Here is a 282,779-nt window from a genome sequence, read left to right on the forward strand (position 1 = left end):
CGGGGCCCACGGCGCCGCGGAGGCCACGCCCCTTCTGACGTCATCCCCGCTCGCCCGCCCCCCGCTCCCCCGCCGCCGGCTGGCTCCCCGCGGGTCCCGGAGGTTGCACTGCACAACAAGATGGCGGCGGCGGCGGCGGCGGTGACCGGAGCTGGCGGGGCGGCCGGGGCCGGAGGAGCCGGGGGCGCGGGGGGGCCCGCGGGACGCCTGCTGCCGCCTCCGCCCCCCGTGCCGGGACCCCCGGCGGCTCCGGCTCCCGGGGCAGCCCCGGGGGCCCCCGCTGCGGGCGTCCCGCCGCGCCCCCCGGCCCCGGCCCCGGCCCCGGCCCCGGCTGCAGCCCCGGGCTCGGCCTCCCGCGGGCCCCTGCCCGCCCGCATCGGCTACTACGAGATCGACCGCACCATCGGCAAGGGCAACTTCGCCGTGGTCAAGCGCGCCACGCACCTGGTCACCAAGGCCAAGGTAGGGCAGGGCAGGGCAGCCCAGTGGGCATGCACCCCAGAGCTTGGAGCAGATCCCAAGCTTGGAGGGGACCCCCCCAAAAAAAACACACTGAAGGAATGGGGGACAACCAATGCACCTTGGGGTGCAAGCCCGAGAGGTTGGGACTCTCCAGCTCGGATAGATGCAGCCCCAGAGGGAGCCCTGAAGGGTTTCCTCAATGGCCGGGCCTGGACATCCGTGGAATTCGGGGTGCACAAGGGGGGGGCTGCGGTGTTTTGTCACCTCCAAAGAAGCCTCAAGGGTTTCCCCCTCCCCACACTTTGCAACCGCTCTTCTCTTCCTTACTTAGTCAGTCATTCAGCATGCAAGGAGAACCTTTCAGATCGTTTTTTGGGAGCAGCCTCAGGACCCCTGGCTTAAAGATTGGGGCCTCCCGGGAATGGGCTGGGGGTGAAGAGGATAGGGTTCTTGTTGCTTTTCTACAGGAAAAGGGGGTTCGAAGGGAAGTCTGAGACCCAAAGGGGTGCCTGGGAGTTGGGGGTTCCTGGGTGATTGCTTGCTTGTTGGAGGGTTTTGCAACTAAGAGGGAGGGGGGGACGACTTGTCAGCAACCAGGAGGGGTTTGTTCTTGAACAAGGGTAAGACGGTGACCCCCAAGAGGAGGGGACACCTCCTCCTGGGCCTTTTTTTTGGGTTCTCCCCAGGGATCCCTGGAGCTAGCTGGTCGTATTTGAACATGGCCAAGGTCAATTTGGAAGTCGCCCGTTTACGGACACAGTTGGATCCATGCATTCCCCTTTTTCTTTTCTTTCTTTTTAAATGTTGGGGGGTGGCACTTTCCCCCCCCCCCACACCCCCCGAAGCCTTTTTGGTTTGGGAGTGTTGGCATTTAAGACAACCAGGAGCCCAGGGTTTGATGTGCTGCATTGGCCCCACAAAGGCCGTTTGTGCTCCAGATATCTGTCTTTGCTCAAAATCACTCGAGCCCACGACTTTGAATGTAGTCATTCATTCTTTTTCAAACTGCAGATTGTGTTTCCCTCAAGCTGAGGCTTCGAACAAGGATTGTTCCAGCCAAACCGCGCTGCCTGCCTCCTTCCTCCCCTGCCTCCTGTCCCCCCAACCCCTGCAGCTCCGCATCTGCCCATGGCATCTCCCGCTGCAGCCCAGCAGCTGGGCTTGTGGCACTGACGCCTCACCCCCAAAAGTCCCCTTTTCCTCGCTGATGTGGACACCACCAGGGGCCTTTTCCCCCTGGGAGGCTGGAAAATTGATAGGCCGGTTTCACTTCCCCTGGGAAGCCCCCCTTCAGCCTCTCTGTGGGTTTTTATCGGAGGTTCTGGAGTGTGAGCTGAGCTGCTGGCAGGCGATGTCAAGCCAGCTTCCTAAACAAACGGTCCCTCACACCCTGCGGGGCTTCAGGATCAGACTGAAGGGTTGGAGTGTCTCTCTGCTGCCTGCTGTAAAGCCTGCGCTTGTTTACCGCTCTCTCAGCCCAAGTTCTGTTTACAAACAACTGGAGTTGTCTAGGTTTTTGCCCCTCGGGTGGCATTTCCTTTCTCTCCCAACTCCCCTTCTGTTTCTCCTGTGCTTTCTTATTTTGCTCAGACCCTCTGATGTTTGAGCTCTTTGAACTTCTCAGGTTGTCTGGCTTTCTGGTCTCTCTGATTGAAAGAATTTTGCATCTTGGCTCTGCCAAAATATTGATAAATCTGTGACAGGCAGGGCTGAATAAAATTTTCTCAATTGCAAGGCAATTTACAATTGCGAATGTAATTGCAAACAGTTGATTCTTGGCTTCCTATATGAAAAAGACGTTTCTTTCTCCGGTAGTCAGCAAAGCCAGTGCCTAATTATGGCTGGGCTGCTCTCTTTTGATTTTCGTGTGTGTGTGTGTGTGTGTGTGTGTGTGTGTGTGTGTGTGTGTGTGTGTGTGTGTGTGTGTGTGTGTGTTTCTCTGAGGCCTTGGTATCCTTATTTTCGTGTGTGTGTGTGTGTGTGTGTGTGTGTGTGTGTGTGTGTGTGTTTCTCTGAGGCCTTGGTATCCTTTCCACGGCAGCGTTTTAAACACTGGCTTGTGAGCGGGTGTCACTGTTTATGTTGGTTTTTATCTTTGATCATTGTGGTTGTGCAGTTATGCAATTCTGATGTATGATGTATGGAAATATTCAGACATTAGAATGGGACTGAAATGGCTTGGACAATGAGTTGCATGTGTGCGGGACCACACCAGCATTCCTTCTCATTTCTGCAGTAGGATGCAGTTTTCTAGTACCAGCGAGGAACATGCTACCTTTTGCTGCTGTGATGCCTCTGACGCCAGAGGGAAGCTTAGTTCCCAAGGAGCTGTCATGTGCCCCGGTGGACAATGAGCATATTTTGGCCTGCTCCAGACTTATCTTAGTCCATGCTGACAGCTAGGATGTGCCTCACAGCTTTTGCTGTTACAGCCTGCTGTGGCCTCTTAGAGCTGTGGTTTGGTTATATAATGGTGAGGAAGGTACCAGGTGCTGGAAGTTGCAGAAGCTGCTGTTTTGGTTACCAAGGTGGATAGATTTTTTTTTTCCTCCCAGTGCACTATTTGTACTCAGGTTACTTGGGTCCAAAGAGCAATTTCACCTCTCTTCATTTCTTTCTTTCTTTCCAGCTTCTCTCTTTTCACTTCTTTTAAAGGTATGTGATTACCTTTTTTTTGTTTTTTTGTTTTTGGGTCACACCTGACTCCTAGCTCTACACTCAGAAATCGCTCCTGGCAGGCTTAGGGGGAACATATGGGATGCCAGGATTCAAACCACCATCCTTCTGCATGCAAGGCAAACACCCTACCTCCATGCTATCTCTCTGGCCCCTACTTTTTTTTTTTTTTAAATGAATCTTTCTCTTTTCTTTCTTTCTTTTTTTTTTTTTTTTGGTTTTTGGGTCACACCCGGCATCGCTCAGGGGTTACTTCTGGCTCTATGCTCAGAAATTGCTCCTGGCAGGCTCGGGGGACCATATGGGACTCCGGGATTTGAACCGATGACCTTCTGCATGAAAGGCAAACGCCTTACCCTCCATTCTATCTCTTCGGCCCCAATCTTTCTCTTTTCTATAGGCTTGGCTTTTTATAAAACTTCAACTAGGGCCTGAGAGATAGCACAGCGGTAGGGCATTTGCCTTGCAAGCAGCTGAATGGTGGTTAAAATCCCAGCATACCATATGGTCCTCCATGCCTGCCAGGATGCCAGGAGTAATTTCTGAGCGCAGAGCCAGGAGTAACTCTGAGCACTGTTGGGTGTGACCCCCTACCCCCCAAAAAATATCCCCCAGAAAAACAAAAAAGAAATCCAAACAAACAAAAAAAAAAAGAAAAAAATACTTCAACAACTAGATTGGAAAATTAGGGTGGTATTTTGTTGGCTGCAAGGAGGTTAGGGAATAGGTGTTTTCTGAACATTGGAGAAATACTTTGGATCACCAAAAGTCTTATTTTGGGGTCACATTTGGCTGTGCTCAGGCCTTATTCCTGGTTCTGCGTTCAGGAATTACTCCCTCCTGCTAGTGCTATATGGGATGCTGGGGATCAAACCTGGGTCAGCTTGCAATCAAAGCAAGTGCCTTCCCCACTGTCCTGCTAGTGCTATATGGGATGCTGGGGATCAAACCTGGGTCAGCTTGCAATCAAAGCAAGTGCCTTCCCCACTGTCCTATGGCTCCAGTCTCTCTTCACATTGTTGCACATATTTCCCCCTTCCAAGGACAGAATCAAAGGCAAACATGGTTTCCTGACTACCTGCCTGTAACCCTCCCAATATGTTATGGTGAAATTGGTCCTTTCCCAGTCTGTTAACTCAAACCTTCTAGCGTAGGACCCAGAGATGAGTGAAACAGCAGAGAGAAGGAGATGCTTTCTGGTTGGTCGCTGGTGACTTTGGCAGTGTGTCTGTGAGTGCCAAGCAGTGCTCAAGAATGCCTATTCGTCTGGGGCAGCTTCGGTCAACAGCTCATCCTGACACTCTGTGGCCTCCCTCTTGTGATCTCCTTCTTTTTTTTTTTTTTTTTTTTTTGGTTTTTGGGCCACACCCGTTTGACACTCAGGGGTTACTCCTGGCTATGTGCTCAGAAATCGCCCCTGGCTTGGGGGGACCATATGGAATGCCGGGGGATCGAACCGAGGTCCTTCCTTGACTAGCGCTTGCAAGGCAGACACCTTACCTCCAGCGCCACCTACCCGGCCCCTTGTGATCTCCTTCTGAGAAGCCATCCTCTGTCTGAAATGTTCTGGCTCCATTCTTTTCACAGGAAATTACAAAGCGCTTAAAAAAAAGATTTTTTTTCCCTGCTCTCTATGCTTAATACTATACCTTCATTGGGAACAAAGCATAGTTCTATTGTGTGTATGTGTGTGTGTGTGTGTGTGTGTGTGTGTGTGTGTGTGTGTGTGTGTATTTAAAGACCACACCACTATAAAAACCATCGGCCAAATGTTTTTTAAAGTGTTTCAGCAAATGTATGTCACTTGCCTGTTGCTGGCTTTTGTGGTGTGGGCCTGACCTTTGGAGGAGGCTGCCCAAGTTTGGATCCTTGGCTGCATCATCACAGGGTGCTCTTGGGTAAGAGGTTTGACCTCTAGTGCTCGGCTTTCTACATCCAAAGGAAGCGCTGACAGCAGGTCTTGCCTCACCATTTGGGTGTTTGGAAGATTAAATGAGATGATAGATGCAAAGCCTTTTGATGAGGGCCTGGGTGGCTTTAGTGATCGTGGAGCAACTGTTACCATTCGCCTCATCATTGGAAGTAACAAAGATGAGGAAGACATAATCTTTTTTTAAAATTTCTTCTAAAGAATGCAAGGGTTTTTTTTTTTAATTTTTTTTTATTTTTGGTTTTTCGGGCCACACCTGTTTGATGCTCAGGGGGTTATTCTTGGCTAATGGCTCAGAAATTGCCCCTGGCTTGGGGGGACCCTATGGGGGGGGATCGAATCGTGGTCCTTCCTTGGCTAGCGCTTGCAAGGCAGACACCTTACCTCTAGCGCCACCTCGCCAGCCCCAAGAATGCAAGGTTTTATTTATTTATTTATTTATTTATTTTTTGGGTCACACTCGGCAGCACTCAGGGGTTACTCCTGGCTCTACACTCAGGAATCGCTCCTGGCAGGCTTGAGGGACCACATGGCATGCTGGAAATCAAACCTGGGTCTGTCCCGGGTTGGCTGTCTGCAAGGCAAATGCTCTACCACAACACCGGAAGACATAATCTCCATCCCTTTCTTTGGGGCATTTCATCCAGTTGGAATCATTTTTATCTTGAGTCTGCTACATCATCAGATGTCATCTAGATCTGGCTTTCAGGATTAAAAACAATAGTTTGTTATTATTTCAGTTACTGCAATAAAATAGTTTTTTTTTTTTTTTTTTTTTTTTTTTTTTTGTGGTGCCAGGGATCAAACCCAGGGCTTCACATATACAAGGCAAGTGTTCTGCCACTGAGTCACATTTCTGGTCTGAAATATTAGAGTTAAACTTCATGGACTATTGACAAATCTCATGAAATTGGCATTTTATTTATTTTTTTTTTTGGTTTTTGGTTTTTGGGCCACACCCAGTGATGCTCAGGGGTTACTCCTGGCTATGCGCTCAGAAGTCGCTCCTGGCTTGGGGGACCATATGGGACACCGGGGGATCGAACCGCGGTCCGTCCAAGGCTAGCGCTGGCAAGGCAGGCACCTTACCTCTAGCGCCACCGCCCGGCCCCGGCATTTTATTTTTTTAATTTTTTTGATTGTTGTTTTGGCCAGTCTAAGGGATTACTCTTGGCAGACTGAGGGGACCATATGGAATGCTAGCGATTGAACTCGGGTCAGCTATGTCAAAGAAAATGCCCTCTCTGCTGTACTATCACTCCAGACCCAGAAATTGACATTTTTTTTTTTTTTTTGTGGTTTTTGGGTCACACCCGGCAGTGCTCAGGGGTTATTCCTGGCTCCAGGCTCAGAAATTGCTCCTGGCAGGCACGGGGGACCATATGGGGCTCCGGGATTTGAACCGATGACCTCCTGCATGAAAGGCAAACGCCTTACCTCCATGCTATCTCTCCGGCCCAGAAATTGACATTTTATTTTAAAAAATTATTTAGGGAAGGGCTTACCTTGCATGTGGCTGACCCTGGTTCAAACTCAGGCACCCCAAACCTGAGTCCCCTTCAGAAGTGGTTTCTGAGTGTAGAACCTGAATAAGCTTAAGCACAGTCTCCCAAAATTATTTATTTGGATTTTGGGGCCATACCCTATGGTGTTCAGGGACCATTCCTTCTGCCGGGAATCTAATCTGGGTTTCCTAGTAAGCAAACAGGTGTTCTAGCACATTTAGTTATCTCTCTGGCTCCAAATCTGCATTTTATTGATTTATTTTTGGGTTATACTTGAAATATTCGGGGCTTACTCCTGCTTGTGTACTTAGGGGTCTCTCTTGGCAGTGCTAAAGGTCTTATTTGGTGCTGGGGATAGAACTGAGGCCTAGTTTTGTACAAGGCAAGCATTTTAACCTCTTTAGTATTTCTCTAACCCAAGACCAGCATTTGATATCATTTATTTATTTAGTTTTGGTTTTTAGGCCACACCTGGCAGTGTTCAAGGGTTATCCTGCACTCAGGATTCACTGTTGGCAGAGTTCAGAGGATCTCGTAGGGTTCTGAGGGAAGAGTTCGGATAGGTTGCCTGCAAGGTAAATGCCCTCCCCACTATGCTATCTCATGGGCATCCTAAGACTGGCATTTTTTTGGGGGGTCACAGCTGGCAGCACTCAGGGGTTACTCCTGGCTCTACACTCAGAAATCACTCCTCGCAGGCTCGGGGGGACTATATGGGATGCCGGGATTCGAACCACCATCCTTCTGCATGCAAGACAAACACCCTACCTGCATGCTATCTCTCCGGCCCCAAGACTGGCATTTTAAAAACTAGCATTTCATTACACAGTTATGAGCTGTGCCAAATGAAAACTAACATTGGTTTTTGCTTTGAGCTACCTCAGATGTCCGTGTATTTTATGAAGCTTTGTGCTGTGGGACATAGGAAGAGCGTGTCTGAGTGTAGTCTTTTCGCCAGGCATTCACGTAAATTTGCTGGAGAGTTCCTACAGCCTTATTAGGGATTTTTCTGCACTTGGCCACAGAATGTGTTACTCAGATAGCCAAGTTTGGGATTCTTTGTTTGCTTTTGGGCCACACCCAGTAGTGCTCAGGGGCTTTTCCAGTGGGGGACCCAACCCAGACTTCCTGCATGTAGATCCTGCACTTCAGCCCTGGGCAATCTCCCTGCCCCCAAAGCTTATTGGGGGGGTACTTTAGGAGGGGTTATGGAAAGGTTTGGGCCTCTGGGTTCATTCCTTGTGGTGCCAGGGAAATTATATTCAGCACCAGGAATCAGTCAGCCTTGTGCAGGGCAAATACCTCACCTTCACCTCTAGAGTGTTTGTCTTTCCTGGCCCAAGGTCAGGATTCTTGGTACAGAGAAGAGTTTATTCCATGTCCTCATCCAGAGATCGACCAACCAGGGCACATCTGTGTGGAATTTAGGGCAAATTTTATTTTTTTGCCACACTTTGTGGTGCTCAGTGGTTACTCCTGGCTCTGCATTCAGAAATTACTCCTAGTAGGCTTGGGGGAACCATATGGGATGCCTGGGATCGAACCTGGGTTGGCCACATGCAAGGCCCTATGTGCTATTGTTTTGGCCCCCCAATTTTTTTCTTCTTTTTGGTCACACTCTGCGACACTCAAGGGTTTCTCCTGGCTCTGCACTCAGAAATTGCCCATGGCAGGCTTGGGGGACCATATAGGATGCTGGGATTTGAATCACCGTCTGTCCTGAATAGCTGCGTTTCAAGGCAAACACCCTACCGCTATTCTAATCTCTCCGGTCCCACCAAAAATATTTCTATGAGAACGACTCAAAGTGGGCTAATAGTATCATCTTAATGTATAAGGAAGACTTGATTTGCTGTTGTTTTTGGTTTCTGCTTTATGGGGGGTAAATTTGGGCCATGCTCAGGGCGACTCTGGACTTGGTAGTCGCACTGGAGGACCTGGGATTGAGCTCACGCATCCTGCTTGCAAAAATGTGCTGAGAGAGAGAGAGAGAGAGAGAGAGAGAGAGAGAGAGAGGAGAGGAGAGGAGAGGAGAGGAGAGGAGAGGAGAGGAGAGGAGAGGAGAGGAGAGGAGAGGAGAGGAGAGGAGAGGAGAGGAGAGGAGAGGAGAGGAGAGGAGAGGAGAGGAGAGGAGAGGAGAGGAGAGGAGAGGAGAGGAGAGGAGAGGAGAGGAGAGGAGAGGAGAGGAGAGGAGAGGAGAGGAGAGGGGAGAGAGATAGATCAGGAGAGAGAGAGGAGAGAGAGGAGAGGGGAGAGAGATAGATCAGGAGAGAGAGAGAGGAGAGGAGAGAGAGAGAAGAGAGAGAGAGGAGAGAGAGGAGAGGGGAGAGATAGATCAGGAGAGAGAGAGAGGAGAGAGAGGAGAGGGGAGAGAGAGATCAGGAGAGAGAGAGGAGAGAGAGAGAGATAGATAGATAGATCAGGTCCTGGGATTGAGCTCACGCATCCTGCATGCAAAAATGTGCTGAGAGAGAGAGAGGAGAGAGAGAAGAGAGGAGAGGAGAGAGATAGATCTGGTCTGGATCTGGCTTTCATGAGCCATCTGTGTGTGTGTGTGAGTGTGTGTGTGTGTGTGTGTGTGTGTGTCTCTCACGAGCCTTGTGTGGTGTGTGTGTGTGTGTGTGTGTGTGTGTGTGTGTTTGTAGATGCTGACTGTGTGATGCCGACTCTGGTCTAGACTGGTCTTTCCAGAGTCACAATGGCCAGGATTCCACTTTCAACATCAAAGCTGTTTATTTTATTTTAACTCTGTCTTTGGAGCCAGCTCCCTAGAAAGTCATAGATCTGGCTCCGGCCAGAGGTGCCCAGACTAGTTACTTCTGTGCCAGAAGTGCTGTTTTCATTTTCCAAACATCAAGCTAAAGTTTCCCAGTTCAGGGCATCAAAGAGAACACCATGGGTGCTGGGGAAGGAAGAAGTCAGACTGTGCTCCCCAGGGCCAGTGTAGCCCTCAAAAACACCTCAGATGGGCATTTCTTTCTCATTCTGTCAACACATATTAATCCAGCACAAATTTTATGTCACATTCTGTTCTGAGCCCTCATGGGCACCCATGAATGAGAGAGAGAGAGAGAGACCGAAAGCACTTGGCCTCTTGGATTTTATTATTACTTTTAAAAAACAGGTTGTTGTTTTATTTATTTATTTGTTTGTTTGTTTTTGGAGCCACACCTGGCAGTGCTCAGCGCTTCTGCTTCTGGTTGCTTCTGGTGATGTTGCGGGGAATCATCCAGAGGTGGATAGAGCCCTGAATGCTAGCAAAGCCTGAGCCTGGAGATTTTGTTCTAATAAATAACTCCCTGTGGTGAGGATGATTCTGAAGAAACCTGATGGGTTGTGGAGTATGTGGGAAGGTGTGGGAAGCTGCTCCAAGAAGGTGAGAGCTGAGCCAGCCTCTTACTTGAGGCAAAGCAGGCCAGCCTGGAGCTTTTCTGGGAGATGCACTGGTACAATGGGAGAGGCCAGCACAAAGGTCTGAAAAATGGGCTTGGTTTATCCAAAGATTACCCTCAAGGTCATGAGGCCTAGGGCCACGGGAGTAGGGGGAAGGTGGAAAGGAGGAGGTCACAGGGCAAACCACACAAGGCATTCCATAGGATTGGGGCTCAGCGGGCCTTAACTCCCTAGAAAGGTAGAGCCACGTGCTGACTTCTGATCTGTGGGGCTGGAGACATAGTCCAGGGGATAAGGCTTTATCCCAGGTTTGGGCCCCTGTGATCATGTGATCACAAAGCAACCTCAGCGTGGTGGAGGGGTGGAAATGGCACAAACCACTGTCGCCTAAACAAAACAGGGCCAGAGTGATAGCACAGCTGGTAGGGAGTTTAGTTTGCCTTGCACTTGGTTGACCTGGGTTTGATCTCTGGCATCCCTTATGGTCCCCTGAGCCTGCCAGGAGTGATTTCTTAGCACAGAGCCAGAAATCGTCATCCCTAGCACCTCTGGGTTGGCCCCAAAATCAAACCAAAACAAAACATGCAATTTATTTTATGATTGAAGTTCAAAATATCTTCTGTTTTTGTTTTTGGGTCACACCTGGTGGCGCTCAGGCCCAAAAGTTCTATGCTTCGAACCCCCCCCCCCCAAAACAAACAAACAAACAGATGTTCAAAGTATCTTTTTAGATGGCATTTCTTCAGATCCTCTGCATAACCTTTATTTACTTTTGGGCTACACACACCCAGCAGTACTCAGTGATTACTTCTGGTAGACAGTTGAATTCTTAGAAATCCCTCAGTACAATCAATGATGAATCCAGTAGACAGCATACAAGGTCAGAGCCTTAATCCCGGTATTATTTTTTTGGCTTCAGTGTGTACTTTTTTTTCTTTCTGACCTCAACCAGGAGTGCTCAGGGCTGTCTTCTGGTCTGTACTTAGGGGTTACTCTTGGTGGGCACAGAGGACTTATATGGTACTGGAGATCAAATCTAAGTAGACTGTGCAAGACAAGGACCATCCCTTGCTGTACTATGACTCCTGACCTCTCAGCGTATACTTTTAAGTAGTGGCATGCTTTTGTAAATACATGAAAAACATCATCAGCCAATAAGTACTTGTTGATTGGGCATAAAAACATCTTTGCTCCCTGCTTTTCCAGAGTTTAGAAGGATGGACTGCACAGAATGTCGAAATACTTTAAGGGTCTATTCAAGAAGTTTAAACCAGAGGCTGGAGAGTAGCATGGAGGTAAGGCATTTGCCTTTCATGCAGAAGGTCATTGGTTTGAATCCTAGCATCCCATATGGTCTCCCGAGCCTGCTAGGAGTGATTTCTGAGCGTGGAGCCAGGAGTAACCCCTGAGCGCTTATGACCCAAAAACCAAAAACCAAAAACAAAAAAAAAAAAAAGAAGTTGTTTAAACCAGTTACCCCCAAGGCTCCTCCCTCACTTTTCGAATCCAAGCACCTGCATTTGTTAACTGCCTGGGCCCTTCCAGTCCTCACATGTAAGGCCCTCGCCTGCTTGCTCTTATGCTAGAGAAACAAAGTGTCTCGGCTAAGAAAGGTCGGGCATTTCTCCTCACTAGTAATGAGCTGTCCCAAAGAGGGGAAACTTCCAGGGCAGGGTTGGTAATAAATGTACCCAAATTAGGTCTCTTTGCCATTGAGTCACTCTTGTCCCCCTGCCTCCTTCCAGGAGAGCTTCTGGGTCCACTGCTGGGTCCATCTCCTTCTCACCCTGGTGCATCCTAGATGTGACAGAGGTGTCCAGAAAACCCCTTTTCTGTGACTAAGGACCTTAAAAGGGAAAGAAAGTAGCATAACTGAAACTGGATGTCTGATTTTCATAATTTTGGAGTTGGGGGTCTTGGCCAGACCTGGCCATGCTCAGGGCTTCTCCTTGGCTTTGAGCTCAGGAGGACCATATGGGATGGCGGGGATCAAACCTGCATTGGCAGTGATCAAGGCAAGTACCCTCCCTGATACACTTATCTCTCTGGCCCCAAGCACATATTTCTCTTAGGAGAGCTGAGATCCACTGTGGCGTGAGAGTTTCTGGTCCCTGACATCAGGTTTTTTATTTCATCTCTGCTGAGCTGGTTTGAGAAATAGGAATCTGAGTATCTGGGCAGCACCTCTGGAAACAGTGGAGGATGGAGGAAGCTTGTTGCATTGATGATGATGATGAGGAGGAGGACTGTGAATTCTGGTTGTGCCCAGTGGAATACTGGTCGCCTGTGCCTTCAACTAATCAGGGGCTTCGATGATCATGTTCTGAGAAATGGTTACATTTCCACTTTGCTTTCACTCAGTATATGTTGGTTTGCCTTCAGCTTTTTAACTCCTGCCTTCAGAGAAGTTTATTTTTATTTTATTTTATTTTTGGATTTTGGAGTCATACCCAATAGTACTCGGGGGTTACTCCTAGCTCTGCACTCAGAAATCACTCCTGGCAGGCTCGGGGACCTTAGGAGATGCCCTACCCATTCTGCTATTCCAGCCCCTCCAGAGGAGTTTGTTGGGAAAATTTACGTTAGCTAATCATATCTCTGAGATCGAAGTTTTGGGAGAAGAGATTTGCAAACATTTATTACATCCATCCCTACAATTATAAGCTGTGTGTGTGTGTGTGTGTGTGTGTGTGTGTGTGTGTTCATTGGTGCTGGACCCATTTCTGAAGATTTGTGGCTTGATCAGAGGTTCTGTATGAGGGTCAGAGGATGGTAGGGTTTTCCAGGGGGCTCAGGAGTAACGACAGCATTGGATGTGAGAAATGGGGAGGTGGGGTGGGAGTTTTTTGGGGCCCCCAAAAACACATCAGTAATGCTCAGGGGTTACTCTTGGCTCTGCACTCAGGAATGGTCCCTGGCAGTGGTCCGGGGATCATATGGGATGCCAGGGATCAAACCTGGGGTTGACCGCTTGTAAGCTAAGTGTCATTTCTCATTGTCCTATGGCTCAGGCCCCACTCGTTTTCTCCCTGGCTAGAATTTTATTTTTGGCCTATGGCTATATAAGTCTAGTATCACTTAGCCAACCCCGCAGTTTAAATTCACATTTTATACTTGAAAGGGAAAGGTTCCTTCACATCTGGGCTCTCTGCTTCCTTCCTGGAAAGGGTCCCCCCTAGGCTGGCTGGTGGCTCCACCACCCAGCGCCTCTCTGCCGCTCCCTTTGGAGCCTCTTTCTTTGTAGGCCCTGCCAGCTGTCGGCACGGGACTTCCCGAAAGACCTGCAAGCTATTTGTTGAGTTACCTTTTGTTCTGATTTGGAGAAATGAACCTCCTCTCCCCCCCCAAAAAAAAAACCCACCAAAAAAAAAAAAACCCTCCAAAGGCCCCCAAACTAAAACAACTTTCAAAGAATTTTTTTCAGCTGTCTACTTTGACTGTTCCTTGCCTTTTCTGTATTTATTATGTCTGGTACACACAGAAAGTAGCAGCTGCTGATGTCCAGAGATAACACAGCAGGGTTGAAGGCATCGCGTAGCATGGGACAGATTTGGATTCGATCCCCGGCATCCCATTTCTTCCCCGAGCACTGCCAGAAATGATCCCTAAGCACAGAGCCAGGAGTAACCCTTGAGTCTCACTGTATATGTGGGACCAGAAAGGTTGCTCGGAGCTGATGCAGTGCTTTGTATGTGGGTTTCTGCACTGTAGCTTCCCCAAGCACTGCCAGAAGTAAACCCTGGTCATCACTGAGCTCCTAAATATTACTGGGTGTGGCCTAAAATAAGTAACCATGCATTATTTTACTTTTTCTGAGAGTTTTGTTTTTGTTTTGGTATTTGGGCCGCACCTGGCTGTGCTCAGGCTTCCTCCTGCCTCTGTACTCAGGGATCGCTCCTGGAGGGGTTAAGGGGTTGGATCGATGTCGTGTTGGGGATTGAACTAAGAGTCCTACATTGAACCTGGGTTTGTGGCACTGTCTCCACCCGCTGTACTATCTCTAGCCCCTGCACTAATCTTTTAGAAAGTGTTGTGAAGACTCTAAATTTAAATAAGAGGATTGAATCTAGTATATAATGACCCATTCCTGTCCTCTTGCTTATACAATTGACCCTCTCATGGCCAGGTCCCTGGACTGTACACAGCTGGGCTCAGGACTGTTCCCTACCTGGTGCCTGGGTAGAATCTGAGCTCACCAAGGCCTATGCTTCAGTCCCTAGAGCAGTGATGGCTAATTGAGCCTGAGCGCCCTAACTGCCGCACAATGCCCGGTCCTCCCAATGGCCAGTATGGCCCTGTTGCCAGGTGAGCTGCAAAGCAGACACTGGCACACTCGCCTCCCGCTGCGCCGCATATCTTAATTGCGGACCCCTTCCCTCGTGCCAGCTGCAAGGCCTTCTCTAGCCACAGGTTCACCATTGAGGCCCTAGAGTCATCTCCCTGCCTCTAGGGCCAGTTCTTCACTGAAATCCCTTCCTGCTTCTCTTCCTCCCTAGTTTATTTTGAAGCAGGTCCCAGAATCTGATCCTTTCATCCATAGATATTTGGGCATATAGTGCTAAATGAATGAGAATTCTTTTTTTTTTTTTTTTTTTTTTTGGTTTTTGGGTCACACCTGGCAGTGCTCAGGGGTTATTCCTGGCTCCAGGCTCAGAAATTGCTCCTGGCAGGCACAGGGGACCATATGGGGCGCCAGGATTCGAACCGATGACCTCCTGCATGAAAGGCAAACGCCTTACCTCCATGCTATCTCTCCGGCCCCAAATGAGAATTCTTTCCATTTGGTGGCATGTGGAGGGGATTCCCCATCCCCTCCCCGCCAATGCACAGGTGCCACCCCTGGCTCTGTGCTTGGGACCAGATAAAGTGCTAGGGACAGTGGTCTGTGGGCAAGAGTTTAACTCCTGTCCTCTCTCTGCCTCATGATGAGAATTCTTTAAAAGTACACTGTCCTTCCTAAAAAAAAAAAAAAAAAGGCAAACCATTGATTTCTTGATGCTGTTGTTAATTATCAAATTAGTGTTGACAGTAATTTGGCTCGGGGGAGTATATGGGATGCCAGGATTCGAACCACTGCCTGTCGTGGATTGGCTGTGTGCAAGGCAAAATGCCCTACCGCCATGCTATCTCTCTGGCCCCAAAATTGTTTGTTTATTTATTTTGTTTACTTATTTTTTTTTTTGGGTCACACTGGGTAGTGCTCAGGGGTTATTCCTGGCTCTATGCTCAGAAATTGCTCCTGGCAGGCTTGGGGGAATATATGGGATGCCAGGATTCGAACCACCATCCTTCTGTATGCAAGGCAAACGCCTTACCTCCATGCTATCTCTCCAGCCCCCCCAAATTATTTATTTATTTTTAAAATTTGGTCAGATTTTTTTTTTTTTTTTTTGTGGTTTTTGGGTCACACCCGGCAGCGCTCAGGGGTTATTCCTGGCTCCAGGCTCAGAAATTGCTCCTGGCAGGCACGGGAGGACCATATATGGGACGCCGGGATTCGAACCGATGACCTCCTGCATGAGAGGCAAACGCCTTACCTCCATGCTATCTCTCCGGCCCCAAATTTGGTCAGATTTGATGATGCTTAGTGGTTACTCCTGTTCCTGCACACAGGAATCACTCTTCGTGGTACTTGGGGAGCCCTGTGGAATACTGGGAAACAAAACTGAGTCAGCTGGGTACAAGGCAAATGACTTACTTGCTGTACTATCACTGAAACCCTAATAATTGCTTTTTGATTTGTTTTATGATTTCCCTTTCGATGCTTTTATTTTAGTTATTTTTTGTTTTGTTATGCGGCACTCAGAAGTTACTCCTTGCTGTGCGCTCAGAAATTGCTCCTGGCAGGCTCAGGGGACCATATGGGATGCTAGGGATCAAACCTAGGTCTATCCCTGGGTCAGCCGTGTGCAAGGCAAATGTCCTACTGCTGTGTTGTCACTTTGCTCCCTCCCCTTCAGTCCTTTTAAAAATACATTTTTATTTATTTCTGGGTTTTTTTTTTTTTTTTTGGTGACACTCATTAGTGTTCAGGGAATCATTCTGTGTTTGGGATCAAACCTGGAACTTGCCTGTGTGAAAGTGTACAATCTGGCTGTCCCCCTTAAGCCTTATTTTTGTCTCATCCGTATCTAATTTGACTCTGCTAAATCTTTTTAAGCATGCTACTTAGTTTTCATTGAAGCATGCCTTTCTTCTTTTCCCAATTTCTCATTAGTGTATCTTACTAGATAAGAGCAACTGGTACAAATAGAGTTGGGGAAAAATAATTCGTGATAATATTGCATTTTAGTGGGTGAGCGGAAGTTTCTAGAAGAGAAGAGCTCATTAAATGGGGGTGATTTTGCATGTTGGGGCCATCTGATGCTTGTTTTTTTTTTTGGTTTTTGGGCCACACCTGGCGGTGCTCAGGGGTTACTCCTGGCTGTCTGCTCAGAAATACCTCCTGGCAGGCACTGAGGCACGGGGGGACCATATGGGACACCAGGATTGGAACCAACCACCTTAAGTCCTGGATTGGCTTCTTGCAAGGCAAATACCACTGTGCTATCTCTCCGGGCCCCATCTGATGCTTGTAAGACAGAAGGGAAATCCTTATTTTTTGACAGGTTGATTGAGTGGAAAGGAGTTAAAAGACTTATACTTTTTTTTTTTTTTTTGGGTCATACCTGGTGGCACTCAGGGGTTACTCCTGACTCTGCACTCATAAATCACTCCTGGCAGGCTCAGGGAACCATATGGAATGCCGGGAATTGAATAGGGGTCCGTGTGGGGTTGTTCATGTGCAAGGCAAACACCCTACCACTGTGCTATCATTCCGACTCCAAGACTTATACATTTAATGTGCTAAGGCAAAGTCATTAGAACTTTGAGGAGAGGGGCTGGAGAATAGCACAGCGGGTAGGGTGTTTGTCTTGCTCGTGGCTGACTCCGGTTTGATCCTTGGCATCCTACATGGTCCCCTGGGCCTGTCAGGAGGGCTTTCTGAATGCAGAGCAAGGAGTAACCCCTAAGTGTCGCCCAAAAACCAAATAAAAACAAAAGAAATTTGAGGAGATATTTTATAGCAAGTTTAACATTTGTACCCAAGGGCAGTATTTTCGTCCACCTAATGATCAGACTTGCATGTATCAAACTGAATTTGATGATGATGGCCCATTGATGTTAAAAGTTGGGTGAGGGACCAGCCAACAACTTTCTCATTAAAAAGGTTTCTATCTGTTTATTGCCAGGGTAGCATTCCATGGAACAAATTCACATTTTCATGTAGTAAGTTGTTTTCTATTCCTGGGAAATAAAGTCTAGATTCATCTGCTCTAGAAGCAGAATTATTTTTATTTATTTATTTTTTTTATTTTTGGGCCACACCCGGTGGTGCTCAGGGGTTACTCCTGGCTGTCTGTTCAGAAATAGCTCCTGGCAGGCATGGGGGACCATATGGGACACCGGGATTCGAACCAACCACCTTAGGTCCTGGACTGGCTGCTTGCAAGGCAAACGCCGCTGTGCCATCTCTCCGGGCCTGCAGAATTATTTTTATTGTGGAAGGCAGGAGCAGAGCTATGTTTCTTAGGAAGTCCTGCGTTTGTCTTTCGTCTTTTCATTTGTTCATTCCTTTCCTCCTTCCTTTTCTTCCCTCTCTCCCCTCCCTTCAACCCTCCCTCCCACCTTCCCTCCCTTCTTTCCTTCCTCCCACCTTTTCATCCCTTTTTTCCCCCTTCCTCCTGCTGTCTTTCCTTCTGGTAGAATGTTCTAACATGGGGCCAGGAAGGTGGCGCTAGAGGTAAGGTGTCTGCCTTGCAAGCGCTAGCCAAGGAAGGACCGCGGTTCGATCCCCCAGCATTCCATATGGTCCCCCCAAGCCAGGGGTGATTTCTGAGCGCATAGCCAGGAGTAACCCCTGAGTGTCAAACAGGTGTGGCCCAAAAACCAAAAAAAAAAAAAAAAAAAAAAAAGAATGTTCTAACATTGCACGAGCAGGATTCTGACAACAGACAGTTTTCCAGCCCTTCATTCCTTTCCGAACCCTCAACATGCAGTTTTTGGCTCACTTCAATTCTGCCTCAGCACTGGTCCTGTCATTGGTTGGCAGCGTCAGAGGCAGTGGGTCACACATCCTCCAGTAAGTGCAGCTGCTGACGTGGGTGGGAGCTCTGGGAGGCACTGAGTTTGGGGCTGGTCCTTTCGGTCCCCTGAAGGATGTCCTCAGAGTAGAATAACTTGCTTGGTGTGGATTGCCTCCTGTCCCCCAGCCTCTCTGACCCTGCAGACTGGCCTGGGGTTTCAGTCCTGGCCTCTTCTGAGCTGGGGTTTCTTCTTTCTGTCAGGTTGGCAGTTGCTTCCAGTGCTCTGGGCTCATTAGGCTCTTGGTGAAAGGAGCACTGTTACACTGAGTAGATTGGTGGAGTTGTTTTTTTTTTTTTTTTTAGGTTGTAAATTCATCTGGGAGTTTCACGAAAGCTTGAAAACCACATTCCATGGGTGTTAGTTAAATTCCACATTTTTCTCTTAGGCTAGAGTCAGAATTTTCTGTTTTTCCAGCTTTTTGGGAGAACGCTGGAGGCCATCTGCAGGGATACACTGAGCACTGGTGAGAGCATCCATGTGGTTGAGTTTTGTTTTGTCTGCTCCAGGGACTTTCAGTGTTGGGATCCTGTACATGATTTCAAACAGCATTTTTGAGCTTCATGTACTGAAAAATCAAGAGGGAGGGCAGGAGAGGGGAAGGAAGGATGTCTAGGTGTCTGTGTGTCTGTGACCCCAGCAGGACTGCTGAGCTCCCTCTGTCCTACAGCTAATCTAGCATTTAGTCTCTACACAAGTTGTGTAGACATTGCCATGGTTGATCTTAGAACATTATCATTTCCCTTCAAAGAAATGGCATGTCAGCTACCAGAAAGGCAGTACAGTGGGGAGGGCATTGATTTGCCTTACACACAGCCGGTCTGCTTCGATCCCTGGCATCCCATATGGTCCCCTGAGTACCACCAGGAGGGATTCCTGAATGTAAGCCAGGTGTACTCCTGAGCACCTCTGGCTGTAGGGTCCACCCCTTCAATGCCATATCATTAGTAATCTGTTTCTTCCCCCTCCTTGCCTCCAGCCCTTACTGATTGATCATTCAACAGCTCTACAGATGTTTCTCTTCTTTATTTCATACGAATGGGATCCTACGTGATCAGATATGGCCTTTTTATCTGCTGCTTTTACGTCACATGTCTTCAAGATTCATCAAAGTTGCAGGTTGTCAAAATTTTATTTCTTTTCTTTTTTGGGGGTGGGGGAATCACACCGCTGCGCTCAGGGTTACTCCTGGCTCTATGCTCAGAAGTCGCTCCTAGCAGGCTCAGGGGACCATATAGGATGCCAGGATTTGAACCACCGACCTTCCTTCCTTCCTTCCTTCCTTCCTTCCTTCCTTCCTTCCTTCCTTCCTTCCTTCCTTCCTTCCTTCCTTACCTTCCTTCCTTCCTTCCTTCCTTCCTTCCTTCCTTCCTTCCTTCCTTCCTTCCTTCCTCCTTCCCTTCCTTCCTTCCTTCCTTCCTTCCTTCCTTCCTTCCTTCCTTCCTTCCTTCCTTCCTTCCTTCCTTCCTTCCTCCTTCCCTTCCTTCCTTCCTTCCTTCCTTCCTTCCTTCCTTCCTTCCTTCCTTCCCTCCTTCCTCCTTCCCTCCTTCCTTCCTTCCTTCCTTCCTTCCTTCCTTCCTTCCTCCCTCCCTCCCTCCCTCCCGTCCTTCCTTCCTCCCTTCCTTCCTTCCTTCCTTCCTTCCTTCCTTCCTTCCTTCCTTCCTTCCTTCCTTCCTTCCTTCCTTCCTTCCTTCCTCCCTTCTTCCTCCTCCCTCCCCTCCTCCCTCCCTCCCTCCTCCCTCCCTCCCTCCCTCCCTCCCTCCCTCCCCCCTCCCCCCTCCCTCCATCCCTCCCCCTCCCTCCCTCCCTCCCTCCCTCCCTCCCTCCCTCCCTCCTTCCTTCCTTCCTTCCTTCCTTCCTTCCTTCCTTCCTTCCTTCCTCCTTCCCTTCCTCCCTTCCTTCCTTCCTTCCTTCCTTCCTTCCTTCCTTCCTTCCTTCCTTCCTTCCTTCCTTCCTTCCTTCCTTCCTTCCTTCCTTCCTTCCTCCCTCCCTCCCTCCCTCTTCCCTCCCTCCCTCCCTCCCTCCCTCCCTCCTCCCTTCCTCCCTCCCCCTTCCTCCCTTCCTTCCTTCCTTCCTTCCCTCCCTCCCTCCCTCCCTCCCTCCCTCCCTCCCTCCCTTCCTTCCTTCCTTCCTTCCCTACCCTCCCTCCTTCCTCCTTTCCTCCTGCCCTTCCTCCCTTCATCCCTCCCGCCCTCCCTCCTTCCCCACCCCCCCATACTCAGTGGTGCTCAGTGTCTGCACTCAGAAACACTCTGGCAGGCCGGAGGATCATATGGGATGCCAAGGATTGAACTTGGGTTGGATGCATACAAGGCAAAAAGCTCTATCTGTTGTGCTATCGCTCCAAACCCTCTGTTTCTTTTCACAGTCAAATAATTTTTCAGGGCACAGTTACATGACATTTTGCTTAGTGGTAGACATTTGCTTGACAATTTGGAACAAATAGTGCTACTCTAAGTGTTAATGTACACCTTTCTTTGTGGATTTGTGTTTTCATTTCTCTGAAGTCTTGATCTAGGAGTTGAACTCTCGGATCATAACAGTCACTCCTTGTATAACTTGTGGAGAAACTGTTGAACTCTTCAGAAGTGGCCTGGTCGAAGGAGGCTGGAGAGAGAGTGTTCAGGAGATTGGACCTCAGTGCCTTGCATATAGGAGGCCTAGGTTCGATCCCCTGTGCCACATGGTCCTCCAGGTACTGCCAGGAGTAGGAAAGAATAGCCCCTGAGCATGAAGCTAAGTGTGACCAGAGTGGCTGCAGCTTTATCCTCCCAGCAGTAGTGTAAGGGATTCTGCCTCTCCATATCCTCCAGGGCCAGGTTGGTAGCTCGAGTGTCTCAAGGTTCTGAGTCTGATCCTTGGAACCTCCTCGTTTCCAGAGCACAGTCTGGGCGACTTTTCAAAATCAAGAAAACAGAGCTTCAAACCTTGTTTTTTTTTTTTTGTTTTTCTTTTTTCTTTCTTTTCTTTTTTTTTCTTTCTTTCTTTTTTTTTTTTTTTGTGTAGGGTTTTTGGTTAACACCCGGCAGTACTCAGGGGTTATTCCTGGCTCCAGGCTCAGAAATTGCTCCTGGCAGGCACGGGGGACCATATGGGACGCAGGGATTCGAACCGATGACCTCCTGCATGAAAGGCAAACGTCTTACCTCCATGCTATCTCTCCGGCCCCTTTTCTTTCTTTTTAAGATATTTGGCTTATTGCATGTGAAGTGTTTCCCTCTGGGGTTTTTTGTTTTTTTTGTTTTTGGGCCACACCCGTTTGACGCTCAGGGGTTACTCCTGGCTATGCTCTCAGAAATCACCCCTGGCTTGGGGGAACCATATGGGATGCCTGGGGATCGAACCGAGGTCCGTCCTATGCTAGCGCTTGCAAGGCAGACACCTTACCTCTAGCACCACCTTCCCGCCCCCCCCCCCTTTCTTTTTTTTGGTTTTTGGTTTTTGGGCCACTCCGGGCAGTGCTCAGGGGTTACTCCTGGCAGGCAGGGTCGAACCAACCACCTTTGGTCCAGGATTGGCTGCTTGTAAGGCAAATGCGGCTGTGCTATCTGTGCTATCTCTCCGGGCCCTCCCTCTGGGGTTTTGACTGGCTTCCCTCAATGACTTATCGTGTTGAACATCTTTTTTTTTTTTTTTTTTTTGGTTTTTGGGCCACACCCTGTGACGCTCAGGGGTTACTCCTGGCTATGTGCTCAGAAGTTGCTCCTGGCTTCTTGGGGGACCATATGGGACGCCGGAGGATCGAACCGCGGTCCGTCCTAGGCTAGCGCAGGCAAGGCAGGCACCTTACCTCCAGCGCCACCGCCCGGCCCCAATGTTGAACATCTTTTCTTGTGCAAATTGGCTATTTGTCGATTCTCTTTGGATGGGAATAGTATAAGGGTCACACCAGGCAGTACTCAGGACTTACTCCTGGCTGTGCACTTAGGAATGACTCCTGGCAGAGGTCCAGGAACCATATGGTGTGCTGGGGATTGAACCTGGGTCAGCCACGTGAACTACCTTAATTCTTCTGCTACCTCTCTGGCCCTCCTGCTTTTCTTTTTCTTTTTTTTTTCTTGGTCTTTGGATCACACCCGGCAGTGCTCAGGGATTACTCCTGGCTCTACGTTCAGAAATCACTCCTAGCAGGCTCAGGGAACCATATGGGATTCCGGGATTCGAACCATCGATCTTCTGTATGCAAGGCAAACGTGCTATCTCTTCAGCCCACCTTGTGTCCTTTTATGTCAGAATATATAAAACATGAGGATGAGGATGTTCTTTTGGGACCGAGCTCTTCATTTTTCTGTTTAGTTCTGGGGTTACACCTGGCAGTGCTCAGGGCTCACTCCTGGATGTGCACTCAGGGACACTCCTGGCAGGGCCCAAGGGATTGTATGTGGTGCCTGGGAGTGAACCATGCTGAGTGCAAGGCAAGTACCTTACTGTACTGTTTCTCCATCTCCAAGTGCTTAACATTTTGTGAGTGTTTCCAAATGCCCTGAAGAAAGGCCAAGCTGAATCCTCTTACTCATGTTCTTATGGCGGTGCCTTTTCTGTTTTCTTTCCTTTTGGCAACCAACCCTCATTTTATTGTCTATTTTGGTTTTTAGGTGACATCTGTGGTGCTTGGAAGTCACTCTTGGTGGTGTTTGGAGGACCATTTTGAGCCAGGGCTTGCACCCACATGTAAAGCTTGCACTCTAGCCTTTTGAGCTCTCATCCTGACCCTGGCTTTTTAGGGAGTCATTCTGATGGGCAGAAGCCTGGCATTTTAACTCTAGTTGTTTATAATAAGTCCCGATTCATTTCCCTCTTTTCAGATGTTGGAAATTGCCATGTTCCTGTCCAAAGTCAGATGCCTTATCTCTTCAGGTCTTGGTTTAGGTCTGCCTTTTGCCTCGGTTGACAGTGAAAGTCCTATAAGTGTGGTGTGTGAACCTGGGTTTGAGCCAAGAGGAGGGGAAACAGCGGGACCTGGGGCTAGAATCATCCAACAGTGTTGTATTTAGTCTAGTTAATCGTCTGTTAAAGTAGAAATGATTTAGGGGTGTCAATTATTGAAGAGCTTTTAATCTTAGGATGTCATTAGGCTGGATATCCTAAGTGTCTTTAAAAAAAACTTCATTTTTATAATCTTGCCTTTGAAGACAAGCTCTGGATCTTTTAATTAAAAAAAAAGTTATTGAGGGGGCTGGAGAGATAGCATGGAGGTAGAGCATTTGCCTTGCATGCAGAAGGATGGTGGTTCAAATTTCAGCATCCCATATGGTCCCCAAGCCTGCCAGGAGCTATTTCTGAACTAGAGCCAGGAGGAACCCCTGAGCGCTGCTGAGTGTGACCCAAAAACCAAAACCAAAACAAACAAACAAAAAAACTTACTGGGGGGCTGAAGCAATAGCACAGCTGTAGGGTTTTTTGCCATGCAGAAGGCCAACCTGGGATGGATCCAGGTTCGATTCCTGGCGTCTCATATGCCTGCCAGGGGTAATTTCTGAATGTAGAGTCAGGAGTAACCTCTGCATGATGCTGGGTATAGCCCAAAAAACAAACAAAAAAAATTTTTTTTGGCCACATCTGGCAATGCCCAGGGGTTGCTCCTGGCTCTGTGCTCCTGAATCACTCCTGGTGCTCAGAGGATCATATGGGATGCCAGAGATGGAACCCGGATGGGCTGCATTCAAAGAAACAAATGCTTCCCCCCACTATTGCTCCAAAAGCTTTGACTCTTTTGAATGCAGAATACTTGGAGTGTAGGTGGCAGAAAAGGTGTTGGGAAATTGTGTTGGCATTGCTGATGTCAGTGCAGACAGTGGAAGAGATGACTTAAAAGTGGCAGACAGAATTAGTGGGGTGACCTTAATTTCTCACCTTCAACCAGTCCTTTCCTTCCTGTGGGATGCAGTGTCAGGTAGGTTCATTGGGTGGGACTTAGGTGATGCTGCAATAGCACTGCTACAGAAGTCCATTTTTTTGGTTCTTGTTTTTGGGCTACATCAGACAGTTGCTCAGGGTAACTCCTGGCTCTGAGCTCAGGAATCACTCCTGGTTGTATTCAGCAGACCATATGGGAATCTGGGGATCCAACCCAGGTTAGCAGCATGCAAGACAAATACCCTACCCACGGTACTATTGCTCCAGTCCCTGCAGAATTACTTTCTTGGACCATAGTACAGTTGGGAGCGTGCTTGCCTTGCACGTGATCGATTAGGGGTTGATCCTTGTCATCCCTCTTTTTTTTTTGTATTTTTGGGCCACACCCATTTGATGCTCAGGGGTTACTCCTGGCTAAGCGCTCAGAAATTGCCCCTGGCTTGGGGGGACCATATGGGACGCTGGGGGATTGAACCTTGGTCCTTCCTTGGCTAGCAGACATCTTATCTCTAGTGCCACCTCTCTGGCCCCATAAATTATCCTTTTTTTTTTTTTTTGGTTTTTGGGCCACACCCAGCATTGCTCAGGGGTTACTCTTGGCTATCTGCTCAGAAATAGCTCCTGGCAGGCACAGGGAACCATATGGGACGCTGGGATTCGAACCAACCACCTTAGGTCCTGGATCGGCTGCTTGCAAGGCAAACGCCGCTGTGCTATCTCTCCGGCCCGATCCTTGTCATCCCATATGGCCCTATGAGGAGATACTTCTGAGTGTAGAGCCAGGAGTAACCCCTGAGCATTATCCTGTATGATCCAAATGCCCCGCAGGCTCCCCCAAAATAATGACTTTTGTTTTCTCTAGTATTGCCTCCTTCTCCCTGAATAACTTTAGCAATCTTCGAAGTCTGAAATGCAACTCTCTCCCAGGATTTGCCCTCATGCCTGTTTCATGCAGGAACTAACTGTGGGTTCTTGTGACTCTGAGCACCTGTCTAGGGAAAACAGAGCTAATGGAACTGGGTGGGCATAGGCATTGCAGGAAAATCCTGGCTTGCTTTTCCACTGGAAACATTGTTCTAGAGGGCTTAGATGAATAACTTCTATGAATAACTCCAAAGAATTCTTCATTCTAAATAGCTATTGATTTACGAGTGTTTTCAAAGGTTACCTTTCAGAGGTTTTCTTTAAAAGAAATAAAAGCAATGGATTCTTTCTTTTTGTTTTGTTTTTGGGCCACACCCAACGGTACTCAGGGGTTACTCCTGGCTCTGCCAGGAAATTGCTCTTGGCAAGCTTGGGGAACCCTATGGGATGCTGGGAATCGAACCCCCGGGGTCTGTCCTGGGTCGGCCTCATGCAAGACAAATGCTCTACTACTGTGCTATCGCTATGGCCCCAGCAATGGATTCCTTAAGCTCCTTTTGACTTTTTCCCAAGGAGCCTCATCATGAATTTTAGAAGTATTAAAGTCCTGAAATACAGAATTGGTTGCTTGGGTCCCTTAGTTTCTACCCTGGAATTAAGTGCCACTGAAAATAACCCAGGAATAAAAGGTTTTTGTGTTGCAGGAGCAGTGAGTTGACTTAGATGATCTTTCTTTTTTTCAAGTTTTCTGTTGGCGGAACATCGACTTACTTTTTTTAGCTGTGTTCTTTATTTTTTTCAATGCTAGTCTTAAAGGAGAGATTTTAGGCAGTTTAACTCTCCCACTACACCAATAAGCAGCCTATTAGCAGATGTTATCTTGTGTTGATTTGTTACTCCTGAGATACACTGTGTTTTCAAAACACCTGTCTGTATTTGAACTTGGCTAGGTGGTTGGATGTTTGTGTTTTTAGATTTGTTCAAAGAGATGCTCAGAGAAGCAATAGCACAGCAGGTAAGGTGCTTTGCACACAGCTAACCTGTGTTCTATCCCTGACACCCCAGATGATTCCCTGGAGCCCTCCTAAGAGTGATTACTGAGCATAGGAGTCAGCTCTGAGCACCACCAGGTGTAGTCCCAAAACAAAATAAAAACAAACAAAAAAGCAAATAGCAATTGGAAAAAGGGAAAAGGAAGAGTCAGCAAATGCCTATATGCTTTCATTGAAGCAATTTCCCAATTAGAAAGCTTTTGTAAGCTTGACCTTTTTTTGCACTGAAATAACCCAGCACTTCATTATGTATTCCACTGAGGTCTCAGGCTCTCTGTGCAGAGAGGGAGAGTTAGGGTGAATGTGAAAGGAATGTGCTTCTAGTCAACAAAGTGTGACTCCTAGGCCAGGTCCTAAAATAATCTGCCTGGTAGAGAGGGCAGGAATGGAAGGAGAGGAAGAAGTGCTTGGTCCAGCTGGGTCACTGCAGCTGGCAGAAGGCAGGCTTGAAGGCTGGGGGGTGGGGAGTGGTGGTCATGCTTGTGTGAGGCCCTGGGTCTGGTCCCTGATTATGCCTCTAGCCTAAGAAAAAGTTGTCATGTTATAGGCCATAGCCTTGATTTGGGAGAATGTTGCTTCTACTTAACCCACTAAAGGGTGATTTTGCAGGATGTGGTAGGACTAATTTTTCTGCCGGAGTGCAGGAAATGAACTTAATTCTCCCTTAACTAAATAAGGGGGTGGCCTGTGTATGTTCATTTGGTCACTGATCCTCAGATTAGTGATTTTCTGGGTCTTGTGAATCTTGAGTGATGAAAAGGAGGAAGAGTCAGCACTAAGCAGCCCCAAAGACAGAATACTTGATGGTTTCAGGACCTTTCCAAGTGCTAAGAGTTGATAAATAACATTGAGAGCTATGACGTAAGGTGCTTGCACTTACTTGTGGCCAACCTGAGTTTCTGCCTCAGTGTCCTACATGGATCACTGAACAGTGCCAGTAATGATTTTTGGGTGCAGATCTGGGAGTCTCTTCTTGAACATTGCCGAACATTTGACATCCCCTCAAAACAAGCAAACAAACAAACACATATTTCATGTGGCACAAAGACTGGGCTGGGAATTAGCACATCAGGAAGCTTGACTGGAAAGAATATGTTCAACCCAGGGTACGTGATGGAGTGAGGTTGTGGAAAGGGATCACCCTGTTTGGTTGACATCTGGTAACTAGGATGCTGAATCTGGCCCAAGACACACACAAGTTGTCTGATGACAGAATGTTGTCTTCACCCATGGTTTATATGATATCATTTGATTATAGTTAGAGAGAGAAAACTCTCCTACCTGATGTGGGGAGAAGAGTTTTGAAGTTTCAAGAGCTGCAGAAGAACGAAATATAGGGAATTCCTGAGCACAGGTAAATGCACAGCCATTGGCCTTCCCGTGGGCAGTAGCATTATCAGGGTTTCATAGACTCTGAGATCCTTATGTGTTTATAAGGAAATGTGCATATGTCTCACTCTTCCCCCTCCTTTAAAACAAATTGTAGTATGAATTCCATGTAATCATAGAAGGAACTTTTTAAGATATAAACATGTTGTAATTGGGTGAGAGTGATTGTACAGCTCTGGCCTTGCCTTGCATGGGCTATCCTGGAGTTTGATGTTCAGTACCCTATATGGTCCCTTGAGGCCACCAAAGTGATCCCTGAGCACAGAGCCAGGACTAAGTCCTGAGCACCGTTGGGTGTGGTCCCCAAACAAAATAAGAACCAACCCAAACATGGCCCTTAGTACTTTTTAAAAAATTAATTATTTTATTATTACATTTTTTTTGGGTCACACCCAGTGGTGCTCAGGGGTTACTCCTGGCTCTGTGCTCAGAAATCGCACCAGGAGGCATGGGGGACCATATGGGATGCCGAGATTTGAACCACCATCTGTCTTGGATTGGCCGCTTGCAAGGCAAACGCCTTACCGCTGTGCTATCTCTCCGGCCCCTTTTTTAAAAATTAAAATAAATAATTTTTTAATATATGGCTGGTTATTTGAATTTTCCCCCATTCTTTTTATAATAAACATGGGAGGACTTGAAAATATTTTCGGACTTTTAAAAATGCATAAATAAATGTGAGATCATGCTAGAAGCTTGTGGTGATTAGTAACATCTTTGCTCTATGGAGCACATGGCCAGAGCTCTCTTTGCTAGGTTTCCTGCAGCTCTGAAGTGGCCTTTCACAGGGAGTTTGCATGGCGGGACATCGAGGTGAAAGAACCAAGGTTTTCTAACTCTTGCTTGGGTCGTTTTCCACAGAAAAGAGACATCCTGTTTTGGGGGTGTGGGTAAAGTGTTGGGAGGAGAGGAAGTGTAAGGAGCCCTGAGCCTTGAGGCAGGGGAAGAGCCAAAGACAGGCTGCCTGTCTTGGGGGAAGGCAGAGGACAGGCAGGGATGGGTGCAGCTGCAGCCTCTCCCTCTGGCCTTAACACTGAGCAGCAAGAGAGCTTTCTTTAGATAGCAGAGGAGTGGAGAAGCCAGTTCCCAGCTGGACGAGGGAGTGGGGCTGTGCATGTCTTCACCACATTGTATGGAAGACCAGGACTGGACCTGGTTTTCAACCTTACATCATAATGACAGTTACCAAGGGCCTGTGCTCTGCTGAACCCGCCGCCCTCTTAAAACACTGTAGGTTTGTGGTGGTGAGTGCTAGTTTCCCGTCAGGAAGCTGAGGCACAGTGAGGTAACTTGTCCATAGGCACACATCTTTTAAGTGGTAGAGCTGAGATTTGTAAGTAGGTCAAGATGACACCACAGTTGTGTGTGTGTTTTTTTTTTTGTAATATTTTTTCCCCCCCAGGACACCAGGTGTTAGACACCAAAATCTAATGATGAGATTCTAAATAATCAGAATTCGCTGTCATTGTAACTGTCAGCACATTCCCAAACTAATTTACGTTGTTCAGGTCGTTTTGGGACCATAAAAAGAGGACTGGAGAGAGAGTTCAGTGGGCTGAGTACATGATTTTTGTGTGGGAGGCCCCGGGCCTCCTATATTCCTATATTGACTGGTTCCCCTGAGAAGAGTGGTGTGAATGTCCCCTCAGCACATCCAGCTGTGGTGGAAAAAAAAAAAACCAAAAAAGAGTAGAAGGGGGACCGGAGAGATAGCATGGGGGCAGGGTGTTTGCCTTGTATGCAGAAGGTCGGTGGTTTATCTGGCATCCCATATGGTACCCTGAGCCTGCCTGGGGGTGATTTCTGAGGAGTAGCCCCTGAGTGTTGCTGGGTGTGACCCAAAAAAACAAAAAAAACAAAAGGTTGGTCTGGTGGCAGTGGTTTATCAGAGCTTATTAACATTAGTATCACAAAAGTTGGTATATAACCCCCCCACTGCTCAATTTGACTGTCTTAAACAAACAAACAAATGAGTAAAAGGAACAGTAAGGAAAGTGGATGCTAATTAATGGTCATACTGATCCTGGAGCTGCTTTTACACTAGCTGGATGACATGTGCATGATGTGAGTTATGCACTTGGCCATCATCTGGGGCTTCAGGATAAGTTCTAACTGTCCCTTCCTTAGTCCCCAAAATCCTTTTCTACAGAGATTTTGCTTTTCAGTGACTGCTCTACAGCTGGGAGTGACCATGATCACTAACTTTGGCATTGGGGTGTATCTGGGAATTTTTTTTTTTATTTTGGGCCACACCCACTGACGCTCAGGGAGTTATTCCTGGCTATATGCTCAGAAATCACTCCTGGCTTGGGGGACCATATGGGATGCGGGGGGATCAAACCACGGTTCATCCTAGGGTAGCGCAGGCAAGGTAGACAGACGCCTTACCACTTGCGCCATCACTCCGGCCCCTGGGAATCTTTGTTAAGATTAACAAATGGGGCCAGAGAGATAGCATGGAGATAAGGCGTTTGCCTTTCATGCAGAAGGTCATCGGTTGGGCGTTCCATATGGTCTCCCGTGCCTGCCAGGAGCAATTTCTGAGCATGGAGCCAGGAGTAACCCCTGAGCACTGCCGGGTGTGACCCAAAAACCACACACACACACACACACACACACACACACACACACACACACACACACACACACACACACACACAATTAACAAATGATGTTAAGACACCATCATAAACATGAACCTTCCCATTATGAAGTTTGAGGTGGTCAGAGTTTATATACATATATATTTACATAAAATTATCCCCCCTTTTGCAGTACTAAAACTTCAACCCAGGGAAGTGTTTTCCTTCCTTATCGTATTTGTCATAAAAAAATTTAAACCAAGCTAGATTTTATGCCCTTACTCCTTTCTCATCATCCTTCAGAATCTGGTGAATACTTTTTGGGCACTGCTTTTGTTGTCCTGGTAATGAACACTGTATAGTCATGTTAATATGGGAACTTGCCATTTTGGTACGATAATTGCTCGGAAGGTGTGAGTCAGCCTTGGTCGATGGGCTAGGTTCCTCTCACTGTCTCTCACCTGCTGGTGCTGAGTGGAAGACATTTGATCACGCAGAGACTCACCTTAGTGAGAACCCAGTCACACTTCCTGATAGTTTCCCGTTCAGGGAAATGTCTGTTCATTTGTGTGGGCTACTGGCATTTGTTCTCTGGAGAAATGCTAGCACATATTGCAACTAAGGATGGGTTACACTTAGAGGGTTTTTTTTTTTTTTTCCTACACCCTGCGGTGCTCAGGTCTTATTCCTGGCTCTGTGCTCAGGAATTACTCCTGGTGGTATTTGGGGGACCATTTCAGATGCCAGGGGGTTGAAACAGGGCTGGATGCATGTAAGGCAAATATCCTAGCCTCTATACTTTCTGTCTCTAGCCCCAACCCTTTTCTTTAAAAGGAAGAGGGCTGGAGAGATAGCCTAAGTGGTAGAGCACATGCTTAGGGCACCACATTGAGCCCTGACAACACCCTGACCCCTTTAGCACCCGCTGACTGAATCTGGCAGTAGGGTCAGGAGGGACCTCGCCCTTTTCTTCATGCTTGTCCCCTTCTGGGTGTGGAAATCGCTTTCGTGGAGTACCTGTCCATCCTCCGCACACCTTCCAGCTGTTTATCTGCACATCCTTTGTCTCTGGATCCCAGGAATGCTCTTGCTTAGCATTTGGGGTGAGGGCAGAGGGAGTGCTGGCCCAGAGAGGGGAGAGTTTCTATCCTCAGGACTCCCCGGGTCCCAGTGGGCCTCCTGGGGCCTGCCTCCAAGACTTACTAGCTCTTATGGTCTCTGCAGCCCTCAAATACTCAGCCCTTGCTCACTGTCCTTTTTCAGGAACCAGACTCAGACCTTGAACTCTTCCTTCACCTGTGCAGTGGGCAACTGCTCCAGGAGCTCTTACAGGAGCTAATTGTTCTCTCATTTCCCCTGCTCCTGAGTCAATCAATGCCTTGAAGGCAGAGACAGTCCTGCGAGCTTTGTTCTAAGCCCTGTCCACTCTACTCAAGTGTCCAAGCTGGTGAACCCAGTGTAGAGAGGAAGAGGATGCTTAAAAAACAAACAAATGGGGCCAGAGAGATAGCATGGAGGTAAGGCGTTTGCCTTTCATGCAGAAGGTTAGTGGTTCGAATTTCGGCATCCCACATGGTCCCCTGTGCCTGCCAGGAGTGATTTCTGAGCGTGGAGCCAGGAGTGGGCCCTGAGCGCTGCTAGGTGTGACCCCCCCCAAAAAAAACCAAACAAATCAACAATCGAATCCTCCCACTTGTGTTGCCTACTGTTTGCCGTTTGCTTCTGTTAATCTCTGCTGACAGTGCATTTATATTATTTCCTAGGGAAGCTTTGTATTGAGGCTGATTATTGTGACTCTTATCTGGTTCCCCTCTTGAGTAATGAGGGATGCATTTCAGATGGGGCAAGAGGATGAACCTACTGATGATCTCTTAGCACCGTGCCTGTGGCCTTTTTGGGCTTCTGAAGTAAATGCCCTAAAACGGGTGCTGCTGATTGTGCAATCATTGAAAACTTGAAACGAGCCCCTCATCAAGATGAACAGAAGTGGAATATAATCATTCAGTTTGGAGCATTTATAACTGATCTTATATGCTTGATAATAGTACTCCCAACTTCCTGAGTAGGAAATTAATTGTGAAGGAAGGAAACTCTCTATCAGTAAGTTCAAGGCTGTCCTGAGTGAAAAGCACCTAGGTTATGGCCTACTTGACTATTGGTTTTGTAAAAGAAGGAAATTTTTTTTTAATGTATTTTCTCATTTTACTTTATTTTTGTTTTGTTTTGTTTTGGTGGGGAGACCACACTTGGAGGTGCTTGAGATCTGTTCCCAGTTTGTGCTTGGACATTGCCCTGGCACTGCCTGGCCCAGTTTACCTTTGGAGCCAGGACCTGCTCATCCTTTGCTTTGCACTTGGTCTGTATCTCTTCAAACGCACGAAGATTTTTTTTTTTTTTTAATTAAGAAGAAAAGAGAAGTACTGGGAAAAGGAAATGGTTTTGTGCTTGCACGTAATCATTAAAAAGGTAACATATAAGACTGAAGGAGTGAAAGATCATGAAGAAGAGAGAAGAAAATTGTGTGTGTGTGTGTGTATGTGTGTGTGTGTGTGCATCTGTGTGTTGGGGGATTCTTAGATTTTGACTTAAATCAGTAAAAGCAAAGACATAGAAGATTTGAATATGAGCTAGATATTTGAGCATAGATAATCATTAAATACTTAGCTGAGATAATAATCTTGTCATATTTGTAAGAAAAGTACTTACCCTTTTGAAACACATCTTTTTAGGAAAATATAGGTACTTAGGGGTGAGAGATGGTGTTTGCAGAGAGACAGGAGAGAGCAGGAATGATGCTGTAAGCAACCATGTATGTGGGATGGGGAATGGGGAGTGTCATAATACTGCTTCTTATGTGCATTCAGATATCTTTATTTTATTTTATTTTTTGGGGTCTTGGGCCACATGCAGAGGCGCTCAGGGGTTAATCCTGGCCCACTCAGAAATCGTTCCTGGCAGGCTTGGGGGACCATATGGGATGCTGGGAATCAAACCCAAATTCGTTCTGGGTTGGCTGTGTGTAAGGCAAATGCCCTGCCACAAGTGCTATCACTCTAGCCTCCTTGATCTCCTTTTAAACAAGGTGGGACAGTTGTATTATTGACAGTTTCTGGGATGGCAGATCCAGAAAGAAAGAACACAGTATTCAGGAGGAATGATAACTTGGCATTAGTGGGAAATATTTTAGATAGAGTGGATGAAATCGGTTCAAAGGAATAGTTATATTTGGAGGGCCACACCTGGCAACGCTCAGGGGTTACTCCTGATTCTGTGTTCAGGAATCATTCCTGATGGGCTCAGGGAACCATATGGGGTGCTGGGGATTAAACCCAGGTCTGCTGTGTATAAGGCAAATGCCCTACCTGCTGTACTATATTGCTCCATCCTCATTGGAAGCCTTTTTGATTAACAAAATTTCTTTTTTCGTTTTTGGGCCACACCCAGCGACGCTTAGTGGTTACTCCTGGCTCTGTACTCAGATATCCCTCCTGGCAGGCTTGGGGTACCCTGTGGGATTCCGGGGACCAAACCTGGATCTCTTGGATGCAAGGCAAATACGCTATCCGCTGTGCTATTTCTCAGGCCCCTGATTAACTTAGTTATCTTTCATTTTGGGGGTCACACCTTGCAGTGCTTAAGGTCTTTACCAGTGTCCCTCACTACATGCTGGGACAAACCATTGATGGTGCTGGAGACTCAAGCAGGGTTGGTGGGATGTACAACAAATGCCTTTGCCCCTCAGCCTTTCTGCCTCTCTCTCTTTTATTTTTTATTTTGTTTTTGGGCCACACCGGGTGGTGGTCAGGGATTACTCTTGGCTTTGTGCTCAAAAATAGCCCCTGGCAGGTACAGGGGACCATACGGGATGTCAGAGATAGAACCTGGGTTTACCCCGGGTTGGCAGCGTGCAAGGCAAATGACCTACTGTTATGCTATCACTCTGGCACCCCCTCTCTTTTTCTTTTTGGTTGTGGGGACAAACCTGTATGTGAGTACTCAGGGCTTTCCCCTGGCTCTGCACTCTAGGATCTCTCATGGCAGGATTAGGGGAATTATATGGGGTGCTGGGAGTCAAACCAAGGTTGGCTGCCTGAAAGACAAACAATTCTCTGGCTGTCTTGTCTCCAGCCTCCACTCTTTTTTTTTTTTTTTTTTTTTTTTTGTGGTTTTTGGGTCACACCCGGCAGTGCTCAGGGGTTACTCCTGGCTCCATGCTCAGAAATTGCTCCTGGCAGGCACGGGGGACCATATGGGACGCTGGGATTCGAACCGATGACCTCTTGCATGAAAGGCAAACGCCTTACCTCCATGCTATCTCTCCAGCCCCAACCTCCACTCTTTTTGATTTGATTTTACTTTGGATTTTAATTACCTGGCAGTGCTCAAGGCTTACTCCTCTCTCTGTGCTTAGGATCACCCCTGGTGGTGTTTAGTAGACTCCCATTGGTACTGGGAATTGAACCCCAGTTGACCATATGAAAGGTAAGCCTCTACATGACTGAAACCTAATCACAATCATATATGTAATCAAGATGTTTAAATAAAGAAAAAAAAGTTTAAAAAAAAAAAAGAGGGGCTGGAGAGATAGCATGGAGGTAAGGCGTTTGCCTTTCATGCAAGAGGTCATCGGTTCGAATCCCAGCGTCCCATATGGTCCCCCGTGCCTGCCAGGAGCAATTTCTGAGCATGGAGCCAGGAGTAACCCTGAGCACTGCCGGGTGTGACCCAAAAACCACAAAAAAAAAAAAAAAAAAAAAAAAAAAGAAAGGTAAGCCTCTTATCTCTGTCCTATCTCTCTGGCCCCTCCACTTCTCTTTTGAAAAGTGTTTTCTGGGCTTTTGGGCCACACCAGGCTGTGTTCAAGAGCTACTTTTGACTGTGCTCAGGGGTCACTCCTGGTGGTACCGTGGGTTGACCAAGTGCAAGGAAAATGCCTTAACCCCTCTCCTATCTCTTTGGTTCTTTTATTTATTTTTTTTCATTAAAGAAATTGCATTGTTTGAGATTTATCAGAACAGGGCAAGAAGTCAAGCCACATTCCATTTTACATCGGCTAGGAATCACTAGAGACACATCATTTTCTATGGGATTGATTCCTGAATTTTCTCTAGCACAAGATTTTTTTAGCCATTAGGAGTCAGATTTAGGTTCCAGAGCAATATAGCACAGTGGTTAGGGTGTTTGCCTTGCACGCGGTCGACTCAGGATGGACCTGGGTTCTATTCCCAGTACCCTGTATGGTCTCTGACCCTGTCAGGAGCGATTTCTGAACACAGAGCCAGAAGTAAATCCCTGAGTGCCACTGGGTATGGCCTAAAAAACCAATAAAAAGTCAAGTCAGGGGGCCGGAGAGATAGCATGGAGGTAAGGTGTTTGCCTTTCATGCAGGAGGTCATCGCTTTGAATCCAGGAGTCCCATATGGTCCCCCGTGCCTGCCAGGAGCAATTTCTGAGCCTGGAGCCAGGTATAACCCCTGAGCACTGCTGGGTGTGACCCAAAAACCACACACACACACACACACACACACACACACACACACACACACACACGAGCCAGGTAAAACCCCTGAGCACTGCTGGGTGTGACCCAAAAACCACACACACACACACACACACACACACACACACACACACACACACACACACACACACACCTGGAGCCAGGAATAACCCCTGAGCACTGCTGGGTGTGACCCAAAAACCACACACACACACACACACACACACACACACACACACACACACACACACACACACACTCAAATCCACACACACACACACACACACACACACACACACACACACACACACACACACACACACACACACACACACACACAGTCAAGTCAGGGGCCCAGAGGTAAGTTTAGTAGTAGAGCATCTGCCTCGAAGGCTGGGGCTTTATGTTTTAGGTGCTGCTATTTACATGAAATGTGTAGGACTCTAGGGTGATTACAGAAGCAGAAAAAAAAAGGAGGGATAGGAAGGGAGCAAGTAAAATATGCAAGGCAAGTGCAGGAGCTGGAAAGATGACTCAGGGAGCTGGAGTGCATATTTGTTTACAAATATTTGTTTACATATTTGTTCAGCTCCCTTGCACCACATGGTTCTCTGAGCACCAAGTCAGGAGTTGTCCCTTAGCACTTTCAGACATGTCTTCCACATACCACAGAAAACATACAAATAACTCCCTTCCCCTAAAGCCTTAGTGTAAGCTTTGCCTGTGGGAGACCTGGGTTCAGTCCCCAGCACTTAATGGTCCTCTGAGCATGGGACCTAGAGTAGCCCTTGAGTACTGGGCATGGCCCCCAAACCCAAACATTGAGACACAGACAGGCCAGTGCAGGTCAGGTGCTGAATATGGGGGTGGGATGTGGCTCAGCCCAGGAGCATTCACTGCTTTCCTGGGCAAGGGCCTAGGTTCTCTTCTTGGCAGGCAGAGGAAGAAAGACATACACAGAACAGAAGAAAACTTCCTTATAACTAGGAGGAAGAAAACATTTTGATTGGAAGTTCGCTAGGGAAAGGTGGGAAGTATTTGTATCATTGTTCAGGGCTGTGATTTGACTTTTCTCACAAAGCAATTAAGGTGTATTTGATGTTCCCTTATTTGACGGTCCCTTCATGAGGGCTGGGGCCATAGCTTAGGTGGTGTGCATGTGTGAGGTCCTGCCTGGGTTTGCTCCGCCACCCTACAAAAGCAAATAATCACAAAAGCCCATCAGATAGTAGTATTTTTAGTCCTAGGCAACATTTTGAAATCTTCAATGGAACACAATTCATAAACTATTTCTAAGTGTTAGTTGACCTTTTAGTGGAAAGAATTTGAGTTGAAATTCAGTTTTAAGGTGGCTTTTTCTTTCTTTTTTCTTTTTCTTTTTCTTTTTCTTTTTTTCCCCTGGTCACACCTGGCAGTGCTCAGGGGTTACTTCTGGCTCTGCACTCAGAGACACTGGCAGACACAGGGGACCATATGGGATGCTGGAATTTGAACCACCCTTCCTCCTGATCCTGCTGTGTGCAATGCAAATGCCCTACTGCTGTGCTATCTCTCCCACCCAAAGATGGCTTTTTCAAAAGGGGCTGCTGTGGGCTTGAGTTATGCTAATAAAGCCTAGAAAGAAAACATTGCTAGGCCTGATAGCATATTTTCCAGGAAAGATCCGAGCTATGGTTCTCTTTGGAGAGAGAACTACACACTCTTTCAAAGCCACACATGGTGCTGCCCTGCCTGGGATTGAACCCAGGCCGGCTGTGTGCAAGGCAAGTGCCCTTCCCACTGTATTGTCGTTTTGGCCCTACACATCTTCGAGGTCTGGTGATGGTTCGAAGGGCTGTGCCCTTCGCCTGGTAGGTGGAGATCTCAAAGCTGGTCCTGGCCATTGCATACCGAACCCCATTGGGAAGTCTTGGAGGCCTCCAGCACAGCTTGGTTGGATCCCCATTGTACATTGCCGAGATGTGGGATTATGCTGGTTTTGGTGTTTCTCCAACAGTAGTGAAGTATTCATAAAGTAGATGAACCTCTCATTCTACATTCTTTTTAAAAATCCTGGCAGTTACTGAGAAATTGCACTTGTGAGAATTTTAAATGTAAGCACCGGAGAGATTCCAACAGGAGGATTTTGACCTTGGTTCTGAGGCTGCTCACTCCATGAATTGTTAATGCTCTGAGATGCCCAGGGCCTTTTTGACTTTGCTATTGGGCTTATGATTACCTTTGTCCAAAAGAGCTGCTTTCTCTCTGCCTCTGGTATGAGGATGCTCAGCTCCTGAAGTAGTTAGTGATGGACAGGCTTCCTCTTTCCTCCACATCCCCCTTAACCTCCTCTCCCCTGCTTAATGTCCCTCTCCCCTTCTCCTTCCCTTCCCCCTATCCTCCTCTCTCCACTCCTTTCCCCTCTCCTCCCTTCCCCTGTCCTGCTTTTCTTTCCTCCCTTCTCCTCTCTTGCTCTTCCCTCCCCATCCCTCCTCATCTCTCTCTTTCCCCTCCCCTTTCCCTCCCTTTCCCTCCCTTTCCCTTCCCTCTCCTTCTCCTCCTTTCCCTCTCTCCTCTCCCCTCCTCTCTCTTCCTTCTCCCTTTTTTTTTTTTTTTGGTTTTTGGGCCACACCCATTTGATGCTCAGGGGTTACTCCTGGCTATGCGCTCAGAAGTCGCTCCTGGCTTGGGGGACCATATGGGACGCCGGGGGATTGAACCGCGGTCCATCCTATGCTAGCGCAGGCAAGGCAGGCACCTTACCTCTAGCGCCACCGCCCGGCCCTTCCTTCTCCTTTTTTTCCTCCTCACCTCCCTTACTCTTTTCTTCTTGGGCCACATCTGACTTGCTGGGTGGAGCACTGTTTCTGGCAAGTTGAGGGGCTGTGTGGTGCTGGGGCTCCCTCATGCACAGTAGCACACTTCGGCCCTAGTAGAGTTCTCTTCCTGCCTGCCTGACCTTTTTCAAGAGCTGCAGTGTCTTTTGTGTGGAGGACTTGGAGGAGAGGGGGAACTGACTGCTCAGAGCATATTATGGTTCAAGAGATCTCTCCTTTATGGAGACTGTACTGAGCCTTTTGCAGAGAACTTAACCCTGTGTTGTGTTCCTTCTAATACTTTCTTTTTATTCACCGGCTTCTCAGTTCATCAGGTGGTGTCTTGTTTCACATTTTGAAAAAGAGAAACTAGGTCCTTAGCTGCGTTTCAGTTGCAAAGATCCTTCAAAGATTCCTTTTCAGTTGCAAAGACAGGTATTTAAAATGTGCTTTCTATTGTAACCCTTATTTTTCCTCTTAGCTTTTTTTTGTTTGTTTGTTTTAGGTTTTGGTTTTTGGGTCACACCCAGCAGCGCTCAGGGCTTATTCCTGGCTCTGTGCTCAGAAATCACTCCTGGTAGTCACCGGGGACCATATGGGATACTGGGATTTGAACCACCACTGGTCCTGGGTCGCCTGCTTGCAAGGCAAACGCCCTACCACTGTGCTGTCACTCTGGCCCCCTCTTAGCCTTTTGATAGATTATTATTTATTTTCTCATTCTTGGATAGATTTTTGGGACATGAAATTAGAATAGTGATCTGCATTAAAAAAAAAAAAGAACAGAAACATTCATCCTTATTCATTATGGCAGTGCTTACAATACCCAAGATAATAAAACAATTTAAGCGGCCCGATGAATGATGGGAATAAGAACAGTGTGGTCTGTAGTTGCATGTTCCCAGATGTCCGATTAGCCATCCACAGACTGCACAAAGGCAGTGCTCTCACAGTCAGCCCTACCATCTAAGTTTGCAACGCGACACCCTGGCATTTGGACAGTGATGAGATGGCCTAAAGACCCATTTCTCTGAACATCTGCTTGATGCTGGGTCATCCATGACACATCCACCACGGGGCACAGCTCAGCTGTAAATGGGGAGGAAACCTTGCAATTTGCTGTGGCAGGGAGTGACTTGGAAGGTGTTCTGGTAAGTGGGATAAGTCAGTGAAAGACAAGTACGACTTCATTGCCCTGAAAGAAAAGCCCATCGTGGGTACAAACTAGACCTTTGGTGGTGATCATAAGGTAGCGTGGCTCGATGTTGCGTTATAATACTGTGTGCTTGAAACTTATGTAACACAATAAGCCATTTTTTTTTTTAAAGAAAGAGTTGGTTATGAATCACGAAGTTATAAAAAGAAAGCCACCGCCGAACTGTTCTCGACAGTGGCTGTTCCATTCACCCCCCTCCCCGCAGTAGAGAGAGTTCCTGTCCGCGTTCCCAGCAGCATTTGGTGGTGCCATTGTTTTGGGTTTGTGCCATTCTAGTAGGTGTATTGTGGTGCCTTGCTGTTTTAGTTTGAAATTCCCTAATGACATAGAATGTTGAGCCTCTTCTCTTTTCTTCTTTTTTCTTTTTGGCCACACCTGCTGTGCTCAGGGCTCTACATTCAGGAATTACTCCTGGCAGTAGTGCTCAGGGACATTATGGGATGCCAGGGATCCAACCCAGCTAGGTCTGCCACATGCAAGGCAAATGCATTACCCGTTACTCGCTCTCTTGCGCTCTCTCTCTTTCTCTTTCTCCCTCCCCCTCTCCCCCCTCCCAATCTGGTTAATTTTTGATTCCATTGTCTAGACCAAAGTCCTGCAGTTAGCAGGCTACAGCAGGGCATGTTTTTTCCCCTTTGGTGGGGGAGGGTTGGGTTGTACTTTGTTGGATTACTCCAAGGTGTTCAGGAACTACTCAGGCTTGTGGCTCTCAGGCAGGGTTGGTGGGGCTCAGGGATCCTGCCTGCAGTGCTAGGCTCTGAACCCAGGTCTGTACCCCCCTGAACCTCTCCCAGGCCTCATGGGGCAGCTTTCTTTCCTGAACCAGTCTCAGCCCTCATTCAACTTCAGGGGTCAAGGTACAGCCTTCTTCCTTCTCTGTTTTCCCGGCCCTGAGGGAGAGGACCAGGCTCATTCCAAAGAGCACTGGCTCAGAGGGTGGGATTCATGTTCCATTTGCAGTAGCCTGGGCTGGAGCCCAACGCCTGAGCATGTCTGGGGACAGTGTCAGCCCCTTACCCCAAAAGAATCCCTTTACCTGTTTCTCTTCTATTTCCTCCCCCCCCCCCCGCCCCCCGGTTTTTGGGCTTGTTTTTGGGTGAGGCCCAGGGGTTACTCCTGGCACAGAAATCGCTCCTGGCTTGGGAGGCCATACGAGACACCGGGGGATCGAACCGTGGTCCATCCTGGGTCAGCTGTGTGCAAGGCAAATACCCTACCACTTGTGTCACCGCTTGCCACCACTCTGGCCCCTCCCTTCCATTTCCTAACATTAATAGACACTACTGTCAGTAAGATAACTGAGTATCAGTTTTCATAAAGGCAAATGCCCCCATTTTCTTAAAACTATCTCATTTTATAGATTTTAATGACTATCTTTTTCTGTACATATATGAACTATATGCTTATATATGCTATAAGCATATATCCTATATACTTAGAGTGCAAAAAGTGTTTATCATAGCTGTACTTTTACAGTTTTATTTCTTGTGTTACAACCCAATTCATGGTAGGTACTAGAGTTTTGCAAAAGTCCCTTTTTGATGGAAGTCAGGCAGAGGGAACAGGGGTTTCTGTATTATTTCTTTTTGGACAAATCTGTGTTGCTCAGGAGTTAAACTTGGCTCTCAGAAATTGCTCCTGGCAGGCTTGGGGGATCCTATGGGATGCCAGGGATCAAACCCGGTTCCATTCTGGGTCAGCTGTGAGCAAGGCAAACACCTCATCACTCTGGCTCCAGTACTGTCTTGTACAATTGCAAGGAACTTACAGTGATCTCATTCAAAGTTGAAGTACAAATTAGCTTGGAGGCTGGAGAGCAGGTACAACAGGTAGCTAGCTATTTGCCTTGCACTCAGCTGACCTGGGTTTGATCTCTGGTATTCCATCTGGTCCTTGAGCTCTACCAGGAGTGATTCCTGATCACAGAGCAAAGGAGTAAGTCTGGAGCAGGGCCAGTGTGGCCCAAAAATTTAAAACAAAAAGAAAAAGAAAAGGAGGTTTTTCCATATCAGTCCATTGGTCTCTTTTGGAAGGGCCCATAAGGTTCTGCTGTGAGGCCCTGAGCATTCCTTATTGTCCTCTGACACTCTGTGGCCTGCACACGTGTCTGTTTGAGGTTTGTGAGGAGCACAAACCCTGCCCCTGCCAGCTTCCCAGTGGAGTTGCCCACACACCCTGCCCTGACTCTGGGACATTTTTCTCTTTCTTTGTCTTTCTTCATTTAGGAATCTCTTGCTTGCTTCAGCTCTCTCCTGTCTCCCCTCCCCGCATCCTGTCCCGGGGGGGGGGGGGGCAGGTCTTCTCTCCATCCTCTGAACTGCAGATGCGTTTCTCCATAGAAGCTTTACTGTGGTAGCTAATCCAAGCAGCAGCCCTTTGAGGTAGCACCCGTCATTGCCTCCATTTTACAGTTTGCAAACCGAGAAACAGCAAAGTCATGACCTGACCAAGGTCACCCAGACCTTCACTGACCTGCTGGATATTTGTCTGCTTCCCAGGTCTGTGGTTTTTTTTGTTTGTTTATTTGTTTTTGGGCCACACCCAGCGGCACTTGGGTTGCTCCTGGCTCTGCTCAGAAATCGCTCCTGTCAGGCACGGGGGACTATATGGAATAACGGGATTTGAACCACTTGATGGTCCTGGGTTGGCTGTCTGCAAGGCAAGTGCTCTAGCGCTGTGCTGTCTCTCTGGCCCCAGGTCTGTTTTAACCAAGCATCAGCACACTGATGCCAACTGCTCCCTTCTGGCCTGTGTATATAGCTTTTTGTAAAATCAACCTATTTAAATATATTTTTACATTAAAAATATTTTTTGTTTTATATTGGAGTGGTCAGATCTGGTGATGAACAGGGGTTGTTCCTGGTTCTGTGCTCAGGAATGACTCCTGGCAGTGCTCTGGGGAGCATATTGGATGCTGGGGATTGAATTTGAGTCAGCCATGTGCAAGGCAAGCTATCCCTCTGGTCCTTTTTTCCTGCTTTTTAAAACTATTCACCTCTCCTTTATTCAGGCTTTGGCTCTTCCAGTCTACCATGAGGTGCCCTCCCACTCTTTTTCTTTTTTGGTGGTCAGGATGTGGACTTCCAAGCGGAGGACCCTGGAACGACTCCTTGCAGTGTTCTTGTCCTGTGCTGTGGTGGCTCTGGGACCATCATGGACAGCCCTGGGGGTGATTGCATGTGGGCATGTGCGCCAGCCTTCTGCGCTCTCTTCCTGGCTCCCCACTCTCTGCTTCTTTCCTCCAGATCACAAGGATTCCGTTCAGATTTCAGAGAGCTGCTGTTTCTCCCTGGTCCTATACTTGCTCCTGCAGCAAGTACCTATCCGTGAATGCTGTGCTGTTGCATCCGTGGAAATCGGAACAGGTTCCATTTACCGCAGAGGTTTGCTTAGTGCTAGTAGTAGAATAGTCATGTTGCCACAACCGTCTCCAGGCTTTCTTGAAGTTCCTGCAAAGAGATTTGGTTGCCAACTTAGAGACCCACATTAGGAGCCTCCCTGGATACCTTGACTCAGCCTCTTTAACGATGTATCTTCTGGCTTCCCTGCTTTGTGTCACTGGTCTCCAATCACTTGCTTTTCATTGACCCTCTGCTCTTTTATTTTTCTTTTTTGAGGGAGGATGATAATAAAAGTTGCCTTCTGAATATTAAATGTGATGATTCTTGTGGAAGTGGGAAGTGTGCTCGGTAAACGTTGATAACTTCAGAAACATTGCCTGTTCCCACTCTTATTGTTGTTGGACTTCAGTCCGCCTCTTCTCCCCTTGGGCACAGAACAAGACTTCTCAGAAATAGCCTTGCCTTCTACCTTTCCTTCCTTCCTTCCCCTGCACAAGCAGTCAGTCCTGTTGCTCCGACCTCAGAAACATCTGCTTGCATCCATCTAGCTCCTTATCATGCCTTGACAGTTATTGTGTAACTTCCTAATTGGTCTTCTGGCCTCTGGGCTACCTTCCAGATTTATCTTTATTGAAGACAGATCTCCTCAGATCACTCAACGGGAAAGGCCTCAGAGGGGATCCTTTTACCTGAAATGTGAAATCAGCAAGGCCAGTAGCTCCTCTCGGCCGCCCCGTTTATTCCCTGAGAGCCTAAGTCCTCAGCCTACTGCTTGCCTGTGCTATGGGCCCACTGTATGCCCATACCTTGGGCTCCATGCCACTGTCTCGCTCTGCAGATGGCACCTCTGCCCCAGGTGCCTTTGCGTCTGGGGAATGACTGGGTGCCCTTTGGTGGCCTTCATATCTGTTAGCTGCCCACTGCTGTTGACTTCTTTTGTTTTGTTTTTGGGCCACACCTGCTGTATTTAGTCAGGGCTTATTCCTGGCTCTGCCCTCAGGGATCACGCCTGGCAGGACTTGGGGACCATCTGGAGTGCTGGGGAGTCAGCTTCAGCTGCTTGCAGGGCAAGTGTCTCCCCTGTACTGTTTCTCCAGCCTATGCCCACAGCTCATTACCTGCCCTTGCAGGTAGCACCTTTGACAAACAGTGGGGGGTCAGGAGTCCCCAAGTCAGGAGTAGGCCTGCCTGAGGTGATCACCTATCTAGAGACTGGGCTTGTCCTCCCACAGCCGAAACTGCCAGTCTTGGTGGATTAGCAGATTAATATTCAGAGTGTTTTGAGCAGAGCCTGCTTACACGTATTCTCTGTCCTCACAGCCTTGCCAACACAGGGGGTGTTGGCACTGACTACATTGTGTTACAGCGACTCCTGTATGTTTCTCCAGCATACCAGCTGCTTTGAAGGTAGGCTGGACTGGCTGAGTCTTCTTTGTACCATCAGATCTGGTACACAGCTGGGCCTCAGTAGATACACAGTAGTTGGCGGAGCCTGCAACAAAGTCCCTGCAGCTCCCGTAGTTCACCCATCAGCTGCTTCCTCTGAGGATGGTGCGAGGGAGACATGGAGTTTGTTCAGGACCTTCGCGGCATCTCTTCATCTGTCCTCTGACTCCAGTGAAGCTTCCTACCTGAGCAGGCTGGATGCAGCTCAGAGCCTGCAGGAAGTTCTCCTAGAGAAGGTGTGAGCCGCTCTGGGGCTTTGCTTAAAGGGACAGCCATACAGTCTTAGGCTTGAAAGTGTACTTACTCTCAAGCATTATTTTGTTTTATTATTGGACAAGGTAGAGCGGTGCCATCATTTCAAGGCTATTTGTCTGATAGCCGGAAGATGGAAATGTTCAAATACTTTTACTTCAAAGAGGACTTACTTTTTTTTTTTTTTTGGTTTTTGGGTCACACCCGGCAGTGCTCAGGGATTATTCCTGGCTCCAGGCTCAGAAATTGCTCCTGGCAGGCACGGGGGACCATATGGGGCGCCGGGATTTGAACCAATGACCTCCTGCATGAAAGGCAAACGCCTTACCTCCATGCTATCTCTCCGGCCCCAGGACTTACTTTTTTTTAAATGTGACATGTTAAATGAATGTTAAAATGGTTATTAGCTCTGAGATCTTTATAGATGACTCCAGTGTATTAAATCCTGAGGCCTCATGTGGCTGAATTGATCCTTTGCCAGCCCTCGACATCCCATGCATGGCCTAACTCTGCTGCATGTGATCTTTCCAGGCCCCGACCTTTAACTCGAGCCTGGTCCGTGGTTTATTGTTTGTCTTTCAAAGGTACTGGGCTGGGGGCTCGAGTGATAATACAGCAGGTAGAATGCTTGCTTTGCATGTGGCCAATTGGGGTTTAATTTCTAGCATCCCATATGGTCTCCTAAGATCTACCAGGAGTGATCCCTGAGCACAGCTGGGTTGTGGCCCCAAACCAAAACCAAGTAAAAAAGTTGTGGTATGGGTATGAAGAAGTAGTACAGAGGTTAAGGTACTTGCCTTGTATGTGGCAACCCCAGTTTGATTCCCTGCACCACATATAATTTCTTGAGCCCCACCAGGCATGATCCTTATTGACCATGGAGCCAGGAATAAGCCCTAAGCATTGCATTGTATGGCCCACATGTCTCTCCCTCCTCCTCCCCAAAAGGTTCTGGACTGGAATGATGGTGGGCTGTATACCTTTCAGTGAGACATGCAGGTTTAGTCCCTGACACCATAGGGTCCTCCAAGTACAGCCATCAATGATGGCTGAGCCAGGAATAGGTGCCCATCCTCAGTTGCAGCACAAGTGTATGACCTGAAAACTCAACCAAACAAATTCCTGCTTTGATTTTTCTCATACATTATTCAGAAGTTCACCGAAAGTATCCCACTGACTTCAGGGCAAGCTCCAGGCTCCTTGTTTTGCTGCCTAGGATGGAGACCTTCTTCTATCCTCAAATGAACTTGGATTGCTCCAGGCTGGATGGGATTCTTTGAATAGGAACGAACTTTTCATACATATATATTTCCCCATTTTATTCACTTAGAATATTTCTGTTCTTTCTCCATTTTCCTTTTGAAGTTCTGCCTCAGATCTATGTTTTAAATAAAGCCTTTTTATTTTGAAATAATTATAGACGTACGGGAAATTGCAGAATAGCAGAGTCCTGTACTTTTCCCACTTCCTTTGGTGATATTTTAAAGAATTGTAGTAAGGCATAAGATTCACTTTGGGGGCCGGAGAGATAGCATGGAGGTAAGGCGTTTGCCTTTCATGCAGGAGGTCATCGGTTCGAATCCCGGCATCCCATATGGTACCCCGTGCCTGCCAGGAGCAATTTCTGAGCCTGGAGCCAGGAATAACCCCTGAGCACTGCCGGGTGTGACCCAAAAACAAAAAAACAAAAAAACAAAAAAAAAAAGATTCACTCAAAACTTCAATTTGGAGGCTATTCTTAGTGGTAAGAAAAGCTAGCTTCCTCCTTCCTTCCTTCCTTCCTTCCTTCCTTCCTTCCTTCCTTCCTTCCTTCCTTCCTTCCTTCCTTCCTTCCTTCCTTCCTTCCTTCCTTCCTTCCTTCCTTCCTTCCTTCCTTCCTTCCTCCCTTCCTCCCTCCCTTCCTTCCTCCCTCCCTCCCTCCCTCCCTCCCTCCCTCCCTCCCTCCCTCCCTTCCTTCCTTCCTTCCTTCCTTCCTTCCTTCCTTCCTTCCTTCCTTCCTTCCTTCCTTCCTTCCTTCCTTCCTTCCTTCCTTCCTTCCTTCCTTCTTCCTTCCTCCCTTCCTCCCTCCCTCCCTTCCTCCCTCCCTCCCTCCCTCCCTCCCTCCCTCCCTCCTTCCCTCCCTCCCTCTCTTCCTCCTTTCCTTATTTCCTTTCTCCCTTCCTTGTTCCTTTCCCCTTTATCTCCCCTCCCCTTTCTTTTTATTTTCTTTTCCCCACATCAGTTTTGTAGAAGTGACTAAAAATCAGCTGAACTCCTATCTAGGAAACAAATTCAGTGGGTGATCTCAATGGGAGATCAGGCTGGGGTACGTAGGATTATTTGGTTCTTCAAAAGGGAAAGGATATGGTACATCTGATTTTTTTAATTTGTTTGTTTGTTTTTGGGCTACACCTGGTGGTGCTCAGGGATCACTTTTAATGGTCTTGGGGAATCATATAGGGTATCTGGGGATCAAACCCAGATTAGCCACATGCAAGGCAAACACCTTCCTTCTGTACTATTGCTTAGGCTCCTGGTACAACTGATTCTAATCTGCCTTGTGAACTGGTCTTGAAATAATTTCAAAAGAAGTGTTTGTAAAGATTGAAGTGTATAGCCTCTATAATAAGTAAACGAGGCACAATACTTAGATGTGTTGGGCTGGTCTCCAAATGTCTAACCATGCCATTTATATCTCTTGTTCATGCTTGTATTCTTCCTAACAAATATGTTTGTATAAAATAAGCTAGTTGTTAAAACACACACTAGACTTTTTGTTTTGTTTTGTTTTTGGCCCACAATGGCAGTGCTCAGGGATTACTCCTGGTGACACTCAGAAATTACTCCTGGAAGGCTTGGAGACCATATGGGATGCCGGGGATCAAACCCGGGTCAGCTATGTGCAAACCCTACCCATTGTGCTATCACTCTGTCCCCCCTTCTTTATTGGTTTTTTTTTTTTTTTTTTGTTTTTGGGCCACACCCGGCGGTGCTCAGGGGATACTCCTGGCTGTCTGCTCAGAAATAGCTCCTGGCAGGCACGGGGGACCATATGGGACACCGGGATTTGAACCAACCACCTTTGGTCCTGGATTGGCTGCCTGCAAGGCAAACACCGCTGTGCTATCTCTCCGGGCCCCTCTTTATTGTTTTTTAAAGATTTATTTTCCTCATGTTCACTTTCAGAAGAAAGACAGAAGGCTTGTTAAAGACAGATCCTAGAAAAGAGGATTTATTTTACATAGGGAACCCTTTAGACATTGCTGATGAGAATATATGAAATGGGAGAGCCACTTGGGAGAGGTTTGTCCATCTCTCAAAAAAGTTAAACACAAGGCTACCAGGTGATTTAGCAGATCCAAGCCCAGGTATCTACCCAAGAAATCAAAACCATAGTCACAAACAACATCCCTACAAATGCACAAGGCAGTATTAGTCACTGGAGCCCTGAAGTGCTGTGTGCCAAGATCTGTGCATCAACTGATAGTGGGGAACAGCAGTAGACAGGGATGAAGAGACAGCAGGATGGTGAGATGAACTCGAAGTTGAAGCAGGTGAGGAAGCAGGGCACAAGGCTGTGTTACCTACCCCGATAGCTAGCATCTTGTGCAGCAGCCAGAGTGGGCTGGTCTGTGGGCAGAGAAGGTGAGAGGCCTTGGGCACAACCAAGTTTGAGACAGACAGATGAACACAGTGATCAGGAATCAGGCTCACAGGGATGGTCACGACCTGTACCTTAGGAGGCTGGAGATTGTAGAGTGAATTAGAGCTGGGCCTGTCTTTGCCATTGTTTCCCTGACCACACTGTGAGCTTGTCTGGCGTCACCCCTTTGCCTGGTGTGGTAACACAGGTACATAGAGCTTTACTTTTTGTTTTGGGCCACACCAGTGGTACTCAGGGATGACTTCTGGTTTTGGGATCAGGGCTACCACCCGGCTGGCTTAGGAGACCATCTTGGTGCCAAGAATCAAACCCTGGTCAGCTATGTGCAAGGCAAACACCTACCTGCTGTATTGTCATTCTGGCCCCTTCATTAGAAAGAAAGTTTTAATATACCTAATAGCAATACAGTTAAGTACATTAAAATTGTGTGTTTTTTTTTTTTTTTTTTTGTGGGGGGGGGGGTCACACCTGGCAGCACTCGGGGGTTAGTTACTCCTGGCTCTGCACTCAGAAATTGCGTCTTTTTTTTTTCTTTTTTCTTGTTTTTTTTTGGGTCACACCTGGCAGCTCTCAGGGGTGACTCCTGGCTCTATGCTCAGAAATCGCTCCTGGCAGGCTCAGGTGACCATTTGGGATGCGGGGATTCGAACCACTGTCCTTCTGCATGCAAGGCAAAGCCCTACCTCCATGCTATCTCTCCGGCCTCAGAAATCGCTTCTGGCAGACACAAGGGACCATATGGGATGCCAGGATTCGAGCCACTGTTTGTCCTGGATCTGCTGCATGCAAGATAAACGCCCTACTGCTGTGCTATCTCTCCGGCCCCCTAAAATTATATTTTAAAAGCAGATTAATCTGGGTTTTTATTCAGTGTAAAAAAAAAAAGTTTTCACTGGCTATTTTCACGTCTGCATGAATATCTTGACTTCCAGGGCAGCCACCCTGCAGCATACTCTGTCACACTGAATTGCATTGCTTGTGTATTTTATGGCCAGGGATGTGCACAGTGGTGGAGCTTATATAGCCCATGTATGAGTCCTTCAGTTTTAGCTTGCAAAATAGATTAATTAATTCAAAAGAATAAACTGTACTATCTGAATAAGACTTGAATCTTATGTGTATGAGAGGGAGAGGATCAGGGAGATGTGTCCATTGGCAGTTAACACACAGGACTCACTATCCTCTGTCAGTGTTTTATGTTCACCATTTCACCATTTCATTTTTCACAACAAACTTATTGACTAAATAGATTGAAATAAGGGGCTTGATGGGGCTGGAGCTAGAGCACAGTGGATAGGGTGCTTGCTTGTCTTGCATGTAGCCAACTTGGATTCCATCCCAGTACCTCATGTTACGTGGAGCCCACCAGCAGTGATCCCTAAGTATAGAGCCAGGAGTAAGTCGTAAAAACTGGTAGGTGTGGCCCTAATCACCCTCCCCCAAAGTTGGGGCCTGTGAGAGATAGGACAGGGGTTAAGATGTTTGCCTTGCATAGGTCAATTTCCAGTTCAATGCCTAGCACTGCGTATGACCCCCAACTACCACATTGGATGGCTTGAGTGTAGAATACTGAATGAGGCTTTAAAACCTAAATAAACAAAACCAGTACAGCACAGATAGATATTTGTACCCACTCTTTTTTTTTTTTCCGGCCACACCTGGTGATGCTCAGGGGTTACTCCTGGCTATGCACTCAGAAATTGCTCCTGGCTTGGGGGGACCATGTGAAACACCAGAGGATCCAACCACGGTCAGTCCTAAGCTAGCACGCGCAACTCTTACCGCTTGTGCCACCGCTCCGGCCCCTCTTTTATTTTTATTTATTCATTTATTTTTTTTTTTTTTTATCTATCTTCAGTCAGCAAAGATAGAGTTTCAACAAATGAATCCTGTTGGGTGCCGGTCCCGGATGTATGTAAAAGGACGGGCCCTTGAGAATTGCCCATCTGTGGCTGAGTTTGCTGGACTGATACCTGGAGGCTGCTCCTGTTCGAGTCACTTCTGACCATGCTGAGTGGCTCCAGGAGCATATGTTGTATTGGGGATTGAATTGGGCTGACCTCATACATGGCAAGTGCCTTGACCCCTCTACAAGTGGTCTTTCTGGCATGTTTTTAAGAGAGTCCGTGTCCCAATTCATTGGTACCTCTTCCGGATATTGGTCCCTCTAAAGACAGTGGTGGCATAATCCTATTTTGTGCCTGGTTTCCCTTTGGTGCCTGCTTTGGTGGGTCACAGAGAAAGCCCTTCCTTTCGCTCATCTAGTATCTCACCAATATAGGTCTCTGGATCAGATCCTCCAGTCTTCAGGGATGATCAGAGAATCATTGACACTATCTTCCCCTTTTATTTTAATTAATTTTGTTTTTTGGCATTTTGGGTCAATATGCTCAGAAATCACTCCTGGCAGGCTCGGGGGACCATATGGGATGCCGGGATTTGAACCACCGTCCTTCTGCGTCTAAGGCAAATGCCTTACCTCTGTGCTATCTCTCCAGCCCCACTCCTTAAAGGTTTTTTTTTTTTTTGGTTTTTGGGCCACTCCCGGCGGTGCTCAGGGGTTACTCCTGGCTCTCTGCTCAGAAATAGCTCCTGACAGGCACGGGGAACCATATGGGCCACCGGGATTCGAACCAACCACCTTTGGTCCTGGATCGGCTGCTTGCAAGGCAAGCGCCGCTGTGCTATCTCTCCGGGCCCAAAGTTTTTTTAATTGAATCACAGTGAGATGCAGTTACAAAATTGTTCATGATTTTCAATCATACAATGTTCCAACATCCTTCCCTAGTACACATTTCTTGACATCAATGTCCCCACTTTCCCTCCTGCTGCATCTCCTCTCCCTCCAGTTTGCTCTATGACAGATATTTTTTCTTTTCTCTCCTTCGTCCTTTCAACACCTAGTTTTTGTCCAGAGTGATCATTCCCAACTCTCATTGTCATAGTGGTTCCTTCTTTGCACTCCTTGCTGTTTGTGACAAGCTTCCTACTATGGACCCAACCTCCTGGCCCTTGTCTCTATTGTCTTTGGGTATTATTACCATGCCTTTTTTTTTTGGCTGGGTTGTTTTTATTTTACATCTAATGGTGCTCAGAAATTACTCCTGGCAGGCTCAGGGGACCGTATAGAATGCCAGGGATTGAATCCAGGTCAGCTGTGTGCAAGGCAAATGCTCCACCTGCTGTGCTATCACTCCAATCCCTGTCCCGACCACCTCTGTTTTTTTTTTTTAAATCTACAAATGAGTTCTATATCTGTTCTTTTCTCTCTGACTCAAATCATTCAGCATGATACTCACTCTGCCCATCCATGTATAAGCAGATTTCATCTCTTCACTTTTTCTTTCTTTTTTTTTCCCGCCCCACCCCATCTCTTCACTTTTTCTAACAGCTGCATAACATTCCATATGTAGATATACCACATTTCTTTATCCATTCATATGTTCTCAGAACATTCATATGTTCTTCCAAATTCTGACTATTTGAATAGTGTGGCAATGAACATAGAATGCAGATGCCTTTCCCAACCAACTGTTTTTGGGCCTCTGGGGGGGTATATTCTTAGGTTGCTGGGTTGTATGGAATCTCAATTTATAGTGTTTTGAGGAAAGTTCATAATGTTTTCCAAAAGGGCTGGATGAGTCAGCATTCCCACCAGCAATGAATGAGAGTCCCTTTCCTCCCTGTATCCATGCCAGCACTGGTTATTCTTGTTCTTTTTGATGTGTGCCAGATGATATCTCATTGTTATTTAGATTTGCATCTCCCTGATGGTTAGTGATGTTTAACAATTTTTCCTGTGCCTGTTGGCTATTTATATTTTTTCTTTGAGGATGTTTCTGCTCATTCTCTCTGTTTTATTTATTTATTTATTTTTGGTTTTTGGTTTTTGGGCAACAACTGGTGGCACTTGGGTTACTCCTAACTCTGCTCAGAAGTTATTCCTGGTGGTGGTGGGGGGTCCACCATATGGAACCTGGGTCAGCATGTGCAAGGCAAATGCCCTATCCTCTGTGCTATTGCTCCAGCCATTTTTTTTTAAAAATATGGAAGGCTTCACGAATTTGCGTATCATCCTTGCGCAGGGGCTATGCTAATCTTCTGTGTATCATTCCAATTTTAGTATATGTGCTGCCGAAGCGAGCACCACTTTTTTTTTTTGAGGGGAGGTTCACACCCATCGGTACTCGGGGTTACTCCTGGCTCTGTGCTCAGAAATTAAAGTTTTATCAAGAGGAAATCTCTTATGTTTATTCTAATAAACTTGAACTATTTTTTACCTATTCTGCACTATTAATTACAATTATCAGGAGCTCAATTTAAAAAATAGTACTTGAGGGGCCGGGCGGTGGCGCTGGAGGTAAGGTGCCTGCCTTACCTGCGCTAGCCTTGGAAGGACCGCGGTTCGATCCCCCGGCATCCCATATGGTCCCCCAAGCCAGGAGCGACTTCTGAGCGCATAGCCAGGAGTAACCCCTGAGCGTCACCGGGTGTGGCCCAAAAAACAAAAACAAAAAAAACAAAAAAAAAATAGTACTTGAAAGAAACCCTTTTTTATTTCTTTTTTTTTTTTTGGGGGGGGGGTCATACCCGGCAGCGCTCAGACACTTCTGAGTGCTCTATGCTCAGAAATTGCCCCGGCAGGCTCGGGGGACCATATGGGATGCCGGGATTCGAACCACCATCCTTCTGTATGCAAGGCAAATGCCTTACCTCCATGCTATTTCTCTGGCCCCGAAACCCTTTTTCTTAGGCCCTACCTGGCAGTGCTAAGGGCTTAATCCTAGCTTGCACTCAGGGATCACTCATGGGAAGTTCTGGGAAACTTATGGGGTGCTGATGATGAAACCTAGGTTGTCCGTATGCAAGGCAAGTGTCTTATGCACTTTACTATCTGTCTGGCCCCACGAACTACTTGAAATTTAAAAATATAATGAGTGGAACTGGAGTGATAGCACAGTATATAGGGTGTTTGCTCTGCACGTGGCCAACCCGGGTTCTGTATATTCCCCCCTACCTCCAACACTGCCAGGAGTATTGGCTGAGCACTTCAGGGTGTGGCCCCAAAATAGAAACAAGTAAAACAAACAAGCAAAAAAACTTGTTCTCCTTTTTCACAAAAGGGAAATATGGTAAAAGAAATTGTGTTAGGTGAACAAAGAATAGAAGTATACTTTTAAGGAGTTAAAGACATCATAGAACATTTCATATAGAAGGTAAAAATTCACTTTGATAGTTTTATCATAGTTTGACAGTTCTTTTTTTTTTTTTAATCAAGAAGTATCAGCTTTATTCATACCCTATTCACCACATGTGTGGCCTATATCATAACCAATTAAGCATTCAGCCATTCTTAGCTTGCCCTGCATCTTAACTTCTTTCAGCCATCTTCCCTCTGACCTCCATGCTGGCAAAGACCCAAAAGGACCAGTTTGACAGTTCTAAAGGGGACTGTAAGGGTTGGGACAGTGGTGCTTGTCATATTGCATCGCATGTGCCTTGCACACACTTCCCAAGACCCTGGGTTTGGTTCTCAGCACTGCATGCACCTGTCCCTTCATGCCACAGGGTGTGGCTTTGGAGACTTCTGAGTACTGTGGGTGATGGGCCCAATATTTTTAGATTTTACTGGGTGCATTTAACTTAATGAGATAATTATTTTATTAATGATTCAATGCCAGCTGTAAATCAGCAAATAGTGATCTATAAAGGGGAGCATAGTTTTTGCAGTGGTTTATGCTTTTGATGAAAAATCTAGACACTGCATTAATAATATTCAAGGAAGTACTCCCCCCAAACACACACGCGCACACACGTCTAAAATTGAGATGCATTTCTGGGTTCTGTTTACTGCTAGTTGAATGGGCCATTGTGCTATGGTATTGCATCAGCTTGTTAGGCTGACCCTTGGCTGATGATTTGCTCCTGTGTCCTTGTTTGCACACGGGCTATTGTGCAGAACAGAGAGGTCTGTATATTCTAAGGGACAGATGGGCAGGACGGGTGCCCACTGCCCCTACAACTGATGAATTGGGGGAGTGGCAGTACTTCTCCTGTCTTCTCCTTTCTGTAGCCATCAAGAACTTGAGACCGGGCATCAGGACCATGGTTCTAGGCCTGGCCCTACTCCAGCTGGTGCCCTTGGCCGAATCTCAACTTACTGGATGGTAGAGATGGCTCAGGAGACTGAGTGCAGGCCTGGCCACTCCAGAGACCTGGGGTCAGTCCTAGAACCATGAAACAAAACAAAAAGGATGATGAAAAAGAAGTAAATGCCAAAATAATAGAGCCAGTTACTTGCTGCATGTTTACATTGTGGAGGAGAGTAGCTTAGTACTTGTTATTTATCTCAAGTGTGATTAAGACAATCTGTCCTACGTCCTGTTAGAATTATGGGTCTCACTACTGCCATTTTGTATTGGGAAAGAAAAGAATAAAGAGAAAGTAGGAGAGGGGGTCCTTCTACTTGAGAATCTGTTCAAATTCTTTTTTTTTTTTTTTTTTTTTGGTTTTTTGGGCCACACCCGTTTGACGCTCAGGGGATACTCCTGGCTAAGCGCTCAGAAATTGCCCCTGGCTTGGGGGAACCATATGGGACACCGGGGGATCGAACCGCGGTCCGTTCCTTGGCTAGCGCTTACAAGGCAGACACCTTATCTCTAGCACCACCTTCCCGGCCCCAAAATTCCACTGCGTATATGTAACACAGTTTCTTTCTTTCTTTTTTTTTTTTTTTTTTTTTGGTTTTTGGGCCACACCCGGTAACACTCAGGGGTTACTCCTGGCTATGCGCTCAGAAGTTGCTCCTGGCTTGGCTTGGGGGACCATATGGGATGCCGGGGGATCGAACTGTGGTCCGTCCAAGGCTAGCGCAGGCAAGACAGGCACTTTACCTCTTGCGCCACCGCCCAGCCCCCGAGAATCTGTTCAAATTCTACCCAAAAGCAGTTAACAGAGATTCCCAGTTTCAGCTTCACATCATGCTTTTACTAGAAGTCACAGTTCTGTGATGTCCTTACAGGATTTTAAGTTGGCTTATGGATCATACACAACTCTAGACTTAGCTTTGGAGAAGTCAGGAGACCAAAACCCATGGAGCAAAACCCACTGTTCCCTCATGTCCCAGCTGGGTCTCTCAGCGAGTGTCTGGGGGAACTACTACTAGGATGTTTCTCCTGGGACTGTAGGAAGCTTCTGGTGTGAAGCTGATTCCTCTATGACACCAGAAGAAACCCACACTGAGGTGAGTTTGGAGGCCGGGAGCCGGGCTGCTGCCTGTGACTCACATTCTCCGTAATCCATCCCTTGGCTGGGCTGCAGAGATCTCTCCTGTGGGGAGCGGGTGCCCAATTAGACATTGACAGACCTGCTCCGAGCAACTTTTGACCAGGCTGCTTATTTGCAATGGCAGAAGTGGGGAGGAACACTGCAGTGTGCAGAATTACCTTGTGGTGGTCTCGCAGACAGACAGGTTTCCACAGTCCTCATCTCTGAGATTTGCCCCTGAACATACCCTATCTGCAACCAAGAAAGCGAACTGGACACATACTTATTTTATTGACGTAATCATTGTTTCTGGGAGAGCCACACCCCATGGTGCTCAGGGCTTACTTGTCCTTTTGTGCTTAGGGAATCATTCCTGGTGGTGCTCTGGGGTCCTACATGGGTTGGCTGTGTGCAAAGGCAAACCCCCATCCAGCTGTCCTATGGCTCCGACCTCTGGACACATTCTTTGTGTGGCTCTTTTTTGTCTGTGTTTTGCCCTCTCTGCTTATGAGCCTCACCATTGGGTAATCTGATGTGTTTTGGTAGCTACTTAGATGAGACTCTGAAGTTTAAAAAATTATTTTGGTAGCACCAAGTATGGTGAAAAGAAGTCTATTTTTCAGGTGCTTAGGCTCAGAGCTTAGCGATACTCAAAAGGGAGGCTCTGTTTCCTGGCGACTTGACTATCATCAGATCTGGAAGGCAGCAGTTTACTCTGTCTTTGGTAGTGTGTTTTGGCTTGCTGGATGAGTCATAATTGCTGCAATGTTGCTGGGACTCAAGATCTTGTCTAAATGGGACTTGGAGAGATGCTCACCGCTGTGATGTGTGTAGGACCCAAATGATCCACACCGTAGGCTGTATCCTGAGATGGCCCAGAGAGGAGTTTGGGAAATACTGAACTCCTTCCAAATAAATAATTTTCTTTTTGGAGCCACACCTGATGGTGCTCAGGGCTTACTTGTGGCTCTGTGCTTAGGGATCACTCCTGACTGGTTTTGGGGGGGACTGTATGAGGTGCCAGGGATAGAACTCAGGTCTGTCATGCACAAGCTAAGTGCCCTACCCACTGTGCTATCTCTTTAGTTCCTTTAAAATTGCTAATAAGTTTGTCACCTCCTAAAGAAAGTCTAGACAGGGAAAAGGTAAGAACTAAAAAGGATGGTTATTAAAATGAAAAATTTTTTTTGATGAAAAGATCTATGGAAAAGAAGTTTTAAAAACAGTGTTTTTCAGCGATAAGGGCATTTGCCTTGTATGCAGCTGACCCAGGACCATACTGGGTTTGGTCCCCGGCATCCCATATGGTTATTGGAGCCTTCCAGGAGCAATTTCTGAGTGCAGAGCCAGGAGTAACTCCTGAGTACTGCCAGGTGTGGCCCCAAAATAAAAACAAACAAAACAAAAAAAACCCCACCAAAAATGTTTTGACCTAGAGATAGTACAGGGGGCAGATCGCTTGTCTTGCTGTATCTGACCTGAGTTCTATCCTTGGCACCTTATAAGGTCCCCTGAACACAGCCTGGTGTGACTCAAAAACTAAAATTAAAACAACAACAAAACAGTTTGAACATTTTTTTCTTGACAAAAAGATCATCCTGGACACTAACTCAGGGGTACAAGGCCACTGGACTCTGTTAATAATTGTTAATAATTGCTACCACAGGTCTGGGAGATGGACAATGGGGTTGCAGGCTTCAGACTTGGGTTTCATTCCTGGAAAAATGGTCCCGCAAGCACTTCTAGGAATGACCCCTAAGCTCAAAGCTGGGAGTAGCCCCTGAGCATGGACAAGCATTACCTCCCCCCAAATTAATACTACTAATTTACTCTAGTCATTGGGTATGAGAGTTCCATTGCACTAGAACTGCACCCGGTAAGTAGCCTTCAAGCCAGTGATCTACTCTAGACACTGAGGATTCAGAGATGTATAAGGTACAATTGAGCTGAGGGAGCTTAAGAAGCCAGTACACATGTTTTACATGCTGGATCCCAGTGTGATCCCCTCTATCATATGATCCCTCCAGCATAAAGCCAGGAGTAGTCCCAGGGCACAGTTGGATGTGACCCGGAATGAAAAAACAAAAGTGGAAAAAAAAAGGCATGACAAACAAAGCATTTGACATGGCTCTCAGGAAGTCCTTCCTATCTAATGCTTTTCTACAACTGTTTCCCAACCTTCCTCAACAGCCACCTGCTTGATTTCCAGCTTTGCTTCCTGCCTTTATCCCCTTTGTCCCACAGACTGGCCCTCGAATTTCATGCTGTAGTCCCCCATTCATGTAATTTTCTTTTTTTTCTTTTTTGGTTTTTGGGCCACACCCGGTGATGCTCAGGGGTTCCTCCTGGCTATGTGCTCAGAAGTCGCTCCTGGCTTGGGGGACCATATGGGACGCACTAAGGTCCGTCCTAGGCTAACACTGGCAAGGCAGACACCTTAGCTCTAGCGCCACAGTGCCGGGCCCCATCATGTAATTTTCATATCCCCGTGGGATACCCTGAGGTCTCATGAGGGACCGGATGGCCCCTGGCTGAGAAATGCTGATGGAAACTGGAACTAAAGGTCAGCAGTGGGAGAATCTGAACTTGGTTTGAGTGAAGTTGACACCAGCTCTGAGGCTGGGAAGCACTCTGGATAGAGATGGCCCAAAGGAGGTGCTCTGAAGGTGGGGGGCTCTTAGGAAGGTGTCCCCAGCCCCCCCAAATTGGTTTTGGGAGCATGTTACTCTTCAGCTCTGAGCTGGTTATCAGATAGATCGATGCTTCTTTTTAACTTCCCTTTGTACATCTGAAGGGCTGAGCACTGAGCTTCCACTTGTTTTTATGTGGCAATAGATGTTTACCTGGCCAATATGCAGTCTGAGCTGATTAAGAGCAAAAAGTAGAAGGAGCTGATTTGTGTTCTGGAGTTTGCTAATTCTCCCTCCTTTCTGTTTTCCAATAGGGCACTGAACTTGAGCTTTCCTCACTGACGAGGGTTATCTCCTGGTGTCTAGGGGCTAGGGCATGCATGTTTCTGCTGAGTTTAAATGGCTTTGCTTCTTTCAGTTTTCACAGGTAAGGGAAACTACTCTATAGCTAATATGTAATTTGAATGTAGGCGATGTTTTGGGGATGAGGGGCCTCTTGTTATATATCTTAGGTCTAAAGGGAAAGCAGATGGATGTCTAAGGAGATATATAAACAATTTTATGATAGTAGTTTAGATTTTATTGGTTCAACAAATATTATTGTTACACAATGCATAATCTCCTACTATAGAAGCTAATGAGATACAAAACTACATAATTGCACCAACAATTATTTTCCTTATAGAATTTGGTGGCTACCAAGTAAACAATTCTCTTATGTATCTTAATTGCCTCGTTATGCTCCACCCTTGAGTACATCTTACATTTGCCTTCATGTTGTTGCACTCCACAGTTTTGGTTTTGCGATAAAGACGCTGATGATTTTCAAAGCGGTTAGCTGACTGGCTTTCTTCCCTTTGCTAGGATGCTTCTGGTTGATGTGAAAGCCAGCCCAAGATAGCACACTCGGACACTTACAGCAGGGTCCGAGAAAGGACCGAATCACGTGAGCACATGCTGGGTTTGATCCTGAGCCCCACATGATCCCCTGACACTGCTGGAGGGACCCCTAAGCACAAGCCTCAAGTAACCCCCAGCGATGTCTCTGTGGCCCTCCCAAAACAAAAGAATAAGAAATAAGGGAAACTATCAGATAGTTAGTGTGGAAGAGAACCTATAAAAGAGGAAATATTTCTTTTTTTTTGTTTGTTTGTTTTTTTTGGGCCTCACCTGGCAGTGCTCAGGGGGGTTACTCCTGGCTGTCTGCTCAGAAATAGCTCCTGGCAGGCACGGGGGACCATATGGGACACCGGGATTCGAACCAACCACCTTTGGTCCTGGATCAGCTGCTTGCAAGCTGCTGTGCTATCTCTCCGGGCCCAGAAGAGGAAATATTTCAATGCTTGCTCTCTGTTCGTGGTGCTCTTATTCCTCTTCATGTGTGCTGGCTGTTTAAGGCTATTTAACCGTGGTTCTGGCTTTTGGCAAAGGCCAGCATTGTATTTCAAGTGCATCTGACTGCAAAAGCCAACGCCGGAAAAGTGTGTGACAAAATGTGGCTTCAACCTACCTGGTGTTTTGAGTTTTCTTTCTCACTGGTCTGAGTCTTTCCTGGTTTTTCATTTGAAGCGCTAGAGGTAAGGTGCCTGCCTTGCCTGCGCTAGCCTAGGATGGACCGCGGTTCGATCCCCCGGCGTCCCATATGGTCCCCCAAGCCAGGAGCAACTTCTGAGCGCATAGCCAGGAGTAACCCCTGAGCGTCAATGGGTGTGGCCCAAAGACCAAAAAAAAAAAGAGAAAATCTTGTAAGGGACAGAGATGGGGACTTTAGAAGCTGGGTTCATAGTGGATTTCTCTGTGGGGAGATTGGGACCAGCTATTGAACACCAGGGATTCAGCGAGGAAACATACTTTGCTGGATGGAGAGCAGGTAGTAGGGGCCAAACATGGGGGTAGGCACTGGGTGTGGGGATGTAGGGAAAGCTGGTCGGTTGCAGCCTATATTCCTCCACTCCATCATCCTGACGGTCTCTTATTAGTCGCGGAACAATTGCTATATAGTTTTCTACTCACGGCAGTCCACAGACTCAAGATTTGAGTTGAATAGGGAGTGGGGAGAAATAAAAAGGACTGAGATACAGAAGACAAAGGGAGCCAGAATAAAAGAAAATCACTTAGAGACAGAGACTAGAGAGAGGAGAATGGTAAATGGAAAAAATGGTTTGAAAAGGCAGGGGAAAAAGAAAAAAGAGTAAGGCTTAAAAAAAAAAAAAAAAAAGACCAGGCTCTCCCAGTCTCTATTTCTGCTCAGAAGATATTTTTCTGAGATTCTAATGGGCTTGGCGGAGAAAATTAGAAGTGGATTCAAGTTGTATTGTTGTCAAATATACTCTGAACATTTTTGTTTTCAGCAGAGTCAGTGTGGTGTGAGCAGTCCTCCTTAGTCGGTTTATTTGCTACTTAGGGGAAACAGAACCAGGAGATTGTCAGTGTTCTGTGATCTTGGAAAAGGTTTTCTGAGAAATAATTATAAAGCTATAATGGCTTTTTCTTCTCATGTGGGATCCGAGCCCACTTTTAAAAAGATATTTTTGTATCAACGTTGTTCAAAATGAAACCCATAAAACACAAATGTCCTCAGTGTTGAAACATATGTTCTAGAAGGAAAAGGAGCACTGAGTAAGTCTGGGAAGTGACAGGGTTCCAGACAAAATAAGGGCTGGAGAGATAGTGTGGGGATGAGGAGCCAGCCTTGCACATACTTGGCCCCTTTGAGCCCTGAGGCCCTGGTCGACTGAGCCCCATCAGGAGTGACCCCTGAGCACAGGGCCAGGAGTGAAAAAAAAAAGTTAAATTTTTTTTTTGCAAAATAGTAAACAATATAAATTTCTTAATTAAATGTGACCTGGGAGTTCTTACAATTCTGGGTGCCTTGTGAAATAAAGTGATAAAGAAATATGGAGCCGGAGAGATAGCATGGAGGTAAGGCGTTTGCCTTTCATGCAGAAGGACAGTGGTTCGAATCCGGCATCCCATATGGTCCCCTGTGCCTGCCAGTGGAGATATCTGAGCATAGAGCCAGGAGTAACCCCTGAGCGCTGCCGGGTGTGACCCAAAAACCAAAAACCAAAAAAATAAATAATAGGGGTGTGTGTGTGTGTGTGTGTGTGTGTGTGTGTGTGTGTGTGTGTGTGTGTGTGTGTGTGTGTGTGTGAGAGCATGTAGGTTTTCTTAGACCTCATCAACCATCATAGCATGGTTTTTTTTTTTTTTTTTTTTGGTTTTTGGGCCACACCCGGTAACGCTCAGGGGTTACTCCTGGCTATGCGCTCAGAAGTTGCTCCTGGCTTGGGGGACCATATGGGACACCGGGGGATCGAACCGCGGTCAGTCCAAGGCTACCGCAGGCAAGGCAGGCGCACCTTACCTTTAGCGCCACCGCCCGGCCCCCATAGCATGGTTTTTTTTTTTTTTTTTTTGGTTTTTGGGCCACACCCGTTTGACGCTCAGGGGTTACTCCTGGCTATGTGCTCAGAAATCGCCCCTGGCTTGGGTGGACCATATGGGACGCCGGGGGATCGAACCGAGGTCCTTCCTTGGCTAGCGCTTGCAAGGCAGACACCTTACCTCCAGCGCCACCTACCCGGCCCCCATAGCATGGTTTTTGAGAAAAGCTGGATTCTGAATCTACATTACTTGGCTTTGCTTTTTCCTTTTCCCCTGGTATCCCAGATTAGGACAATTCTCTGTCCTCTCATTTTTTTCTCCCATTTTTATTTATTTATTTTTTTGCCGGATCACATCCAGCGGTTACATTATGTGACTAACAAGCATATCAACTGGCCCAACACAAAGTGTGTGGAGAAACTTCATACTTGTGTACTCCTGGCACTCAGGGATCACACTTGGTGAGACTCAGGGAACCACACAGGGTGCCAGGATTAAACCTGGGTCAGCCTCATGCAAGACAAGAGCTCCTTATCTGCTAGACTAGCTCTCCCACCCCTCATTGTAACTTTTGCTGAGCAGGTGGGAACATATCAGTGCTAGCTTGCATTTTGCTGCTGCCAGCCCATGACAGACCTCAGGGAGCTCTGATTCATGGCAGTTCTGTGATTTATGCCATGCACTTGGAATGCTCCTATATTTTCTCATCAAGGTGTAGCTCAAATGCCAGCCCTTCGTTGAGACTTCCTATTGCCATCAGCTGGAAGTGAGCTCGTCATCTTCATCTTCTGTGTTATTCTAACAGCACCTGAAGCGCCAGGTACAGTTGCTTGGTCCTACGCTCTTTCGGCATGTGGTTTGGTCTGAAAATCCCTTCAGAAGAAAGGACCAAGGGACAAACACCCCACCTTAAGTATAGGCTGCATTTCTGTTCACCCTCATGCCTACAGCAGGCAGTAGAGACTTTATATGGTAGGCCAGGCTGTTGCAAGATTACAAGATTATTTTCTTTTTTTGTTTTTGTTTTTTGTTTTTTGTTTTTGGGCCACACCCGGCGTTGCTCAGGGGTCACTCCTGGCTGTCTGCTCAGAAATAGCTCCTGGCAGGCACGGGGGACCATGTGGGACACCAGGATTCGAACCAACCACCTTTGGTCCTGGATCGGCTGCTTGCAAGGCAAACGCCGCTGTGCTATCTCTCCGGGCCCAAGATTATTTTCTTATTTGGGGTATGTATCTGTGTGTATGGTTGGGGCCTCACTTGGAGGTGCTTAGGGACTATTCTTGGCTCTGTGCTTGGGGGCCATTCTGGTGGTTCTTGGGGACCATGTGTGGTGCCTCAGCCGAACTGAACTGGCTTTAGCTGCTTGCTGGGCAATTGTCCTATATCTGGTATCATCTTTCTAATCCAAGATTGCGTTTTTCTGCAATTTTGTGGACATCCCATGTGAGGATGAAGTGACAGAAGCAGGAGAGGTAGAACAATAGATTTGGCATCTTCTATTAAATGATGAAGCTGCCAGGGTTTGCATCTCATCAGCCTCATGCTGATTTTATATGGGATCTCCTTGGATTCCCATAGTCCTGGATGGCTCAGACAGGGTCAGGGCCCTTAGGAGTGAATGAATGAAGAACGATTGAGTGTTACTTTGGAGAAGGGGTCTGTCAGCTCAAGGCTTAGGGCTTTCAGCATTTCTTTGTCATTTCTCTGGGAGGCTCAAAGGTCCAGGGTGAGTCAGAACAAGTGTGAATGCTGGGCAGTGTGGGTGTGGGGAGCGTAGGGAGACGTAGGCCGAGGTGTGGGACCCCTTGTTGGAGGAGTATGGGGAGCCCAGCTTCGGAGCCAGAACTGGACAGGAATTTTGACTTCTAACATGCCATTGTTTGTAGCTTGGACAAGTTTCTAACTGTTCTGAAACCTGATTTTTTTTTTTTTTTTTTTTGTTGCTACTTTTGTAATATCCTGGTGCAGCAGAGTTAGATAATCACAGAAGCCCTAACATGGGCCTCTTAGGTGTGTAGTAAATGATACTCATAGTACAAAAGGGGTTATTGAGTGTAAAATTCATGGCTCATGTTTTTTTTAATCAAAAATGCCCTTTGAACATGAATCTTCAAGTTTTAGTCGAAATATTAAATTTGTTGCTTCATCTCCAATGAGGGGAAGATGGTCATCTCAAAGACAGTTTGTTTTTCTCTCTATTTTCCCAGCTATTCTCAGTGTTTTCCTCTTTGTTGGTAAATTGGTGACATTGGCTAAGGAGCTTTGAAGTAATGGGCTCCACCATTTGACTTTTCCAGTTTGTCCACGCAAGTTGTGTAGGGCCAGTTGATGTGCTTGTTGCTTGTGTGTAGGAGTTAGTCAGGTCATATGTTGTGTTAAGACTTGAACCACTGTCACAACAACATGCAAAGCAAGTGCCTTAATCTTTGTGCTAACTTTAAAAAGGTAACTAAAAATATACTATTTTTATTTTTTATTTTATTTTAGGCTTTTGGGTCACACCCAATAAGCCATGGGTTTCCCTGGTTCTGTGCTCAGAAATCACTCCTGGCAGGCTCGGGGGACTATATATGGGATGATGGGATGCCGGGATTTAAACCACTGTCCATCCTGGATTGGCTGCAATTCAAGGCAAATGCCCTACTGCTCTGCTATCTCTCTAGCTCCATAGATGTACTATTTATTTATTTATTTATTTATTTATTTATTTATTTATTTATTTATTTATTTATTTATTTTTGGGTCACACCCAGCAGCGCTCACTGGTTACTTCTGGCTCTACGCTCAGAAATCACTCCTGACAGGCTTGGAGGACCATATGGGATGCCAGGACTCGAACCACTGTTCTTCTGCATGCAAGGCAAATGTCCTACCTCCATGCTATTTCTCCAGCTCCTAGATGTGCTATTATTTTTGGTTTTTGGGTCACACCCGGCAGTGCTCAGGAGTCACTTCTGGCTCCACACTCAGAAATTGCTCCTGGCAGGCACGGGGGACCATATGGGATGCCGGGATTTGAACCACTGTCCTTCTGCATGAAAGGCAAACGCCTTACCTCCATGCTATCTCTCTGGCCCCATAGATGTACTATTTTTAAAGTTTTTGTTTTGGACTACATCTGGCGGTGCTTAGGACTTACTCCTGGCTCCACACTTAGGGATCCCACAAGCCTTGGGGATAGAATCAAACCTGGGTCAGCCGTATGCAAGACAAATACCCTAACCACTGTACTATCATTCTGACACCCAACAACTGTATTTTAAAAATATAAATATTTTAAAGTTATTGCAAGTAATCGAGAATAGAAAAGTTTCTGTTTATGATGGGTTTAGAGTGTCTAGTGTCCGTTCACAGGTCAGGAGAAGTAGATTGTCCAGCAAGGTAGAGGAATGGCTTATGGCTACAAAACAAAAAAATCTTGTAGTAATTAAAGCTGGACTTGGGATTGCTGATGTGACTACAGTTACTGACGTTGGTAGCCTTGGACATTTTCTTTGAGTGGTTCTTTGTTTGGTTGAGCAGGCTCAGATGAGGCTGAGGAAACAGAAAGGTTGGGCTCAAAGGGGAGAAAGTTGTCTTGAGGCCAGGACTGGTCAATAATCTCATAAGGCATCCCTAGAGGCGATGTTTCTGCTTTTATAAATATTGTCTGATATGTAAATTCACATATCTGCTGTAAATTATTCTGTTTATTTCTGCAAGAAATATGCTGCACAAAGAGAAATTACAAAACCTTTTCTGAGTATCTGTTTCACTCTCACGGTGCCTTGGTGTCTCTCTCTCTCTCCCTCTCTCCTCTCCCTCTCTCCCTCTCTCTCTCTCTCCCTCCTTCCCTCCCTCCCTCCCCTTTCCTCTCTCCTCTCTCTCCCCTTTCCTCTCTCCTTTCTCCTCTCTTTGAGCCAGTGTTTGGAGGCCCCTGTGGAGGCAGGAAGCAGGGACAGCTTCTGGATAGGCAGGATTTGGTTTCCGGACTGAGAAGAGAAGCCACAGGCTCCAGCTGTTTGTTGTTTGATATTTTCAGCTCCTGTGTTGTATGTCCTCCCCACTCCTCCCCTCTCTCTGTCACTCTCTTTCCAGTTTCTGCCCTGAAAGATGGTCCCTTCATCTTGGGCAATTACTGTGTTCTGGAGGGAGGCGGGTTTAAAGCCTTCAGTTATTTGGTTGAAGCAGACTGCCACTGGCTTTATTACTGGGTGCACCAAGGCCGTCTTGCCTTTCTTTTCCCATACTTATTCATGTAAGTTGCTTAATGCTTGTGAAGGTGTTGAGCACTTTGTCTGGTGCTCCTCAGCATTCTCCTCCCAGAGGTGGTCTCTGGGACTGCCCTCACCCATGCCAGCACTCAGGCTACTTCCCCCTGCTTATTCTGGTCCAGGTATCCTTAACTTTGAACTCAGGTAGCCTAATTGTCACGGTGCCACGCCCTTGATGAAAGGGCTTGAGGTCACAATCTGTTGCTCACTTCTCTCCCATATACAGTTGACAGGGACTCTGGCTTTACTATTCATCTTGGGATGTTTTCTTGCCCCTCCAAAGGCCAAGAGATGCTCTTACAGAAACTTGCAAGAATTTGTCTTGTCAATAACAAAAGTGCCTTTCCCAAATGTAACAGATGCCCAGGACTTTGTCTATTCCTGGAATAAAATAATAATACTTTGAATAATGCCTGTTTTTTTTTTTTTTGGGTTTTGGGGCCAAATCTGGCAGTACTCAAGGGCTACTTTTGGCTCTGATCATAGGAATCACTCCTGGTGGGCCTGCAGGACCATATGGGGTGTAGGGAATTGAATCCAGGCTGGCTATATGCAAGGCTAATGCCCTACGTGCTTTTCTGTTGCTTGGGTCCTGAATAATGCTTTTGTTTAGAGATAAAATGACAGTATCTTTTAATTAGGCTCATTTTCACTAACATATCTTAAGGGTGGGAAGAAATAAGGTATTGAACTGCGGAGGCAGTTCATTGAAAATGAAGATTGTTGGGGCTGGTGAGGTGGTGCTAGAGGTAAGGTGTCTGCCTTGCAAGCGCTAGCCAAGGAAGGACTGGGGTTCGATTCCCCGACATCCCATATGGTTCCCCCAAGCCAGGGGCAATTTCTGAGAGCTTAGCCAGGAGTAACCCCTGAGCATCAAACGAGTGTGGCCCAAAAAAAAAAAAAAAAAAAAAAAAAAAGAAAATGAAGATTATTATTGTCTGACTAGCTAATATTCTATTAAACATTCTAATTTTGTCCTGCCCACTCCCCCAGAATCAATAGGTACTGTCCCGAGGATCTCACCCCCACCCCCACTCAGCACTGCCAATTGTCTTGATGCTGTAGATTTTTTGGTGGTGGTGGTGAGTAGAAATCTAGTTTATAAATTTATCCAGTTTTATTTGTTTGTTTTGTTTGGGGCCACACCTGGTGATGCTCAGGGATCACACATGCTATGGCTTGGGACCATATAGGATGCTGGTGATTGAACCACCTCAGCAGTGTGCAAGGCAAGCACCCTACCCACTGCACTGTGTTTCTGGCCCCTCCATTTAAAACTTTTTTTAAAAAGATCATTTTTGTTTGATGAGGTCTAGGGATTTGTGTATTGTTTTGATTTCAGAGTATCAATAAAATCCTAGGCACTTAGAACAGTCTTTGTAAATGGTAACTTTTTAAGAGCCTTGTCAAAGGATAAGAACAATAAAGGTCACTGCCATTTTTTAAGTACATAAGCCACTTAAGTGCTTAAGTGACTCTTGATATCTATCTATTACTAGTTTATCCAAGCACCTGGTTCTGTAGGTAGTTACTTTTGTTTCTGGTGTACATTCAGTGGAAGTGGATGGTGGCAGTGCCTCGGATTTCAGTGAATCTGAGGTTTGAGTTTTAAAAATGTAGTAGCAGGAAATGCCAATTGCCACACAGAATTGCTAATAGTCCTTATCCATTCTTGTGCTGGAGCTCATGTCAACCTGTATTGTGTGTCAGAAAATTTTATATGTGTCTTTAACACAGAATTCTTATTGCTTCCCTTTGTCTTTTATTCATAGAACCTTTAAACAGCAGTGAAACGTATTTACTTCAGAGTTGTTTAAATGTCATCATGGGCTTTCTTTGCAGTTGGTAGCATTACAACCTTGATGGCAAACTTCTTTAAAATATTAATAGACTACACCAGCTGCTGCAGCCCTGTTCCATTGCGAGGCTACTGAGGGAGTTTCTTGCTAACCCATGAATTAAGAAAGTTAAGTTTTGAGGGGGAGTTTGCTTGAACTACATACTATAATTTTTTTTTGAATAACGAGCAAATTTTCCAACAGAAAGAGATCAGGAACTCATAAGGAGAGTGTGTCGTTTTGCTCTGTGCTTTCTGAACGGCAGGGACCCTTGCCTCAGTGTGACTTCATCTCAGTGACCTCTCTCTCTCTCTACCATGCAGCCTGGGTTTGTCTGTGGAGCCTGCTTGGTTAATTTTAGCAGCTGGAGGTACTACTAGCTTTTGCATTCACAGTTTCCTGTCACTTTTCTCACCTCCAGCACAGTTCTCATTTTGATCGACTGACTTGTGTGAGGGTATGTAAAGTGCCCTCAGTACTATTTCTCTCCTCCTTCTGTCACGTGTCTTAACTTAACTGGACCAGTACAAATACAGCTTTTCACAGGTGCTGAGATGTCTAGCGTTTGTGGCTTTATCTAGTCACTGTGTCAAGATTTTGTGCAATTTCAGCCTTTCAGTCATTGAGCTGGTGTGGCTGCTTCACTTGGGTCTCTGGCCTCGAATCATGGTGCTGGTTCTGTCAGAGCAGTAGGTCCTTATCTAAGAAACACACCTGGTGGGAGATGTTGAAGATGGAAAAAAGTTATCTTCCAAACTGCGTTAGAGCTGCTGGGTTCTGAGTCAAGACTGGGGACTTTTTTTGCCACACCCGGTGGTGCTCAGGGGTTACTCCTGGCTCTGTGCTCAGAAAATCGTTTCTGGCAGGCTCGGGGGACCATTTGGGATGCCGGGAATTGAACCCAGATCTGTCCTGGGTCGGCCACTTGCAAGGCAAATGCCCTACCACTTTGCTATCTCTCTGGCCCAAGACTGAGGACTTTTATCGTTACCTTTACTGTTTTTTCTTTGAATATTTTATCTCTGCCATGTCCATACATGCCCTCCTCCTCACTGCTTCTCCCTGTGACCTGAGGCATCCTTTCGTGCTTACTATTCTATTGCTCTTCCAAAGTAATATTATGACTTGACAGGGGTCATAAGTCTATTTTGTTCAGATTCAGCAATCATATAGAAATGGAAATTATTTTATTTCTTGCCATAAAAGTTACGTCCAGTGGGGCCCGGAGAGATAGCACAGTGGTGTTTGCCTTGCAAGCAGCCGATCCAGGACCAAAGGTGGTTGGTTCAAATCCCGGTGTCCCATATGGTCCCCTGTGCCTGCCAGGAGCTATTTCTGAGCAGACAGCCAGGAGTAACCCCTGAGCACCGCCGGGTGTGACCCAAAAACCAAAAACCAAAAAAAAAAAAAAAAAAAAAAAAAAAAGTTACGTCCAGTGACAGTGAGCTAGTCTCTAATTTATGTACGAGAATTTTTTTCATTTCCTATACTGTTCTCAGTATGCTCAGTATGTTTGATAATGGCTGAAAGTTGGTGGGTGCTGTTTTCCGACACTGCTTCTCAACCTCCTGTGAGCCTGACAGATCTTACCCTGTTTGTTACCAGATTGTTTTGAATTTCAGAGCTGCAGACAGTTCCATCTTGGCAGTGATAAGTTTACCTGCCTGTGGGCGTTCATTAAATCAGTGAAGGAGTCTCAGATCCTCTGATCATGTCCGAGGGTGTTACCAGTTTGCTGACTTTGTTCCGGTCCTGCTGAAAGCTGAACCAGAGAATCACAGCCTTCCTTCAACCACCACCCCTTCCATCTTGCTTCCTTCCTGTGGCCCCACAGTCCATAGTTCTGTGCCATGGCCCCTAATATACAAGATTTTCATCTCAAGATGTCCTGGGGTTTGTTGGGGACCCTAGCTAAGAAATGCTACTCCCCAGCTTTTGTCTGGAGGGAGCAGAGCATATGTGTAGCATGTCTGTAGATGTGTATGTGTATATGTGCATGTTCTGGAGGAAGAGAAGGAGAACATACCAGCACACAGTTCTGCGCTTTCTGATCACAGACATGACACAGAAGTGTCATTCTCAGCAAAGAAGTCTGGTTGTGAACACTCTGCAGAGCCCTTGGGATGTGATCTCCAAGGGGTCCATGTCAGGAGTATTCAGAGTTGTCCAGGTGGAAAATCGTACCTAAATGTCTAACCAAACATAAGAGAACATGTGTGCCCCAAATTACCAAATGCTCCTGGCACCAACAGCAAACTCAGAGAAAGGAAAGGGGTGCTATGTTCAAGGGGTGCCAGGCTCAACTGTTCTTCTTGGCTTGACACACAGGGTGGAAGTCAGAGGGTATCTGTTGCTGCAGGTAAGATGGTCACAAAATATATGTGGAAATACAACGAGGCCAGAAGGCTGCATTTAAGAAAAGGTGTAAGGAATCCTCCCAGCTGATTTCAGAAACTTCTGCATAACTTCCTGTGCAGCTACAGTACTGGGGAGCAACACGGCAGCGAGAGGTTTGACATCAAGATCCAGGGACTGAAAGAGGGGCCCAAGAGAGATACACTCCATTATTTACTCCCAGTGGACTTACTAAAACTGCAGTTTGTTCACAAAGTTGTCAGATGCTAGGCAAAATCTAGTTTCTGATTGTTTTATGTCCTGTGCCCGTTACTTGTCTCTCAGCTGATCTTCGAGTAGGTCAGGAGCAGTTCACTCGAGGAAATGAGGCTTCTGTATTGCTAGTGATGGAGCAATTGGTCATCCATAGCAAAAATATGAACCTTGACCTAAGGTTCACGCATTAGGCAGAAATGAACCTTGCACTTAAAAACAAGACATTCAGTTATCTAGAAACCTTTTTAGGAGAGAAAACAGGAGAAGTTTTGGTATTGAGAAATTAGACAAAGAGAGCTTAGTATCAGCCCTAAAGGGAATAATTAATAAATTAGAATATGCAAACTAAAAGCTTTTGCCTTAACTGAATATCATGTGAAAAAGCATTAGGAGACAAGCCAAAGACTGAAAGGAAATATTTTTACATAATATAGCCTTATTCTTTTTTTTTTTTTTTTTTTGGTTTTTGGGTCACACCCTGTGACGCTCAGGGGTTACTCCTGGCTATGCGCTCAGAAGTTGCTCCTGGCTTCTTGGGGGACCATATGGGACGCCGGGGGATCGAACCGCGGTCCGTCCTAGGCTAGCGCAGGCAAGGCAGGCACCTTACCTCCAGCGCCACCGCCCGGCCCCTTTGTTTTTTTTGTTTTTTGTTTTTGTTTTTTGTTTTTGGGCCACACCCAGTAACGCTCAGGGGTTACTCCTGGCTATGAAACTCTGGCTATGCGCTCAGAAGTTGCTCCTGGCTTGGGGGACCATATGGGACACCGGGGGATCGAACCTCGGTCCGTCCAAGGCTAGCGCAGGCAAGGCAGGCACCTTACCTTTAGCGCCACTGCCCGGCCCCAGCCTTATTCTTTTTATTAAGAACAGTCTTTAGAATACATTAGAACCTCCAAAAGTCAGTGGAAAAAGGGCCATATTGTACCATCAGAAAATCGTCAGTGCTGGAAAGAGAATGTCACTGAAGAGGCTCTCCAGAGGGCCCTGAATATGAAGCTGTGGTGAATTTTGTTAGTCACTCAAGAATTCACACTAAAGCCACAATGAAATATCTCAACATAAAAACAGGGAAAATAAAAGCCAGAGAGAGAGTAGAGAAGCCAGAGAGAGTAGAGTAGGTTGGGCATTTGCCTTGCATTTGGTTAACCCAGGTTCCCTAGCATCCCATATGGTCCTCCAAGCCATCCAGGAGTTATCCCTGACACCGAGCCAGGAGTAACCCCTGACCATCACCTGGTGTGGCCCCAAACCAGACATACAAAAGGAAAACAATAATGCCTGAAGATGATTATAATTGGAAAAATGGAAATGAAAGGTACAATTTATCTCACCTACGTATGACTTCCATTACCCTTTTTTTGTATTTTTATATCTTTCTTTTTTCATTTTGCATAACTAATGGAGTATACAAGGCTGTGTCCTCTTCCACAGAAATTAGCCAGAGAGTTTTCATAGTGCTTAAAATGATCTGGGCTAGAGAGAGAGCTCAGCGACAGAGGGCATGCTCTGCCTGGACTCAACCCCAGGCTCTCTGTGGTCCCCTTAGCACACATTTGGGAATAGCCCTTGAGCAGAGCTATAGATCTCTCCATACTTCCTACCCTCCCTCCCCAAATTACCCACAAAGGTCATTTTTAAGTGGTTTATAATAATCATTTTATGTCCTTACTAAATTTTTTAAAGCTGTTCTTTTCAGACATTTAAAGGACTTCCATTGGCTGCTATTCTGAACAGTTCTGAGTTGACCATTCTTGTGTCTGGGCCCTGTTTGGGATTTCTGACAGCGTCATTGGGTGTGGACATCCCAGAGATGGCAAACCACACATTGCTCAAACCAAAATCCAGCCCACAAATACTGTGGAGTTGATATTCCCTAGCAGCATCCTCTGCCTTTGAATTCTGGTAACTCCTGCGCTTTGTAAAATTTCTCTTTCCCGTAGTTTCCCCACATTCTGTGGTGCCATTCCTCCTTCTGCTCAGGGCCGTCCCCCTTTTTGCTTTCCTTCTAGCCCTTCAGCACTTGGGTTTCCTACCGTTCTGTTTTCTGTCTCTTTTCTGTTTTCTTCTTGGCGTAACAAGAACCAGGCCTGCGTCCCTAGCTTTTTGGTTGCGACTTTGACTCTATTTAGACTCCTAAATCCAGTGTCTTCCCTGAGTGTATGGCCTGTCCCAAATTGCACATTTGGCAGTATTCACTTATGTCACATGATTGCCAGACACTTAAGTTTTCGTTCTTTGAAAACAACTTTTCTGTCTTCACTTAGTAGCCAGAAGTTGGAACTTTAGCCTGGATTACTCCTTGAACTGTGTCAACCTCTGCTGATCACTAAGTTTTCAGATTCTGCTACTGAAATAGCACCCTGAATCTGTTGCCTCCCCTTCATTTTCTTTGCACAGCTCTGTTTTCTGTTTGCTTGCAGTCGGATCTTCACTGAGGTGCCTATTTCTGGCCTGAGCCCCCTCTTTTCCATCCTCCTCACTAAATAAAACACACCTGATCTTTTTAAAGCAGACTTTGTCATTCACTTTAGCTCTCTTCACGCCTGTACCGCTGAGCTCCTTCCTTCCGCTGGTCTCAGTGGGCCTGTTCCTGTCACCTGGGCCCTGTCCAGATCTCTGGACCCCTTGACATTTTGGAGCCCGGCCTTCCTGAGCTAGCTAGCCCGCCCTTAATTAAGTACATTTTTCTGACTTCAAGGCTGTTGCCGATTTTCCCCCCTTCCAGACATGCTTCCACTCTCTGGTCTACTGGCAGGCTTCTATCCTCCCACCCCCAGGATTCAGGTACTATTCTCACTTCCTTCGAGGAGTCTTGCCCTCCAGAAGAAGACCAAGATATTTCCTCACCCATGTTCATGAAGGACCTCCCACCCTCTTGTGTTCACCACTTCTCTCCTTGGCACATTTTTGTTTGTATCTCACAGAGGGGCCCAACTTACAAGCAGTGTAATACGTTTGCTCCTGCTTAAATTATTTTGTTTGTTTTTGGGTCACACCTGGTGGTACTCAAGTCTTACCCCAGCTCTGTGCTCAGGAATCACTCCTAGTGGACTTGAGGGACCATATGGCAGGGTCATATGCCACATGGGATCGAACCTGGGTTGACCTTGTGCAAGGCAAGTGCCCTACCCGCTGTACTCTCTCTCTGGCCTCTCTAGAGCTACTCTTTTTTTTTTTTTTTTTTTGGTTTTTGGGTCACACCTGGCTCGATGCTCAGAAATCGCTCCTGGCAGGCTCGGTGGACCATATGGGGTCCCGAGATTCGAAATGCCGATTTTCTACTTGCAAGGCAAATGCCTTACCTACATGCTATCTCTCCGGCCCCCAGAACTACTCTTAATAGTGCTTCGAACATGCAGTGAAGTGTTAATACATGTGCTTGTGTGTGGGAACGGGGGAGGGCTCCCAGGTGTGCTCAGGGGTCCCAGTGCAATGTACCCAGTGATTCTTGGCTACCTGGACCAGGAGGCGTAATGCCAGGGCCCCAGGATTCTGTGCAACTTGAGCCCTGTGGAGTTGGGGGTTCCCAAGGTCACCTTGATGGGCTGCTTGTGACGCTCTCGGTACTGGGGGATCCAACTGGCATCCATGTAACTCCTGTACTATCTCTGCCCCCTACAGCAGTAGCATTAAGAATGATGTGAATTTTATTGACTGGTTTTATGAATAGCAAAAAGCACCACCCCCACTGCAACAAGACGAGACTTTGAGGAACCAGGGAGGCATCCCCAAAGGAAGCAGAGCCACGCTTTGCTGTGCTCTGAGCTGACTGCAGTGCTGGCCTGTTGGGCCCTCACCTGCTCAGCCCTGGGAATGCTCAGCATGAGTCACTTCCAGAGAACAGCCCCCTGAAAGGCTGTTCCTTCAGCCCCACGTCTCCGACGAGACATGCAAACTCAAGTTTGCAGTTGTCACTTTAACAACAGCAAAGAAGCCGGTAAATCAAAGGAGTCTTAGAAGCTTGGGAAGCAATGCTTTAAAAAGCTGCATCAGTATGAAAGGAATGCAGGGGTCACTAGTCTTGTACTAGTCATATAAAAAATGAGAATGCTATTAGTGACAAGGGTTCTGCTATCAAAGATTCAAGGGAGTACAAAAGGATGCTCATTCTCTCACAGTGCTAGAAATGAAGAGCAGAGGAGTTCTGGGCCGGTTTCTGATGTGGTTTGACTTTCCTTGAGCTAGCGACAAACTTGTGAACTGCTCTGCCCGCCCTGTTTTCTATGCAGAGATGTATATATAGCTAGAACAGTGATGAGTAATATGTTTTTAAGAAATGCTACTTACTAACCTTTAAGTCTGCATGGGGAGATTGAGTGTTTAAAGCTGTAGTTTTCTCTCAGCTTCTGGATGACTGTATGTTCCTACCAAATGAATCACTTGATGAATATGCATGAACTTATAAACACAGCTTTTTGAAAGAAAATTCTTGTATTCTGAAATATCACAATGGTAGTATTTCCAAGCTTCTTGTGAGAAGAAGCTCTCTGTTAATCTTAAACATCCTGGGAATAATACATATACACAAGTTTTTGAATTTGTACTGCATTAAAGTGACTCTGAGTTTCACTTTCCCGATTCATTTTCACCATGAAGATTCTTTCCTTGACTCTTTCACCTTTGGGCAAATGAGGTGGCCGTGACTCATCAGACTTAGGAGTGGGGGAGCTCAGAGGCTGGATGCTTGGAGATGCAGGATTCTCACTTCAGGGCCCACATTCAGCCTTCCTGCTGGGCCCACAAGTCTTTATTGCTTATATTTTGTAGGATAAGTTCTGTTATCAAATCTTCTTGGGGGCCAGAGCGATAGTACAGCAGGGAGGGCACTTGCTTTGCATGTGGCTGGCCCAGGTTCAGTCCCATGTGGTCCCCTGCCAGGAGTAAGCCCTGAGAATAGCCAGGTGTGGCCCAAAGTCCAACCTCCATCCCTTCCAAATAAGTCAAAAGAGAGACAATAGGATCTGATTGGAAAGCAACAGTGGGACCAAAGCCAGTTCTGAGCTGAGCCAGTAAAAGACTGTGAGCAAATCTAAACTTGTTGGGGGTAGGGGCACACCTGGTATTCTCAGAGGCTCTGTGCTCAGGGTTCATTCTGGCGGTACTAAGCAGATCATATGGGATGCTGGGGCTCAAACCCAGGTCAGCTACTTCAAGGCAAGCACCCTCCCCACTGTACTATCTCTATGACCCTGTACATCTAAACTCTTTGAGCTTTCGTTTCTTTATCAGAAAGTGGGGACAATCCTACCTCTACCCTGGGTTCTTTCTCTCTTGGGTGCTTGAAATTTGGGGGTCACATCCTGCCATGCTTGGGGGACTCTAGAAGTTCTTAGATGTTAAACTTGGATGGATCACACCAAAGCCAGTACCTACCTCCTATACTGTTTGTTCAACCCTCTCAGGAGACTTTCTATTCCAGTGCCCTGCAAACACCATGTGGTTATCTGCAACATGCCAGTACATTTTCTCCTGCCTTTCTCTGCCTCATCTCCCAGCAGAAGGGGCCTGCTCTGTGCTCTGCTGCCCTGATTGCTTCGCACACAGGCCTCACCCAAGAATCCCTCCTTTCAGCGATTTCTGAGCGCTTAGCCAGGAGTAACCCCTGAGCGTCAAAAGGGTGTGGCCCAAACCCCCCTCTCCCCCCAAAAAAAGAGTCCCTCTTTTTTTTGTTTTTGTTTTTGGGCCACACCCGGTGGTGCTCAGGGGTGACTCCTGGCTGTCTGCTCAGAAACAGCTCCTGGCAGGCACGGGGGACCATATGGGACACCGGGATTCGAAGCAACCACCTTTGGTCCTGGATCGGCTGCTTGCAAGGCAAACACCGCTGTGCTATCTCTCCGGGCCCAGAGCCCCTCCTTTCTACTGAATGGAGGCTCCAAAAGCTCCTGGCTCTGGGTTTCCTTCAGAGTCCATGTGTTTAGAGGTCAGAATGAACTATAGCATAGTGAGTTTGGTCCCCAGCATCTCAGATAGTCCCCTGAGTGCACAGTCAGGAGTAATGCTTGGGCATTGCTGGGTATGACCCAAAACCTAAACCAAAACAAACACACAGGGAAAAAAAAAGAATGGGAAGATAACTTTAAAATGCATGCTTTGGGGCCCGGAGAGATAGCACATCGGCGTTTGCCTTGCAAGCAGCTGATCCAGGACCAAAGGTGGTTGGTTCGAATCCCAGTGTCCCATATGGTCCCCCGTGCCTGCCAGGAGCTATTTCTGAGCAGACAGCCAGGAGTCACCCCTGAGCACCGCCGGGTGTGGCCCAAAAACAAAAACAAAAACAAAAAACAAAACAAAATGCATGCTTTGCATAGGGGAGCCCAGGTTTGTTCTCTAGAATCACATGGTTACTCCACACCCCCCAAAAAACATTCATATGTCAGAGAAGCAGAGAAGTTAGAATTAGAAATAAAGGTCAAAAGAACAAAGGCATCTTTACTTCAGTGGCATTTCTGTGCTACTGTGGTGTATTTGAAGTGATTTCCCTGGGATGTCCTAACTTAGGCACTTGGCTTTTATAAACCAGAACTAAAGGTTGGAGAGAGAGTATGGGGTTTAAGGCCCCCAGCTTGCCTGAATCTGACTCCTGTCTGATACTGCAGGTGAAGGGATCCCTGAGCAGAACCTGAAGCACCTTTGGGTGTGACTCAAATAACAACACATCAAAAAAATCCCACCCCCCAAGTCAGCACTGACTTTTGTTGCTGTTGTTCTTTGTGGTCAAGTGTATCAAGGAATGCAATGAGATTGATTATTCTCTCACTGGAAAGACAACCTTCCAGCAATCTGCCGACTTCTCTGGTACTTCCTGTCTGTTAGACAACAGATTCATGTATTCATATGCCCGAAAAGTTTAATGTGCCATGTGCAAAGTGATCAGCCAGCCACTTGTTTGGTAGCATCAGTGATAGACAGTAATAGAAAAGTAAACTTAGAGAGGAAGCATTTGGGACCAGCAAGGCTGTGTGTGGTTAGAAGGTGCCCTGTGTCCCTGTGTCACTATTTTCTTAGCTGTCGATGATGGCTAGTACTAGACAGACAGCGGCAGGCACAGCAGCCTTGAGCCATGGTACAGACTTGACACCTCAAAGCTTGACTTCCTTACTGTGGAAAACCGAGAGTGCCTTTTGAGAATGGCTGGGTGAACTGAGGCCTCAGCAGTCTCCTTTCGGATTGCTAAACCAAGGAAAAGTAGAGGGGCCCCTGACCCCAGGAGCAAATTCTCACTGTACATCTGCCCAGCATCCAGCCCCTGTTTTGTCCAACCTTCTTTACTCCACCAGTAAAGGTCTTGGTGAGGCCCACCACTGGGGGCCTTGAGGTAATGTTTGCTCAGTTCTGTGTAAAGAACAGGCTTCTCTCCACATGTGTTACCTGAGGAGGCTGACCTTTGAGAAGCACCACTTCTTCCAGCCTGACTTCCAGCTCCATTTTCCCTTTGTGCATAATGCTGGGGGCTCAGTCTGCTTTTCTCTGCAATGTGTGTGGCCCCTGGAGAAATGATCATATGGCCACGGTGTCCTCTTTTTGGGGGGTGGGGCAGGGCAAGGAATTATCTGGCTATGCTCAGGGCTTGCTCCTGGCTCTGTGTTCAGGTATCATTCGGGCAGAACAGTACAGGAATTGACAGTTGGTGTTGACAATGATTTTTTTGGGGTGGGGGGAGAATCACACCTGGTGGCGCTCAGGGGTTACTTCTGGCTCTGTACTCAGAAATCGCTCCTGGCAGACAGGGGGACCATATGGGATGCCAGGATTAGTACCACTGTCCGTCCTGGATTGGTGCCAGGCAAAACGCCTTACTGCTGTGCTATCTCCTCTGGCCCCTCGACAATGATTTCTGAAGATGACCTTTATCTAATACTGAGCACGTTGCCAGTGCTCTATGTCCCTTGTAATTTCTGACCGGGGAGGAAGGAACAGCACACACCCTCTGCCAAGCTTTTGGTTCCATTAGTTCTGTTGTTTCAGGCTAATAGAGATTATGTGTCTTACACTGCTAATACACATCTCTGGGGAGCAAGTCCATAGCGAAAGGATAACAAATAAATGAGTATGAAAAGAATGGAAAATGTGATACGGAATTCCTGCAGGTTTCTTCATTCAGTTCTGCTGTGTACATTGGGGGAGATGGGAATTTACATCATGTTTTTTTTTTTATTATAGATGGGCCCTGGGAAGGCCAGAATCACTCCCTGAAACTATCCTGGACATGCAAGTTTCTGTTTAATTGGCTTGATGTGTAGCAATGGAAGCTCTATACTGCCTTGATACCAAGGAGCAACTTTTTCTATTCTTTAAAAAGGACCATGGGGGGCTGGAGCAGTGATGCCGAGTGGTAGGGTGGTTTGCATTGTATGCGCTAACCTAGGGCAGACCTTGGTTTGATCCCCTGGCGTCCCATATGGTCCTCCAAAGTATAGGTCCAACTTAAAGTATAAATCAGGAGCATTTATCTCTGTCATTATAGCAGTTTCTCTTCTTCAAAAAGGAAGTTGACAGTCAATTTGCTAACTAATCCCTCTTTTTATTAACTTTATCCTTCCTGCTTAATTACCTGTTGGCCACTTGAAAAATGTTCCTTTTGGAAAGCATCTATATTGTTCCTGGAAGGCCTCAGGGGACCATATGGGATGCCGGGACTCAAACCACCCATCCTTCAGCATGCAAAGGCAGACACCCTACCCTCCATGTTATCTCTCTGGCCCATATATATATAAAATATTAATCAAAAAAGGAACATGGTGATTCCTGAAACAATCTCCTTTGAACCCCAGTGACTGAGTATCGAGCCTTTATTTGGGAAATGTTTCCAATCTGTCCTCGAGTAGAAATCTTGTGTCAGCAGCACCATTCTTGGCTTCCCTAAAGTGACTTACTGCGCAGTGGTGAGCACAGTGGAAATGAATGACCACTGGGTACTCAAGCAGCTGAAATCTGTATTTTGTGACCTGTTAAGAAACAGTTGACTTGGGCCCGGAGAGATAGCACAGCGGCGTTTGCCTTGCAAGCAGCCGATCCAGGACCAAAGGTGGTTGGTTCGAATCCCGGTGTCCCATATGGTCCCCCGTGCCTGCCAGGGGCTATTTCTGAGCAGACAGCCAGGAGTAACCCCTGAGCACTGCCGGGTGTGACCCAAAAAAAAAAAAAAAAAAAAAAAAAAAGAAACAGTTGACTTATAGGTCAAATGATGGTTCGATCAGGCTTTCAGTGACTCGATTAGATCTCAGCCCCCTCCGTGCCCGCCCAGGAAATCACTGAGTCTGCCCATTGTGCTGGGCACATGGTGAGCATCATCACCAGACCAGTCCTTTCCAAACTGGCCTGTTAGTAACACGAACGGGCATTTTCAGGAACCCTTCACTCCATGAATACCTTAAGTGAATGAATTCATTTTGTCCCCCAAAGAGCAGAGAGCTGAGCCTTCATATCTTTTTGTTTATTAAAGAAATGATTTTCATTTTATTTTATTTCAGTGTGTGGTTCTGAGGATCAATCTCAGGACCTCTACTCTCACGAAGTGCTTTTACAAGTAGTTTTTCCAAACCCCACAATATGCTATTTAGGTAGCCGGCGTTTTTCTCAGTTTGACTGATGAGGACAAACAGATTGTAAGTGATTGAGCAATTTGCTCGAAGGCCAAGGAGTTCATACTGCAATCCCCAGTGCTGCATCTAAGACCTGTGTGGTTTTTGTCAATGAAAAGATGTTGGTCTCTATATTATTTGTCACCTCTGAGGGGCCATAAGAGGGTTTTTGAAAAGGACAAAATTCCTGACTAGACTGGGATGTTCAGGGGAGGAGGGCTACTGGAATGAGCTCAGAGAATTCTGTGTAAAGATGAGGCAAGAGCCCAGGGAGATTGTTCAGAGGATTTGCATGCAGGAGCCCCAGGTTCAATCCCCAGCACCTCATGGTCCCCAGTATGGTCAGGAGTCACCACCAAGCACTAAGCTGGGAGTTAATCCTGAGACCCCCCAAAAGAAATAGGAGATATGTGGGGAAATTCCAGACAGGCAATGAAAGAAAGATAAGAAAGTACAAGTAAGTTTTAGGATAGCAAACAGGGTTTAGCATGTTTACGCACATGCTGGGCTTTCTTTCCGGCCCGTAAGAAATTTTTCTAAGTGTTAAAAAAAACAAAACTGAATGGGGGCTAGAGCCACAGTAAGTGGGTGCTGAGGATTGGGCTCACGCCACCTCATGCTGAGCATGTGCACAGCCCTATGAGCTCCCTGCCCAGCCTGCAGCGCACTTTGAACTCGAGAGCTCAACTCTGTGTGCCCTAGTCTCTTAAAAATCGCAATCAATAGCCTTGTCTCCCAACTTTGATTGATCTAATTTTGAATTATTTATTTCTGGATAGCTTCCTATAGTCTTGATAAAATTGCAGACTTGTAACGTGCTTCAGGAATGCAATCGTCCCAACATCAAGGCTCTCTGCAGTGGGAAGGGTGATCCCCGGCTTCCCAGGTGGTCTCTACCCCACCCTTTCATCCCCCTGAGAATGATTCCCGAGTAGCAGAGCCAGGAGCAAGCTCTGATCCAAAGACACAACAGCAAAGATACTTGTTAGTAATTAACTCTAAAAGGAAGACCAGAGTTCATGACCTGAACTGGAGCAAGGGTCAGAGATTTATTGATTTGTTAAATTTTCATTCATTAACCAGCTTTTGCTTGCTGCCTCTCCCTCCACCTGCCTTTTATTGTCCCCCTCATGTATGTGGAGCTTCACAACACCCCGTCGTGTCTTCGTATCAGCATCAGGTCTGCAGCTTTTAGCTCTTTGGGTCTTTCCAGGGCTCAGGAGAGGACATGTCTGCTCAGATCTGCATTACTTTATGATTGTTCATCTTCCCCATGGCACATTGAGGGTGTGACATATTTTCTTTTTTTCTTTTTCTTTTTGGTTTTTGGGTCACACCCGGTGGTGCTCAGCGGTTACTCCTGGCTGTCTGCTCAGAAATAGCTCCTGGCAGGCACGGGGGACCATATGGAACACCAGGATTCGAACTAACCACCTTTGGTCCTGAATCAGCTGCTTGCAAGGCAAACGCCACTGTGCTCTCTCTCCAGGCCCGAGGGTGTGACATATTTTCAAAAACAAACAAAAGTTGTCTACATATGTGTTCAGTGGCTTCTAAATACCATCCCTTGCTTGTTGTACTCAGCCATTCTGTGTGAAGATATTGGCTGTTCTTATTGCCACCCGAATGTGGTCAGAAGTTCCAGGCTTTTGACCTGGCTGGAGACAAACCCAAGTGACTGCATTTGAAGATCAATGTGCATTAATCTCTGGTGAGTCTGTCTGCTCTGGACTCAGAGAGCCAGCTGCTACTTCCGAGGAACATTAGGGCTCTTCCCTCGCAAGTTGTTCTTGCCGTCCAGGTGACTGAAGGTGTATTCCCAACCTATGCAGCACCTTCCCTCCCCTTGCCCCAATCTGTGGGAACAGCTTTATAACTAATTAAGTGGGTTCTACAGAACCTGAGGTGGTGTTGGGTGTGTGTGCTTATCTGAGAATACCAGTCTCTTCTATTATTGAGCCAATGGAGAAGTAGAAACCTCACCTGACCTCACACATTTTATAGGACTGGGGGAGAAGTGTTAGATTCCTCAATCTGGGTGGGGGTGGTCATACCTGTTGATGAATGGGGTCTTACTTCTGGTTCTATGCTCAGGAATCACTCCTGGCAGTGCTTGGGATACCATATGAGGTGCTGGAGATTGAACCCCATTGGCTGCAGGGCATGTGCCCTGCCTGTTGTATTATTACTCAGGACCCTATATCCACATTTCTAACAAGCTGTAAAAGGTTAGTAGAAGCAAACCTCACTTAGTTCATGGGACTACCCAGGGAGATATTCTGAAAAGCATGTCAGGATCACCCCTGTGTTCCTTTCCATTAAATAGTACTAGCAGCTGGAAAACAGATCGTTTTGCTTTAGTTTGATGATATGGCACCAATTTTATGGATAAGAAAGTGACAAAAATCTCAAACTCTCATTGTTATCTTAAATTAACTTTGGGCTGCCTTTTCTGAGTTAAGGATATTTCCCTAATTTTTTCCAAATACATTTCTTTTTTCATTGTCTTGAGAAGTGCACCCCTAATTTCCTTATTCGGAGGGGGGGGGGCAGTGGGAAGGCAGGGCTCCCAACTGAGGGCTGGGGACCCAACCAGAGTTGTCCATGTTCAAGGCAAGTGCCTCTGTAAACCCCTGTTGAAGCCTTGGAATTCCTAAATAATGTCATTTGTGACAGCTTTCCATCATTCATGGTATTTACTGTTGGCAAGTGGAGCAGAGGCAAGTGAGAGAGACCTGGGTGAATAGACCGTATCTTCATGTTTTAGTTTTTTTTTTTTTGGTTTTTGGGCCACACCCGGCGGTGCTCAGGGGTTACTCCTGGCTGTCTGCTCAGAAATAGCTCCTGGCAGGCACGGGGGACCATATGGGACACCGGGATTCGAACCAACCACCTTTGGTCCTGGATCGGCTGCTTGCCAGGCAAACACCGCTGTGCTATCTCTCCGGGCCCCCATGTTTTAGTTTTGATTCTGTAAGATGCATCCTCTTCGGGGCTTCACTTTTGGAGACCAAGGTTGGGGCCAGTAGTTCGACTCATTGTGCTGGTGGTGCTGGCTCCTGCTCTTACTCAGTTGGACCAGCGAAGTCCTGCGAATGTCAGATAGCTCAGAAGTAGGCTTGACTGAGGTGTGCAGGACTATAACACACTGTAGAATCTTGTATTGGCCTCTCAGGACCAACATAGGCACCAAGTAGAATGCTTCTGGGAGATGAAGTTGTGTATATAAAGAAGCAGAATTGCATTTCACTTGCTTTCTTACTTATGTGTAGACTGAGTCCGACCAGGCTCAAGTTTTAGATCACGGTACTCAAACTATGGTCTGTTGAGGACATTTATCCTGCCTACTGGGTGTTTTTGCTGCTGCTGCCGGTCCTGCTTAGCAGCCGAGTCATTCCAGGCCCCGCAGTTTCATGTGTGTGGGATGTGGCCACACTCTCCGTCTCCCTTCCTTCTCTTTGTCTCTCGACTCTCTCAGTGTCAGGCAGGGGTCCTCCAATTACAGCCAGTGGGCCACTATTGTTCATAGGTTTTCTTTTTTAATTTGGGGGGGGGGCACACCTGGTGGTTGCTCAGGAGTTATTCCTGGCTCCATGCTCAGAAATTGCTCCTGGCAGGCTCTGGGGACCATATGGAATGCCAGAAATCGAACCTAGGTCTGCCCTGGGTTGGCTTCATGCAAGGCAAGCGCCTTGACACTGTGCTATCTTTCTGGCCCTCATAGTTGTTTTCCTTTTTTTTTCTTTTTCTTTTTTTTTGGGGGGGGCCACACCCGGCGGTGCTCAGGGGTTACTCCTGGCTATCTGCTCAGAAATAGCTCCTGGCAGGCACAGGGGACCATATGGGATGCCAGGACTCGAACCAACCACCTTAGATTCCGGGTCGGCTGCTTGCAAGGCAAACACCACTGTACTATCTCTGGCCCTTCTTTTTCTTTTTTTAAACTATAATCTGCCACTTCACTGATCTGAGGGACAGTGAACTGTCCTGTTTTAAAAAATTTGAGGACCCCTGTTCTAGATCCACTACTTGCCAGCTGTGTGACTTTAAGCAGGTCATGTATTTAATTAATTAATTAATTAATTTTTGGTTTTTGGGCCATACCTGGGGGTTCTCAGGGATTATTCTTGGCTCTGAGCTCAGAAATTGCTCCTCGCAGGCTCGGGGAACCAAATGGGATGCTGGAGATTGAACCCAGGTCTGTCCTGGATCGGCTGCATGCAAGGTAAACGCCCTACCGCTGTTCTATCACTCCAGCCCCTAAGCAGGTTATTTAACTGTGGTGTGCTGACTTCTTGGTTCCTAAAAGTCCACTAATACTCATACCTACTTGTAGGTTGTTCTGAGGATTGCAGGAGATTATGCTGCGTGGTGAAGTGTTTCCTAGTGCTTGGGCATAAAGGATGTATTTAAGTTTAGCTACATGTTCGCTGTTTCTAGTCCTCAGCTTTCCTTTGTTTTCTTGGAGGAGTGTCTCCTCAGTGCTATGAGGGCCCAGGGACCACTCATTAACACTCACTGGTCTAAGTGGTTCAACATCAGCTCCCCACGATCACAGGATCACTCCAGTAAGAGCTGGGATCAAACTCAGATTGGTGTGTGCATAGCCCTGAGCTATCTCCCTTGTCCTTATGTTTGCATTTGTGTTCTAGATATTACACAGGAGAATGAGAAGAGATGCAGAGAATGCAGGAGAAGAGATGGGGACAGGAGATACAATGGCTAGAGCACTAGTCTTGGGGTGCCTGGGTTTTCCCCCTACCACTCCAAGGCTTTCTATGCATTGTTGAATATGGCCCCTTTCACCATAGTACCCCAATTGTACCCAGTTCCTATTTCTGAACCAGTGGTCCAGTTGGCCAGTGCTATGGGAGTAGTCCCCAGGCCCACTGAGCTTGGGAGCTCCTGATCCCCAAACAAACAAAACATGGACTTAGAAGCAGCGAGCTCAGGAGTGTAGGAGGCAAATCTCGTCATCAGAAGAGTGTGGGGTCCTGCCACTGGTCTCGCCGCTAACCGGCACCTGGAGAGAATCTCCTTCCCACTGTCAGCGGCTGCATTGGGTGTTTCTGAATGATCTCTTCTACCCACAGCTGTGACAGTCTTATTTGACTTTTAGTAGTGCTTAGCACTTATCCCCTGCTCACACCAGAATGTGTGATGCCTGGGATTGAACTGGGGTCAGCCACACGCAAGGCAAGCGCATTAACAGAATTGTATCTCAGCTCTTAGATACAGTCCTTGCATTTCCTTCACTGCCATTTCTGGCTAGGAAATATCTCGTTCCTTCTGCTACTGGTTTCTGTGTGTGCCCTGGTGAAGGCTGCAACACCAGGAGTATTTCTTGCTGCATAGTAGTTTGGGGCAAGTCTTTGCCTCTAAAAGGTCTCTGTTCCTCATCTCTTTGTTTTGCTTCTGAGTTCCCAGTTTGGATTATGTTTTGTGTCTTGGGTTTCTACCCTCCTTGATAGTGCCCCAGCCTGAAGCCAAGAAAAGGCACAGTCGCAACACTGAAACAAGGACGGCTTTCATAGGCTGCACTGCTCTGCCAGTGTTATGCTAATCCCCGGGATGTCTCAAGGAACTCAGTTTTTATTATTTATTTATTTTTGGGAGGGGGCTGCACTCAGTGGTGCTCGAGGGTTGCCTCTGGATCTGTACTCAGGAATCACTTCCTGCATTGCTCAAGGGACCATATGGGATGTTGGGGATCAAACCTGGGTCAGCTCACATAGCAAGGCAAGCGCCCAACCTGCTGTACTATGGCTCTGGCCTAGGAGCTCAGTTGATATGAACGCTAAGTCTCTGGGGCTGAGTCCAAACTGGAGCTGCCCTGTTGACAGTGTTAGTCCTGGGCAGCACCATCTATTAGGAGTCTAACTGGGGGGCCTGAGAAAGACAATTGGAGTTTCTCCCCAGTGGCAGAAAAACCACTATCCTAGGGAAGAAGTTCATTGGGCAGCAGAATGGCCTTTTCTCTACCTTCTCTCTCTCTGTCTCTGTCTCTTCTGTGTCTCTCTCTGTCTCTCTCTCTCACTCCCCGCCTCCCCTCTTTACTGAGAAGTGGGTGTTGTTGGTTATTGCACTGGCAGCTCCTACAAAGGCAGCATTGAGCGGACAGGCCATGTCTACTTAGGACAGAACACTGACTGCTTTTTATGCCGCCAGCCCCTGCCGCTCACCAGTGCTGGCTGCCTGCAAGGAATGTGAGCAAGTTGGATCGAAGAACAGGAAAAACACCACTTCCACCTTCTTTCACAGTAGAGTTCACTTCGGGATACAGACTTTTTGGGTGACAGGAGCTGCTCCTCGCTGCCTGTTATTTTGGAGACTTGCATAACGCTAACCTGGGAGCGAACGTCGAATGACAAGCTTTCCTCCTCCGTGTTCCCCACAGAATTGCGTGTGACAAGCGCTTTATTATAGCGAGAATTTTGCTTTACACTGTTTTAGGTTCAAGTGGATCTATTGTAAAGCCAATATTGTGAAACGTTCTCTCCCCTCCACCTTCCTTCTTTCGGAGTGCAGCATTCCCCCCCCTCAGGAGTGGACGAAGATGCGAGTGTATTGTGAGGGAGAAGTGACTGCTCAGACGGACTTCAGTGAAAGTACATGTGTGCTAACGGGTGTGAATAGATTCTGCTTCTGTTCAGGGCAATAGACTAAATTGATGTCAGATTTTTTTCTTGGAAGGCTCATCTGTTGTCTCAATATTTGCAACTTAAGGCAGACAGCTCAAATCTCAAAAGCTTTCTAGCTGTTAGCTACTATCAGGTCAACATCTCAACTTTAGAAAGTGGGGGTGGAAATTTCAGGTGGACACAGGCCTGGGCCAGGGAGTGAAGAGGCTTCTCTTAGAGCCCAGTGACAGGGCAGGGAGGTGTCAGCAGAGGCCTGCGGGGAGGAAATTTGTAGCTCCCTCTCAGGTGCTGATGTGGTCTGCAGCTACCAGGTGGGCCTCTAGTACTGTCTGACAAGGGGCTAAGGGGCTGTGGCCAAGCACATTCCTGCATGTGGGAGGCCCTCTGTTCAATCCCCACATTGTGTACTTCCCCAGCATTGTTGGTGCCCTTCCTTCCTACAGGCAGGTTTGCCTGCGCTAAAGGGGTGCTGTGTGTGTGTGTGTGTGTGTGTGTGTGTGTGTGTGTGTGTGTGTGTGTGTGATCGAGTGAGAGATAATCAGGTGTGTTTAGGTCATTTGTGTTGCAGTGTGGAGGGTGGATGCTAGGGAGACTTTTATGCATTTGGAAGTACTTTCATTATTAAGAGAATGTTCTAATAATCCAGGCAAGAAATAACAACCCAATTTCAGGACTAGGGGTACATTTTATTAGAAATTCATTAATCTGAGAAATGTTTATTAAGTTCTTGTTATGTGGCAGGTGCAGAGTTACACGGCAAGCTTACATTCCAGATTCCATAGGATTAGAGTCTTGCCCTTTCGGAAGCTAATGGTTGTTGGGAAGGAAGCACATCTGTCTGGCTAATGTCAGGTCGAAGGAACACCCAGGTCCTTGGGTTCTTGGCACTTGAGATTTTAGCCACAGAATGTTGCCTCGAACGATGGTGGAGATAGAACCAGGTAGGAATTATTCCTTGTACTGGCTGTTGCCTGAGAGTTAATTATAGCATGGATTTAGATAATAGTAGATTGACGTCAGCCTCGAAGGAGAGGAAGGTCTTTCTGCTCCCCTGTCACCCACCTGAAAAAAGGGATCTTTGGGGGAGTGGGACAATGAATCCTACATCGGAGCTCCTGTACAGAAGGAATATTTGCCCAAAAGGTTACTTGTTTTGCCCCTGTCCTTGGCTGAGAGATCAAAGGCGTGCTGGTTCTGAATAGGTTTGTCTGTGCTTCTCCTGGAGGAGGAAGGCGACCGTCATTTCTTTTCATCCAGATGCGTTTGTGAGGCTGCTGCTAAGCAACCTGTTGTCATTTCTTCAATTTCCTGTAATTGTGTCAGTGACTAACAGCTCCTCAGGCTAGTTAGTTTGCTTCCCTCCAGCTCTGCCGGCAGCTGGCAGTGCTGGAAGAGTCTGGACCGAATGCTCTCATTAAAAACCAGGCAGTGGTGCCTAAATAAAGATAGTATTAGGGGCCCGGAGAGATAGCACAGCGGCGTTTGCCTTGCAAGCAGCCGATCCAGGACCTAAGGTGGTTGGTTCAAATCCCGGTGTCCCATAGGGTCCCCCGTGCCTGCCAGGAGCTATTTCTGAGCAGACAGCCAGGAGTCACCCCTGAGCACCGCCGGGTGTGGCCCAAAAACCAAAAAAAAAAAAAAAAAGATATTATTAGGAAAAAGAAAAAGAAATTTAGACTTGAAATTAAACAAAACAAAACAAAACAAAAAACCAGGCAAGGTGCCCTTGTGCCGGCCTTGATATTGTGGGAATCAGTTGGACAAGTTTGAGGGAATCTTGGGCCTGAAAGCGCCTCTGCCTTTCAGGGTGTGGGCAAGGTAACGAGAGATGAATCAGTATTAATTTAATGGGCTCTGATTTGCCTTTTGTAAGACAGCGCTTTAACGCAATGCTTTGTCATGAATGTTTTAGTAATCTGACAGCATTAAAGAGAGTTGCTCAGCCCCATTTTATTATTTCTTGGCTCCGTGACAGAAGTATGCATTAAAGTGCACTTAAGATTTTTAAAGGGATGTCTAAGAAAGTAGTTAAAAAGCAAATATCCCAAGTGGGCCCATCTGACTTACAAACTCAAAGGAGATGTCGCTGGTTGCAGATGGCTTAGTTATTATCCCAAGTCTTATCGGCTCTCCCTGAGAGCAGAGCTCCAGGAACGCACAAGTTAGCCTGCCCAGCAGGAGGGGTGAGAATGTGCTTCCCAAGATAGGAATAGCAGACTAGTGCCATTTTGTGTTCCAAACCCCCTTTCTTATATAAGCCCGCTCAGATTCTGAAGGTGGACAAGGAGATTTTGTGCAAAAAATGATCTGAAAATTTCAGCGGCAATGAAAAATACTTATCTAAACACAGCTAATATTAGATCTCTTTACGTATAAGCACCCACAAAGGAATGTCAGTTACAATGACACCCCTTTTTACTTGTCAAAATGGCAAAGAATTTATTTTAAAAAGAAATAAAGAAAAGCTCCATGTTGATGTGAGGGAGGTTGAGGAAGTAGGTAGATATAACTCGAGTGGTAAGTTTCAAGAACTTGTTAAGTATGTACTTCGATTTAGACATTTAGGTTTTAGGCGTTTGTCTTAGTCTGTAACTATTGGTTAAAAATAAGAATGTAGGGGCCAGGGGCCGGAGAGATAGCATGGAGGTAAGGTGTTTGCCTTGCATGCAGAGGGACAGTGGTTCGAATCCCAGCATCCTATATGGTCCCCTGAGTCTGCCAGGAGCAATTTCTGAGAATAGAGCCAGGAGTCACCCCTGAGTGCTGCCAGGTGTGACCCAACCTCCCCCCCTCAAGAAGGAAGGAAGGAAGGAAGGAAAGAAGGAAGGAAAGAAGAAAAATAATGTAGGGGCCAGAGATAGCACGCAGTAGGGCGCTTGCCTTGCACGCAGCCTATACCATGGTTCGAATCTCAGCATCTCATATGGTCCCTCGAGCCTGCTGGGACCAATTTCTTTTTTCTTTTTTTGGCTTTTAGGGCCACACCCAGTGACGCTCAGGAGTTACTCCTAGCTGTGTTCTCAGAAATTGCTCCTGGCTTGGGGAACCAGATGGGACACTGTGGGATCAAATGCGCCCTACTGCTTGCGCTACTGCTCTGGCCCTGGGAAGCGATTTCTGAGTTCAGAGCCATGAGTAACCTTGTGTGCTGCTGGGTGTGATCCAAAAATAAAAAACAACAAAAAAATGTAGTCACAAGAGTATTTGCTGCAACTTTATAATAGTTTTAAAAAGAAGAAATAACTAATCCTGTGTGATGAGTTTTACATCATGAGAAACTTTCAACATATTATGGAGAATCAGTGATATCAAAATATAAACAGGAGGATTTTAGGTGGGAAAATATCCCATATGGTATTAATGCATAGTATAAGTTACATTTTTGTATTTAAAGAAACGCGAGAGAAAAAAAAGCAAATATGTTTAAAGAATTTAGGATAGGATTTTGATAGTTTATTCAGGTAGATTGGAAAGAAGTCGGAGTGAGTGATGGAGATAAGCTTGAAAGCTGGGCTTCTGATGAATTGTCAGAAGAAATCATGCTGGGAACCCAGCAAGTAGGCTAATTGCACATGACATGATTATGAAGATGATTGATCATTAATTTTTCTCATTTTGTATCCTTAGCCACGATCAGGTTACAGAATTTTGGAAAAATAATAAATTAAAACCATGTGTAGAAAGATGGCTTCTATTAATAAAGCCAGATTGTTAGATCATGGGAAACTGAAGCATTTAATAGAATTGCTTCTTTAGATCAAGCTTCTCTCCTGTGCCTTTTTAGAGCTTAACAAATGCTTTCATAAAGATTCGACTAATCTTCCTCCTGTGTCTCAGATGATTATACTGATCTGATAAGATTTAGAAATATGTTGAGTTTCAAACTGATGAAAGCAGGTGTTCATTTGAATTGGAGAGCCAGCTACGAGGGCTGCGGTACTATTGCTGATCTAGCCTGAGCTCAGGAATCATAGGTCTGGGGCGAAGGTATGCCTCACCCCACTGTGCCCAGGACTTAACTCCTGGTTGTGCTCAGGGGATCATTTGTGGTGCCAACGATCAAAACAGGGTTGGCCTTATATAAAGAAAACTCCTGCACCCCTATACTATCTCTTTAGCCTCAGTAAACAGTTTAAATCATGGTAGGGGAATTACAGTCTTATAGTTATAATTGAAGTACAAGCACCTAGGATTAAAGTACTAAAAAAATGTGCCCTGTTCCCATGACTTGGTAGCAAGAAGTTATTGACTGAGGGGAAACCTCACCATTAAAGACAGAACCTTTTAAGAGTGAGAGCGCTAGCACTGTGTGTCTGCTGTGCATTTGGGAGACCTGGTTGGATTCCTGGCACCTTATCTCTTCTCACAACTTCCCACCAAAAAAAAAAAAAAAAAGCCACAAAACCCAGCCACTTTGGGGCTAGTTTGGGATTTGGCATCATCTTTATTTTGTCTACTTTTACTGCCTTTATGAACCAAAAAGTTTGTATTAACTACACATACAGTGATTTGTGATTCTGGAGCTGTTTCAGAAACTTCTCAGAGTAAAGGACCAAGTCCCAGGAGACCTGCTGCCTGAGCTTTCTGAGGGGAACGACAGCTGGCATGTGCTAAGGGAAAGGCACGAGCCGAACCTCTATCCTGGCAGGTTCTTTATCTGTGACATCAGGGTGGAGTGTGGCGAAATCTAAAATGTTAAAAGATTCGTTTCTGATGATATTTGAAACTCATCCAAGAGAGGAGGAAGAAGAAGAGGTAACAGATATGTTTTTAAATAAAACCTATCAGTTTTGTTATATATAGTTCTCTTGGGTCCTTGAAGTGCTTATCCTTGGATGAGGACAATGACTAGGTTTTGGAGCCACATCTGGCAGCACTCAGGGCTTACTCTGGGCCCCACACTCTGGAAACCAGAAGCCATGCTGGGGAACTGGACTATCTCTCTGGCCCTATTCTAGGTTATTCTCTGTAGAATTCTTCTGTGTCTTCCTGGCACTTCTAAAAGTGGCCGGTGGGAAGCAGCTCTGGACCCTGGAGGTCAGGGAAGTCTGGAAAATAACTGAATGTTATATCCACACAGCATATATTACTGGGCTGCTGGGGTGTTGGTTGGGCTGCTCTGGCATGGGTGTCCAGGGGACAGGGAATAGGGGTGGGATAAGGACAGAGAAAACTCCAGGGGAATAGATGAGGACACAGTCATTCTATTTGGGAGTCATTTGGACAAGTTTCTTCTTTACAAATATATATACATATTCTCTTTGGCAGCAGTATTAGTCTTTGCCTTTGATGGGGGAGCCAACATTCTTATCAGCAGCACTTTTGGGAAGGTGGTTCAGGCCTTCTCTGATGATCCTGCTGGGACCTGCTGGTCATAGTTGCTTCCCCAAAGTCAAAGAATTTATTTGGTCTGTTTCCTTTCTGGTTTATGCTCCAACTCTGGTGAGATGATTTCCTTTGTAGTATCCAGATCTCTTTAGCTTGATTCTTCTCATTTTCTCTTTACCTTTTTCAATTTAATCCACTATGCATTTATGTAAATTAATGTAGACATTTTTTGAATCAGCACAAAGTATAAATAAACTATGGATTCCTCCACCCCCTTTTGATTTTTGGGCTACACCCAGCAATTCCCACAAGTTACTCCTGGTTCTGAGCTGGGAATCACTCCTGGTGGTGCTTGGGGCTGGAGAACCATATGGGATGCCAGAGATCAAATACAGTTTGGCTCCATGCAGGGCAAGTTCCTTATCTGCTGCACCATCTTTCTGGCCCTTAAATTTGCTTTTTAAATAGCATGTATTTTTTACTATTATTAAGACTTTAAACCACTATAGAATGAATCTGTGGTTTAAGTCACAGTTCCTTAAAAAAAAAAAAAAAGAGTCTGGGCTGCAGTGATAGCATAGCGGTAGGGTGTTTGCCTGCATGTCGCTGGCCCTGGATGGACCTTGGTTCTATTCCTTTGGCATCCCATTTGGTCTCCTGAGCCAGGAGCAATTTCTGAATGCAAACCCAGGAATAACCCTTGAGCATCACTGGGTGTGGCTCAAAAACCAAAAACCAAATCAAAACAAAACAAAAAAAAAAGCAGTCTATGAATTAAAAAACTTTTGTCGGGCCCGGAGAGATTGCACAGTGGCGTTTGCCTTCCAAGCAGCTGATCCAGGACCAAAGGTGGTTGGTTTGAATCCCGGTGTCCCATATGGTCCCCCGTGCCTCAGTGCCTGCCAGGAGCTATTTCTGAGCAGACAGCCAGGAGTAACCCCTGAGCACTGCCAGGTGTGGCCCAAAAACCAAAAAAAAAAAAAAAAAACAAAAAAAAACTTTTGTCCCAGGCGCTACACATGGTGATGCTCAGGGTTACTTCTGGCTCTGCACTTGGGAATCAGTCTTGGTGGGCTTGGGAGATCTTGTTGGATGCCTAGGATTGAACCAAGCTCAGCCACATGCAAGGAAAATTGTGCCTTCTCTCCCCCCCCCCCCCCCAAGCAGGTTAGAAAACAGCACACATATTTTGGTGCAGTCTCTTTTTTATTCGTTTGTTTTGGGAATATACCTGGCAGTGCTCAGGGGTTATTTCTGGCTCTGCACTCAAGAATTATTCCTAGTGGGGCTTAGGGACCATATAGGATGCCTGGGGTTGAACCAGAATTGGCCACATGCACCCTACACATTGTACTATTACTCTGGCCCTTCATGGTAACTTCTGAAACTACAGCTAATGGGGAGAAGCTCAGCTTCAACACCACACTCTGAAATGTTGGTCCCATAGAAGACAAACAGGCTTCTCTGTGAGATTCTTTCCTCCCTGTCCTGTTCCTAGCAGTGTCTGAGCAAAGATTTGGCTGGTTAGTTTGTTTGCTGGGGGCTTTGGAGGATGGTTGACCTGCTTTTGGCTGAATGGGCCCAGACTGATTCCTGCCACCCCCTACAGTCTCCTGAGCCCACCAGGAGTGATACCTATGTGCAGAGCCATGAGTAAGACACAGCTCCTGGTGTGGAAATCACTCTCCCCCCAAAAAGGGCTTGTCTATTTCAAACTTTATATAAAACTAATTGCCAAAAACAAAAAACAAAAAACAAAAACAAAAAAAACTAATTGCCTACAAATAATACTTTGTAATGTATTTATTTGTTTTTCTTCTCCTAAGTAGCAGTAGACTAGATTTGGAAGCTGAAAGAAGCTTCTGGTTTGCAAGTCTCTTTACCTAAGTCATATAATCAACAGTCATGGTTTCTATATTTATATTTATGTCAACGTACCATTTATGCCTGTTTATGTGCTAAGCCAACAGAGTACTCTTCAAAAATAACATAGGCACATACAAATTTGGGGCTTCAGGGACGGGGCATAAAGGGCCAGGGCACGTGGTCTAGCGGGAGGCCCGGATTCCATTCCTGCCCCTTACTGTGCCCCCCCACCCCAGCCTGAAGACTGGAGCACTCCAGACCATTATCGGGTGTGGCACCCCCAAGACCCCACGCCCAAACCACTGAGTGTTGGATCTCTGCCATGTGCCAGGCTCCCTGGTGGCAGTTCTGATCACCATGTGCTGGGTGTCGGTGCCTGCCCAGTTTGTGGCCAGCCGTGACACTGGTCTCGTCCCTGTGTGTGTTGTGTTGTCGTCCCCCCCCCCCCCAACCGCCTGTTTCAGGACAGGGCCTTGGGCCCCTCATACCTGCATGGCATAGATTTCCAATCAGCGCTCTTGCCTCTTTTGGCTGCTTGGTTTCTTCGGCAGCTGGGCCCAGGCACCCTGCTAACATTGAGTCAACTCCCCTTGCTCCACTGCTGATAAGGGACCCCCCCCCCCCTTTTTTACCGGAGGGTCATTCTTTGCTGCTCTGGGTACCCTGGAAGGATTTGTCGGCTCTCTCAGCTCTCTCTCAACTCTCTGGGCTCTCTTGACTCTGTGTGGCTGATACTAGATCTGGGCAGAAAGAGAAAAATAAATCCTATCTCTAGTCATCTGTGTTTCTAGGGTTTCATGATTTCAGTCCAGAAAAGGCTGTATCTTCTGTTGCTACTCTTGTTAGGTTTTAAAGTAATGATGCGCTTCCAATTTACAATTAAATCTTCTTTTTTTTGTTTTTGTTTTTGGTTTTGGTTTTAGGCTCACACCTAGCAGCGCTCAGGGGTTCCTTCTAGCTCTACGCTCAGAAATCACTCCTGGCAGGCTTGGGGAACTATGGGATGCCGGTATTCGAACCACTGTCATTCTGCATGCAAGGCAAATGCCCTACCTCTATGCTATCTCTCCGGCCCCAACCCCGAGGATTCTAATGGGCCTGGTATTAGATTTGTATATTACATTTTGGGTAGAGGAATCACTTGAATAATATTAATTCAAAGTTTCTTCTTGAAATGGGGGAAGCTTGTGCCTGTAGGTTTCCTTACCCACTTTAACCATTTGGCTGCCTGGAGAATATGATTTAGGCAATTTCTCACCTCTGGACCCTAGACTTAGTATAAACTTGCTGCACTGGTGTTAGGGTGAGCCTGTTGTTGGGCCCCAGCAGACTGGGGGGTGCGTGTGCCAGGCTTCACCTCTGATGGCCACACCCCGAGCACAGACCACCTGGCTGCCTTCTCAATCAGTGGCCCCTTGCTGCAAGCAGTTTTCTTCTAGAGGAGAGATGCCTCACTGCGCGGTTGTGCATTTGAGAGGGTTGCGTCAGAGAGCCACAATGTCTGTAGATGTGAAAGTTCCATCTAAGATGGCCTGGTCACTTCTGTCTTAGCTTATTGGGCTCACACATGGACCCTTTTGCAAGTTCATAGTTGCTCTTAGGAGGTAATCTTGGTGATTCTCTTTAGTTTTAGTGGATAATTGTCCTACTTTCTCCTCTCTGAGACCTGAATTTAGAAGCCCACAGCAGTAGGAATCAGTTTTACTCGGTCTTTGAAATTTATTCTCCTTTCTTTATCTCTCAGATACTCATGGAAAAGTAACTTGGTTTGCCCTTTAATTGATAGTTTTCATGTTCCTCCACTCCTGGTAGTGGATAGTGGTGCTTGGGGCTTACTTCCTGGCCCAAGCTCAGGGATCATTCCCAGCATGGCTCAGAAGACCCTCTCCAGAACAGGGGATCTAACTCAGGTCAGCTGCATGCAAGGCCCTGCCTGCTTTCCAGCACCTAGCTCATAGTTTATAAAAACTGCTTTATGAAAATTGCTTTTCCGGTTCTGGAGGCTGGGGTGTTTTGGGGGTAGGAGTGCTCTTGACCATGTTCATCTTTGTGCACTCAGAATACAGTTTGACTAGGTGTTAAAAGCTGCGACTTCCCTCTGGTTTGTAAGAGGGAGGTTGTAGAGTTCCGAGTGGCAACTTTGTAAAGCCCTTAAATAGGTCTATGGTGAGCTGTAAAAGTTAGTGTTAAATTCGTTTCTGGCTTGCCCGCTTGTTTATAAAGTTCACCGGCATTTAAAAACCCTCCCTGATTGAAAAAGCAAGTCTGCGTGGAAATCCAGAGGTGAGGGGCATGGAAGGAACTTGCTGTGGATGAGTGTGGGAGGCAGGGAAACCTTGACTTGGCTGGAGGCTGGAACCTGAGTTTAGTTTAAACCACGTGGGTGAGGGGCCTCCCCTTCTAGGCTCATCCCTGTCTTCTTTCTCCATCCAGACACTCTTGACTTGATTCTGATCACATTTGGAAGTAGGTTTAGGATGTGGATGTTTCAGAGGCTGGGAGGGGCCTTTAGGGCTGTCCGAATTAGAACTTTCCTTAGGGACATGACAGCTTTTTTTTTTTTTTTTTTTAAGTAGGACTTTCTGAACATCTACTCATTTTCATAAAGTTCTCATGCTGGACAGTGAGAGAGTATAGCAGGTAAGGAAGGCAGTTTGTGTTGCCCATGGCCAACCCAGATTCCATACTTGGCATCTTACATGGTCCCCCAAGCACAGCCAGGAGTGATTCCTGAGTGCAAAGCCAGGAGATCTAGGGCAGACCCTAGATCCTTGTTGGGTGTCTGCCAAATAAAACAAACAAAAACTTACGTGCTGCTCTGTGATCCAGTGCCATGTCCCCCCCACACCAGCATCTTAGTCTTCACTCTTGTTGTGAATGTTTCTTTGAGGATTTATTCTCAGCAGCATGTCTTATAAATGAATGTGAATTGAAGCAGTGCTTCATTTTTGTGTGCTGGAGTAGCCTGATTTATGTTGTCTTTGGGTTTCACTGATCTGCTTATCATCTGCGTCGAATGGGTTTTCTTGGAACCAGCTGTTTCCCAGGATCTTCTTCATGTCCTTCACTGCTGTGGGACTCTGCCCCGAGATGACACACTTGTGAAGTGAACGGGAATCGATGAACGTTGTTGACCCCAGATGGGCCTGGTCTGTGTTCTCATGTCTCACACTGTTCTCCATGCAGTGATCCTGCACAGAGATTTCTTTCCCTTGTGGTTGTGATGGGCAGAGGGTGCACACATATGCGTGAACACGCCCGCTGATGACTGCACACTTGTATGTGGTGTTGCTGGAAACGATCTGAAAATGCCCCACTGCTGGAGCCTCGTTCAGCACATGTGGGATGCTGTTGGGGATCAAACTCACTGCCTCACACTCGCCACTAAGTGGTTTCGAGCACCCTCCCTATGTTGTGATTCTCTGACATCTTGAGGTTGCCTTGGACAACTGACCTGATGCTGACTGGTTCAATCCTTAGCATCTCTCAGGACATGGTCCCCTGAGCCCACAAGGAGGGCTCCCTGAGCACAGAGCCAGAAGTAAGCCCTGAACATCAATGGGTGTGTGCCCCCAAAATCAAAAATTAAAAAAAAAATCTCAACACTACATTTTTTTATTCAGTGCTTTGCTGTTACTGTATTTTTATGTAGCTTTTGCTGTGATAGTTTTACAGCAGTTTTTCCCTCCTAAAAATAGATGGTTTTTAAGCCAAAGTTTTTATAAATATTTGCATCTCGAGTCAAAGTTTTCCTACCACGTGGATTTTATTTTGTAAGTTTAATCCAAGCAGGTTTTGTGACGCAAGTTTCTGCCATGGGAATTTGCTTCCACACATCAGTTCCAGGCCTCTTTGGCAGATGTCTGAAGAGCCACTGGGAGGGATGACCCTCAAAGGCCTGTTTTCTCCTTATTTATGCTGTGTGGAGGGAAAAGGAGGTTCTGTAATCACCGAGGCTATTCTTCGTTCAAATGCCTAAAGATGGCCCATCTATAAGCTGTCTTTCATAAAGATCTGGATTATAAAGGGGTATATTAATAAATTCTTACCTGGTTGCTTACCACAATTATTTTGTTTGTTTGTTTTTTTGGGGGGGGCACACCCGGCGTGCTCAGGGGTTACTCCTGGCTGTCTGCTCAGAAATAGCTCCTGGCAGGCACGGGGGACCATATGGAACACCGGATTCGAACCAACCACCTTAGGTCCTGAATCGGCTGCTTGCAAGGCAAACGCCGCTGTGCTATCTCTCCGGGCCCTTGTTTTTGTTTTTGGATCACACCTGGTAGCGCTCAGGGGTTACTCCTGGCAGGCTCGGGGGACCATAGGAGATGCCGGGATTCAAACCACTGACCTTCTGCATGTAAGGCAAATGCCATACCTCCATGCTATCTCTCCGGCCCCTTACCACAAGTTTAATATGTGAAATTTAACCCAATTTGAATAGGGCTCTAGAAAATTCATTTGCGGCAGAGCTGGTAGAGGTATTTTGGGGCTGTTCTCTGATCATATTAGTGTGGACAAGAGTGTTTTTCAGGGGCTGAAGCAATAGCACAGCGGTGTAGGGCATTTGCCTTGCACGTGGCCAACACTGGATAGAGCCTGGTTCGATTCCTGGCATCCCAAATGGTCCCCAGAGCCTGCTAGGAGCTATTTTAAGCACAGAGCTAGGAGTAACCCTTGAGTGCTGTCAGGTGTGACCCCAACCCCCCCCCCAATTGTTCTTCACATGATGATAAGTGCACAAAATATAAAACTTATCATCTAACTCTCTCCCCTCCCCCCTAGTTTATTGGGGCCACACCTGGTTTTGTTCAGACTATTCCTGGCTCGCTGGTTGGGGTGGGAGTGGGGGCATATAGTGCCAAGGATTGCACTGAGCTCCTGCCAGTAAAGTATGTGCCCTTCCTTTGAGCATCTCTGTGGCCTGGCTTTGAGCCTTCCTGAGCAGCACACTCAGATCTCTGGACTCAGTCCACTCACTGCTGAGCTATTGAGATCTCAGAGTCTTCTTACTAAACTAAAACTCTATCTGTTAAAACAGAATTTTCTACCCCACCTCCTCAGCCTCAGAAATTGCTCTTCTGGGTCAGAGAGGTAGCATAGCTGTAGGGCATTTGCCTTGCATACAGCCCACCCTGGATGGACTCCTGTTCGATTTCCAGCATCCTATATGTGGTCCCCTGAGCCTGCCAGAAGCGATTTCTGAGCTCAGAGGTAGGAGTAACCTCTGAACACCTCCGGATGTGACCCAAATAACAACAACAACAACAACAACAAAAGAAACTGCCCTTATCCTTTCTCTATGGTTTTGCGCTAAGCCAGTGAAGCCAGTAGCCAACCTCCACCATCATGGGGTGGGGGGTGTTGGGTGCTGCGGATGTGGAAATCAGGGCATCTGTGGGTTTCTGGAGGTTGGGGTTTGTGCCGGGGGGAAGAGGCGGAGGCTGCGGCTGTCACCAATTAGCTGGTGACTAACACTTGACACTTGCTGCCTTCCTGAGGATGCAAGGAAAAAATCTGCTCCTTTTGTGGGATTTAAGAGAGAAAATACGTTTGGGTACATGTCTAGAGACACTGGGGGACTTGGAGACATTCTCCTGGTCATTCCTCTCTCTAGTGCCCGGCTCAGCCATCTGTTGAAGTGAGCCTAAAGTGGTTAGAAAATGCAACTGAAGTGGCAGACACTCGGAATGATCAGGAATCAGGTCAGGCTGAAGTAGAGTAACAACAGTCTCGGGAGAACAAGAACAGCCAGTACCTTTGAGGTAGCCCTATTCTGCCAGCCATTGTTTCGAGGCGGTTTGTTTTAACCTTGAGCACAACCTGAGGATAGTCCTTGTTAATACAGATGGAGTGCTAAGTGCAAGGATTGGGGTCCCAATTCCCTCTCAGACTCAGCACAGACTTCTTTCCACACCGCCGGCAACATTGGAGGTGTCTGTGACACGGAAAGGCAGGAGTGTGGAGCGGAAACAGCCGTTCTCCCGAGGGAGGGGGAAGGGGCACTGCAGATGGGCACTTGGGCTCTGCAGGCCCCGTGTTTGCTTCTCCTCGCTCCCATGGTTGCTCCCTCGCTGAATTCTTCCAGCAGCGCTGTAGCCACAAACCACTGGACAGTAGTGACTTGTTACAGCCTTTGTTCATCAGAAGGAACTCTCCCAGAAAGACATTTTTGATGTTCTGCTATGAAGTAAGATGGTCACTGAATGAAAAGAGGCTTTTGTTGGCTGTGCTGGGGAGTCTGGGAGCTGGTCCTCCCTGGTCCCCCACACAGAGACCCAGGCTGGAAGAGCAGTTCAGGGTAGAGCCATCTGTGGTTTGTACCCAAAGCTATTCATTTCTTCAGTCATGAGAGGAGTCTACAGATTGCATTACAGCTCTGGTATTTTGTTGGCATGGAAAATATGATCTCAGGAGACTCGCAGGCCAAGCTTGGGATGTGTGTGCCACGTGTCTTTTTTTCCTGATTTTTTTTTTCATTTTGGTATCTGACACATCCTTGAGACTGCTGATGTCCTGTAAGTTTAGACCAGGGCACAAAGCAGCCATTCTGCTAGCCCCAAGTTGCAGCCAGATCAAGCCTTGAGCTGGGCCTGGGGCTTTCACATGGCAAATGCTAAGGCCTGCCAGGATCTGTGAGGATCTGGAGGGAAGCCGACAAAGTAGCCCTCTGAGTACGGTGCCCTTGGGCATTTGCTTCCCTGTGGGCTTGCTCTGCCTGACCTGGTGGTGTTCATAGCCTGGGCAGGAGAGGCCCTGAAGCACCCGAAGAAGAGCAGTGTGTGTCTGTCCACTCAGCACCTGCTCCTGGGCAAGAGACATCTCTTGGGGAGGGGGATGGGTGGAACTCATCCCTGGGAAGATGGTCATTGTGCTCAGCTGCTCAGGCCTGGCCTAGAAAGGCCCTTTCTTCGCTGGTTGCTTACAGCTCGCTCTGTCCCCCATTCCACTTTGAACAAAAGTGGCAGGAAGCCTGGACCAGACCATCACTCCCATCTCCCTTCCCTGGACCACCTTCTTAGAAGACCATGGCCTCATCTTCATTGTTGTTTTACCTTAAGTCATTGGCCCTAGAAATAGTTTGTTGTCTGTCCTTTGCTTTCCCATTATTCTTTTTTTGCTTTTGTTTTTGGGCCATACCTGGTGGTGCTTGGGGGGCTATTCCTAGGGGACTTGCGGGTTATACCTGGTGGTACTGGGGATCAAACCTGGGCCTCCAGCCTGAAGAGTGGGTGCTCCAGTTAGCCATTTCTCAGGCCACTTTTCCATTCATTGTAGCAAAGTTTCTTTTATAACCTTCAGTTGTGGGGAGTTTTGACCCATGTTTAAAATATTTACTGGGACATAGACCATGGGACGGAAGTCATTGTGTCCATCCATTTTTTTTTATAGATTTGCTTTCGAGTAAGTATGTTAAGGACATTTTTCTTTTTTTCCTTTTGGTTTTTGGGTCACACCCAGCAGCACTTAGGCATTACTCCTGGCTCTACACTCAGAAATTGCTCCTGGCAGGCTCGGGGGACCAAATGGGATGCCGGCCTTCTGCATGCAAGGCAAACACCTTACCTCCATGCTATCTCTGACCCCCTAAGGACAGTTTTCAAAGCATTTCACCCTGGATGTTGGCCACTTGAAAATGAATGAATATTCACTCTTAGATATTCCAGTGGAGTGATTTAAGATCTTAGGTGTTAGTTCCCTTCAGCATAGGAAACAAAAGCATCAATGTGGCAATAAAATCTGTGTGATGGAGAATGTGATAACTCCTGGACTCTGGGATTGAACCAGAGTCAATGCTAAAAGGCCATCAGCACATAAAAATTCCTGGTGTGTGTGTGTGTGTGTGTTTGTGATGGAACCAGAGTCAATGCTAAAAGGCCATGTGCGTGTGTGTGTGTGTGTGTGTGTGTGTGTGTGTGTGTGTGTTGGAACCAGAGTCAATGGTAAAAGGCCATCAGCACATGTGTGTGTAGAGCCACACCTGACTGTGCTCAGGAGTCATTGAACTCCTGCCGGGTTCAGGGGACCCTCTAGGCTGCTGGCAATCACACCTACGCTGGCCATGCATGAGGCAAGTACCCTTTTCTCTTTGCACTAATCAGTCTAGCCCTCATTGCTTTGATGGTCTCCTTGGACTAAGCCTGCCTCATAGTTTTTCTTTTAAGACTTTCCTGTAGTTTATTTTTCTTCATGTATCATTGTCTTATGGGGGCTCTCCGGGTCCCATTTTTTGGCTTTCCCCTTTGCTCCTCTCCCCCTCCCATGGTGTCCTGATGAGTCCCCTCTAATTATAGCATCTTCCATTTCTCCTTGATTCTTCTTGGGGGTCTCTCTCCCTGCCTTACTCTTTCCCTCTCCTGGTAAACAGCTTACAGCTCACAGAGCCTTTTAAATAACCTTTAAATTAAACCACCAATCCTATACCAAAAACTCCACCTTAACTGGATAGCTGGGCTCACCCTGAAGTGGATAGCTGAGGGTGAGCTCATTGGCATTGCCCCTCCATCCTCTTTTACTCTGCCCTGCCCAGTCCATTTATCTGAGGGGGGCATACCCAGTGGTGGTTAGGGCTTAGACTTGGGCTGCTCTAGGGACCATAAGTGGTATCAAGTTGGCTATGTGCAAGGCAAACACCTTACTGGCTGTACTATTGCTCCCCTCTCACCTTTTTGAAAGGCATGTTACCTGTTGGTACTGAGGGGCTCACTCCTAGCTGTGTTCTGGATCACTTCTGGCAGTGCTTGGAGGACCATGTCCCATGCCCGGAAACTAACTTGGGTCAGCTGCATGAAGATAAATGTCTGACCTCTGTGTTATCTCTTTGGCTCCCAGTTTTTAAATTGTTGTTTTTGCTTATTTAACTACAAACCCACAGGCTGGGTGATGGTCTAATGTTCTGTAAAGCATACAAAATGCTGTTGGCACCACGTAAGTGCTAAAATGACAGTCATAGCACTGATATGAGCAGCTCGAGCATATTGCAGCCCTGAGGGGTAAGTGCTGACCCGGAGCCCCTTAAAGGAACTGAAAAGCCACTTTTTGGTCCCAGCACATGGCATAGTAAACAGCCTTATCTTTCCAGATGAGAAAGACCATTGCTTCAGAATGTGAGTGAAACCCTGGTAGGGCCCATGTAAATCATGAAACCCCCACTCCCATTAGGGTCCCCTAATTATAGTCACCTTCATACTCTTGGGTCTTCATCTCTCACTCTTACTTCTCTGCACCTTCTTTAGTAGGCAGAAGGGGGGTGTAGGTCCTGCGTGACCCCAATAGTTTATTCACAAATTCCAGCGATGCTTCCTAGCCTTATAGTATCATTACCCCTAGAAAATGATCTTTTTTCCTGGGGCAAAGGAGTTCTTGGAGGCTGGCAAGAGGCAGCCATGACTGCAGCTCTGCTCCAAGCATGTCCCTGAGTGCCTGCACCCTGGGAAATGGAAAGACTCTAAACGGGAAGGTTTTCTTCATCAGTACCAGGGGTGTAGGTGCTGAGTGCTGCTTCATCCATGTGAGGCCCTGCAAGCAAAGAAAGACAAAACAATAATTGCTAATGCAGATATTGGTTCTGTAAAGTTACACAGTACTGTGTGAGAGTAGACATGCTTGTGATCAGGGACCATCAATGCTTGATATCTGGCTTTACTTGGTTGGGGGGGAGGGTTGGTGCTAGGAACCATTCACCCTGAAGTTCCAGCCCAGCCCTGGGGAGATGAAGCAGCTGGTGAGATCAGAGATGAATAATCCTGGTCTTTCTCCTCAGAGAATCCCTAATCTCCCACCCCTGCCACTTATTTCTTTTGTTTTTGTTTGTTTCTGTCTTGGGGCCACACCTGGCAATGCTCTGGGCTTACTCCTGACTGCACTCCAGGAATACTCCAAGCAGTGCTTGGAGAAACCTTATGGGATGCTAGGCACAGACCTCCAGTTAGCTACATGGGAGGCAAACGCCCTCCTCAGTATAATTCCCACACCACTCTTTTTTCTTTTTGGGAAGTCTTTCCCATTGTCAACTCCTCCTCAGGTGAAGGGAAGACCCTTCTCTATTCTCTGCTCTTTCAGTAGACCTTGTCTAGAGTCACTGATGTGACTCAACACAGGCATTCACCCAGGGCTTCATTCAGGAGGTCAGGAACTTCACCTGCAGGCCACATCCTGGGTCACTGTGCTGCTATTTTCTGTTTGCATCTCTTTCCTCAACTTAGATGTGAGCTTCTGCAAGTTCAGTCTGTGCATTTGTCTCCTCCCTCTGTCCTTTGGGCAGCCAATTCCTTGTCTCTAACCCACCTTGCCACACTGCTTTTATGGCTGCCTCTGTGCTTTGGGTTGTCCACTATGTCATTCAGATGTCTGGTTCTTGGGCATAGCATCAGTAGTGTTGTTGAGATTTCCTCTCCCAAATATATTTTCTTTCTCTCTCCAATATTTAGAACCATAAATTCAAAGGGACTAGAATTTACCTAATTCAGGCTCTTCATCTTATAATATTGAATTGCTTAGATAATTGTTAATGTAAAAGAGCTGTTTTTTGGGGGGCAGAAATAGATTTGGAGACCCAACTGACAGTACAGCGTGTAGGACATTTACCTTGCACGTGGCTGACCTGGGATGGAACGGGGTTCTATCCCCTGGCATCCCATATGGTCCCAGAGCCTGTCAGGAGCGATTTCTGAGTGCAGAGCCAGGAGTAACCCCTGAGCACTGCCGGATGTGGCCCCAAAACAACAAAAGATGGTCAAGTTTAACATGAGGAGATTTGTGGGTTTTGGTTATGGGTTCATGTTCAGTGGTGTTCAGGGCCTACTCCTGACTCTGTACTCAGACCTTATTCCTGGTGGTGTTAGGGAGAACATACTTGGTGCTAGGTGTGGAACTGGAGTAGGTGGCATGCAGGACACACACTTCACCCCTGTGTAATTTTTCTGACAGCAGTTTAGGAAAATAAATGTGGACCTGGGTATTGTAAGATCAGTAAACAAACTGGAAGGCTGGGTAACATTCTGATGAAGAATCTGACTCTTTGAAGTCACGCTAACTGGGCTTCTATCTTGGACTTGTTGCTTCCTATTCATAAACATCTTAATCCTGGGGAAATAACTTCATGTGTCTCCATGTGTCTCACTTTCCACAGTGGTGAGCCAAGGATGATGGTAATATGTCATTATTGTGAGGCTTAAGTGAGTCAGTATTTGCAGAGTACCAGAGATTATTCCTGGCATGGAGTCAGCATGTGGTACATGGCAGATATGCTGCTGTCCCCTTTGTTGCCACAGGGTCTGATCTCCATTGCTATCAACACCTTCAGTATTGCCCATCACTCTTGTCATCACCTCCATTACCATCACCATACCTTCACCTCCACCTCCACGCCCACCTTCCACTCCCACTCTCTTCACTCACTTTCTTTGTTACTAAGTTCTCCAACGAGCTGTTTGAGACGATGGGTGCATCTAACTTTTGTGCTCTAGACATACTTACTCATTATCCTACATTATTATCCTACATACTACATTATGCAGTAGAAGCCTTGCTGTCATGATGAGAGCCTTCGTCCCCTTTCCTACACCAAAGCCCGGGTCACTCACACTCTCACCACATCCATGGAGTAATGAAGTAGTTGCCGTGCTATTTTCCTGCAGGAACAATTTAAGAATAGAAGCCCCATTAGCTTTTGTTCCTTGGAGACCAACTTACTGGGAATCCATTTTCTGTCTTTTCAAAAAGACTAAATTCATTTTGCTCGTTGATATTCAGTAAACAAAGTCCTGGCAGCTGACATTCTGTGGCATGTAATGTTTTGAAGTGATTTTATTCTCCTTAGTAAATTGCTTTTAATAACGCATCCAAGGGCGGGGGAAGATGGCTCAGCAAGCTGAAAATCTGGGCTTGACCCCCTCAGCCAGAGTGATACTGGAGCACAGAAGCCAGGAGTAACTGCCGAGTTTAATATGTGTGGTCCAAACAGACCAATATAAATGGTGATAAAGAAAAAACAAACAAACAAACAAAAAAAAATCCACGCCAGAGTCATTGTTCTTTCTTTGTTGTCAGGTTGCTATCAAGATCATAGATAAGACCCAATTGGATGAAGAAAACTTGAAGAAGATTTTCCGGGAAGTTCAAATCATGAAGATGCTCTGCCACCCACACATCATCAGGCTTTACCAGGTAAGTTGTTCACGGCCTGGGTGGCTGGGCTGAGGTTCTGGAGGCATAAGTGGGTGTCAGGCACCCAGCATTGTGTGTTCCTGAGCTGCTGCATTCATTCATCCAGCTCATCACCCTGGTCAGTCCCTCCTCATCTCCCTTCACTAGCTGAGACACTCTGCCTGGTTCAGGTGGGCTTTCATTGTTGGTTTTGGCCACAGTGGTGCTATTCTTAGTGAGACCTACATAAAAAGGTTATTCAAAAAGAGGGTGAGACCTTAGCAATTTTATTGAAGGCAGAATCCAAAAACAGAACGGGAAACTTAAAAGGAGCAGAGAATTGAGAGATGAGTAGAATGTTTAGAAATCCTTGACTAGGTCAGTGAGCGAGCACATGCTTTCCATACGTGAGGCCTTGAGCTCCAACCATGTCACTGCACAGCCTCCTGAGCACTGTTGGATATGAAGCACCCCACCTTGTGCCAGAAATGAAAAATAGAATTTAAATCCTGTGATTATGTTATGAATTAGGATGACAAGTTTTTTTTTTGTTTTTTTTTTTTTTTTTTGGGTTTTTGGGCCACACCCTGTGCCGCTCAGGGGTTACTCCTGGCTATGCGCTCAGAAGTTGCTCCTGGCTTCTTGGGGGACCATATGGGACACCGGGGGATCGAACCGCGGTCCGTCCTAGGCTAGCGCAGGCAAGGCAGGCACCTTACCTTCAGCGCCACCGCCCGGCTCCCCCCACCTTTTTTTTTTTTGCCACACCCAGTAGCCCTCAGGGATTACTCCTGGCTCTGCGCCTAGAAATTACTCCTGGCAGGCTTGGGGATGCTGGGGATCGAATCTGGGCTGGCTGCATGCACAGCAAATGCCCTACTTGCGGTGTAATTGCTCTGGCCCCTCAGGGATCACTTTTGGTGGTGCTCAGGGAACCACATGGAATGCTGGGATTGAATCCGAGTGGCCCCTGTGCAAGGCAAATGCCCTACCCACCGTGCTATCATTCCAGTCCCCAACTTAGTTTTCTTAACTTCCAAAAAACATGCATATTTCATGCCATCATAAAAATGTGATTCAGTACCCCTGCTGCAAGAGCTGTAAATCTAATGACTGTAGCGAATGAGGAGGGGAAGAGCTTGCCTTACCAGGCTGGTAGGAGAGATATTTTGGGAGAGGTGAGGCTTTAGGCTGCCTCTCAAATTACAGTGTGGTGCTGGCAGCGACACGCCTGGCCTGTGCACAGAGCCAGCCCTGCTCACTGCTTTCTACCAGAGTGGCCGCCCCTGGCTCTGTAGGAAGCGGCCACCCACTCAGTTCATTGGCTTCTGGGAGGGAGTCTGCAGTAAGCAGTTCCTGGCCTAGCCATGGGCCATGGATAAGGAAATCCACCCTGGAGAGAGGTCGTCCAAGGCTCAGTGGGCAGGCTTTCAGAGCCTGCTCTGTGGCAGAGAAGGCACATGGCTCATGTGCCACGAGCTCATGGCTACAGTTTGTGCTTTCTCTGGCATCAGCTGCTCAGGTGCTGAATTGGATTTGCTCCCAGAGCAGACCTGTTGGAATTCACAAGTGGGAATGATTTCAAGCCCCAGGATTAAACCTGTGCAACATCCTGATGTGGCCTGGTGGGAGCCTTGTGCACACAGGCTCAGGCCCAGCTATGTGGGCCTAACCCAAGTGATGAAACCTCCTTTTGGATCTCCCCAGTTTTGCTTTTTTTGGGGGGGACATACCTGGTGGCACTCGGGGATTACTCCTGCTCTGCCAGGACCGGAGAGATAGCATGGAGGTAAGGCGTTTGCCTTTCATGCAGAAGGTTGGTGATTCGAATCCTGGCATCCCATATGGTCCCCTGAGCCTTCCAGGAGTGATTTCTGAGCGTAGAGCCAGAAGTAACGCTGGAATGCTGCCGGGTGTGACTCCCCCGCCCTCCCCCCCCCCCAAAAAAAAAGAATCACTCCTGGCAGGCTTGGGGGACTATATGGGATACCAGGGATTGAATCCGGGTCAGCTGCGTATAAGGCAGATGCCCTTCTTGCTGTGCTATTGCTCCAGCCCCGTGGGTCTCTCTCTTTTTTTTGTTTTTGTTTTTGTTTTTTTGGGTCACACCCGGCAGCGCTCAGGGGTTACTTCTGGCTCCACGCTCAGAAATTGCTCCTGGCAGGCATGGGGGACAATGTGGGATGCCGGGATTTGAACCAATGACCTTCTGCATGAAAGGCAAACGCCTTACCTCCATGCTATCTCTCCGGCCCTGGGTCTCCCTTTCTTTTAGTGAGCTGTCACCTGTCACCTGACAGCTGTCACCTGTCACTGCCTGGTGGACTGATGTGGCTGACTTGCTCAGAGGTTTCACTTGGTATGAGTCTGAGACAATTCCTGTGAGCTCCCTATTCCTGCCCTTGCTTTCATGAGCTGCACTGAAAGGGACCAAAGCCCAAGCTTTGGTTCTGCCTCGGGCATCAGTGTTATGAATGGGTGGTTGGGGGCTGCTGTGGCGAGAGGCTGCAGCTGGTCTGCTTAGAATATCTAGGTAGTTTTTAGGCTGTTCCAAAAGATTTGGTTTCCTAAGGTTTTTTTTATTTTGGTTTTTGGGGCCACACCCATTTGATGCGCAGGGGTTACTCCTGGCTAAGCGCCCAGAAATTGCCCCTGGCTTGGGGGGACCATATAGGATGCCTGGGGATCGAACCGCAGTCCTTCCTTGGCTAGCGCTTGCAAGGAAGACACCTTACCTCTTGCGCCACCTCACCGGCCCCTGGTTTCCTAAGGTTTATTGAGGGAGCCAAGCATAGCAAATTCTATAGGAAGTATCTTCACCCCTGAAAAGTCTAATGAAGGAACATTTACAGTCAACAAAAGGCATGGGGGAGGGAGGGATACTAAGACTATATAGAACAGGATTTTTTTTCCTTATAAAAGAAAATATGTGCATAAGGCAGGAGAAATAGCACTGTAGGTGATATGCTATCCTATGTACAGCCAACCCCATTTTAATCCCTGGCACCAAATACAGTCTCCTGAACACAGCTGCCAACCATGTCTCCATGTCCCGATCTACAAATATATATAAAGCACTTTTGGTGACATGAATCAGTATGTATTTGAGACTGCTTAGAAGCTATTTATGTGACATATAGTTGGGGGGGGGGGAACTACACTTATAAATTGAAAAATCATATTAATGTGTGTTCTGTATTGGAGTATTACAGAGGAAATCTGTTTTTGTGTAAAAAAAGGAAGTTTGGACTAGAACACTTGCCTTGTACACTTTGCCTTTGTAACCAGCACTTTTCTTGCTGGTGACCAACCTAGGTTTGATACCTGGCATCCCATATGTGGCCCTGAGCCCACCAAGAGTGATTCCTGATGAAGAGTCAGGACCACACTCTGAGTACTGCTGTATGAGTACTCAGTATGAGCCACAACTCCCACCCCTACCCTATGCCTTCCCTAAAAACAAAACAACACGGCATCGAAAATAAATTTGTTATATTGTTATTTTTGTCATTGACATATAAAAGACAAAGACCTCGCAAACAGAATTAACAGTGAAGTGTTCTGACAGAACAGTGGCCTGTGAGACTCAGTGCCAGGACTGCCCGTGCAATTTGATGGCCGCCAACCATTTGTGGCTACTGAGGCTTAAAATGGGATGGACTGAATAAAGAGCTAAATCATATTTATGAACTTTTTTGAATTTGGTTTCGGGTTACACTGAGCAGCTCAGGGGCTGCTTCTTTCTTGGAGTAATGGGGTCACTTGCCACATTCGGGGAGACTATGTGTACTGGGGATGGAACCTGACTCTCCTGCATGCAAGCTTGTGCCCAGCCCATTGAACTCTCTCCAACCCAAGCAACTACATTTATTTAACTTTGACTAATTTAAAAATTGATACTTTTTGTATATGTGTGTACTTAAATATATGGCATAAAAGGGCAGAGAAATAAGAAATAGTATAGTGGCTAAGGTGCTTGCCTTCATCCGGCTAACCTGGGTCAGTTCCGGACCCCCCCTTCTCAGCCCCTCACCTTGAGCACTGAGCATTGCCTCATGTGGATGTGGCCCAAAATCCACCCTCCAACAAAAATTCCTTGAAATGATAATATTTTGGACACGTATGATAAGCATCATTAGAATTCATTTTCTCTTTTTACTTTAATGGGGTCATTAGAAATGTGAAAATTATCATTAGAAGTTGAATATTTTAGAGTGTAAGTGGGGGATGTTGGCGTTGCCCAGTTGTGCTCTGGCCCCAGCACTGATCCTCTTGTCTAGAGATGGCCCAGCTCCCACTGAGCCCCACCAGGGAGGCTCAGAAACCCAAGAAATGAACCAGAGTCAGGCTGGAGGGATGCTCTGAGGGCAGAGTGACTGTGGGGCTTCATTCTCATAGATAACTGGTCCCCTGACCTGGGAGCAATCCCTGAGCATTGCCACTTGTGGCTTGAAAACAGACAAACCAGAGAAAGCCGTGTCCTGTGGTTTCTGCTGGTGTTAAGTGATCCCAAGGTTGGGGGATTCAGGGGATCAACACCTTGAATTCATGTTTGCTCTTGGCAGTGTCTTTGCTCCCAGCTCTACAGAGCATAAGTCAGTTCTCAAGGAACAGCAGAAAGTCTTTCTGTTGAGGCAGAATGTTGTGGGGGGTGGGCTGAAAGGAAACTGGGGATTCTGGCATACATGTGAGGGAGTAGGTAGTGGAACACTGTTGATGATCGAAACTTGACCACGCACAACTTTGTAATTGTGTCTCATGGGGATTCACTTAAAAATATATGCAAAAAAATTTCTGAAATAGTAAACATTTTCAATTATTAGGAATTTGAAGGAAGTTCTTTTTCTCCCCTTTGTTAATAAGACTTATATCTGTCCCCCCTTTGTTTATTTCAAGCAGTAATGGTTGTTCAGACTTTAAATGAAGAAGAGAAGCCATTAGTTTTTGATGCTTTGCCCTCAACCTGTCATTTGTGTCACTGTCTGTCACTTTCCTGCCTTTGCCCCAGGTTATGGAGACCGATAGGATGATTTATCTGGTGACCGAATACGCTAGTGGCGGGGAGATATTTGGTAAGTACCTTGTTCCCCAGCAGAGTGTGGGGGTGGCTTGTACTGTGCTGTCCTTTCCCATCAACAACACCCCCAATTGTGTCTGTATTGCTTCTTGGTGCCTGTCACTATCCTTGTCACCATCTTTGTTTAGCTGTTCTGTGTCCAACAGAACACTGGGGTGTGGGGAGTGGAGGTGGGAGCATGAGGCCAGGATGCTTCCCTTTGGTTACATTTATTGGAGTCAACAAGGGGGCCAGCTGCTGAGTCTGTGACCTCTATGGTGTGAATGAGCTGTGTGGAGTCAATATCCACACTCTGACGTATGCTTTCACCCTTTTTCTATTGTCACACATGACATTGCATGGCCACAGAGCCTGTCATTGTGGGGGTACTTGCTGGCGTCACTCGATGTGTCCCTGAGTCAGAAATGTCACAAGCAAACCAAGAGATTGTTCCCTGGAAATCTGGCTTTTTGAGAGGCTAGAAACTGGCTCCTGGTTTTCTGTTTTTGGAACTAGTGATCAATGAATGTTCTAGAATCTAGATCTACATGTCATTATGTGTTCCCTCCCATATATATATATACACACACACACACCCCCTTTTTTTTTTTTGCTGTTTTCTCCTTTGTCTTTTTTTTCCCTTTATTTTCATTGTGATATGAATGATAAGGACTTTGGCTTTATTTGGCATTAATAATTATTAATAATTATTTGGCATTAATAATGGCATTAATTTGAAAGATATTGACAAGGATGAGATAATTTCTAAGGTGGAATCTTCTTCATGACTAGTTGTGACACTGTATTTTGGGGAGCCTCTGAATGAATGTGCATTAAACTTTTTCCAGAAACCTTCCTGTTTTATGCCTGTGTGTTTTCAGGATAAGTGTAGAACTCTTGGAAAGATGTTCCTTTTCCCTTCCCTTCCCTTCCCTTCCCTTCCCTTCCCTTCCCTTCCCTTCCCTTCCCTTCCCTTCCCTTCCCTTCCCTTCCCTTCCCTTCCCTTCCCTTCCCTTCCCTTCCCTTCCCTTCCCTTCCCTTCCCTTCCCTTCCCTTCCCTTCCCTTCCCTTCCCTTCCCTTCCCTCCCCTCCCCTCCCCTCCCCTCCCCTCCCCTCCCCTCCCCTCCCCTCCCCTCCCCTCCCCTCCCCTCCCCTCCCCTCCCCTCCCCTTCCCTCCCCTCCCCTCCCCTCCCCTCCCCTCCCCTCCCCTCCCCTTCCCTTCCCTCCCCTTCCCCTTCCCTTCCCCTTCCCCTTTCCCTCCCCTCCCCTCCCTCCCCTCCCCTCCCCTCCCTTCCCCCCTCCCCCTCCTCCTTCCCCTCTCCTCCCCCTCCCCCTCCCTTTCCTTCCCTTCCCTTCCCTCCCTCCCCTCCCCTCTTCCCCCTCCCCCTCCCCCTCCCCTTTCCCTTTTCCTTTTCCTTTCTTTTCGTCTTTTTTTTTTGTTGTTTTTTTTGGGGTCACACCTGGCAGCACTCAGGTTACTCCTGGCTTTACTCTCAGAACTCGCTCCTAGTAAGCTCTGGGGACCATATGGGATGCCGGGATTCGAACCACCGACCTTCTGCATGCAAGGCAATGCCCTACCTCCATGCTATCTCTCCAGCCCCAAGATACTGTTTCTTAATATTTAAAAAATGACTGCATATTTATTCACAGTGAAAACCCTCGGGGAGAGAAATCCTATGGTTCCCAGTGGATTGATTACAGGACAGACACACTCTCATTCAGCCCTGCCTGTCAGGGAAAATGGATTTTCAGAGTATTGATAATACCTCCTGGTCATAGATTTTAAGTGGTAATAATAATGTAACCCAAGGCACAAGGAAACATACCAGTCCCAAGTTAGATCCAGATAGGGCAAATTCAATGTGTCCCCTAAATCAGCTTCCTCCAGGCACGGAAATTATGGTCTCTAGTTTTTAAGTGTTTGTAAATTGGAAAGGCTTAATCTAGAACATCCGCTTTGGAAGTGGTTAGACCTGGTTTTGATTCAGATCTTTGCCACCGGAATTTTTGTTTTACTTGGAGCAAGTTACAAAATTCTTCTGGGTCTCAGTTTCCTGGTCTGTAAAAGTCAGATCAGGAATAACTTGCCTTGGAGTTAGAAAGACCAAATGAGGTTTTCATTAAATGATCCCAGGATGTCACTCCTTCCGCTCCATGTGAAGAACCATTGGGAGAGGCTGGGGAGATGGCTCACATGCCCAGCATGTGTGAGGCCCCATCTGATCCCCAACACGGCATAGCTCAGCATCTCTGCACGTATCCTTGGAGGCCTCTGGCTTTGCTGGACCCACGGGGCACCTCACTCACCAAGGGCCTGAGCCTCAAGACATCAACCGAGTGTCGTTGGAGACTGGCCCTGGGTCCCCTGGGGAACATCTTGGGAAATGACTACCTGTTGAGGGGAAGGGAAGATGATGATGGACCAGGAGACTGTGAGCGGTTTTCTGTTCCTGGAGCTGGGAAGAATTCTATGAATTTGGGTGTGTTTTCGCATGTGGGAACCAGCTCCTGCTTGGCCCCTGACACTGTCCACACTGACTGCCTGCACTAAGCAGAGAGTCGCTTCTGAACACTATGCATTGCCTCCAAACCAAAAATGAATTTTATAAAATAGGAAATAAAGAAGAATCCTCAAGCTGCCCTATTGGACAGTTTTTCACTGGCCTATTGGAAAATTCGGAAAGAAATAAGCTGCTGAGGTTTGTGACCACTTGCCACCACACCATTGCCTTCCCGGGTGCCACTGGGTGGCAGGAACACCGGGCTGCACCCCACCCCTGTGCCTGTGTCTGCTTGCACTGCCTTAGTCCTTCCCAGGTGCCCAGCTTCTCTCCTACATATCCCCCCCCCCCCCCCACACACACACACAGCACAGTGCTGTCAGGGCCAACCCATGGCACTTGAAGTCTGTAGGGCCCTGTTTATCTATGATGCAGGATACGGGGGTGGGGTGGGGGTGGGGGGTGTTCCACCCTGGCAGAGGGGCTTCTACACTGCTCCCCTTCCCTGCCTGAACTTCCCTCCTAGATTGCTGGGGTAAGGAGGCCCCCCTCCCCCTTTAGAAGGACTTAGCCTCTGTCCCCACTCCTGCCTGGTGAAAGGCCTTGGGGAGGAGGTCCAGACACAGCTAAACTGTGAACCAGACAATCTTTAGGGGAGAAGCCAGCAGTCAGATCTCCCAAGGTCTTCCTGGAGTCAAAACAAAAGTCAGACCCTTGTCCTGGAAACTCTTCCTTCAGAAAGTGATGGGATTGTTTATAGAACAATGCAGGCCCAGGGCAGTGCTGGAAACTGGAGAGGGACTGGAGAATGGAAAGCCAGGTGTGGTCCAGAAAGACAGGAAGTGGACACTGCCCAAACCCCTGGGTCCTGAGATCAGAGGGTCATTGGATCCGTCCAGGTGGTACCTCCAGAGGAGGTGCCAAAACTGTATCAGCAACAAATTAACTGCAATGGCCCAGCCATTCAATGATCAGTCCCATGTGCGCCCGTACCCAGAGGCAAAGAAATAGATGATTGAAAGTGCCTCGTTTCCAACAACAGAAAACTATGAGTCATGCAAAGAAATAGGAAAATATGACCCATGTGCTGCTGAGAACAATCAGGCCCCAGAAACTGCCTTTCAGAGATGCCAGAGGTTTGATTTACAGAAAGAGACAGTAAAGTGGGCCTCATGGTCATGATCAGAGAAAGAAACTCACAATTAATGTAGTACAGGAGGAACCAACAATGCTATATTGAGTAGAGAGATTTTTCAATAAAGAGCTAGATGTGATTTGGAAAAATGAGTCAAACCAAAATTATGGAATTGAAAAGCAGAATAACAGACATATTTTCTTAATTACAATTTACTTAATTCCCTGTTACTATTTTGGGGGGGGGCATACCATGCCCAGCAGCACTCGGGTTGTTACTCCTGGCTCTGCGCTCAGGGATCATTCCTGGTAGTTCTCAGGAACTATATGGGATGCTGGGGATCAAACCCAGGTGGGCCACATGCAAGGCAAATGCACTGTGCTATCTTTCCAACCCCCTCTTTATTTTGGTTTTGGGGTCCCACACCTGTCTGTGCTCAGGGCTAATTCCTGGCTCTATGCTCCAGTATCACTTCTGGTGGGGCTCAGGGGCCTATATGGGGTGCTGAGGATCAAAACTGGGTTAACTGCATGCAAGACAAGTATCCTACCTGCTATACTGTCTCTCTAGCTCCTAATAACAAATATTTATCAGTTTATTTTTTTTGTTTGTTGGGTTTTTTTTTTTTGTTTTTTGTTTTTTTTTTTTTGGTTTTTGGGCCACACCCGGTAACGCTCAGGGGTTACTCCTGGCTATGCGCTCAGAAGTTGCTCCTGGCTTGGGGGACCATATGAGACGCTGGGGGATCGAACCGCGGTCCGTCCAAGTGTTTGTTGGGTTTTTATTTTTATTTTTATATATATATTTTTTGGTTTTTGGGCCACACACAGTGGTGCTTCGGGATTACTCCTGGCTTTAGGGGAGTTTTAATTGTAGATTTGAATTAGAACAAAGAAAGAAAACGAATGGAGATTAAAAAAAGAAAGAAAAACATGGATTTTAGGTAGATTGAAGGTGGCCATGAAAACTTAGAAACAGAGAAAAACTGAAATAAGAACAGAGAGCAGTGCTCAGGGAAGTATAAGATTTAAGTGAGAAGGGAGAGAAGAAAGGACAAGGAGACAATTTTCTGATCTGCATCATTATTGTAAAGCAACAGTGAATATGTCTAGGAAGCTTAGCAAAATCTCATCAAGGCTAGCACTTATGGGTCTGTCATGGGAAGAAGAACGAAAGTAAGGACAAAGAGAAGGAGAAAAAGACCTAGCTAGAGATAGTCAGTGAACTGAAGAGCAACTTTGCACACGGGAGGAGCAGGTTCTATTCCCTGTGCCTCATGATCCTCATATGCGAGGCTCTGGGTTATATCCCCTGCACCAAACAGTTCCCAGGCACTGTTAGTACAATCCTGGAGCTCAAGGTACTACTATAGTGCCTTCTGCCCCTCCTCCTCCTCCTCAAATAAGGTATTTTCATGGGAAGAAAGTATGTTGTCGTGTTAGAAAGTTCTATTAAATGTGTCTTAGTAAGAGCCCAAACATGCATTTACATACACCATAGTTGATTTGCTAAAAGACAGAACTGTGCTTTAATTTTGGGGCCACATCTGGTTGTGCCTAGGGCTTACAACTGGCTCTGGTATTCCTGGTGCTATGTGGGGTTCCGGGGTTTGAACTTGGGTTGGTCTCATGCAAGGCAAGCATCCTCTGCACTATTGTATCTCTCTAGCCCCAAAGACTGAATTTTGAAAGTAGCAGAACAACTCATGACAGACAATGGAATAACAATGATTTATAGCTGAGTTCTTATCAGAACAAAATGTAGACCAAAAGTCAATGAAGCAACATATTTAAGATGTTGAAGTAACTCGTGTGTATTATTAATTCTATGTCTAGATGAAATGAAGGTCTAAATAAAATAGAAGAGAATTTCTTTGTTGTTGTTTTTTTTTTTTTGGGGGGCCACACCCGTTTGACACTCAGGGGTTACTCCTGGCTATGCGTTCAGAAATCGCCCTGGCTTGGGGGGACCATATGGGACGCTGGGGAATCGAACCGCAGTCTGTCCTACGCTAGCACTTGCAAAGCAGACACCTTACCTCTAGCGCCACTTTCCCAGCCCCAGAAGAGAATTTCTTATGAGCACATCTATTCTAATATATTCCAGAAACACTCACCATGTTTGCCGGTGTATAAGACAACTGGGTGTATAAGACGACCCCCTAATTTTGCAGTTAAAACATAGGTTTAGGCCTATATTCGCTGCATCAGACAGAACGTTCCTGTGCTGCATGTGTTCCTGTGCTCATGTACCACAGTGAGCCAATCACAACAAGCAAAGGTCCAAAGGTTATACTGTAATAGACTTCCTCTCTGACGCTGGCCAATCTGAGCAGACTTTTTACAGTGTAGATTCGGGTACAGAACATTGTCTAATTTGCATGCATCAGAAGCCTGCTTGGATTGGCTGAGTTAGAGAGGCGGTCTGAGCAGCCTGGCAGTGATTGGTGCAGGATCGAGTTGGAAAATTTGTTTTGTGGCAATATTCAGACAATTTTCATTTAGTGGCATATTGAAACATTTTTCGGGATATACTCGGCATATAAGATGACCCCCGATTTTCGGTTGACTATTTTTTTTTTTGTTTGTTTCAAAAGTTGTCTTATACGCCGGAAAATACAGTAGGCTAAAAGGAAATGCAACTGAATAGTAACATATTTGCAAAAATAAATGAGAAAAATCAGAACAGATTAAAAAATAGAAATACATGTAGGTATCATCCCCTTTCATTTCCAGTCATACAAATGCTAAAAAATGTAAAACAAAGATATGATTCATAATAAGTGATTATCATATTTAATTCTCATTTTCTTTCTTTTTTATTTATTTTATTTTATTTTTTTGTTTTTGGGTCACACCCAGCAGCGCCCAGGGGTTATTCCTGCTCCTGGCAGGCTTGGGGGACCATATGGGATGCTGGGATTCGAACCACCGTCCTTCTGCATGTAAGGCAAACGCCTTACCTCCATGTTATCTCTCAGGCCCTAATTCTCGTTTTCTATCAGATATTAATTTGAGAAATACTTAACACAGGATGGGGAGAAGTTGAGTTATATCGAACTAATTAAATGTATTTTACCAGAGTTAGGTTAGTATTAAATTGAAGCAAACTGATACATTAAAATGCATATTATAATCTCTAGAACAGCTTCAGAAAAAAAAATCATTGATAGGGCTGGGAAGGTGGCGCTAGAGGTAAGGTGTCTGCCTTGCAAGCGCTAGCCAAGGAAGGACCGCGGTTCGATTCCCCGGTGTCCCATATGGTCCCGCCAAGCCAGGGACGATTTCTGAGCGCATAGCCAGGAGTAACCCCTGAGCGTCAAACGGGTGTGGCCCAAAAACCAAAAAAAAAAAAAAAATCATTGATAGTCCAGGAGGAAAGTCTTACATGCAGCTGACCGTGATTTGATCCTAGCACCACATATGGCCTTACAAGCACTGCCAGAATTGACCCAGGGACACAGAGCTAGTCATAGATACTAAGAAATGTGGGGTGTGACCCCCAAACAGCAACAATATCATTAGCCACCTTGATGTTCTGGGCCCTGAGTTTGGTTCTTGACTCCAAGCACCCCCTACTGGCTTTCTGGGTGCCCCTGCATGACACTAGTGATCCTCAGCACCTGTGGGCTGGAGCGCAGCAAGGCCAAGTATTGCCAGAAGCTGCTCCTAGGTCCCTGAGCATACTTGGGAGACCACTCCCTCACCCTGACAAGCACTGGGAAGGTTGGAGAGGGGTGCACAGTTCATTGGTTAGGTGAATGTTGTCTTTTTGTTATGCATTTGCTTTGATCTGCATTTATGCAGAAATATCTAGTAGGACCAGAGGAAAGGTGGATCTAGGTAGAGTGGGAGGTGTAAGGGAACATTCCTTAAGATAAAGCTTTTCCAAGATACAGTGGATAGAGTGTTTTTTGTGCATACAAGGAGAGATTCTTTTTTTTTTTGGGGTTTTGGTTTTTGGTTTTTGGGCCACATCCAGCAGTGCTCAGGAGTTACTCCTGGCTATCTGCTCAGAAATAGCTCCTGGCAGGCACGGGGGACCATATGGGACGCCGGGATTCGAACCAACCACCTTGGGTCCTGGGTCCGCTGCTTGCAAGGCAAACGCCCCTTTGCTATCCTCCAGCCCCAAGGAGAGATTCTTATGTGTTTGTAACAACATGATTTATAATAACTAAACACTTGTGTTTTATGTGCTTTTCTTTTTGTTTTTGTTTTTTTTTGGGTCACACCCGGCAGCGCTCAGGGGTTCCTCCTGGCTCTATGCTCAGAAATCGCTCCTGGCAGGCTCAGGGGACCATATGAGGTGCCAGTATTCGAACCACCGTCCTTTGTATGCAAGGCAAACGCCTTACCTCCATGCTATCTCTCCAGCCCCTTTGCTTACTCCTGGCTCTACCACCCCTGGCAGGCACGGGGGACCATATGGGATGCTGGGATTCGAACCACAATCCTTCTGCATGAAAGGCAAATGCCTTACCTCCATGCTATCTCTCCGGCCCCTCAACCAAATAGTTTTAAAATAATAATTAAATCACCGTGGAATACACAGTAATAACGTTGTTTATGATTGAGTTTCATTAATGTGCACAGCACAATGTTTCACATGTCTCAGAATGTACAACACTCTTCACCAGTGCACATTTCTTGCCACCAATATCCCCAGTTTCCCTTCTGGCCTCCCCTCTGTCTTTCCCCAAATAGTTTTTATTGAAACTTATTTAGAGGGCTGGAGAGGTGTCACAGCAGTAGGGCATTTGCCTTGCATGCAGCTGACCTAGGACGGACCGTTGTTGTTGGATCCCCCGGCATCCTATATGGTCCCTCAAGCCAGGAGTGATTTCTGAGTGCACAGCCAGGAGTAAACCCTGAGCATCAATGGGTGTGTCCCAACTCCCCATCCCCCCCCCCAAAAAAAAACCTTATTTAGAAAGATGTGAAGGGAGAGGTAGGGAGAAATGTGTGTTCGAAAATATTACCAGCTTCTCCAGAGCAGGAGCAAGCAAAGAGACAGACAAGCCAGCAAGATAATGTTAATTTAAACAAAAACCTGGGCTTGAAGAGCAAGCCTGTCATAGCTAAAACCTTTTGAAAAACCCAATGTCTGTCAAGTCTTGGAGAAAAAGGAGTCTTGTGTGAGACAGAAAGGAAGAGGGAGGGATAGAGTTGAAGGTGGTTAAGTTTGTTAAAGTGTTTGAGCAATAGATAATGAGGTTTGAAGGACTACAGTTGAGAGTCTGGCTCCCAGCCTTGATCTCTAGAGAAGTAGGGACAGTAGATACATGGTTAAGATTTTGGAGTAGGGGTGCCGGAGAGATAGCATGGAGTTAAGGTGTTTGCCTTTCATGCAGAAGGACGGTGGTTCGAATCCCAGCATCCCATCTGGTCCCCTGTGCCTGCCAGGGGTGATTTCTGAGCATAGTGTCAGGAGTAACCCCTGAGAGCTACTGGGTGTGACCCAAAGGCCAAAAAAAAAAAAAGAATTTGGAGTAGGGGCCGGAGAGATAATATAGAGGTAAGACTTGCTTTGCATGCAGAAGGATGATGGTTCGAATCCTGGTATCCTATATGATCCCTCATGCCTGCCAGGGGAGATTTCTGAGCCTAGAGCTAGGAATAACCCCTGAGCACTGCCGGGTGTGACCCAAAAACAAAAAACAAAAAACAAACAAACAAAAAAAAAGATTTTGGAGTAGCAGCTAAAAGAAAGACAAGAGGTGCCAGGCTGGGGACAGCACTGACAGGCTAGCTCTGGTGAAGATCCGAACTTTATTAGGACTTTTTGTGGCTGGGTTTTTTTTTTTTTGAATGTTTTTCTTTTTGGGTGGGGGGCATACCTACTGGTACTCAGGACTTCTCCTGGCTCTGCGCCCAGGGAACACTCAGGCTTGGGGGACCATATGGGTTGCCAGGGATTGAACCCAGGTCAGGCATGTGCAAGGCAGATACCCTCCCTATTGAACTATTGCTCTGGCCCATGTGACTATTTTTATAGGGTGTTAGTTAGCAGCACTTGGCGGCTTAGAAGTGAGAAACTGGGGTGAGGGTTTGAGCTGGGGTTTTGCAACTTGCTTGAAGTGATGAATCATGGAGCTTGGAAGTAGTTGCTCTAGACATAAAGGTTATAAGCTAGGGCTCTCTCTCTCCTCTCTCTCTCTCCCTCTCTCTCCTTCTCTCTCCCTCTCTCCCTCTCTTTCCTTCTCTCTTTCCCTCTCTTCCCCCTCCCTCCCTCTCCCTCTCTCTCCCTCTCTCCTCTCCCTCTCTCTCCCTCTCCTTCCCTCTCTCTTCCTCTCTCTTCCTCTCTCTCCCTCTCTCTTCCTCTCTCTTTCCTCTCCCTCTCTCCCTCTCACTCCCCCTCTCTCCTCTCTCCCTCTCTTCCTCTCTCTTCCTCTCTCTCCCTCTCTCTTCCTCTCTCTTTCCTCTCCCTCTCTCCCTCTCCCTCCCCCTCTCTCCTCTCTCCCTCTCTTCCTCTCTCTTCCCCTCTCTCTCTTCCTCTCTCTCCCTCTCTCTCTTCCTCTCTCTCTCCCTCTCTCTCCTCTCCCCTCTGTCCCTCTCTCCCTCTCTCTTCCTTTCTCTCTCCCTCTCTCCCTCTCTCTCCCTCTCTTCCTCTCCCTCTCTTCCTTCTCTCTCCCTCTCTCTTCTCTCTCCCTCTCCCTCTCTCTCCCTCTCTCTCCCCTCTCTCCCTCTCTCCTTCTCTCTCCTTCTCTCTCTCCCTCTCTCCCCGTCTCTCTGTCCCTCTCCCTCTCTCTTCCTTTCTCTCTCCCTCTCACCCTCTCTCTTTCCCTCTCTCTCCCTCTCTCTTCCTCTCTCTCCCTCTCTCCCTCTCTTCCTTCTCTCCTTCTCCCTCTCTCCCTCTCCCTCTCTCTCTCCCTCTCCCTCTCTCTCTCCCTCTCTCCCTCTCTCTCCTCTCTCTCCCTGTCCCTCTTTCTCTCCCTCTCTCTCCTCTCTCTCCCTGTCCCTCTTTCTCTCCCTCTCTCTCCTCTCTCTCCCTGTCCCTCTCTCTCTCCCTCACTCTCCCTCTCTCTCCCTCTCTCCCTCTCTCCTCTCCCTCTCTTCCTCTCTTTCTTTTTCTCTCTTCCTCTCCTTCACTCTCCCTCTCTCTCCTCCTCTCTCCCTCTCTCTTCTTCTCTCTCCCTCTCTCTTCCTCTCTCCCTTCCTCTCCCTCTCTCTTCCTCTCTCCCTCTCTTCCTTCTCTCTCTCCCTCTCGAGACCTCTCTCTTCCTTTCTCTCTCCCTCTCCCTCTCTCTCCCTCTCTCTTCCTTTCTCTCTCCCTCTCTCCCTCTCTCTCCCCCTCTCTCCCCCTCTCTCCCCCTCTCTCCTCTCTCTCCCTGTCCCTCTTTCTCTCCCTCTCTCCTCTCTCTCCCTGTCCCTCTTTCTCTCCCTCTCTCTTCTCTCTCTCCCTGTCCCTCTTTCTCTCCCTCTCTCTCCTCTCCCTCTCTGTCTCTCTCCCTCTCTTTCCTTCTCTCTCTCCCTCTCCCTCTCTTTCCTTCTCTCTTCCTCTCTCTCCCTCACTCTCTCTCCCTCTCTCTCCTTTTCTCTCTCCCTCTCTCTCCCTCTCTTTCTCTTCTCTCTTCCTCTTCCTCTTCTCTCTCCCTCACTCTCCCTCTCTCTCCCTCTCTCTCCTTCTCTCTCTCTTTCTCTCTCCCTCTCTTCTCTCTTCCCCTCCTTCTCTCTCCCTCTCTTCCTTCTCTCCCTCTCTCTCTTCCTTTCTCTCTTTCCCTCTCTTTCTCCCTCTCCCCCCTCTCTCCCTCTCCTCTCTCCCTCTCTCTCTCTCCCTCTCTCTCCCTCTCTCTCCCTCTCTCTCTCCTTCTCTCTCCCTCCCCCCTCCCCTCTCTCCTCTCTCTCCTCTCTCCTCTCTGATTGCTGACAAAAGTATGGCGGCTTTGCCCTTTGTGGCACTGACATCCTCTCTGATTTGGCCCTTCCAGCCTGGCTCTGTATTGTCCAAGGGACAGCATGCTAAGGGCTCAAAGCAATATTTATGCTTGTTGGATTCAGATGAGGGCCAGAGCCTCACTCTTAAACTGGGATGCCCAGCCACATCACTGGATGGAAGCTTGTGCAGCAATATCGGTGGAATTTCTGAATGCACAACCACCACAGATGAATTCAGACCAAATGTCTGATGGAACTGGGGTGTCTGTTGCCTTTTGGAGCCAGAATGGGGCTGCAAGTGGAAAAGTTTTTATTTTTTAATATTTTTGATCAAGGTGGATTACATATCTTTCATAGTAATATTTTAGGTACATATTAACATTGAAACGGGGGGATGCCCACCACCGAAGTTGACCTCCCCCCCATCCCCAGTATTCATTCGATACCCCCCTCCCTTACCCCCCAGGCTCCCAAGTGGAAAAGTTTTAAGCAGCCCTGGTTAGAGAAGGTCTAAAGTCCTGGTTAGAGAAGGTTAGGGGACACATTGCACAATGACTGAGCAGAGTTTTTTTGCAATTTACCTTTATCCTTCACTTTTTTTTGGATGGTGTGTTTGGTTTCACATGACTTCAAGGTCTGGGGCATCCCTGACTTTGTTCTGGGGGCCACTCCTGGCATTGCCCTGCCACAGAGTACATACTCCATCCCATTGTGAATCTTCTTGGCCTAAACTGTATTTTTTTTTTTTTAAACACAGCCAGTGGTGCTCAGTAGAGCTTATTCTTGGCTCTGTGCTTAGGTCTCTTTCCTGGCAGGGTTCAGGGTACCATATTGGGGGCCTAGGATCAAACCCCATGAGCCATTAGTCAGTTATGAGCTAGGCAAGCACCCTCTCCACTGTAATATGGTTCTAGTCCTTAAAGTGTTTTTTTGTTTGTTTTGTTTTTGGACCACACCCGGTGACGCTCAGGGTTACTCCTTGCTATGCGCCCAGAAATCACTCCTGGTTTGGGGGACCATATGGGACACTAGGGGGAGCAAACTGCGGTTCGCCCTAGGTCAGCTCGTGCAAGGCAAACACCCTACTGCTTGCACCACTGCTCCGGCCCCTTGAAGTGTATTTTTTGTCTGTTTGTGGTTGTGTTTTTTTGGGGAGGTCACACCTACCAGTGCTCAGGGGTTACTCCTGGCTCTGCGCTTAGAAATAACTCTTGGTGGAGCTCAGGGGACCATATGGGATGTTGGCAATAGAACCCAGGTTGACCATATCCAAGGCAAATGCCGTACCTGCTGTGCTATCACTTTGGGCCCTCCCTCATGTTTTTTTTTTTTTTTAGTTACTTTGTGTTAAGTTGCCATGTCTCCCCCCAAAAAGTGGTTTTTTTTTTTGTTTGTTTGTTTATTTCTTAATGAAAAAGCAGCACTGGAGCTTTGGCCTTGCATGTGTGAGGTCCCACATTTGAACTTTTGATCCCTAGCATGAAAAAGCTATTAATAATAAAATTAAGTATAACATAGATGCTTTAAGTTTTCCCAGGCAGACAATAGACCTACCTGTACTAGTGGCTGCAAGCCTTAGATAGTGCAGCACTGAAGGTCAGAAATGGGTTGAAACAAGAAGTTGAGAGAGGTCGCTCTATTCAGGACAGAGGCGAGAGAGTGTGTCTGAGAGTGTGCAGAGCTGCGCAGGCTAGGTTCTGCCTTGTAGAGACAGTCCTGGCCTGTGAGACCCAAGTGAGCAAATGGCATGGTGAGGCGCCAGCAGGACTTCACTGACAAAAACAGGAGGTGCCTTGGACATGCTTGGCCCTATTGGTGAACGCCTGGGGTATGTGGATTCTATCTAAAGAAAGGCTCAAGGAACCAGAGATTAAATTGTCAGAACGGATTACCCTCTGGATGTTGACAGGGTCTCAGCCACTGACAGGATTTTGGCAGAGTAGAAGGACCTCACAGAGGGTTTCAGTTTCAGATAAGTGGGGTTGACCAGATGTCCCAGCATATACCCTGATAGTGTGAAGCCAGTGACTTAGCAGAACTTCCAGGACTTCCGAGGTGGAGTGACGTCCCTGCCTTTGCTTCAGAAGCCAAGAAAGGAATTGTTAGTCTCAGAGGAATTTGTTGGAAGAGGAATTTTACTGGAGTTCGTTCCTTTTTTCTTTTTTGCCTTTCTTTGAACTATCTCTATTATATAACACTATATAGTAAGTATAGTAGTTAATTTGTCATAGATCCCTCTCGCTCTCTCCTTCCTTTCTCTGTATTTTTGGTCTGTCTTACAAGGGATTAGATATACCCCCAAACCCCCATTATTGCTGTTGTTGCAGTGACCAGGAGCTGCATACTTAGTTGCTTTGCTGAGGCTCCAGGGATCACAAATGGCAGAGCTGAGTTTTAACTCGGGGTCCTTACATGGAAGACAGGAGCTCTACTCGGAACCCTGAATGGGCCTTGGACTAGATCATTCCGACAAGTCTTCTTACCTGCTACTTTTTCTTCTCATGATCTTTGGCCAAATCCTCTTCATTTTGTCAAATTTTCATTTTCCTGATACCTTCATTTTTAGAATTCTTCACCGGTCAGTTCTTAGAGCTCTTTTTCAGGGGGTGATAAGGTTGGTTTTGTGGCCACATCTGGCAGCGCTCAGGGTTTATTCCCAGGCTGTATGCTCAGTGGTCACACTCCTGCCATATGGGTGCTGGGGATGGAACCAGGGTCAGCTGTATGCAAGGCAAGTACCTGAACCCCTGTACTCGCTCTCTGGCTCCATAGACCTCATTCAGTGGGAAACAAGATCAGCATTTTCCACAGGGGCTCTGGGTGGCTGTGTCCCTTCCAGTGGGATGGATATACAGGGTGCTCATGTCCTGCCTCACTTGTCTTTCTGGCCCATCACTCCATTTTTCTTCTTCCTTGCTTTGGTCTTATCACTGGCTGGCATTTATTTAGTTACTTTTCCTTCAGTTGTCTCACCTCCTAAAATATAAGTATCAGGAGAGTAAGGCCTTGGTCATTTGGGAGCCTTGCTCAATCTCTAGGACTTAAAATAGCGCCTGCAGTGAACACATGCCTCTTGCCTCTTGATGAATGAGTTTGATAGGAGGTGTCACCTGACTTGCTTATGAAACTCGTGCTCACCTAGTCTGTGTTGTTTAATGCAGTATCAGGCATATAGTAGAGCCCACTACAGCCATATCATGGATGGGATTTCTATTTCCCATGACATTTTCATGAGGTGGTAATTGAACCTGGGTCCACCACATGCACAGTAAGTACCTTATCTGCTATACTTGACCTGGCATTTTTATTCAATAGATTTGTTTGTTTTTATTGGGGGCCACACCCAACTATGATCAGGGCTTTATCCCGGCTCTGTACTCTGGGATCTCTCCGTTGCCTCATTTAATAGATTTTGATCTGGAGGTAAACATCTTATTATTTTCTAGATAATTGTGCAGAGAAAATGACACACATTAAAGATTATGAATTCTCAGTGATGTAATAGAGTTCAGTAAATAGTTATTGAATGCGCATTCATTACTCAATTGATTTATTGGGATGATTATTGCACATTCTTCAGCACTAGATTATTAAGGGGGTAATAGTGATAATGTTGGACTGTTTAATTACAAATTAAACAGTAAGCCCTAAGCTCATAATTTAAAACTTCCACAGTTTGAGTTCTTTAAATACACACCCCGGGCCGGAGAGATAATGTGGAGGTAGGGCGTATTCCTTGTATGCAGAAGGACGGTGATGCGAATCCCTGCATCCCGTATGGTCCCCCGAGCCTGCCAGGAGCTATTTCTGAGCGTTGACCCAACCCTCCCCCAAACACACACACACACACACACATACACACACACACACACACACACACACACACACGCTTCCTATTGGAAACCATGAAGTTGTAAATCTAGTCTTTATCAAGGAAAAGTATGTTGATCCAACCCTCCCCCAAACGCGCGCGCGCACACACACACACACACACACACACACACACACACACACACACACACACACACACACACACACACACACACACACACACACACACACACACACACACACACCCCTAAGCTTCCTATTGGAAACCATGAAGTTGTAAATCTAGTCTTTATCAAGGAAAAATACCAGGCAGAACTCATGGGCCTTTACAACAAGTGATTAACTTAACAATGGTTGGTGAAGTGTTTATATTTTATTATGGGCCTTCTCAAAAATAACATTTTCTTTCTGGGGACCAGAGAGATAACATAGCGGTAGGGCATTTACCTTGCATGAGGCCGACCCAGAACAGAACTGGGTTCTATTCCCGGCATCCCATATGGTCCCCTGAGCCTGCCAGGGGCGATTCCTGAACACAGAGCCAGGAGTAAACCCCTGAGTGCTGCTGGGTGTGGCCCCCAAACCAAACAAACAAAAAACAAAACAAAAAACACCCCCCAAGACCCCAAAGAAATTTCCATTTGTTATCTTTATTTAAGCATCTTGATTACAAACATGATTATAATTGGGTTTCAATCATAGAAAGAACAACCCCCTTCACCAGTGCAGCATTCCTATCACCAATATTCCCAATCTCCCACACCCTTGCCTGTATTCGAGACAGGCATTCTATTTCTCTCACTCATTGACATTGTCACCATAGTTGTCAGTGTAGTTATTTCCCTAACTGCACTCACCATTCTTCGTGGTGAGCTTCGTATCATGAGGTAGTCCTTTCAGCCCTCATCTCTATTGTCTCTGGGCATTATTACAATAATGTTTTTTATTTTTCTTAAAACCCATAGATGAATGAGTCTGTGATACTGTATCTGTATCTATCTCTCTCCCTCTGACTTATTTCACTCTGCATAATAGATTCCATGTACATCCAGGTATAGGAAAATTTTATGACTTCATCTCTCCTGACGGCTGCATAATATTCTATTCCATTGTGTATATGTGCCACGGTTTCTTTAGCCATTTATCTGTTGAAGGGCATCTTGGTTGTTTCCAGAGTTTGGCTAATGTAAATAGTGCTGCAATGAACATAGGTGTGAGGAGGGGATTTTTGAATTGTATTTTTGTGTTCCTAAGGTATATCCCTAGGAGTGGTATAGCTGGATCCTATGGGAGCTCAATTTCTAGTTTTTTGAGTAATATCTATATTGTTTTCCATAAGGGCTGGTCTAGATGGCATTCCACCAGCAGTGAATGAGAGTTCCTTTCTCTCTACATACCCACCATCACCAAAGGTTCTTATTTTATTTTATATTTTTGGTGCTGAAACCGGGATGACTGTTCTTATTTTTGTGATGTGTGCCAGTTTCTATGGTGTGAGATGGTACCTCATAATTGTTTTAATTTGCATCTCCCTGATGATTAGTGATATGGAACATTTTTTCATGTACTTTCTTTTTTTTTTTTTTTTTTTTTTTTTTTTGGTTTTTGGTTTTTGGGCCACACCTGGCGGTGCTCAGGGGTTACTCCTGGCTGTCTGCTCAGAAATAACTCCTGGCAGGCACGGGGGACCATATGGGACACCGGGATTCGAACCAACCACCTTTGGTCCTGGATTGGCTGCTTGCAAGGCAAACGCCGCTGTGCTATCTCTCCGGGCCCTCATGTACTTTCTGGCCATTTGTGTTTCTTCTTTGACAAAGTGTCTGTTCATTTCTTCTCCCCATTTTTGATGGGGCTAGATTTTTTTTTAAATTAAGTTCTGTCAGTAATTTGTATATCTTAGATATTAGCCCCTTGTCTGATGGGTATTGGGTGAATAATTTCTCCCATTCTGTGGGTGACTTTTGTATTCTAGGCATTATTTCCTTAGAGGTGCAGAAGCTTCTTGCTTAATATAGTCCCATCTGTTTATATCTGCTTTGACTTGTTTGGAGAGTGCTATTTCCTCCTTGAAGATGCCTTTAGTCTCAATGCTATGGAGTGTTTTATCTATGTATTATTCTACATACCTTATGGTTTCGGGCCTGATATCTTTCAAACCTTTCAAGAGGAACTACTACCAATCCTTTTCAGGCTCTTTCATGAAATTGAAAAATCAGGAACACTCCCAAATAGTTTTTATGAAGCTAACATCACCTTGATACCAAAACCAGACAGAGATGCTGCAAAAAATGAAAACTACAGACCAATATCCCCAATGAACACAGATACAAAGATCCTCAACAAAATTCTAGCAAATAGGATTCAACGTCTCATTAAGACGAAGTAGGTTTCTTTCCAGGAATGCAAGGATGGCTTAACATATGTAAGTCAGTCAACATAATACACCATATCAACAAAAAGAAAAATAAAAACCATATGATCATATCAGTAGATGCAGAGAAAGCATTCGATAAGGTCCAACACCCATTCTCTCTCTCTCTCTCTCTCTCTCTCTCTCTCTCTCTCTCTCTCTCTCTCTCTCTCTCTCTCTCTCTCTCTCTCTCTTTCTTTTGGTTTTGGGTCACTCCCAGCAGTGTTCGGGGTTACTCCTGGCTCTACGCTCAGAAGTCGCTCCTGCCAGGCTCGGGGGACCATATGGGATGCTGGGATTCGAACTGCCTTCCTTCCACATGTAAGCAAATGCCTTACCTCCATGCTATCTCTCTAGCTCCCGACATACATTCTTGATAAAAACTTTTGGAACAATAAACACCTGTGAATAGCTAGAACAACCCTTGGGAAAAGGAATATGGAAGGTATCACTTTCCCCAACTTTAAATTGTATTACAAAGGTATAGTCATTAAAACAGCATGGTACTGGAATAAAGACAGACCCTCAGATCAGTATAATAGACTTGAGTATTCAGAAAACGTGCCCCAGATATACAATCAATTAATTTATGATAAAGGGGCAAGAAATGCAAAATGGAGCAAGGAAAGCCTCTTCAACAAGTGATGTTGGCACAACTGGTCAGCTATTTGCAAAAAAGCGAACCCAGACATCCATCTAACACCATGCACAAAGGTCAAATCCAAATGGGCACAAACCATTTCCTAATGGTGACATTATGTGTGGGACACAGAACTTCCCACAGCCTCCCTCCCTCCCTCCCTCCCTCCCTCCCTCCCTCCCTCCCTCCCTCCCTCCCTCCCTCCCTCCCTCCCTCCCTCCCTCCCAGCTACACTAAGGGTTATTCATAACTCTGAGTTCAGAAATTACTCCTGGCAAGTCTGGGGACCATTTGGGATGCTGAGATTGAACCACATTGGCCATGTGCAAGGCAAACGTCCCTCCCTTGCTACAGCCCCAAAGTAGGGATTTTTTTTTTTTTTTGTGAATGAAATGCTGTGAGCACTTTAAATTTGAGAAGGCAGAGGATGGACAGGCTGAGTCAGTAACTGCATGGTCTCAGTATTTTGTGTGTGAGGACAGACTGGCATGATGAGCAGCCAGTGTAGTTTGTCTGCATTTCTGTATCTCCAGCCTCCTAGTCATTTGGACAACACCGTTATGTTTGTTTATTCAAACACATTATATTCTTTTAATCATTTTTTCTTTCTCTTATTCCCACCAATTCTATGTATCTTTACAACTAAAATACTAAAGTACAGTTTTGTCATTAAATTATTCTCTCCCTTTGGCTATCAAAACTAGTGTTGTTGGTGCTGGAGCTAAAGCACAGTGGACAGGGTGTTTGCCTTGCACGCAGCTGGGTTAGATCTCCAGTATCCCATATGGTCCCCTGAGCCTGCCAGGAGTAATTTGTGAGCATGGATCTATAATTAACCCCTGAGCACTGCCAGATGTGGCCCCAAAACTAGTGTTATTATTTGTTTGGGTGCTACACTCTGCTCTAGGGTTATTCCCAGCGCAGTGTTTGGAGAGTCACTGCTGGCAGTGCCTGAGGGTAGAGGTGGAAGCAGTAGAGCAACTAGGTGTTGCTCCTGTGCACTGAGGCGGAGTAGCCCTTGAGCACAAACTCCCTCCAGGACAGGTATTGTGCCTGTCAGTTTCTGGGCTTTGGGATGACTCTGGGGGAAGAAAGTTTGGGATTATTCTGTAATATTTTTGCATCTTCCTGTGAGTCTGCAATTATTTCAAAATACAAAGTCTTCAGAGTCTTCTTACTCTGGCTGTTATTTTGAGAGTCAGTAAAGGGAGGTTTGGGGCCCCCTAGGATAGGATCAGGGAGACAGGAGTTACAAGTGGGAAGGTGAGTAGTGTGTCCAGGAGGGAGCTAGGTTGGAGGGCCATAGTAGAGCAGAATCTCTAGGGGTGAAGAATCATCTACTTCTGGGTACAAGAAACATTTGCCAGCGGACTGATGTGGGCCAGGACAGAGGGGAAGGGCAGCAGCAAGGTTCTTGTGATTGGGTGGTGAGAGATGAGGACAAGAGAATGGAGCCTGGTGCATGAGAGCTGGGTTCTTGCAGGGGACACACACGACCAACTGATGATGTTTCAGTGCAGTCAGGGGCCGCTGGGCCTGGGGGTCGGCCAGGGTGATGTGCAAGTGCCTGCCTGCCCTGGTAACCTGCTCCTTGACTTTGCCTTGACGGTGTTGGAGTGAAACATTTGTTTGATAAACAGGAAGTTGTTTCCATGGGTGTAGAGAAGAAATGACAGGTCTGTGGGGCCCTCCGGAGCTGGCAGCTGTGTGAAGGCAGGACGCCTCTAGCTGCCACCCTTTCTTTGGGCAACTAGTGTAGCCTCATGAGCTGGGCCCTGGCTGGCTTGGCTTATTTCATCATCAGCAAAGATGACAGGTTTTGCTGCCTCACTTGCTGGGAGGGCAGCTTCCTGCTCACTGATGTTTTGCCCGTTAGAAGGCAGATGCTGAGTCAACTGGACAGACAGTTGACAGTGGGAAGGAGACTTCAAGAAATGCATCAGCGGGCCTGGAGATATAGCACAGCGGCGTTTGCCTTGCGAGCAGCCGATCCAGGACCAAAGGTGGTTGGTTCGAATCCCGGTGTCCCATATGGTCCCCTGTGCCTGCCAGGAGCTATTTCTGAGCAGACAGCCAGGAGTAACCCCTGAGCACCGCCGGGTGTGGCCCAAAAACAAAAACAAAACAAAACAAAAAAGAAATGCATCAGCGGGGATGCATTTGCCTTGCACGTAGCTGATTTAGGTTCAATCCCTGGCATCCCAACTGGTGCCCTGAGCCTGCCAGGAGTGATTCTGGAGTGCAGAGCCAGGAGAAATCCCTGAGCTTTGCCAGGTGTGCATCCCCTCCTCCCCCTAAAACAAACAAACAAACAAAATACACAAGGAACACTGACTCTCTCCTACCTCCTGTTAGTGGCCTTGTGGTGAGATGAACTGGGGCAGCTGAGTCCCCTTCTGTGTTTCACCTAAATGTGCTACAAGATGTTTCTTTTTGGGGCCGGAGAGATAGCATGGAGGTAAAGCATTTGATTTGCATGCAGAAGGTCGGTTGTTCGAATCCTGGCATCCCATATGGTCTCCTGAGTGTGGCTGGGTGTGACCCAAAACAAAACAAAACAAAACAAAAATGATGTTTCTGCTTGGAGGCAAGAAGGAAACTGGGACACTAGCAGAGGGTAGTGGGCACAGGTAGAAGGATTGGTGTTGCATGTCTGAAACTGCATGTAACTCCGTTACAACCATCTTTGTTAATTCATGGCAATTTAATAAAACAAAAAAAAAATTTTTTTTTTTTGTTTTTGGGTCACACCGACAGCGCTCAGGGGTTACTCCTGACTCTATGCTCAGAAATCGCTCCTGGCAGGCTCGGGGGACCATATGGGATGCTGGGATTTGAACCACTGCCCTTCTGCATGCAAGGCAAGTGCCCTACCTCCATGCTATCTCTTCGGCCCCCAATTTTTTATTTTTAGAAAGATGCTTCTTCTTGAGTCAGATTGGGACAAAATTTCAAGCAGTGTGTTTGGGGCCACTGTCATACATTGGTTAGCGTTCTGGTTTCTTTTGCAGCTTTAGGATTTATGAACCTCAACTCATCTTGCCTACCTACCTCCATCTCACCCCACTTATTCCTCATGAGATGCATCATCAGTCCCTAGTTGGGAACTTACTGTTTTGTGAGGAAGATAAAGAAGATTCCAGAAATGCAGACCAAATGATGATGGCGATTGCAGAGTGAGAAAGAGAAGTGGAAAGCCTTGCTAGTGACCATTAAGAGTTGGAACAGGAGAGCCTCCTCCCTTTATCTGAGAATCACCACAATTTTTAGAGTGGGGTGTGAAATGGTTAGAATGGAATTTTAATTCAGAAAAAAACCAAGACCCTGTTAAGTCCCCTGCCCCCCACCACACAGATAAGGGTGTAGAAGGTCTCAAGGCCCCGGGTTTATGCAGCAGGCAGCTAGTGGAAGCATGTCTGGATTCAAAGCACATTAAGGGGCTGTGGCTGTGCCAGGTAGGCTGCCAGAGGACTAGGGTGTGTGTTTCACCCAGTCTTAGGAAACCCTAGCTTGCGGAGGGGATGGGTTTGTGTTTAGTTTGGAGGACCATATGGGTTGCTGGGGATGGAGCCCAGGTGGGCTGTGTGCAAGGCAAGTGCGTTTCTGTTGGACTGTGACTTGGCCCCTTACTGAGGGGATGGCTGGAAGCAGTAGAACCGTCTGGAACGTTCGTGGAGCCACTTGTATCTGACAGACTTAGAATATGTCTTACTTTGAATATCGAGTGTTTCGGTGCCATAGTTTTACTTTTTCTTCTTCAGTCCTCTGGTATTTATTCAAATGCTGCGACTTGGTTTTAAGTTCACCATCGCTGGCTGTGGGTTTTACTTGGCAAGCCTCAGGCACCCCACTGCAGCCCAGCGCGGGCTCACTATGAAGCACTCTCACAGGAAAGGCAAGTGTGGATATCTGAACTGGCACAGAAGAAAGCAAAAGCACTTCTCTTGAGTGACTGGAGCCTTCTTTCTCTTTCTTTAGGCCTTCCAGTAGAGTGTCTTATTGCTTTCTTTGTCTCCAGAATTATCTGTAACTTTTTAATTAATCCCCTTGAACTTACAAAGTTTCTCTGACCTGATGGTTCAGCACGAGGAAGAGCACAGTCCCTCAAGGTAAGGAACCAGGAGCAGCAGAGATGCTACAAGGACTGAGAGCCTAATGTGACAGCAGACACTCAAATAGTGACCTCATGTCAGATCTGTGATCTTGGTTGTGCACAGGGGTGATCCTGGTAGTACTTGGGGGGCACCAGGACTGACTCCACACCTCATCATTGTGCCCACTGACCTTTCTCCAGCCCCTGCATCTTATATTCTATCCCTCTCTTCCCCTGTTTGCTCCTTTCCTTCCCTCTTCTCTTTCTTTTTTTTTTTTTTTTTTTTGGTTTTTGGGCCACACCCGGTGATGCTCAGGGGTTACTCCTGGCTATGCGCTAAGAAGTCGCTCCTGGCTTGGGGAACCATATGGGACGTCGGGGGATCGAACCTCGGTCCGTCCGAGGCTAGCACAGGCAAGGCAGGCACCTTACCTCTAGCGCCACCGCCCGGCCCCACATTATTGGTTTGTGGGCCACACCTAGCTATGTTCAGGACTTATTCCTGACTGAGAGATTGACTCCTGGCATGCTCAGGGGACCATAATGCAGTGCTGAAGATTGAACCCTGATCAGCCACATGCAAAGCAAGCACCTTCCCCACTGTTCTATGGCTTTAGCCCAGTGTGGGTCCAGAAGATTGACCTTGGAAAACTACTATCCAACCCCTTTAGTTATGACCTGGGTGCCTGCTTGCAAGTGTATTAAGATTTAAGAACATTGGTTCAGACTCTTTGATTCAGGGTGCTTGTCACAGTCTTTTTAGTCAGAAGCACATAACAGTAATAATTTTGTATATAATTTTGTATATAATAATCACTTGTGTGTGTGTGTGTGTGTTTGTGTGTGTGGTTTTTGGGCAACACCCGACGGCGTTTGGGCTACTCTCTGTGCTCAGAAATCGCTTGTGGCAGGCACAGAGGACCATATGGGATGCCACGATTCGAACTAACGTAGGTCCTGGGTCGGATGGCCTACCACTGTGCCCATAATAATCACTTCTAAGCACAGCAAGATTCTAAAGGACTTTGTGGTCTATGAATAACTAGATAACTTCGATTTTTTTTCCTGTAGTATGTTGAGTGAATCTTAAAACAACAGTCTTCTAAAATGTCTTTGGAAGTTAGTTTTGTCAGCTAGAGAAGTCCGAATCAAAGGGTCATTTTATTCCCAAGTATTGTACCCTTTCTTTGGCCATCGCATGTCACAGAGTTTATTTCTATTTATCAGGCCAAGAGGTGGGAATATGAGTGGTCTGAATGATTGGACAAGGACAGCCAAGCACGTCATTCTAGAGATAAGGCAGAGGCTACTGTATTCCACCCTCTCCTGGCCTCCTCAGCACTTCTGAGAGCTTCCTAATCATTTTAGAAAACAAAATACTTAGACAATATAGAGAACTTTTTTTCTAATAAAAGAAATTCACTAATTCTGAAAATCACAAAATTCATCATTCTCTTGTATTTAAGGAGTTCTTTGATGTGTGCTGGTAATTAGTATTTACTGCCAGACAAATGTCTCTTGGGCATTTTAATTAATGGTTGGCTTGGCCAAATAAGCTTCTGATGGTAAACCTTCATAAGGGTTTCTTTTTATGTTTCTCAAGAATAGCTGTCTCTTCAAAGCTCTTTAATTAGGCAAGGTTTAGCCGCTAAAACATGTTATTAGAATAATTAGGCCTCGGGTTAAGAGAGAGAGGGGTCAAAGGAGCAGGTCCTGTTAGAGGTCAGTTTCTTCAGACTGGACCTCATGTTTTCCCCTGCTGGACGCCCGGTTCTTGGGGAGCTGGTAGAAAAGCCTGCCCCTTCCTTCTGGTGACCAATCTCAGCAGAAGCCTACACATTGCCCCCTCTGAACTCAGGTTTCACCATCCCCTGTCTCCCTGAGTGCACTTGCTTATCTTCTGTCCATTTATTTGTGTGCAATACCATGGCTCAGTTTGGCTTTACTGTCCTAATGCACACAATATAAAATACAGATTTTAGTTAACTTATGGCACATAAGCAGGCAGTGTGTTTTCAGGTGCATCACCACATGGACAGATGGTGGGGAGGTGCCAGGACCACACTCTGGTCTGGCTCATGTGGTTCATGCTGGTCCTGTATGACTGCCGGCTTGTTTTTGAGACTTCTAAGCTGAAGACATGTTTCCCATTTCCCTACAGGATTGTTCATCTTAGTCTTAATGATTTTTTTGGAAGGCAATGCTTCGAAAGGTTTTGTTTTGTTTTGTTTGGGGCGGGGGAACACATTGATAATGCTAGTACTTATAATCATTTTAGACCTACTTATAGGACACTGCTCTTAAAATCCTCCCTTGATCTCTGGGGATCACTTCAGGGGGCTCAGAACACCTTGCGCGTCTTGGGGGATCAAACCTGGCTCAGCCTCATACAAGGCAAGTGCCATGCTTATAGTACTCTCTTCACCCTACCTCCATCCAATTTTATGTTCTTTGTGAGAAGATTTTTTAAAATTATTATTGGGAAATGCGCTCTGTAGATGGATTGCTGTTTAGCACCCCTTCCTTCTTCCCCTTCTTCTTGTCCTCAGCTCTCACTCTTGACAGTCAAACACAGGGGTAACTATTTCATGATTTCTGTGTGATGGAAACCTGGTTGGTCATGTGGGTGATGGAGCTGGGTCTCAAAGCTACTGAGTACTGTTACTAAACAGCAGCGCTTTCACTCCTACAGTCTTAACTTTTCACTTTCCCAGTGTGCAGTGCTTCTGGTGGCAATTGTGTTCTGGTTCCAGCTAGATCAGTGGGTTCTGATTAGACCACGGGAAATTTTAAGAGGAGCTGACAGAGTCTCTACATAGCTAACAGCTGCATCATCGATTGTCACAGTATGTGTATGTTGTGGTTAGGTGTAAAACTGTATGGAAGAATTGTAAGTGATTTGTTCAACTAAAATCTGTCCTTATTTTTTCTAAAGTTCTTTAAAGAACTTGTGGTATTTGGTACGAGTTGATCCATTTTTAAATGTACATGACTTATCTTTTTATTGAATTTATCACATGAGTTCTTTCATTGCCCTTTCCTTTTTTATTAGGGGAGGGCATACTGAGTAGTGATTGGGGTCTATACTTAGCTCTCTATTCAGGGGAATTTGGGATGTCGGGTATTAAACTAGGCCTCCTGCATAGGAAATATATAGAGATAGATGGTAGGAGGGAAGATCTGACCTTGCACACAGCCAGCAGCTCTCATTAAAATCCCTTGCATTACATGTAGTTCCTCAAGCATAGCCAGTGGTCACTTCTGTGCACTGAGCCAGGAACAGTCCATAATCACAGCGGGTGTGGGTCTTCACTGCTCCCAAATCAAAATATTTAGCATATGGTGCTAGAGAGATAGCACAGCGGTAGGGCATTTGCCTTGCATGCAGAAGGAAGGTGGTTTGAACCCTGGTATCCCATATGGTCCCTCGAGTCTCCCGGGGGTGATTTCTGAGCGTAGAGCTAGGAGTAGCTCCTGAGCACTGCCAGGTGTGACACAAAAACAAAAACAAAAAAACCCCAAGATATTTTAGCATATACAGTCAATTCCTCTGTAAAGATGCAGTCATCTCATTGTACTTTCCAGAGATCCATCACAAAATAAGTCCCCCCCTTTTTTTTGGTGTGTGGATATAAACAGTAAAACTTGGAGAAGCAAAAGATCAAATTAATCCCTCCCCCCAGCAGTGACTGATTGCTGTTTTGAATGATCATTGTGACTCTACTTTTGAATCACCCTTTGGCACAGGAAATATTGGTGATAAATAATGATAAGTAACTTCGTGTGTGTGTGTGTGTGTGTGTGTGTGTTGTGTTGTATGTAACCTTTGTAGTAGGGAGAGGAGGAGGAAGGAGTTGAGGGTAGGATCTGTAAGTGATAAAATGGCCCACAGAACTGGTTTTAAGACAAATGTGTGCAGTTTGATGATTGAATTTTCGCTGCTCTAACTCAGGACTACATTGCATTGCTACCTTTTTATTTATTTCACTTAATGCGATCACCTGGTGGGGTCCCCCTGGAAGCCCCCATGTGGAATGCTGCCCATGTCTGCCATGAAACTGACTGTGATGCTTTGTCTTAGACCACTTGGTGGCTCACGGCAGGATGGCGGAGAAGGAGGCCCGGCGGAAGTTCAAGCAGATCGTCACAGCCGTCTACTTCTGTCACTGTCAGAACATCGTTCATCGTGATCTCAAGGCTGAAAATTTGCTTCTGGATGCCAATCTCAATATCAAAATAGCAGGTGAGGCGAAAAGGGAGCTTTTTCCTTAAGTCTGGAGAGCAAAGGAAAGAAAGATGGGAAAAATAAAAAGGGAGGGAAAGGGATAGAGGGAGAGAGAGAAAGTACATACTAGCACATCTGTGTTTTTCAATATATGTACATCATTTTTCATGGAGTGTGAGATGTAAAAGGAAAGGGTAGTGCTTAAAATTCTATTCTTTTGATGACTGGTTTCTTTTTGGGGGCAGGGCACACCCAACAGTGCTCAGGGGTTACTCCTGGCTCTCAGCACTGAGAATTGCACCAAGAGTAATTCTCATCAAGAAATTACACTTGGTGGTGCTCAGGGGACCATGCAGGATGCTGAGGATCCCACCCAGGTTGGCTATATGCAAGGCAAGTGCCCTCCTGGCTGTATTTTTGCTCTGGCCCTGATGGGTTCCCTTTTTTTTTTTTTTTTCCTTTTTCCTTCTAAAACCCTTTACTTAGTTTTTAAATTATTTCTTTTCACATTTACAAAATTGTTCATGATTGAGTCTCAGTCATACAATATCCATTACCTTTCACCAGTGCACATTTCCCACCATCAATGTCCCAGCCCCCCCCCCCCCCCGCCCCCATCCCACCTGCCTGCCTCTGGGATATTTTTCTTCTCTCTCTCCCCTTTACCCTCGCTCCCTCCACTGTGCTTTGCTAATGTTGCTGAAAGAGTATCATTCCTATCACTTTATTTCCTCTCTGCACTTCACTGTTCTTGTCCAGAGATCATTTCTGATTATCATCGTCATAGTGCTCCCTTCTTTGCCCTAGCTGCTTTCCCCCTGCTCTTTGTGACAAGCTTGGTCACAGGCTACCTCCTGGCCCTCATCTCTATTGTCTCTGGATATGAATACTATTTTTTTTTATATATCCCAGAAGTGACTGCAATCATCAAGCATGAGACAGAGGAAACGGGGGCGGAAGGGAGCCACTGAAACTTTGCGCCCTCAGCTGTTCTTGACAAGGCTGACTTATGTCCTACTGACAGTGCCTGCTATGGGACTCTGTTGTTCCTTTCTGTGACCCTTTAGGAGAATCCTCCTGTGCCAGCTTCAGGCAGGCCGGCTCCTGCCTCTCTCCCCTGGTGCGAAAAACTCTTGCACTGCCTTTGCCTATGCGCTTTCACCTGCGTGCATGCTCGGCTCTTGCCCGCCACCTATTGATGAAAGAAAGCGACTGCACTCGAAATGGGCACTCGGGAGACAGACCCGCTCTCTTTCCTAACTGTGGCCCCCACTGGTCTCTCTGTGTGTGGGGGGGGGAGGGGGGGACAGGGGTAGAAGGTGGAGTAGGGAGAAGGGAGACTTATTTAGACACTGAATATAGCTAGAGCATCATTTGCTACAAGAAGCCAAGCAGACATAGATGGTCTTACTTATCTGTGGTAGGTAGAATAACTGGATAGGAAATTTAATATAGTAAGGGGGTGCATAGATCACCCTTGACCCCAGAGCTTAGGGAGGAGGACGAAGAAGAAAATAAACCAAGGTGGGAGGGAAGAAGATGAACAAGGGAAGCAATGGAGGGACAGGGTCAGGGTTTTGATTATACTGGTGATGTGAGAGTGTGTGTAGGTGTAAACCCAAAGTATAGATTCAGCAACACTGAAAGCATGAGAACTAAGCTGCAACCACCAAACTCTGTAATGTGCATGCCAGGTGGCAGGCAGCGGGGGTGGGTAGGAAGTTGGGGGTGATGGTGACAGAGTATGGGAGCCTTGGTGAAGGGACCTGACACTGATGGTGGGATTGGTGTTGAAATATTGTATGCCTAGGGGCCGGAGCGATAGGGCGCTTGCCTTGCTCGCAGCCGACCCAGGGCAGACCTGGGTTCGATTCCTGACGTTCCATATGGTCCCCCAAGCCAGGAGCGGTTTCTGAGCGCAGAGCCAGGAGTAACCCTTGAGCTTCACTGGGTGTGGCCCAAACAACAACAACAAAAGCAGGAAATATTGTATGCCTAAGATCCAAACACCAATAACTTTGTAACCCATGGTTCTTTAATTAGCAACAATAATAAATAATTTAATAATGTGTAATATATAACAACAATAATAAATAATAACAATAATTTAAAAAAAGCCAGGTAAAAGAATTTCCGAGTTTCCCCACTACCTTTATTGGAAAGGAGCTGAGATCCAGATCATCTTTCCGGGTCAAGATACCACCCAAATGTTCTCTTTTGTGCAGCTAAAAGGTTCTCAGACGTATTTGACCTACTGTCCTCTTTTCAGCAATAAAGTACACTCAGCCCCTGGCCACCTCACAAATCACATATCTTAAGCAAACAGATAGAAAGCACACCTCTCCAGCAGCATGAACCAGAGGCTCCTCTGCTGCCTGATTAGTCCTGGGCTGGCTTTTGTCTCACCCCATATCAGCTCACTTTCAGCTCCCCACTGGGGCTCTTCACCCAGCACTTTCCACCTCCTCGAGGTCCCTGGGGCTTGTCCAGAACCTTCAGGCAGGTGTGAGCTCTTGGAGTGACACACACACTTCATTCACGGGGGGCAGGCAGGAGATGCTTTCCTGTCTCCCAGAATATCATGTGCTGTGCCCTCACATCTCCCTTTTGTTCCCTGAACTGCTCCACAAGCCAGCATTCCCCACACCATAGTATGTGGAAACGCTAGGTCTCTCTCTGTCTTCTCTTAAGAGCCCTTATTGTAGCTTCAAATGGTGGTAATCACACTAGTCTCTCCTTTCTCTCAGTCCCTGAAGCATAGCCAAGTGTTGTATTAATTTTGTATTGTTGCCCTAATGAGTGACCACAAATGTAGAGACTTGAAATCACCCAAATGGTGTGTCTGGAGGGAGCTCAGGGATTCACAGTGATTCTCAGACTGGAGCCAGGTTTTGCACAGGGCCTGTCCTTCGAAAGGCTCTGGAAAACCCATTGCTTTGTCTTCTTCAGCTTCTGGAGTGCCCGTCACCCACCATTTCTTTACCTCACGACACGCCAGGTCACCTCTCCCTTCCAGGTCTCTTCCTCCTAATTGGCTCCTCCACCTCCTCATTTGCTTATTGATTTGACTCAGTGCTCAGGGCTGACTCCTGGCCATGTACTCAGGGACCACTCCTGGCAGGGCTCAGAGGATTATCTGTGGTGCTGCGGATCAAACCTGGTGTGCTGTGTGCAAGGCGAGCGCCCTCCCCGCAGTCCTTTTGCTCTGGCATCTCCTCCTCCTCTTTCATAAGGACTCTTGGGATGGCATTTGGTCCTTCTGGTAACTCAGGAATGTTTTCCCATCTCAGGATCCTTCTCAGCTCTGTGAAGATCCCTTCTGCCACATAGGTGACATTTATTTATAAGCTTGGGGCGGGTCATGGCTTTCCCTGACCATAAATACCAGTGGAAGGTTCTTGGGATTATTGACTAGTGTAGAGAGTTAAAAGCAGTCCTTTTAAAAGCAGTCCTTTTTTTTTTTTTTTTTTTTTTTGAGTCACACCTGGCAGCATTCAGGGGTTTCTTTTGGCTCTACGCTAAGAAATTCACTCCTGGCAGGCTGGGGGACCATATGGGATGCCGGGAATCGAACCCAGGTCCATCCTGGGTGGCCGCATGCAAGGCAAATGCCCTATTGCTGTGCTATCTCTCTAGCCCTCTTTTATTTATTTAATGTCACTAACCAAAAGTTAAAAAAATTTTTTTATGCTTCCCTGATTTTAAATTTAGAATCAGTTTTTATTTAGTTAAGGGAAATTTATAAGGATTTTTACTTTTGTGCTTTGTGATATCAGCCACTTCTAAGAACAGGGGTCTGTGATGACCGAAATTAATGACAATACTGAAGCACATTTGGCTATGAAGATGTGAAAATGTATTTCGTTGTTAATGGTTGAAACAAATCCTCACATACTCAATGAGTCTCTACCTGTTGGTGTGTAATTACAGATTTGAAGAGAGGCTGGCAACTAGCCTCCTATTGACTTTTTCTTCTTGTTAACACACGGGCACTGGCCAGATTTTTAAGTTCGCTAACCTGGAATCTGCAGTTCTTTTGTGTAGTTACAAAGCAGAGGAGAAACAAGGTCCTTTGGTGTGGGGCCTTGTTATAAGAGCTAACTGTGTCTCTGCTCCTGAATCCTTTTCTACTGCTACTGTTTCTCAGCTCCTCTGTCACTGACTGAACTTCTTTCCTTGGACACGAATGAGGTTTCCCACCTTCATCTGTCATGTCTTCTTCCTTGTAAGAAGGAGTGGGAAAATGCAACGAGTTGAAGTTGATGCAAGCCTGGCTGTTTGGGGGAAGTAGGTTGGATCACGTTTAATGGTAACATCCCAATCCCTGGGCTTTTCGGTGGCCTTAAGAAGGAACTTCGATAGTTGAATGAATACATGAGGGGAAAGAGGTCTTCGATTTTATTTAAAACGTTTTTAGACTGAGGGTTCTCATGCCTAAACTCTTCATATAGGTGTTACTGTCCTGTAATAGAAGATGAGTGTATTATTTAGGTAGGAGATATGAGATAGAAGAAGAGTCTCATGAAAGAAAAGTGTCACTTCCCAAACTGGGATGCAGATGACTAGGAGTGAAGTGCCTAAAATTAGTGAAAAGCTAGATTAGGATATTTCAGGGACACATATTTTCATGATACCAACATCAACCTAAGTGATCTGGATGAAGAACAGTGCATCGAGGGGCCAGAATAATAGGATAGTGGGGAGGGTGCTTGCCAGGGCTATCTGCCTGTCCGTCAGTCAAGCTCCTTAGCAACTTTACTATCTCTCTGGACAGCTGTTTCACCTTTTTTTTTTCCTTTATGAGGAAGGTTGGGAAAGAGAGAATTATCTAAAATAGAGTAGAAGGAATTGACTTACGACTTCACTTAAAAATAGCTGAGTCCAGTGATCTCAAGTGTTGAAAAGCTCCGGGGGGAATATACCTAAGTCACTCATGGGAGATTACACTCTAATGCTGGTGCATCGATTTAGGTTTTTTGTTTGTTCTTTTGGTAGGGTCCAACGTCCAGCACTGCTGGGTGGGGGGAGGGCACTCATGGTGCCAGGGATTAAACTCAGATCCTTCCACATGCCAGCCATGTGCCCTTGCCATGTAGAGTGTTTGTCTATTATCCTGTTCTGGAGACAGTTTTCCTGTAGTTGAGTCAGGGTCAGAGAGGGCAGGAAGGTTAAGTGAGGGCTGCAGGGGGCTCTCTGAGGGACATATTGGTAGGGACAAGCTGGGGGAGAAGCAGGAGAGCATGGTATCTGGAGACCGGGGGGGTGGGGGTGGGGGTGGCTTCACTCAGGTGAGGGGGTATAGGCACCTCCAATCCTGCTAGATTCTACTTTTTTTTCATCTCCCACTCTCTTCCTCCCAAGATAAGCTGTTTTTTTTTTCCCTCCCCCCCCCTTGAAAGAATTTTCTCTTGTGTATAAATGTTGGGCTGTGAATCAGTAGTTTTTGGCTTTACTTCTCCATTAGCTCCTGGTTGGGAAGTTCAGCCAGGGGTTGGAGCAATCGCCAAATGCTGGGGTCATCCCAAGACCTGTTTTTAGGAGCGAAACTGGGACTCCTGGGAACTTGGAAACTCACCCTTCACCCCGATGTAATTTTGAGAGCCTTGGGCTCCCCTCTTGTTTTTGTCCAGGTCTAAAGAAAGCTCTTGGGTCTTGCTGTTTACAGAGCAGGAATGGCTGGGGGGAAGGCAGACAAGTCCCTTATCTGTGTCATGTTCCCTCTTAACAGCCCATAAAATGGTGTAAATCCTATTTACATTGTGTTCTTTCATAGGTGTTGATCTTTGGCTCTCTGAGTCATTTCCAGTCTTTATCTTGAATCTTGGCTAAGTGGCAAAATTCTCCACCACAATGGTGATGGCCACTTTGGGTCTTTGTTTTTAGATACTTCCAGCTTTGGAAATGCAGGCTTTTAGGCCAGTGTCTTCTGGTGAGCTTATTTATAAGTGTTTTCCCATTTCACTTTTCCTTCTGCCCATTTTCTTGGTGTTTTTTTTTTTTTTTTGTTTTTGTTTTTGTTTTTGGGCCACACCCTATGACGCTCAGGGGTTACTCCTGGCTATGTGCTCAGAAATCGCCCCTGGCTTGGGGGGACCGTATGGGACGCCAGGGGATCGAACCGCGGTCCTTCCTTGGCTAGCGCTTGCAAGGCAGACACCTTACCTCCAGCGCCACCTACCCGGCCCCTGCCCATTTTCTTAGATGTTTATATTACGCAGCCAAGAAATGAGGCCCAGGCTCCTCTGAGAGGGGTTTGCTTCACATTTTTGGTTTGGCCACTCTGGCAGTACTTGGCTTTGCACACAGGGACACTCCTGGTGGGGTTCAGAGGACCAGAAGGGGTGCCAGGAATCAAGTCAGCTAAGTATGCAAGGCAAATACCTTAAACCCTGCACTTTCTCCTGCCTAATCTCTTTGTCACTCCTCTCCATTGCTCCTCTCCAATGCAGCCAGGGGAGAGGTGAGGGTGTGATTCTACAGTGGAGCGGAACAAATAGGTTTCTGTGATAACTATCTTATGGTGGTTCCTCCCTCTGTCTCCTAATTCAGTCACATGTCCACTGGATGAGGTACCTACATCTATGTTGGGGGTGATTGCTGACTCTCTGTGTAGCCCTCTGATCTTGTCTGCAACAAGAAATTTGGCATTTCAGAATTGATAGTAACACTCTGGTATTTAAAGCACCCTAGAAGAGGGACATATGGTTCAAATGAAAGTCTGCTGTTGCGTATTGCGAGGGACTCACCATCCTGTCCCAGCTTGCTAACCAATGGGGTTTGCAGGGCTGGAAAGAGACTCAATGTTGACAGAAGGGGACCCTTGGGGATGGGGTGTGACTCCACCCACATGTTTGTGTGTGTGGCTCTGAGTGTCCATCTTAACCAGTCTCCTACAGTTTCTCTCTTTTCTATTATAATCCTTTACAGAATTATCATGTCATGTTGTCTTGGGGGTAAGGCACACCCAGCAGGGTCCTGGGACCTTGCAGTGCCAAGGACTTGACCCTGGGGTTCCCACATGCAAAGCTAGTATTCCCTCACCCCATCATTTCCCAGCTGAGTACCACCACTTTGCTGGAGTCTGTGTGCCGTCATGTTTTCTGTAGTCACTGAATAAGAAGGGATGTAATGTGTCTCCGTGGAGAGCTTTGTGTCTGAGAACTTTTCTCTATAACTATTCAATGTCTTGGTGTTTGGTTGTTATTTGTTGCTGCTTTTTTAAACTCAGGGTGATTGGGGGGGGGGGGGGGTTTGGGTCATACCCAGCCTTACTCAGGGTCTACTCTGTGCTCAGAAGTCGCTCCTGGCAGGCTCAGGGAACCATATGGGATGCTGGGATTCTAATCGGGGTCCGTTCTGTGTTGGCCATGTGCAAGGCAAATGCTATCACTCCAGTCCCTCAAGGTGATATTTTATAAAACCTTTCTATCAATAATTTGAATGATTTCTGAAATCATAAAAGCATCCTATAGGAAGAAGAACATATCTTTGAATATACAAACTGGAATTTGTTTGGTTTTTGGAACACACCCAGTGGTGTTCAGGGGTTACTCCTGGCTCTATGCTCAGGGGTCATTTCTGTTGATGCTTGGGGGACCATGTGGGATGCTGGGGATCCAACCTGAGTTGGCCACATGCGAGGCAAATGCCCTCCCCAGAATACTATCTCTCCAGACCCCTCTCAGAAACTGACCTCTTCATTACTCCAGCACCCTCTGCAGTGCAGCTGCACACCATTATCTTGTTCTTTATTGTTGTCATTGTGGCGGAGTCTGGTTCCTATACAGAAATGCTCAGGCTAGTCCCATTCAGTGCTCATGCTTGAGGGACCTTATGCAACCCTGGTCTCCTGCATGTGAAGCATGTCCTCTGGCCCAGTACTGGATTTTATGGAGTGATAGAAATGTTCCAGTATTAATGGGCGAAACGATTGAATTGCAATTGAAGTGTGACTCATATTTATAATAATGAAATGATAGAATATACTAAAAATCCACTGAGCCATGCTGTTCACATGAGTAAATCCTACAGGTTATGAACTAAGTCTTATGGGAGAAAACACAGAGGAGGGCATGTTCTGCACCAGTCTGTGCAGTGCCCGACACAGAGGTTGCAGCTCATTCTTCAGCAAGTTCTGGGGCCTGGTAATGTGTACATTCAGGGGCACAGGAGAAAGGAAAAGAAAGAAAGGCACCACTAGCTGAAACCTAAGGCCACTGATCCATCGTTTTATCATTTTGTAAAAGGTACTGCTGCCATTTCATTCATTTTGTGCCACGTGCCTCTGTTTCTGTTTTAGTTTTTGGACCACAGCTGGCTGCGCTCGGGGATTACTCCTGGCTCTACTCTCAGAAATGTTCCTGGCAGGCTCTGGGAACCGTGTGGGATGCTGGGGATAGAACCCAGATCCTGTGCTATCACTCTGGCCCCACATTTCTCTCTGAGCCTGGCCTGCATGACACAGGATGGAGGTGCTCCCTCAAAGTGCTCAGTCTGCACTGCCCCCTCCCAGCACACCTCTTCCCCATGCCATCTACTTCTCCAGCTCCTGCCCGCTCAGCTAAGTGCTACTTCTGTTCGTGAGTTAGTGCATCTTCCCACAGGGAAATGCCTGTTCTGCCTACCAGCGGGGGCAGGCTTCTGTGAGCACATGCTACATACATGAGTGAGGGAACAGAGGGACTTGCTTACGGGCTGTGACTGAATGGAAGAGATCTTAAGAATCTGAAGATCTTGAGCAAATCTGGAAGGACTTTCTGAGTAAAGATAGCTCCAGAGCCAAAATAAGGTGAATAAATCCAACGGATAAAAATACCGTTTCCAATGATTTAAAAAATGTGTTTATTGATGAGGGAAGTAAGTGATTCTGTGAGATTTCATATACTGAAGAAGGAATAACTAAGGTGAATAATTCTAGTGAGTAAAAATACCATTTCCTGAGTTTCAGGTATTAGAACCTAATAACACTTAAGTTGTCTTTTTTCTTTTTTCTTGTTTTTTTTCTCTTTTGGTTTTTGGGCCACACCAGTGATGCTTAGGGGTTACTCCTGGCTCTGTGCTCAGAAATCGCTCCTGGCTTGGGGGACCACATGGGATGCTGGTGGGGATCGAACCGCGGTTCGTCCTAGGCTAGCTCACGCAAGGCAGATACCTTACCATTTGCACCACCACTCTGACCGCTTAAGTTGGTTTTTTAAAAAAAGATTTTTTTTTTTTGATTTTTGAGTCACATCAGGCAGCACTCAGGGGTTACTCCTAGCTCTACGCTCAGAAATCACTTCTGGCAAGCTCTGGGGACCATATGGGATGCGGGGATTTGAACCACCATCCTTCATGCAAGGCAAATGCCCTACCTCCATGCTATCTCTCTGGCCCCTAAAATTTTTTTTTTTTATTTTGGGCCATATTCAGCGGCAGCACTCAGGGGTTACTCCTGGCTCTATGCTCAGAAATTGCTCCTGGCAAGCTTGGGGGACCATATAGGATGCTGGGAATCAAACCCAGGTTCATCCCAGGTCATCCATGTACAAGGCAAACGCCTACTGCTGTCTATCACTCCGGGCCTGTTTGGTTTTATGGGGCCATGCTTGGCAGTGCACAGAGGATATGCTGAACTTGGGCTCAGCTCAGGCATCTTGTATGCAAAGAAAGCATTCACTGAGCCCTTTGAGCCTCCTCTCCAGCCCTTTCTAACAAGTATGTTCGTTCCACTGCTGCTGGCATTTTCCCCAGGGTTCCAGTCGCTAGGCCAGTGATGGTGGGAGAAGGGCTGAGGGAAGACTAGTGGAATAGTGTGTCTCTTGGGTGCTTGAGCCCCTACATGTAAGGCATGTAGTCTGCCGCCAAACTCCATTCTGGACCCCCTTTGACATCTGTGATCCCAGTCAGCAAGAACTGGCCTTCTTTCCTTGTGGCTCTTGGGAATCTTCTCTTCCAGGCAAATTATCCTGAAGCTGAGTCAGTTGTCTTCTCTGAAGAGAAGTGAAGCTAAAATCCGTAAAAATCCTTAAGTAATTCTTAGTTCTCTGTCCACCCTGCTCCCTTATTTCTCCTCCTCTTCCACAAATACCAACAGTCCTCCTCGCTGCTCCCAAACTAACCCAGAAATAAACCACTTTGGGTTTTAACTACTTCTTTCTCTTTTTTCCTTAAAATGTGTAGAGAATATCCCCAGTGGTGAACTGCTGAGCGGGTGGGGAGGGGGGAGCCTGCCTGTCTCGCTGTTCAGTCCCTGCTGCGTTGATTAGAGGGAACTGAGCGGCTCCAAATGAGTTCCAGATTGGGCTGGATGTTAATAATTGCAGGTTTCCCCACATTGACAAGGCCCATGTTCAGAAAATCAGTTGTGTCCTAGCTGCATGGATGATGAGCTGGCCAGGGCTGTCACTTAACGATGCGGCGCAGAGCCCATACTGATGTGGATGCAGAAATGCTTTCACTGTCAGTGAACTTAGAGCATGTGTTTGTTGAAGAGAAGGTGAAATGATTATGGTAGGTCTTCTTTATTGAAAAACGAATTAGATGGGGCCGGAGAGATAGGGCAGTGGGAGGGTTCTTGCCTTCCAAGCAGCCGACCCAGGTTTGATACCTGGCACCTCATAGTGTCCCCTGAGAACCGCAAGAATGATTGCTGAGTACAAAGCCAGGAGTAACCCTTGAGCCAGATGTGGCTCAAAAAACAAATACAAAAACAAACCAAAAAGGCTTTGTGTTTGGATCCAGTAAAGAGTTCTGTGCCAGTCTGTATGTGCAGAATGCAAGAGTTTGTTTATCGAGCCTTTGCGTGGGTCAAGGCCCGATGTCCTCTGTACTTGAAGCTGCAGAGCGGGGAGGAGGGGGTATTGACTGGTGTTAATGAATTACTTGGCTTATTGCCACGATCTCTATTCAAAACACAGACTCCCCCATCCCTGATTCTCTCATCTGGCCCCTGCTTTGCAACCACACCAACATTAAGTCAGCCTGTGGTCATTATTGAGCCCAGGAGTGTTTCTTTTTTGCTCTGTGCAAGGAGGTCATTACAAGCCACTCTAAAGGGGAGAATTTAAGAATTCCCTTTTTTTATGTACTCCCCAGGGACATCTACTTTGCTGAATTTCATGTGTAGGGTTTTCAGTAATATGTTCCTGTTCTCTTTAGAAAAAATATTAATAGGGGCCAGAATGATAGTAGGTAGGCTGCTTACCTTGCACAGACCCAAGGTCAGTGCTTCCAGTACCACATGTGATTGTTTAGTCCCCTAAGCCCTCCTAGGAGTGATCCCTGAGGATAGAGACAAGAGTAAGGCCTTTAGCCAGGCATGGCCCCAAACCCAAAACAAATGAACAAAAATGATCAACTATTTTTTTTTTTTTTTTGGTTTTTGGGCCACACCCAGCAGTGCTCAGGGGTTACTCCTGGCTGTCTGCTCAGAAATAGCTCCTGGCAGGCACGGGGGACCATATGGGACACCGGGATTCGAACCAACCACCTTTGGTCCTGGATCGGCTGCTTGCAAGGCAAACACCGCTGTGCTATCTCTCCGGGCCCTGATCAACTATTTTTTAAATAAAAAATATTAACTGCATTCAGAGCATGCAAACTTTTTTTTTTTTTTTTTGGGTCACACCCGGCAGTGCTCAGGGGTCACTCCTGGCTGTCTGCTCAGAAATAGCTCCTGGCAGGCATGGGGGACCATATGGGACACTGGGATTTGAACCAACCACCTTAGGTTCTGGATTGGCTGCTTGCAAGGCAAACACCGCTGTGCTATCTCTCCGGGCCCGCATGCAAACTTGTTAATTAAAATGTTTGTGTTTTAGAAATTGTGGTAGAGGGACCAGAGTGATTGCACAGCGGTATGGCACTTGCCTTGCATATAGTTGACCCGGGACAGACCTGGCTTCCAGGTATGGATCCAGGCATCCCATATGGTCCTTTAAGCCTGCCAGGAGCGGTTTATGAGTGTAGAGCCAGGAGTAACCCCTGAGCGCCGCTGGGTGTAGCCCAAAAACCAAAAAAGGGGGAAAGAAGAAAAGAAAAAGAAATTGTGGTAGAGCTTTTTAAAGCAGCTTTCGTTGTAGTCAACATTTATTAAGTACCTGTTGTGGTTCAATATTGTCACTGGCGTGAGAGAAGCAATGAGAGGGGTTAGTCTACTTGAGATGAAGTTGTTTTAAGGAGATAGGAGAAGTATGTATGTGTATGCAACAAGCGCTCTCTCTAACTCCACTCATGTACACTTAATAAAGGAGAAATGCAAAGTGAGAGGAGTGGAGCAAGGAAGTGGAGAGCAGTTCTGCGGAGATCCAGGAAGACTGGACAGAAAAGCATTTATTTTCTGTGGATGCACATGAATATTTAGTTCTCTGGTGCCAGCCGTGATCCTGACCTCTAAGTCCCTCTTGATGATGAAGCTAATTTTAGAACCTGGGGGAGATGGCGAGGTGGAAGCTGGTGCTTGCCAGCCACCCTATCAGTGTGAGAAGATGCCAGGTAGTCAGGGCTGTTGAGCGAATTTGGCCTTGATGTTCAGACATTAGTGACTCTCCCTTGAGTTCCTGCTGTGTATCAAAACGCTGCATGGAGTCCAGGCTACTGAAGCAGCACTCTTCTGGCCAAAGGTGGTGGGGACATAGCGCAGAGGAGTCAGCCAGAAACCCAGTAGAGCTGGGCTGTTGTGTCACAAAGACAGGGAGGAGGAGGAAGACATTACCATGGTGTATTGCAGTATTAGTCAGTTACGGCTTCCTACCGGAAGTCACAGATGTCTGGGCCCTTGAACAGGAGTGAGGTTTCAAATGTGAGAGGAGAAGAGACCCAGTGGAAAAGTGGCCTAGGAAGGCTTGTCAGAGCAAGCTTGAGTAGCCCAATGTGCAAGAACTCCAGCAGGTGTCAGGTGATCTGGACCAGAGCTTCTGTGTTGTTTTGACCTCTCTTGGAGGGTTACAGAGGTGGAGGGGGGCTTTGGGCTACTTATGGATCACTGCTTGGCAGTAGCTCCTAACCATGCATGGAGGATCTTGTGGAGCCAGCAATTGAAGCCAGGCCTTCCTGTATGCACAGCATGTGTTCCAGACGCCCGAACCCTCTCCTTGGTTTGACTCATCACAGAGCACATAGTCAAGTCAGTCTGTAAAGGTCAACCAAGTGACACTATTATTACCACAAGGGTGATGTATCCAAAATATAGACACTGCATTTCTAAGATGCTGTCTCAAAGGGCCACAGGTCTAAATTCATCACCAACACCATAGGGCACCCGGGCAGTGCCAGGAGCAGCAGCAACATAGAGTTGGGGTTGGGATGGGGTCAGAGTAGCCCCTTAATAGCCCAGAAGTCACCTAACCGCCCCTCACCCCCCATATATAATTTATTATAGACTAAGTCACCAGATCCAAAAACCAGTTACCCAGCCCAAGAACATTCCCAATGTACCTGCAGTCCCTCTGCTGTCCCCTTTTCTTTTTTCCCTGCTCCTGCTATCAGGAGATGAGGGGAACTGGGAGGGGGGCACCTGGGGAAGAAAACCAGCAAAAGGAGCCAGGTTGCAAGAAAGGGGCTGCTAACTTTTTTTTTGGGGGGGGGTTTGGTATTTGGGCCACACCCGGCAGTGCTCAGGGGTTACTTCTGGCTGTCTGCTCAGAAATAGCTCCTGGCAGGCACGGGGGACCATATGGGACACCGGGATTCGAACCAACCACCTTTGGTCCTGGATCGGTGCTATCTCTCCGGGCCCAAGGGGCTGCTAACTTAGGAGTGTTGGAGCCTTCCTGTTACTCCCCTTCCTTAACTTTTTGGCTTACTCGCCTGAGAGATAGATCAGCCTATTTCTGGGAGGGGTCTTTGGAAGAACAAAAAGGATTGCCTCAGGGCAAAAGGGGGACTCAGTCTGTGATTCAGGGAGAAGCTGGAGGAGACATGGCAGAAACAAGTTGAGATGTCAGGGCAGCTGAAAAGAGCATGCTTAAAAGGTTTAAGATTGGGACCGGGCGGTGGCGCTAGAGGTAAGGTGTCTGCCTTGCCTGCGCTAGCCTAGGACGGACCGAGGTTCGATCCCCCGGTGTCCCATATGGTCCCCCAAGCCAGGAGCGACTTCTGAGCGCATAGCCAGGAGTAACCCCTGAGCGTCACTGGGTGTGGCCCAAAAACCAAAAAAAAAAAAAAAAAAGGTTTAAGATTAAAGGCCACACTTGGTGGCTAGGGACTGAATAAAGTTGATGTTTCCTGTAACCAAACTGCCTGTGGACCTCAAGGCTATCCTGAACTTCAGATGCTCCGGATGGAGGGGATTGCAGGTGCACAGCCTTGGCTGGCAGAGAAAGGCCCATCCCTTCATCTCACCAACATCCACCTCCATCCAGGACTCTGTAATTAATATGTTTTTTTTCAACACTTCCCCAGGTAGTGTGGTGCTTAGGGGCTATGTCAGGGCATCGAATGAGGGTCAGCTACATGTAGGCCTTCACTGTGATCCCTCACATTCCTCTGGCCCTTCAGTCACTTTGTCTCCCAAGTGTGGGACCAGCCCAGCCTCCTCCAAAGAGGGGACCAGAGCTCTGGTGTCTGGTAACCCCAGCATTAGACTCTTGTTGACAAAGGACATCCCCCCCCCCCCACTTTCATTGCTTTGCCACCCTTCTCAGTCCTCCACTAAGGTGTGGGCTGCTGTGACTCTCTTTGCTCTAGATTTCTGTGGGGCTCACCTCTTGGTCCCACCACCAAATTCTCCCATTCTCAAGTATGATTGGCACTACTCAAGTCTCCCAACAAGTCTCCAAACATGTATGTGCCAGCAAGGAAATATCTTCCAATCCACCTTTTCTAAACTCCAACCAGCTCCCCTGGCATGCCTTGGTCTTCGGTTCCTTTGCGGCCAGATGCAAAGGATGCAAATACCCTTATGCTTCCTCAGTGGCCCTGTTCCCTGGGCAGCTTAACCTCTCTGTGTCTCAGTTTTTTTTCCAGGCATCTAGCAGCCCACAGAATGGGAGCCGGTTTCTGCTGCGCCTAGTAACCTGCCTTCTGTCATTTGCTTTTCTAGATTTTGGCTTCAGTAACCTCTTCACCCCTGGGCAGTTGCTGAAGACTTGGTGTGGCAGCCCCCCATATGCTGCACCCGAGCTCTTTGAGGGCAAGGAGTACGACGGCCCCAAGGTGGACATCTGGGTATGTCGCCCCTCCCTGCACACCCCAGCAGCCGCCATCCTCGGGCTGGTCACTCCCTGCTTCAGGTCCCCAGCTCCCTAGCTGGCTTCCAAGGTGCATTAGGAAGTGAGCTCCAAAGAGCATATGAAGTTTTTCCTCCTCCTTGCTACTGGCCCCCTTGGATGAGTCGAGAAAAAGAAACTTTAGATATTTCCTCCTAAAATTATTGCATGTAAGCAAGAGAAAGGCAAGCCTCAGTAAAGCTGGCCAGTTACCCGAGAGAGCCATTTGTTCCCTTTCTTGCCCGTGACTCTTAGCCCTGCCCTGTGCCCCATGATGTGACTGATGGTCACTGCTCTCTGTTTTGGGGTGCAGAGCCTGGGCGTCGTCCTCTATGTGCTCGTGTGTGGGGCCCTGCCATTCGATGGGAGCACACTGCAGAACCTTCGGGCTCGGGTGTTGAGTGGCAAGTTCCGCATCCCCTTCTTCATGTCCACAGGTAAGGAGGCCACTCTGGAGGGTGCTGGGGTTGGAGACGTGGGGCTGAGTTCGTGGTCTTTTTGAGCCCTGTCTGTTGCAGGGCCTATCTCTGTACCCCTCTATACCCCCTAGTAAACCCACATTGGCACATAACAACCAGTGGGGTGTGGCTGCACCAGGAGTATGTGCCCGAGCAGAACCCTCAACCCCTGCTGTCTGATGCAGAAGAACTTTCCCTGGGGGTATCTCTTGAAGCAAGGATAGCAGGCCCACTTCAAAGCTATCGGCAAGCCTCAGAAATGATAGAAATTGGCTGGCAAAGCTTGTGTTTTCTAATTTAAACCCTTCAAACTGCTGTTAGACTTGGTGGTTTCCTTAGAATTCATTCCTAATCTCAGATTCCCCTAACAACAAGAGAGAACTTGGAGGGCAGAGGGAATGGGGATGAGAGCAGCTCTGCAGGCTGGGGGGCACTGAGTTCTGAGGGATTCCCCCCCCCCTAGCTGCTACAGCCCCTCAGACTACAGAGAAGGAAGCACTGGAGGCCAGAGGTCTAGGCAGGACTGAGCTGGGTCCTTACAGAGCTGAACTGGAGGAAGCTGGAGTTCCTGTGAGTGGGCACAGGCCAGGAGCCCCAGGGTCCATCCCAGTCACTGCACAGTCCTTGAGCACAGACTGGGAGTATCCCAGAATACTGCCATTGGAGGTGGCCCCAAACCAAAGACAAAACAGCTACCCAAAGAACAATAATAAGGACTTTTAGAAGCAAAATATTTTATTTGAAATATAATCTGTGGACTTCCCCCCCCCCCCCCCACTGGTCTAGGGGTTACTGGGTTGAAGGAAGCAGGTAGAGAGTTGTTAAGAGACTTGTTTTGTGTGTTTTGTGAAGATGGTTTTTAGTGAACACAATTTGCTTAGAAGTACGGGAAAGGGGAATCCATATTGAAGAGAGACCATGGATTGAAAGAGAGATTCATTCTCTTGAGGATTGAATGCTGGAGACTTCTGTCATCCAGATAAGAGATACCGATGGCAAATTCCCACACTGGGGTACAGAGGTGTGGTTGGAAGAAGGCTCAAATCAACAGATCCTGCAGACATGGTAGGCTTTTTCAAAGCCTTTCACAAGCCTTAGCTCAGTTAATTATCATAAAAACACCTCTGAGATAGGAGAGGCTCTCTCCTCCCTATCTTACAAGGGATCAAAATGAAGCCAGGAGACATGGAGTGATTTTCCCAAGATAATACAGCTGTGGAGAGGTTGGGCCAGGCCTTTTGTCTCCAGCAGACTGTGGGATTTGCTGCCAGTAAGAGGACTATGGGGTCCTGTGCGGGGAGGGTGCTTCCCTTGTGCATGGCCAACTTGGGTTTGATCCCCAGCATCCCATATGGTTCCCCAAGCACCACTAGGAGTGATTCCCAAGCACAGAGCTAGGAGTCACTCCTGAGCACCACTGGGTATGGCTCAAACAACAAAAACAAAAAGGATTGTGGGGGACTCGGGTTGGCATCTGCACCTCAGGTGGCTGACTAGGGTGGAAGAGAGACTTGGCTGGCAGAGAGGTTCATGGTGTTGGGCAACCCTGACTTTTGGAAACATCTTTTGTCCTTGCAGTTCAGACACCAGGTTCTTCAGTATCTTCCTGCGCCTGGGTCAGCCTCAGGCCTCTGTGCTTCTTTCTCTTTCTCCAACTTCTAGCCCTCTGCTCTGTACTCTGCCTTTCCAAGCCCCTGTTCTCACTGCCCTGGTTGGGTGAACACTATTCTGGCCCAGCTCGCTCCTTTGGGACACAGGGTCCCCTGGACACTCACTTGCTGCCATTTAGCTTCATGGCATATCCTGACTGATAGCAGGTGAACAGCAGCAGCATCCACCCTGCAGCCAGGCCCAGCCTCACCCCACAGCCCAGTTCAGACAGTCCAGAGCTCAGTACTCCTTCCTCAATTCCAGATAAGGCAATGGATGGTACTTAGAAGCAGCAACTTGTGTCAGACTCAGCACTTCCCCTGCAACATTCTCCCAGTGCTTTCCATTGCCTCCAAGCCATTTCCCACTTTCTAGTGGCCCAGACCATGACTTTCAAACAAACATTTCCCCCTCGATTTTATTTCATTTTATTTTTTGGTTTTTGGGTCACACCCGGCAGCACTCAGGGGTTCCTCCCGGCTCTATGCTCAGAAATCGCTCCTGGCAGACTCAGGGGACCATATGGGATGCTGGGATTCGAACCAGTGACCTGCTGCACAAAAGGCAAACACCTTACCTCCATGCTGTCTCTCCGGCCTCAGCCCCTCGATTTTATTGATGGTTCACAATACCATCAGCGATCATGTCATAATACCTTTCCTGGGGCCAGAGTGACAGCACAGTGGGTAGGACCCGGCCCAACCCCATTTCAATTCCCAGCACTCCATATGATCCCGAGCCCTATCAGGAGTGATCATTGAGTGCAGAACCTGAGTGCTGCTAGTGTAGCCCAAACAGTTAAACAAGAAATATGTTTTCCACCTGCCTGCCACTTGGTCTCTTTCAGCCCCAGCTCCATCCATTCTGTAGACAGTTCCCTTGGTCTTCTCCTAGTTCCTGAGTAAGCTGTGTTCTTTGGAAGGCTCCCTGTAAGCTCAGATGGGGGAGATGGTGGCTCAGAGGCAGAGTACCCACCTTGCATATGGAGATGGTTCCTAAGTTTGCATCTTGGCACTGGGAGATACAGCATTACCCACCCATAGTACCACTTGGTGTGGTGTAGTCTCTTCAGCAACTCAAAACCAGAATCAGGGAAGCAATGAGATGGGAGAGAAATGATCGTTCCTTCATGAATCACTCCTTGGGTTTCTTTTACCATGGCATGAGTCCAACGTTTCATTGTGATCTTGATGCGGGGATGGAACCATGGCCACAGGTGCTGATTTGGTTGGATTCACACTAGGTGGAGCTTAGGGAAACTGCTTCAGAGACCCGGGTTTTTCTCACAGCTGTGTGGTGTGGTCCCAAGCTCGAACAGAGCAGGCCTTATAGAGAAACAGAACCTATAAGAAACCCTTGGGGAGAGGGCAGAGCGATAGCACAGGAGTAAGGTGGTTGCCTTGCACGCATCAAACACAGGATGGATCCTGGTTTGAATCCCGGCATCCCATATGGTCTCCCGAGCCTGCCAGGAGTAATTCCTGAGCCCCACCTCATGTGATCCATAAACAAACAAAAAAAGAAAAACCCTTTGGGGCTCTGTCCAGTCTCCAAGTGACTGAGAACAAATCAGGGTTCAGAAGTTAGGAGAGGGTAGTGTGATGGGGCAAGGAGAGCAGAGAACAGGGTCACTGGGCTGTTGTGGGAACTCAGATGGCAGCATAAACCAGTAATCGGTTAAAAACAGATGCAAAGATATTGCCATATTGCACAGGGCCCCACACTGACCTCATTTCTTCTTCCTTCCTCTGGCTGCAGCCCTGAGTTCCCATCTTGAGTGCCTTTGTGAGCCCCTTCCTGGCCCTTCCTACCCACCCCAACATCTCAACCTGCTTTCCCTTTTACTTATTTATTTTTGTTTTGAAGTAAGACTGGTTTTTGAACCTGCATGTTTTAGGTTTGCCTCTTGGTCTTTATGGAGGCTATTATGACTTATTCAATGGTCTTATTTTCACTGTCCCCATCACACAGTTGTCTCCTTTCCATTTAGCCTCCAATCTTCTCTCCATCCTTCTTACTCTCAGAGCACCATCATGTAGTTTGTAGAGTCTGAAGATTTGTTCTGATTTGTTGGTTCATTTGCTTGATTTATTTATCTTTCCATTTCTAGTGAAATCCCAGGATCTGGGTTGCTTGACTCTTTCCCAGAGCATAATCCCTGATGGGGCCTTCCCGGTGGAGGTCTGTAACCACTTCCCTTCTCTTCTCAGCCTCCTCCCACCTGACAGTGTCTGGTCCACTCGCCCCACTGCTCCTTGGAACAGTACTTGGGGTTGGGCTGGGCATGTTTGGTTGTGTGAGTATATTCAGTTCCTTGCAAGCAGCTGACCCAGGACCTTAGGTGGTTGGTTTGAATCCCGGTGTCCCATATAGTCCCCCGTGCCTGCCAGGAGCTATTTCTAGACTTCTTCAGAATACACTTTTTTGTTTGTTTGTTTGTTTGTTTGTTTTGGGGCCACACCTGGCAGCCTCAGGAGTTACTCCTGGCTCTGCACTCAGAAGTCGCTCCTGGCAGACTCAGGACCATAAGAGATGGTGGGGATCGACCAGGGTCTGTCCAGGGTTGGATGCATGCAAGGCAAATGCCGCAATGCTGTGCTTTTGCTCCACCCCCTACCCCCCAACATACTCTTACTCTTTGCAGTTGTTCAGGGCTTTTGTGCTTATAAAATCTCTCTTACATTTGAAATCATTTGAGCTCTGTGTCACCACACAAATGAATTGTCAGATTTTTTTCTGCATACGTGATATTCTTCAAATTTGGTGATCCCTTCCACCCCACTCACTGTTGCACAAAAAGGACAAGAAAACATATCACTAGTGTCCTCAGTATCGCCTGTGTGTATGTGTTCTTGTTACACACACACACACACACACACACACACACACACACACACACACACACACACACACACACACGGCTTCAGGTCTGTCATTCTTTTTTTTTTGGTTTTTGGGCCACACCTGGCGTTGCTCAGGGGTTACTCCTGGCTGTCTGCTCAGAAATAGCTCCTGGCAAGCATGGGGGACCATATGGGACACCAGGATTCGAACCAACCACCTTTGGTCCTGGATCAGCTGCTTGCACGGCAAACGCCGCTGTGCTATCTCTCTGGGCCCAGGTCTGTCATTCTTAAACACACACACATACAACACACATGGCTTCAGGCTATCCAGGGCTCTTGGGTTATCCTGTGAGTTCTCAGATACTACCTCCAGACAGAGCATTGAAACTATGCAGAGAGAGAGAACTCATGTTTGCAATAGGATGTCTGTCAGCTCAGAAAATGTCAACATATTTATCCTAAATGTCATCTTTTACTCCCAAACAGGTCATTACCTATAAGTAGAAATAACATGTTTAACAGGGGTTGGAGAAGATAATACAGTGGTCTGTAAAATAAATCTTCATGCCATTTTTTCCAACCCCAGGTGAGCTGGGGTTGGAAAATAAACCAAGCCAGTTAGGAAAGAATCATGGAGTTGAGTGGCTTCTTGCCTCATGGTCTCTCTCAGCCTGCCAAACTGACCTTTGTTTATTTACTCATTTAACTTCACCTGGGAGGGGGAAGGTCCAGTGAGAGACCAAAGTACCTATCTAGGTGGACTTGACAAATCAAAAACTTGGTGGAAAAGAAAGAGGAAGTTGAGACCTGTCCTTGTTTTGGGTAAAACCAACATGTAAACAAACAGATACAAAGAAACCAGGGATGATCTTCATTTTGGGTAAAACAAGGTGTAAACTAATAACTCCACCCCCCACCTTTTTTGTTTTGGGGCCACACCTGGTGATGCTCAGAGGTTATTCCTGGCTATGTGCTCAGAAATCGCTCCTGGCAGGGCGGAGAGATAGCACAGCACCGTTTGCCTTGCAAGCAGCCGATCCAGGACCTAAGGTGGTTGGTTCAAATTTCTGTGTCCCATATGATCCCCCATGCCTGCCAGGAGCTATTTCTGAGCAGATAGCCAGGAGTAACTAACTCCTGAGTGCTGCTGGGTGTGGCCCCAAAACAAAAACAAACAAACAAATCGTTCCTGGCTTGGGGGAACATGTGGGACGCTGGGGGATCCAGCCATGTTTCATTCTAGGTTAGCGCATGCAAGGCAGATGCCCTACCGCCTGCGCCACCACTCCGGCCTCTTAACTGTTCCTTTTTGTTCAAAAATTGAGAAGGGCTGTATAAGTTTTGTTCTGTTGTTCTCTGAAAGAAGCAGGAACCCCATAAAGGAGCTATAAAAGTGGCTGTTAATTTGCATGGCATGGTAAAAGCTGGGGAAATAAAAAGAAAAAAACATCTTTAGTAGCAATTTGGTGGTGTGGAAATTTTCTAATTCTGGGAAGAATACTGCTGGCTGTAAAAGTGTCATAGGTTTGGTTGTGCATACATCATTCTCAAAACAGCTTTTTAAAAATCCTTTCTTAAACATGTCCCAAGATGTTTTCATAGATATCTGGTTTGGGGGACTTGGGTCTGGAAGTAACAGTGACACAGGAAATAATCCACACCAATGTAGAGAGAGGAAATAGGTTCAGGAACTTCTGCCACCAGCAAGCTATAAGCAGACAGGCAAGCTGTGGAACAAGCGGGCAAAATCTCGATGACCCATGGTTTTTATTGGGAAGGGTAGGACCACCCCCACGGGTGGAAAACAGGTAGAGTTAGGGGAGCAATCTAGAAGTTCTTCCTGCCCAGGTGGAGCATACACATGTAAAGAAGTCATCTTGATTAGGGTGAAAAATGGTTACTCCAACGATGGTTCAGGCCCTTGCCTTCCATCCTGCTGACCTCAGTTCAGATCTGTTCCACCACATATCGTCCCCTGAAGCGGAAGCGTCATGTCCCATAAATTTCCAACACAGGAAATAATCCACACACAATTAAGTAAATAAAATAGGTTCCGGAACTTCCACATGGAAGCCTTCCGCTCCTAAGAAGCAGATAGCTCAGGAGTGGAAAAACCGAACCTGCAAGCGGTTTCTCCCTGAGACTCGGGGTCTTATATTGGGAAATGCCAGACAGCACCCTGTGGGGGAGAACAGGTAGGTTAAGAGATCAATCCAAAGAATGCTTCGGCACCAACAAAAAGTTATTCTGAATAGAGTGAGGACCAGTAGACCAACAGTCCCCCAGCAGTTGCCCTCCTCTCTGCTTCCCTCAGTGTCCCTGTGCCACTTCTCAGGAATGCCAAGACCCTGGCAAACTCAGGCTGTTGCAAGAGCCAAACCCACTAGTCTGTTTTGACTTGATTCATGTGAAGGAAACCTGGTATCCAACCTTGACTTCTGCTTACACCTCTAACTTCTGGGCATGATAATATCTCACAGGTTCTAGAATTTCTTTCTTTCCTTCCTTCCTTCTCCTGCCCTCTTCTCCCTTCCTTCCTTCCTTCCTTCCTTCCTTCCTTCCTTCCTTCCTTCCTTCCTTCCTTCCTTCCTTCCTTCCTTCCTTCCTTCCTTCCTTCCTTCCTTCCTTCCTTCCTTCCTTCCTTCCTTCCTTCCTTCCTTCCTTCCTTCCTCCCTCCCTCCCTCCCTCCCTCCCTCCCTCCCTCCCTCTCTCCCTCCCTCCTTCCCTCCTTCCCTCCCCCCCACTTGTTCGCTTTCTCTTTTTTTTCCCCCCTCATGCAGGAAGATCATGGAGTAGAGGGAATCCTTTCCTTTTTTTTTTTTTTCAATTGGCTCATGTTATAGACTGGAGCTAAATTTCTCCATTTTTCTGCCAAAAGAATCTAAAAACTCCAGCAGAGCTGGTAGAGTTTTATAAATTAGCGCTTGGAAGGCAAAGTGAGTGAGGAAGGCCCCATGCATGGTCCAGCTTCCAGGCAAGTTGAATTCAGAGACTCTGGAGCTCTGTGTGAGGCAGCACGCTACACAGGTGCATCCAGTTAGTTCCAGAATTCTGTATTTTTCTTTCTTGTCAGCCATGTGTGGAATGAAGGGGCCTCAGAAGTAGGGGGTGTTTTTAGGCCTGGTCTTGTTTGTTTGATGCGTGCTTCATTAGGGGCCTGCTAAGCTGTACTTAAGACTTTGTTCAAGCTATAATGACAATTGTATGCATTTATTAAGATTTTTTGCAGCAGAATCTGTTTATACAATAGTCAGCTTTTTTGTATGTTTTGTTGTTTTTGTTTTGTTTGTTTTTGTTAATTTTTGCTACAACTTGGCATCAAATGCATGTCTTTGCTATGCAAGGCAAGTAAGTACCTTAACGCTGAGCCACATCCCTCGCTATATAGCATATAGAATCGAAGCCTCTTGGCATCAGAACTATACATTAATTTTTCTTTTTTTTTTTTTTTTTCCATAAACCCGAACAGGACTTCCCCTGATCTGAACCTCAGTTAAAAAAAAATTTTTTTTTTGTCACACACCCAGTGGTGCTCAGGGATTACTCCTGGCTCTGCGCTCAGAAACTGCTCCTGGCAGGCTGGGGGGACCATGTGGATGCTGGGATTTGAATCACCATCCTTCTACATGCAAGGCGAACGCTCTACCTCCATGCTATCTCTCCGGCCCCTGATCTGAATTCTTAGTTCTTTTTTTTTTTTTTTTGGTTTTTGGTTTTTGGAGCCACTCCCGTTTGATGCTCAGGGGTTACTCCTGGCTAAGAGCTCAGAAATCGCCCCTGGCTTGGGGGGACCATATGGGACACCAGGGGGGGAATCGAACCCTGGTCCTTCCTTGGCTAGCGCTTACAAGGAAGACTCCTTACCTCTAGCACATCTCACCGGCCCCACGGTTTCTTAATTCTTACAGTTTCTAAATTTGTTACAGGTTAATCTGTAGATTGCCAGGTCCCATGAATTCTGGTTTTAAAAGGTTGGTTGAGACCAATGTGATGGTGGTTGGTGGGGTGGAGGTGGGGCTCACACCTGGTTGTGCTTCAAGGCTTCTGTTGGCTCAGGACTGACCATGGTAGTGTTCAAGGGGCCATATGTGGTATTGGGGATCCAATGGGGCTGTTGCTTCCCTGCAGGGCAAGTGCCTTAATACTTGTACTCTCTCGTAGCAGGGAGGATACTTGCTTTGCAATGCGGCAAACCGAGGTTCCATCCCCAACATCCCATATGGTCCCCTAAGCACCACCAAGAGAGATTCCTGAGTGCAGAGTCAGGAGTAACTCCTGAGCACTGCTGGTGTGGCCCAAAAACTCAAAACCAAACAAACCATTTTCAAAACAAATGGTACCGTCTCTGCAGTCAGATACCCCAAGAACTGTTAGGCAAAATCTTGAGCCTAAGTGAATGGGCTCAAGCTTGACACTAGCTGTTGGCGTCCTTGCTGAGGCTATACCCTGCCTGCCTGGTTAGTCTGTGCCTCTTCTGATGCCCTCTCCCACAGAGGGAATTCAACAGAGGGCAGCTCTGAGCATGAGTCCGTGCACTGTGCGTGGCCGAGAAACTCGCCTGAAGCCTCCTATAACTCAGGGTCGTCTTTCTCACCCTCCAGACCACCTGATAGAGACGGCCTGAGACAGGTAGTTTATTTAACGGGAGGAAAATTAACGTCCGGTGAAAACCTGCATTGGCTGAAGTGCACCAAGACCTCCTGTGGACAATGCTTTTGAGGCCTTATTGATTAGACTTCATGGTGGCTTAATTAATTGTAATAATGCATAAGCACTCACTCGCTGGGGAGTCCAGCCCCAGGCAGCCTTAATGCCTTTGATGGAGGCTGCATTGGACAGAGCTACCAGGAAGCTTCCACTCTGCAGGGCGGCTTTTCATGGCAAGTGGAACTGCATGTGCAATCTCTGCTGGGAGAGGAGTCTAGGTGGCACTGGCCTATGTGCGAGAATTACCAAGGGGGGGGGGCAGAGCAATAGCCTACTGGGGGTAGGGTGTTTGCTTTGTATGTGGCTGACCTGGGTTCTATCCCCAATTCCATATGGTCCCCCGATCCTGTGAGTCAGGAGTAAACCCCCAGCGCTGCCAGCTGTGACACACACACAACCCAACACGCGCGCGCACACACACACGGATCCTCTGTCTCAGGTCATCAGCCTCCCCACACTGTCCTATGGCTTTGCCTAACGTAAACAGTAGGTAAAGCTTGACCCTGGTCCTTTTTATTATTGTGATTTTATTTTTACTTTTCATTTTTTTTGGGTTTGGGGGATACAATGATGGTCAGAGCTTACTCTTGGCTCTGCGCTTACAGACCCTAGGAGAGCTTGGAAGTTTGTAGGATGCCAGGAATTGAATCTTGGTTGGGTGCATGCAAGGCAGTGCAAGTGCCCTACCCCTGTACTCTCCAGCCCCCATGATGTTTCTCAAGCAAACTCTCTGATAATTACACCAACCCTGCAGAGGAAGATGGAAGTGGAAATTTTAAGTGTCAGGGCTCCTGAGATTTGGAGCACAGCTGTTGGGGTTCCTCCTGGCATTGCACTCAGAAATCACTTCTGGCAGGCTTGGGGGATCATATGGGATACTTGGGATTAAACCTGCCTTGGCTGCGTACAATACAAATGCCTTATGGGCTGTGCTATCTCTCTGGCCCTGTAAATAGTCTTACATTCTATCATCAGTTATTGTAGAATATATTTCTGGCTCAGTTTTACTCCAAGATCCAATACAAATTATGTATTACTCCAGTTAGATGGTTTCTGGAGGCCCCTAATTGGGGCCACAGAGATAGTACAGTTGCTAAGGCATTTTTCTTGCATGCAGCTAACCCTGGTTTCATCCTGACACTGCATATGGTCTGATGAGCACCTCCAGAGCACAGAGTCAGAAGTAGCTCTGAGTATTATTACTGAGTTGTTGTTGGACTAGCCAATGATACTATGTTCTTAGGTTGTGTAAAACTATTATTCACTATTTCTTTTACTTTGCAACCTTGCCTTTTTTTTTTTGTGGGGGGAGGCTTTAGTTCATCATTTATTTTGGGGACTACACCTGGTAGTTTTCAGTGTTTGCTTCTATGCAGTCAGAGCTCCGGGCTCCTGCATGAGCTTGGGAGACTGTGTGATACAGGGACTCAACTAGGTTTGAAATAGCAACCGGAGAGATAGAACAAACACCTAGGGTGCTTACCTTGATCATAACCAACCGGTTTCTATACCTGTTATCCCATAGGTCCCCTAAGCACTGCCAGGTTGTGGTCCTCAGACAAAAAAAATGATTGAAAATAAAGAGCTCTTGAACTAAGTACTTTGGAATTACCTTTGAACATACCTAGTATTAATTGGAAAACAGACTTTGCACCTGAATGAGGCATTTGTGGGGAACAGTGAGATAGTCCAGGAAAGTGCCAGGCCTGGGTTTGGAGGCCCCCTGCCCCCGCTCTGCAGAGCCTGAACAGCACCATGTCCTTATCTTCACCTCCAGCCAGGTTGGCCCAGCATCACCGGGAGTGACACTGGTGCCCCTAAGCATTGTTTAGGAGCTCCTCACCCCGAAAAAAGGGGAAGCAAGCATCTATTTCCTGGTTATTCCTTCTCCCCTGTTCTCCTCCCCTGCCTCCTGGCACACATATGCCTACTATTCCCACAGTTCAAAGCAGTTTTATGCGGTCAAAAGAATCCATGACTCAGTTTCTTTCAGACCACTCCTAAACCCAGATGGCTTTGCTGTGCCCTGTACTTGGGTAGCCCACACAGAGCTTAAGGGGCAGGCGGCATCCCCTTCATCACAGTCTCTGAAGTCTCACTCTCCAATTCCTTCTTGTCCCTGGCTCCTGGCCTGGGTGCTTGCTGTTTGCGGGCTCTGTCACAGTCTTGGTGACTGTGACCTGGTAGGGAGCAGGCAGGTCCATTCAGCTCTTACTACTGTGCCTTTGTCCTCACAGCTCTGCATCTCCTCAGCCCTTCTTTCCCTGCAGGCTCGCAGAGCCCTGAGTCATGTAGTTTTCCTTTTTTTGGGGGGGGGGGGCGCACACCCAGTGATGCTCAGGGGTTACTCCTGGCTCTGCACTCAGAAATCACTCCTGGCTTGGGGGACCATAAGGGATGCCAAGCGATCGAACCACAGTTCGTCCTGGGTCAGCCATGTGCAAGGCAAACGCCCTATCACTGTGCCATTGCTCCAGCCCCTCCATTGGTGGTTTTTTTTTTTTTTTTGGTGGTTTTTGGGTCACACCCGGCAGTGCTCAGGTTATTCCTGGCTCCAGGCTCAAAAATTGCTCCTGGCAGGCACGGGGGACCATATGGGACGCCGGGATTCGAACCGATGACCTCCTGCATAAAAGGCAAACGCCTTACCTCCATGCTATCTCTCTGGCCCCCATTGGTATTTTTTAAGGCCTGTGATATGTCTCATGTCCCTGAAGGTACTGGGACTCCCCCTCTAAGTGACTTCATTTTGCTCCCACCTAATGGCATCCTGCTGCCAGCCTGAAAAGCACCATTTCTCATGACTATGAGCACACGGCTCATGGATCAATGAGCCCCATTTGTGTGGTTTTGAAGTTGGAGGGAGCAGAGTTGCTGTCTCTTCTGTTGGATTTGGGCTTGTGTTCTTTCAAGCAACCCTTACCCTGAATGCTCATCTGTAAAGTGGATCAAAGGGACCGGGCAACAGTTCTGCCCACTCAGACCCTGAGGAGTAAATTCAGGAATAACTCCTGGCATTGCTTGTGGAACCACCTGGGATGCCAGGGGTCGAACCTGGGTTGGCCACATGCAAGGCAAATGCCCTCCCCACTGTTCTCTGGCTCCAAACATTCTTCTTCTTCTTTTTCTTTTTTTGCTTTGTGGGCCACACCCGGTGACACTCAGGGGTTATTCCTGGCTTGGGGACGGCAGGGGATCAAACTGTGGTCCATCCTAGGTTAATGTGTGCAAGGCAGATGCCCTACTGCTTGCGCCACGGCTCTGCCCTCCCTCCAACTGGTCAATTCTAGCAATTAGGTTTGAGAACTCCAACTGTCAATGATTCCAAATTCAGCCCCTGCAGTACTAGCACAGAATAAATCTACTTGGCCTTCTGTACAGAACCCACGTGTGTTACTACCTCCACCTCCTGCCCGCCCAGCTGGGGCAGCGTCCCTGTCTGCAGGTGGCCTCTCTTCAGAGCCTGACAGGAAATTCCGTTCCTTCTGGCCTGGCCGTGGATGCAGTTTCTATGAGCACTCTGTAGAACTGAAGACACTTTCCATTTTCCAGTCCCCCCCTGGGCCTGCCTTCTTCGAGGAGGGCAAAAGTGGGGCAAGATGTGCACGAGTGAGCAGAGCTTGTGCCAGGGACTCACACCCCTGTCTCAGGTTCTGGGTTCATGATGCCGGCCACTGCATTGCCTGCGGGACAGTCAGGAAGCCATGAAGGTGCCGAGGACCCGATGAAGGACTCCTCCCAGCCTGGACTCTGCTAACCCTCTGAGGTTCTGCCCCAGGGGAAGGAGCACTGCCAAACCCTCCTAGACAAGGAAATACTTGTGGGCTCTGGCAGCAGTGCTGGTTCATGCCTTTGATTGCAGGCCCCATTTCTTTCCACTCGTTGCAGTCCACTGTGTTGTGGTTGACTGTGTCACTGGGCTTGAGCATTTTTCTCCACGCTTTGCCCTTTTTCTATATTTTATGTGGACCAGTGCTTTCCACTCTCACTTGCATTGCCTTTCCCGAGCTGTATGATACTTGGAAGCAGGAGTAGCTGAGGATCCTCCAGCTTTCTGCACTTTGTCGTCTGCTGCCATCTGTGCAGCACATGAAAGGCGTTCAAGCTCTGTTCCTTGCACGCTAGGCGAGTGGTGCTCACCATTTAGACATGGCCATTGGGACCAGGGTGGTTCGGCTTAGGACGAGCACACAACGAGGGAGTTGGAGTACACTTGAAAGGTGTCCTATACTGTCTAAAATTGTTTGCAGGGCTGGAGCAATAGAATAGCAGGTAGGCTTCTTTGACTCGCACACAGCCAACCTGGATTTGATCTCTTATGGCTACCCAGGGCTGCCAGGATTGGCTCACAGGCAGAGCCAAAAGTAACCTCTGAGCTCTGTGGAGTCTGGTCCTAAACCAAGTAAAATAGTATGCAAATTGCCTTGCAAATTCTACTTTTTTTTTTTTTTTTTTTTTCCTTTTGGATTGAACCTGGGTTACCAAGGTAAGCCTAGTATCTTGCCTACTGTACTATTGCTCCAGCCCCGTGAATTATGTTAAACATTCTTGCTTGTGTTTATGGAAGGTTTTCAAAGCAAAAGGTATAAAGGCTCCTGCTTAAAGATGTCTAAATAGAGGCCTCTAGATTCTGACATTCAACTAGGTTCTCTACATAGGATTTATCCTGGTGGTATGTTTAAGGAAATTTATTTTTATTTTTTTAAAGGTTAGGTACTATTATTTCCAATACTGGTAATGATAGGGCTTCGTGTATACAAGGTTCCACCAGCGTGCCACCCTCTCTATTCCCACTTCAGAAATTGTCTTTTAAAATCTGTTTTAAAGCAAGTCCAGAACTGTGTGCCATTCGGCCTGGTCATTTGATCTGTGTCTAACGCCGTTGCCTTTGTAGCTAGGAATACTATGTGGAAAAGGGAAAAGGAAGAGTGCCATCTAGAGGGCCTAATAATAATTTCTCCTATACCAGGGACTTGAACTTAATATGTTTTGTGTTTTGTTTTTGGGCCACATCCAGCAGTGCTCAGGGGTTACTCCTGGCTCTGTGCTCAGAAATCACTCCTGGCAGGCTCTGGGGACCCTATGGGATGCTGGGGATTGAACCTGGGTAGGCCACATGCAAGACAAACAACCTACCTGCTGTGCTATGGCTCCTCACCCCAAGCTCTATAACTTTAATAACCTTCTCCATTAAGAACATTCCTCCCTCTTGATTAATTGTAGGTGTGCTTGCATGGATACTCATACTCGGTACGGATGCTTTTGTGACTTGTGAGGGACTGGCCATGTTACATAAGGATAGAAGGGAAGCATAATTTGGGGGCTGCCCTGCTGTTGCTTTCAGCCTTGTGTCCAGGGCCAAACCAGGACTTTTGCATGCATAGCATGTGCGTAGCCTGTTGAGACATCTTTATAACCTTGAATCTGTAACTACTCATAGAAATGCACTGAGCTCATAGAAAATGGCCGTCCCTGAGATCAGCTCTTCTAATATAACAGCATGCAGGGGTCTCAAACTCGAGACCCACGGGCTGCAAACAGCCCACCGTACAACATTTTGTGGCCCTGCCCTAGAGGAATCTTTTTTTGTTTTGTTGCGTTTTAGTTGTTTGGGTCACACCCCACAGTGTTCAAGGCTTACTACTGATTTTGCACTCAAGGATCACCCCAACTTTGCCTCCTGCGGCCTGCAGGTAAATTGAGTTTGAGACCCCTGGCATAGAGAGAGAAAAGTCTTCTTTTGGAATGTGACTTCCAGTACCTGGGGCCAGAGACGTGAATGCAAACAGAATCTGTGTCTGAGTGAGGGTGAGCAAGTCCCAGCCCTGTTCTTTCTGAGTGTGACGGCTCTTTGTTACCTCTTTCTTTCCTAAATGGACCTCATGGGCATTCATTTAGGACAGTGGCAAATGATCAGAATAATTTGATAACCAGGTTATCAAATTAATTAATTTGTTCTTGTTCTTGCCCTGAAAATTGTCCTTCCCAACTGTAATGAAATAATGGAAAAAAAATTTTTTTTGGCCACACCTGTTTGATGCTTAGGGTTTACTCCTGGCTAAGCACTCAGAAATTGCCCCTGGCTTGGGGGAATCATATGGGACGCCGGGGGATCGAGCCGTGGTCCTTCCTTGGCTAGCGCTTGCAAGGCAGACACCTTACCTCTAGTGCCACCTCACCGACCCCAATAATGGAAAAAATTTTAAATTTATGTCTTACACAGAATTACATAGTTAAAGAAAAAATTTTTCTTTCGGTTTTTACAGTGTCCTTCCATTGGAGTAAAATAGTATTTATTCATATCCCCTGAGTATTTTTTCATATCTCATTAAGCTTCTGTCAGGTGTAGGAGCCACCTCGGTAGCAGGGCTCAGGCAGACAGACAGGGCTCTCACACTGTGGAGGGCAGTCTGGGGAACAAGCCCATGAGCCTTTTATCCATAGGGAAACTGCTCTTTTTTTTTGGTTTTTGGGTCACACCCGGTTATGCTCAGGGGTTACTCTGGCTATGCGCTCAGAAGTCGCTCCTGGCTTGGGGGACAATATGGGACACGGGGGATCGAACTGCGGTTCGTCCTAGGCTAGCACTGGCAAGGCAGACACCTTACCTCTAGCGCCACCATGCTGGCCCCGGGAAACTGCTCTTAAACAGATGTGTCATGACCACATCTGGACACCCACTTTTTTTTTTCCTTTCTTTGAAATGTTTTTATAACAGGATTAACCAAGTTTTTCATAATAAAGTGGTTTCAGGCAAAAAGTAGTCAAACATCAATCCTCTCCCAGTATGACCTTCCCTTCACCAGTGTCCCCAGCCTTCCACCCACCACCCTACCTTGCCCCCATGCAGGCACAAATTTACTCACGTTTCTTGTTACAACACAAAGGCCAATGGAATTGACAAAGCTTACATCAGCAGGGCTCAGTTTGAAATCCCTGTTTGTGCTCTCCGTGACGTTTTTTGAAGTCAGTGTCTGAGGATCTCGTGGGCTGTGGTTAGTGCTAGCTGAACCTTCTGTGCTATTGTTTAGGTTCACTGAGCTGAGGATATATCTGTGGAACTTTCTTGTCAGATTTCTTGGGATACTACTGGGCTGACACTACTATGAGATACTGAGGTGTCAAAGTACAGAATTTGAAACATATAATATAATATAATATAAATTTGAAACAAATTTGGTATCTTGGAAGTTTGATAAGGTGAATTTATAGGCACCCACTTCCAGTTGATTCAGCTCCTTCCAGGACAGAGCTAAGGATATGACACCCAAGCACTTCCTCACGAGACGAGGAGAAGCCTTAGGCTGGTAATGTGGCCATGAGCAGTGGGTCTGGCATATGCATAAACGAGTGTGAGCTCAGCCAGCAATGTGGCCTCTCTGCTGTCACTGTGGAAAATGGATTAATGGATCTTAAGAGATTCAGGCTCTGTAGGAAGCCTGAGCAGGAGATAAGGAATCCTGGGTGAAACATGGAATCAGGGCTCTGAGCGGGCCCCCACAGCCTGTGCTGTGAAGTCACACTTGCCCTCGGCCTTCAGCGCATCTTCATCGTCTATGGCAAGGCATGACAGGAGGTTGTTTTTCCTGGAAGTACTGTGAGGATTCGGTGAGGGGTGACCGTGGGGTGTCCCTAAGGACCAGTCCTCATGCGATGCTCCGTATGGCCCCCTTCATCCTAGCACCACTTCATGTTCTCCTCAGTCCTTCCTCCCTTTCAGCTGAGAGAAATGGGAGCTTTGGAGACCAGCCTGTCAGTTTTCTGGTTTTGAATCCACCTTTCGAATCCTGCAGTATGTGGGTCGTTCACTGCCCCTGAGAAAAGTGTCTCAGGCTATGAATCTCTGTGTCAGGAGCCGAGAGCTTGTCCTTGTGCCTGTCCTCGGCATCTCAGAGAGAGGGATGAAGGAGCCCAGCAGATGTCAGGAGGCCTCCTGGGCTGCTCCACCCTCTAAATGTTGAGCATGTGTACACGTATGTGTTGCGCGCATACGTGTGTGTGTGTGTGTGTATGTGTGTGTGTAAGCCACACCTGGCTACGCTCAGGGGTAATTCCTGGCTCTTCACTCAGGAATCACTCTTGGCAGTACTTGGGAACCATATGGGATGCTGGGGATCAAGTCCAGGTAGGCGGCATGCAAGGCAAATGCCCCGCCCACTGTACTTCCTCTCCGGCCCTCAAGGAGAGCTTTTGGTCCTTGAGCCAGTGGTGTCCATCTGCCTATAGTAATGTCACTAGGAAGACTGGACTGAGCATGCCTAGGGCTGTGTGAGATGCTGATTCTCTTCTGTGGGTGCTCACCCTTCACTCTATTAAATGAGGCTATAGCTCGTAACCCCCTAGTCACCCCCAGCTTCCCCACCCAGACTGTGAAGGCATCATTCCTCTCAGCTTCAGATCTCTCTTCTTCTCCTCTTTCTGCCCCTGACCAGAGGTCAGCCATTGTATTGTTTGGATCAAGGAGCAAGACAGCTTGTCCTGCCTCTAGTTCCTGGGCCCCCTCCTGTAGCCCCCTGAATCTAAGGCGGCTCTTGGTCCTTTTCAGAGTGTGAACATTTGATCCGCCACATGCTGGTGTTGGACCCTGAGAAGCGCCTCTCCATGGAGCAGATCTGCAAGCACAAGTGGATGAAACTCGGGGACACTGACCCCAATTTTGACAGGGTGAGTGAGTAGGGTCTCTCTTGCTTCAAGGGATTTCCTCCAGCTGCTGCAGGCTCTTTGGCATGAGACTGTCACCAGACTGGGTTCTGGGGGACAGGCTGCTGTGTCCTACCATGGCAGTGAGCAGAGCCAGCAGTAGGGTGCCAGCCGACGAGTGGCGGAAGCATATGAGTCCCAGTTCCCAGCCACTGGTTCCTAGATCACAAGGCCCAGCCCTGAGTTCCATGACACACCCTTGTGGGGTGTCCTTTGTCTTGTCCGGTGCACCCTGTTCAGTGACACCTTTATCCAGCCTTTGAGATCCTAAGCACCCGCAGGTCTCAGGAAAACAGGAAGCCCAGCACTTCCAGCTGAGTGCCAAGGCCCTTTGCTTTAACTCTTTTTTTTATTTTTGTTTTTGGGTCACACCCAGCAGTGCTCAGGGGCTACTCCTGGCTCTACACTTAGAAATTGCTCCTAGGGCCTGGAGAGATAGCACAGCGGTGCTTGCCTTGCAAGCAGCCGATCCAGGACCTAAGGTCGAATCCCGGTGTCCCATATGGTCCCCGGTGCCTGCCAGGAGCTATTTTTCAGCAGACAGCCAGGAGTAACCCCTGAGCAATGCCGGGTGTGGGGCCCCCCCCCCAAAAAAAAAATCGCTCCTAGCTTGGGGGACCCTATGGGATGCTGGGATTCGAACCACTGGCCTTCTGCATGCAAGGCAAATGCTCTACCTCCATGCTATCTCTCCGGCCTCTGCTTCAATTCTTTTTTTTTTTTTTTTTTTTTTTGGTTTTTGGGCCACACCTGGTGACGCTCAGGGGTTACTCCTGGCTATGCTCTCAGAAGTCGCTCCTGGCTTGGGGGACCATATTGGACGCGGGGGGATCGAACCGGCTAGCACAGGCAAGGCAGGCACCTTACCTCTAGCACCACCGCCCGGCTCCTCTGCTTCAGTTCTTAAGCTCTGAGCAAGGGTTCCTGGAACAGGCTGCTGAGATTCACTGTGCACGTGCGTGCGCGCGCGCGCGTGTGTGTGTGTGTGTGTGTGTGTGTGTCTGTGTGTCTGTGTGTCTGTGTGTGTCTGTGTCTGAGATTCACTGCACACCTGTGTGTGTGTGTGTGTGTGTGTGTGTTATGCGTGTGTGCATGCTGCTAGCCTTCTTCCTGTGTGTGGGGTGCTGACCCACCTGCCTCCCTTGTTGTGGGTGGTGACATACCTTCCCCTTGTTGCAGCTGATAGCTGAGTGCCACCAGCTGAAGACAGAACGGAAGACGGAGCCTCTGAATGAGGACGTACTCTTGGCCATGGAGGACATGGGCCTGGACAAGGAGCGGACCCTGCAGGTAGCTTTAGGGGCTGGGGGCAGCCCCACCTCCAAGACCCCCTTCCCAAATAAAGAGCTTAGGTCTAGGCACAGCATTTCACTGGTTTCCCCACCCTCCCCCTTCTCCTGACAGTCGTTGCAGTCTGAGGCTTACGACCATTACAGCGCCATCTACAGCCTGCTGTGCGACCGCCACAGGAAGCACAAGACCCTGCGCGTGGGTGCCCTGCCCAGTGTGCCCCGGGCTATGGCCTTCCAGGCCCCCGTCAATTTGCAGGTGGGGGACAGTCACATGGGGGTGTGTGTTGGACGCAGTAGGGAGGGGTACATGGCCTTTGCTCTTTCATGCAGCCACATCCCTCTCCTCTGTCTCTGCCTCTGTCTCATCATTGCAAGAGGCTGGACAGAGGAAGCCACAGAGCTAGAGGCACCAACACTGAGTGCCTGGCTGGCCGCACTATAGATGCATGTTCTACTTTGCAGGCGGAGCAGGCTGGCACCACCATCAACCTCAGCGTTCCGCAAGTGCAGCTCATCAACCCAGAAAACCAAATCGTGGAGGCAAGTAGCAGCCTGAGGGCCGTAGCCACCTCCCGTCTCACTTCCAGTGCTTCCTTCCCTCTGACCCTTGCCACTCCGGGGTTTTTACTTGGCTGTGTTTCCCTCCCTCTCAGCCGGACAGCGCCGTGAATTTGGACAGTGATGAGGGTGAAGAGCCTTCTCCCGAAGCCCTGGTTCGCTACCTGTCCATGAGGAGGCACACGGTGGGGGTGGCCGACCCGCGGTGAGTGTATCACTGGCAGCCACAAGTCCCCACTTCACTTTTAAGTCCCTGTAGTACATGGTTCTCCCACTTCATGAAACCTCCCCGATAAGATCAACTCCAGAGACCAAGACATTTGACATCCTATCCAGATTCTCTAGTTTGCCACTTTGTATTCAAAGTGGGGGGGGTCATGCCTAGCTATGCTCATGGGTTTTGCATTCAGGAGTCACTCCTGGTGGGCTTAGGAAACCCTGTAGGATGCCAGAGATTGAACCCAGGTTAGATGCATATAAAGCAAGTGTCCTACCCACTGTACTGTTTGCTCCAGTCCCTGGTTTCATCTTGATTTAATGAAAGAATGACATGTTTCCTCTTATGGATGCAAGTTACCCACAATGCTTTGATGAAGAAGTGTTTGCCCACAAAGATACCAATGTTTATTTGGTGGTGATAGTGAAGTGCCTAGTATGGTCATCAGACAGGGGTCAACCTCATGCAAGACAAGCATCATAATCCCTGTGCTGTCTCTCCAGCCTATAACATGGTCTTTTGCTTTATTCACTAGAAAAAATACTTAGCCGTCAAAAAACCACATGGTTTCTTTTCTCTCAGTTCTGGTCCCAAAGCTCCATGCTGGGCTTCATGTTGGGGGTCCCTGGGCTTGGGATCTTAGTAAGAATCGCAAGTCGAGGAGGAAAGTAAAGGATGAAAGCAAATGGGGCAAAGCCTGTTCATTCCCAGGCTCATAGGCTATGGGGTGCGAAGTGTGTGTACAGGCCCAGGCTCACCTCTCTTCTCTGTTGCATCCCGTTACAGCACTGAAGTCATGGAAGAGCTGCATAAGTTGCTTCCTGGTTTCCCAGGGACCAGCCCACAGACGCCCTTCCTGCAGGTGACCCCCAACATGAACTTCGTGCACAGTCTGCTGCCTGTGCAGAATCTGCAGCCCAGGGGGCAGCTGGAGTACAAGGTATGGGGACTGGGTGGCCCTTTCCCAGGAGGTTCCTTCCCCAGGAGTTTGAGCTTCCCTTAGATAGATAAAGAGTGAGCTCTGCAGTCTCGTTGTTACCATGGGGCCTCTTACCTGAGGGACTGCATTTCCTTTGCCCCATACCTGAGGAGCCTCTTACCTGAGGGACTGCATTTCCTTTGCCCCATACCTGAGGAGCTGTGCTTCTGCTGCCACCACAGGCCCTCACCTGAGGTGCTGTTTCCTCTGCCCTAGGAGCAGTCACTGCTCCAGCCGCCCACCCTGCAGCTGCTGAATGGAATGGGCCCCCTTGGACGGAGGGCATCGGATGGTGGTGCCAACATCCAGCTACATGCCCAGCAGCTGCTGAAGCGCCCACGGGGACCCTCCCCTCTGGTCACCATGACACCCGTGAGTAGCAGGGCAGCCTGGATCCCCTTCCCCTTGTCCCCTCAGGGCTACTTGGCTATATTTCTCTCTCTTTTTTTGGTTTTTGGGTCACACCTGGCAGTGCTCAGGGGTTTACTCCTGGCTCTGTGCTCAGAAATCGCCCCTGGCAGGCATGGGGAATCCCAGAATACTGGGATTCGAATCACCGTCCTTCTGCATGTAAGGCAAACACCTTACCTCCATGCTATCTCTCCAGCCCCTTGGCTGTATTTTTGCTTGACTCAACTACATATGACTTTGGGAGGGACCATACCTGCCGTTGCTCTGGGCTTACTCCTGCCTCTGCATTCAGAAATCACTCCTGGCAATGCTTGGAAGACCACATGGGATGCTGGGAATTGAACCTGGGTCGGCCTTTTGCAAGTGCCCTGTCCCCAGTCCCATTGCTCTAACCCCCATATGATTTTGTTAAGTTCTTATAAAAGCTCTAGGAACTTGCTTAATTTTCATGGATTGGCAACAAAATGATTCGGGGTCCCTTGGCCACACCATCACTCATGGTGTTGTCAGGGAAGGGACGGATGATGTCACAGTGCTCATCTGGGACGGCAGCTTAGCATATGTGATGAATGAAATGACAGCAACAAACTCATTGTCATGCTGGGCTATGGTGACAAGGATTTAGGGCAGGTGAGGCCTGTGTCAGGAAGGATTTGGACCCTCAATGGGATGAAGTGACTTGCTTAGACCACTGTCACTATATTTGCTGAGGCCACTATTAGGCTCTGGTGAAGAATTGAGGGACAGTCTTTGTCTTCCTGGAGCTCCAGCTGTGGCCCAGCATCTGTCTCCATCTGGCTTCTCTGATACCAATCTTGGGGCTTCTTCTGCCTCCCCCATCCAGGCGCTCTTCCTGTTTGTGTTGTTATTTCTGTAGTTTGGTTTTTCCTTTAGTGCTGGGGATGGAACCCAGGGTCTCACACATGCAAGGCCAGCCCCCACCACTGGGCTACATACCCAGCACCTATAATTTATTTTTCCTTTTTTCGTTGATGTCTTGTTACAGTAAGTAATTTGCAGGTTTGTTTTTATGCTTTACGGTTGCCATGTTATTTTACCCACTAATGTTCCTCATCCACCGGAAGCTTCAGCCGCCTTCTCTCCCTTCACACTTGTTTGTTAAAGTTGGTGAAAGTTAGTTTGCTTGGGTGCCTGGTTTCTGACTTTCTGAACAAACTCACTCTGGGTGACCTTGGCTAGCACCACTTTTGAAATCAGTTTTCCTCTTGTTCCTCCAGTTTCCATCTTGTTCCTCTAGCCTGGAATCTGCTCTATATTTCCAGGCTGGACAACACACCCAATGTGGTGCTTCTGTCCCACCACTCCCTGTTTTCACTCATTGTGCCCCCGATGAGCTCATCCTGACTCTGAGCTGGCTTCTCCCACTGGTTGAGGCAAAGGCCCATCAGTCTTCCCAAGTCCTTAGCAAGGCCAGTTATCCCAAGCCTGATCAGCCAGCCTCTCCTGTCTCTCTAGCCCTTGCTCTTTCCTTTGCTCAAACCCATTTTCCTTTAACTTGATGCTCTTGATTCTCTTGCTTCTGGTCTTGATCACACCCACCACCAGCCCCTTTCGTATGTAACCAGAGCAAGCTGGCTTTCTAAAATGGAAGTCTTATAACCCTACATCCTTGCTGCAAGTCTTTCGGTGACTCATCACGGCCTTTCTCCAAAATAAACGTCTGGCTGTGGTGTTCAAGGCCATTTATAACTGGCCACTGCCTTCCTCTCCTGCCCTCTGTAGCCACTTCCTGCCTAGTCCTGTTCACTCCAGCATTGCAGAGTCAAAACTTGGAATCTAGAAGCAGGCAAACAATGGAATTCATCCCCCAAGATGCATTTCTGTCTGGAATCGGCAGCCTTTGGGAAAAATAACACTGCTTTGTGAGACATCAAGTGTGATCTTGCCCTACTGCTGGTGTGGCAATAGTGTGACCCATGTCTGCTGGGCTGCTGCACCTATACAGGCATCATCTGAAAACACTGAATTCTAATAAACACACTCACATGTCCCAGGGCCTGGAATTGATCTCTGGCGCCCACAAAATAGAGCCGGTAGAGTTTTCTGGGAAGAAAGACATCCAAGTCTAGAAAATAACACCCTGAGGAATGAAGAGGCCAGTTCTTGGATTGTGTGGCCAGCAGGCGTCTGCTCTATTTCTAGGCTTTCCAGTACCTGCTGTCCTCCTTTCTCTGGTGTCTTGGCCTAGAAACCCAAAGGCTTGTGATCCAGGCACACCATTCTCTTATTTGGCTCTGAGTACTCAGGCTAGGTGCCACCTCCTCCAGGATGCCATCTGCAACCCCTAAGTGGCTGGCTATTTTGTGATAGCTTTCTTGTCCCTAACTTCCACTAGACTGTAAATTGAGGGAAAAGACTAATTTTTTGGTTTTGTTTGTTTTGGGACCACACCCAGAAATGCTCAGGGGTTACTCCTGGCTCTCCACTCAGGAATCACTTCTGGCAGGCATGGGGACTATATGGGATGCTGTGTTTAGAATTCTGTTCGGCCGTTCACAAAACATATATCCTACCCATTGTGCTATCACTTTGACCCAGAACTCTGTTAACTCACATTTATACAGGGACATACATAAGTCTTTTAGCTACTTGTTGGATGACTAAATGAATGAATGCAGGTGACATAAGAGGAAGAAATACAAATCAAAATCACCAGAACCAGGTTAAAAAATGGGGCTGAAGTGATAGCACAGTGGCCAAGGCTTTTGCCTTGCATGTTTCCAACTCGAGTTCAATCCCTGGCATCCAATATGGTCCCTGAAATCAGGAGTGATTTACACACACACACACACACACACACACACACACACACACACACACACACACACACACACAAACACACACACACGCGGAGTGATTTCTGAGCGCTGCCATCAGGAGTGGTTTTTGAGTACTGCCAGGTGTGGCCAGACATACACATACACACACCACACACACAGGAAAATGTAGAGGACAGTTCAATGTCAGCTGGAAACTGAGAAAAGCTCTAGCAATAAGGGAAATGGGGTTGGGGTGCTGGGCCCCCTGAGTTCAGCATCAGGCACACCTCCCTGAACTTGTCATTTTCTTCCACAGGCAGTGCCAGCTGTCACCCCTGTGGACGAGGAGAGTTCGGATGGGGAGCCAGACCAGGAAGCTGTGCAGAGGTAATGTGGTGTCTGGCAGCACATGTGCAGCATCCTTAGGCAGGCTTCTTGTGAATGACTGGTGAAAGGCCGTATCTGCCAAGGACATGGTGCTGTGTGGTCTCTTTGCTCGAGCCAGATGGTGTGCTTCTTTCCATGTGGAAGTCACGGAAAACTGCCCAGAAAATGTCATTCCCATAAGTACCACTGGAAGCCCCTCAGTGACAGCAATAATCCCAAGAACGTCTCCCCCTTCTTTCCTTCCTCCCTTGGGCCCCCAGTCTCCATATGATAGTGTTCATCAGGCCCCGAGCCTGTTCCTGCCTACTGAGAGCTGTTTCCTGAAAAGGAATTGGAGATTTGGGTGATAGTGATCCTAGCCAGGCTGGCCATGGACCTCTGGCACGGACGCTTCCTTTCCAGGACAAGGAGCACCTCTTGCACTGCTTGCTGTGTACTTCGTCTGCCCCCTTGTGCCAACAGAGATATTGACAGAGAATATGGGATTTGAGCCAGGGATGGATGCAAATGTTTGTGCTTGCAATGCCCTTTTTTTTTTTTTTTTGGTTTTGGTTTTGGTTTTTGGGCCATACCTGGAGGTGCTCAGGGATTACTCCTGGCTCTGCACTCAGAAATTGCTCCTGCCAGGCTTGGGGGATTGTATGGGAGCCAGAAATTGAACCCAGGTCAGCCGCAGGCAAGGCAAACTCATGACCTGCAGTACTGTTGCTCTGGCCTCTGCAGTGCCTTTGTGAGAGCTGCCCCATGTCCCAGACATGGTGGTAACCATCAGACATGCTGTGCCTTGTTTTGCCCCAGCCCCTAAGCCTTAGTCCTTGGCTCTGTGCATGGCCCCCCTGTAGGGAGTGGTCTTAACTTTTTTTTACTTTTTCTTTTTTCTGGGGAGGGTGTTTATGACCAGAATCCAGTATGTATTTTCCCAGAAATTCAGGTGTTCCTCAGGATGATATGTTTTTCCCTTGAGGGAAGTTGAAATAAAATGGTTTTCATGGGCTCTTAAGGAACCTTTGAGTGTCTTTCTCAAATGGTTATGACAATGTGAATGGGATGCCCTTGGAACAAGTCTACATAGCACTTAGTTACAGCCTGAACACCATGGAGCTGAGCTGGGCACCATAGGTGAGTGCAGAATGGTGCCCCTTAGGGACCAGCACTGTCCTACCCCCTGTAGCTTCTGCCCAAACAACTTGGGGATCACTCTTTTCTTGTGCTCTTTGTGTTACTGTTTTCATAATTTGCTGTTAATAGCATACGTCTTGCTGCCAGGACCGGCTACTAGCCTGGAGGCCTGAGTGACATGTGAGGGGAAGGCCAGCCTGCTCGAGTCCCGGTATCTTTCTTCCTCTTCCACCTGGTCTTCTGGTGTCAACTTCTTTCTTCCTGATCCCTGTACAAACTGAAAGGCTGAACACAACTCAGCAGTGGGAGAGGGAGGGAGCGCCACTTCCTAGAGGTAGTTGATCCCAGAAGTGCCACTGCAGGTGATGCTGCCCCATGGGAATGGCCTCTCACCTGGACAGGGCGTGACCGGGGGAATCTGAATCGGGCTGGTCTTCAGAGTCAAAGGCATCAGCTCTCCAGTGCTTCATTCTTTGAAACTCTTTTCTTGCCTTGCCTGCCTGCTTCTTGTTTTCCCCAAGCAATTCCAAACCATCCCCATTGGGGTTTCTTTTCTCTATACTCTGGCGAGTGTTGCTTGTGGACAGAGCATCCCCCGGTCCCACTGACTCAGTGATAGTTGCAGTGCAGGGCATGGCTTAGGACCTGCTGGTCTCTCTGAGGCAGGGGTCCTCAAACTTTTTAAACAGGGGGCCAGTTCACTGTCCCTCAGACCATTGGAGGGTCTGACTATAGTAAAACAAAACTTATGAACGAATTCCTATGCACACTGCATAGATCTTATCTTGCAATGAAGAAACAGAACAGATACAAATACAATATGTGGCCCGAGGGCCATAGTTTGAGGACCACTGCGAGGGAAGACGCTGTGGTCTCTGCCTCTCTTGCCCGGTGGTGGCTGTGGGCCCTTCCACCTCTGTCTTTGGCACTCATCTTGAAGTGTGAACTTAGAGCTTCTTTCCTCCCACTTGAATTCTGGAAATGTGGGAGGCAAAGTGGAATAAAAATTCATAGGAAACAAATTCTTTCATCAAGTAGTGAATGCTAGCACGCTACTCTCTGCCTTTTTTTCCTTCTCATCAGAGGCTTCTCTCAGACCTGATATCCGACCTTTCCTGTGGCCAACAGACACGGTTCCTCTCATCCAGGCTCTGTTTGCTGTGTGGTGCTGTCTCAGCCCGGACACTCTGGATGAACTCCTAATGCTTCTTGTCTGGACTATTCCTGTCTCTTTTTCACTATGACCTGTGCTCCTGCTTGTTGCAGGTACTTGGCAAATAGGTCCAAAAGACATACACTGGCCATGACCAGCCCTACAGCTGAGATCCCGCCGGACCTACAGCGGCAGCTGGGACAGCAGCCTTTCCGTTCCCGGGTCTGGCCCGAGCAACATCGGTGAGTAGCCGCGTGAGCTTGCAAGCTCCTCCCGGCTCGCCGGCCAGGCCCCTTTCGACTAGTCTTCCAGGCATCAGGCCCAGTCCCAAGGCCTCCACTTCCACTTCCCAAGGTTTTTGATGTGTCCTGAACTCACATCTTCTCTGCTCTTGACTCTTAGCACCACATGAGACGTGAGTTTCTCCCCTCTGCCCCCCAACCCCGGTCACTTTGCAGGTGTGCTTATGGTCTATGCATGATTCTGACGACTCTAGAGGGATGACTCATAGGTGAAGTGGCCCTTGATTGACACTGCAGGGAAGTGACGTTCTAGGTTCCTAGCCAGGTCTGTAGATTTCACCCTCAGGAACACTTCGAAGGAGCCTTTCTCCCCTAGTTGGTGTAGGACTTGGGCTGTGGGGGCAGCTACATCCTTCTGCAACTGTGTGGAGCAGAGTTCCTTCTCAACGGTGCCCTTAAGAGGTCATTCTTGCAGAACCCGATCATCTCTGTGACATGTATAGTTTTTCATTCTCTTGAATAGTCAAGAAACAGGTCAAACCTTCCAGGCCAAGGACACATCCCAAAATTGATTCCCAGAATCCAAGGGAAATGTCTCTTTGGAGAATGCACTGGTGCCCAAACGTTTTAACTTGGCCCACCCAGAAGCTCTCTCCAAGCCCAGGGGCCATCCTTGGAACACCAGCACCTGTGACCAGTGCTTACTTTATTTCTATCTTCTTTGAAGAACAGAGAAAAGCCAGTCCAATTCCAAGGAAATTGAGTTCACAGATGTGTGGTGGTTTATTTTCACATCCAGTTCCCCCGACACTTCAATACAAGATTGTGTAATGGCCAGTTACCCACTGGCTATCGGTGGAGGTAATCGGGCCAGATCAGGGAACCAAAGTGGACTTGGACATCATTCATTCCATGCTAGCACTCTGAAAGCAAAAAGATAAGCTTTGATGGTTGGCTCTGAGTGACATGGTAAAAATGGTCTGTTGCGAGTAACAGGAACACGGATTCTCAAACCCAGCTCTGGTGGCACAGCAAGCTCCTATTCTGACTAAGGAAACTGTCCCCAGGCCTGTGCCAGGGCTCTTCCTGAGAAGATGATTTCTCAGTGGCTTTGAATGCTGCACTGTTACCTGAGAGATCTACCTGGTTTGTCTCTGTTTCTGTCTTTTCTTCCTCTACAATGTAGTACTTCCCTTTGCAGTCCCTACCTGGGTCTGTTGTGACCAGAAGCCTCCTGTGTGTGCTGTTGAATCCTAAGTGTCCCCTGAGGTGTCTGATCAGAAGGTTATGAAGATCAGCATATCTGTTCCGGCCCCTCCTTGTATTGCATGGTCCTAAAGGATGAGTGCAGGCAGTGCTCTCCACCTGCCTCCAGTCATTGTCAAGACTTCAGAGCTGTCACTGTCTATCTTTCTGTGAGCACCTTGGGAGAATGGTCCCTTGGCTGCCACAGGTAAATGGTGTCAGGTGGGGCATTTGTGTTGCTCCCTTGGCCTGTTGAGGTGGTGACTATACAAATATTGAGGCCCAAAGGACAAAGGTTAGTCTTTAGGAGGAAAGAAATTGTCTGAGGCCATAAAAACGTGTAAAATGGGTGATTTGGAAAACGAATTACATTCATTTTCTGGAGATGGTTTAAGATAGTTCAAGCCTATGCTGCGTGTCTGTCTTCTCTGAGATACCATGGCTGAATTCCAGCGTGGAGACAACCTTTTTCATATCCTGGAAGTGAATGAAATGAAGTGAAAATGTCTGTGTGTTTTTAAAAATATGTTAGCAAGGAGTCCCAAGAGATAGGACGGGATAAGCTTGCTTGCCTTGCACAGGTTCCACCAGCGTTTGATCCATTGGACCATAGATGCTCCCTAGGCTCCTCCAGGAGTGATCCATGAGTCTGGAGCTAGGAGTCATCCCTGAGCACTGCTGGGTGTGTCCTCAAAATAACAACAAAAACTTGTTACCCAGAAGGAATCCAGAAGGTAGATCTCCCTTGGTGGGGAGCAGGTACTTGATTGAGGAGAGTGTAGGGGGGTCTGCATTACACGCGAGGCTCAACCAGCTCCAAATGTGATGACTTGTTAATAAACCCGATTGACGATTTCAGTGCTTGCAGACCTGAGCTGCTGCATGAGCCTGCCCCACTGAAGTCACTGTGCAGGACTGACCTGGGGGTTGGGTTGTTGACCAACTGAGCTTCTGGAAAAGTTGTGAGATTCCAGGATCCCGGTGAGAGAAGGCATCATGCAGGTTGGCAGGCTTCACTACCTAACAACCATGCTGCTTTCTGAGTGAATCAGAAATGTGTCCAGTGTTAAGAAAACCCTGAGAACATAAGAATACAATTTTTGGACAACATAGTTCTTTGCTTTAACTCACCGTCCCCTCAGGGGAGACAGATCTAGGAACAGGGCATTGCGCAGACAACCACTTATCTGCTTTTCCAGTCTCTGTTCCTGGAGTATGTCCACCTCAGCCATCTGTGTGTACCTGAGAGCCATGTGGTGTGTTCATGCTCATCCCATCAGCTTACGGCTGTGTCCAGCTTCCAGTCGTGTGGACCCATCATCCTCATGAGACCAGAGGGCCAGTAGCCCTCACTGTCTCCAGTATATCAGAATTCATTTGTCCACCCACTTCTGTGGCCTTGGGGGATGAGGGACTTGCTTCAGTTCAGAAGCAGGGAGTGGAACGGTGCCCGTCATTTCACTCATAGTCAGCATGATGTCATCTGCTCTAGATGCAATCCCTGATCTCTCTCATCTGTGGCTGGACCGTGCCTGGGCAGGCTTATCTGCTTCCCTCCACTCAGGGCATCTGGCTAACATGCTTTTTTGGCTGCATCTTGCTCAGTGTCCATTCAGGCTACACTTGGGTGAACAAGGGGAGAGTTTCACAAGTCACCTCGGGTGGCTCTTTTCCGTGGAGGTCAGACTGGGGAGTTGCCGCCCTGGGAAGGACTGTTCACAGGCCATCCCCTTCCTGGCATTGGAAAGCTGCATGCAGGGTCTCACCACCCATGTCCCTTAAGAACGTGCGTGTTCCTTCTCGGGCCAGGAGTGCCCGTTGCTCCTGACACCTGCACCCCACACTTCCTTTCATGGTCTGAGTTCCAGCCTGACTATAAATTCCCTCCTGCAACATGGAGGTCGGCTCAGAGAAAATTGGGCCTCTAGCTGTGGGTCTTAAGTGTCAAAAGGCCTGAGAGAGAGAGTAGCAGGCAGGAAAGTAAGTGCCCCAAACAGCCTGCCTGAGGCACTGTAAGAAGTTCCTCTTGGGCCTGCTAGGTTGGTAAAGCCTGGAAGTGTTGGACCTCAGCACCTCTCTGGGCTTGGCTAGTCAAACCCAGTACAGGTAAGTGGAACTAACTGGAAGACATGGCTTTAGCCCTCTAAGGAGATGCAGGCTAGGGAGTGGCTGGCCGTGGAGGTGGTGGGACTGCAGGGCTTCTCCACCCCACACAAGTCAGCCGCGCGTGTGTTCATGGGGAAGCAGCTGGCCCTGGATGAGTGCTGGCCCAATGCCCAAGGGTTGCACCTGACCAGCACTTCTGTGTGTTCAGTTCCTCCTACAAGGACTCCAACACTTTGCACCTCCCCACCGAGCGCTTCTCACCCGTGCGCCGATTCTCAGATGGGGCTGCGAGCATCCAGGCCTTCAAAGCCCACCTGGAGAAAATGGGCAACAACAGCAGCATCAAACAACTACAACAGGTAATGAAGGGCCACCCCCACACCCCCAAAGCTTCCCTGGGCGGGTGTGAAAACCAGCCGGGTGTGGGCCCTTTTAGCCTCTCGCATCTGTGCCACAGCAACTGAACAAGCTCCCATAGGTCCAGCTAGTGTATGTACTCTCCTCCTCTCCAAATCCCTCTCCTCAGCATCATGAGCCCAAAGTTCTTCTGTCTCATCATCCATCCTTCCCTAGAGAGAAGCTTCCGGGCTCGGCTGTCACAAGGAGGGTGTTGGCAAACTGGGACTTCCCATAGGACTTTCGGGGCCTGGGGGGTGCCTGCTTTGCTCAGACTTCACTGGGGCGTTCTTCGTCCGGGCATCTAGCGGGACTAGTAATTCTCTTCCATGTGGTGTGGACTGTGCCCATGGCTGTCATTATGGTCCCAGCCTCTGCAGATAGGCCGGGCTTGAGCATAACAATCATTCAGACAGAGCAGTGAGACACTGGCCCTGTCCTGATGGGTGAGCTGCTCATTGGGATGCTGACCTCTGAGGCTCTTCCATCCCCCCACAGGAGTGTGAGCAGCTGCAGAAGATGTACGGGGGGCAGATGGACGAGCGGACCCGAGAGCAGACCCAGCAACAGCATCTGCTGTACCAGCAGGAGCAGCACCACCAGAGTCTCCAGCAGCAGATTCAGGTAGGCCCAAGCCCCGTCCCCCACTTTCCCCCAGCTGGTTTCCAGTCACTTTGCCGGCCCACGGACCAGGGCTTTGGGTGCTGCTCCAGTGCTCATGTTGGTGGGTATGAGGCAAGGTTTTGGCCCAGCAAGTCCCTCAGCAGTAGCCACAGCCGGTTCTCTCCCTCTCCTCCCTTAAAGCTCACCATGATTTCCCCCCTTTCAGGATTCTATCTGCCCTCCTCAGCCTTCTCCACCTCTCCAGGCTTCAGGTGAAAATCAGCCGGCCCTGCTCACTCACCAGCTCCAGAGGTAACGGCTTACCTGGTCGGTCCACACCCGGGGCTTTGTGACTGGCTCTGACTCTCTCTCACATCCTGGAAGAATTGAGTCGATGAGCAGGGAATTCGCTTTCCTGTTTCAACGGCTCAGCTCAAACCCTGACCTTCAGGCCTCTCGCATTTACTCAGCCTGGCAGATGTCTCCGGGCAGGCTCAGGGCCTGTGACACCTGCCTGTTGGGGAGTATGGCCATGTTGATAGCTTTCACCTACACAGCAGTGGAGGGCACTGTAGGTTTTTCTAGCCTGCATTTGATCAGATTAAAACTATCAAGTCCCTTCTCGAGTATGGATGGCTAAAACTCACTCCCCTCGTCAAACTGTCGCCTTGGAAATTGATGCCTTTATCTTGGTGGTATTGTTTTCCAGGTTACGGATTCAGCCTTCCAGCCCGCCCCCCAATCACCCTAGCAACCATCTCTTCCGGCAACCCAATAACAGCCCTCCCCCCATGAGTGGCACCCTGATCCCACCTCATGGTGAGTAGGGAGGGGCCCCTGTTAAGCCTGGGAGGCCACACGGCAAAGTGAGCTTAGTCATGGATGGGTTGGATGGGTTGGAGAGACTGAATAACCAAATATTTGCGTCTCGGTGCCAGTCCTGGCTCTTGGGCTTCAGATTCTGGAAAGCCCTGGGAGAATTATCGAACCACTGTGAACTTCCGCTTTCTCAGTGAAAAACAGGGATACTAGGATTATTTTATGCATAAGTATATTTAACACCCTTGGAGCAATCTTAGGCACAAAACAGTACTCAGTAAAGGTTTGCGTTTTATTTATTTATTTTTTTTTCCCACACTCAGTATTAGGTGAGTGCTTAGGGGTTACTCCCGACTCTCTGCTCAGGGGTCATTCTTGGCAGGCTCAGGCTCGAGGGACTATACTGGATGCTGAACCCAGGTCGGCCATGTGCAAGGCAAACACCCTATATGCTGTGCTATTTCTCCAGCCCCCACGTTCGCATTTCTTAATATTTCAAATGACCCCCATGGGTCCTACAAAGCATATGGGTACCTCCTCTCTTTGTAGGAGGAGGAGGAGTGTACCCCAATCTCTAGGCTACAGAGACCAGTGCTCAGATACTTTGTATTTGGTAACTAGGCAGCCTGGAAGGGTCCGACCTGTTCTGTAGTGGTGCCCCAGGCTGGTGGCCATACCAGGGGAGGTAGAGGGACAGACGTTGATCACTGTCCACCTCTGGGCCTGGGGGGAATCACTGGCTGCTTAAGGGATAACCGACTCTCTGCCACCTCGGGGCGTCAGCATTGAGTCTGTGTTGTATGGAAGCTGCCCGGTCACCTGGATCACTCAGGCGCTGCCCCCGATGACCTCGGGTCTGAGCATCCTTGTGCGGAGCCACCAGGCCTTGGGTCACACACAGTCTCTCTCCTCCCCCACGGCAGGTCCCACCGCCTCCTCACAGTACCCAGGTCTCTCCTCCCGCTTCCAGCAGCAGCCAGACACCGGCTCCCCACCTCCAGGTGTGGCGCTCACCTGCTTGGGCCCGCAGCAGCAGGTGACCATCCAGGTGCAGGAGCCCGTGGACATGCTCAGCAGTCTGCCAGGCAGCGGAGCAGGTGCTGCCAGGCGGGGCCTGTCCATCAGCCCTGCTACCAGCCAGATGGCAGGGCCGCACCGGAGCAGCCTGATGGCCTCCTTCAGCTATGGCCACCGGCCCCTGTCCAAGCAGCTGAGCGCCGACAGCGCCGATGCCCACAGGTGAGTCTGCCAGAGCTGGGCTCACTGGAGCCCCTCAGCATGGCATGTGGGGTGCAGGAGGGATGTCTCCCTGAGCTGGGCTTGTTTCACCCTCTTCAAAAGGAGGTGGTTTGGGGGAATCTGAGACTGGTGCTCAGGAAAAAGCCCCATCTCCTTTCCTGTCCACACAGCTTCGGGTGTTCCCATCCGCTGGCCAGTCCTTGAAGTATCCTCCCCGCCCCCCCCCAACTCTCTAGCCTGCATAGTTGCTTAGTCAGGATATCAGGGCTTCTGGAGCGCCAGCTCTGCTCCTCACCTGGGCTCTTGAATCCCCTGGAAGTTTCTGGATAAGCTAATGAGATGAGCAGGGCTCATGCCCGCATTGCCCTCTTCCTGCCGCCTCTCAGGGGGGCCCCTCCTGAAGGGAGAGGCTGCGCCCGGGAGCCCCACGGGTATGTTTGCACATGTGCCCAGAACTCACTCCCTTTTGTGTCTGCAGCTTGAACGGGCATCGGTTCTCCCCTGCTAACTACGACCAGGCGCAGTTACACCCCCATCTGTTTTTGGACCAGCCCCGGGGTTCCCCCAGCAGCTGCAGTCCTTCAACAGGAACGGGGTTCCCTCCGGCCCAAGCCCTGACAGTCCCTCCGCTTGACCAATTCCCCACCTTCCCCTCCAGTACGCACCAGCAGCCACCACTCTATACCACGTCAGCACTACAGCAAGCCCTGCTGTCCCCCACGCCGTCCGACTACAGCAGACACCAGCAGATCCCCCCCATCCTTCAAGGACTGCTCTCCCCCCGGCACTCGCTCACTGGCCACTCGGACATCCGCCTGCCTCCTTCAGAATTTGCCCCGCTCCTGAAACGACAGCAGCAGCAGCAGCAGCAGCAACAGCAACAGCAACAGCAGCAGCAGCACCAAGAATACCAGGACTTGTTCCGGCACATGAACCAGGGGGATGCGGGGAGTCTAGCTTCCAGCCTTGGGGGACAGACACTGGCAGAGCGCCAGGCTCTGTCATACCAGAACGCTGACTCGTACCACCACCACCACCACCATCACCACCACCACCACCACACCAGCCCCCAGCACCTTCTTCACATCCGGGCACAGGAATGTCTGTCCCAGGTGCCCTCGCCGCCCGTCCTCCTGCCCTCTGAGAGCATGGAGGAGGAGTGTTCCTGCCAGGGCGCCCAGGATGCCTTTCCTGAGCGGAAGAGCCCCAGCTCGCTGGCCAAGGGTGGCCACCACAGCCCCCTGCTCTTGAGCACAGGCGGACCCGGGGACCCCGAGTCTTTGCTGGGAACTGTGAATCATGCCCAGGAAGTGGGCATCCATCTTTACCGGCACCAGCCAGCTGCTGCCTTCAGTAGAAATAAGGTGTCCAGCCGAGGTAAGAGCCCCTGCAAAGTGCACGTACTGGGTCCGGCCGCCCTCATTCAGTGAACTTGGTCGTTGATCTGTTTTGCAGCTAGCACTCTGGGTTTCCTTTATAAAAGGAAAATAAAGCCCCAGAATACCCTTAAGACCATTCGAGCAAGAAGCACTTAGAAAGTGGAGGGTTGGTGGACCAAGGGTCTGTTTTTCAAATAAAGATAGTGATTGAAAACGAATGCTTAGTGCAGTCAACGAGAGCCATGATTTTCTCCGAACCCCTCCTTTCTAGACTGTCACTGAAGCTGCTAACTCTGCTCTCCAGTAGAAAATCAGTCACCTGCGCTGAGGATATAGGACTTAGGGGAGCCGTGGCAGGCCCAGCCTCCAGCCTCCAGCCTCCCCATCCTGGCACTGCTGCCGCCTCCCAGTCATCACAGACTTGCCATGGCCACTCCTTTAGAGAGTACCTGCTGGGATTTAGACACTTGGGCCTCTGTCTGTGTGTGTGTGTGTGTGTGTGTGTGTGTGTGTGTGTGTGTGTGTGTGTGTGTGTGTGTGTGGAGAGAGAGAGAAAGAGAGAGCGAGCTCAGGGTGCTTGTTAGTCTGAATTCACGTGTGTGTGTGTGTGTGTGTGGGAGAGAGAGAGAGAGAGAGAGAGAGAGAGAGAGAGAGAGAGAGAGAGAGAGAGAGAGAGCGCTCAGGGTGCTTGCTAGTCTGAATTCACATTACCATGCTTGTGAGTCACTCATTTTGCTCCCTTCATTGGTCACAGCCTCAGCAGAGCCCCGAGTCATTTCCTTTTGCGTCACTTTGGTAATTGCCACTGACCACCTTGTCACTCTGAAGATGATGGTGACCATCACTGAATTGCGCTCAGACAAAATGTCTTTCAGTTACCATCATAGCATTCACCCTATACAAAGTCTGGACCAGTACTCCATCATCATTGTCATCCACCATCAATTGTGAAAATGAACTTACCCATGGAACAGGCAACCTAGAAACTTCCTGTACTTTTCCCGTTTTTGTATTCTTGGAGCCACCTGCATTTTCTCTATGTTGCTTGCATTTAACCTCCAGAACACAGGGTGGGGTGGTGCTTAGGGCCCAGATCCAGACAAATGGAAAACTTAGCCAGTGATCAACACATGTAATGAGGACTTGGTGGTTTCAGATGTGCTCAGGGGACACACGATGGGTTTCAGAACCCTCCTGCGGAATGACAAGCCAGTCTAGCAGGATTCAGACTGAGAGAACAAAAATGACAGAAATACAGCCTATCTTTAGACAAGAGAGTTAGATTTTTTTGTTGTTTCATTTTGTTTTTGTTTTTGGACCCCATTCAGCAGTGCTTAGAGGTTATCCTTGTTTTGTGCTCAGAAATCACTACTGGCAGGCTCAGGGGACCATATGGCATGCTGGGGATCAAACCTGGGTCAGCTACATCCAAGGCAAATACCTTTCATTCTGTGCTGTCGCTCCACCCACAAGAAAGTCAGATTTTTCTAGGCTTATTTTAGGAAGCAGGACCAAGATCAAGAGGGAAGAGATGGCAAGCTTATTTATTTTTGGTTTGGGACCACATACAGTGGTGCTCAGGGTTTACTCCTGGTCTATGCTCAGGGATCATTCATGGCGGGGTTTAGGGGACCAAAGGAGTGCCAGGGATCAAACTCAGGTACACCGCATGCAAAATAAGTGCCCTGCCCGCTGTACCATCTCTCTGTACCATCCCTGGTAATGGCAGAGTCTTCTCCCTGTAGGGCCCCTAGCACCTAACACAGAGCTTTGTGAGAACTTTCCAGCTTGTCTCGGCAGTGTGGCATCTCCCTGTCCCAGAGAACTTCTGCAGAGGCAGCTGTGGGTATGAAAGGAGGGTGGCTCTATCTCTGCATTCCTGCTGGAGTTCAGTGCCATACCCCACGGCTGTCTATATACAGAGTATGTCTCTCCACAGCCCTACAACATGTCTCTAAGGTGCCTGCTGAACATCTTGCTGGTACAATCCAAGACAGCAGAGCTGGGAAGACAGGTCCCTTTGTCAGTAATGAATCCATGAATCCCCTTGAAGTGGTTTTCTTCAAAGCAGTTCTCTGGCTAACCTTTCCATCCTGGGTCACACCTGTATCCAGAGGGTTTGGGCTGGCCAGGGCCTGAGCTGTCAGAGGAAGGCCCTGGGTGGGCTGGCTGCCTGGCGAGTCTCTGGAGGGAGACTGAGGTTCCCCTCAGTAGCAGCTTGTGGATAGGTCTCAGTGGATGAAGAAATTTTGCCCTTTGGCTTCAGGGGAGCAGGAAGAACCAGGGTTGAGAGCTGTCTCAGAGAGATGTAGCTGGTGGGTCAGTGAGAAGACTGGATTAATGGAAGCCAAAGCAGGGTTTCCTCATCCAAAAAGTTAACCAGAAGCAACTGCAGTGCCATGAGCATCCCTGGGCATCCCTCCATGCCAGGCCCTTACTGAAGGTTGATTCTCTGCTGATCTCTGCCCAGACCCCATAGTGCAGACTTGCCGGGTGGAGTGGGGGGCAGAGCAGGGTGGGGGTACAGAGCTTTCACTGCTTCTCTCAGCTAAGCTGCTTCCCAGCTCCCCCCACACCTCCATGTTCTTTCCACATTGCTCTTCTGGTTTCTGGAAAACATCGAGCTGACCAAGAACCTGGAAATCTCCAGCTCTGTCTGCTTCTGTTGTCAGCTTCCCCTCACCAGTGGAGTGAGTCTTTCTGGGACCACAGTCCTAGCCCCTCACTTGATTCTTCCCTCTCTCAGCACAGTGTACCTCAAACCCCTCACTTGGCCACAGCTGTGCCTTCTTCCATCTAGATACTACTCTCCCATCTTCCTGATACCCATCCTGTTTTTGTGACTTTGTGATATTTGTATAACACATGCACCTCGTGTTATCCTTAGCAAATGAAGCCTAGTTGATCTCTGCAGGAACCTAAGAATCCAGGGCAGCAGGATAGGACAGTAGAGAAGTGAACAGCCTGGCTGAAGGAAGCCACAGATTTGGGTTCAGATCCTGTAGGGAGGGCCTGAGCAATAGCACAGTGGGGAGGGCTTTTGCCTTGCATGTGTCTGGCCCACTTTCCATCCCCAGCATCCCATCCCATATGGTCCTCCAAGCCGCCAGGAATAATTTCTGAGCTCCACTGTGTGTGACCCAAAAACCAACCAACCAACTAGCCAAATAAATAAATATATAAATAAATAAATAAAATCCAGATCCTGTCGTTTGGAAGGTTCCCTCCCAGCAGGATGTCCTATAAACAATGGGACCCCGTGTCCTTTCTTCATCTGTATAACAGCAGGCGGGATGTGGGATTTACAGGGAGAAGCAGCGGGACTTGTGTGTGCTGCATGTCTACCCCCATGGGGGTCTTAGTTCTGCCGTTTGTTCTTTTGACCCCACCCCCTACCCAGACCATGTGCCTTGGTAGAAACCAATGTCATGTTCACGATTCTGTTCTTCAGACACTAGGGATCCTGGTTCTACATTGCCAGAAAGTTTCCAAAGAGCCTGTTGCTGCTTACCTCCAACTGTTGATGGGAAGATGGAGGGAGCTGCCTCGTTTGTGTCTTTGAATGGGGAGGGAGGCTGCTGTTTGCTCCAGTGAAACCTCCAGTTGGGTGTCTCGAAACTCACTGTGTAATCTGCCCATGCTAGAGCCAGTCCTGAGTGGTGTCTAGGACTGAAAGGCTGCCCCGGACGGCCCCACGAAATACACATCCACATCCACCACCCCCCCAAACACACCCCTCACACAGCTTTGGCATCAGCCGCTCAGGACGGCCCCATGGGACACACACACACACACCCCTCACACAGTTTTGACATCAGACACACACACACACTCACACACACACACACACACACACACACACACACACACACACACACACACACAGAGCTTTGGTATCAGCCGCTGTGTAGCAGGGCTGAAGGGAGGACAGATGGCAATCTCAAAGTCTAATAGGCTAGGAGGACCAGAGAACTGAATGTCATGGAGACCCTCTTTACCCCCACCCCACTGCCCTGTGCTATCAGGTGGCTTCCTGTCTGCTCCCTCTCTGCCCCCAGAGGGAGAGTTGAGCTTGTAGCATTCATCTTCTTCCTGTAGCATTCACCACACACAAGCTGGTTTTTATTGTGACTTTGCCAGTCAGTTCCTCTGTGGAACCAGCGTGCACAGTGAGATGAGCTCCCGAGAAAACCACTTCCTGAAACTCCTTTATCCACTCCAGGCCTTGCAGAGGAAAGGGATGAAGGGGATCAGGCTGGAATGGCCCTCTTCCAGCCCTTCCTGAGCTCTCTGTCTCTGGACACAGGCTGTCCTACTCATTTTCTCTTCCTAGCCGGTCAATGAGGAAGGACGGGTCAACATTGGCAGGTCAATAGAGTTGTGCAAGTCAGTTCCCGCGCAGGTGGGCAGTTGCATTGTATTTGTGTACCCCTGTTCTCTCACTCCTCACTCTTGGTCAACACCGGAAAGCCACCCCCCCAGCACCTCTTTCCCCATTATTTATATGGCCTTTTGTGAGCAGGACGATTTCTCCAGCTGCTGAATTGGCGTAAAAGGTACCAAAGATGTTTCACAGCCCAGGTCAAGCAGCTTCTCTCCTTACATTCATGGATCTCCCAAACTGGTGGGTCAGATTTCTATAGAGTGGCAGGGCCAGAAAGAGTGCAGCAGGGAGGATGCTTGCCCTGCATGCAGCCAACTGAATTTGATCCCCAGCACCACATGTGGTCCTCTACCCTGCCAGAATTGGGTTCTGAGTGCAGAACCAAGAGGAAACCTTGAGTACAGCTAGATTTTGGCCCCATTGCTAAAGCAAACAAGAACAAAACCAAAATAAAACAGTGTCTCGAAGACTCCCTGGATTCAGGAGTTCTTGCTCTTCTTTCCAGTGTCATATGAGCTATTAAGTTAGAACGAGCCCCTCATTTTTCAGATAGAGAAACTGAGGCTAGGAAAGGCTTTACAACGTACCCCAGTCCATACTCTCTATTATTGGAGCCTACTACAGATTTTATGTCCCTTATTTCTCTTTCACCCTCTTTTTTCCCTTCTTCCATTCTTCCCTCCATTCCTTCCTTCTGTCTTATCTTCTTCCTTCCCCCTTCCCTCCCTCCCTTCTTCCCTCTTTCATTCCTTCTTCTGTCCCTCCCTCCCTCCCCTCTCCCTTCCCTCCTTTTTTTCCTTTCTTTCATTTTTCTTTCCCTCCCTCCTATCCCCTTTGCCTCTCCTGAATGCCCTCCAAGCATGTGCACCATGCCAAGGAGATTTGCCTTTCTGGGTCTTTGACCAAGGGTGTGGAACTCAGCCCCCTTTCCTGCTTTTCCCTCAGGTTTTAAGCTCAAATTTGTTCACTAAAGATGAATTGTCTCCCTAATTCTGGAAGTCATGTTCTTTGTCACAATTGGTACAGGGATTAAGACTCTTGTCTCGAAATGCAGCCAATACCAGTTTCTTTGCCGGCACCACCAGGGGTTGTGAGCGTAGCAGCAGTAGCTGAGCATGTGAGTGATCTCTGTTCAGACCCTGACACTGCATTTGCCCCCTGGCGTACCACTGGGCGTGATCCCCGAGTGCCAACAGGTGTTATTTTTAAACACTGAGCCAGGGGTAGCCCCTGAGTACTGCTGGGTTTAACCCCTCAAGGAAAAATTATTTCCTTCTTTGTTTCTGCCACCTGGTCCAGTGTGCCTGAATCTGCTGAGAAACCATCTTTGAGGTGGCAATCAGAACCCCAGTCTCCTACCAGGCTCACCCAGAGCTGAGTTCTGGAGTACAGATAAGGACACTCCCACAAGGTGGAAACTCACCTAGCACACACCCCCTCAGGAACTTGGGGGGGAGGTCTGGAGCTCAGGGTTCAGGGGACACAACGAAGCATGCTATCCAGGAAGCCTGCAGCATCAGCAAGCAGGGCTATACTGGGCTTTGGAGTACCTTTTGAGGTCTTTTGGTACCAGCTCTAAGGTAGGTCAGGGGGACAGGACCCAGGCGACTTTCCCCAGGGCCATGCTAAGAGGGGGCTATGCTTTGGAGGGGCAGATTGGGAATAGGAATCAATTCAAAATCAAAAGCAGGGAAAAGGGGGCTGGGGAGGTAGCCTAGAGGTTAGAACAATGCCTGGCACGTGCTTCCATCCCTGGCATCCTATGACCCTAGTGACCTCGACACTACAGCTCCTCAGCAGCCATGCTCTCACCTGTTGGCCTGAGTGAGAATCATGGGAGTGACCCACAGGTTCCCCTGAGGGAAAGGAAAATATTCATCCACCCTCAGCCCCACGTTGAGGTTTGTGGGGTGGGTGGGAGAGAAAGTGTCTGATAATGAGCCTATAAGGTGAAGGGTGGCACCTATACACACACTCCAGTACCACAGGACAACAGCATGAAAAGAAACCTTAAAGAGAAACCTTTAAGCAGAAATGCCCCCTGCATGTCTTCAAGGGGAGCCAGGAGAAGTGCCAAGAGTACGGAGTCCAGTTGGAAAACCCAGAGAACAAGTCCCCAAAAGAGAGCATGGTTGGTATATGTGACCTGAGAGTGGAGACATCTGGACAAAACACTTATTAGAAGTGGCTGCTTGGGGGGGCCAGAGAGATAGCATGGAGGTAAAGCATTTGCCTTTCTTGCAGAAGGTTGGTGGTTTGAATCCCGGCATCCCATATGGTCCCCTGAGCCTGCCAGGAGCAACTTCTGAGCATAGAGCCAGGAGTAGCCCCTGAGTGCTGCCGGATGTGACCCTCCCACCCTCCACCCCCCAAAAAAAGAAGTGGTTGCTTGGGTGGCTTTTAGCACAGTGCCTGCATGGACCTGCTTCCCGGCAGCTGCTTCCTCAGACAGCAGGGCCTGTTGGCTGCTGTTCCCTTTCTGTACTTTCTGCTTGTGGAACTCAGGAAAAAGTTTTGGCCTCCTCCATCTCTGGAACAAGGGAAGCCCTGCCTGTTTCTTCCATCATTTTAGTTCCTCTTCCTCCCTGTCTTAATCTCAGCCCCTGAGCCAGCCCCACTTTGGTCCTCATAAAAGATTGAACACAGTCTTGGACCCCTTCCTCTGTTTTAACATGGATGTGAGAATGGTAGTCCTAGCACTACGGCTTTGGTTCCTAGTAAACAACTGGGAAAACTTGATCTCACCAAGGTACAACTCATCAGGAAGTAAGTGCCAGGGCCTCCCACATACATGGATAATGGTCTGTTTGATGGCTCTATCCCTGGCCTCAAGGCTCAAACTCAGAACATCAAATGTGTTATTAGGACGATACTACAGTTTAGAAGTAACCATCCTTGGTCAAAAGGAAATTCACTTTCCTCCTCAAAGCTCAGGCTAGAACTCTGATAGGATATTAATTTATATCTGGGACCAGGGGACACATTCAGAGATGTTTAGGGACCCAGAGATGGAACCTGGGGCTCTTGTTTGCAAAAGTTGTGGTCCTTTGAACCATTTCCCCATCCCAAATCTAGAGAATTATTTTCATTCTATTTATTGTGAAACTGGGTATCAGACTCAGTTCTCAGGTATGCTAGACCTGTACTTTGCTACTGAGCCATATACCCATTCCCTAACCCATACTAAGCGATTTTGAATCTCAGGTAAAGGTCAATATTGAATTCTGGGCATTAGTGTTCTGGGGTAGAGAAGCACTCGGCTATGCATATGCCACAATTCTGATCCTCGTAGAACTCATGGAAAGCGAGCAGTTGAGACATCTGAACTCAGTTGGTGCCAAGGATAAAATCAGAGCAATCAGCCCATTGAAGTCTCCTGAGCTGGAATCACTGACGTCTGGTTCCAGTCCAGCCCATTTAACTCACACTTCCTGTCTACCTCCAGTGTTAGTACATTTACGAAACCTCCCCATCCAAGTGAAAATGGAGTTCTTCTCATGTCAGATGTCAGGTGACTTTACTGGGCTGGGCTCAGGGAACCATAGATAGTGACTAGGGATCAAATCTGGGCCAGCCATGTGCCAGACAAGGCCTAACCTGCTGTACTCTCTCCATCCCTCTAAAGCAGTGATCCTCAAACTTTTTAAACAAGGGGCCAGTTCACTGTTCTCAGACCATTGGAGGACCGGATTATAGTAAAAACAAAAATCATGAACAAATTCCTATGCACACTGTATATAGCTTATTTTGAAGTGAAGAAACAAAACGGGAACAAATACAATTTGTGGGGCCCGGAGAGATAGCACAGGACCAAAGGTGGTTGGTTCGAATCCCGGTGTCCCATATGGTCCCCCGTGCCTGCCAGGAGCTATTTCTGAGCAGACAGCCAGGAGTCACCCCTGAGCACCGCCGGGTGTGGCCCAAAAAACAAAAAAACAAAAAACAAACAAAAAACCAACCCAAATACAATTTGTGGCCCGTAGGCTGTAGTTTGAAGACCACTGCAAAGGATGAATCTGGAAGGGCAGCAGTGGCAGAATGATGGGAGCTTTGACACGAAAGAGGTCTGAGGTTCAGAGGAAAGCATCTGGTAGACCCAGCTTCCCCCAGGTTGATTGATTGTTGTTGTTGTTTTTTTATTTGCATACCTGTGGTACACAGGGCTTAATCCTGGCTCTGCATTCAGAGATCTCTCCTGTTGGGCTCTGGGAACCAAACTGGACTGTGGTTCTAAATCAGGGGTCTCAAACTCAATTTACCTGGGGGCCACAGGAGGCAAAGTCAGGGTGAGGTAGGGCCGCATAAGGGATTTCGCTTACTGAATATTCGCAATAAAAAATCGCATTAGTAAGAAAAAAATCGCAAAAAATCGCATTAAACATTTGCATACCCCGAACGGAACTGCTCGGGGTATGTGAATGTTTAATGCGATTTTTTTCTTACTAATGTGATTTTTATTGCGATTATTCTGTAAGCGAACAATTGCGAATACTGCGATATTTGAAGGCCGGCCGAGGGCCACAAAATGTTGTACAGAGGGCTGCAAACGGCCCGAGGGCCACGAGTTTGAGACCCCTGTTCTAAATCATCATACTGTTTCCTTTGTTTTGTTCTCTCCTTTGGGCCTCACCTCACAGCAGGTTGATTCTTTAGGCTTCAAGGCAATGGGATCCAGGAGTAAGGAATCAGTAAGGCTCTTTTGAGACAACAGCCAGATGATTTAGAAAAGGGGGTTGTGGGGGACGCTGCTACATTGGGATGTTGGAACTGCCCATGTGCAGCATCGGTTCTGCAGAGGGTGATGGTGGAGCTGGCGACTGGTGAGCCTGCCAGTCATGGTTCACATGTACAGCTAGAAAAGCCGCAACTGCCCTGATAAGTGGGAGGAGAGAGAGTAGGAGCAGGTAACAGCAGCTGGAGAGAAGGAAGATGGGGTCAGGGCAGGGCATGGCACAGGAGCTGAGGGAGTGTGTGCCTGAAATTCCATGAGGTTGTGCAAACACTGCCCACTGGATCTGGAGTTCAGCGAAGGCAGTTTCCAGGGGTTCCTGCCATGCTCCTGGGCCAGCATTTCCCCACGGGCCCCTGCCACATTACACAGTTGACCCATCGGCTCTTTCCCCAGAGTCCATCCTGGGGGACTGCATGGAGAGAAGAGCCCCGGGCCAAGCCATGGAGCTGCCAGAGCCTGACCGGCCGGGCTACCCCAGCGAGTCGCACCGGCCCCGAGCACTGCAGAGACACCACACGATCCAGAGCAGCGACGACGCCTATGTACGTCCTGTCAGGGCCCGCAGTGCCTTCACGCGGGTGCAACCGTGTGCTCTGTTCTCCTACCCCAGCCCTGCCCAGCTGAGAATTGGGGTGTCCTGGGTGGGTGTGGCAGTGAGGCCCCTGACAGATCAGTACCCTGTCTTTCTACAGAGCAACCCTTCTCAGCAGTGCCCCACTCTACACTGTAGCCCCACTAGGGTTCGTTTTCAACGTTGTCTCAAACAGGACTCTGTCTCTGCCAATGAGCACTGAGACTTGTTGGCATCCCTGGAACTTGGGAAAAGGGGTCCCTTGGTTTCCCCGAGATGATGCAGAAGCCACAGTTAAAAGGGGTTCCACCGTAAGCGAACCACACACCCTGGGGGTTCCCTGGTGCTGAGAGTGTGGCTGTGTAGGGTGTCTGGGTGCCTAGTTGTCCCTGATCTGCACTTGCAGATCACTTGCAGGGGGGGACCCCCCCCTCACTCTCCCTCCATGTCCTGTGCAGGTGCAGCTGGAGACGCTGTCGGGAATGAGCCTTGTAGCAGGGAAGGCACTGAGCTCAGCCCGCATGGCGGATGCGGTCCTCAGCCAGTCCTCACTGATGGGGAGCCAGCAGTTCCAGGATGGGGACAGTGCGGGTGAGGGACCCTCTTCTCCAGACATTGTTCCCCCTTTTATCTGGAGAGCTGATGGGGAGGCCAGGGTTGGTGGTGTGAGGCACTTTCCCCAGTGAGGGGCCAGCCCAGGCATCAGGGTGAGAGCCCCTAACAGACCCCCTCCAGGGCTTGGTCTGGTCCTGATAAGACACCATCGCTAGCGGGGTACAGGTGTCAGTAGCTGGTTCCGGAGGAGACTAGTGGACGTCCCACTATGAAAGAGGGCCAGGCTTTTCCAGGGAGCCCCACTCTGGGGTGTCTTCACTGGGGAAGACAATAAAGGAAATGGGGATATGGACTCCAGGAGAAGAATGGGGTACTGGCCCCTGCCTGAGCCATGGAGCAGATGGGGCCTGGCATGGTGCGGGTTTGGACACAGGCCTCTCCTGCCTTGGCCCACCTGACGGCCTCACACCACTATCTTGCCCCTGTAGAATATGGGGAGCACCGTGGAGGCCCGGAGGCCCTGGACCTGCCCGAGGACAGCCAGCACCTAAATCCCGCCTGCTACCCTTCCACGTGCCTCACAGGCATCCTGCTCAGCTATAAGCACCCCGAGGTCTCCTTCAGCATGGAGCAGGCTGGCGTCTAGCAAGAACCAGAGTGAGTGACCCCAGTCAGTTAGCGACTACCACTAGCACCAATTTCAGGCTGCTTCCCCGCAGGGTCCCCCAGGTATCCCCACTCTGTCGTGCAGCTACTTGGGGGTACAAGGAAGAAGCATCACGAAGCCAGGCTGGCTCTTGGCTGCATTGTGGGTGCCCGACTTGGTCTGAGAACTGGCGGTGGCATGCGTGGAAGTCAGTAAGCTTTGAGAACAGGGCACTGAACAGGGTGATTGAGGGGGGTCATTCTGCATCTAGCCAGAGAACCCCAGGCAGTTCTTTCTCTGTGCAGTTGAAGAATATCCCAGCCGGAAAATAGGTGAGTGGCTTGGCAGAGGCTCTAACCACACAGAATGGGCAGTAGCATCTGTGGAAACCACAGTGAGGTCCTGAGAGCCTTAACCTCCCTGGTGACCCATGTTCCAGCCTCAGTGTGAGAAACCTGGTGGGGCTGGAGCGATAACACAGCGGGAAGGTGTTTGCCTTGCATGTGGCTGATCCAGGACAGACCCGGGATCAATCTCCGGTGTCCCATATGGTCCCCTAAGCAGGAGTGATATCTGAGCACATAGCCAGGAGTAACCCCTGAGCAGTCACTGGGTGTGTCCCCAAAACCAAATAAACAAAAAAAGCCCCTGAGATGGTCCTGAGTGATAGGACAGTGTGGAGGGCACTTGCCTTGCATGCAGCCAACCCCAGCATTGCCTATGTCTCCAGAGCCCAGCCAGCAGTAATCCTTGAGCAATACTGGGGTTATAAACAAAACCAGTTTTTTTTTTTATTTCCTAATTTTGGGGGGTGGGTTTTTGGTGCTCAGGAGTTACTCCTGGCTCTGTGCTCAGAAATCGCTCCTGTCAGGCACGGGGGACCATATAGGATGTCGTGACTTGAACCACTATCCATCCTGGATCAGCTGCATGCAAGGCAAATGTCCTACTGCTGTGCTATCACTCCACCCCAGTTTTTTCTTAAATAAAATAAAATGCCCAAGGGTGTCTAACCCCACTGCTTTAAAGAAAAGGTTCTAAAGGGAAAGAGGAGTATCTCCCTGTCTGTTCATCCATCCATCAGGTAAACTCTCCCCTCTGTTCTGCTGCAGGTGTGTGTACAGCTCGGAACAGAAGGGTCGACTGGAAACAAACAGTATCTAGCCGCGTTGCGCCAAAATGCCACCAAGTTTCTCTCTACCCATAGGCCTCCTCCTTCACCGCCGGCTCCTTGTGTTCTGTTCTTTAGGGTTTCGAGGGGGATTTTGCCCAGGAAATAAACAGCAAATCCACTCTGGCCACCTTCTGTGAACAACTGGCGGATTTGAATTGCTGGATTGCTTTGGGTTTGGGGATTTTGGGGGTGGGCAGGGGGAATATTTCTTTTGGAGGTGATATACCTCTTGTTTCCCTTCCCCAGTTCCTTTCCCTTTTTGGAGACAGCACAGCAAAGCAGTTAGCACCCAGAAGCAGAAGCACCCCTCTTCCTGAACCCCACATGAAGATCAGGCCCGTCCCTCCTCCCGGCTCTTCCAGGGACAGTGACTGAGCCGGAAGGGGACGGGAAGGAGAGTGTTGTTGGCCAAAAGAGCAAACCCAGAGGAGCCCCCCAGCCTGGACCCTGGGGAGACCTTTACTACCAGGCCCCACAGCGGTCTAGCCAAGATCTCACGGGAACCAGACCATGGCCACTGCACATTTTCCTCAGCCTCTTTATGATCTCCTGTTGCTTCTCCCACGGCGTGGACTCCCCCAAAGTGGTCCTCTGTGCTCCTGGTGTGGCTTTCCTCATCCTCTGATACTGCACCCCAGGATTGTCTCCCCATGTACATCTGTACCTCAATATGGAGATGGGCCCCGCAGCCTTTCTCTCCTCCTGACATCTCCTAACACCCATCTCAATTCTTGACCACATCGGAATTATTTGGGGGGGTAAAAGTTGCTACAAAAGGTATTTTTGTTGGAAAGAGAAATGTTTAATCAGATCATATTCTTTTGGAATTGTGACCCACACCTTTGATCCCAGGGGTTTTCTTTAGACGTGTCATTGTGCCCAGTTCTTTTATGCTGGTGACAGGCGTAGTGACCCTGGTTCCTTGCTTCCTGCTGCCGCTGACCTAGTGCGTTTACAAGCACGCGTGTCACCAACTTCCCTTCCCCTCACTGTTAGAAACCAAAGTCTTCTTTGCTGGCTGGGCGTGGACCCAGGGTTGGCTTCTTCTCTTCAAAACAAGATGGGGGGGGGGGGGGATGTTCCTTTTTAGGAGAGGAGAGGCCCCTCCTAGTCCTTCATTCATGAATTTGCACAGAGAAAAGAGGCTCCCAGACCAGCTCCTGATGACACCTCACCCCAAACAGTTCAGCTCCTGGGCCCCAGATTCCTTGAGTAGATTCCTGCCATGCAAGAAGAGCCTTTTTAGGACCTATCCTGGGGACCCATGTTCCATGAACCCCCTCCACTTGGAGGAACCCAAAAACAAGCTGGAGGAAGCTCTCAAGAAAGCCTTGACCACAACTGCCGACATCTCTGGGCGCCTGCTAATCCCCTCCCCACCGTCCCCCAGACCGTCCCCAACCGCGCACTGCCTGGCCTGTTTCCGTGGTACTGTACTTCTGGAAGAGTCTGTCGCCCCCTCCTCCAGCAACACCGTGATGAAAGCCAGTGAGCCTCTCAACCGTGCCATCCTGCGAGCCACACTTTTCAGAAGTCATTGCTTTGTATTGTAGTAACCAATATGCGCAGTATCTGTTGAATGTACATGAATATACTTTCCTATTTCTGTTCTTGGAAGATGTCAGAAGTATTTTTTTTTCCTTTCTCATTTATGTTGAACTGAAAAAGGATTAAAAAAAAAAAGTCAGATCCATGTTGTAATCAGACCCAAGTCTTTGTGGGTACGCATGCATCAGTCCGACTGGGGAAAGGGAGGCTATGTGGAGGAAATCCACAGCTGCCTTCTCATGTGGCCTGAGGGCCTGGGACTCAGCCCACTTCATCCATCACGCATTTTCCAGAAGCCCTCTGCACCCAGCATCCAGCACCCAATGTACACCCTGGAACCCATTTGTACCCCAACACCCACAGTACCTGTCATGCTTTTGCCTCTCAAAAGACTACATGTGTGTTGGCTGAGTAAGGTGGGAAGGAAAATGTTTAAAAGACTGCTTTTATTTTATTTTATTTTTTTCTTTATAAGTTTCTAGTGTTTCTTTTTCTTTCTTTTTGGTTTTTGGGTCACATTTGGCAACGCTCAGGGGTTACTCCTAGCTCTGCCCTCAGAAATCGCTTCTGGCAGGCTCAGGGGGACTATATGGGAAGCTGGGAATCAAACTGGAATCTGACCTGGATTGGCTATGTGCAAGGCAAACGCCCACTGTGCTATTGCTCCAGCCCCTCTAGTGTTTTCTGGCCAGGGGCCATAGGTTCCCCAACATTGTGTCCCTAGGCTATCTAAGGGTTCATGGGTAAAAAAAAAAAAAAACTACATAAATGTGGGTGCACATGAAGGATACAGGGTCAGATTGGAGCCACAGTCAGTAAAAGGTTGAGAAACACTGGTGAAGGGAACCGCCATGGGACTGCCCAGAAGAGAAGAGAACCTTTTCCACAGGGCCTTCCTGAGACTACCTTAGGTTGGCACTAGAAGGGAAGACCCTGGTGCCATCCAAGTGCCCTCCCAGTCTGGCCTGAACTCCTGCACAAGCTACTGCTTTCTCCTGAAGTCAGCAGCTCCCTCTGTTTGGTGGTGGGTGAATTTCCAGAAAACAGATTGGGCCTAAAAGGAAAGTAGGGGCCTCTCCTGGCCACCTTCAGACTTTGTGCCTGCCTGGCCCTATCCAGCTGCAGGACACAGAACTTGGGAGGTGGTGCTGGGACCCACCCCAAGGTCATGTTAGGTTAGTACTTGGTCCCTAAGGTCCATCTCTGTCTCTGCGCTTCTTATTTGCAGGCGAGTCAACCTGATGAGTCCTGATGCCCTGTGGCTGGAGGGACAGGACAGGAGCCTTAGGTAATGGCCAGGCAGGAAAGAGGGGCCTCCATTCCCTTGACAGCTCTCCCACCTGGCTGTCCATGGACTTGACAAGAAATGGGCCCAGCACAGTAAGGACACAGAGCCCAGTGTCCAACAGATCATGCTATCTGTGTCCCCTGCACAAAGGGGGGCCTTGTGTCTTCCTCGATTGTACTCATGCATGCTTTGAGCAAATATCTGTTGAGTTTCTATCAGGTGACAGATCCAGTAGGGGACAGAGTCCTTCAGAGAAAAGTGAATAGCACAGCACTGAACAGACATTGTGAAACGGGCCACGGATCATTCTGAGCAGACACCACACCCAGAGGCCACTAGCAACACTACTACCTGCAGCAGTGAGGGGCCAGGGCTGGCCAGATCAGAGGGTTCCTTCCAGAGATTTCCAGGACGAGGGTAGTGGGTCATGGATGAGGGTGGAGGTCAACAGGCTCTGATGGTGGCCATGCAGCCATGAAACAGGGAGCCCCATTGCTGCTGGCAGGGCCTGTCCAGATCCACACAGATGCACACAGTGTGTTGGTACTGGTGGTTCCCCTCCCTCCATCCAGAAAGACACTCTCTTTCTCCTTTGTATTCTAGCAGGGATCTGAGTGCATGCAAAACTCCCCTATTGGGGTTGGAGAGATAGCATGAAGGTAAGGCATTTGCCTTGTATGCAGAAGGATGGTGGTTCAAATCCTGGCATCCCATATGGTCTCCTGAGCCTGCCATGAACGATTTCTGAGCATAGAGCCAGGAGTAACCCCTGAGCGCTGCTGAGTGTGACCCCCTTCACCAAAAAAAAGAAAACTCTTATTTTTTTCTTTTCTTGAGGGAATTCACACCTGGTGGTGCTCAGGAGTCACTCCTTGATGGATGCTGAGGATTGAACTCAGATTGAGCATGCAAGAGAAGGACCCTATCCACTGTGCTATCTCTCTGGCCCCAAGCTTCTCTTATTTCTAATAATGGGGTGGAGGCCACATCAAGCAGTGCTTAGGATTCACTCCTAGAAGAGCTCAAGGGACCATATGGGGTGCCAGGGATTGAACTCAAGTTGGTCACATGCAAGGCAAGCGTCCTGACTGTGCTATTGCTCAAGCTCCAGTTCTTTTACAATGAAACACGCAGTTACGCCAGTGGGTAAAGATGCAAAAACGGCGCTTCCCTTTGTGATGCAAACAGCACTTCCAGGCTCCATGCGTGTCTAGACATGCCCTCTCTGAGTAGATAGGTGTTACCTCCACTGAACAGGTAAGTGACAAAGGTGTGAGGACGTTATGTAACATAACCAGGGCCATATAACAGATAAGGGCAGCTCTGGAATTTAAACCCTATGCCCACACATTTCCAAGACAGACCCATCTGCACTGAGTCAGGCCAGCAGCCCCCCAACCCCCGGTGGCCCCAGGGTACTAGAGGAGTTTCCTGAGTCAGAGAGCAGTGACAGGCCTGCCCCAGGTCCGAAGTCTAGAGCCCTTGATTTTAAGGCCAGCCCAGCTTCTAACTGCTCGGGAGCCTGGCATCGGTGTTGGGCAGATCTCGACCAAGCATCACTTTCCTTCTCTGTAAGACAGTGGCAACTGTTGACTTCCAAGTTCTCAGCCTTGACAGTTGAGGGCCTTTGGCTCAGGGCCTGCCAGGCCTGGGGACTTGGGAGCGTCATCCTCTCAGAGACTTGACAAGTTGGAGGCAAAATGAAATACAAACTGAGGTCTCCCTCACTGCCCTCTTAAGTTTTTCTCCCCATCACATCCTGCCCCTCCAAGGGCCCCTGAGAGCTTGTTTCCACTCTCCCCTCAGGGAGAGCCCCTCTCTGTGCCCATAGACACACAATCAATGGCAGCAATCACACCCTTCTTTTGGACACCTCCGGGTCCTTCTTGGTGTTAAATGACTTGTTTTAGTGTTAAATATTTGGTTCCCATTTAAAGGAACTGACAGCAGTGGGTACTATTTTAATTTTGTTGGTTGGTTGGTTTTTGGACCACACCCAGTAGTCAAGGCTGACTCCAGACCCTGCACACAGGAATCACTCCTGGTGGAGCTCGGGGGATCCTAGGGGATGTCGGAGATCCAACCCCGGTTGGCAGAGTGCAAGACAAATGCCCTTCCCTCTGTGCTATCACTCCAACCCTGGCTGTGGGTAATATTTTTAGATAGCAAATGCTGTAATCTGTTTAGAAATGTTGGCAGCTTCCCCATCCCTGCTCTGTTACTCTGGGGTCACTGCCTCCCTCACACCCAGGAGGAGGCCCTAAGTTGGGAGGTAAGTTCCTTCCAATGGGTAAGTTCCTGCAGGGGCTGTAATAACATGTAATAACGGTGGGGCATGTGGCAGGCAGACTGTGGGAGGGCCTGGGGCTAGAGCTGATGTTTCTGGCATACAGGGGGTGGGTGCAAGGAGAAGGGACCCTTCTCAGCATGGCGGACCCCATGAGTCTACCTTTCTTGCCTACAGAGCCCCCCTTCCCCAGCACAACAGACAGGAGGAGTAAGCTCCTGAAACCAAGAAGGTTCTGTCCAGGCAGGCCCACACACACCCACCCCCCCGCCCCCGTCTGAACCCTTGATCCCTGGCCATGCAGCCCCTGCACCGCCCCCACAACTTTCTGTTTGTCCACTGTGTTTGGCCTGCCGAACAGCGCTGAGCCTTGACCTCTGAGTGCCACATGGCCGGGACCAGTGAGCTGCGGCAAAGCTTGGGCCGGGCTTGTCCCCTCCCTGCCTGGCCCTTTCCGCAGCCATAAATAGGCCCAGGAGGGTCTGTTGCTCGGTCAGAGATCCGAGATTGCTGGGGACTGCAGGTAAGGGCTGCACCCCCCCCCCCACACACACACCACTACCACTAAGAGCCTAGTCTTGGCCGGCTCAAAGGGGCGGGAGTTCTGGAGAGGGGAGTCCATGCTGGAGACCCCAGAGGCCACTCATCTAAGCCCACCCCTCACTCCTCTGCAGGCCACTGACGCTTCAGGATGAAAGCTGTGGTGCTGACCTTAGCTGTGCTCTTCTTCACGGGTAAGTTCCTGCCACACCCCAGCATTCCTGGGGTACAGGGCATCTCTCTAAGTCCCTGAGGGCTGGTCTAAGCATTTCTCCTTGGCCCTGCCCCCCAGGGACCCAGGCCCGCCATCTCCTGCAACATGATGACGCCCAGAGCTACTGGGACAATATAAAGGACTTGGCCATTACCTACGCCGAGACACTCAAGGACAGTGGCCGAGACCAAGTGGCCCAGCTAGAGGCGTCCGGTGTGGCCAAACAACTCAAGTAAGACCCGGCTGAGCCCATGAGGCCAAAGTTATAGGACAGTTGGGAGGGCGCATGCCTGGCACACAGCCATCCCACCTTCAATCCTCGGCACCCCTTAGGGTCCCCTGAGCACTGTAAGAATGTTTCCTGAATACAGAGCTTCAGCTCTGACCCCAAAACAAAACCAACACAAACTAGACTGGGCCCTCTCAGAAAGGACAGCTGGCTAGGAGGAGTGGCAGAGGAGGTGCAGGGAAGTTGCTGATCCCCACTTGCTCTTTGATGATGCCCCCCCACCCCAGAAGTCCGGATGAAGAAAATGGGATGGGCACACCTCCTCGCAAGGCCCCACTTTCTTCCTCCAAAGTGATTTTCCATGGGGACAGTCCCACTGCAAGGACAACTGTCTTTAGAGAGGAGATGAGAAGCACAGAGGGTCCACTTTGGGTTTAGGCAAGCCCAGATATCCACCCAGCACCGTATGTTCTCTTCCCACTGCACAGGGGTGCGGGAGCACATAGGAGCCAGCTAGCGCAGAACAAATAATACACAGGCAGTGGGTCCCTCCACACCACCCAGCACAGATGAATCCAGGCCCTGGGCCAACTGCTCGGAATGAACCTGGTATCCTGACGATCCCCTCCCATCTCTCCCTATCCAGCCTGAAACTCCTGGATAACTTCGACACGGTGAGCACCAGCCTGACCAAGCTTCATGAGCAGTTGGCCCCGGCGGCTCAGGAGTGGTGGGACAAAGTGGAGAAGGAAACGCAAGATCTGAGGTCGTCGGTGAACCAGGATCTGGATGCAGTGAAGGAGAAGGCGAAACCCTACCTGGACGAGTTCCAGAAGAAGGTGCAGGAAGAGGTGGAGGTCTATCGCCAGAAGGTGGCACCCTTAAACACCGAGTTCCAGGAGAAGCTTCGGGAGTTGCAGGACAAGATAAGGCCGCTGGCCGAGGAGTTGCGTGACCATTTGCGGGGAGAGGTGGAGAAGCTGCGGCAGAAGTTGGCACCCTACGGGGACGACATGCGCCTGGTGGTGGGGCAGCGCCTGGAGGAGCTCAAGGCCAACAGCGGCGTCCTGACCGACTACCATAACAAGGCCAGCGAGCATCTGGGTGTCCTGCGTGACAAGGCCAAGCCTGTGCTGGAGGACCTGCAGCAGGGCCTCATGCCCGTGTGGGAGAACATCAAGACCAGCGCACTGTCCACCTTGGAGCATTTACAAAAGCAGCTGGAAAGCCAGTGAACGCCGGGGTTCTGACCCCCTTTCCTAGAATAAAGATTTCCAAAGCGGGATGTGGCTGCTTTACTTTGGGGGGGGGCACAGGGGGTGTAGGTGAAGAAGGGGGAGCACACGCAGGGATTTCACTGCTAGTGAGTGTCCCGTCCACCCCGGCCTCTAGGGTTACATGCCCGGGAACTTCTGCCCTGCCCTGCCTGCTTGGGTGTGAGTCCTTCCTGAGAGAGAAGTGGGAGGGAAGATCTCATGGAACCCCATACCAGCGATGGGGAGGGCTGTATCAGCACCACAGCCCTGGTCACAGGGTCAGCATAGCCTGGAGAAATGGGATCCACCTGGGGCCCGAGGGTATAGGGGTTAAGACACTTGCTTTGCATGCAGCCGACCCCAGTGCCCAGTGTGGTCTCCCAAACATGGCCAGGAGTCATCCCTCAGGATCAGGAAACAGAAACACTCTCAAAAGAAATGTGTGGGGCCGGGAAGGTGGCGCTAGAGGTAAGGTGTCTGCCTTGCAAGCGCTAGCCAAGGAAGGACCGCGGTTTGATCCCCCGGCGTCCCATATGGTCCCCCCAAGCCAGGGGCAATTTCTGAGCACATAGCCAGGAGTAACCCCTGAGCGTCAAACGGGTGTGGCCCAAAAACCAAAAAAAAAAAAAAAAAAAAAAAGAAATGTGTGTGGAGTGACAGAGTGATAGCACAGTGGGGAGAGCATTTGCCTTGCACATGGCCTATCTGGGTTTGATCTCCCCAGCATCCCATATGGTCCCCTGGGTCCCCAGCACAGAGTCAGGAGTAACCCCTGAGCATAACCAGGTATGGCCCCAAAGCCAACAAAATCAAAACACACAGAAAAAGAAACAGTGCCCTTGCTTCCCAGAGGGGCTGGGGTACCCTGTGTCACAGGTGTTGCTATAAATGGAGGAAAATACCTTGGCCTGCGCTCACACCAGGTGGGCCTCTTGGAGCTTCCTCCAGGCTCTCCCAGAAGGCTTCAAAGTGAAGTGTCTTTTCTGCAGGGCAACTCCCAAGCCAGTGCTCCCCTCGCACTGCGGCCTTTCCCTCCTATTCAAGTCATGCAAACTGTCTCCACACACACACTCAACACACCCTTTGTGGGGCTCCAGGCTGCCACCTCCGCTTTCTGCCAACCCTCCTGAGACAAAACGTAGATGGTCCCCACCTACAGGTAACTTGAGTGTTTTTCTTTCCAAGGTTCTAGCAGAGAGTGAGGGGTCTGGAACGGCAGAGTGCTGCAAATCAGCCCTTGATGGGGCTGGCTGATGATGGCATGGAAGATGAGGTCTTTCTCCTCCAGCTCAGACCACGTGTCTGCCACCCTGTTCAGCCGACAGTTCTGAGGTGATAACAGCGGGTAGAAAACTCACAGGCAGTCAGGCTTCAGGAGATATCAGCTTTCTTCAGTGGATAAGGCTGAAGCAAAAGCCCTAGCATCAGCCCCCGAAAAAGCCCCAGCCTTCCACAGACCCTTGATTTTATACACAAGAATCCGGTACCACCCTAGGGTGGGAGCAGAATGCCAGGTCACACCCTAGGGTAGGGCACAATTATTGATTAGGGTAGGATCAATAACATAATAATCTTATGGAAATGTTTTCATATATAACAGCAGAGGAGACTGAAATGTACTGCAAGGTAAGCTGGCCAGTGTAGACTTCTGGCTCCTCTTCTGGCATTTATGATGACTGAGGCAAGCATGAGAACAGGCATGACGGGGGGGGCACACACATGTACATGCTTACATGTGCACACACATATACTCATGCAGCCACAAGTAAAAGGGCACATTCAGGGCCTCACACATGTGTCTGGAGCTCAGCAGTCAGTCCTTACCATTCCATATACAGGGCTGAGTGGGGCCGACTGCTGGTGTCTCTCTCCTCTATTCCTGCAGTCTACACTGGGGAGAGCCAGGGGCTCTTTCCTTCCAAGCCTCTCCTCCTCCAGAGTCACACCATGGGAGGAACCCTGATTGACTGGAAACCAGGAGGGTTTTTGAGGAGAAGCAGAGCTGTGAGGGCTCTCCATGTTCTATTCTGTTGAGTGATGGAGACTTGGGAGCACACACAGCCTCTGTTGAAGGGCCCTTATGGGTGTCCATGGTTCTTAGAAAGTGGACCCTTCTCTAGCTCCAGTCTTGGTTCAGGGGGTTCAGTCCTGGCCAACAGCCCTCTGTAGCCACTTGCAGATAAGAAACTCAGGCTGATTTCAGAGATGGGATCTGACACAAGGCTGGGTCATTGCCTGTTACACCAATAACACTCCATCCTGCTCTCCTTCCCTGGGTGTGCTGGGATGGTGGTGATGGCACATGACAGCTCCATTAGTTTTGTGATGACACGCAATCCTCAGGTTTAAGGATAACAAGCCAGGCCTGGGCTGGCCACGAAGCACTCAGTCATGTCATGGTGCACTGAGAATTGGTCACAGAATTTTCCTGTCTGTTCTTGGGTCTGGCCCCTATACAGACTGTGCAACCAGCAGGCAGCATGCCTGTCCTTCACATATGTGTTAGGGGGGGCTTAGCTAGATACTAGACACCCAAAGGCTGGGGAAGGGTCTGACCTCACAGGTAACCTCATCTCATTCTCATACCTACATGGTCCTGGCACACAGTGGACACCACACACATGAGAAGAACGTTTCCAGTCCAGGTTTATTGGGAGAACAGCAGATTGGGTTGTGGGCCAGGACAGGCCCTGAGAACATAGTTTATGTAGCCGTGTCGGTGACAGCAGTGTCTGAGGGTGGCTGGCGCTGGCCCCTGGCCACCTCGGAATGTGAAGTCGGTTGGTCCTCAGAGGCAGAGTCCCAGAACCCAGTAAATTTGTCTGTGAATGTGTTCCAGTAGTTGTGCAGAGAGCTCAGGCTGCCTGACATCCAGCCCCTGTTTGTGCAACCGAGGGAGCATTTGAGCACATCTTGGGGGGGCAGTTCAGCTATCCCCCCCCCCCCCCCGAGCCATTACACTCCCTCTCAGCCAGGGATCCCCCAGACGGAAGTGGGCAAGGGCCCTAGATTACATCCAACCCAACTTGCTGGGGATTAGAGTGGCCCTCGGGGTCTCGCCAGTCTGTAATAGGAGGAAGAGGGATAAATGGGGAGCTGTGTGTTCTCCCCGAGAATGCTGGGGCCTGGGGCACTGCTGGGCTGCTGGAGGATAGGGGAACCATTGGCCATGTGAGCTAAAACAAGTCATTCAGTCCTATTGAGTTTTCAGCTGGGTCCTTTTCCTTCTTGGAGACCATGGATGTACTGAGGAAGCCTCTGGCCCAGAGATGCTGGACATGGCAGGGAGCATACCCAAGAGACATGCAGAGTGAGGGGAATCATGTCTGGGGGCAGCCCTGGACAGCCAAACTCAGGCATCTATGCAGACAAGAGCCCCCCAAGGCTCCAGACCCCCAACTTCCCCACTACCAGGGCTGCAGAGAGTGGATGAGGATGGTCCTACCTGGCCTGCTGGGCCATTTGTGAGTCCTGTACACTGCTCAGAGCATCCTGGGCCCGCTTGGTGGCATGTTGCATGTAACCCTGCATGAAGCCCAGCAGGGAGGCATCCTCGTCCTCCTGCGCCCCTGGGGTGAAGAGAGCAGAGCTGAGAGTGGGCAGCAGCCCTGGGAGACACCCCCAAGCCTCCTCCCAACAGGCTTCCAGGCCCACCCACAGCTGCCCCTACCCAGGTCCCCATGGCTGCTTACGGGCTGAGGCCAGGAGCGACAGGAGGACAGCAATGAGGATGATCCGGGGCTGCATGGACCCTCCGTTCCTGCAAAATGGGGCTGTGAGCCTAATCCCAAGGAGCCCTCCACCTCTCCACCATGCTGAGGAAGCAGGGCCAGGCCGGGCCAGAGGGAGAAAGACAGAGGTAATCTGGAGTCCAAAGGGATTCTCTGGGGGATTTGGGGGAAATCAGTCCAGAGAAGAAGGAAGGTACAGAGCAAGCCACTGTCATGCTGTGTGACTCTACCCCACTCTGGGCCTATTTCTCTATCTGGAATAGGACTAGGGTGTCTTGGGTTGCCAGTCTGACCAAGCAGAAAAAAGATGTTGAGCTTTGGCCAGCCCTGTCTCAGAGACTACTGTGGTTCAGGGCCAGCAGCCTCCCCTCTGTGGGACTCAGTTTCCCCCAATCTGCCATGAAAAATGGGGAACACACAGCCCTAGAGTTGCCTTTAGCAAGTGCTTCTCTAGGGGTTGCTGGATTGGTGTGTCTTGGGACCCTTCCCTCTCCCCGCATCTTCTGCTTTCCTCTCTCCCTGCCCTCCCCTTCCCACCGGGCTTTACCTGGAGCAGCTGGGGACGAACTGACAGGCGGGCAGAAGGCATGGGCCTGTTTTATATCGTCCCTGGGCAGCGGGCACCAAGGCCGGAGAGCTGGGCAAAGGTCACCTGCTGATTGGTCTAGACCAGAGAGGCCAGACGCAGCCAAGTCAGCCCGAGAGTTGGGAAACACTGTGGTGCCCACCTGCTCTCCTGCCTCTGCCATGGCTAGGAGCACATGGGAGTGTCTGGCTCCCCGAAAAGAGGCCAGGGAGGTAGGGCTGGATTTCAGGGCCCCAAGACCGCAAATCAGGTCCTGCTCTGCCACTAAAATCCCAAAAGGTCCTCAAGTGGGAGAGGTCGACTCTAACAGTGGGTTAGAATGGGGGTGATCAGAGAGAAGCTACAGAGGCTTATACAGGTGGGTTCATTCACCTGTACACACACTCTATATATACACAAACATGCACATAGGCGCACATGAATGTTCATATGCCATGTACACGCACACACACAGGTAGACACACTGCCTGTGCACACACTTCAACACACTTCCCCAGCATCTCCATCTCTGGACTTTGTCTGGGCTGCGGTTCCTCTGAAGTGTCCCTAAGTTGCGCCCAGGGCAAGGGTTGGTGGGAGAAGGGCAACAGGCTCTGGGCCCAAGGCCTCTGGCCTTCCCCCACCCCTCGCCTTGCCCTCTGGACTCACTGATTACACCCCAAACAACAGCGGGGTTCAGTGCTGGGCAGCCGCAGAGGGAATACATTGAGATGCTGGCGAGTCCTGTGTGGTGTGGAGAGACGCAGACACACTGATAGTCACTGCTGGGGGAGGCCTAGGAACCCGGAGGATATTGGGGTATCTTTGGCTGGTGCTGGACGCTACTGCCAACTTGGCCAGATTGGGGGAGGGGCGCTTTGTTTACTGGATGCTAAGACTTTTATTTTTATTTTTTTTTATTTTGGGGCCACACCAGGCAGCTCTCAGGGATTACTCCTGGCTGTGCCCTCAGAAATTGCTCCTGGCAGGCTCGGGGACCATATAGGATGCTGGGAATCGAACCTGGGTTGGGTCTGTCCTGGGTCAGCAGCATTGCAAGGCAAACACCCAACCGCTGTGCTATCACTCTAGCCCCAAGAATACTAAGACTTTAGAGTCTAAAAAATCTCATTTTGGGGGCCAGGGAGAAGACTCATAGAGCCGTGGCCTGGGCTCAGCATGGAGAGTCAGACTGGTTTCTCTCAGCAGGGCAGAAGTAGAACCCATATACCTAGGTGTTGCCCACCTGCCCCCAGAAGTAAAAAAAAAAAACAAAAACCCTCAGCCTTAGTGATCCTCTGATACTTCACTTCCATGATGTGTTTCTCAGGACCTTGGTCTCCCACTGTACACAGGGCTGGACATGATGCATCAGATGAGTGGTTGGAGGAGTCGGGGCTGAGCCTGGGGTCCATGGGTTCCCCTTCCCCAGGAGCAGAGCATTAAAGCAGGAGTAGCCTCGTGTGTAGAAACAGGCCTTGGGTAAAAGGAAGAGCCTCATGGCCTGGCACATACACCGAGTTCTTCATCTGGCGGAATGTAGAGATTCCTCCGTCATAGACTCATTGCTCTGAGGTTTTGCTTTCTGTTGACATGCAGCAAAGTGCTGTGAGGTAGCTATTGCTAACACCATATTGTTGTTTGTTTGGGAATCATACCCGGCAGTGCTGAGGGCTTACTCCTGGCTCTGTGCTCAGGGATCATTCCTGGGGAACTCAGAGGGGGATCATATTGGAGGCCACCCTAAATTAAATTTAGCATAAGTTTCTTCATTTTAAGGTATCAGCCATTTTTTACACACTGGCTGACCTCTCAGTCATCCCTTCTGAAACTCTCCCCTCTCCAGAAAGAAGCATGTAAGGCAGAGTGACCTGGCCGAGCAGTCACCTCCCAACCAAGTCTTGAACCTCCCAACCATGTCCCGAACAAAGTACAATCCATCAAAAAAGAAGGAAGAGGGCCCGGAGAGATAGCACAGCGGTGTTTGTCTTGCAAGCAGCCAATCCAGGACCTAAGGTGGTTGGTTCGAATCCCGGTGTCCCATATGGTCCCCCGTGCCTGCCAGGAGCTATTTCTGAGCAGACAGCCAGGAGTAACCCCTGAGCACCGCCGGGTGTGGCCCAAAAACCAAAAAAAAAAAAAAAAAAGAAGGAAGAAACTAGTGGTGTGACAGTGCCCAAGAATATAGGAGCAATATACTCTCCAGATAGAGCCTAACCAATCACTGTAAAGTACATAAAGAAATTATGAGTTGCAATTTTAGAGCATAAAAGGAGTCCCTTACCCAAGGTTGGGTTGCTCTCCTTCTAAAGGGGATGGCCCTGATCTGTCAACTTCAAGAGTCAATACTTACTTGACTTGTGATTTGTATATAATAAAATCCTTTAGTACAAAGCTCATTTCTTTGTTTGGTCTTTCGGATACTGGACCCTAACAATATGAGATGCTGGTGATTGAACCTGCTTTGCTCTTTCTAACCCTGATAAACCCATCAGGGGGAAGTTGTCACATTCATGACATGGACTGGTGCTTGGGGACTATGTAGTGCCAGGGTCAACCACATGAAAGACTTGATTCCTGTACTATCATCCCATTAATTCTGTTTTAGTGATGAGCAATTTAAGACTCAAAGGGGGAGGAGACTCAAGTGCACCAGCTTATGAGTTTTTATTTTATTTTATTTTATTTTTATTTTGTTTAGGGGCCATACCCAGCAGTGCTCAGGGCTTACTCCTTACTCTGTGAGGACTGACTCTGGGATGCCGGGGATCAAATCTGGTCTGCTGTGTCTACGGCAAGCACTCTCTCCAGTCCCGATAAAGCAAGGTTGCATTGGTATTTTTGTTTTTATGTTTTGTTTTGTTTGTTTGTTTGTTTTTTGGGCCACACCTGGGGACGCTCAGGGATTACTCCTGGCTATGCACTCAGAAATCGCTTCTGGCTTGGCGGACCTTATGGGATGCCAGGGGATTGAACCACAGTCCATCTAGTGCCACCGCTCCGGCCCCTGTGTTGGTTTTTTATGTTTGTTTGTTTTGGGGTCACATCTGGTGGCACTCGAGAGTTACTCCTGTTCTGAGCTCAGAAATTGCTCCTGGCAGGCTCAAGGGATCACAAGGGATGCCGGGATTCAAACCATTGCTTGTCCTGAATCAGCTGCCTGCAAGGCAAACGCCCTATCAGGGTGCTATCTCTCCCGCCCCAAGGTGTTGTTTTTTAACAAAGATATGAAGGGAGAGTAAGAGAGGAAGTACATTGAGAGAGAATACAGGCTGCTCCAGAGTGCAAGGTGCAAAGGACAGAGACACAGCGAGTGACATAATGTCTTCCCAGGAGAGCACAGGCTTGAAGAATAAAGCCCATAAGAGCTAAAGACTTTTTAAACATGAAAAATGATCCTTGAATCTCATATTGAGCTCAAACTTGGGGAATAGGGCAGGGAGAATAGAAGGTGATGAGGGCTACTAAGGAATCCGAAGGGAACTATGGTCCTTTTATTTCCCAATCGGGCTGGTACCTTGGTAAGACACAGGTAGAGTAGCCTGGTGCTAGGCCGGGGGGACTATGGAGCATGGCTGTCAAGGGTCTGAACACCCCTGGGCCTGACTCCTCCCCACCCTCCTCTAGCAGCTGCAGGCCCAGTCCCATCCCCCAGATCTGCTCCTGCCTTTTCTTCTCCCTCTTTGCTCTCCTTCACAGCGCCCCTAGAATGAGCAGACTGCCCAGGATTTGACCCCCTGAGGGTGAGGGAGGGGACCCAGCCAGCCGTGTATGGCCTTGGTGGTCCTGGAAAGTGGCTGGGAAGATCCCCCCTGCTTGAGGCTCTGGGTCTGACCACACCCAACACAAAAATGAGAGTCATATGGGATCTGTTTCAAGGAGTAAATAAGTGAACTGCCCTCCCCTACCCGCACATACGGAGTTCTGGGGTTCGGCCTGTGTTCTGTGCCTGTACCACCTTGGGCCTGGGATAAGGTCCCTGCAGAGCACAGGTGGGGACAATGTCTGTGGTACTTACTCATTCAATCCCACACCCCTATTTGCCTCTGAGCTGGACACTGGTGGTCAGTTCAGGGACAAGCGAGGGGCTGTGGGAATGAGGCTTGTGGTTTCTCTGATGTGAAGCCACATGCAGTTAGTGCAAAAGTTTCAGAAGGGCTCAGCCAAGGCCCCCAGTGCCACCAGGGTGGACGTCCACGGGAATGTCCTGTTGGCAATGAGGGAACCTTTGGCAATGAGGGAACCTGTGCCACTGAGAGCCAGTGACGCTGCTGAAGACAGCTCAAGACCTTCTGGCTCTGTGGACATCAAGTGTGCCAGTCTTGTCATCCCCCCAACTGGCCAGCCTCCCCCAGTATAAATCTGTTCTCAAATTCCTTGGAAAACAGCCCCCTGCTCGGGGCTACTCTGCATTCCTGTTCCTGAACCGTGGACCCAGCCTCTGTACTTGCCTCCTGTTGACATGGTCGCCCAAGTAGGCACACTCGCTCCTCCAAGTGCTTACCTGAGTGAGACTCTGGACCCAACATGCATGGCCGATGCTGCTGCTCAGGAGGTCGAACTGAAGCTGCATGTAGGGTGACTCACTCAATGTCCCGCTCTACCAGGCCGGGGAGAAGGGGCAGGGTGGCGCAGGCACTGACCTTTGAGCGAGACAGGGGGCCACAGAAGGTAAGGGAAGGCGGATGAGGGTGCCCCTGACTCACAGGCAGACACTCAAACTCTCCCCAACCTGGAGGCAGATCTCCAGCTATTATGTTCTGAGGAGAAGGGTTCGCCATGGAAGCTCAAAGAAGAGGAGACCTAGCCCAAGGCAACAAGGAGAGTGAGGGTCCCAGAGGTCAACCTGGGAGAGCTTGACTCAGAATCCTGATTGAATATTCATGTCTGGAGCTACCCAGCACTGAAACCGTGCAATATTTTTGGGGATAGGGCTGGAGGTAGGGATGGTTCCAGGGATTCAGCTCTTCACCTGATGGCATATAAGATTTGTGCTCCACCCTTTGGATCTACCTCCTAGCTCTCAGAATTTAATCTTTGGGCATTTTAGGGGAATCAGATGCCAGGGATCAAATTTAGGGCACACACATGCAAGGAAAATAAATTCTCAGCCACACAGGGCCGGAAAGATTAGCATAGTGGTAGGGTGCCTTGCCTTGCATGCAGCCGATCCAGGGTGGTAGTTTGAATTCTGGCATCCATATGGTCCCCCAACCCTGCCAGGGCGATTTCTGAGCACAGAGCCAGAAGTAACCCTTGAGCACTGCCGGGTGTGACCCCAAAAACTAAAAACTAAAAAAAAAAATCCCCAGTCACATCTCAACCCTATATTTTTAGGGGTGGCACACTAGGCAAGTGTTCAGGGACTATTCTCAGATGTTTTCCTAGGAGATACCCCTGGTGTGCTCAGGGACCCTATATGGTGCCATGGAATGAAGCTGGGGTTTCCTACATGCTGCTACTTGGCCCAAGAGTGAGTTCTTGTTCCCAGAATTGATCCTGCTAGCTGACATAGCCGCAGGGAGGAAGGATGAGTTTTCTGGCTCTGGGACTTAGGATATTGGGGGACCCATGAAATGTGGGGGTGTCCCCTGCAGAGGGAGAGGAGCACCAAGCAGGAGTCTTCTCACTGTTTTCAGCCCAATTGGTCTCCAGCCCTACCCTGGCACCCTGTGTCCTGAGCCCCAATCCTGTAGTGCTTGTCACCCCAATGCTCACTCAAGTTCCTGGGTCCTGCTCGCCCCCGCCCCTACCCCCTCTCAGCCAGGCTATGTTGTCCTGGGGTTGGTGACTTGGTAATTGGGGTGATGTGTGGCTCATTCCAGGAGGACCTGAAGGCCAGAATGTGGGGGTCACCCCATCTGCCCAGCCCCCCCAAAGACCTCTGAGACACTCAGGTCCCTGTGTTTACCCCAGATAGGGCATCTGGAGAGCTCTGGCTGACCCACATTGTCACTTTGCTCCCTCAGAACTCTCCTCAGAGTAGAATCTAGCATTCTTCTCCCTGCTTGAGTTCAAAAACCAGAAAACAAGGATATCATTGTTTGTTGTGACTGATTTGGTGCCTGTGAGATACTCCCTGCGAAGTTGGATTTCTCACATAGGCAGGGGAAGTATCCAAACCTCAGGTCACATGCTTGATTCCAGAAAGAACATTAGTTATTAACAGGAGATTTCAGTCTGGCTGGTCCCCATGTGCTATGAGGTCTCACCCCACTAATAATAGACATCTTGCTATTCTTGTTTGTTTTGTTTTGGGGCCACGCTCAGCAGTGCTCAGGGCTTACTCTTAGCTTTGTGCTCAAGGACCACTCCAGGCAGTGCTTGGGGGACCATGCTTGCTATCAGGGAAGAGATCAAAGCAGGGTAAACTGCATGTAAGGCAAGAGCCCACCCTGCTGAACTACTCTCTCTGGCCCCAGACATCTTACTTTTCTCAAGAAGAAAACTAGGGTTCAGAGCTGTGGTGAGAGAAACCCCTAACCCCAGCTTGACAATGGAGGATCTTGAAGTCCAATAAGCATGAGAATTCTCCCCCTATGTTGACTCAACATTCCTTGAATCACAAACACCCCTTCCTCACTTGTGGTTCTTGGGTCTAGTCTGGTCCTCTGAGACAGGGTGGGGCAGGATGACAGGTGAGGGCCCCAGGGAACAGATGACAGGGGTGTAGGCGAACTTTGTTCTCCTCCACCCGACAGTGTGATATCTACGGGGTGTTGGTGGTAGTTCAGGGTTTTCCTGGTCTTGCTTCTCCCACCACTGTGGGATCCGTCTCCTTGAAGTACAATCTTAGAAGCTCCTTTGCTGGGCCCCCAGCTGCTCTCAGCTGCCACGTTGTCTCAGGTCACCAAAGTCCAAGAGGACTTCTTGGGAATGTGTCACCTTCCAGCGTGGAGTCACTGGGAGGAGGGAGAGGGCATCGGGTGGGAGTTTAAATGCGTGCGGCCCTGACTCCGACAGCTGTAGTCGCCTCAAGTGCGGTTGTCTGGACTTCTCAGGACCCCAGACAGGTGCAAGAGCAGTGGAAGACTTGGCCCCAAGCAGCCCAGGATGCTCCTGAAGGCTATTGATCGTGACCCTGGCCCCTGGTGGCTCGGCACCAGTAAGTAGAGAGAATCTTTTATCACTCTCGGGGAGCATCTAAGCAATCCTTGGGCCAAAGCGAGTGTGGGGGGTAGGCTGCCTGGTGTCTGCCCTAGTCACAGTCACGGAGAGCACCAGGCTTGTGGCAGGGCGGGTGTGGTTTCACACAGTTCCAGAGGGGAAGCAGGGCTGATGGCTGTCCCCATCCCCATGACCTGTCTCCCCCAATATGCTGTGTTAGGTGCCCAGGCTGAGGTCAACGCCGAGGAAGTCGGTACCATCATGTGGAACTTTTTCAGCCAGCTGACCAGCAATGCCAAAGAGGCAGTGGAGCAGATACAGAAGACCGAACTGACCCAGCAGCTCAAGTAAGGGGGGATTTACACACTTTTCCTGGGGCCAGGAAAGGTATCTACATGGCCTAGCTCGGAATTCAAAGAACAACAAATAGCCCAACGCTGGGACTCCCCTATGCAAACAGAGACATAGGCTGACCTGCTTAAATTTTCTAGAGAGGACAAACGGCCTCATTCACGGCAGTCCTCAGGCTTGGGGAGGATGAACAGATAGACTCTGCCACATTCCAGTGAAATAAGGGTACAAAGGAGGGGACACTGCATAAGGCTCAGAAAGGGCGAACATGGGGTGAGGAAGTCAGTGCCAGATTGTCAGGGGAGGGACAGAATGTGATTTTCTGTTAGTGACATTCTCCCATGTCACAGTGCATCTAGCCTGGGGCACACCTCAGAGGCCACTCTTGTCCCTTGCCATATCAAGAGAGGAAATTGCCCAAGGTCACCTCAAGGGAGTGAGTGATTCTAACCAGGGGTAGAGATCCAGAGAAAGAAATCCAAAGTGCTCACTTAGTCTGTTATATCCTTTCTCACACACCCTGAATCCTAAAGGGGATCACCCAGCAGACACTCAGGAGGACATAGGACCCCATGCACACACCCCAACTTCGGCATTGGATGTGAAAGGCATGCTTCTGGGGAAATGGACACAGTTCAGGATTTGGGGGGCATGTGCTTTGCATGCCCACCCCCTGTTGGAACACTGGCACTGAGCTGGAAACCCAAGGATCCCCACCTAGGGGAATATCAGGAGTGTTCCCAGACTTCTGAACATTGCCTCAGAGTCCTCTATACTCCTCTAAGAGACAGTACAGCTGTATGGCTTTGAGATCCTAGAGCAGGAGAGATAGTACAGGAGTAAGGGGTTCTGGGATTCTGGGACCAAGAGTTAGTACCTGGCTTACGTCTCCCCCCCTCTCTGTGCAATCACTGCATATGATACTCTGAGCACTGCCAGGAGTGATTCTTGAGCAGAAGGACTAAACCCTGAGTACTCCCAGCCTCCCAAAAAGAGTCCAAGGCGAGTATGGCCAAATGTAATGGGATCTCCCTTTTGTGCCTACCCGGGCAGCACTCTCTTCCAGGACAAAGTCGGGGAGGCCAACACCTACGCTGATGAACTGCAGAAGAAACTGATGCCCTTTGCCATCCACCTGCAGGAGCGCTTTACCAAGGATTCGGAGACGCTGAGAGAGAATTTTCAGAAGGAGTTGGAAGACTTGCGGACCAGGATGGCACCCCACACCCAAGAAGTGAGCCAGAAGATCCAGGACAACGTGCGCCTGTTGCAGGAGAGCCTGGGCCCCTACACCAGCCAGCTGAGCACCCAGGTCAACACTCAGACTGAGGAGCTGAAGCGCCAGTTCGCATCCTTTGCACAACGCATGGAGACCGCTGTGCGTGACAATGTGGGTGGCCTCAAGACCTCACTGACCCCCATCACTGAGGAGATCAACGTTCAGATCAGGCAGAACCTGGGTGAGCTCAAGGGGCGCCTGCAGCCTTATGGAGACAAGCTCAAGGAGAGGATCGACCAGAACTTGGCCGAGCTGGGCCAAAACCTGGCCCCTTTGGCCAAGGATGTGCAGGAGAAGCTCAACCACCAGCTGGAGGGTGTCTCCTTCCAGATGAAGAAGAACGCCGACCAGCTGAAGGCCAAGCTGGCTACCAGCACCGACGAGCTGCGGCAGAGGCTGGAGACCCTGACTGCCGACATGCGGGGAAAGCTGAGTGGCAACACCGAGGATCTGCAGAAATCTCTGGAGGATCTGCGCAGACAGGTGGACCAGCAGGTGGGGGAATTCCAGCGCACCGTGGCCCCTTATGGCGAGAGCTTCAACAAAGCCGTAGTGCAGCAGTTGGAAGAGCTCCGGCAGAAGCTGGGACCCTATGCAGGGGAGATGGAAGGCCACTTGGTCTTCCTGGAGAAGGACCTGAAGGACAAAGTCAATTCTTTTTTCAACACCGTCAAGGCAGAGAACCAGGCCAAACTCCTGGGCCTCCCAGAGCAGGCACAAAATCCAGCCCCTTTGGAGCAGGACCCGGCCCCTTTGGAGCAGAACCCGGCCCCTTTGGAGCAGAAACCCTCCCCTTTGAGCTAGAATCCCACCTCTCTGGGCTAGAACGCTTCTCCTCTGAAGCAGAGCCCTTCCCCTTGGAAGCAGAACTCAACCCCTTTGAGGTAGAACCCCAACCTTCTGAGACAGGACCCTTTCTTTCTGGAGCAGAGCCACACTTCTCTGAAGCAGAACCATGCCCCTCCACCCTAGAACCGCACCCTTCCGAACCAGAAACTTGCCCCTTTGGCACAGAATCACGCCCCTTTGGGGAGCTGAACTGTCCCTGGTGCTCCTACCGCTCCAATGTTAGCAACACCTGCCCTGCTCGCCCCAACTCAGTCCACCAGCCTGCCCCTAAGAGGATTTGGTTTAAGCTTGACATGTGTCCTGTGGAAAGGAATACTACCCTGTACTTCTAAATAAAGCAGCAGAAAAATGTAGCCAGTCTGACTAGAGTGTATGGGGGTTGTTCAGGCTTTTTTGGGGGCTGGGGTCCACCCAGTACGGTGCTCAGGGATCATTTCTGGCAGAGACAGGGGAACCAAAAGGGATGGATCCTGGCTCAGCTACATGAAAAGAAAACATACAACTGGATTTACTATCACTGGCTCCATCTGATTGCAAAGTGGCTCCTTGCTGAGTGCTCATGGTGAGGCGGGGAGTGGGAAGCAGACTGGAGCTTGGCCAAAGTGAGGACATGGGCTCCGGGGCATCAGGACCTGGGACATGACAGTATAGAGAGGTGAGTGCTAGCTGCCTGGGTCCAGGACTCACTTTACAGACTGAAATGGATGGAGAGGGCCCGAGCTTCTCCAGTTCCATCTTCACCAGCTGACAAACCCTTAGAGTGACCACCTGAGACCTGCCCGCACACTTGGAGGTCATGGTTGATGCCTGCTGGGTTCTAGGGCACTACAACTCAGCCTTCAGGGCAGGAGCTGGATGGAGTCCAACACAATTTCAAACCTGAACGACCCCAACAGCCCCCACTGCTCAGGTGACAAGCAGAGAAAGGCCTTTCCCAGTGGACTGTCCCCAGAGATGCCATCCACATTGGTGCTGAGGCAGGCTTCATGTGACCAGGCTAACCCCACCCTGGACCCTCCCCCAAAGCTCAAAAGGTCAGAAGTCACTCTAGCACACTCACCCCTAGGTGTTAGGCAAATAGAGTGGAGAGAGCAGGAAGACCAAAGTTCAGTGGCCAAGGGAGGGTCTGTCTGGCCTTGCTGTCCTCTTGCCCCATTGGAACTGCTGCTCAAAGATTGTCCCACTGGGCCCAAAGCAGCTGTGGCTGGGGACATGGTGTCCTCTCTCTCGTCACAGGACACATTGTTCCCTGAAAGAGAGGCCATGGGCAGAGGCAGGCTCTGGGGAGAGAAGCAGCATGTGTGGGGAATCTTCTGGTGGCACGGAGGGCAGGACCATGAGTGTCTTACTGTATGGGGACCAGAGGCTCAGAGAGGGGGACACGCTGGAACCCCAGAGCACCTGAGCGAGGGCAATATGGTGGGTGGCATGGCTCAGAAGATATCGATTCCTTTGTTTCTGAAATCCTGTTATTTGTTAATACCTAAATATACAGCTCACTACTAAACAACCAGTGGGTCAGAGATAAAATCAAAGAGGAAATCAAAAGATTCCTGGTAACAAACATGAACGAAGACACAAATTATCAGAATTTGTGGGACACAGCAAAAGTGACACTAACATGAAAATTTATAGCTTTGCAAGCATACATTAGGAAGAAAGAAAGGGCCTACATAAATAACATAATGACACAACTTATAAAATTAGAAAGTGATCAACAAAATGAACCAAAAATAGGTAGGCTGAAGGAAGTAACAAAGCTTAGAGCAAAATTAATGAAGTACAAATCTAAAAAACAATCTGAAATGTCAATGAAAGCAAAAGTTGGTTATTTGAAAATGTAAACAAGATTGATAAACCACTAGTAAAACTCACAAAGAAAGGGAAAGAGAGAGAGAGACTTAACAAACTGAATTAGAAATGAAAAAGGGGCAGAGCAATAGCACAGTGGTAGGGCATATGCCTTGTGAGCTGATGACCTGAGATGAACCGGGTTTGATCCCTGGCATCCCATATGGTCCCCCAAGCCTGCCAGGATTGATATCTGAGCACAGAGTTAGGAGTAACCTCATAGCACCACTAGATGTGGCCCACCCTCCAAAAAGAAATGAAAAGAGGGGGAGACCACTACAGATACTACAGAGATTCAAAGGGTAATCAGAGACTACCTTGAGAAACTCTATGTCACAAAACAAGAGAACCTAGAAGAAATGGATAAATTCTTGAACTTTTATAACCTTCCAAGGTTGAACCAGGATGATGTAGGATATCTAAACAGATCCATCACTATTGAGGAAATTAAACGGTAATCAAAAGTCTTCCCCAAAATAAAAACCCAGGCCCAAATGAATTTACTAACAAATATTTTTAAACCTTTCAAGAGGACCTACTACCAATCCTTTTCAGGTTCTTCTAGGAAATTGAAAAAATAGAAACATTCCCAAATAGTTTATATGAAGCTAACATCACTCTGATATCTAAATCAGACAGAAATACTGAAAAAGAAAAAGAAAAAAACCCCTACAGACTAATATCCCTGATAAACACAGATGCAAAGATACTCAACAAAATTCTAGCCAATAGGATCCAACGCCCCATCAAGAAGGTCATACACCATGACCAAGTAGGTTTCATTCCAGAGATTCAAGCATGGTTTAACATATACAATTCAATGTAATACACCATATCAATAAAAGAAAAGATAAAAATCATATGATCATATCAATAGATGCAGAGAAAGCATTTGATAAAGTCTGATACTCATTTATGATAAAAACTCTCAACAAGGTGGAAATGGAAGAAAGTTTTCTCAATATAGTAAAGGCCATTTACCACAAGCCCATTACAAATATCATACTCAATGAAGACAAACTAAAAGCTTTTCCTCTAAAATCTGGTACAAGCAAGGCTCTCACCACTTCTATTGAAGTGCTATAATTTCTTGCCATAGCAATTAGTCAAGAAAACTATATCAAGGGCATCCAGATAGGAAAGAGAGAAGTCAAACTCTCACTGTTTGCAGATGACATGATACTATATTTGAAAATCCTAAAGACTATCAAGAAGCTTCTAGAAATAATAGATTTATTTGTATAGCAAAGTGGCAAGCTACAAAATTAACATGCAAAAATCAATGTCCTTCTTATATACAAATAATGTGTATTAAAAACACAATCCCATTCGCATTAGTGCCACAGAAACTCAACTAACTTGGCGTCAACTTAACTAAAGTGGTGAAAGTCATATACAAAGAAAACTACAAAACAATGCTTCAAGAAATAAAAAAGGACATAAGGAAATGGAGACACATACCCTGTTCATGGATTGGAAGGATCAACATCATTAAAATGGCAATAATCTCCAAATCATTGTACAGATTTAATGCAATTCCTCTAAGGATACCCATGCCATTCTTCAAAGAAGTAGATCAAACACTCCTGAAGTTCATTTGGAACAATAAATGCCCATGAATAGCTAAAGCAACCCTAGGTAAAAGAAGTTGGGAGCATCATTTCCCCAACTTTAAATTGTATTACAAAACAATAGTTAGTAAAACAGCATGATTTGGAGGCCAGAGAGATAGCACAGTAGTAGGGCATTTGCCTTGCATGCAGCCAAACCAGGACGAATGGAATACTATGCAGCTGTCAGGAATAAAACAGTCATGAAATTTTTTTATACATGGAGGGACATGGAAATTATTATGCTGAGTGAATTGAGTCAGAGGGAGAGAGATAGACTCAGAATAGTCTCACTCCTCTGGGATAGTTAAGAAAAACAAAAGACAATATGGTAATAATACCCAAAGACAATAGAAATGAGGTTCAGAAGGAGCAGCCCATGATATGAAGCTTACCACAAAGAGTAGTGAGTGCAGTTAGATAAATAACTACACTGATAGCTATGATCACAATGCTAGTGAGTGATAGAAATAGAATGCCTGTCTCGAAGACAGGCAGGGAGTGAGGGAGGAGGATGATGGGGGGCATTGGTGGTGGTAAAGTTTGCACTATGCACTACTGAAGGGGGGTATAATTTCTATGACTGAAACCCAACTACAAACATATTTGTAACCATGGTGCTTAAAAATAAAAAAAAAAAAAGTGACACTGTGCATGCCAAAAATATGCAACTACAAACTGTATGGAGATGAGCAGGCACCCACATATATGGCCACACTTCCAGGCCCTGAACTACATTGATAAACCATCAATAAAAAATACTTGAGGAGAGGAGGAAGAATGATGGTGTAGCAGTTTGGGCATTTGCCTTGCATGCAGCCAAGCCAGTTTCAATCTCTGACATCTTCTATGGTCCCTCATGCCCTGCCAGCTGTGATCCCTTAGTAAAGAGGCAGGAGTAAGCCCTGAGACTGCTAACCTTGTGCCTCAAACTAAGCAAAAACAGTATTTGGGGGTAGTTTTAAACTATGCCTGGCAGTACTTGGGGTTCACTCTTGACTCTGTTGTCAGGGGTCTCTCCTTGCAGTGCTTAGGAACCATTTGTGGTATTGGGGATTAATCTGATTAATCAGATGCATATGTGAAAAATCCTTGCACCCGTGCTATCTCTCTGGTTCCCCATGTTCCATTTAGAGTCCTTTTTAAAATATAAATTATTTTTATTTAAAGAGCATGTATCAATTAACTTAGTAGATCATAATACATTTATTTCTAGATAAATGGGAGTAAGATTATTTAAAAAAAAGAAAAAGAAGAAAAAGATAAAGAAGAGTACAGCAACGAGAAAATCTGAAATTATTGCATTTCACAATGGGGCCATTAAGACATTGTCAGAAACTTTAGTAGGCTCTTGTGCTAGTTGATCATTTTATTCTTTTTGTTTCTGAAAATTAGGTGGCTTCAGATACACACTGGTGTCTAAATTGGTGTGTTTCTATAGGAATGACAGTATTTTAAAATTTGGAGTGTCATATGCCTGCAAATGTGGGTGCAGTCCAGGAATTCCTAGCACTAACACTGATAGAAGCAGCTTCTGTGGGGCAGGGTCAACTGCCAGTCCATCTGGAAACAGGAGAGGACTGAGGTAGGGTGTGGAAAGGTATCTTCAGTCATTCCAAAAAAAAAAAAAAAAGTTCAGTTGATGTAGTCCAAATACCGACATACCTAGAGTTTTGATCAGTTTGTTGTCTCCTCAGAAAACCATAGATAAGTGCTAAAATTTGATCATTGGTGAAGTGGCAGTGGTGGGTGGTGGGTGCAGCTGGCATGGCTTTACATGGTGGGGACTCAGCCCGACCTCTTCTCCTGAGATTGCAATTTTCAGCTGCTCAGTGATAAACCAGTATCAATCGATCTTAGTGTTGATCTCTCATCTCTCAGGCTTACTTTTTTCTGCCTGACTCAGTGGTCAAGGATCACTACTAGGATTGATTGCTCAGAGGAACAGCTGGAATGTCAGGGATTGAACTCAAAGCACCTGAATAGAAGACAAACATCTAACTTTCTGTACAGCCCAGATATTTTACTTTTCTTGGGGGAAAAATGGGCTTAGAGAAGGGTTAAGTGGACCTTGAGTCAGAGGTGGGTGAAAAAGGATCTTGAAGGTCAGCGATCATGGACTTCCCAAGCCAGAACTCTGCCATCTCCCAGAGCCCTCTTGGGCTCCCCTGGACCTCAAACACTCAGCCCCCTATACCATTTGTGGGTCTTGCATCTAGTATCTGGCCTCTGAGGCTGGGTGGGCAGGTGTTAGGGTGAGAGTCCATGGGGGAGCAGAGACAGGAACTATGAATTTTGTTATTGCCCCACTCCTGGCAGGAACACGTGGAGGTGTCAGTGGGCGCTTGGAGAGTTCCCTGCACAGCTACACACTGCTGTGGGCCCAGCCTCCAGGAGGCAAAGCTCAGAAGCTCTTTTCTTGGCTCTGTCTGCTTTCAGCTACCACGTGGTCTTGGATCACACAGTCCAAAAGGCAGCCTGGATTTCCAGAGTGGGAACTGGCACTGCATAGCAGCCACGAGGGCACAGGAGGGTGGGTGGCAGGGCCCTGCTGCCTTCCAGAAGGACAGGACCTGTGACTATAGGAAAAGCTGGAGGACATGGGGGAAGGCTCTAGGTGGAGGGACACATTTATAAATTCAGTACCACGAAGGTGGGGAGGAACAAAGCTTTATTTTCTTTAGTGATAGTCTCAGGGTCATGCTGGCCACCGGGACTACATGTGTCAGCATGGAGTCACCAGGAAGAAGGCCAGAAAGCAGTAGGAGGGGGCTTAAATGGGGCAGTCACAGCTTTTGGCTGTAGCTGCCTCAAGTACATTTTCTGGACTTCTCAGGACCCAGGAAGATGCCAGAGAAGATTTGGCTGGAGCAGCCCAGGATGATTCTAAAGGCTGTGATCATGTCCCTGGCCCTGGTGGCTGGCACCAGTGAGTAGAGAACCTTCAAGTGGGATCACTGTGGCTGGGTGTGGGGAAGCATCTAAACATATCTCAAGCCAAAGCTGGAGGGAGGGCCTGCCCTGTGTCTGCCATAATCACAGGACAATGCCAGGCTTCTGGTCGGGACAGGGACAGTTCCACAAGTGTGGGGAGGAAAGTGGATCTAGTGTGCGCCTTCATCTAACTCCATCTCACCAACTGTCCTGTGGCAGGTGCCCTGCCTGAGATGAATGATGACGATATCAATATATCGGTTAGTGCTGATGAAGTTGCCACCGTGGTGTGGGACTATCTCAGCCAGCTGAACAGCGATGCCAGTGGCACTGTGGATCAGAGAGCTGAGCTGACCCAGAAGCTCAAGTAAGTGGGACGCAGTTTTCTGGGGGACCAGAAACGGCATTGACATGGCTGAACTCAGAACCCAACTGCTCCATCACCAACTCATCTGGGGACTCTGAACCCTCCAAGGGGGATCGACTATGCCAATAGGGGCACAGGCTGATTTAAGCAAATTTTTTTGACTTGTGGTACATAGAACCACAGGGCAACCCTCAGGCTTTGGGGTGGGGGGAGAACAGATGGACTGACTGAGCTGTGTTGGAGAGTGATATCAGGTCACAAAGGAGGGGACACTGCAGAAGGCTGGGGGGGGGTGCATTGCCAGACTGTCAGGATGAGGGACAGGATGTGACTTTCTGTTAGTAACATTCTCCCATGTCAGTGCCTAGACCAGGATATGCTTCAGAGGCCACTCTTGTGCCTTGCATATCAGGGGGAAAAAACTGCCCAGGGCCACATAAAGGGGAAGTCTATGACTTCGACAAGGGGCAGAGGTCCAGAGAGAAAAATTTAAGGTGATCACTTAGACCGTTACATCCTTTCTCACACACTCTATCCCCCGTGGGAGCACCAGAGGACAGCCAGGAGGACACAGGATTCCTGCTCTCACTCAAACATTGGCAGTGGATATGAGAGACATGATTCTGGAAAGAGGAGCGCAGCTCAGTGTTTGGGGGGCATGTACTTCGCATGCTTAAACTCTCTGTTTGAACCCTGGCACTGAGCTGGAGACCAAAGGAGCCCCCAAAGGGGGGAAATCAAGAGTGTTCTCAGACTTCTGAGGATTGATTCAGCGTCCTCCACCTCACCCCTAAAAGAGAGCGCACTGTACGGCTCTGAAATCCTAGAGCTGGTGATATAGTATGTGGGCAAGACTTTGAAATGCTATTATAGAGAGTAAAGAAGGGAGATATGGGATGCATGCTGGGAACAGGGGTGGAGGGAAGACAACACTAGAGGTGGGAATGCCACTCATTCATTGTCACATTGTGCCTTAAATAATTCTGTGAAAAATTATAATTCACTTTGACCACAATAAAAATGAAAAAAAAAAAAGAAAAAGACTGAAATGCTAGAGAGAAAAATAATACCTGGGAGTTCCTGGGATAGAAGAGGTAGTACAGGGTACCATTCTTACCTGGCAGACTACCAACCACAACTCAGTCCCTGTATCACATATGTTCACCTAATCACTGCCATGAGTGATTCCTAAGCACAAAACTAGGGTTAAGCCCAGAGCACAACCAATGTATCCACACTCTCATGAGTACCCCCACCTCCCAATAGGAGGTTCTGCTGCATTTCCTCAAGTGTAACTTGGGCCTCCTGTGCCCTTCCCCTACAGAACTTTCTTCCAGGAAAATATGTTGGTAAGCTTTCAGGACAAATTGTTTCCTGACGAGATGGAGAAGGAGCTGGTGCCTTTTGCCATAGACCTGTACAAGTGCCTCACCAAGGACTTGCAGAGAAAGAAGGAGGAGATCCAGAAGGAGCTGGAAGACTTGCAGGGGGAAATGGCACCCCACACCCAAGAAGTGAAACAGAAAGTCGGGGATAATGCACGTCTGCTGCAGAAAATCCTGAGACCCTACTCAAACATGTTAAAAGACGTTGTGGACAGAATGAGTTTTTTGAATGCTCAGGTAATAAAAAGCATAAAGGACTTAGAGAATGGGCTGAGTGACAATGCGAAGAGCCTGCAGGCCTTGGTGTCTTCCATGCCCAACAAGATCAAGGAGAACTTCAAGATGAATCTATTGGAATTCCAGGCGATCCTGATAGAATACCAACACGAAATTAAGAAAATGATCAACCATCCCATAAAGGAACTGAACAACAGCCTGGCCCCTTTTGTGCAGGACATGCATAAACTCAACCACCAGCTGGAGGGCCTCTCCTTCCAATTAAATAAGGAGACACTCAAGTTGGTGGCCAACATCTCTGCCTCAATCCAGGAGCTGTGGAAGCTGCTGGAGCCAGCCATGCTGAGGGGCAACATGGATGAGCTGCAGAAGTCTCTGGCTAAACTGAACAGATCAGTCGAAGAGCAGGTGGAGGAATTCCAGCTCAAGGTGTCCCCCTATATAGAAACCTTCGACAAAGCGATGGGGCAGAAAGTAGAAGAATTTGGGCAGAAGCTGGGCCCACATGCAGGGTACATGGACGATCACTTGATCTTCCTGGAGAAGGACCTGAAGGACAAGGTCAAGTCCTCCTTCAATAGTCTCAAGAAGAAGATTCAGAATAGGAAGACTGGGAATGTACCTATACCTAACCCTACAGGAGCAGGCACAGAACTCGGCCCTTTAGAGCAGAATTCTGCCAATTTGGGATAGAGCTCCACCCCTTTGCTCCAGAAGTCAGTCTCTTTGGTCCAGGACTCTGCCCCTTTGGTGCACAATCTTGGCCCTATAGTTCATGATTCTGCCCCTTTGCCCTCAAACTTCACCCCTTTGGCTCAAAGCCTTGCCTTTGTGTCAGACCTCCACCCTTAGAATAAAGTGCTGCCGCTGGCTCCCCTGTTTCTCCCATGCTAGCAGCTCGTCCCTTGCTCTGCCCCTTTCTGCCTGTCCACTCCCCAAGCATTTCTCTATCTAGCTTGAGGAGACTTGCTCTGTGGAAAGAATGCCATCTTTCGCTCCAAAATAAAGCAGTAAAAACCATTTCTGTCTGGATGCAGTGTGACTCCTCATATCCTGATCGTGGTGGGGTAGACAGTGGGGGAAACTGACCACTGCTTGGCAAAGGTGAGCAGTGGAGGCGAGGGATAGTATGGTCTGGGACATGAAACTGCAGGAGGGTGGTCCCACTGGGTCTAGTTTTGTGGCCCCACCCATTTCCCCTTGCGGGGCTCCTTTCTAAATTCAAGTCTAGTACATTGGTTTTCCTCCGAATTTCTAGATATATCAAATAGCCTGCTATCTCTAGGGTACATCTCTATGGACAGCAGTTTGGAATATTAATCAGCACCCCCTCTTTTTATTCATTTCTTTCCTTGATTGGCCAGAGATCAAACCCAGGGTCTTGTTTTGTGGTTGTGTTTTGTTGGTGTTTTTGTTTGTTTTGTAGCCACCTCAGGTGCTCAGGGTTTAGTCTGGGCTCTGTATTCAAGAATCATTCCTTGTGGGGCCCTGGGGACTATATGGGTTGCTGGAGATGGAACTTGGGTCCCCACATGCAAGGTAAATGTGCACCCCACTGTCCTATTATTCCAGCACCAAACCTAGATCATGTCAGATAAGTGTTTATTGTGAGATTCACCTTCAGTCTTTTCACTTCTCTTTTTCCCTCTCTGTCTCTGTCTCTTTCAATTTTTCTACACTCAGTTATTCTAGTTCTTACTCTTGGCTTTATACACAGGGATCATTCTAAGCAGAGTAAGGGAACTATATAGAGTTTATATATTTATATATATAAACACATATACATATATATGTTTATATATACATATATATGGGGTAAGAGAGATTGAACCTCATCTGTGTGGGCAAGGCAAGGGAGCTACCAACTGTCCCATCACTTCAGTACCTTCTTGACAATCAAATCCAGGTCAGCCATGTGTAAGGCAATGTCCATCCCACTGTACTATATCTCTGGCCCCTGAGATCTTGTTTTAACAGCATCTTTGCCCCTCTTGGAGAATGTTCAATGCTCCACCATCCCTTATCTTGTTGCTGATGTAGTTGCCATGATTGGGCGCATCCCTAATTTTAGGGTTCGCTCACTTGAGTTCTGTTACTGGCCACTCCCTGACACTGCTCACACAACCCCCATGGAGAGCAATTCTAAACCAGACAAATCACTGTGGCACCGAGATTCCCAAGATGGATTTGACCTAAAACCCAACCACAACTATTTATTTTATTTTGTTTAGTTGGGGGTCTACTTCTGGCTCTGTGCTCAGGGGTCTCTTCTGGCAGTGCTTAAGGACTATTTGTGGTATTGGGGATTGTGGGATTGTGGGATTGTGGGTATTGGTATTGACCCAGTTCAGATGCAGATATGAAAAATCCCATCACCTGTGTTATCTCTCTAGTTTCCTCTTTCTTCTCTTTCTTTCTTCTTCTTTCTTTCTTTCTTTCTTTCTTTCTTTCTTTTCTTTCTTTCTTTCTTTCTTTCTTTCTTTCTTTCTTTCTTTCTTTCTTTCTTTCTTTCTTTCTTTTTCTCTTTCTTTTCTTTCTTCTTTCTTTTCTTTCTTCTTTCTTTCTTTTCTTTCTTCTTCTTCTTCTTCTTTCTTCTCTCTCTTTCTCTCTCTCTTTCTTTCTTTCTTTCTTTCCTTCCTTCTTTCTTTTGTATGCTTCCCTTCCTTCTTTCCTTCCTCCTTCTTTCTTCCTTCCTCCTTCTTTCTTTCTTTCTTTCTCTTTCTTTCTTTCTTTTCTTTTCTTTCTTTCTTTCTTTTTTCTTTTTCTTCTTCTTCTTTCTTTCTTTCTTTCTTCTTTCTTTCTTTCTTTCTTTCTTCTTTCTTTCTTTCTTTCTTTCTTTCTTTCTTTCTTTCTTTCTTTCTGTATGTTTTTCCTTCCTTCTTTCCTCCCTCTCTCCCTCCCTCCGTTCCTTCCTTCCTTTCCTTTTTCTTTCTTCATTCTTCCTTCCTTCTTTCTTTCTCTCTCTTCTTTCATCCTATTCTTCTTTCTTTCCTTCTTTCCTCTTTCCTTCTTTCCTTCTTTCCTTCCTTCCTTCCTTCCTTCCTTCCTTCCTTCCTTCCTTCCTCCTTCCTCCTTCCTTCCTTCCTTCCTTCCTTCCTTCCTTCCTTCCTTCCTTCCTCCCTCCCTCCCTCCCTCCCTCCCTCCCTCCCTCCCTCCCTCCCTCCCTCCCTTCCTTCCTTCCTTCCTTCCTTCCTTCTCTCTCTCTCTCTCTCTCTCTCTCTCTCTCTCTCTCTCTCTCTCTCTCTCTTTCGGCTACACCCAGTGATGCTCAGGGGTTATTCCTGACTATTCACTCAGAAATTGCTCCTGGCTCAGGGGACCATATAAAATGCCTGGGATTAAACCAAGATCCATCTGAGATTGGCTGCATGCAAGGCAAATGCCCTATCAGCCCCTGGGGGTAATTTTTATTTGTTTTTGTTTTTTAAATATAAATTACTAATTTTTTTTTTTTGGTTTTTGGGCCACACCCGGTGACGCTCAGGGGTTACTCCTGGCTATGCGCTCAGAAGTTGCTCCTGCTTGGGGACCATATGGGACGCCGGGGATCGAACCGCGGTCCGTCTGAGGCTAGCACAGGCAAGGCAGGCACCTTACCTTTAGCGCCACCGCCCGGCCCAAATTACTAAATTTTATATGGTTCCTTTAAGTTGTGTTTTTTTGTTTGTTTGTTTGTTTTTTTTCTTTGGGGGGGTTACTCCTGGATAAGTGCTCAGAAATTGCCCCTGGCTTAGGGGGACCATATGGGACACTGGGGGATTGAACCGAGGTCCTTCCTTGGCTAGCGCTTGCAAGGCAGACACCTTACCTCTAGGGCCACCTCGCCGGCCCCTAAGTTGTGTTTTTTTAATTATTTATTTAAACACTATAGCTACAAGGTTGCTCATAGTACAATTAGGCTTTTGTTTACAATAAAAAGATGTTCATGATTTAGTTTGTCATACAATGTCATACATCATACAAATGTCATACAATGTACAACACCTTTCACTAGAACACATTTTCCATCACCAATATCCCAGTTTCCCTCACTCCTTCCCACCTGCCTACTTCTGGGGCAGACATTTTCTCCTTTCACTCTCTGTCTGTCTCTATCTCTATATCTCTCTCCTTTCTCCTTTTTAGATATTGTGGTTTGCAATAATGTTGCTGAAAGGGAACCATGCCTATCGCTTTATTTCCTTGTAGCATCCTGTTCTTGTCCAGAGTTATCATTCCCAACTATCATCACCATGGACCATTCTCTGCCTAACTTCACTCCCCTGCTATTTCTGGCAAGCTTCCTGCCATAGACTGGTCCTCCTGGCCCTCCTCTCTATTTTGCTGGACACTATAACCATACTATCTATTACTTTTTATAATCCACAAATGAGTAGAGTCATTCTGTGTCTATTCTTCCTTCTATGACCCATTCTGCTAAGCATGATACTCTCCAAATCCATTCATTTTTAAGGAAGAAATTATTTTTTTTCAAGACCATGTATCTGGGGCCGGGCGGTGGCGCTAGAGGTAAGGTGCCTGCCTTGCCTGCGCTAGCCTTGGACGGACCGCAGTTCGATCCCCCAGTGTCCCATATGGTCCCCCAAGCCAGGAGCAACTTCTGAGCGCATAGCCAGGAGTAACCCCTGAGCATTACTGGGTGTGGCCCCCCCCCAAAAAAAAGACCATGTATCATGTATTAAGTTGATCTTAATACATTAGTTTCCAGGTAAGTGGTAGTGTAATTATTAAAAAATGAAAAAGAAAAGAAAGAAGATGATGATAGAAAAAAAGAGTAAAAGAGTACAGCATTGAGAAAAATCTGTGAATTATTGTATCTCACATTGAGGCCATTAGTAAGATGTAGTAAGCTCTTATTGCTAGTTGATCATTCTGTGACTTTTTTTGTTTCAGAAATAGGTTACTTGAGATATACCTTAGTGTCTAAATTGGTGTATTCATACTAGAAAGACAATATTTAAAAAATTTAAATTGTCACATGTTGTATATTTTCATATATAACCGTTACATAGCTGCAAATATGGCCATGGGTTCAGAAATTACAAGCATTGTTGCTGATAATGTGGTTTTTCTGGGGTATGTGTTTGGCTGCCAGACTTTCTGGAAGTCAGAGAAGGCAAGGAGCAGGGGAGGGTGCCTATACTTATTCCAAAAATGTCTCAGTAATGTCAACCCTAATAATGGCATAACTGGAATTTGATCAAATTGGTAACTCTGCAGAGAGCCATTGATGAGTGAAGTTGACCATTGGCAAAGTGGCAGTTATAGATGTTGGATGCAGCTGGTGTGGCTTCCACACAGTAGACTTGACCCACTCTCTCCTCGGAGATGGCCATTTTCTGCACCTTATTTAATAAACCTATGCTACTTGGAGTCTTAGTGTTGCTCTCTCATCTCTCAGGCTTACATTTTCATGCCTGACTCAGTGCTCAGGGATCACCACTAGGATTGCTCAGAACAGCTGGAGTGTCAGGGATTGAACTCAGAGCAGCTGAATGTAAGACAAACATCTAACTTTCTGTACAGCCTAGACATCTTGCTTTTCTCATGGAGAAATGGGCTCATTTTCTCATGGAAAAATGAAGTCGAGTGGAGCCTTGAGTCAGAGGTGGGTGAAAAAGGATCTTCAAGGTCAGTGATTATGAACTTTCAAGCCAGAGCTCCACCACCTCCCTTCTTGGGTTCCCATGGACCTTGAACCCCCAGCCCCCAATATCATTTGTGGGTCTTGCATCTAGTATTTGGCCTCTGAGGCTGGGTGGGCAGGTGTTAGGGTGAGAGAACATGGGGAATAGAGATAGGAGCTATGAACTTTGTCACTGCCCCACTTCTGGCAGAAACACAATGAGGGTGTAAGTGGGAGTTCAGAGAGTTCTCTGCATAGCTACACCACTGATGTGGTGTAAGCTCAGAAGTAAAGCTCAGAAGCTCTTTTCTTGAGCATTTTTTCCTTTTCTTTTCTTGGCTCTGTCTACTCTCAGCTACCATGTGGTCTTGGATCACACATTCTAAGAAGCTGTTCCTTTTATGACATCATCCACTGATGTCATAAAAAACAGCTTCAATTTTTTAGAGCAGGACTAAGCATCCATAGCAACTGTGAGGGCACAGGAGGGTGGGTGGCAAGGCCCTGTTGCCTTCAGAGGGACAGGATCTGTGACATCCGGAAAGGGAAGATGGGACATTGGGGAAGTTTTGGAGAAGAGGGACATGGTGACAAAACTTTGCCAGGCCAGGGTGGGGATGAACAGAACATAACTTTCTGTTAGTGATGGTTTTGGGCCAACAGGAATGCATATTACACCAGGAAGTAGATAAAAAGGCAGTGGGTGGGTATATAAATGTGTGGGCCCAACTCAGTAGCCTGCAGCTGCCTCAAGTGCATTATCTTGATTTCACAGGATCCTGAAAGGTGCCATAGCACCAGGAGACTTGGCCGGAGCAGCTCAGGATGATCGTAAAGGCTGTGATCATGTCCCTGGCCCTAGTGGCTGGCACCAGTGAGTAGAGAACCTTCAAGTGGGACCACTGTGGCTGGGTGTGGGGAAGCATCTAAACATACCTCAGGCCAAAGCTGGAGGGAGTGGTTGCCCTGTGTCTACCATAATCACAGGACAGGGCCGGGCTTGTAGTAGGGACAGGTACAGTTTTACAAAATCAGGGAAGGAAGTGGGTCTTGTATGCACTTTCATCGAAACCCATCTCACCCACTGTCCCATGGCAGGTGCTATGCCTGAGATGAATAATGACAATGTCAACATTTCGGTTAGTGCTGATGAAGTTGCCACCGTGGTGTGGGACTATCTCAGCCAGCTGAAGCATGATGCCAATGGCACTGTGGAACAGAGAGCTGAACTGACCCAGAAGCTCAAGTAAGTAGGATGCAGTTAGCTGGGTACCAGAAAAGGCTGAACTCAAAACCCACCTGCTCCATCACCAACTCATCTGGGGACTCTGAACCATCCAAAGGGATGGACTAATCCAATATGGGCACAGGCTGACTCAGGCAACTGTTTTTGACCTTTGAGACATAGAGCCACAGGGCAACCCTCAGGCTCCGGGGTAGGGGGAAGACAAATGGATTGAGCTGTGTTGGAGAAGGACAGGCCAAAGTGAAATCAAGGCACAAAGGAGGGGACACTGCAGAAGGCTCAGAAATAGGGGAACCTGGGTGAGGAAGGCAGTGCTAGACTGTCAGGATGAGTGACAGAATGTGACTTTCTGTTAGTAACATTATCCCATGTCACAGTGTATGTGACATGCACTCTGGAAGGAAACAGCCCGAGGTCATATCAAGGGGGCAAGTGACTTCGATTGGGGGCAGAGGTCCAGACAGAAAAAATCAAGGTGATCACTTAGTCTGTTACATCCTTCCTCACACACTGTTCCCCGTTGCGAGCACCAGAGGACAGCCAGGAGGACACAGGATTCCTTCTCTCACTCAAACATTGGCAGTGGGTGTGAGAGACATGATCATGGAGAGAGGGGCACAGCTCACAGTTTGGGGGGGGGGAATGCTTAAAGCCCCTGTTTGAACCCGTGCACTGCGCTTGAGTCCCTGGGAGCCCCCAAAGGGGTAAAAGCAGGGGTCTTCTCAGATTTCTGAATACTAATTCAGAGTTCTGCACCTCACCCCCCAAAAGAGTGCAGGATACAGCTCTGAAATCCTGGCGATATAGTATGTAGGTAAGACTTGCAAATTCTAGAGGGGAAAATAATACTGAGGTAAGGTTCTGAAATTCTGGGGTAGGAGAGGTAGCACAGGGTACCATTCTTGTCTGGCACACTGCCAATCACAGTCCTTGGCATCACACATGATACCCTAGTCAGTCATGAGTGATCCCTGAGCACAATCAATGTACCACACACAATGAGAACCCCCACTTCCCAAAAGGAGGTTCTGCTGCATATCCTCAAGTGTAACTTAGACCTCTGTGCACTTCCCCTATAGAAACCTCTTCCACGAAAATATGTTGGAAAGATCTCATGACAAATTGTTTCCTGACGAGATGGAGAAGGAGCTGGTTCCTTTTGCTATAGACCTGTACAAGTGCCTCACCAAGGAGTCAGAGAAGAGGAAGGATGAGATCCAGAAGGAGCTGGAAGATTTGCAGGTGGAAATCGAGCCCCATTTCCAAGAAGTGAGACAGAAAATCAGGGACAATGCATGCCTGCTGCAGGAGCGCCTGGAACCCTACTTTAATGTGTTAAATGGCAGTGTGGAAAGAATGAAGTTTTTGAATGCTCAGGTATTGAAATGCGTAAACGACTTGGATAATGGGCCGAGTGACAATGCGGAGAGCCTGCAGGACTTGGTGTCTTCCATGCCCAACAAGATCAAGAAGAACATCACCATGAATCTATTGAAATTCCAGGCAGTCCTGATGGCACTCAAGCAGGAAGTTAAGAAAACGATCGGCCAGTCCATGAAGGAGCTGAGCCACAGCTTGGCCCCTTTCGTGAAGAACATGGATAAACTCGACCACCAGCTGGAGGGCCTCTCCTTCCAACTAAAGAAGGAAACAGTGAAGTTGGTGACCAACTTCTCTGCCAGGATCCATAAGTTGTGGAAAGTACTGGAGCCCCTGCCTGAGGCCATGCTGAGGGTAAACATGGATGAGATGGAGAAATCTCTGGCTAATCTGAATAAACTAGTCGAAGAGCAGGTGAAGATTTTCCAGTGCAAGGTGTCCTCCTATATTGAAAACTTCAACAAAGTGATGGGGCAGAAAGTAGAAGAATTTGGGCAGAAGCTGGGCCCACATGCAGGGTACATGGATGATCACTTGATCTTTCTGGAGAAGGAACTGAAGGAGAAGGTTAAGGCCCTCTTCAAGGAGATTCAGAATAGGAAGACTGGGAATTTACCTATATCTAACCCTCCAGAAGCGGGCACAGAACTCAACCCTTTAGAGCAGAATTCTGCCAATTTGGGATAGAGCTCCACCCCTTTGCTCCAGAAGTCAGTCCCTTTGGTCGATAAATCTGCCCCTTTGCCTCCAAATTTTACTCCTTTGGCTCAAAACCTCATCTTTGGGTCCAGATTTTCATCCCTTTGAAAGCTGTGGTGTTCTTGGTTTCCCTGTTCCTCCCATGCTAGGAACTTGTCCCCAGCTCTGCCCCTTTAACCCTTTCCCCCCACCCCCAAGCATTTATCTAGCTTGAGGAGACTTGCCCTGTAAACAGGAATGTCACCTTTCGCTACAAAATAAAGCACTAGTAAACCTAGCCGTTCTGGATGCATTGTGACTCCTCATATCCTGGTCGTGGTGGGGTAAGGAGTGGGCAATGACTGCTGCTTGGCAAAGGTAAGCAGTGGAGGTGGGAGGATCAACATGGGTTGGAACGTGACACTGCAGGAAGGGTGAGGGTGGTTCCACTGGGTCCAGTTTAGTGGGGCCACCCATTTCCCCTTGAGGGTCTCTTTTCTAACTTCATGTCTTCTAGTACATTGGTTTTCCTTCAAATTTCCAGGTATATATGATATGCTGCTATCTCCAGGGTAGATCTCTCTGGACAGCAGTTTGGAATACTCATCGACATTCCTCTCTTCATTTCTTTCCTTGAGTGGCCAGAGATCACAGGGTTTTTATTTCCTGTAGTTGTGTTGGGGGTTGGTGTTTTTGTTTTGCTTTGTGGTCACCTCAGGTGCTCAGAATTTAGTCTGGGCTCTGTATTCAAGAATCATTCCTAATGGGCCCCAGGGACTTTATGCATTGCTGGAGAATGAACTCGGGTCCCCAAATGCAAGGCAAATGTGCTCCCCACTGTACTATATTTCCAGCACCAAATCTAGCTTATGTCAGATAAGTGTTTACTGTGAGCTTCACCCTTAGTCTTTCACTTCTTTTCACTTCCACACCCAGCTATTCTAGCGCTTAATCATGGCTTTTTACGCAAGGATCATTCTGAGCAGAGTAAGGGAACTATATAGAGTATATATATACAAATGTATATATGTACACACTATATATACACACATATATACACTGCTTAAGAGATTAAACTTGATCCACTGTGGGCAAGACAAGGGAACTACCTACTGTCTCATCACTTCAGTACCTGCTTGGCAATCAAATCCAGGTCAGACAGGTGCAAGACAATGTCTACCCACTGTACTATATAGCTCCAGAGATCCTGTTTTAACAGCACTTTTGCCCCTCTTGGAGGATGTTCTAGGATCCACTATCCCTTATCTTGTTGCTGCTGTGGTTGCCATGATTTGGTACATCCCTGATTTCAGATGTGAGTTTCTGAGTTTCACTTGAGTTCTGTCACTGGCCACTCCCTGACACTACTCACACAAACCTCATAGCGAGGAACCTAAAACCATACATCTCATTGTGGCATCAAGATTCCCAAACTGGATTTGACCTAAAATCTAACTACAACTATTTATTTTATTTTGTTTAGTTGGGTGTCTACTTCTGGCTCTCTGCTCAGGGCTCTCTCCTGTCACTGCTTAGGGACTATTTTTGGTATTGGGGATTGACCTCTATGCTATCTCTCTGGTTCCCTGTTTCATTTGGAGGTTTTTTTGTTTTTGCTTTTGGACTACAACCCATGATGCTCAGGGGTTACTCCTTGCTATTCACTCAGAAATTGCTCCAGACTCAGGGGACATATGAAATGACTGGGACTGAACCAAGATCCATTCTAGATTGGCTGCGTGCAAGGCAAACGCCTTACCACTGTTATTGCTCTGGCTCCTGGGGGTAATTTTTAAAATATAAATTACTTAAATTTTTATGATTCCTTTAAGTTGTGTTTTTTACATTATTTATTTAAACACTATAGCTACAAGGTTCTTCATAGTACAATTAGGGTTTTGTTTACAACAAAAAGATGTTCATGACTCAGTTTGTCATACAATGTCATATATCATACAAATGTCATACAATGTACAACACCTTTCACTAGAGCACATTTTCCATCACCAATATCTCAGATTCTCTCACCCTTCTCACCTGCTTGCTTCTGGGGCAGACATTTTCTTCTCTCACTCTCTGTCTGTCTCTATCTCTATATCTCCCATTTCCTTTTCAGACATTGTATTTTCAATAATGTTGCTGAAAGGGAACCATGCCTATCACTTTATTTCCTTGCAGCACCCTGTTCTTGTCCAGAGTCATCATTCCCAACTATCATCATCGTGGACCCTTCTCTGCCTAACTGCACTCCCCTACTATTTCTGGCAAGCTTCCTGCCATAGATTGGTCCTCCTGGCCCTCCTCTCTATTTTGCTGGACACTATAACCATACTATCTATAACTTTTTTATAATATGTAGTAAAACAAATTAATTATGGAGTGCTGGATGGATGTAGATGATGGTGAAATGGACGGAGAATGAGACCTTTCTCCTCCAGCTTGTACCATGAGCCTGCATCCTCCCTCCAGCTGGCAGGTCTGAGAGTTCAGGATAGCCACGAGGAAATGATCCACAGACAGTCAGGTTTCAGGAGACATCAGCTTTATTCAGGCCCTAGCCACCTCATGTGGCTCCTAAGCTTTGAAGCCTTTTACGCTGGTTCCAGAGTAAGCACTTGTAGAATTAAATAATTAAAGATGGATCTGGATAGTGAAGGATGGAGGTGGATGGAGGCCTTTGATCTTGGGCCCCGGCCACGTGACTTCATCCCCCATCAACCAGCGGGTCTGGGGTTCAGGAAAGCGATGGGTATTGAACTCACTCACAGGCAGGCATCAGGAAGATTCAACTTTATTCATGCCCTGACCACCACAGGTGTGTGGCCTATCTCATAACCTTTCAAGCATTCAGCCATTCTTAGCTACCCTGCATCTTAATTCCTTTCAGCCATCTTCCTTTGACCTCCATGCTGGTCAAAGACCAAAAAGCCAAAGACCCAAAAGCCAGAGAGCCCAGCAGGGCAGAAACCCCTAATCCCCCGGCTCAAAGGCTTATCTACCTTTTCCAAGACCCCTCCCAGGAATGGGCGGGGTCTTGCAGGTAAGGTCACACATAATATCTGGTTCCCAAGACCCCTCCCAGAAATGGGTGGGTCTCAGGTAGCTACACCTAAATCCAGGGTGGAGTTACAAGCACTGTCATCTCAACCGCTTTCTGCCATCTCGCCTCTTGCTGCTTCTTTCTCTATCTCCCACTGAATCCCTGAATCAATCCCCTTCCTGCCCCTGAGGCAATCCTTTTCTTACCTTCCAAAGATCCCTCCCAGAAATGGGCAGGTCTTACCATCAGGTAAGGTTACACAGGAAGAATGAAGGATGGGGGTAACATCTGACCCTTTCTTAAAACTGATAAAAAAAAACCCAAACAAACAAAAGAGCATAGGTTATCCTTTTTTTTTTTTTTTCTTGCTTCTGCCTTTAGCCAAAGGCGGGAATCTAATATTCCCATAGCAACAAAGTTTAAAGTGTAAAATTAAAATATCAGTCTTTTCCATAAATATAACTTTTCTGCAAAATATACCTGTAACTTAAAATTTTCTTAATGCTTATTTACCAAGCACTATCCTGGAACTTCCTTGCTCCTATTCTTCTTAATGCTATTTAACCAAGCATTTTCTTCCTGGAACTTTCTTGTTCCTATTAACTTTTCCCTAAACAAAATTACAAGAACATTTATAGAAAACATACATTTTGAAAATGGCTACTAAACTAAAATACACAGCAAAACATTATGCAATTGGAACATTAATTGTGGAAAACTATAAAGCACATTTAAATCAGCAAGAAAATGACTTAGATCAAGGGATACAGCTGAAACAAAGTTAGAGTCAGGTGGTTTTAATTCAAATTTTTCAGTTGGGCTTCACAGTTTTTTATCTCCTTATTTAATTTCTCTCTCTCTCCTCTCTCTCTCTCTCTCTCTCTCTCTCTCTCTCTCTCTCTCTCTCTCCTCTCTCTCTCTGTCTCTCTCCTCTCTCTCTCTCTGTCTCTCTCTCTCTCTTGTTCTTGGGTCACACCCAGCAGCGCTCAGGGGTTACTCCTGGCTCTACACTCAGAAATCACTCCTGGCAGGCTCAGGGGACCATATGGGATGCCAGGATTCAAACCACCATCCTTCTGCATGCAAGGCAAACAAGCTTCCATGTTATCTCTCTGGCCCCTTTTTTTAAAATTTTTTATACCACCACCAAATTGTCCAAACTTGAATACACTGTGAACTTCCCCATTTTTTCCCATCACCAAAACCAATTGTCCACATGCTGGGCTTCTCCCAGGCCACTCACCAAGTGGCTTTAGCTTCACGGAACCCGGGACCACTGGGGGGGTCTAGGCAGGAGCCGTGAGTGCTTTTCCACTTGCCTAATACAGATCTCTGCAGCTGCAACTCATCAGGGCGCTCAGATGCGCATCTCAGCCTTTGCTTCTCTGTCCCACCTGGTGGTAGAACTAGAGGCCAAGCGGCCTGTGTCAGGATGGAGGGAGCAGTCAGGTGCTTTTTGCTGAGAAAGTGATCCACTGCCTGCTGCCGCTGCTGCTGTTCCTCTGCTGATGCTAGGGCAGCTCTCCATCACTGCAGCCACCGTCCAGGTGCTGAAAGCAACTAGAGTCAGTCCTCTGAGTCCAAAGTCCGAAGTTTCAAATTCGAAATTCATGTCCAGGCTGATGGTCATATCAGAAATCAGTCCGTCCTCAATAAAATCTTTCTTTCTTTTCCAATCAGGGCTCTCCATCAATCTCTGAGGAGGCCAAGGTTCTTGGAAAAAGGTTTTTTTTTTTTTTTTTTTTTTTTTTTTTGCAGAAAAATTGCGGTCCTGGGCCTCGAAATGGGGTGATCCAAGCTTTCACCTTCCCTCCCTCACTGGCCCTTCCCCCAGAAGAGGACATGACCATCTTTGAATCAAACATCATGTGGCCCAATAGAGCCAAAATTAAACACAAGAACACCAATTTCACCATTGATCGCTGTCCTCTTGGGTCCAGGGTTCAAATCCACGTTAGGGCACCAGTTATAGTAAAACAGATGAATTATGGAGTGCTGGACAGAGATGGATAATGGTGAGATGAATGGAGGGGCCTTTCTCCTCCAGCCTGGGCCAAGTGCCTCCAACCCCTTCCTTCCAGTTGGTGGGTGAGGGAGGGTTCAGGGTAGCCACGAGGAAAAGTCTGACAGCAATCAGGTTTCAGGAGACATGAAGCTTTATTTAAGGCCCTAGTCACCTAGGCTAACCTTTTAAGCAGCCTATTTTAGCTGCCCTGCCATCTTAGCAAGTTTCTTCTCCCTCCATCCTGCCAGCTCTCTCTCTTCTCTCTGAATCAATCCTTTTCCTGCCCCTGAGGCAATCCTTTTCTTACCTACCAAGGACCCCTCCCAGAAATGAGCAGGTCTTACCATCAGGTAAGGTTATGCAGAAGATGGGGGTGAAGTGACAATAATCCACAACTGAGTACAGTCGTAGTCATTCTGTGTCAATTCTTCTCCCTCTGACTCATTCTGATAAGCATGATACTCTCCAAATCCATTCATTATTTTTTCTTTTTGTTTTATGGCTTTTGGGTCACACACAGCAGTGCTCAGGGGTTACTTCTGACTCTATGCTCAGAAATCACTCCTGGCAGGCTCGGGGGATCATATAGGATGCCAGGATTTGAACCACCATCCTTTTGCATGCAAGACAAATACCCTACCTCCATGCTATCTCTCCTGCCTCTAAATTTACTCATTTTTAAGCTCTAAGACATTATTTTATTTCAAGACCATGTATCACATATTAAGTTGATCTTAAAGCATTATTTTCCAGGTAAGTGGTAGAGGAATTATTAAAAAGGAAAAAAGATGATAGAAAAAAAGAGTACAGCATTGAGAAAATTCTGTGAATTTTTTTTTGGGGGGGGGGTCACACCCGGCGGTGCTCAGGGGTTACTCCTGGTTGTCTGCTCAGAAATAGCTCCTGGCAGGCACGGGGGACCATATGGGACACCGGGATTCGAACCAACCACCTTTGGTCCTGGATCGGCTGCTTGCAAGGCAAATGCCGCTGTGCTATCTCTCCGGGCCCAGTGAATATTATTTTATTTCACAATGAGGACATTAGTAAGATGTAATAAGCTCTTATTGCTAGTTGATCATTCTGTGACTTTTTTGTTTCAGAAATAGGTTACTTGAGATATACCTTAGTGTCTAAATTGGTGTATTCATACTAGGAAGACAACATTTAAAAATTGGAATTGTCACACAGCTGCAAATATGGCCATGGGTTCAGAAATTACAAGCATTGTTGCTGATAATGTGGTTTTTCTGGGGTATGTTTTTGGCTGCCAGGCTTCCTGGAAGTCAGAGAAGGCAAGGTGCAGGGGAGGGTGCCTATACTTACTCCAAAAATGTTCTGGTGATGTCAACCCAAATATTGGCATACCTGTATTTTTGTCAGATTGGTTTTTCTGCAGGAAGCCATTGATGAATGGTAAAGCTAGACCATTGGCAAAGTGGCAGTTATAGATGTTGGATGCAGCTGGTGTGGCTTTCACACAGTAGACTTGATCCACCCTCTCCTCCTGAGATGGGCATTTTCTGCTGCTCATTTAATAAACCAATGCTACCCGGAGTTTAGTGTTGCTCTCTCACAGGGGTCCTCAAACTTTTTAAACAGGGGGCCAGTTCACTGTCCCTCAGACCATTGGAGGGTCTGATTATAGTAAAAACAAAACTTATGAACGAATTCTTTTTTTTTTTTTTTGGGTTTTGGGCCACACCCGTTTGACGCTCAGGGGTTACTCCTGGCTATGAGCTCAGAAATCGCCCCTGGCTTGGGGAGACCATATGGGACGCCGGGGGATCGAACCGCGGTCCGTCCTACACTAGTGCTTGTAAGGCAGACACCTTACCTCTAGCGCCACCTTCCCGGCCCCATGAACGAATTCTTACGCACAGTGCATATATCTTATTTTGCAATGAAGAAACAAAACAGTTACAAATACAATATGTGGCCCGTAGGCCATAGTTTGAGGACCATTGCGTCTCTCATCTATCAGGCTTACTTTGTCCTGCCTGACTCAGTGCTCAGGGATAACTATTAGGATTGCTCAGAGGAACAGCTGGAGTGGCAGGGATTGAACTCAGAGCAGCTGAATGTAAGACAAACATCAACTTTCTGTACAGCCCAGCCATCTTGCTTTTCTCATGGAGAAATGGGCTCATAGTGGGGTCAAGTGGAGCCTTGAGTCAGAGGTGGGTGAAAAAGGATCTTGAAAGTCAGTGATCATGGATTTCCAAGCCAGAGCTCTGCCACCTCCCTTCTTGGGCTCCCCTGGACCTTGAACTCCCAGCCCCCGATATCACTTGTGGTTCTTGCATCTAGAATCTGGCCTCTGAGGCTGGGTGGGTGGATGTTAGGGTGAGAGCCCATGGGGAACAGAGACAAGAACTATAAACTTTGTCTCTACCCCACTCCTGTCAGAAACACAGTGGGGATGTCAGTGGGAGCTCTGAGAGTTCCCTGCATAGCTCCACCACTGATGTGGTGTAAGTAAAGCTCAGAAGCTTTTTACTTGTTCTGTCTGCTCTCAGCTACCATGTGGTCTTGGATCACACATTCTGAGAAGTGACCCCTTTTATGACATAAACCAATGATGTCATAAAAATTAACTTAAATTTTTTTTAGAGCAGGACTAAGCATCCATAGCAACTGTGAGGGCACAGGAGGGTGGGTGGCAAGGCCCTGTTGCCTTCAGAGGGACAGGACCTGTGCCATCCGGAAAGGGAAGATGGGACATTGGGGAAGTTTTGGAGAAGAGAGACATGGTGGCAAAGCTTTGCCAGGCAGGGGTGGGAATGAACAGAACATGACTTTCTGTTAGTGATGGTTTTGGGTCAACAGGAATGCATGTTACAGCTTGGAGTCACCAGGAAGGAGATGGAAAGGCAGCGGGTGGATATATAAATGTGGGGGCCCCACTCAGTAACCTACAACTGCCTCAAGTGCATTGTTTTGATTTCATAGGACCCCAAAAAGTGCCATAGCAATAGAAATTGCCTGGAGCAGCCCAGGATGATCCTGAAGGCTGTGATCATGTCCCTAGCCCTGGTGGCTGGCAGAAGTGAGTAGAGAACCTTCAGGTGGGGCGGCTCTGTCTGGGTATGAGGAAGCATCTAACCATACCTCAGGCCAAAGCTGGAGGGAGGGGCTGCCCTGTGTCTGCCATAATCATGGGACAGTGCCAGGCTTGTGGTAGGGGGAGGTACAGTTTCACAAAATCAGGGAGGAAGCGGGTCTTGCGTGCACCTCCATCCAACCCCATTTCACCCACTGTTCCATGGCAGGTGCTATTCCCGAGATGAATGATGACAATAGTAACTTTGCGTTTAGTGCTGATGCTGTTGCCACTGTGGTGTGGGACTATCTCAGCCAGCTGAACAACAATGCCAGTGGCACTGTGGAACAGATTGCTGAACTGACTCAGAAGCTCAAGTAAGTGGGATGCAGTTTGCTGGGGCACCAGAAAAGGCATTGATTGACATGGCTGAACTCAGAACTCAACTGCTCCATCACCAACTCATCTGGAAACTCTGAACCCTCTAAAGGGATAGACTATTTCATTAGGCTGATTAAGGCAACTGTTTTTGACCTGTGGAACCCAGAGCCACAGGAGCCCTCAGGCTCCGGGGTTGGGGTTGGGAGAAGACAGATAGACTGACTGAGCTGTGTTGTAGAAGGACAGGTCAGAGTGAAATCAGGGCACAAAGGAGAGGGCACTGCAGAAGGCTTAGAGAGGGGTAACCTGGGTGAGAAATGCAGTGCCAGACTGTCAGGGGAAGGGACAGAATGTGACTTTCTGTTAGTAACATTCTCCCATATCACAGTGCACCTAGACCAGGATATGCCTCAGAGGCCACTCTTGTCCCTTGCATACCAGGGGAGGAAACTTCCTGAGGTCACATCAAGGGGGTCACTGTGAGTTTGACTGGGGGCAGAGGTCCAGAGAGAAAAATGCAAGGTGATCTCTCAGTCTGTTACATCTCTTCAGTAGACTCAACCTCATACAACACCTTCTCACACACTATTCCCCATGGCGAGCACCAGAAGACAACCAGGGGGACACAAGATCTTTGCTCTCACTCCAACATTGGCAGTGTGAGAGACATTATCCTGGAGAAAGGGGCACAGCTCAGGATTTGGGAGTATATACTGTGCATGCTTAACCCCCCTGTTGGAACCCTGGCACTGAGCTGGGGTCCCAGGGAGCCCCCAAAAGGAGAAAATCAGAAGTGTTCTCAGATTTATGGGTATTATTTCAGAGTATTTCAGAGTTTTTATGAGTATTGTTTCCTCCACCTCATCTCCGAAAGAGAGGGTAGGGTATGGCTCTGAAATCCTAGAGCTGGCGATATAGTATGTGGGTAAGACTTTCAAATTCTAGAGAGAAAAAAATAATACTGGTGTAAGATTCTAAAATCCTGGGGTAGGAGAGGTAGCACAGGGTATCATTCTTGCCTGGAACACTGCCAACCAAATTTAGTCCTTGGCATCACACATGAACCCTAATCACTGTCATGAGTGATCCCACAGAACTAGGACTAAGCCCCGAGCACAACCAAAGTACCCAAAATCCTATGAACATCTCCCCCTCCCAAAAGGAAGTTCTGCTGCATATTCTTTTTTTTTTTTTCTGCTGCATATTCTTAAGTGTAACTTGAGCCTCCTGTGCCCTTCTCCTATAGAAACATCTTCAAAGAAAATATGTGGTTAAGATTTCATGACAAATTGTTTCCTGACGAGATGGAAAAGATGCTGGTGACCTTTGCCCTAGACCTGTACAAGTGCCTCACCAAGGACCTGCAGAGAAAGAAGGAGGAGATCCAGAAGGAGCTGGAAGACTTGCAGGTGGAAATAGAGCCTCATTTCCAAGAAGTGAGACAGAAAATCAGGGACAATGCACGCCTGTTGGAAGAGCACCTGGAACCCTACTCCAGCGTGTTAAAACGCCATGTGGACAGAATGAGTTTTTTGAATGCTCAGGTAATGAAATGCATCAAGGACTTGGAGAATGGGCCGAGTGACAATGCGGAGCACCTGCAGGCCTTGGTGCCTTCCATGCCTAACAAGATCAAGGAGAACATCACCGTGAATCTACTGAAATTCCAGGCGAACCTGATGGTATTCAAGCAGGAAGTTAAGAAAACGATCGACCAGTTCATGAAGGAGCTGAGCCACAGCTTGGCCCCTTTCTTGAAGGACATGCATAAACTCGACCACCAGCTGGAGGGCCTCTCCTTCCAACTAAATAAGGAGATGCTGAAGTTGGTGGCCAATTTCTCTGCCAGAATCTACGAGTTGTGGAAGCTGTTGGATCCCCTGCCTGATGCCATGCCGAAGGTCAACAAGGAGGAGCTGCAGAAGTTTCTGTCTAAACTGAATGGAATAGTCGAAGAGCAGGTGAAGATTTTCCAGTGCAAGGTGTCCTCCTATATTGAAACCTTCAACAAAGCAATGGAGCAGAAAGTAGAAGAATTTGGCCAGAAGCTGGAAACACATGCAGGGTACATGGAGGATCACTTGATCTTCCTGGAGAAAGACCTGAAGGACAAGGTTAAATCTTCCTTCAAGATTCTCAAGGAGGTTCAGAATAGGAACATTGAGAATTTACCTAACCCTCAAGGAGCAGGCACAGAACCCTGCCCTTTAGTGCAGAATTCCACCGGTTTGGCATAGAGTTTCACCCCTTTGCTCCAGAATCCAGAGTCTTTGTTTAACAAATCTGCCCCTCTCCCAGCAAACTTGACTCCTTTGGATCAAAATCTCACCTTTGGGTCCAAATCTCCACCCTTTAGAAAACTGTGCTGTCTGTCCCTGGTTTCCCTGTTCCTCCCGTGCTGGGAACTAGTTCCCTGCTTGCCCTTTTCAAATTGTCTATCCCCCAAACATTTATCTAGCTTGAGGAGACTTGTCCTGTGGACAGGAATGTCACCTGTCACTCCAAAATAAAGCAGTAAAAAAACCTAGCCAGTCTGGATGCAGTGTGACTCCTCATATCCTGGTCTTTGTGGGGTAGGGAGTGGGGACGTGACTTGCTTGGCAAACTTGAACAGTAACGCAGGGGTGGAGGAGTCAGCATAGCCAGGGACCTGACACTGCAGGAAGGGTGGACAATGGTCCAGTTTTCTGGCGCCACTCATTTCCCCTTGAGGGTCTCTTTTCTACCTTCGTGTCTTCTAGTACATTGGTTTTCCTACGAATTTCCAGGTATGTATGATATGCTGTTATCTCCGGGGTAGATCTCTATGGACAGCAGTTTGGAATATTCATCGCACCCCTCTTATTATTCATTTCTTTCTTTGGATGGCCAGAGATCAAACCCAGGGTCTTGTTTTGTGGTTGTGCTTTGTTGGTGTTTTTGTGTTTTTGTTTGTATCTTTGTTTTGTGACCACCTCAGATGCTCAGAGTTTAGTCCTGGCTCTGTGTTTAAGAATTATTCCTGGTGTGTTCCAGGGACTATATGGGTTGCTAGCGATCAAGCTCGGGTTCCCACATGCAAGGCAAATGCGCACCTGGCTGTACTAGGTAAGTGTTTACTTAGTCTTTTCACTTCTCTTTTTCTCTCTCTGTCTCTGTGTCTGTCTCTATTTTTCCACCCCCAGCTATTCTAGAGCTTACTCCTGGCTTTGTACACAGGGATCATTTCTGAGAAGAGTAAGGGGACTATAGTGTATTTATATATGCATATGTATATATGTAGACATATATATATACACACACACATATATATATATATATACACATATATAGGAGGTAAGAGAGATTGAACCTAATATGTTGTGGGCAAGATAAAGGAGCTACTCACTGTCCCATCACTTCAGTACCTGGTTGGTGATCAAATCCAGGTCAGCCATGTGTAAGGCAATGTCCTAACCACTGTACAATATCTCTGGCCCCTGAGATCCTGCTTTAACAGCATTTTTGCCCCTCTTGGAGGATGTTCAATGCTCCACCATCCCTTATCTTATTGCTGAGGTAGTTGCTATGTTTGGGTGCATCCCTGATTTCAGGATTCGCTCACTTAATTCTGTTACTGGTCACTCCCTGACACTGCTCACACAACCCCCATAGCGAGGAACCTAAAACTAGACATCTCACCAAGATTCTCAAACTGGATTTGACCTAAAAACTAATCACAACTATTTATTTTATTTTGTTTAGTTCAGGATCTATATCTGGCTCTGTGCTCAGGGGTCTCTCCTGGCAGTGCTTAGGGACTATTTGTGTATTGGGGATTGACCCAGTTCAGATTCAAATGTGAAAAATTCGTTCACCTCTGTGCTATCTTTCTGGTTCGCTGTTTCATTTGGAGTTTTTTTAAAAATATATTTTACTTAATTTTTTATGGTTTCTTTAAGTTGTGTTTTTCAAATTATTTAAAAACAAGGTTTGTAATACAATTAGGGTTTTGTTTACAATAAAAATGATGTTCATGATTTAGTTCATCATACAATGTCATACATCATATAAATGTCAAACAATGTACAGCATCCTGCACTAGAGCACATTTTCCATCACCAATATCCCAATTTCCCTCACTCCTTCCCACCTGCCTGCTTCTGGGGCAGACATTTTCTTCTCTCACTCTCGGTTCATCTGCCTCTATATCTCTCTCCTTTTTCCTTTTTAGACATTGTGATTTGCAATAATGTTGCTGAAAGGGAACCATGCCTATCACTTTTTCCTTGCAGCACCCTGTTCTTGTCCAGAGTGATCATTCCCAACTATCATCATCATGGACTCTTCTCTGCCTAACTGCACTCCCCTATGATTTGTGCCAAGCTTCCTTCCATAGACTGGTCTCCTGGCCCTCCTCTCTATTTTGCTGGATACTATTACCATTCTATCTTTTTTTTTCCCTCACAATCCACAAATGAGTACAGCCATTCTGTGTCAGTTCTTCTCCCTCTGACTCATTCTGCTAAGAATATTACTCTCCAAATCCATTCTTCTTCCAAATCCATTCTCCATCCAAATCCAAATTCTTCTCCCTCTGACTCATTCTGCTAAGAATATTACTCTCCAAATCATTTTAAGCAAGAACTTATTTTATTTTATTTATAAATTATCTTATTTCAAAACCATGTATCACGTATTAAGTTGATTTTTTTTCTTTTGGGTCACACCCGGCAGCGCTCAGGAGTTACTCCTGGCTCTATGCTCAAAAATCGCCCCCGGAAGGCTCGGGGGACCATATGAGATGCCAAGATTCGAACCACCATCCTTCTGCATGTAAGGCAAACGCCTTACTGGTGTGCTATTTCTCCAGCCCCCGTTAAGTTGATTTTAATCCATTAGTTTCCAGGTAAGTGGTAGAGGAATTATTAAAAAAGGGAAAAAGAAAAGAAAGAAAAAGATGGATAAAAGGAGTACAGCATTTAGAAAATCTGTGAAAATTATTGTATCTCACAGTGAGGCCATTAGTAAGATGTAGTAAGCTCTTATTATAAGTTGATCATTCTGTAACTTCTTTTGTTTCAGAACTAGGTGAGTTCAGAAACAGCTTAATGTCTAAATTAGTGTATTCCTACTAGAAAGACCACATTTGAAACATTGGAATTGTGGGACCAGAGAGATAGCACAGTAGTAGCGCATTTGCTTTGCATTCTGCCGACATGGGAGTGACCCAGTTCGATTCCTGGCATCCCATATGGTTCTACAGCTTGCCAGATGGATTTCTGAGTTCAGAGCCACGAGTGATCCTGAGCACTGCTGGGTGTAGCCCAATTACCAATTAATCCATTAATAAATAAAGTTTTAAAAATTTGCAATTGTCACAGCTGCAAATATGGCCATGATTCAGAAATTACAAGCATTGTTGCTGATAATGTGGTTTTTCTAGGGTGTGTTATTGGCTGTCAGGCTTCCTGGAAGTCAGAGAAGGCAAGGTGTAGGGAAGGGCACCTATAGATATTCTAAAAATGTCCTAGTAATGTCAACCCAAATACCGGCATACCTGGAGTTTAGTCAAATTGGTATCTCTACAGAGAGCCGTTGATGAGTGGTAAAGCTAGGCCATTTGCAAAGGGGCAGTTATAGATATTGGATGCAGCTCATTGATATACATATTAATTGAAGAGTCCTGGATGGTTGTGGATGATGATGGATGGATGGATGGTGAGGCCTTTTTCTGCTGGCCGGGGCCATGCAACTGCAACCCATCCTGCTGGCGGGATGAGTGTTCAGGGTGGCTCATTTCTAGTCCTTTACTACCTCCGTCCCAACTATTATTCCGATCCCCCCCCCCCCATTTACCCTTTTTACCTTCAATACCATACAGGTCAAATCATAGACCAAAGTGGTTCACTGAATTTAACACCCCATCCAACTATTTCAAAATTTCCCCTCTATGTATTTGTTTTGTCTGTCCTTCTCTTTGTTATTTGTTTAGTAAGGAAGTCTGTAGAAGTGTCCCTCCATTTAAAGTTCATGTTAGAACCAAGTCAAGGGAATTGTTGGACTTGTTCTAGTGTCCCTATAGGCACCAATCATGCCATGTGGCATTGTTCTTCCTTTGCATGGGCACATTAAAATGGGAAATTGCTATATATACAAACACGTTCTTATCTAATTCAGATGGGAACACACAAATCTTGTAATGCAGTGGGACCTTACACTCTGAACATTATAATGATCTGGCTCAGGCCTCAGAAGAAGAGGCATTGTCCATTTACCCCTGAACCAGGGATGCCATCTACAAAACAACTACGGTTGTGTACTACATCACCTGAAAGCAATCCTCTACCAGAAAAGACCCTACCACTGCTCTGGCATAGACCTACTCAACAGAGATTTCCCTTAACACCCAAAAACTTAACAACAACAACCTGCTTTCAGGACCAAGCTCTCTGCATCACCCTCTAATTGTGAGGTGAAACTATAGGACACTTCACATTATCCTGACTTTGAAGTAGGATATGGAAATATTCCAGGATCCTTAGCTACAGAAACCTGACAGCAACAACAGTGACTGTGTGAAAAATAAAGTGTATTGGCGCTACAGATAATGACTTGAGTTGGACAACTTAGTATTCCTGGAGCCTAGAGTTGGTCTTATGCCAGAAAACTTCAGGGGTAAGGTCTCCTTCCTTGTATTTAGGCCAAGGCTTTTCCTTTCCATGTCCCCTATATTTTGCTGGGCCTATGTAAACAATTGCCACTCTAACTCCATATTTACTGTGCTCCTTTGACTCATCCTTAATGAAATAACATTATGATCAACTGTGTCAACAATACTATAGCCTTAATGTTAAATTTTGTGGCTTTAGATTGCTTTGTGTACTGCTAAGAAATGTTATAATGTATTACAATCCGGGGACTTGAGGGACAAAGTAATTGTGCATGTGTTTTGTTTTATTTTTCTTAATGTTTTTTTGGCTGAAAATTAAAAATTAAGGTGTTAGCAAGGGGATTTCTTTTGAGAATTCTGTTTATGGGTGATTGTCTTCCCACTGTAACTTCACCTTGCCCTCTTTCTTTGCATCTTTGTCTTCATAAAATAAAAAAAAGAACATTTATACAGAATATACATTTTGACAACAGGCTACTACCTGTAAAATACACAATAAAACATTATGCAATTGGAAACATTAATTATGGAAAACTATAAACACATTTAAACCAGCAAGAAAATGACTGACGCAACTAGGATAGAAATAAGCTAAAACTGGGGCTGGCGAGGTGGCGCTAGAGGTAAGCGCTAGCCAAGGAAGGACCGCAGTTCGATCCCCCGGCGTCCCATATGCCCAAGCCAGGGGAAATTTTTGAGCGCTTAGCCAGGGGTAACCCCTGAGCATCAAATGGGTATGGCCTGCAAAACCAAAAAGAAAAAAAAAAAAAGAAAGAAGCTGAAACAGTTAAAATACAAGGAGGTTATTTAAAAAAATCAACTTCTCAGTTGGGCTTTGCTGTTTTCTCCCATTTTTTTAAATCCCATCACCAATCTGTCCACACGTGAATAAACTGTGGGCTTCTCCCAGGCCGTGTGGCTTTAGTTCCATGGAATCCCAGGCCGTGTGGCTTTAGTTCCATGGAATCCCAGGCCGAGCAGGCTGGCGGGAGTGACGTGGGCCTTTCCACTTGCCTGGTCCGGAGCCTCTCCACAGCTGCAGCCTGTCAGCTCTCTGCCCTGCCCGGTCACTGTGCCCCTTTTGCCTGCTAGCAGATAGGGAACAGTCGGGTGCTTCTTTCTGATTGCTGCCACCACTGACAATACTCGGACAGTTCTCTGACACTGCAGCCATGCAGAATCTAAAGCACAGTGTTCTAAACTGAAAGTCCATTAGTTCCAAAGGCCAAAATCTTGTTGGGGCTGAAGTTCATCATCAAAAATAAGTCCTTTCAGTGAAGCCATTTCTTCCTGTTCCTTTCCCAATTAGTGGTCTCCCTGAGGAGGCCGAGTTCTTTGGAAAAAGGTCTTTTTGCAGAAAAGTCACAGTCCTGGGCCTCGGATGGGGGTGCTCCAGGATTGCTCCCCTCCTTCACTGGCTCTTCTGACCACAGCAGGGGTCTCTGCCATGTTTCAGAAAAGGCAACACTTGAGCCCAGGCTTTTGGGCTCACTCCAGCTGAATAGAGCCAAAATCAAACACAAGAATAAGAATCTCATCATCATCTCTGTCTTCTTTGGTCCAGGGTTCAAATCAATGGTCGAGCGCGAGTTTGTTGAAATGCATATTAATTTTAGAGTCCTGAATGGTTGTGGATGATAATGGGTGGATGGTGAGGCCTTTTTCTGCTGGCCCAGGGCCACACGTCTGCAACCGCTCCTGCCAGTGGGTCTGCGTGTTCAGGGTGGCAGCGAGGAAATGCTACAGGCAGTCAGGTTTCAGGAGACATGAAGCTTTAATAATAATAGGCCAATATGTGTGATTTCTCAACTAACCTTTTAAGTAGGCTCCATAAGCCGCCCTGAACTTAAACCAGTCCCTGATAACTCTCCGTCCTGCCAACCTCTCTAGCTGCTTCCTCCTGAATCTCTCTCAATCCCCTTTACACCCCCGAAGCAATCCTTTTGTTACCTTCCAAAGACCCCTCCCAGAAACGGGCTGGTCTTACAGTCAGGTAAAATTACACAGGAAGATGGTCAAAGCTGGTGTGACTTCGACACAGTAGAATTGACCCACACTCTCTTCCTGAGATGGCCATTTTTTGCTGCTCATTTAGTAAACCTATGCTACTTGGAGCCTTAGTGTTGCTCTCTCATCTCTCAGGCTTCCTTTTTTCCTGCCTGACTCACTGCTTAGGGATCACTACAAGGATTGCTCAGAAAAACAGAGGGAAAGTCAGGGATTGAACTCAGAGCAGCTGAATGTAAGATAAACATCTAACTTTCTGTACAGCCAGCCATCTTGCTTTTCTCATGGAGATATGGACTCAAGTGGGGTCCAGTGGAGCCTTGAGTCAGAGGTAGATGAAAAAGGATCTTGAAAGTCAGTGATCATAGGACTCTCAAGCCAGAGCTTTGCCACCTCCCTTTTTGGGCTCCCCTGGACCTTGAACTCCCAGCCCCCAATATAATTTGTGGGTCTTGCATCTAGTATCTGGCCTCTGAGGCTGGGTGGGTGGATGTTAGGGTGAGAGCCCATGGGGAACAGAGACAGGAACTATGAACTTTGCCTCTGCTTCACTCCTGGCAGGAACACAGTGGGGGTGTCAGTGGGAGCTCTGAGAGTTCCCTGCATAGTTCCATCACTGATGTGGTGTAAGTAAAGCTCAGAAGCTCTTTTCTGACTGTCTGCTCTCAGCTACCATGTGGTTTTGGATCACACATTCTGAGAAGTGACCCCTTTTATGACATAAACCAATGATGTCATAAAAAAACAATTTCAATTTTTCAGAGCAGGACTAAGGATCCCATAGCAACTCTGAGGGCACAGGAGGGTGGGTGGCAGGGCCCTGCTGCCTTCCAGAGAGACAGGACCTGTGCTATCCAGAAAGGGAAGATGGGACATTGGGGAAGTTTTGGAGAAGAGGGACATGGTGACAAAGCTTTGCCAGGCAGGCGTGGGGATGAACAGAACTTGACTTTCTGTTAGTGATGGTTTTGGGTCACCAGGAATGCATGTTACAGCAGGCAGTCACTAGGAAGGAGACAGAAGGGCAGTTGGTGGGCATGTCAATGCGGGGGGGGGGGCGGCTCTGTAGCCTGCAGCTACCTCAATTGCATTGTCTGCATTTTACAGGACCTTGAAAGGTGCTGTATCATAGCAGCAGGAGGCTTGGCCGGAGCAGCCCAGGATGATCCTGAAGGCTGTGATCATGTCCCTGGCCCTGGTGGCTGGCAGCAGTGAGTAGAGAACCTTCAGGTGGGGCCACTCTGGCTGAGTGTGGGAAGAATCGAAACACACCTCAGGCCAAAGCTGGAGGGAGGGGCTGCCCCGTGTCTTTCATAATCACAATACAGTGTCAGGTTTGTGGCACGGATGGGTATGGTTGCACAAACTCCAGGGAGGAAAGTGGGTCTAATGCTCACCTCATCCAGCCCCATCTCACCCACTGTGCTGTGGCAGGTGCCCTGCATGAGATAAAAGATGACGATCTCGACACTGTGGTTAGTGCTGATGAAGTTGCCACCGTGGTGTGGGACTATTTCAGCCAGCAGAACTGCGATGCCAATGACTCTGTGAACCAGATAGCTGAACTGACCCAGAAGCTCAAGTAAGTGGGAAGCAATTTTTAGGGGACTATAAAAGGTGTTAACATTGGCCAAAGTCAGAACCCAACCAACTCATCTGGGAACTCTGAACACCCCAAGGGGGACTGTCTATGCCAATAGGGGTACAGGCTGTCTCAGGCAACTGTTTTTGACCTGTGGGACACAAAGCCACAGGGAAATCCCCAGGCTCTGAGGTGGGGTGAGGACAGATAAACTGAGCTATGTTGGAGAAGGACAGGCCAGAGTGAAATCAGGGCACACAAAGGAGGGGACACTGCTGAAGGCTCAGAGAGGGAGAACATCGGTGAAGAAACCAGTGACAGACTGCCAGGGGAGGGACAGAATGTGACTTTCTATTATTGACATTTTCCCATGTCACAGTGCACCTACCAGGGGTCTCAAACTCAATTTACCTGGGGGCCGCAGGAGGCAAAGTCGGGGTGATCCTTGAGTGCAAAGTCAGTAGTAAGCCTTGAACATTGGGGTGTGTGACCCAAACAACTAAAACGAAAAAAGATTTCTCTAGGGCAGGGCCAAAAAACAGCAAACGGCCTGCGGGCCTCGAGTTTGAAACCCCCGAGATATGCCTCAGAGATCACTCTTGTCCCTTGCATATCACATTTAGGGGTGACTGTGATTTTGACAGGGGGTAGTGGGCCAGTGAGAAATCTAAGGTGCTCACTTAGCCATTACACTTTTCTCACACATCCTGGACTCCCATGGGAGCACCAAGGGGGAGTCAGGAGGACACAGGACCCCTACACACACACTGACATCAGCAGTTGGGTGTGACAGATAAAGTCCTGGAGAGAGGCACAGCTCAGGGTATGAGTGTATGTGCCTTGAATGCCCAGCCTCCTGTTTGAACCCTGGCACTGAGTTGGAGGATCAGGGAGACCCTAAAGGGGGAAAAGCAGGAGTGTTCCCAGACTTCGGAGAACTGATTTATAGTCCTCCACTCCACCCCCCAAATAGATAGTGCAGGAGTAAGTAATGCTCTGAGATCCTGAGGTAGTAGAAATACTATAGATAGAAGACTGTGAGATTCCAGAGCAGGAGAGATCATACAGGGATAGGACTCTGAAATCCCAGAACAGGAGAGATACTCTACTGGTAAGACTCTGATCCTGGGGTAGGAGAGGTAGTACAGTGTACCGTTCTTGCCTGGCACACTGCCAACCACAATTTATCTCTGGCATCACACAATACCCTGCTTATTGCCGTGAGTGATCCATGAGCACAAAATCAGGGTTAATCCCTGAACACAACCAATGTACCCACACTCCCATGAGCACCCCACCTCCCAAAAGGAGGTCCTGCCCAAAAGGAGGTCCTGCCACATATCCTCAAGTATAACTTGGGCATCCTGTGCCCTTCCTCCATAGAGCCCTCTTCCAGGAAAGCATCGTTGCAGTAGTCTATAACCAGTCTTTTCCCGAAGAGATAGAGAACGATCTAGTGCCCTTTGCCATAGACCTGCACAAGCTCTTCCCCAAGGACTTAAAGAGAAAAAAGGATGAGATCCAGAAGGAGTTGAAAGACTTGCAAGCTGACATGAAGTCCCACTCCCAAGAAGTGAAAGAGAAGATGAAAGAGAACGTGCACCTAATGCAGAAGCAGTTGGAGCCCTACTCGAATGTGCTCAAAGACTGTGTTGACAGCATGAGTGATTTAAATGCTCAGATAATAAAAATCAAAAAGGAGTTGGAGAAGGGGCTGAGTGACGATACAGACGGCCTGACGGCCTTGATGTCTTCATTGCCCAACAAGATCAAGAAGCACATCACCAAGTACCTGTTTGAATTGCAGTCGATCCTGATGGCACTTGAGTACGAAATAAAGAAGACAATCAGCCAGTCCATGATGGAGCTGAGGCGTAGCCTGATCCCTTTTGTAAAGGATACGCAGAAACTCGAAGACCAGCTGGAGGGCCTCTCCTTCCAGTTAAAGAAGGAAGTACTGCAGCTGATGGCCAACCTCTCTGCCAGGATCCAGGAAGTATGGAAGCAGCTGGATCCCCTGCCTGAGGCCATGTTGAAAGACACCACCAATGAGCTGACAAAGTCTTTGACTGAACTAAACAGTCTAGTAGTCAAGCAGGCTGAAGAATTTCAGCACAAGGTATCACCTTATATTGGGACATTCAATAAAGTGATGGTGCAGAAAGTAGAAGAATTTGGGCAGAAGCTGGCCCCACATGCAAGCTACATGGACGATCACTTGATCTTCCTGGAGAAGGACCTGAAGGACAAAGTCATGTCCTTCTTCCACAGCCTCAAGGAGAATCCAGATTTGGGCCTATCCCTGAAGATAGGGAAAGCACCAACACCTAACCCTTATGGTGCAGGCACAGAATCCCACCCTTTAGAGCAGAGCTCCACTTAATTAGGGTAGCCCTCCACATCTTTGGTCCAGAATTCCATCCCTTTTGGGGATGGGACAGAACTCTGTCTCTTTGGTCCAGACCTCCACCCCTTAATAAGCTGTGCTGTCCCTGGTTCCCATGTTCCTCCCATGCTAGCATCTCATCCCCTGCTCTGCCATTTTCAGCCTGTCCACACCCCAAGCATTTTTCTGTTTAGCTTGAGGAGACTTGCCCTGTGGACAGGAATGTCATCTTTTGCTCCAAAATAAAGCAGTAGAAAACCTAGCCAGTCTGGATGCAGTGTAACTCCTCAAATCCTGGTCGTGATGGGATAGGAAGTCGGGGGAACTGACCGCTGCTTGGCAAAGGCAAGCAGTGGAGGCGAGGGATCATCATGCAGGAGGGGTGACGTGACTCGCAGAATGAATTTGTGCAACAACTGATGAGCTCAACCTCTCAGGGGCCATTTCTCCCGGAGGGTGGTGTTTCCTTTGTTTCTGAAATCATGTTGTTTGGGGTTCACACTCAGCAGTGCTCGGGTTGACTCCTGGCTGTATATTCAGGGATCACTCCTGGCAGATTCCAGGATCTCCTGCACTCCCCATAACTGCCTATAAGGGCAGACATTTTATTTTCTTCCCTTTCTCTCTCTCTCTCTCTCTCTCTCTCTCTCTCTCTCTCTCTCTCTCTCTCTCTCTCTCTCTCTCTCTCTCTCTCTCTCTCTCTCTCTCTCTCCCTTTTTCCTTTTATTTTGTTTCCTTTCACTCTTATTTTCTTTTTTTTGTTTGTTTGTTTGTTTGTTTTGGTTTTTGGTTTTAGGGCCACACCCGGCATTGCTCAGGGGTTCCTCCTGGCTGTCTGCTCAGAAATAGCCCCTGGCAGGCACGGGGGACCATATGGGACACCGGGATTCGAACCAACCACCTTTGGTCCTGGATCGGCTGCTTGCAAAGCAAACACCACTGCGCTATCTCTCCGGGCCCCCACTCTTATTTTCTTTCAGCATCCAGTCCTTATCCAGATTGATAAATTTCAACTATCATTGTCATTGTCATAGTGGTCCCTTCTCTGTCCTAAATGCACTGCTCCAATACGTACCTGTGGCAGGCTTCCAACCAGTGACTGATCCTCTTGGTCTCCTCTATTGTTTTTGGATATTATTACCATACTATATTTTTCAATATTCCCAAAATGAGTGAGATTATGTTATGTCTATCCCTTTCCCTCAGACTCACTCCACTCAGCATAATATTCTCTATATCCATCCAAATTTCATGATTTCATTTTTTCCTAACTGTTTTATTCCTAACTTGTTTTATTCCATTGTGTAGATGTATCACAGTTTCTTTAGCCACTCATTGGAAGAGGAATTTTAAAAAGGAGCCACACCTTCAGGCTGTTGGATCTGTGCATGCCAGGGTCACTCCCATTGCTTCTCTGTCTTGTGGATACAGACATTATGTTTCCCTACCTGGGCCACCAGTACCACTCACTTGGTGCTTGGGATCATCAAGACCACATCTGCTGGTGTTTTATGGAGCAAACTTAGGGAGTTGCCAGTCATGAACACTCATTTATCCTGAAAGTCTTTTCCATCTTGCTTCAGCATTGTAAGATAGTCTTTGAACTATGCTACTCAATAGTGTTTTTATTTGTTTTGAAGTGACAGGGATAAATCTAAGGCCTCCCATATAGGACAAGTTCCCTAACACTGAACTACATTTTCTGGCCTTCTAAGCTCCGTTTTAAATTTAAATATTTTTAAAATTTGGGGTCACATCCTGTAGTGCTAAGGGGTGACTCCTGGTTCTGTGCACAGAAATCACTCTTGGCAGGCTTGGGGAACCATATGAAATGCTGGGAATCAAACCTGGGTTAGCAGCATGCAAGGCAAATGCCCTACTCACTGTGCTATTGCTCTGGCCCCTCAATTTTTAATTGCATTGCATGAAGCCAATTCAGTTCTATTCCTAGCACCCCATTTATTTTACCAATTCCTGCCAGCAGTGATCCCTGATTGCAGAGGCAAGAGTAAACCCTGAGCACCACCTAGTGTGGCCTCCAAACAAAACAAAAGAAATATTTGTGGGTAGTTTTTAGGCCATATCTATTGGTGCTCAGGGGGGCTATTCCTGGTCCTGTGCTCAGAGGGTCTATCCAGGCAGTGCTTAGGAGCCATTTGCAGCATTTGGGGTTGACCTGGGTCAAATGCAGATATAAAAAGCCCCATTCACCCCCTGTGCTATTCCTACTGTTCTGCACTTTCCATTTGGAATCTTAGTGTTACTCTCCCATATCTTAGGCAATCTTTGCATGCCAGTGTACATGCCAGAGTAAAGCTCTATTCTCTGGGTGGCCCTTGCTCACCTCTGACCTGGGTGGTTCTGTGGAGTGCTCTGGTAGAGGGTTTATTGGGGAACCTCCTTGGAAAACTCACCCTATTGCCTGGAGGCCTGGATACCCAGGTCCTGGAGCTAAGTGGAAGATGAAGACATAGACTTTGTGTTTAGAGGGACTCTTAAATGCAGGTCCTGCTTCCAACACTGTACCATGCCCTCAGGCCAGCATGGCATCTCCACAGGGCATAGGCACCAACCTCTGGCCCTCTGCTAGAGTGACAGGAGAAGAAAACTCACCTATGTTTGTTTTATGTTGAAGGCCAGACCTGGCAGAGTTCAGAGCTTAGTCTGGGCTCTGTGCTCTCTATTACTCTTGGAGGGATTCAGGGGATCCTGGGGGCAGGGGTTCCAGGTATCAATGTAGTCCAGCTGCATGCAATACCCTGCCCTATGTGCTGTCTCTCCAGCTCTTCTCCTTGCTATCTTTGTTTTTATTTTTTGTTTGTTTGTTTGGTATGGTTTGGTTTTTGGTTTTTGGGCCACACCTGGTGGTGCTCAGGGGTTACTCCTGGATATCTGCTCAGAAATAGCTCCTGGCAGGCACGGGGACAATATGGGATATCGGGATTCGAACCAACCACCTTAGGTCCTGGGGGACCATATGGGATACCGGGATTCGAATCAATCACCTTAGGTCCTGGGTCTGCTGCTTGCAAGGCAAATGCCACTGTGCTATCTCTCGGGCCCTTCTCCTTGCTTTCTAAATAGCTTTGGAATCAGTCCCTGGCACTGCACACGGCCAGTGTGTCTTATGTCACATGAGTCTCCTCACTGACCCTTCCTTCCAGATCCAGGCTGCTTTAGATAGTTGCACAAGCTGTCTCAGTTCTGCAGGCACCTTTCTTGGCCTGCATACAGGAGGGAATTGAGTGTTTCTGGTGATACGGATGTCTGGTTGATGCCAGCACAAGGCATCACAGAAGGAAAGACACACACAGGCTGGTACAGCGCAGGGACAGCAGCAGGCTCATTACAATTCCTAGGCCTTTTGTTTGTTTATTTGGGCCACACATGATGAGAGTCAGGGGTTACTTCTGACTCTTCTCTGAGGAATTACTCCTGGTGGTGCTCAGGGGACCATATGGGATGCCAGGGATCAAACCTGGATTGGCAAGGCAAGTGTCTTGCCTGCTCTACTATTGCTTTAGCCAGCTCCCTAGGCCTTGTGCACATTTATTGCAACCCATTAGGAGCTTACTGTACCCCCATACCAAGTTGAATACTAGTTTTCTTGGGCCCACTAAAGTGTTTGAATCACCTGAGTTCAATCCCCCAATTGGCTCGCCATCTATCACTGATCTGCTGCATCCTAGCTTTGAAATTTTTGTTGTAGCCTTTCATTTCACTCTTCCTATTCTCTGAAGCTGTTTTCTCTAAGAACATTGACTTGCTTGGCATGTCAGAGACCTGATCTTCAGTACTGTTGGCTACCTAAGCACTGATGGAGCAAATCCTGAGCACAGCCTAAAATGGCCCTGAAATGCCACCTGGTGTGGCTCAAAAAAAAAAAATTCAAAAAGCAAACCAAAACAAAGCACCTTTTTACTGTTAGATTTTGGGTAATATCAGGGTGAAAATAAGGTGAAATTAAATATCTATGATCTGAAAGTCTAGAGTAAGTCACTATCTTTCCTGTATCCAAGTTCCTGTGTTGGTGAGAAGGAACTGTTGTGTCCAGACAAGACTCTTCAGTTCAAACATTTGGTGTTGAAGAAATCACCACGGAAAACATGCATTTAATACACATTCATTGCAGTGATGTCTAAAATTTAAAAAATTATCTAAGAGGAGATTGTTTAGTTAGTATGTATATATTAGTCTTCATTAAAAATAATACTGGAGGGGCAGGAGAGATAGCACAACAGTAGGTCATTTGCTTTGTATGAGGCCGACCTGGGAGGGACCTGGTTCAACTCCTGGCCTCCCAAGCCTGCCTGAGCCTGCCAGGAGCGATTTCTGAGTGCAGAGCCAGGAGTGACCTCTGAGTGCCACTGGGTGTGGTCCAAAAACCAATCAATCAAGTTAAAAAAATAATACCGGTATGGTGGCTGGAGAGAGAGCATGGAGGTAGGGCATTTGCCTTGCATGCAGAAGGACGGTGGTTCAAATCCCGGCATCCCATATGGTCCCCCGAGCCTGCCAAGTGCAATTTCTGCCAAGAGCAATTTCTGAGCAATTTCTGAGTAACCCCTGAGTGCTGCTGGGTGTGACTCAAAACAAAACAAAACAAAATAATAATACCAGTAATACATATTTATTGACATGGATGTAAATATGTTTTATATAGTTTTTAAATGATAGATTGGGAGTCCAATTTAAATGATAAATTGATTTCATGTAGTTAAACTGCTTAAAAACTAGCCAGAGTGATAGTAGCCAGTGGTTAAGGTTGCTTGCCTTGCTGACCTGAGTTTGTTCCCCCAAACCTGCCAGGAGTAATCCCTGCCAGGAGCTATGAGTAAGTCCTGAGCTCTACCAGTGTGACCCAAAAACCAAAACCAAACCAGAAATATATGTGTGTATATACATATATATATATACATACATAAGCATATTTATGCATAGATATGTAAAAATATGTCTAGAGAAAATGAAGAATATATGAGTGTTGAGCAAAGCATTTTAGTTGATTATATTTTCCTTATCTCTGTTTTGTGCTTTTCCTACACTGTATTCTTCTAAATATTAACAAAATAAAAAGCTACTTATCAATTTTAGTTTGTACTTTAATAGATAGAACTTTTGCACTCAGAGAGGTCAGGCCCTCTGGATCCAAAGCACAGGCCTTATCAACACCTGATGGCATCCCCGGCACAGACCTTCACGACAAGGGCTTCTAAACCTAACACCCTATTCTGCTGTGCCTTGGGGACTTTGCATGACAATTCCAAGGTTTCTGTCTAGAAAGACCCCTTAGATGTATTTATTTTGCAACTCAGTGTTTGGAAAAGCTTTCTTTGCCCTGTGGGTTGGCTTTCTTCTGCTGAGTTTGCCTGTTATCTCACTGGGTTTCTCCCTGCTGGGATTCGAAAACCCAGAACCCACAGGGAGAGATCAGTGATCTCTGGAGCCCTGCCTCTGTGCCCTTCAGCCCTTGGACTGTGTTGGTATTTCATTTATTTATTGTGGGGCGGGAAGAACAAATCCAGCTTCCTTTTGGCTCTGAGCTCCAGGATCACTCCTGGCAGGCCTGAAGGGACCTGGCAGTGCCAAGGATGGGTTATTGCTTCAACCCTTTTCTGTTATTTTATTTATTCTAGTTTTGAAGGTATCCCATGCTCTGTCCCCATATCTCAGACACACACCTTCCTCTTCCTTCTCTTTCTCTGTTCATATTGTGATGGAGAACGGGGTCTACAAACATAACTCAAATAAACAGCCCGAGCTCTTATCTTGGTTGGCTTGTACCCCCATGTTGCGTCACTGTGTGCTTGGGACATTCCGTGGAATCAGAGTCCGCATCACTGTCCCTTTGCTATTGCGACACCTGGCAGGTGTCTCACACAAATAGCTCTGGGTGAGGTGCTTCTTAAACATGGTGGGTCATGGATAGGGAGAGGCGGTCAAGGAGTTGGGGTTACACATGAAGAGCTCAGGGCACATGCTTTTCACATTTCCATCCCTGGATTCCATCTCTAAACCTCCTGGCATCCCAGGACTCCAAACAAAGACTTCCTTTCCATCATTGCTCATGGTAACTTTTTTTTTCTTTTGGTTTTTGGGCCATACCTGGCGGTGCTCGGGGGTTACTCCTGGCTGTCTGCTCAGAAATAGCTCCTGGCAGGCACGGGGGACCATATGGGACACTGGGATTGGAACCAACCACCTTTGGTCCTGGATCGGCTGCTTGCAAGGCAAATGCTGCTGTGCTATCTCTCCGGGCCCTCATGGTCACTTTTATAGTTTCTGCTCAGTCATTGTGATATCTGGTTGTTTAGTAGTTTTGGGGGGATGTTTCAAACACTCTCCCCACTCGCCCCAAGACCTGACTCTATGGTGTGAATTTGGAAACTGGCCAACTGGCAGTGATTAAGCCCATTTCAGGAAGTAAAATGGCTCTAGCCAGAAAACTGTGATTCTGTTTGAACAAAGGTTGCCTCTTGCCTGGCTCAGCAAATGAAACCCAGCAGCACATAGTCAGCACTGCGACTCTCAGTGGGCACCCCCAAAACATATTACTGTACACCCCAAACCTTTCTGACTTCAACCTCCAAGGTCCCCCATGCCTTGGGCAGCTGTGATGTAGAGAGTTCTACTCCTGGTTCACATGGCAGCAATAAAAGGGGTAGCAGGGGGCCAGAGAGATAGCATGGAGGTACAGTGTTTGCCTTGCATGCAGAAGGACGGTGGTTTGAATCCCATATGGCATCCCATATGGTCCCCTATGCCTGCCAGGAGCGATTTCTAAGCATAGAACCAGGAATAACACCTGAGCACTGTTGGGTGTGACCCCAAAGCCAAAAAACGGGGGAGGGGAGGTAAAGGGCTGGGAGAAAGCCCCATTTTGGAGGCTGGCTTCTTTCCATTTATTTGGGAGGAACTCCTCTGCAAGCAAAAGCGTAAGATGTAGCTTTTGAGATGTGCTCACCATGAATCCTATTTTTTATTTCCTCTGATGCTCATTGATCTTTTAACCTTCAAAGTTGAAAGTTTTTCTCAGTAGGGCCTGGGAGAGGCCTTTGGTGCTACAGCACGTGTTTATCCTATAGGAGACCCTGAGTTTGATCCCCAGCACACTGCATATATCTTCCTCTCCTCACCCAGCATAATCAGATGTAGCCCTCTTGTATCAAGCACTGAATTGTCAGATCTAAAACCCTAGGACTGCTTTAAAAACAAAAACAGAAAAGAAAAGACTTTTTGCTGGATTTGGAAAATACGATTTACTCTTTATTTTATTTATTTATTTGGTTTTTGGCCACACCCGGCAGTGCTCACGTATCTACACTCAGAAATTATTTCTGGCAAGCTTGGGGGGGGCATATGGGATGCCATGGATTGAATCCAGGTCAGCTGCATGCAAGGCCAACACCTTACTGCTGCCCTCATTCTGGCCCCTCACTCTACTTTTGCTCCCAGTATTGCTACGGAGAAAGCTGCTGCTGTTCTGTTAGTGATCTTGGTTGCCTCCCAGGTCTCTGGTGCTCAGTGGAATAGTCTCTTTTTCTCCAATGAGGAGAAGCCAGGATCATGGCTTTGCATGTGAGTCCTTTCCTCTCTGTCTGTATGATAGACACGTTTCATCTGCAAATGTCCTTCCTCCTTTCCCCAGAACATTTCCGGAGTGACAAACTCCCTTAATTTTGTCTCTTGTTGCAAAGTCTTCTGAGTCATAATCATCACTCCTAGGACTGGTTCTCTTGAGTCTGGGGTTTCTCTACCTTTTTTCCAAGTCATGGTCCCTTGCCCTCTTTTTCCTTTCCTGTGGCCTCCCCTGATTTATTGATTGTCCCCCTAGTCTGAATGCTGGGCTTCCCACATTGATGTAGTTTTCTCCTGTGAATACTTGGAAGGAACCAAAAAGGGCCCAGAGAGCCCCTGGTTGAGAAACACTACTTTAGCCTCCTAAATCTTCTCTTATCTCTACAAAGCTGCTGCATTCTTCTCCCCCTAGTCATTTTCTCCTTTTCCTCCTTGTCTCTATTTTCAGGAGGTGACATTTTTTGCTGAGATGTGCAGTGATTCTTGGTTGCTGCTTTACTGCATATGTTTCTGAACGAATGTCTTTGGGGAGCTGATCTCGCCCCCTAAAGTAAAACAGTGTGGCATCAGCATATGAAGAGACAGAATGGAACAGAACGGAGAGTCCAGAAATAAGCCCAAGAACATATGGGAGCCTAATCTATGAGAAACATAAGGTCTGGCAGAACGGGGAAGGCGTTTTGGAAGCACCTGGTGAACACATTGAGCTCTCAGCTTGAGCTCTCCAGGAAAAACTGTGGCTCTTCTCCATGGGGGTGGAAGAGTTTTTCAAAACAACTGTGTCTGCTAAACCTGTCAGAGGAATACGAGAAGAAAATCACCTACTGGGACCAGAGCGAATGTATAGCTAGTAGGGTGTTTGCCTTTCATGCAACTCACCTGGGTTTGGTCCTTGGCATCCCACATGATCCCTTCTGAGCACCACCAGGAGTGATTCCTGAATGCAGAGCCAAGAGTAATCCCTGAATACCCCCCAAACAAAACTAAATAAAAAAATATCATTCTGCAACTCTTCTAATGAACGAATAAATGTAAGCAAAGATCCAGAGTGCATGCTGAGTAAATCAAGTTGCCAAGAAATTGTAGGTACCAAGGAATCATAGGTCTGCTACTTGCAAAACTTGCTGATTACGTATGTATTTTAATTAAAATTTTTTTTGTTTGTTTTTGGGCCACACTCAGCAGAACTCAGAGTTTCTCCTGACTCTGCACTAAAAAATTAATACTGGCAGGCTCAGGGGACCATATGGAATGTTGGGAAACAAACTCCGATCAGCCACATGCAAAGCAAATGATGTGTGACTGCTCCGACCCCTAATTTAGTTTTTCTTAATAATAGTCATCTGCAATAGTGCTGGGGTTCATTGCTATTGAATCTTGGCCATAGGCACTCTCTTGGCCTGAGTACTTCTAAGCTTGGGCTCAGCAGTACTCAAGGCCCTGGTGGTTTACCATGAATGTTTGGAGACGACCAAGGCTACATTGGGCAGAGGAGATGAAAATGGCACTGGGGAAGGCATGTGGTGTTAGGAATAAGACTCAGGTCTCACATATGCTACACAAGAGCTCTAGTAATTGAACTACATCCCTGTCTCCTCCTTGTTGACTTGAACATGTAGGTCACCCATGTTTACAATCAAGTAATCTGGGCAAGGGATGTGGCTAGTGGCAAAGCTTTGCCTTGTATGCAGGTGACCTGGATTCAACTTATAGCAACACACACATACGCACGTGAGCCGCGTGCACGCGCGCGCGCGCGCGCGCGCGCACACACACACACACACACACACACACACACACACACACACACACACACCCCACTCGGTGTTTCTTCAAATAAACAATGGTAGAAACTTAGGGTCTCTTCCTCAATTGTGAGACAACCGGCTTCTATGTGTTCCCTGATGTTATATAGGGTGGAATCCCTGCCTGGTCTGCCAAGAACTCCTGTCAGAAATAGTGAGTGCATCCTGAGTATAACTCTGCTTTTCTGGTTTTCGGAAAGCACAGATGATACAGAAACAAAGGTAACGACAGACAAAGAAATAATCTAATTCAGAATATGGCACATCTTATTTATTTTGCTGTTGGTTTTCGACTACACCCAGAAGTGCTCAGAGCTTCCTCCTGATGGGGATCACAGAACCATATACAGTACCAGCAAGAGAACCTGAATCAGTCTTGTACAAGTTAAGCACCCTACTCATTGCATTATTGTTTTGATCACAGAATATGGGACTTTTTATAAGACAAATGGCTGGGTTTTTCCAAAAAGTCACTCTGTCATTTAAAAAAAATAAAAAGCAAGAATATTTTTGCTTCTTTTTTTTTCCAGAAGATATGAAAGAATACTTGATAGCCAACTAACTGCAAAATTTAAGCCTTGATTTGGTCTTGGCTGGGGGGAAAAGCTTTTAAAAGGACCAATTGGGGGCAGAGTGGTAGTATAGTAGCTGAGACATTTGCCTTGCACATGAGTTTCATCCCTGGTACCCTAAATGACCCCCTGAGTCTGCCAGAAGTGATCTCTGAATGCACAGTAAGCCCTGAGCACAGCCAGGTATGGTCCAAAATAAAAGAAAGAAAAAGGAAAGAGGGCCCGAAGAGATAGCACAGCAGCGTTTGCCTTGCAAGCAGCCTATCCAGGACCAAAGGTGATTGGTTTGAATCCCGGTGTCCCAAATGGTCCCCCGTGCCTGCCAGGAGCTATTTCTGAGTAGACAGCCAGGAGTAACCCCTGAGCACCGCTGGGTGTGGCCCAAAAAAAAAAAAAAAAAAAAAAAAAAAAAAAAGAAAGAAAAAAAGAAAAAGGAAAGAAAGGAAGAAAGAAAGAATAAAGAGAAATAAAGAAAAAGACAGAAAGGAAGAAAAAAGAAAGAAAAAGAAAGAAATAAAAAGGAAGGAAAAATGAAGAAAGAACTGAAAAAATTGCCGTAGATGTGTGTGTGTGTGTGTGTGTGTGTGTGTGTGTTTGAGCCCAGAGCCCCAAACATGCAAGGAAAGTCCTGTGTTGCTGAGTTGCATATCTGATCTAAGTGGGGGATTTGGGCATGGACTGCTCATGTTCAGTGATATTATTGAATTGTTAGGTCCTAAGTGCAATAAGAGTCTTTTAATTTTATTGGAGTGGTCTCAATTTATTTATTTATTTGTTCGTTTGTTTTTTGGGTCACACTCGGCAGGGGTCACACTCCTGGCTCTGCACTCAAAATTTCTTCTGGCAGGCATATGGTATGCTGGGATTGGAACCACAATCTGTCCTGGATCTGCTGTGTGCAAAGCAAACACCTTACCGCTGTGCTCTCTCCTGCCTCTCTATTTTGTATGTTTTTTTTTGTTTGTTTGTTTGTTTCTGGGTCACACCTGGCAGTGCTCAGTGGTTACTCCTCACTTTGTACTCAGAAATCACTCCTGGCAGGCTTGGGGGACCATATAGGATGCCAGGGATCGAACCTGGGTCTGCCATTTGCAAGGCAAACACCCTACCCTCGGTGCTATCACTCCACTCCACCCTGGTCTTATTTTTTTAATTTAATTTAATTTTATTTAAACCACTGTGATTTACAAAGTCCTTTATAATTGGGTTTCAGACATACAATGGATCAGGGCCAATCTCACCACCAATGTCAACCTCCTTCCGCCAATGTTCCCAGAGTGTATCCCTTACCACCACCTTTTGCCAGTATAACAAACCCAGTTAAAGTTTTGATTGTTAGGGGGCCAGAGAGAGAGAGTACATTGGTAGGGAATTTGCCTTACAAGCGACCAAGCCAGGACCAACGGTAGTTCGCATCCCAGCATCCCATATGGTCCCATGTGGCTGCCAGGAGCGATTTCTGAGCAGAGTAACCTCTGAGCGCCGCCAGGTGTGTGGTCCCAAAACCAAAATAAATAAATAAATAGCTAAATAAATTAATAAATAAATAAAATAAAGTTTAGATTGTTAGAGTTTGGGTCTCTTGATTCCAGTGTTGTTGACTTCAGCTTGGATATTTAGTTCTGTCCCTTAGTAACACTACCAATGCACCTGAGACAACTTGGTTCCTGGCCCCTAGCATTTAATATTTGTGTTTCTCCTCCTCAACTCAGTTTCTTTCCCTCTCCTTGCTATACTATGGGGACAAGGGTGTTCAAGACAACTCCATTTTGGTCTTATTTTTTCAGCACCTACAGGCTGAAATTTATTTATGTGTTCTCTGTGACTTGAACATGGCTAAGCAAGGACCAGCGAGATAGTACAGGTATTAGGTGCTCACTTTGCATGCCCCTTAGCACTGCCAGGTTTGGCACAATTCTCCTCACTTCCAAGACAAAATAAAATAACCAAGTTGAGAGGGAGAGAGAGGGAGAGAGAAAGAGAAAGAAAGAGAGAGAGGAGAGACAGAGACAGAAAGACAGAGAGAGACAGAGAGACAGAGACAGACAGACAGACAGAGAGAGACAGACAGAGACACAGACAGAGAGACAGAGAGAGAGAAAGGGAGAGAGGGAGGGAGGGAGAGAGAGGGAGAGAGAGAGAAGTACAATTGCTGAACTTCAAAGTGAATCTCAGGTGTTCAAAGCATGATTCTGTTTCACTTTAGTTTTCAATCTTGGAAAGATGTGGTTGCGAAAATAGATCTGGAATCTGTGGGCCCTTTTAGGAGGGGCCATCTAAAATCTTCTGATCCTTTTTAGCTCTCTTGTTGGCTTAGTCACAGTGAGAAAAAAGGAGCTAGTGTCCTTTCTGAAGGGTAAATTGTAACAGGCCAACATATGACCAGTGGAAGACGGAGTTTGGAGGGAGGTGTCTTATCATTTACTATGGAAGGTTTTATTTAAATCTGTTTCCTGGCACAGCATGGCTCTGGCCCCATCTTGCTCTACCCAAGCCAGAGTTCTCACTGTTTACACTCCTGCAGAGGTGGGGGGGGGGGGGAATATGCTTCTCAGCAGACTCACAATTGCCATGTTATTATTAGCAATTTTTGGCTTAGGGGTCACACCTGGTCTTGCTCAGAGGTTACTCTTGCCATTGCTGGTGCTTAAGGGACCATGAAGGATGCATGCTCAGCCATTAGAGGAGGAACCAGCTCTCCAACTCTAGCCACCATATTTTCTGCCTTTATATTGCCCTTGCTTCCAGAAGAATCTATTACTACACACTGCTCCTAGGAGTTCACTAGTACATGTCGGGGCTTTATTCCCCTGCTGCTTCCAAATCCATCATCTCAAGTGTGTCCAGTGACAGTTGTTTGACCACCTGGAAGTTTTCCCACTTCCAAATGTCTTTGGTCTCTTCTGTTCTCTTTGTGGGCTTATGCATTTTTAAAAAGTGCACTTAATGCCATGGTATCGGGGTTTCAGAAACAGCATCAGCTAATGCAGCCAATCAATTCGACTTCCTTTCCTAGCTTCAATCTGATGTTTTGTTTCCGTTTCCACACATACTAGTTTGAATGCTGTCCGTTCTTTGAAGTCTTTTAATGGGGGATCCTTAAAAGTTTAATATTCACGCTTGATCTATAAAAGTCTAGAGATAATCAATACCCCTATCTTCTTTCTAAATAATGCAAAGATTGCAGGATGATTTAACTTTGATCTTTTGTTGCCCGCTTCACATGCTACTTTGGTCTAATATCTTAGTTTCTTACCTCATTGCTTGTTATGACTTCTATGAAGTCCCTATAGCAATATATATATATATATATATATATATGTATATATATAGACTTCCTATCATGTGACAAGCATAGTTTGAAAGACTAGAAACATAGCAGTGAATATGATAACACAAATGTACAAAGAAGAGTCTTTTATGTTAGTAAATTAGGTATGTGGCTTAACAGAAGTGTCTGTCTGCAAATGTGAGGTCCTGGGCTTGATCCCCCATACCACATGTTTACCCTTGCTAGAGCAACACTGGAAATGACTCCCACAACAATAGCACCAAAAATTCTTTGTGTGAGTTAGGTTGAGCTACAGGACATTGAAAATACTTGATCAATTTTTTAGTTATCAAAATACAAATATAAAATACAACTTAATGGGCCAGAGAGATAGTATAGCAGGTACTACCCCTCGCATCCTTTGCAAATGGCCAACCCAGGTTCAATCCCTGGCATTCCATAGAGTCCCCTGATCCTACCAGGAGTGAACTCTGAGTGCATCCCCAGGTGTGACCCCCAAAACAAAACAAAACCAATTTCATGGTTTTAATATAATTATATATATTTTTATATATTTAATATATATAATTTATATATATTTAATATAATTACATAGATATATATAAAATTTATATGTATATATAAAAGATATTAGTGCTTTTCCAATTCACCTGAGCAGTGACTAATTTCATCTCTTTCTATATTTGAAATTTGAACAAAATCTATGACATATAGGTTGGAAATAGTATAGTAAGTAGGGTGCTTGCCTTGCATGTGGCTGACCTGTGTTCAATCTCTGGCACCCATATATTTGTACTCATTTCCTTTTCAGTTTCTGTTTTCAGAACTTTAAGAGCTTCTTTAGTGAGAAGCTGTGAGTGTTCTCTGAATGAGCTTTTTTTTACTTTTAATTGAAATACAGTCGCCACTCAACCTTATGTTAATTTTAGACATACCACCTACAGTTGGTATTTTCATTTCTTACTAAAGAATTACTTCCTTTTTTTTTTTTTTTTTTTTTTTGGGTTTTTGATTTTTGGGCCACACCTGGCTGATGCTCAGGAGTTACTCCTGGCTGTCTGCTCAGAAATAGCTCCTGGCAGGCACAAGGGACCATATGGGACACCGGGATTCGAACCAATCACCTTTGGTCCTGGATCGGCTGCTTGCAAGGCAAATGCCGCTGTGCTATCTCTCCGGGCCCTAAAGAGTTACTTTCAATAAGTCCAGATAACATCCATTGTCATAGAGTCACACATTTTTTCCTTATGATGAGAACTAATTATATGTTATAATATATGATGATGAAGAGGGTGATGATAAGATCTACTCTCTTAGCAACTTTCTTCCCTGCCCTCATATCTGCTGCAGTGCTGGGAATCAAACCTAGGGCTTCATATCCGTATGGTAAGTGCCCTACTGCTAATCTTTACCACCAGCCCAGCAACTTCTAAATACATCTTCCAGTGCAGTGTCCAGGTTGCCTGTGATATACTTGGGAATTGCTATTATGTATTGCAGAAACAGAAGTGCCCATTCCACCACAGGTGACCAGCTCTCTAATCTGTATGTCTTTGAGTTCAAGGTATTTTGAATGTTTGTTTTCAATTTCACACTGAAGTGAGATCTGATGACATTTGTCCTTCTCTGATTGAATAGGCGAGACAATAGCTCTGAAACAGAATAAAAACTACCCTTCCCAGCCTCCTTTTCAGTGAACTATAACCTTTGACCATGTTGTAGCCAATGGGATGTAGAAGTGATACGTGTAATTTCTGGGATATGTTTGAAGGGAGGGAATATAACCATTCCCTTCTCTGTGCAGGCTGAAAGGTGACATGGAGCTGCTGAAATTTGTTTTTTGTTTTTTTTTTTTTTGGTTTTGTTTTTGTTTTTGGGTCACACCGGCGATGCTCAGGGGTTACTCCTGGCTGTCTGCCCAGAAATAGCTCCTGGCAGGCACGGGGCACCATATGGGACACTGGGATTCGAACCAACCACCTTTGGTCCTGAATCAGCTGCTTGCAAGGCAAACACCCCTGTGCTATCTCTCTGGGCCCGGAGCTGCTGAAATTTGAACAAAATCTATGACATATAGGTTGGAAATAGTATAGTAAGTAGGGTGCTTGCCTTGCATGTGGCTGACCTGGGTTCAATCTCTGGCACCCAATATGGTCTCTGGAGCCTCATCAGGAGTGATCCCTAAGTGCAGAGTCAAGAGTAAGCCCTTAGAACTGCTGGGTGTGTCCCCCAAAAGCTTTGACATAAGGCTGTGACTGTGACCAAGAAGAGAGACAAGAAAAAATCTGTCTCCTCAGGATTAACAGAGGAGGTTGAGAAAAAAGCTCGGTGACATGTGCCATGCACTTGTATGGTTTTGAGTTCAGCCCCTGCAGCATCACACTCATTCACACACACACACACACACACACACACACACACACACACACACACACACACACACACACACACACATTAAAGGGTAAGAATCAGAAGATCATGTACTGGGGAGATGACTCAAAGGCCTGCAACACATGTTTGCATATTGGAGTCTCCATTTTCTGCCATCTGGAGAACCTCAGCCCAGAACCACCTACCACCTGGTCCCCTCAGCACTTCCAGTAGTGCCCTCTCAATGCAGAACTAAGTAGCCCAAGATACCTGTTAGTGACTCCCAAACCAATTTCTTTTCTTTTTTTTTTCCCTTTTTGGTTTTTGGGTCACACCTGGCAGCGCTCAGGGGTTACTCCTGGCTCTACACTCAGAAATCGCTCCTGGAGGGCTCAGGGGATCTTATGGGATGCCGGGATTCAAACAACCGTCCTTCCGCATGCAAGGCAAACACTTTACCTCCTTGCTATCTCTCCGGCCCCTCTCAAACCAATTTCTAAAATGTTTAAATGTGTTTTAACATTTAAAATGTGAAGTCCACCACAGAGAGTGATGGGCGCAGTTAGAGAAATAATTACACTGAGAACCATCATAAGAAAATGTGACTGAATGAGGGAAGTAGAAAACCTGTCTAGAGCACAGGCCGATGTGGGGTGGGGAGGAGGGACACTTGGGACATTGGTGATAGGAATGTTGCACTGGTGAAGGGTTTTTTTTTTTTGTTTTTTGTTTTGTTTTTTTTGGTTTTTGGTTTTTGGGTCACACCCGGTGGTGCTCAGGGGTTACTCCTGGCTGTCTGCTCAGAAATAGCTCCTGGGGGGCCGGGCGGTGGCGCTAAAGGTAAGGTGCCTGCCTTACCTGCGCTACCCTAGGACGGACCACGGTTCGATCCCCCGGCGTCCCATATGGTCCCCCAAGCCAGGAGCGACTTCTGAGCGCATAGCCAGGAGTAACCCCTGAGCGTCACCGGGTGTGGCCCAAAAACCAAAAAAAAAAAAAAAAAAAAAAAGAAATAGCTCCTGGCAGGCACGGGAGACCACCATATGGGACACCGGGATTCGAACCAACCACCATTGGTCCTGAATCAGCTGCTTGCAAGGCAAATGCCACTGTGCTATCTCTCCGGGTCCTTTTTTTTTTTTTTTTAATAAAAATACGTAACGAAAAAAATCTCTACAGCATTAAAAATCAAGCTACATACCTAAAAATTCAAATATAAATTTGCCATAACTTTTGATCACATATGTAAAAATTCTGGTTTGGGCCCGGAGAGATAGCACAGCGGTGTTTGCCTTGCAAGCAGCCGATCCAGGACCAAAGGTGGTTGGTTCGAATCCCGGTGTCCCATATGGTCCCCCGTGCCTGCCAGGAGCCGTTTCTGAGCTGACAGCCAGGAGTAACCCCTGAGCACCGCCAGGTGTGGCCCAAAAAAAAAAATTCTGGTTTCATCATAAAAAGATATAAAAATATGGGCATATTCTTATTGGATAGTTATTTCAAAGTTTTAAAAATAAAACTTACAAACTTGACAGACTTAGAAAACTGAATTAGAATCAGAATGAGGGACCGGCGTGGTGGCGCTAGAGGTAAGGTATCTGCCTTGCCAGCGCTACCCTAAGATGGACCGAGGTTCAATCCCCCGGCGTCCCATAAAGTCCCCCAAGCCAGGAGCGACTTCTGAGCGCATAGCCAGGAGTAACCCCTGAGCGTCACCAGGTACGGACCAAAAACCACACACACACACACACACACAAAAATCAGAGATAGCTAAAATTTTAATAAATAACTGAAGAAACAATAAATGCTAAATAGAAGAGTTAGAGAAAAAATAAAATGTGTTTTTCCCCTCTTCCAGTTCCAGTACTTAGGATGCCACAGGCATGGTGCAGACATGAATAATTCCAAGAACCACACCACACACAGCCAGTCCTAAAAATGACACAGAGGGGTCAGAGAAGCACAGCGGTAAAAAGCGTTTGCCTTACATGGAGAAAGACGGTGGTTCAAATCCCGGCGTTCCATATGGTCCCCCGAGCCTGCCGGGGGCGATTTCTGAGTGTGGAGCCAGGAGTAGCTCCTGAGCACTGCCGGATGTGACCCAAAACCAAAAACAAAACAAAACAAAACAAAAAAGACACAAAAATAGCACATAGAGGGGCCGGAGAGAGCACAGAGGTAAGGCAAATGCACACAGCCGATCCATGATGAAGCGTAGTTCAAACCCCAGCATCCCATATGGTACCCTGTGCCTGCCAGGAGCAATTTCTTAGTGCAGAGCCAGGAGTAACCCCTTAGTGCTGCTGGGTCTGACCCAAAACCCAAACCAAACCAAACAAACAGACAAACAAACAAAAGTTCAATCACCAGGGTAAGAATCTCTTAAAGGGGAGTCTAGCAGGAGGAGGTTTGGCAGGCCCCCGCCATGCCGGAGGCCTGCTTGGCCAGGCCTAGGGGGGGTGCGGGACTTGGGTAACCCCAGCACCCCTCTGCCGCCTTGCTCCAGATCTCCAGGGTTTCCCCAGGCCACACGCCTGGGCAAGCCGGTGAGTTGGGTCCCTTGGTGGAGCTTGAAGGTACCCTAGGCCTTCCCCCACTATCCATGTGGCTCCTTAGGGAGGGTCTGGGTGGGCTCTGAACTTCTGGTCTCCCAGCTTCTTGAAGGATCTCTCCTTCCTGGGAGCCGGGAGTCTAGCAGGAAGAGGTTTGGCTGGCACTGGTAATCTCTGTCCAGTCTACATTTTCAAAATCGCGCGGGGGCTATCGCCCCTGCGCGCACAAGAAACATTAATAGTACTCTCACAAAAAACATTAATCATACTCTCACAGGAAACATTAATAGTACGCTCACAAGAAACATTAATAGTACTCACTATCATTGAATTATGTTTTTATGTATGCAGAATGTCCATTTTGTACTCTGCCCTTTTGCATACCCCTTCATAAGTTCATATTTCTCTTTAACTTCTTTAACTCCTATCATCATTACTCCTTTTTTACCCTTTCTTTTTTTTTTTTTTTTTTTTTGGTTTTTGGGCCACACCCGGTGACGCTCAGGGGTTACTCCTGGCTATGCGCTCAGAAGTCGCTCCTGGCTTGGGGGACCATATGGGATGCTGGGGGATCGAACCGCGGTCCGTCCTAGGCTAGCGCAGATAAGGCAGGCACCTTACCTCCAGCGCCACCGTCCGGCCCCCCTTTTTTACCCTTTCTAACTTAAGTACTGTTGAGTCCTAAGTCACAGACCAAAGTGGTGCCCTAGAGTTAACACCCACCCAACTATTTTAAAAGGCATAAAAAGGACACATATCTTTTCAACATTTTATGGGTGTTTTCTTTGACGGCTATAACTTTTGCTAAATACTTTCTTATACAGTGATGATCCCCCCCATGTTTTTTATCTTCTCTTTGTGAACTGCTCAATATGGAATTTGGTGTGAAAGAATCCCTCAGTTTAATACTTATGTTTGAACCAAGTCATGGGTCTTGTTGGAAATGTTCTTATGCCCCCATATATCTGATAGCACCACGTGGCTTTATATCTTGTTTGCGTAGGCACACTAACATGGGAAAATACTATACATACCAATAAGTTCTTATCTAATAGAAATGGGAACACACAAATCTTGTAGTGCAATGAGACCTTACACCCTGAACATTGACATAAAGACCTGGCACAGGCCTCAGAAAAATGGGCATTCTCCATTTACCCCTTGATCTACAGAAGACATTTACAAAACATCCAAGGTTGTATATAACATCACCCGGAGGCATTCCTGTACCAGGGACGACCCTACAGCTGCTCTGACATCGATCTACTCAAAAGAGACACCCCTTAACACTGAGAAGACAACAAGAACAATGACCTGCTTACTGGACAGGGCTTGCTGTATTGCCCCTTTATGGTGAGGTTTGTCTATAACATCACCTGGAAGCAATCCTCTACCACGGAAGACCCTACCACTGCTCAGACATCGTCCTGCTCAAAAGAGACTTCCCATAACACTGAGAAGACTTAACAACAACAACCTGCTTACAGGACAGGGCTTCCTGCATTCCCCTTTCATGGTGAGGTGAAACGAGAAGGCACTCCACATCATGACTTCAATGTAGGACATGCAGATTCCAGAATCTTTAATACAGAAACATGAGACCAACAACAGAGACTGTGTGATAAGTGTGTTGGCGCTACGGACAATGTCTTGGAGTGAACGATAACTTTCCTGAGGCCTAGAGCTGGTCTTATGCCAGGAAACTTCAGGGGTAGGATCTCTTTGTATTTAGGCCAAGGTTATTCCTTTCCATGCCTCTCATATTTTGGTGGGCCTATGCAAACAACAATTGCCACTCTAACACCGTTTTTACTGTGCTCCTTTGACTCTAATCCTTAAAACGCACCCACTTAAAATTTGAGGTTAACGTAAGCTAATATGCATGTACATGGAAATGTAAAAAATACTATGCCTCTAATGTTTAAGGAGTTACGTAAGTTTGATGGCTTTAGATTGCCTTGTGTGCTGTTAAGAAATATTATAATGTGCTACAATCTGGGGACTTGAGGGACAAAGTAATTGCACATGGATTCTGTTTTATTTATCTTAACTTTCTTTGGTGAAAGTTCAAAGTTAAGATATCAGCAAGGGGACTTCTTCTGATAATTATGTTATGGGTGATTGTCCTTCCACTGTAACTTTACCTTATCCTCTTTCTTTGCATCTTTTGTTCTCATAATTCATAATAAAAAAAAAGAAAAAAAAAGAATCTCTTAAAAAGGTGGATTCCAGATTCTAGAGGAAACTGTGCTTTTCTAAGAAGCAGAAGAAAAAGAGCCAGAAGAAGCTGTAGGTCAACAATGCTGAGGCTCTGGCGCACAGATGAGACTCTGAAGGCCCTTGTGGAGCCCAGGCAGGCCCAGTCCAGGGTCCCAAAGGGGAGCAACTGTGCGCTCAGTCCACTTGCACAACTCATGCTAGGCTTGAGGGAAAGACTGATGGGAGGAGTCCTGAGCTCTGCCAGCCAAAGACCCGTTGACTGCTGCAAGTTTAGTCCCAGCTGTTGGGTGCCTACGAAGGCTCTGTCAGAGGCTTCTGTTTGCTGGTGGAGGTTAGGAGGATCATGAGATCCCTGGCCAGTCTCTGTGAGGTTCTACCTGTGTGGTTTGTATCACAAACCCCCTGTTGGCAGGGACTGTCCAAAACAAAGTCAGGAGTTACAAATCTATGAGGAAATAGAGGCCAAGGGGATGGTGCAGAGGGCTAATGCTTAAATAGGATAAGACAGTGGGAGAGGACATTTGTCTCATGTTGGTGTACCTATCTGAGACCCTGGATTTGGGTGTAGATACCTGAGACCCACCTATTTCTGGGAGGGGTCTTGGGAACCAGATATTAGGTGTAACCTTACCTGCTAGACCCCGCCCATTCCTGGGAGGGGTCTTGGAATAGGTAGATAAACCCTGAAGCCAGGGGAATAGGGGTCGGCCCTGCTGCGCTCTGGCTTTTGGGTTTATCTACCTATTCCAAGTATCTACACCTAAATCCAGGATCTCAGATAGGTACACCTACAGTCTCATACTAACCCATGTTTGATCCCAGGCACCCCAAATGGTTCTTGATCCCCCACCAGGAGTGATCTGAGAGCAGAACCAAGAGTCAGTCCTGAGCAAAGTCGGGTGTGGTCACAAAACAACAACACAACCCAAAAGGGCTGGAGCTCTGGCTTTGAGTGCTAGAGTGTTAGGGGTTGTTCAGGGCACAGCTACCAGAGCTGCTGCCCTCTCCCCAAAAAAGGAGATGGAGTGGGTATGCCATCAGGGAGTCTGGTTTCCTTTTCAGAAGCATGGGGGTGGGAGTGGGTAGCGTTTTCTCAGGTGCCTTCCCTGTCTTCTTTCCCCTTCTGGCTTCCCCTGCTTGTGCTGGGGTTATTTCATCAAGGAGGTGGTGGGAGGGCCTCTCAGGGCTGACTCTGCCCAGGTAATTCCTGGCAAAGCTGGCAGTTGGCAGGGACCGTCCCTCTGGCTGGGCACTGTGGTCTTGCATAGTTGAGTAAGAGCAGTGCACTCAGCCCCCCACACAAAGGCTTGTGTCATGGGGAGCCAGCAGCAGGCCAGGGGAGGAGGAGACTGTGGGGTTGGGGGAACCGAGTGGATCACCCATCTCTCTCCTGGTCAGTCTTCCCAGCCAGCACCTCTCTCTGGGAGAAGCTGCCTGCATGGATGGAGGTGCCATTAACCCTCTTCGTGCCTGGAAGGGCAGGAGGTGAGTGCCAGGAGGCAAACGAGGCCATCCTTTGACCCTCCACGTGGTATTTGCTCAGGACAAGCACTGCCAGCATTGCAGGCCCTGGGTTATAAAGCAGAAACTCAGTCTCTGTGCCCAGAACGGAGCAGGTAAGTGGTGTGTGGGGTGACAGACCAGTCCCCAGTGAGGCAAGAGTGGAGTTTGCAGGGCCAACATGAGAATAGAATTCCAAAACAGGCTTTGGAGCACTTTAGCAGTCTCTGAGGAGGCCTCAGTTGTTTCAGCCATAAAATGGGGAGGGGAGGGTGGTGGGAAAAGTGGTGCTTGAGGGTGGATGAAGCAAAGGTAGTTCAGGGGTCTAGGAAGCTCTGAGTCACCAGTCTCAGGAGGAAAGGGAACACAGAGCTCCTGAACCCTGAATCAGGCCCCAGGGAAGAGCTGTCAGGTCTGAATTAGAGTTTTCAGGGACAAGCCTCTTCTGTGGCTCCCCTGCCACTGACCAGCCTCCATTCACCTCCTCAGAGTCCATTATGGCGAGTGTGGCGACTGCTCTGATCTGGGCTCTGGCCCTCCTCTCAGGTGGGTCTCCCATGCTGCCTTCAGTGTGGGGGTGTCCTCTGGGCTGCTGCTCTACTCTCTGTGCACACGTGTGTGCAAGCATGTTTAAACGCACATGCATATGTGTGAAGGGATATGTATGACCACATGCATGCACCTGTGCATGTATGTGTGCATGTGAGCCCCACCCCTAACCATCCCACCTATCTTTTCAGTGTTCTCAGCTGCCCAGGCACAGAAAGGCTTCTGGGAGTACTTCAGCCAGAGCAGTGAGGACAAGGGCACACCTCAGCTGACACAGCAACAGAAGTTGGCACATGAGTCTATGTGAGTGGCTGGGGCCAGCGGTGTGGGTGAAAGGAGGGTACAGTTGGGCCGCAGGATGCTTCATTGCCTCTCATTTGTCCCTTCTCTGCCTACCACTGCCCCCCATCCCAATGCAGGTGGTCCTGGATCCCCCAAGCCCTCTACCTGGTGAGGGTGAGGGATATGGCTCAGTGGCGAAGAGAGAGAGGGATATATATATATATATATATATATATATATATATATATATATATATATATTAGAGAGAGTTCCTTGCATGCTTAAGGAACTTGCATGTTTAAGGAACTTAAGTTCCTTGCAAGTTTAATGGTTCTAAAAAAAAAGAATGGGTTCTATTCCCAGTGCTACCAAAAATAAACAAACATAGGAGTTGAAGCAATAGTAGCAGGTAGGGCGTTTGCTTTGCAAGCAGTCGACCTGGGTTCAATCCTTGGCATCTCTCTCATATGATCCCCTGCACTTTCAGGAATAATTTCTGAGCGCAGAGCCAGGAGAAACCACTGAGCACCACTGGGT

At 47.6% G+C, this 282,779-nt stretch overlaps 9 protein-coding genes and 1 non-coding gene across 11 annotated transcripts in view; 8 read left to right on the forward strand and 2 right to left on the reverse strand.

Moving 5' to 3' along the window:
* The first annotated feature begins 286 nt into the window (after positions 1–286).
* On the forward strand, positions 287–200,017 carry SIK3 (SIK family kinase 3). The gene is made up of 25 exons (XM_049778200.1): positions 287–462; positions 105,487–105,603; positions 110,591–110,654; positions 137,213–137,374; positions 152,379–152,503; positions 152,858–152,981; positions 170,751–170,869; positions 172,085–172,195; positions 172,310–172,453; positions 172,660–172,737; positions 172,851–172,960; positions 173,759–173,912; positions 174,168–174,323; positions 177,459–177,529; positions 179,915–180,043; positions 183,603–183,753; positions 184,289–184,414; positions 184,620–184,705; positions 185,103–185,212; positions 186,136–186,451; positions 186,930–187,828; positions 197,340–197,488; positions 197,976–198,108; positions 198,561–198,729; positions 199,831–200,017. The coding sequence occupies exons 2-24, from the start codon at positions 105,562–105,564 to the stop codon at positions 198,716–198,718; spliced, it is 3,717 nt and encodes a 1,238-aa protein (XP_049634157.1). The 5' UTR covers positions 287–462; positions 105,487–105,561; the 3' UTR covers positions 198,719–198,729; positions 199,831–200,017.
* LOC126016967 (U6 spliceosomal RNA) lies at positions 52,067–52,173 on the reverse strand. Its single transcript, XR_007498647.1, has one exon. It is a non-coding gene; the product is annotated as a U6 spliceosomal RNA (small nuclear RNA).
* A 5,474-nt stretch (positions 200,018–205,491) lies between the features above and the next one.
* On the forward strand, positions 205,492–207,281 carry APOA1 (apolipoprotein A1). Its single transcript, XM_049778185.1, has 4 exons — positions 205,492–205,538; positions 205,690–205,749; positions 205,848–206,001; positions 206,645–207,281. Exons 2-4 carry the CDS (start codon positions 205,707–205,709, stop codon positions 207,231–207,233), a joined length of 786 nt encoding a protein of 261 aa, XP_049634142.1. The 5' UTR covers positions 205,492–205,538; positions 205,690–205,706; the 3' UTR covers positions 207,234–207,281.
* A 2,601-nt stretch (positions 207,282–209,882) lies between these two features.
* Positions 209,883–211,590, reverse strand: APOC3 (apolipoprotein C3). Its single transcript, XM_049778197.1, has 4 exons — positions 211,533–211,590; positions 210,947–211,014; positions 210,700–210,823; positions 209,883–210,132 (listed from the first exon to the last, which is right to left on the reverse strand). The coding sequence occupies exons 2-4, from the start codon at positions 210,999–211,001 to the stop codon at positions 209,958–209,960; spliced, it is 354 nt and encodes a 117-aa protein (XP_049634154.1). The 5' UTR covers positions 211,002–211,014; positions 211,533–211,590; the 3' UTR covers positions 209,883–209,957.
* Positions 211,591–218,828: 7,238 nt separating this feature from the next.
* APOA4 (apolipoprotein A4) lies at positions 218,829–221,485 on the forward strand. Its single transcript, XM_049778404.1, has 2 exons — positions 218,829–219,004; positions 220,062–221,485. Exons 1-2 carry the CDS (start codon positions 218,829–218,831, stop codon positions 221,089–221,091), a joined length of 1,206 nt encoding a protein of 401 aa, XP_049634361.1. The 3' UTR covers positions 221,092–221,485.
* Positions 221,486–227,107: 5,622 nt separating this feature from the next.
* On the forward strand, positions 227,108–230,540 carry LOC126015599 (apolipoprotein A-IV-like). The gene is made up of 3 exons (XM_049778175.1): positions 227,108–227,526; positions 227,751–227,898; positions 229,223–230,540. Exons 1-3 carry the CDS (start codon positions 227,445–227,447, stop codon positions 230,211–230,213), a joined length of 1,221 nt encoding a protein of 406 aa, XP_049634132.1. The 5' UTR covers positions 227,108–227,444; the 3' UTR covers positions 230,214–230,540.
* Positions 230,541–235,971: 5,431 nt separating this feature from the next.
* On the forward strand, positions 235,972–238,459 carry LOC126015824 (apolipoprotein A-IV-like). The gene is made up of 3 exons (XM_049778405.1): positions 235,972–236,020; positions 236,245–236,392; positions 237,472–238,459. Exons 1-3 carry the CDS (start codon positions 235,972–235,974, stop codon positions 238,457–238,459), a joined length of 1,185 nt encoding a protein of 394 aa, XP_049634362.1.
* Positions 238,460–246,495: 8,036 nt separating this feature from the next.
* On the forward strand, positions 246,496–249,156 carry LOC126015825 (apolipoprotein A-IV-like). The gene is made up of 3 exons (XM_049778406.1): positions 246,496–246,544; positions 246,768–246,915; positions 248,166–249,156. Exons 1-3 carry the CDS (start codon positions 246,496–246,498, stop codon positions 249,154–249,156), a joined length of 1,188 nt encoding a protein of 395 aa, XP_049634363.1.
* Positions 249,157–256,719: 7,563 nt separating this feature from the next.
* On the forward strand, positions 256,720–259,522 carry LOC126015827 (apolipoprotein A-IV-like). The gene is made up of 3 exons (XM_049778407.1): positions 256,720–256,768; positions 256,992–257,139; positions 258,523–259,522. Exons 1-3 carry the CDS (start codon positions 256,720–256,722, stop codon positions 259,520–259,522), a joined length of 1,197 nt encoding a protein of 398 aa, XP_049634364.1.
* Positions 259,523–281,333: 21,811 nt separating this feature from the next.
* Positions 281,334–282,779, forward strand: part of APOA5 (apolipoprotein A5) — a 3,068-nt gene continuing 1,622 nt past the window's right edge. The window contains exons 1-3 of one of the 2 annotated variants that reach the window (XM_049778176.1): positions 281,334–281,396; positions 281,901–281,957; positions 282,152–282,263. In XM_049778176.1, the coding sequence (XP_049634133.1) occupies positions 281,354–281,396; positions 281,901–281,957; positions 282,152–282,263 (212 nt within the window). In that variant the 5' untranslated portion in view covers positions 281,334–281,353. The other variant, XM_049778177.1, reaches the window with a different exon arrangement.

The sequence above is a fragment of the Suncus etruscus genome, chromosome 8 (genome assembly GCF_024139225.1).
Source record: "Suncus etruscus isolate mSunEtr1 chromosome 8, mSunEtr1.pri.cur, whole genome shotgun sequence".
In the NCBI taxonomy this organism is placed as follows: domain Eukaryota; kingdom Metazoa; phylum Chordata; class Mammalia; order Eulipotyphla; family Soricidae; genus Suncus; species Suncus etruscus.

What these genes read in the sequence shown, in the direction of transcription:
- APOA4 (XM_049778404.1), top strand. Translation starts at nt 218,829, where the DNA reads ATGGCTGTCCCCATCCCCATGACCTGTCTCCCCCAATATGCTGTGTTA. An exon ending in GAACTGACCCAGCAGCTCAA is followed by an intron (nt 219,005 to 220,061) that starts GTAAGGGGGGAT and finishes CTACCCGGGCAG; the next exon opens with CACTCTCTTCCAGGACAAAG.
- APOA1 (XM_049778185.1), top strand. Translation starts at nt 205,707, where the DNA reads ATGAAAGCTGTGGTGCTGACCTTAGCTGTGCTCTTCTTCACGG. An exon ending in AGCTGTGCTCTTCTTCACGG is followed by an intron (nt 205,750 to 205,847) that starts GTAAGTTCCTGC and finishes CCTGCCCCCCAG; the next exon opens with GGACCCAGGCCCGCCATCTC. An exon ending in GGTGTGGCCAAACAACTCAA is followed by an intron (nt 206,002 to 206,644) that starts GTAAGACCCGGC and finishes CTCCCTATCCAG; the next exon opens with CCTGAAACTCCTGGATAACT.
- APOC3 (XM_049778197.1), bottom strand. Translation starts at nt 211,001, where the DNA reads ATGCAGCCCCGGATCATCCTCATTGCTGTCCTCCTGTCGCTCCTGGCC. An exon ending in GTCGCTCCTGGCCTCAGCCC is followed by an intron (nt 210,824 to 210,946) that starts GTAAGCAGCCAT and finishes TCTTCACCCCAG; the next exon opens with GGGCGCAGGAGGACGAGGAT. An exon ending in CAAATGGCCCAGCAGGCCAG is followed by an intron (nt 210,133 to 210,699) that starts GTAGGACCATCC and finishes TTGCACAAACAG; the next exon opens with GGGCTGGATGTCAGGCAGCC.
- SIK3 (XM_049778200.1), top strand. Translation starts at nt 105,562, where the DNA reads ATGAAGATGCTCTGCCACCCACACATCATCAGGCTTTACCAG. An exon ending in GTCTGGCCCGAGCAACATCG is followed by an intron (nt 180,044 to 183,602) that starts GTGAGTAGCCGC and finishes CTGTGTGTTCAG; the next exon opens with TTCCTCCTACAAGGACTCCA. An exon ending in AGAGCAGCGACGACGCCTAT is followed by an intron (nt 197,489 to 197,975) that starts GTACGTCCTGTC and finishes TGTCCTGTGCAG; the next exon opens with GTGCAGCTGGAGACGCTGTC.
- LOC126015827 (XM_049778407.1), top strand. Translation starts at nt 256,720, where the DNA reads ATGATCCTGAAGGCTGTGATCATGTCCCTGGCCCTGGTGGCTGGCAGC. An exon ending in GGCCCTGGTGGCTGGCAGCA is followed by an intron (nt 256,769 to 256,991) that starts GTGAGTAGAGAA and finishes GTGCTGTGGCAG; the next exon opens with GTGCCCTGCATGAGATAAAA. An exon ending in GAACTGACCCAGAAGCTCAA is followed by an intron (nt 257,140 to 258,522) that starts GTAAGTGGGAAG and finishes CTTCCTCCATAG; the next exon opens with AGCCCTCTTCCAGGAAAGCA.
- LOC126015599 (XM_049778175.1), top strand. Translation starts at nt 227,445, where the DNA reads ATGCCAGAGAAGATTTGGCTGGAGCAGCCCAGGATGATTCTAAAGGCT. An exon ending in GGCCCTGGTGGCTGGCACCA is followed by an intron (nt 227,527 to 227,750) that starts GTGAGTAGAGAA and finishes GTCCTGTGGCAG; the next exon opens with GTGCCCTGCCTGAGATGAAT. An exon ending in GAGCTGACCCAGAAGCTCAA is followed by an intron (nt 227,899 to 229,222) that starts GTAAGTGGGACG and finishes CTTCCCCTACAG; the next exon opens with AACTTTCTTCCAGGAAAATA.
- LOC126015824 (XM_049778405.1), top strand. Translation starts at nt 235,972, where the DNA reads ATGATCGTAAAGGCTGTGATCATGTCCCTGGCCCTAGTGGCTGGCACC. An exon ending in GGCCCTAGTGGCTGGCACCA is followed by an intron (nt 236,021 to 236,244) that starts GTGAGTAGAGAA and finishes GTCCCATGGCAG; the next exon opens with GTGCTATGCCTGAGATGAAT. An exon ending in GAACTGACCCAGAAGCTCAA is followed by an intron (nt 236,393 to 237,471) that starts GTAAGTAGGATG and finishes CTTCCCCTATAG; the next exon opens with AAACCTCTTCCACGAAAATA.
- LOC126015825 (XM_049778406.1), top strand. Translation starts at nt 246,496, where the DNA reads ATGATCCTGAAGGCTGTGATCATGTCCCTAGCCCTGGTGGCTGGCAGA. An exon ending in AGCCCTGGTGGCTGGCAGAA is followed by an intron (nt 246,545 to 246,767) that starts GTGAGTAGAGAA and finishes GTTCCATGGCAG; the next exon opens with GTGCTATTCCCGAGATGAAT. An exon ending in GAACTGACTCAGAAGCTCAA is followed by an intron (nt 246,916 to 248,165) that starts GTAAGTGGGATG and finishes CTTCTCCTATAG; the next exon opens with AAACATCTTCAAAGAAAATA.